The sequence below is a fragment of the Miniopterus natalensis genome, chromosome 6 (genome assembly GCF_054644295.1).
Source record: "Miniopterus natalensis isolate mMinNat1 chromosome 6, mMinNat1.hap1, whole genome shotgun sequence".
NCBI classification, from domain to species: domain Eukaryota; kingdom Metazoa; phylum Chordata; class Mammalia; order Chiroptera; family Miniopteridae; genus Miniopterus; species Miniopterus natalensis.
The window spans coordinates 12,161,041-12,449,398 of record NC_142086.1 but is presented as its reverse complement, the minus strand read 5'-3'; the positions used below and the strand labels follow the sequence as shown (position 1 = coordinate 12,449,398).

At 38.2% G+C, this 288,358-nt stretch overlaps 2 protein-coding genes across 2 annotated transcripts; both read right to left on the bottom strand.

Moving 5' to 3' along the window:
* Positions 1-17,291: 17,291 nt before the first annotated feature.
* HSPA13 (heat shock protein family A (Hsp70) member 13) lies at positions 17,292-29,295 on the bottom strand. The gene is made up of 5 exons (XM_016201749.2): positions 29,236-29,295; positions 27,376-27,716; positions 23,790-24,003; positions 21,888-22,055; positions 17,292-20,655 (listed from the first exon to the last, which is right to left on the bottom strand). Exons 1-5 carry the CDS (start codon positions 29,258-29,260, stop codon positions 19,988-19,990), a joined length of 1,416 nt encoding a protein of 471 aa, XP_016057235.2. The 5' UTR covers positions 29,261-29,295; the 3' UTR covers positions 17,292-19,987.
* Positions 29,296-101,697: 72,402 nt separating this feature from the next.
* Positions 101,698-258,923, bottom strand: SAMSN1 (SAM domain, SH3 domain and nuclear localization signals 1). Its single transcript, XM_016201741.2, has 13 exons — positions 258,810-258,923; positions 250,982-251,113; positions 227,316-227,353; positions 224,468-224,505; positions 220,721-220,807; positions 182,967-183,316; positions 125,535-125,606; positions 122,735-122,881; positions 120,835-120,961; positions 118,661-118,812; positions 115,549-115,755; positions 112,821-112,968; positions 101,698-101,965 (listed from the first exon to the last, which is right to left on the bottom strand). The coding sequence occupies exons 1-13, from the start codon at positions 258,921-258,923 to the stop codon at positions 101,763-101,765; spliced, it is 1,815 nt and encodes a 604-aa protein (XP_016057227.2). The 3' UTR covers positions 101,698-101,762.
* Between the last annotated feature and the right edge of the window lie 29,435 nt (positions 258,924-288,358).

The following is a 288,358-nucleotide window of genomic DNA, read 5'->3' as shown; positions in this document are numbered from 1 at the left end:
AAACCTGCAGCCAGGGACTGAGGAGCTGCAACAGAAGAGGGAGATGTTCAGCTGCGCTGCGGAGAAGCACTAAACTCGTGGTCACGAATAGAATGGTTTTGAGATGCATGGAAACAAAGTAGTTCACCGGAGCGTGTTTCCCTGGCCCATCAGCCTGTCTCCGACGCCCGCCACCACCGCCGATGACACAGCAACTGGCAGAGTTGCAGCGCCATGGACTAGAAGGCTGGTGCCTGAGGAGGAAAGGGGGTTTCCAGTGTGTGTGACATACAGGAAACGAGGCCTCCTGAAGTGGCTTTGGAGAAGCTTCAGTCTACACGTCTGGATCCCAATGTGAAGACCTCCAGTGTCACATCTACCCATTTAAATGGAACTTGAAGCAAGCCCTTCCATTCGAAGAGAGAAGTGTTGGGGGCAATGACTGTATGCAGTGGCAGGAGAAAGCCACACCAGGTGTCTCCCTCAATGAACTGTCTTCATTGCGTACATTTAAACTGGTAACAAGGGATGGTCGTGCGTTTTAATCAAACCAGCAGTACAAATAAGAGCCAACAAGCAGAGCAGCTGAGCCCAGAAGGAAACCAATCATATTTGGAATAGAAGCTTAACACGTCTCATTACTACCATCAGAGATTCAAAATGTTGTATCCACAAAGCAAATGCCCAATGTGCTGAAGTGAGTTCTATCTTAGGACAAGAACGATCTTGAAAATTTTTAAGTGTAAAAAAATTGCACATGTGAGAAGATAAGTTAGAAGAAATTATCCCAGATGTACAGCATCCAAAACATAGATAGAAAGTGATAAAAATTAGATTGATTAATCCAGGAGGTTCAACATTCATATACTAAGACTTTCAGTAAACGCAGGTGAAAATGGTCAAATACATATGCCTGTTCCTGTAACCATTCCAGTTTAGAGCAGAAAGACAGGGGGTTCCAAGAGAGTAGTTTGTGTTGTGGGGCGGAGGTGGTGAAACAGATGAAATAAATAATAGAGTACCTGGTGAGTTTGAGGAATTTCAGAAGACAGATTTGCTGCCTATTGGAATATTTGGGAATAAATTAGTGCTTGTTGCATAGACAACTAAGCATATGGGAAAAGAGTGGTACAAGCATTATCAATTTAGTGAACTACATGAATAATGTGTGTTCAGTAGTAATATAAACACTGAACATTTACTTGAGGAAAAAGGGTATCAACCTATTTTTGAAAGGGAAAGAGGGAAGTATGGCAGAGTGATGTGGGAAAATAATAAAATGTTTAAAACTTAGAAATCACTTAACAGAAGCATGAGATATATTAAAACATAGAGTAACTAACTAAAAGAACTTAAGGTGGTTAAGGTCAACTATTTTTGTTTTGTTTTAAACGTTATACCTACAAAGGGATAAGAATCATATTGACAACACACTTTTAATAGTAATTTTGTAGAGTCGAGTCCAGTGGAGCAAACTGTGTACGTCCTAAGACTTAAGTAACCTGTTACTTAAGCAAATGCGCTTCAGTAACATGGACATTTATTGACTCCTCAAACTATAATGTCCAGGCACAGGTTTTTTAACACATTTAACCCTCAATCTCAAATGAAATGTCCAACACTCTCTCTCTCTTTTTTTTTTTATGTCTTTATTGATTTGAGAGAGAGGAAGGGAGAGGAAGAGACAGAGAGAGACAGAAACATCAATGATGAGAGAGTCATTGATCGGCTGCCTCCTGCACGCCCCCTGCTGGGCATCGAGCCCGCAACCCGGGCATGTGCCCTGACTGGGAATGGAATGGCTATCTCCTGGATTGTAGGTTGATGCTCAACCGCTGAGCCACGCCAGCCGGGCAACACCACTTATTTTATCATTTCTACTTGTTTTCCTTGCTGACTTAATTCTCAGGCCTCACACAGTGATGGAAATGTTCTCTTTCAAAGAACTTCCTTCCATAGAAATCCATGAAATTACTCTCCTTAAAATGATTTGAGTCACATATTCAACCTTTAACCCATTTTGTAATGAAGCATTTTTTCTTCCATCCCTTCAAGTTCCCTAATTTGAGACTTTTGTCCTTTTATTTCTTCTTACACACCAGAATAGCTCAGAAAATACCTATCCAGGTCTTTCTTCTCATTTTTTTCAAATGCAGCTAACAATAGTCAATAGACGCTATAACCATTTTCTAGCCTCTTCCACTAAAACTATATGTTCATTATTTATATTTTTTGCCTTTTTAGTTGTGGGCATGAACAACCCTCCCACCAACCAAATCTCAGTAGCTTAACAAACCAAAAAAAGTTTATTCTTTACTCATACCATGTCCCCATAGTAAGTCAGGAAAGGGACTGCTTATTCTAGGAACCCAAGTTGAAGCAGCAATGTAACCACTATTTTAAATTTTGGCAGGCACTGTGCAAAGGGCATAGGAGCTTTAGCGGGTCTCGTATCAGCAATCAAATGCTCTAACCTGGAAGTATCTTGTCTTGTTTCTCCCTCAACTTGCTTATTGCTCAGAACTGCTCATCAGGTCCCATCAGTCAAGAGGAAGCCAGGAAGTGCAACTGTACTGCGAACCTAGAAGCCAGGAGAACTGAAATTATTTGGCTATCAGCACCAGTGACTACCATATTGTCCACAGGACATCATAAAGTAAATAGGTTGCTAAAATTCTGTGAACCTGGTTGAATTCTTTTCTTTTGTGCATTTCTCTAGACTCTAAGCCCATGAATAAGGAGAGTTCTGCTCTAATAGCATAGCAACCCATCACAGTGTCTGTATTAATTTTCAATTCACCATATACACTTATACTTAGTTTGGTCCATAATTATATATTTTAAAGTTTGATATATATTTTTAAATATTTTATTGATTGATTTCAGCAAGAGGAAAGAAGAGGGAGAGAGAGACAGAAGCATCAATGATGAAAGAGAGTCATTGATAGGCTGCCTCCTGCACTCGCCCAACTGGGGATCCAGCCCACAACCTGGGCATGTGCCCTGATGGGTAATTGAAAGGGATTCCACCTATATGTGGAATCTAAAGAACTTTATAAACTGATGAACAGAATAGATTCAATGACATGGAAGCATAGATCAAACTGACGAATGTCAGAGGGAGGAGGAGGGCGGGTGGGTGGAGAGGGAGAGAGTAACCAAAGAATTTATATGCATATATGCACAACCCAAGGACACGGACAATGGTGGGGAGAGGGACTGGGGAGGGGGATGGGATGGGGTGGAACGGGTCATTGGGGGAAAAAAAGGACATCTGTAATATTTTAAACAAAAATAAAATTTAAAAAAGAAAAGAAACAAAAAGCGATTTTTTGGATCATAGGTGGATGCTCAACTACTGAGCCACGCTGGGTACATGCCGAGTTTTCCATTGCAAAATAAATGCTACTATAGGCAACCTTTTGAGAGTTAAAATACAGAACTCCTTTCACAAGCTAACCTGCCCTGCTAACAAGATGTGTTCAGGCGTCTTGGTCTGCTCTGGAGCCCTGGCTGCTGTGGAACTTCGCCTGCTCGGCTGCTGCACCTCTTGCTCCAGTTTTTGAAATTAATCCCATAGGCTAGATCATCAATCAGCTCACCAAGGCAAGTAAATCCATAGCTTATTAAACAGCATATCTAATAACAATAATCTGTATTTAGTGCCTTATAAGGTCATCTGTAAAAAAAATATCATAAAAGGATGGGATTATGTTAAGGGCATAGCTTCTGCTAAGGACAGAGCTAGCCCAGGTTTCTGATGCCAGGCTCTTTAGAAACTTAAGTTGGCCTCAAAGGGAGACCACTCCCGAGCCGCCAAGGCCTGGGGCCTGTTAGGGGCGCACACGCCACCGCCCACGCCCTCCAGGGGGCCACGGCCACGGCCACGGCCACGGCCACGGGCCCGGGCGCAGCGCAGCCGCAGGCCCAGGAGCAAAGCCGGCAGCGCTGTTCAGTGAGCTGCTTGGGCCAAGGCCCCTCCTGGCGCAGGGCTGCGGGGACCCTCCCCCTCGCGCCCCTCTCCAGGGCCCGCCCAGCCCTCGCTCCGTCCCTGGCGCGGTGGCCTCCCTGCTGCTTCGCGGGGGGTCGGGCCAGCCCCCGCCGACTCCGGGCCCCCGCTGTCCGCTCGGTCAGGGTCAGGAACAAGCTTCCAACCGAACCCGCGGTTTCTTTCCTCCCCCGTCAGGCCTCCAGGAGAAAGGCGCTTCTCCGCGGGGTCCCGGGGCGCACCCATCAAACTGCGCGGGGCCGCGCTCCCTGTGGGCGCAGGCCGGTGCTCCGTCAGCCCGCAAGGGAAAGGGAAAGACGCACCTTATTGCCAGCACACCCGATAGCAATGCTCTGCGTTTGTTACTGCCGCCGGCTTGGCTCATTTATGCTGTTTATTTTATTTTATTTTTAAAAAACATATCTTTATTGATTTCAGAGAAAGGAAAGGAGAGACATAGAACCATCAATGATGAGTCATTGATCGAGCCCGCAACCCGGGCATGTGCCCTGACCGGGAATCGAACCCTGATCACCTGGATCCTCGGTGGATGCTCAGCCGCTGAGCCACCCCTGGCTGGGCTATGCTGTTTCCTTTTTATGCCTCCTTCTGAGAATGCAAGCTCCGCACAGAGATTTTTCTCCCTTTCGTTCATCGCTCTCCACTCCCAGAACTTTTACGAGGGTCTGGAGCATAGTAATTGCTGGATATTGAATTAAATTTGTTGAATTTTAAAAAATGAATGAATGTATGAGGTTGAAAGAGAATAAATAACACTATAATCAAAATTGTACAACAGAAAGTATGTGATCATAAAGTCTACTGTTGAAGTTATTTTACATTTATTTAGTTAGTTAGTTATTTTTTAACAGCGTTGGGCAATGACAGCTCGTCTGTCTTGTTCTTGCTTTGCTTCGAAAAACAAAAATTTGCATCTTGGATGAGGCAGCAGCCTCCATGGATTCTGAGACTGATGACTCGGTGCTGAGCACAGTTAGGAAGCGTGTTCTGTTTGCACCATCCTGACGGTTGCTCACAGACTGCACTCTCTCATGGATTCAGAAGGTTATGCTTTATTTGTTTTCAGAAATAAAACAGTTTCTACAGAGAGAGTTATTGAACACATAAAATACACTAATTACTTGCTATTAATAAAGAATTTTATCTGTGCGGAGATATACAGAATTTCCCCTAACAGTATGAAAAGTATTTTTAAAATAGAGGAATATGTTAATGCTAAAAGAATATTAGAAAAATTTATATATGCCCTGAGTTAAATAATACTGACATTTTGTACTGACATAACACAGATAGTAACTTAAACTTTACATTAGTGAGGGGGGAAAAAGGGTAAGCTGGAAACTGATCATAGGTAATCTGAGTGAATTCTTATGCTTTTTCTAGACTCTAGAAGGGTTATAGAATTTGAAACACCACAAAATGTGATACATCAGAAAGGACTTTTCTTTGAAATGCTGACAGAATCTGGGATAACTCAAAATTCAGAGACAAAAAATAAATGATTGTCAGGAGACAAATGGATAAAAAATCTGAGGAACATTTACACCATGGAATACTATGCAGCTGTAAAGAAGAAGGATCTCGTACCCTTTGGGACAGCATGGATGGACCTGGAGAAAATTATGCTAAGGGAAATAAGCCAGGCAGAGAAAGACAAACATCACATCATCTCGCTTATATGTGGAATCTGTTCATCAGTTAATAAACTGATGAACAGAAATGATTCTATAACATGGAAGCATGGATCAGACTGACGAATGTCAGAGGGATGGAGGGGGAGAGAGTAACCAAAGAATTTATATGTATATATGCTCAACCCAAGGACATGGACAGTGGTAGGGAGAGGGATTGGGGAGGGGGATGGGATGGAGTGGAATGGGTTATTGGGGAGAAAAGGGGACATTTGTAATATTTTAAACAAAATAAATAAATAATAAATGTAATTTTATGTTGAAAATTATATTTTAAAAAATAATGATAGGGAGAAAAAATAATGAGGATGGGGGAGTAGGCCCCTGGCTACGTGTGTGTGTGTGTGTGTGTGTGTGTGTGTGTGTGTGTGTGTATAATCATGCATATAAAATTAAAGAGAAATCACAAAAACTATTGAGCTATTTTGCTGCTCTTTGGAAAGAGTAACAACATATCAACTAAATTTTATGTTGGACTTTATTTAAAAATAATATTTTATAACATTTTTATTATTTACTTTTAGTAAAAAAAATGTTTTCTATAGGACTTTTTTGTTTTGTTTTGGCTGGAACAATCTCAGTGAGTTATGTATCAGATGGTGTACATTCAGGAGAAGATTGTTGATTTGTAGAATTAAACATAGTTTGAAGGGCTCTTTCCATTTATTTCTCAATGATTTTTCTGAATTGCCCTTCAAATTTGACTTGTTCAAACTACAATGCTATTTTCTTTTCAATATAATTTTAATAAGCTATTTTAACATGTTCTCTAAGACAAATCAATCATTTTACCTGTGCTGCTTTTCTTCTTCCTGTGCAACCACCTTGTATAACCTCACATTATCCCTTAGCAGTACTCACTGAAGCTGCCTTCAGTTACAAACCCTATGTTATCTAAAGCTTCCTCCCATTGGAATGAGGTATTGTCCCGTCTTTACAGTCCTGAAAGTGTCTGCCACTGTTTTGTGCCCAGTAATATTGACTAAATATCTGTTGAATTCCGTTAAGGAAAGGATCTAGATATTTCATTAATATCAGATATAAGATTGTTCTAGCCTCTTCACACCTATAGTAACTCATTTAAAGACACTGCATAATTTAAAAATCTAATGGGAAATCAAGAGTCACCTGAATAACTTGTGGCACATTCACACAATGGAACTCTACACAGTTATGAGAACGAGTGAACAACAGCTACAGGCAACAACGTGGATGAATCTTACAAACATAACACTAAGTGAAAAAGTCAACCACCAAAGGACATGATTATATGATTTCATAATTGTATTAATAGAAAAGTTTTTAAAAAAAGAATATCTAATCTATATTACTAGAAGTTGGGATACTAGTTACCCTTAGTGAGGAGGGGTAATGATTGAAGTGACCAATAAGGTGGGCTTCTGAGATAATGTTTATGTTCTGTTTCTTGATCTGGGTCTGAGTATTGGTTCAGTTTGTGAAAATCATCAAGCTGAATACTTAGGATTTGTATAGTTACATATTTCATATATATGTTATCATATATATATCATATATATTAAAGATATGAAAAATAAAAAATAAATAAAATAAGCCAAAATTACTTAAAGATAATTTTATCGTGTTTTAGAAATTAATACTTTATTCTTATTTAATTATGTACATCAAGCTTGTTCAATCACTGAAGTACACTAGAAGTAAAGTACAAGGCACTCAAAACAAGTGGATTACAGAGAGGTAGTATATTTGAATTAAAAAAAAACACATTTATTTAATGACTGATTTGTTTAAAGATTATAACTTCAAAATAGATTAAGAAGATAATGATTATAATTTCAATATGAAAAAATCCAGTATTTACCTTTGCTGACACAAGGAAAATCCTAAGTAGCATGAAGATTAATTCTTTTAGGATGAGAATATTTATTATTGAAAGCCTACTATTTGTCAAGTAATGTCTGAGGCATTTGGATCATGTATTAATTTTAATACTCACTAAAGAACATAAGAAAGGTTTTATTACCTATTCTAGTTTATCAAATGCAAAAAGATACTGAGGCGATCTTGGACAATAAAATGTAAAATCCAGGTCCACGTTACTGCAAAGCTGATGATGCTCTTGCCAGTTCTCTACCAAGATGTTTCATTTTCAAAAAGCCACTTAAAAAGAGTCTGTAGTTCAAGAATGGGGGGAAAGGATTTTAAACCAATTACTTTGTAGGCATAGCACATGGAATTAAAACTTGGGGGAGGAGTGCTTCTTCAAATATATCATTAGTTTGAATGATATGAACAAGCCATGTTTGTAGGTGAAGAAATGGTTGATTGATGGCAATTTCATATATTTTTAAACATAGCTTTGATATAAAATTCAGTGTTAAGAAGATGTAATGTTATATTTTAATGCACACACAAACAGGTTGCTGAGAGCCAAAAGAGGACAGCTTCTGACAGTGGTTGGCACCCAGATACTTCCTGGGAGGCCCAGAACTGGCAGACGAAACAGATTCAGTCGTCCGAAGACCAGGGTCCAAGCGGGGCTCCCAGAAGGCACTAATGTCTCCTGAAATAAACATCATTTCACTTTTCCCCCCTTATCTTATTTGTCTTTCTTCTTTATTGATTTATTATTTTAGCCTCTTTTTTCTTTCATAGATCTTCCCTTTTATTACTCTTTTACTTCTTTCTCCTGCTTTCTCTTTCTTTTTCTTTCTCTTATGTTTTGTTTTCTACTTTCTCCTCTATTTTTGTTTTCATATTTTCTTCTTCCTTTCTTTTATACCATTTCCCTTCCCCTATTCTTTATTCTTATTTTCTTTCCTTCACCTCTTCCCTTTCATACTCCTTTTTCTTCCCCTTTTTCCCTCCTCATATATTTTTTTCTTTTCTTCTATTATTCTTGTTCTCTTTTATCTTTCCTAATTCTCTCCTACTTGGTAGTTGCTTTTGTCGTTGTTGTAGGGGTCTCGTGTATGCTTTTGTTTTGTTTCTTGTTTTGTTCTGTCAGCACCTGCAAAACAACTCGCGTGACGTGGTCAGAGAAGAGCCTCAGAGCCAGCCCGAGAGGAGATCCCACCCACAAAGGGGACAACAACACTCAAGACCCAGTTACAACAGGAGAGCCCAAACAACTCACACAAGGGCATTCCTAGAGCCCCCGGCTCAGTACATCTAAGCAATTGCACTTCTGTGTCCAACAAAATGCTTACTATATAAAGCCACCCCACGAAGACTGGGAGGGATAGCAGTTTGATCTAATACACAGAAACAAATACAAAGGGACAGCAAAAATGGGGAGACAAAGAAACAACCTCCAAATGAAAGAAATGGAGGAAACTCCAGAAAGAGAGCTAAGCAAAATGGAGGCAAGCAATTTATCAGATAGAGAGTTCAAGAAATGGTTATAAAAATGCTCAAGGAACTTAGTGAGAATTTCAAGAAACTCATTGGAACTACAATAGCATGAAACAGAAAAGAGAAACCATAAATAAAAATCAGTTGGAAATGAAAAGTAACATATCTGACATCAAAAATACACTGAAAGCAAATCAAAAATAGATTAAATGAGGCAGAAGATTGAATCAGTGATTTGGGAGACAAGTTAGAAATAAAAACCCAATTAGAGCAGCAAAAAGAAAAAAATTAAGAAGCAGGAGGAGAGGTTAAGGGAACGTTGGGACAGCATGAACTGTAACAACAGCTGCATATAGAAACACCATAAGTAGTAGAAAGTGAGCAAGGAATAGAGAACCTGTTTAAATAAATAATGACAGAAAATTTCCCTAATCTGGTGAAGGAAAAAGTCACACAAGTTCAGGAAGCACAGAGAGTTCCTATCACGCTGAACCCAAAGAGACCTACTTCAAGACACATCAAAATAAAAATGACAAATGCTAAAGACGAAGAAAGAATCTGAAAAGCAGCAAGAGAAAGACAGAAAGTTACCTACAAGGAAATACCCATTAGAATGTCAGCTGATTTCTCAACAGAAAAACTTTGGGCTAGAAGGGATTGGCATGAAGTATTCAAATAATGAAAAACAAGGACCTGAATCCAAGACTACTCTATCCAGCAAGGCTATCATTAAAATTGAAGGCAAAATAAAGAGTTTCCAAGACCAAAAAAAAAAAAAAAAAAGCTAAAAGAGCACATTACCATTAGACCAGCATTGTAGGAAATGTTAGAGTACTTTAAGAAGAAAAGGAAATCAAAAGATAGAGGAACATAGTAATAAAAAAATGGCAGTAAATAAGTACTTAGCAATAATAACTTTAAATGTAAATGAATTAAATGCTCTAATCAAAAGACATAGGATAGCTGAATGGCTAAGAAACCTTGACCCACATATATATGCTGTCTACAGGAGACCCACCTTAGAACAAAAGATTCACACAGACTGATAGTGAAGAAATGGAAAAAATATTCCATGCATATGGAAAAAGCTGCAGTAGCAATATTAATGTCTGACAAAATAGATGCCATAACAAGAGACAAGGATGGACACTGAATAATACTAAAGGAATCATTCCAACAAGAGGATATAACACTGGTAAATATATATGAGCTCAACATAGGAGCACCTAAATATATAAAAAAACCAAACTCTTGGAAGACTTTATGGGAGAGATCGGCAGCAATACAGTCATAGTAGGGGACTTTAACACCCCACTGTCATCACTGTATAGGTCTTCCAGCCCATATGTCAAGAAGGAAACAGTGACCATAAATGACACACTGGATCAGATGGATTTAATTGATAGAATACAGAATATTTTATCCCAAAGTGGCAGAATATAGATCTTCTCAAGTGTACATGGATCATTCTCAAAGATAGACCACTCATTAGGACACAAAATAATTCTTAACAAATTCAAGAAGACTGAAATCCTATCAAGCATATTCTTGGATCACAATGGCATGAAACTACAAATCAAATACAATAAAAAACTCAAAACATTCAAACACACGGAGACTAAATAGCTTGTTATTAAACAATGAATGAATTACCAATGAGATCAAGGCAAAAATCAAAAACTTCCTCAAAACAAAGAGAAATGAACACACAGCAACCCCAAATCTATGGGACACAGTGAAAGCACCTCAAAAATCTCTAATAAACTATCTAACCCTACAACTAAAAGAATTAGAAAGAGAAGAACAAAAAAAGCAGAGTAAGTAAAATGAAGAAAATAATAAAGATCAGAGCAGAAATAAATGACAGAGACTAAAAAAACAATACAAAAGATCAATGAAACCAAGAGCTCGTTCTTTGTTTTTTTAATTTCTTGTTTTGTGTTTTGTGTTTTCTTAAATCCTCACCTGAGGATATTTTTTCCATTCCTTTACAGAGAGAGTGGAAGGGAGAGAGAGAAAGAAAAAGAGAGGGAGAGAGAGAGAAACATCAATGTGAGAGACACATCAATTGGTTACCTTCTGCATTTACCCCAACCAGGGCTGGGGATTGAGCCTGCAACCAAGGTATGTGCCCTTGGCCAAAATCAAACCTGGGACCTTTCAATTCGCAGTCGAACATTCTAATCACTGAGCCAAACCGCCTAGGTCAAGAGCTGGTTCTTTGAAAAGATTAATGAGCTTGTAGTCAGACCTATCAGGAACAAAGGAAGAGGACCCATATAAATAAAATCAGAAATTAAACAGGCACAATAACAACAGACATTAGGGAAATTCAATGGGTTGTTAGAAAATACTTTGAACATCTATTTGCCAACAAACTGGACAACATGAGTGAAATGGGTAAATTCCTAGAAACATACAATCAACCAAGACTCAGTCAGGAAGAAGCAAAAAACTTGAATAGGCCAATAACAACTGATGAAATTGAAGCAGTAATCCAAAAACTCCCAGCAAACGTAAGTCCTGGACTGGATGGCTTCACAGGTGAGTTTTACCAAACCTTCAAAGAAGAATTAACACCAGTCCTCCTCAAACTATTCCAAAAAATTCAAAGGAGGGAGGACTTCCAAGGTCTTTTTACCAGGCCAGCATTATCCTAATTCCAAAACCAGATAAAGACACTAAAAAGAAAGAAAATTATAGACCAATATCCCTAATAAACATAAATGTTAAAGTCCTCAACAAAATATTAGCAAATTGGATTTAGCAAGACATGAAAAAGATCATACACCACGACCAAGTGGGATTTATCCTGGGGATGCAAGGATGGTTCAATATTCAAAAATCAATAAACATAATATACCACGTAATCAAAATGAAAAGTAAAAATCATATGATCTTATCAATAGACACAGAAAAAGCATTCAACAAAAGCCAGCACCCATCTATGATAAAAACTCTCAGCAAGTTCCGAATAGAGGGATCATACCTCAAGGTAATAAAGGCCACATATGACAAACCTACAGCCAACATCATACTCAATGGGCAAAAACTAAAAGCATTTTCCTTAAGATCAGAAACAAGACAGGGATATCTGCTTTCACCACTCTTATTCAACACAGCCACAGTGATTAGACAAGAAGAAGAAATAAAAGGCATTCAAGTAGGAAAGGAGGGTGTAAAACTGTCATTATTTGCAAATGGCATGATATTTGCAAAAACCCTAAAGACTGCACCAAAAAACTGCTAGATTTAATTAATAAATTTGGCAAAGTAGCAGGTACAAAATTAACACCTGAAAATTGATGGCATTTTAATACACCAATAATGAATCCTTAGAAAAAGAAACTAAAAAAAAAAAATCCCATTTACCACTGCAACAAAGAAAAATAAGATACGTGGCAATAAACTTAACCAAGGAGGTAAAAGACCTGTACTCAAAAAACTATAGGTCACTGAAAAAGGAAATAGAGGATGACACAAAAAGTGGAAACACATACTGTTTTCATGGATTGGAAAAATTAACATCATTAAAATGTCCATACTATTCAAAGCAATCTATAGATTCAATGCAATCCCCATTAAAATATCAATGGCATATTTCTCAGATCTACAACAAATATCCCCAAAATTTATATGGAACCAAAAAAGACCCCGAATAGCAACTGCAATCTTGAGAAAGAAATACAATGTTGAAGGGATAATACCAGATATCAAACTATACTACAAAGCCATTATAATAAAAACAGCCTGCTACTAGCCCTAGAACAGGCATGTAGACCAACGGAACAGAATGGAGACCCCAGAACTTGATCCAAGCCAATATGGCCCATAAATATTTGACAAAGGAGTTAAGAATGTACAATGGAGTATAGATAGTCTCTTCAATAAATGGAGTTGGGAAAATTGGACAGGTACATGCAAAAAATTAAACTAGACCACCAACTTAAAACTTACACAAGAATAAACTCAAAATGGATAAGAGATTAAATGTAAGTCATGAAACTATAAAAATACTAGAAGAAAACATAGGCAGTAAAATCTCAGACATCTCACATAGCAGTATTTTCACCAATACATCGCCTAGGGCAAGGGAAACAAAGGAAAAAATTAACAAATGGGACTATATCAAACTAAAAAGCTTCTGCACAGCAAAAGAAACCATCAACAAAATGAAAAGGAAACCTATTGTATGGGAAAACATTCATCAATGATACATCTAATAAAGATTTAATTTCAAAATATACAAAAAACTCATACAATGCAACACCAGGAAGACAAACAATCCAATTAAAAAATGGGCAAAGGACCCAAATAGATACTTCTCCAAAGAGGACATACAGATGGCCAAGAGACACATGAAAAAATGCTTAGTCACTAATCATCAGAGAGAGGCAAATTAAAATGACAATGAGGTATCACCTCACACCCGTCAGAGTGGCTGTCATCAACAAATCAACAAACAAGTGTGGAGAAAATGACACCCTAGTGCACTGCTGGTGGGAATGCAGACTGGTGCAGCCACTATGGAAAACATTACAGAATTTCCTCAAAAAAATAAAAAATGGAACTGCCATTTGACTCAGCAATTCCACTTCTGGGAATATATCCTAAGAATCCTGAAACATTAATCAGAAAGAACTTATGCACCCCTATATTCATAGCTACGTTATTTACAATAGCTAAGATCTGGAAACAGCCCAAATGCCCACCAGTAGATGAGTGGATAAAAAAAAGATACATTTACACAATGAAATACTATGCAGCTGTAAAAAAGAAGGATCTCTTACCCTTTGAGACAGCAAGGAGGGGCCTGGAGAGTATTATGCTAAGTGAAATAAGCCAGTGAGAGAAAGACAAATATCACATAATCTCACTTTTAAGTGGAATCTAAAGAACAAAATAAACTGATGAATGAAATATGTCCAGAGGTATGGATTAATGGAACAGAATAACAGACCGCAGTGAGGATGGGAGGACTGGAGAGTAGGGGGCAGGAAGAGATTAACCATAAAGAATTTATATGCATATATGCATAACCCATAGACACAGACAATAGCATGGGGTAGGCCTGGGGTGGGGTGGGGGCTGAGCAGAGGCAGGCGGAAAGGGAGAAAGTGGGAGACATCTGTAATACTGTGAACAATAAAATAAAATTTAAAAAAATAAAAATAAAATAGTCATATGGGCAAAATGTAAAAATAGATCATAAATTGAAAAATGTTTGTGAAAAATTTGAAAAACATTTGCTCCAAAACACTTAGAAGGGACACATATGCATTTTTTATGTGCCGAGGGAAGTGATTTAGGATCAACTTTTAAATTCATGTTTATAAAATTTGGGTCATTATTACTATACTTTTGAATAATTATTTGTTTATTGCTATTTTCAACTCATATACATAGTTGAAAATGTAATGTGATCAGAGCGTAGGACTAAAAGGAATGATTTGGAAGGCTGACAGCAGAGTGCAAGGGGAACTAGTCACACATACTAATGCAGCATCAGCCAGCACTGATTCCGTGTGAACATCTGCTTCTGGCTCTCTCTTCTGAGCAATAATGCAACATTTCCCAGGTATTACGGAACAGCCTTCTGCTTTCCCTGTATTGCCATATCTATGATTTGGACATGAATTAATGTTGCCCACGAATGTTTATGGTCTTGAAAACTTGTTTCATATATTGCCTGATATTTTTAGTTGGATCATTTCCTTTTTATTCCATCTTAGCTAGAAGCAAAAGCTCAACAAATGACAATTTAACCAAATATTTAATCATAAAATTAGGGTCAAAAGTTTAAACACTCAAGAAAGAAAGAAGAGAAAAGAAAAGGAAAGGAAATGTAAACCGATAAGCAGCTTATTTTTCTCGGGTAGGAAGGAGTCCCCAGGTAGAGAGGACAAAGCTGGCTAGAGTGACTCCGTGACACCCCCGGGCCGCTTCCGTCCTTTGCTCAGCCATCCAAAGCACGCCTGCCTGTTGGTAGTTGCACACTCATTGCTTTATCTACAGCATCCTGACCCCATTCTCAGGAGAGAGGAACGGCAAAGATCAAGTTGTTTGTATGACCCAAATGTGTAAACTTAAAAAAAAAGCCTGTGGTTTCTATCCAGTGACTTTTGCTTTTATCTCAGCAGTCAGGGTTATGTCACGTAGCCATTCTTCGCTGCAAAAGGAGCTGGGGAAAGAGTTTTAAAGGAGTGGCTGTTGCTGCTCCCCAAAACCTGGGTTCCAGAATGAGTAGAACATATATTACAATAGCACTTAGCAGGCTCTGCACTACTGCTTTTTGCCACCAAGTCTTTCTTACTGTGACAATATTATATTAGCAATTTAGGAGACAAAGAAGGGTAGTCATTACAACTAAGAGACCCAATTTCCAGTTTCCAATACTATACGAGCCATGTTAGAAAATTTAATGTGACCAGATGAACTCAACAGGAGAAATGTGTGTGTGTTTTATATATAAGTATACAGTTATATATAGTTATAAAGGTACAACTGCTATATAATTTGAAATATTTTAGGAGGTATTTTAGGTAAACCAAATAATAGTTAATTCAATGAATGTAAAACAAACTTCATTTGTTCCTGCTTTGACATCCAAATAACAATGTGAGGCAAACTATGAAGTCTTTACAAAAGTAAATAAATGCTTTACCAAGCCAAATTTATTTTCTTTCATATTTTATCAGGATTCTCAATAACTTACAGAAGTTTTAGAATCAGAACTTGAGAATATTAGGGAAAATATTAACCAATTTAGTTCTGACATTTTCTTACAATCCCATGAAAAATTGGTAAAATTTTTTATTTCCCTTTCTACCATATCCATCCATTCATAATATTCAGCATTTTCTGTGTGCCAGGCACTCACAAAAAAACAATGAAGTAGGTACTATTATCTCTATTTGTAAAATCTTTGCTTGTCAAAAATGGGAAGGATTGAGTAGCACTAAACCTTCAATTTTAACATTATCTCTAAATGAAAGGTCTTTTATGGATGCTACCCAACAGTTTAGTATTGAACAGAAAAAGTACTATAGGATTGTATTATGGGTTGGATAAGGTAGCACAGTATTGGGGTTAAGCACTGACTGGAAATGAATCACAGCTCTACTTATTGGCTATATAGTCCTGGGGAAATACCTAATAGATCTGTGCTTTAATTTCCCTATCTGAAAATGAGGATAATAGTGCCTACACATGAACTTGCTAGAATAAAACTGAATTGGTTAGTGTTACTAATATATTTAGAACAGCCTTGGTACATAGCAAGCACTCTATTATCTATTTTCTGAAAAACAAATTAATCAAAAATTTAGTAGCTTAAAACAGAAATCTGGAAGCCACTTAGCTGGGTGATTCTGCTTTAAGATCTCTCATGAGATCGTTCAAATGTCAACTGTGGCTGAGTCACCTGAAGCCTTGACTAGGGAGGGTCCGGGCTCTCTCACATAGCTGGAAGTTGGTGCTGTTAGCTGGGGAGCCTGTTCACCTACACATGCCTCTCATCTTCTAGGGCCTCTTACCCACCTGCACTTGCCAGCAGAATAGTCTGCTCTTTACAGCAAGACTGCATGCATCCAAGACAGAAACCAGCCTTACTACAATCCAGCTGCAGGTCCCAAGCACTTCTGCCCTATTCTGTTCATTAGCTGCGAGGCATCAAATCTTGCTGGGAGGTTGGGATCATTGGAAGCCACATTAGAGGCTGCCTGTCCTAATGGGGAACTGTACTTGTTAAGTGGAATATGAAAGTGTCCCTATATTTCCTCATATATTTGAGTCCCTCAGTAATGGTAGTTAAAATAACAGTGAAGGAATCACAGGAATTAGCATTAGTCAAGTCTACTATCTTTAAGGGCTCATTTGAAGACTACAGTAACCCAATAAATTTCTCCAAAAAATATTGTTTTTCCTCCAAAAAATAAAACTTCATTAGAAATTATAAAGTATTAACCATCAACCAAAGGATTACAGTAGCCGACTATGCAGGATTATTAACTACCTAGAATAGTTTAGGCATAGGCTCCATTAGTCAGCAGCCATGAATTGGTATTCAAAATTCTGCAGTGTTTATATAACACAAGAACTGTCTCTTCTAAATCAGGGAAAGCAGCAGAAAAAGGAAGCAATTCGACCGCAGCATGCAGGGAGCTAGACAACAGCTGCTTAGGTCACATGCCATGGGCAACAGGTCAGCTCTATCCCCACTTCATTTCTTATTTATATATCTCAAAAAAGACACTGCAGCCTAGTCTCGAATGAAAAAATAAAGTGCACAGTTTAAAACAAACTGCAAAGTCATATTTATTTACATTTAAATATGAATGACCTGAATTACACACAAATTTAAGAGGCACAATCCATTATGTACAATACATGTTATACACAGTAGTATCTGTAGATACATCAGTGGTTTGAGTGAAAACACAGTACCAAAACATTCCTGATACAAAATAAATAACTTATTCACATAATCTAATCATACAAGACAGTTAATATTTTAAGTTATGTACTTCAAAAAACACTACCCAGATGTACAACCAAAATGTAGTAAGTTTGTTTTATGAAAAATGCCTTCAGATTGTTATGTATAAATGATCACTTTCAGGATTCATTTTTATTTTTTAAATAAACTACATTAATGTCATTTATTTATATATAGCCTGCTAAAATATGATTGAACACAGACATTACTTCATCTTTTAAAGGTGTAACTATACTAGAGAATATGCTGAACTATTGCCCCTAATTCCAACACTGCCATCACAATTTTCAGACACAATCGAGTTATTTAAATTCAAATTTTAGAGTATGAGATCCACTGCCCTATTTTGCAAATTGTTTCCTCTAAAAAATGTTAAGATTGTCCTAAACTATCTCATATATTATAGAAATTCAAGTTTTTTTAAAAAAAATCTTGAAATGCTTTAGGTTAAAGCTGATACTTTATGTGGAGATTTTGATAAATTGAACACTTTTAAAGAGCTTCATAATAAGATTGTTTTCAATTCTAAAATCTATTAAAAGTTTATGTCAAGTCCAAGAGAACACTTGAATACTTTCATAATGCAGTGAAGGATTCATCTTTGGCATTTCCCCATTAGTTCTAAAATAAAATATGTCAGCGACCATTTTATATCTTTCTATCTACCTACTTCAGACATTTTCTGTACACAAAAGTATTTGAAATTGTATTTTAATAGCAATTTCATTGCTAAGAGTTTTTTAGATCTGCAAAAATATTAACATTCAGCTTTTTACCAAGAAGCTGAAACGTTCTGATGTTGCTGAAACAAGTTTGCTTAGCTCTTTTTCAATAACTGAAAGTTCAACAGCCTTTCAAATTCAACAATGGATAAAGCAGACAAAATTTAACAAGAACATTGACCATAGTATAATTTTTGAATAATGATATAGAGCATGCCTCTATTAAGGAAAAAAAAAATCTTGAGATAGTATGGACAACACAGAAACAAAACTGCTATATTTTCTTTCTTGGTCCCTAAAGCTTTTCTAAAAGTAAACAGAGCAAAACAGAACTGCTACAAATGCTGACTGGTGGAATTTTTTTCACATTGTCTTCCATATTAGATTTCCATGTTACTTCCAATATCCACGGTTTGCTCTCTTCACACACTAGCCTTAAGGCTAAAAACAGTCCAAGTGTGACTATTTTAAAAAGATAGTGGAAATAACAGCAAGGTTTCTATAAATGAGCATATTTCTCCTCATTTAAAACTAAATATGTATACATGGAATCTAAAGAACTTAATAAACTGATGAACAGAATAGATTCAACGACATGGAAGCATAGATGAGACTGATGAATGTCAGAGGGATGGAGGAGGTCGGGTGGGTGGAGGGGGAGAGAGTAACCAAAGAATTTATGTGCATATACACACAACCCAAGGACATGGACAATGGTGGGGACAGGGACTGGGGAGGGGGAAGGAATGGGTCATTGGGGAGAAAAAGGGATATCTGTAATATTTTGAACAATAATAAAATTAAAACAAAACACAAAAAAACTAAATATGGGTGAAAATCTCAGTAAAACGGAATCAAATGCAAGCTACATTTTCCAGGGTTAACTGAAAATAAACAAAAACAAAAACATAAAAGAAATACTGTAGCTAATTACTGCTATTTATCAATGTCTGCAAAAGTCTTGAATAACAAAAAAACGATAGTAAGAATGGCTTTATTGTGAATTAACGTATTTTAATAAGGCAATAAAAAATTCCCCATTGTATGCTAACCAGGCAGAGTCCAGAATCATGGAGATCCAAGCAGAGAATGATCCACAGCAGATCAAGGAATTAGAATATATAAATTGGGTATTTCTACTATCTGGTACATTTGAATAAATCTACAGCTACTTTAGAAAAAGAAATTGATCCAATGAATGTATCTTAAAAATCTGGAGAATGCAGATTACATGAATAGACACACAATGGATACTGAGTTTGTGAAAGTAATTGTTATATAATATGGCAATTGTTGAAAATTACATATGCAGCTTATATTAATACTGCTGTCTCCCAGCCAATGCTACTAACTGACATCAACACTGTCCTTCAAGTATAGTTCAAATTATCAGTTACATGTGATAACCAAGTAAATAAATTACCAGCTCCTGCTAACACAATTTAGTAAGAACTGGGAATCCTATAATTGGCACTAGGCAATGGCTACAGAATGCAATTTTAAGTACGTGTGGTTACCTATTTCCAGAATCCAGAAAATATAGCCATCCATGTTCCTATTCTATCATTTTAGAAGTATTTGTAGGAATGAGATCTCTCCAAAATCAAATAGGATCAATCCAGTCACAATCTTAAAACAAATGTTATGTAAATTTTGTTTATCTGAATGTTGTCTTTTAGGTAAATTTTTGAGATAGTTATTTTTATTTTTGGAGGAGGTGGTCTGATAAGATCACAAATAATCATTCCTCCATAATTCAGTTGAAGTTGGTCTTTTGTAAATGCTTATTGGGAATTTCTAAAGCACTGACTTGAAGAGGCCAAGAGCCTCCATCAATCCCTGCTTGGATGGCCACTCCTGTCACCACTGCCAAGTCAGGGTCTACAGACGTGTTGGGATCCTTTCCAAAGAACTCCTGAATGACTTGGCGGATTCGAGGAATACGAGTAGAGCCCCCAACCAAAACCACCTCATCGACTTCCGTCTTTTCCAGGTGGCCTTCCTTCAATACTTGCTGAATGGGCACCAGTATTTTCTGGAAGAGATCTTCATTTAGGGTGTCAAAGAGCTTCCGTGATATTTCTGTTTCAAATAAAACCTGACTTTCTCCACTTTTCTTTTCAGAAAGGCCAGCTCCGAACATGCTGTTCACATGGTGGTCATCTGCTGGGGACAGTTTATCCTTTGGCAGTTCAGTGTCACTACCCTGAGCTTCCTTCCTGTCCTCTTCCTCCACCGTTAGTAACACTGACATCTGGGCAGACTGATGAAGAGTCAGATTTAATTTGACCATTTCCACGGCTTGTCTTAATCTGTGAATTTCCTCTTTCTTAGAGGGTAGGAAGCCATATGTTTGATAGATCTGTTTATATAAGTACTGAAGCAATCTCTGATTGAAGTCCTGTCCTCCAAGTTTGTTGTTTCCTAAGTTAAAAATAAAAGTTTATATTATAGTTATTTATTTATGTGTGTATACATGTTTCTGTGTAGCAGGTATGTATAAAAATAATATTATTGGAATAACAAAGTCCATATTTAAGGTATTAAGATTTTATTCATACAAAGAATCATTAAAAATAACTGGGTTGAAATGATTTTAACTCAGATGTGTACAATTAAAAACAGTGCAGTCCTGGCTGGTGTGGAGTATTGTCCTGTACACCAGAAGGTGTGGGTTTGATTCCCTGTCCTGGTCAGGGCATGTACCCAGGTTGTAGGTTCGATCCCTGGTTGGGCTGTGTGTGGGAGGCAGCCAATCAATGTTTCTCTCTCACATAGATGTTTCTCTCTCTCTCCCTCTTTCCCTTCCTCTCTAAGATCAATTAAAAAACAACAAACAAAACGAAACAACCCCCCCCCCCAAAAAAAAACAGTGCATATCTGGGTTAAATTTTTTAAATGATGTAAAAGGAAGTATCTCTTAACGATATCCAATATTTTTTCAGAAAATAGAGACTGGGAACACAGATTGGCTTTTAAGTAGCAATTTAGAAACACTAAATGTCATTATTCAACAGAAGAAAGTTCTTCTTATAGTTAACATGTACCAGCAGGCATTTTACCTTTAAAAAAAAAACAACCCTTTGCTTGCATGATTAAGAGCTAAAAAGAAGAAAAAAATGATTTAAAAGAAGAGTAATGGAATATAAATCCCCAGCACTGAACTTGGTTCTAAAAAGAATACAATTAGGAGGAAGACAAATGCAGATGTTAGACCACCTGTAACTTACATCTCCACTTTTCAAACAGGCTTATTAATTCCTTAAACTAAATTATAACAAAAATCTTTTTAAAAGATTTGGAATGCAAAATCCTATCACTTCCTAAAGAATATTAAAGATATCTATTTTGAGAAACATATTACCAAATAAAATAAACTGATCACCCTTCATTTTAAAAGAATTTCTTTCCTTCTGTTCCCTTCACCATGGCCATGAAAAGTATTGGCTCAGTGAGCTTACCACTGTCAGTGTATTTACTTGACTTATAGGATGCCTAGTCATTTTTTGAGACTTAACTTTTTTCTGTAAATACATATAAATACAGATTACCAAAATGAAGTCAAAGAATACTGAAAAAAATTTTAAATAAACAATTCACATATTAGATATGTTAATGTGCCTGAACCTCTTTAACTCTCCTTATATTTTTCTTACCAGACATTGCCCGGGTTAGAAACATTCCTCCTTGTTTATTCAGCAACGATACATCTAGAGTTCCTCCGCCCAAATCTATCACCAAGACGTGAAAGACATCAGCCTTGTGGAGACCATAGGCCATGGCTGCTGCTGTGGGTTCATTTATTACCCTTAAGATCTTCAGTCCTATATGATGGGTTGGAGGAAAGAACAACTCATGAGAAGACACAAATTCTTTCCCACTCAACCTCCCGTCAATGTCTTCTATGACATGAACTCCACTGAGTAATTATGAGAAAGAACAGTCACAAACCTAATAAAAATAATGCAATGTCATCGGTTCCTCTAAATGGGTGTCATTAAAACTATTCTAAAAGATTATAATGGAATGCAGTAAAGGCCCAGATTCAGTGGAAGACATCATTCTACTCTTAATACTTCATTTAAAAAAAAAATCTGAGCCTCTTCTCACTTTCATATTTTACTTGGGAATTTATGAGCAATAAAACTAATCATTATATACTATAATACTGCTATGGAAATAAGATAAGCTTACTGTGCTCTTCTTTGAAAAATGACTTTTTGATAAAAAAAGATGAATAAACAGAAAATAATAAAAAGGAAACTCTAGGTGATATACTCAAATAGCTACAGTGATAATCTTGAGGGTTTCAAATATAAGACCCTCAACAGTGAATTTGAAATATACAGCAAGTCTGATCTGTTGTATATATGAAGGCAAAGGATCAGATTTCATTGAGCAAAATTCCTCCTTTAAACTAACTGCCACACGAGTGATATGGAAAGTAATATGGCTTTCTGTATCAGGAGTCATAAAACTAATCAAACTCTTAAGAATTTATTCAGAGATCATACTACCCGTTACCTTAGTTCTCTGACTTCATCACTCACCCTGCCCTGGCTACAGTGGCCAATGTCATATCTTCTTATGTAACAGCAAATACCCATTTTGTGGCTGTCCCACTGGCCATTCTCTCTCCTGCAACATACTTCCCCTGGGGTATCTACCTTGCTTCTTCTAAATCTGCTTAAATGCCACTTTCTCAATGAGGCCTACTCACTCTCTTTAAAACCTGCAAGACCCCTTATTCTCTGACTACCCAGCAATCCTTTCCCCTTATTCTGCAATTTTTATCCATAGGATGTTACTTTCTGATGTATGTTGTATCAAAGTTCTCAACCAGAAGCCAGTTTACCCCTCCAGGGACATTTGGTAATGTCTGGAGAAAAGAAAATTATCACCCCTTAGGTGGGGAGGGTTCTGCTATGCTAGCATCTGATAAATCAAGGGTAGGGATGCTGCAAAATATCCTACAGTACACTGGAGAGTCGCCCACAACAAAGAATTATTAAGCCCCAAACCTGAATAATGCTAGGAAAAAACCCATTATACTTTCTGCTGATTTTGTTTCCCTCTAGTAGAATATAAGTTCCATGAGGACAGAGATTTGTCTATTTATATTAGTTCAGATTTACATTTTTATAAGGGATTTTATCTGTTCAATATAAATTCCACGAGAACAGGTATATACTGAGACACTCAATATTTGCTGAATGGTGTTAAATGAATTCTCTCCCATTTCAGACTTCTTAAAAACATTATATTCACCTTAACATAAAAGAAAGTTTAGAAGAAAACACTTGTTTCTAACATGTGTCCATGTTCTCTCTCAGCCTTTGTCATGTGCCTGGTTGTTGTAGTGATATACACATTTCACACTGTGCTATAAAGCTTTCTTAATTATCATTTGCAAACTTGTATCAAAATCCATCTAATTTACCTGCCATACAGTTTATGTACCTAGTTAGGTGGCTTGCAAAGTGATATATCTTACTATAGAAGATTTTCAGCCTCAGAAAATTGTGATAAAAATCTAACTCAGGCAAAGGTAATATTACCTGCAAGGTTAGCAGCTTCAATTGTTGAATTTCTCTGTTTTAGATCAAATTCTGCTGGTACAGAAATAACAGCATTGGCAACTGGCATTCCAAGATATTCCTCTGCCATTTCCTTTAATTTCAATAACAGTCTAGAGCCAACATATTCTGGGGAAACGGTGATGGTCTCATTACTTGTCACAGAAAACTCAACCATTCCATTTTTGTTTAAAACCTGTGAATTGCAAAAGAAAGAAGAGAGTAAAAGCATATGTACACATATGTACATATATACTTACACACACATATATACTGTATATATATACTGCACTTTAATCAAAACTTACCTTTACAAGGTCATAAAATTCATTTGTAATCTATTAAGTACATTTATTATGATTAGAGATTATTAAAAATTGTATTTTAAAATCTATAAAATGGATCCACACCATAGTGTTTGATAACAACAGAATAACAACATTCATTACCAAGCACATAGCTGGAACATAAAAGATTCTCAATATATATTTGTTAAATAAAAGAAAAAAATGAATGTTTTTGAATTAACGTGTTCTAAAATTAACAGAAAGCTGAAAGAATATTCTGATACATATTAGCAAGAATAATTTTAGTACTTCATTATGTTCTTAGCCAAGAATCAAGCCAAGCCATATCACTTACATTCTTGTTTCTATGAAAACATGTATTATGGATTAGCTCAGTATCCCCGCTAGAGTAGTTTTCCATTTAAAACACTTGATTAATTAAAAAACATTCTAGATTCACCATGAGAGAAGACTGCAATAACATCTAAAGAAAATTAGTCTGCTCTAAGAAGTTAAAAGAATATTACTCCAGTCATTCTAGACTACATAATCAAGTTTCAATCAAGAAACCTGTATGACGAAAACAAAAACAAGCTACAGACACTATTAAAATTAGGTCTCACGGCAGCGGACTGAGTGGAAGCTACACTGACACTCTCCTGGGACCAAACGGGAATTACAACTAAAATATAGCAAAAACATCCTGAATAATCAACTGAAACTGAAGATGAGCTGGAGAGCACCCTCATAACCAAGGAGGAAAAGTGGAGACCCCATAGAGACTGGTGGGAAGTGCTGAGGAGTGAGAAGGATGGCTGGGCTCCCACAGGCAGCAGCTGAAGGTCCAGAGGGACATCTCAGCTGTGGGGGGGTCCCCACTGAGGATTCTGGGGCCTAAACCCCAGGCTGGGCTTCCCAGCCAAGAGCACTAAACCTAAGAAAGGTGCCCACATAACATCTGGCTGTGACAAGCAGCTGGGTTTCTGTCTGCCAGGGAGAGATGGCTGGAAACGCAGGCACCCTCTTAAAGGGCCAACACACAAAGTTTCATGTGTAGCCACTCACCTTGGGCTCCAGGAGAGAGAGGGCAGAGTGGACTGTAGCTGTGTGAGGAGAATCTAGGGTTGTGGGCTTTGGAGATAGAGCTCAGAGGGCACCCCTCTGGATTTCTGTGCCAAGTCACTCTGCCATACTGAAGAAGCAGACATTTACCTTCTAAGCAGCTTTTGCCTGAGGGGGAAGCAATTGCCCCACCCTGCTGGGAAGCCTCTAGCCCTACCCAGAGGAGTTTCTATAGCCTGAGGCTCATTAAGAGAATCAGATTAATCAGCCTGCAGGCAGAGGCAGACCTCAGAGTGCTTTGAGTCTTTGCATGATCTGTTTCTGGACCTGGGCCTAGGAAAAGCAGACTTTGGTGTGCATCTTGGTCCTGTCCAAATGCACCCAGCTCCAACAGGGGAGACCTCAAGTCCTGGGTTGTTGATAGCTCCAAACAGGGTACTAATGGGCCAGTTAAAATAAGGTCCAGCCCCGCCAGCGGCTCAGTGGTTGGGCACTGACCTATGAACCTGAAGGTCCCAGTTTGGTTACCGGTGGGGGCTCCTGTTGGGCTGCAGGGTCGAACCCCAGTAGGGGGGCGTGTGGGAGGCAGCTGACTGATGACTCTCTCATCATTGATGGTTCTCTCTCTCCTCCTTCCTCTCTCTGAAATCAATAAAAATATATTAAAAAAAAAAAAAAAAGGTTCAAAGACACCAGTACCGTCAAAGCCCACATGAAACAGAAACAAGAAAAAAATCAGATTACTTACAAAAAATTTAACTACTTGAATCAATAAGTGACGTATACCAAACTGTAATTTAGAAGAAAATGTATAGTTTTATATTATTTTATCATTACATAAGATTATAAATTAATAAAAGGTCCTAAGAAAAAAGCTAAAAAAGAAAAAAGAAACCTAAAAAGTACATGGACAATTTTTTTTCCTACTTTGACAATGGATTGGAAAATTGAGAATTTTTATAGATGGATTCAAATAAGCAGCACTGATACAACTATCTAGAATTTTAAAAACCTACCATTTAAAATCCCATTTAAAATACTTTGTATTTTACAAGAAAAACCCTACATGAAATAAACATTTAAATGTTTAAAAGAAAAAACCCCCGGCAAAACCCAGACGTACAAAATACTCATACAAAAGCATTAGAAAAAAATACAAGTGGATAGGGTTGGAAAGGCCATTGTAAGCACGATAAGAGTCCGAAACCACTTTAAAACATTAAGAGATGATTTTACTACATAAAACATTGATGCCCTTAACAACTAAAACAAAATTATATATCATCAGGAAAAAAAGGAAAAACTACTGAAAACATATCACAAATGTATTTTATGTCATCAAGAAAAAGGTAAAACACCCCAAAAGAAAATAGGACAAAGAATAAGAAATGGATCACTAAAGAAAATAAAAATGTCAATAAATTTTTAACTCTGACCTAACTAGAAATAATAGAGATTAATACAAGGTATCACCTTTTACTTTTCTAGGGCAAAGATTAAAATAATTAGTGAAGATATAGGCACAGTAAAAAAACAGTAGTTAAGAGCACATAACCTTTTCGGTGCACAATTTGTAAATAAAAATCAAAAGCCTTAACATATGTGTACATCTGACCTATCAATTCTACTTCTAGAATTCAAGAAAACTGTCAAAGAAATGTAAAAAGACATATGTACAAGGATATTTACTGAAGCTTCAACATTAGTGGGAAACTAGGGAAAAAAATAAAATGTATACTGATAGGGACTGGGTAATTAAGTAGTTGACCAGTCATTCCGAAAAACCAGGAAGGATAGGGAAGTGAATGTACTGACTAATTGGCCATGACATGTTGATAAGTTTCAAACAACTCATAAAACAGCATGCCTAGTTTGATATTTTTTGTGTATACAAATATGTATACACTCAATATGTATATACTTATACAGAGAATATATATCCATCTATCCATAATACATGGGGTTTCATTAGCCTTCCTGATACAATGAAGGACTTAGGTGACATTCTAAGGATGGCAGAGGAAGAATATAAAGTGCCAAGTCATGGATAGCACTGTGGAGCCCTGGACCTGCTGTGAAATTGCTTGTTATACAAAATAATATAACTTCCATGCAAATTGAGTCAGTTGAAATAAAAAGTTTTATAACTTGTAGTCGAAGCATTATTTGAAATAGTATGCTGGCCTAAAATTAAAATATATTTTAGCTTAAATACTTACCTTAAATGGGTATCTGCCAATTTCAGCCTCCAGTTCTTCTGGGGTAAAAATCTTGCCTATGAATCTTTTGGCATCATATATTGTGTTCTGAGGATTTGAATCTGCCAGCTCTAAGCTTTCATACCCCACATAAACATCATGGTCAGTAAAAGATACCATGCTGGGTATGCTGATATGCCCATTTTCATCTGGAATGACCTTTACTTTTCCTGTGCCAGGAAAAAACACCCCAACAGAGCAGTAGGTGGTGCCAAGGTCAATGCCAATCACTTTAGGAGTAGGCAATGGTAAGTACTGTTGTGATAAGTAGCCAGCCAACAGGAGAGTCAAAACAGCTGATCCTGAAATACAGGCAAATTAAAAGATAAGTCTTATCAAACTAGTACAATATGATAAATTACTATAGTAAAGTCCCTTTAATACCACTCTTTGAAACAAGACTAAAAATATACTCTCAAAATAATGCTTCTCTCAAACATCAAATTTTTCACAATGTAAACTGACAGATGCACTTTAAATGAGGTTACAAGAAAAACAAAAAAACCTGTTTGTGTACTTCACTATGGGTGAATAAAGGAATAAAAAGTAAAGATATTTTGATAACGATTGTCTGATGTTGACAGGAAAACCCATTCATCTGGAGCAAAAGTTAGATATAATCCAATTTCTTGATCAACTGATACTTAGATTTACAGCTTTATATTTAGCTTTAGTCATCATTATTAAAAAGAAACTCCAGTATTAAAATTCCCATAGCAAAAACTCTATTATAAGGCCAAAATTATTTCCCCTTATCTCCATTTTTCTTTTAACAGGGTGAATTGGATAAATTGGATAAAATGATTTTGAGAGCTGCTTAGGTATTAAACTGTCACTTCATAACAGAACACAGTTAACCTTTTCTGTATTTAAATGTCAACTAAGGACATGCTTCTTGCAGAAGCAATACTTAGAGAAGCGTGAACGTGTGTCCTGTAGCTCTGAGGACGCCACACAGGGAAGCTCCTTGCAGGCAGGCTGTGCACACTGCTGTGTCCCTACACCAAGGATGCTTCCTACCACCCAGCAGACGTCCAGCAATTACTAACTGATGAGGAAAACAAGTAGGAGCAAATGCCACTCAGGCTGTGAAGAGAAGTGATGACGAAAGGTGTCACTTCGGATATTACAATTAATTTCTTGTTTGGTTTCAGGAGGTTGCGTTAACCGCCTGCGTCACCCACGTTCCAGAAGACCTAAAACGTCAACATGTGGGAGTCTGATTTACTAATTGTTAGCTCATCCTCATGAACACATAAGTCAATGAAGTACAATCAAGTGCAAGCGCCAAGCCCACTTGGCTCTCGCTGCCACGCGCAACATGTCAGAAGCACTTCATCGCCTTTTGTCCGGGGAGCGGCTTCCTAGCCGGTAGGAAGGAGCACGGGGCTGAGGCCCGGACCCTCGGAACCCAGCAGCCTCGAGCCCGCAGCTCGGGGCGCCGCGGGGCTCCTCCCCCTTCCTCCACAAAGGGGTGTTTCAGATGCACGTTCTTGCGGCCTCTCAAAGGCCCCGATCCAACCTACGATTCGAAATCGACGTTGCTTCGGGAAGAACTGCTCCCGAGGCCAACACCCTGCGATGTCCGCGGCAGGCTGCCGCCCGCCCTACGCGGTGGGCCTGCTCCGGCCGGGGCCACCCCGGAGGCGGCTCCACAGCGTCTCCCCGGACAGAGCAGAACCGCCTCTAAATCACTTTTCTCGCGCCCTTCCTGCTGCACCGGCTGGACCTAGAAGGTGTGACAACCACCCCCGCCCATGCCGGCCTCCCCCAGGCGCTCCCGCGCCCACACCGGAGCCAGGGACCCCCGCGGTCACTAACCTAAGATCGTCATCTCTCCGGCCATCACAATCCCGCCGAAGAGGTTTGGGATGACTGTACCAGACGAGAGGCCCCGCCCCCACGCCGCCCGGCGGCCCCGCGGCCCCCTGGGAAATGTAGTCCGCTGGCTCTGCCGCCGCCGGAGAAGCTACATGTCCTACCCGAGAAAGGACTTTCTTTACCGTGAGGTCTCGAGGCGGAGCGCCTCCATTCATCCGCTGCCAGGGGCGACGGGGCCGCCCTCCCACGCACGGCCGGCCGAGCCAATTAGGCTGAGGTGGAGGGGTGTCAAGAATTAGGGCTAGATTTCCCCATCAAACCGGAAGCGCCTCGAGCCAACAGGAGGTAAACACCGTCTCCCCAGCGCCGCGCCGCCGCACTGCTTCCTGGGAAGTGTAGTTTCGGCCTGCCCCGTTCCCCCGGGGAGCGGGCGCCGCCGGCGTGCCGTGCGGGACTCCGGCCTTCGCGCGTTCGTTCAGCCCGCCATTTAAGGCGCGCTTCCGTGCCTGCGAGCTGGATTCTAGACGGGGGTTTCACTACCGCAGCCCCAGCCTCCGCAGAGGCTCCCCGCCGCGGTCGGGCGCCCCCGAAGCTCCCATGAAGATCCCCAGCCCCCCCTTTGTTTTTGTCTCGGGATAAAGCAATTCAAGCAGCTTTCAGCTAAGACGATTTATCCACAGAGCAGGGGCACCTTTCCCCTGTTGCTAACGCTGAAGTGGGCCCTTAAAAATGAAAACAGAAACGAAACACCTTCGCTTTCCCTTGAACCGAGCCCTCGGCGGCCGCAGCCGCGGCGAAGCGCGTGGCGGGTCCAGCCCGCAGCCCGCGTGTCCCCGCCGCCCGGTCCCTCGGGCTCCCGCGGCCGGGGTCCTGCTGGCCGAGGTCACGGGCCCCGTGACCCCGGAGAACCGAAGTGTAGTTCCAACCCCGGCTGCAAACCCGGCAGCCCCTGTGGCCGCGGGTCAGCTCGCTGGGAGAAGTGTCCATTTAAAAATGTGAAAGAAAATGCTGATGGCCGTTGAAGCTGCATTATGGCTCGTGGGGATTCATCATCACGTTCTCTCCACTTTTTTGTATTTTTTACGTCTTTTGTAAAATATAAAAGGTGTACGTTGTGTGTCTATAGTGAGTTACGCTTCAGTATAACTCGAGTATACGTATAAAAAGACATAATCCAAACATTTAGTGTCTTAAGCCATCACAAATTTATTACTTGACAATTCCATAGATTGCAAATTTGGTACAAGTCTTACTGAACTCAAGGGGAGAATTGTTTCCTGCTAATTTGATCCGCGGGCAGAATTCATGCCTGCAGCTGGAGGCGGCCCGGGCCCTCGCTGACCGGGAGCTGAAGGCCCTTCCAGCCGCTTCCACGGGCCGCCGGCGTCCTCTCCCAAAGCCCCAGCGGGCCCGGCTGCTCAAGACGCGGGGTTAGACTGGATCCGCCTGGACAACCCAGGACAATCTCCTGATCTCAAGCTCTGGAACTTTACATTTTCTGCACAGTCCATGTTGCGGTGTAAGGTAACATTCACAGGCTCCAGAAGTTAGTGCGAACCTCTGCCTACCACCATTTAGTCTCTGGTCCCCAAAGATTTACATCCATCAACATGCAAAATGCTTCATCTCCCATTGTCTTATCCTATAACGGCATTAATTAAAGTCCAAAAACCTCATCTAAGTCTCATCAGCGCAAAAGTACTAAATACCACGGTCCATGTCTTCTAAAGTGGGTAGGAGCTGGTGTCCCTAATCCCTTCCTGTTTGTCTGCAATCAGAGGAACAATGAAATACTTAGATAACAGTGCTGATGAGATTAGACGAGACGGGGCTATTCCGGTTGTTTCTCAGGGCTATAGCAATGGTATAAAGAACAGAAAAGCTCCAGATGGGAAATAAGGATATGGAAAGAAATGTGGGTATACTGATTTCTTAAGTAGGGATTTAACGGGTATTATAAGGAATGGAAAATTTAAGAAATAGGAGCTTAGCCCTGGATGGGTGGCTCAGTTGGTTGTCCTGTACACCCAAAGGCTGTGGGTTCGATTCCAGGTCAGGGCGCATACCTAGGTTTTGGGTTCCATCCCTGGAGGGGGTGTGTATGGGAGGCAATGGATTGATGTTTCCCTTCCTCTCTCTCTCTTCCCCTTCCTCTCTCTCTAAAATCAATCAATCAAACAAACAAACAAACAAAACATATCCTCAGGTAAGACTTAAAAAAAAAAAGGAACTTAAATAGAATTATCTGGAGTCTCCTTTATAAGGGTACTAATCCCATTCACGAGGGTTCCACCCTCATCATCTAGTCACCTCTCAAAGGTCCAACCTCCTAAAACTATCACTTTGGGGATTAGGTTTCAACATATTCATAGAAAAATCAGTACTATAAAAATATCTGAGAAACAACAAGAATTGAATAGGGGGGTTATTTAATAATATTGTATAAAAATAACTTTCCTATATGCAAACAACCAGTTAGAAAAAAATATGGCTGGAAAGATCCAATTTACAGTAGTAAACAAATCTATAGAAGTACATTTAAGTATAAAAGAGGAAATCTTTCAAACTCTTCTAAGACTAGAACAATATATATATAGCTTATTCACTCATATATATATATATATATATATATGAATGAAGGAAAAGACAACACTTTGGATAGGAAAACAATTTATTATAGAAAAGTTTAAGCTTATACAAAGTAGGGAGAATTAATTACTATGTACCAGATTCAATAATTACCAACTAGTGACTAATAATGTTTTATATTTGATTATATAAAACCCACTCCCTATCTCATATTACTTTGAAACAAATAGGAGAGTTATTGTTTTATCCTTAAATGTTTCACTGAGTATCTCTGAAACATAATTTTTGAACACACACAATACTATTGTCAGTGCTTAAATTTCCAGTTGATTTATAAACGTTATATACTTTTCCAGTTTGCTCCTTTGCATTAGAACTCAAAGTCTACAACTTGCAGTTTTTTAAAAAGTAAATAACTTGATCTTTAAGGTTTGCTACAGTCTGATTTTGCTGATTGTATCTCCATGGTATAAATATGCTTGCCTCTTTTTGTGTCTATAGTTAGTATAAATTGCTAGTTAGATATAGAGGTTTAATCTAATTTAGGTGCTTTTTTTTACTTTTCTTGCAAGATTATTTTGTCTTCGGTCATGTTTTTCCATTAGAAGGGCAAATAATATGTGGTTGCCTCTCTTTTAGTTGATGATTACTGCTCAAGCTCATGAATTTATTAAGCATTAAAGAACAATGCTATTCTATTTTTCCTTCTTTTTTTTGTCAGCTGGAATATGTTTATAAAGAGAAACTTGTCTCATTTACTATTTGATTACCCAGTGGTATAGCTTATGTAGAAAGACAAGATTAATTTGGATTCATTCTCTTTACTTTCTACTTTTAAAAATAATCAGTTAATTTAACTTGCTAGTACCCTCCAATGCTGACCAATTAATTTGTTGTTACAATTATTGTTGTTGTGTGGTGTTATATGTTCCAATCTAATGTAATTATTGCTCTTTTATGTAGATTGCCCTAACTTTGGCCAGTTGCAGCATCTCCAGATTCATTCTTGAGTGCTTTTGACACAACCCTGGTAGGCATTACTTATTTCTTTGCTACTCGTTCTGAAAAGATGCTTTAGGATTAAATTCATTTATTTGTTTACTTATGCCTCATAATTAGCCATACCTCCAAGAAGCCCTACTTCCTTTCACTAACGTGGGGAGTTATTATTTTAAATATACTAGTTCTCCTTATAATTTTAAATTCAATGAAATATCAAATAAAATGCCAGCAGGATAATTTATAATTTGAAGAAGTGACAAAACTCATTTGGAATATTTAGGAATAAAAATTTAACAAGAGAATAGCCCTTTCACATGTTGAAAACAAATGACAAGCCCTGGCCAAATAGCTAGTTTGTTGGAGCAGCATCCTGTAGGCCAAAAGGCTACAGCTCAGCTCCTGGTCAGGGCACACGTCTAGGCTGGAGGTTCGATTCCCAGTCGGAGGTTTGTACGGGAGACAACTGATTGCTGTTTCTCTCTCACTTCGATGTTTCTCTCTCTCTCTCCTCTCTCTCTAAAAATAAATAAATCAATAAATCAATAAGTAAACATATCCTTGAATGACGATTAAAACAAACACAAAAAGACAAATGACAAAGCTACAAAAATCAAAACTAATTTATATTACAGAGGAAATAGAAAATCAACCAAAGAAGAAGGTGGCATTCTCTTAAATGAGGGGAAAGGAAGACAGGGATTATTCAATAAGTGTTACTGGGACCATTGGCTATTTAGATCATTAACTGTAAAAGGGGGGATATTACACTTTAATACCAAAATCAATCCCAGGTGTATGAAAGATTTAATGCAAAAAATAGAGGTGGTTTTATTTATTAACTTGAGGGTGAAAGATGCATTTCAAATTATAACTTAAAACTGAGAAGCCATAAAGAAAAACTAAACAAAGAGAAATTTGCTTACATAAATTTTAAATTATTCACATATAATATATATGTGAGGTCAAAAGAAAAGTGACAAACTGAGGAAACACTAAACACACACAATGTACAAGAGACATTAACTTCCTTAACCTACAGAGAGCTCCTCAAAGTATAAATACTTACAACCCAATTAAAAAGTTAGAAAAGATATGAATAGACAATTAACAGAAAGAAAAAAGTGCAATAAACATGAAAAGAAACTACTTTAATCACATTTAAATAAATACAAATCAAAATAATAATGTCATTTTTAGCTATCAGTTAGAAGTTGAATCGTCTCCACCCCCACCCCGAAAATACACTGAAGTCCTAACCTCCAGTACCTCACAATGTGACCTGATTTGAGTAGGATTGCTGCGCATGTAATTAGGTAATATGAGGTCACCCTGGAGTACAGTGGTCTCTTAATCCAGTATTACTGGTGTCCTTAGAAGAAAATGACTGAAGACACAGAGACAGAATGACATATGATGACAAAGGCATGTTCTATATCTGAGAGTGGCATGTTCAAATGTTCATCTGTGACTGTGGGTTTTACTGTTTTGTGTGTGTGTGTGTTTTAAGCTATGTCAATTATTGCTTTATATATTTCAAAGCTCTTATTTTAGGCATATACAAATTTGATGTTATCTTTTATTATTATCAAATATCCTTTTTTATATCTGCTAATACTTCTTGCTTTGGAGCCTGCTTTGTTGTAGGGCCGGAACTGGAGTGCAGAGTTTAAGGAGACATTCTCTGGTGCCGACTTGGCACTTGCTTGATCCTAAGAGTCAGTGCCTCCTTAAATGCTGCACCCTCGATGCCTCACTATTATGCATGTGCCTGACGGGCTTGTGCTTGCCTGCCTCCCGGGCTCTAGCGCTGCTTTGTTTAATATTAATATAGCTACTCCAGCATTCTTTTGGTTAGTATTTGCTAAGTACATTTTTCCATCCTTTATCTCCATCTTTTTCTGCCCTTATACTTGATGTGTCTCTTTTAAATAGTATTTAGCTGGACTTCTGTTTTAGTAAAGTTTGACAATGTGCTTTTAATTGACTGTTTAGTCAATTTACACTAGATATAGTTATGGATATAGATCTATACATGAGTTTGTCTACTATCTTATTTTAAAAAGTTGTTTTATTACTTTCTAAAATATCATGACCCACCTCCTTCCTCCCTCCCATTCTCCTCTCTCCCTTTCTTCTTTCCTCCCTTTCACAAATATTTTACACCTATCACTGCCTAGTCACTGTGCTTACCATAAGGAACCAGAATGAAAGAACTCCTGAGCACAGGTGGCCTACTTGGAGGAGCCCGGACATTTAGTAACTAGCTGCTGCAGTAGTTTTATAATTTTGTGTGTTATAACTGCTTTAAAGAAAGATTTATCTTGGTGGAGAGTGGGCTTTCTTGATATTATTTTATCTTTATTTATATACACTTCCATGGATTAAAGGAAAGTATTCACAGCTTGTAATTTTTACTCAAATGAAACTAAGAGATTTAGTTGATAATGGGCCAAAATTTCTATAGAGAAAATAATACTTGTAATGCAATCTACTTAGGACTCTTTTAGGTTAACTTTAGGACTGTTTTAAATATATTTTTAGCAACACTAGCTGTCCATTTTCCTAAAAACTGTCTGTTGCATTATTCTAGGAGAAAGCTTTAACCTTATTTCACTGCCATCTACTTTCAGAATTTCAAATGTTAGAAATGAGTTGTTTTATTCATGAAGATGATGACCCCAGAGAACTAGGTATAACATACTGTGCCCTAGATTCTACCTTTTTTATGTGAAAATTTTTGGGCAGCTGAAAACATTTTCTTTATAGAGCTCTAACATAAACAATGCAATTGTATGTAAAATTAGAAAGAAATCTTTTCCTTTTCAAATAACACAACTTCTCATGTGATGCGTTTTCTTGAAGTTTTTTTCTGCCAAGACATATATAACGTTGTTGTAAGTTTTTACTAACAGAAATGTGCTCATATGATAAATGTTGTTCTGTAATTTGCATATCTCCCTTAACAGCCTATAGTGGCTATCTTTCCATGTTGTTATACATAATTCTGTTTTAGTCTAATAGTTATGTAATTTTCCAGTACACTAATATACTGTAATTTATTTAAACAGTTGAGTACTTGTCTACTGTTGGACACTTGTGTTATTTCTAGCATTTTGCTATTATTATTCTGGAATGAAATTCTCCTATATCTGTCCGTTTTTCTACAATTATTTCTGTATATCACTTATTAGATGTTAAAAACTATACACATTCAGAATTTTGATTGCTAACTTGCCCTCCAAAAAGCTGTACCAACTTGTACTCTTACGTAAATGTACATGCCACTGCATATTATCAATATTTGCTAATTTCATAAGGGGCTTACACTACAGTTGCTTTATTTTTGCATTTATATGTTTATTAGTGATGCTAAAAATCTTTGTTAATGCTTATAATTTATTTATACTTATTTTGCTTATATCCTTCACTCATTAGTTGGTCATTTTATTATTTTATAGATCCTTATTGATATTCATATCAAAACTCTCAATTACATATTGTAGTGGCTTTTTTTAAACTTTTAATTTATTGGGGTGACAATGGTCAATATGAACATATAGATTTCAGGTGTGGGTTTCTGCTACAAGATCTGTATATTAATAGCTCTGTGTGCCCATCACCCAAAGTCATATCTTCTCCCATCAGCATATATTAAGACCCCCTTCATCCCCAACTCCCTTCCTTCTGGCAACCACAATCATTACCTAAAAGATAAATCATAAGGATATGAAATAATAATGATACAAATAATACAAATAAATAATACAATTAATAAATTAATAATATAAGAATAAACTCTGTTTTGTGTACTCACAACTATAAGCCTATGTTTGCCCATCCCTGTTGTGAGATTTATTTCCTAGTCTATTTCTAAATATACAGGCAGTTGTTAAAATAGTATTTACCAAGTACGCTGTCTTTCTCACTAGTTGGAAATGCTTCATATAAAAAATTGCCATATGCACTTGGGTCTTTTGCTTGACTGACTACTGAGTTTTGTTAATCTGATTATCAGGGTCAGTAACATACTGTTTTAATCATTGAATTTTTGTCAGAAATATTTTTATCTGGTTAGAAAATGTATACTTATTATTCTTTGACAGTTTCTTGTGTGTCTACATTGTCTTACTTTTCCACTTGGACTTAAGAATCAACATAGTTTCCTTTTCTCTGAAAAATCCTATTAGGATTTTGATTAAATCTTTAATTTTATATATTGATTTGAGGAGAACTGACATCTTTACAACAAGATTTCCTATATAGGAACAAGATATTTTTTTCCACATTTAATGAAGGCTTCTACATCCAGTGGTACAGTTTTAGTTTTCCTCAGGTAGGTCTTACGCCTTCCCTGTTAAGTTTATTTCAAGGTATTCTGTAACTTTTGTTGGTATTGCTATGTAACCTTTGTTAGAATTGCATTATCAATTAACAATTCTTAAAATACTGATTTTTCAATTTATTTAATCTGTTTAATTGATTCTCACTTGATTTATTTCTGATTTTTTTAAGTAGCTATCATGGCCAAATAATGATAATTGATGTCAGTTGTGGAGTGAGAAAACAGTGCAGGATTCCCTGCAAATGTGTGGAAGCATTTTTCTTTTCATTGGTATTGTATGGAACAGTGTTATGTGGGGATATTACACCATTGCTTCTCTGGCTGTGAGAACCCTGATAGGAACCTGTTGCAAATTTGTTCAAAATGGAATCTTCACTAGCCGCAGCCTTAGTTCATTGGACAGCCAGGCTCTTCTGGTGTACACCCAGAGCATTCTAAAGGCACGCTCTCCTCCTCAATTATCCCAGTTACCCTGTGGCTTACTCCTGGGCCTGCTCATGTTTCCGGCCTCTGCTACCTCTGAAGATAGGGCTGCTTCAGAAAATCGGTGAACCTTCTGCTCTGGACACTGCGTTCTTTTCCTGGTGAGTTTTTGATTGCTTCATTCTTATTTTGTTTCCATGCCCTTTTTATCTCAGCGCTTTATTTTCTATTTTATATATTATTTGATACACACAGGTGTGTGTATATATTATCAGTGTGCAAATTATGACGCAAATAATAAAATGGACACCAGTGAATCCCCTATTCCACCTTAAGAACTTGACCCACACCATTCCCAACGCCATGGCAGCCTCGATGTGTTCTTTCCTATGCTTTTTTTTTCTCCTACCTTGCTTCAAGAGAGGAATTTTGTGTTTGCTATTTCCTTTCTTAAAAGTTTTATCAATACGATGCATAGCAAAGCAATACATTATCTAGTTTTAGTTTTGAGTATATTTGGCCACCTACTGGCATCATGCTGTTTGTATCAGGGTTTGTTTGCTCAGGGAAGCACAACCCATATGAGTGATATAAAATAGGATTTATCATAGGGATTAGAATTTAGACAATTATCTAACCAATTAAGCAGTCTATGTAGGTCTTTTTTTTTTTTTTTTTTTTTTTGCCTCCCTCAGTTTGAAGTCAGCCAACCCTGAGCCTGTAAGTGACATTACACATAAAGTAGAAGAGACCTCGGACAAACTGGAAACAGGTTTGTGTCTCATGACCTCCAATCTGATGATGCAGGTGACCTGAAGGGTAAGATGATTCTTCACCCTGGAGGTGAACCACAGCTGGTCAGTCTCAGAGCAACTGAAGGAGATCTGGAGGGCTTGGGGGGGGGCTACATGTCTGGCTGCTGTCCTTTACCAAAGTCAGTGACAATGTGTGTGAGCTGCAACTGCACATGAATGATACCGACCTCCTGGCAGTTCAACTTATTTCACCTTCCAAATCTCAGATACATTTCTCTTGTAGCAACCTTAACTAAAAATCACGGTGAGAAGGGAATCCTGGGACGTAGTTTCAAATTAAAGTGACCACGAAAAAGGATCCATTTTTATAGATTTCTGTGACATTTTTCTCTCAATACTTACTTTGTGAGCTATTTTGTGTACCTAGATAGCCTTAATTTTCATTAATATAGAATAGTTCGTTAAGGGAAAAACCCGAAGTTTGCTTATCCATTCTCCTGTTTCTGGAAATTTCACTTGTTTCTAGTTATAATTGTCATGAAGAATGCTGCTGTGGACATTTTTGTCTGTTTTTCCTTATGTAACTATGAAAGCATTTCTCCATGGTTTAGAAATAGGAGAATGCAGGATGTATAAATGTTCAGCTTTATAAAATAATTCCAAATTGTTTGTCAGAGTGCTTTTACCAAATTTATTCTACCCATGCCATATAGAGTTTTAATTGAACCACATGCTTGCCCACACTTGGCATTATCATACTGGTTAATATTTTCTGGTCTGATGAACGTAGAATATCTCCTTGTGATATTTATTTGCATTCCTCTGATTGTTAATGATATTGAATATCTTTTTATATGTTTATTCTCTACTTCTTTTTTATCCTCTGGAAATTCCTGTTCATTAAGCTTTACCTATATTTTTCTAATATGTTTCTTTTTCTTTCCAATTAGAAGTTCTTTATATATTTTAAATAATAATATTTTGCAAGTTATACATGCTATAAATATCTCTGTGGCTTATCTTTTGAGGATCTTTAACAGTGCCTTTTAATGACAAATTTTCATTATATAATGTGATCAATTTTATCAATCTTTTATGATTAGTACCTTTTATACCTTGTTTAAAAACACCTAACCTACTCTAAAATCATCCTTCCATATGATCTTATTAGCTCTGAGGCTGGGTTTTACTCAACCTGGAATTGATTTGTGTGTGGTTTGTGATAAGGATCCTACACCATTTTTTCATATGTATAACACTTCGCCCAATATTATTTATTGACGCATTCACATAATGTTTTGCATGGCCATCTCTGTCATATATCAGGTTTCAATAGGCATAGGTCTGTTTCCAAGCTATCTAATCTATTTCACTAGTCAGTTGACCTAATACTCTTTTTATTATTATAGTTTTATAACAAATTGTACTATTTATTGGGGTATTCATTTTCAACATTTTTTATTTCAGAGCATACATAAACTAATTACTAAAATTCTGCAGCACACCAAATAATATATTTTTTTCCGACTTGACCAAAAAAGTAGGTATAATTTTGATTCATTCATACTGAATGGCTATTGTTTTGTTGGCTGTTGTCATTTTTTTATTTGACAGTCTAAGGGGAAAGAGGTCAGTGCTCCTGACTAAATAGACAGTTATGCATGTTTTAAAAGTTCTTTCAGCACACTGGTTGAAAATCGCTGTATTAGGGCAAATACCTTCACTTTATTCCTCTTATTCAGAAGTGTGTTGGCTATTTTTATTCCCTTTATTATTTACACAAACATTAAAGTTATTTTGTGAATATCAACAAACTGATTCTAAAGTTGGTATGGAGAGGAAAAAGGCTAAGAACAGCCAACACAGTACTGAAGGAGAAGAGCAAAGTTGGAGGACTGAAGCTACCCTACTTTAAGACTTGCTGTAAAACTTCAGAAATGAAGACAGTGTGATATTAGTGAAAGAGTAGTCACATAGCCCTGGGCCGTGTGGATCAGAGGTGGAGCGGAGCGTCAGCCTGAACACCAAAGGGTTGTGGGTTCAATTCTCCGTCAAGAGTTGTAGGCTCGTTTCCCACCCCAGTGGGAGGGAGGTGCAGGAGGCAACCAATAGATGTGTGTGTCTCACACTGATGTTTCTCTCTCCCCCCCCCCTTCTCTCTAAAACTCAATGAGGGGAACAAAATAGAGAAGTCAGGAAGAGACCCAAGTAAATATAGTAAACGGATATTTGTCAAAAGATCAAAGTCAATACAGTGGAGCAAAGAGAGTCTTTTCAGTAAACATGCTGGAACAACTGGACATCCACATACAGAAATTAATATAGATACAGATCTAACAAGTTTCACAAGAATTAACTCCAAATGGACTACAGACCTAAATTTAAAATGGAAATATATAAAAGTTCTGGAAGATAGCATAGGAGAAAACCTAGATGAGCTTGGGTGTGGTGATAACTTTTTAACACACCACCAAAGGCATGGTCCGTGGAATAATTGATAAATTGAACATTAAAATTTAAAACTTCTGCAAAAGATAATATCAAAAGAATGAGAAGACAAGCTACAGACAAAGAAAATATTTGCAAAATACACAGCTGATAAAGGACTGTTATCCAAAATATACGAAGAACACTAAAACTCAGTAAGGACACCTGTAATGGGAAAATAAAGTGGGCTAAAGATCTTGACAGACACCTCAACAATGAAGATATACAGATGCCAAAGTCATTTGTAAAGACGCTCTACATCCTATGTCATCAGGTAAAAGCACATTAAACAACCATAAGATACCACTACACACTTATTATAATGGCCAAAATCCAGAACACTGACACCACCAAATGCTGGTAAGGATGTGGAGCAATAAGAACTGTCATTCAGTGTTTGTGGGAATGTAAAACGGTACAGTCACTTTGGAAGACAGTTTGGCAGCTTCTCGTAAAACTAAATATACTCTTACCACACAATTCAGCAGTTATGTTTCTTGATGTTTACCTAAAGGAGTTGAAAACATGTCCACACAGAAACCTGCACATAGATGTTTATAGCAGCTTCATTCATAATAAAACTTAGAAACAACCAGGATGGTCTTCAGTAGGTGAATGTATAAACAAACTGTGGCACACCCAAACAGGGAAATACATTCGGTAACCCTTAAACACAAGTGAAAGTGGTTAATATAAAAAAGTCTACATATTGTATAATTCCAACTATATGGCATTCTGAAAAAGACATAACTATGGGGATAGAAAAAGATCAGTGGTTTCCAAGGGTTGGAGTGGAGGGGATGGGTGAACCGGCATTGCACAGAGGATTTTCAGGGCAGTGGAAGTAGTCTGTATGGTAGATACATGTCACTATGCATTTATCCAAACCTATGGAATAGACATCAGGAGTGAGCTCTAAAGTAAACTATGAGCTTTGGGTGATCATTAGTGTCAGTGTCGTTTCATCAATTGTAAAAAATGTACCCCTGTAGCGGGAGATGTTGATAATGGAGGAGTCTCTGCATGTGTGGGGGCAGGGGCTCTACAGGAAATCTCTGTACCTTCCCCACAATTTTGCTGTGAACCTAAATCTGCTCTAAAAAATAGTCTTTATAAAAAAAATACTTATGAGATGATACGCCTTGATCAGAACAGATGATCTGAGACCATTTTAATCTTGTCTAAGGCCCCTGGTTAAATCCATGAATTAGTTTTAGTTTCATTTTCTCTGTCTTGCTACTGATCCAGGATTTAGAGTGATAATTTTGGCATTTTCCTTCATGGCATCTCTGCCTCCCGAGGATTCTTTTTTTTTTTTTGGTTTTCCCTTTGAGTTTCAGAAAATTAAAAAAAAATTTAGTCCCTTAGAGATTTTTCTCAATTTTTCAGTAGCCCAGCATGCAATAAGATCAATGTTTTATAGAAGCTCTTATTTTCAGTTGTTAGTACATGAAGCAGAGTTTATTTTTGTATTATTTATTAATGTATTATTTTCCATACAAACAACTGTAAACATACTCTTGCCTCACCCTGTACAATTCTTCCAGAAGTGCAAGTCCTCCAGACTTTTTACGTTGCAACCTTAAAACTCTGTGCCCAAAATGCCATGTTTTGAATTGACTGACCTTTGAAATGGCAATTTTTACTCGTTTGTCAGGGTCAGTAAAAATGACCACACTGACCTGTCCACCGATGGCCACTGGAACCAGTTCCACACCAAGGAGAATCCCCAGTTTGGGGTACAGCGAAGAAGGAGCCCTTGAGCGCGACCAGCTCAGCAGGGACACACACGGCGGTGGGAGCAGCGCTGCGTGAAGGGCTCCACCGGACGCGGCGCCCACGCGCAGCGGGCAGCGCCCGTCAGCTCCACGGGTCTGCGCCACCCGCGCTCACGATACAGTCTCCTCTCTCCCGTGGAAGGTTTGCCCCGCCAGCCAGCTAGCTTGTATGGACAGAAGCCCCGCCCCCAGTTTCTGATTGGCCCTCATGCAAATGAGGATGCGAAATCATTGCTGTTTGATTGGTCCAAAACGCAATGTCCTGATAGGTCAGAATAAAGCTGCTCTGATTGGTCAGAGCTGCATAGCTCCGATTGGATGGGAACAGCCTCAGTCCTATTGGTTGGAATAGGGTTCCGGGGAAACCTTTATAAGGGCTGGTTCTGCGGCAGAAGCGCAGCGCAGGCAGGCGGTTCCCTGCAGAGGCGGGGGATCAGCCCGGAGGCAGCTGCGTAGCTGCGGTTGGCATGAGGCGCTCTTGGGCAGAGGTGGCTCCTAGGCTCTGTTTTTTGGAAGAGCCAGTTAGTAACCAGGAGCCCTTCTTAGTAGTTGTCTTTTTTCCCCCTCAGGGTTCATATACCTTAGTTTCTGCTTTTAAAACCAATTGACCCCAACAATTTTTTTTCTTTACTATATGTTATTACCAAAGTCGGAAAGGACTGTGTACCGAGGTAGTTAACAGCTCTTAACCTCCTTTCTCTTTTTTAAAACAGATTATGTGGTCTTCAAATAGGGATATATTAATCAATAATGAAAAGCCATGCCCAAATGAGAGGGGCAGTTACAAAAATTTTAATGTCAATAATTTATTTTAAAAACTTTAAAAAACAAGCCAGAATGTAGATATGCCTGAATGGTATATCCTAAAACCAAGTACAGTGGTACCTCGGTTCTGGAAGACCGCTTGAGCTCTGAAACGTTGGCCAACCGAGGGATCCACAGCCACCACCAGGCCTCAGGATCGGGCCTCAGCAGAGCCCTGTGGCATGTTCCGCTTCCCACGCGTGTTGGAAACTGAAGCGTTTACCGCCGGGTTTATGGTGTTAGTAACCCAAAATGTTAGTCCAACGGAGACGTTCGAAAACCGAGGCACCACTGTATCTGAAACAAGCAAAACGAAGAGTATTATGTTACCGCTCATTCAATGCCAGGCTTCATTATGATTCTAGGGCACTTCAAATTACTTTTGAAATTATGACTTGGAAGCCTGCCACCTGGGTCCTTAGCCAGACCTTGCTACCTGCGCTCGTGCTTTCTATGATAACCGCAGTGATCTCTACCATTTTGGCACGCTATAATTTGGGTGTAGTTTGAAGCGGCCTCTAACTTTGATATTTAGCTTAATGAGAATGAAGTAGGGACGGGAATGATTTCATTGTTTCAAGTAGTGTCCTTACCAGACAGACTGGATAGGAGCATGCTGAGGGTACAAGCTTTGGAGCCAGACACACCTGACTTCACATTTAGTACACAATCCAAGGGAAGGTCTTCCACACGCTGTGAATATAAGACAACCCAGCTGCAAAAGTGGAGATCACAGTCCCTTCTTTGTCCGGGTTGTTGTGAGAATGAAGTGAGATAATATGTATTTTATGAGTGATAAATAATAGGCATTAATAGTAGCATATATTCCCTATTATAATTATTGGTATATACTTACTAGAGTCTTGTATAATTCAGGACAAATCTACTTTTTCCTAAAAGTCTTAGATGATAAAAGGAGAATAATAATTATTCCTTTCTTTTAAGCAATATTTATCTTTTACTTGGGGAGTGGAGCAAGGTAGGTAGAAGAGGGTGGGCATGGGGTTCTCATTTACTAGTTTGGTCATCAATATGAATCAGATGTATTGCTTAACTTTCTTCCTCATTTATTATTGTCATGGACACCAAGTAAATAATTTAATCATCATATAGAATGTATGAAGTTATATATGAACTGCTTTCCCTGTAGCTGAAGTTGAAATCCAAATATTATTAGCAAAGTAACTCAAGTGGAGCCAATCTATTTTAGACCACTTATGGTGAAGGTCGCTGCCAAACTAATCTTCCCTAAACAGTGAATTTATCAAGTTGATCTCTTTGAATTTATCAAAGCTCATCTTTCTTATGTGCTGATGCATCAAATCTAAACTTTCTGCCAAGCTTTTAAGACTCTCCCTACCCTGGCCCCACACTTGCAAGCCAAATATTTCTTGCTGTTCTCTCAGTCCACTCTCCTTTAGGGAGACCTACTCCCTGTCCATGAACAAATTCTTACCAGGCTTTGGTCGCTTTTCATTACTCATGTTCTTTTTGCCCCAAACAAATTTTACTAAAACTTCTGCCTTCTCAAATACAGCCCAGTAGTCACATGCCCATCCAGTGCTCAATTCTACCATGAACATTTCCCTAAATACTCTCTAACTATCCCAATACTCTTGCTGGAACTTATACATGACTTAATTTAGCTCATAGTTAAATGCTGACTTTTGTTGTACAGTATTATTTTATGTGAAATAAAGTCAATCCAATTAGAATATTGTATCTTTAAAAATAGACTGTCTTACAGTTCTATATCTCTTAAAATCATTAGTATTTAACACAGAGGGTTAATAAATGTCAACTGATGAACTAATGAATTATAATTAGCACGTTTATATTTGCCCACACTTTGGATTTAGCCACGAATAATATCTGACTTACTAACTACATGCAATTTTATTTTATTTTAATTATTTTATTTTATTATTATTTGTCTTTATTGATTTCAGAGAGAGGAAGAGAAAGAGATAGAAACATCAATGATAAGAGAGTCATTGATGGGCTGCCTCCTGCACATTCCCTAACGGGGATCCAGCCCTCAACCCGGGCATGTGCCCTGACCAGGAATCGAACTGGGATCTTCTGGATCATAGGTCAATGCTCAACCACTAAGCCACACCAGCTGGATGCTACATGCAATTTTAGATACTGATTGTAATTCTTGATATTTGAAATATTTTTAAAATCTTTGTTTTTAAAACATGAAATCTGAGGGTTCTAAAGGCAAATTATATTTTGTTTGCGAAGCATATTTATTCATACCTTAATTAATCTGAATTATTTAAGAAAAAGATATTCTCACTGAGTCAAAGTTCTCTTAGGAATAGAAATTCTAACTTATCAACCACAATAAGCTGATTAAGGTTTATCTCTGAGGTTTTTTAAGTGTTGCTGTAGTTGATACAGACTATCTGTCTTGAGAATTTTATCACAGTGAAGAAAAACAAACCAGTTCTTTTAACGATTATAATCATAATGCAGAGTAAGGCAAAAGTAGGTTTACAGTTGATCATATGGAAAATAATACAATAATAAATAAATAATAATACAAGAATAAACACTGTTTTGCATACTCACAATTGTAAACCTATTTTTGCCCCACCCTGTATAAACTTAGTGTTTCTACATAATCATGGCTTACATTTCTTTTCTAAGACAAAATCCTAACCTGATGCCTTTGATATATTTGTTTTAGAGTTTTTTATCTTTGTCATTAAACATACTATTATTATGTATTTCCCCAAAGCAAAACTAGTTATTTTTTCTGGTAAAGCTGAGTTGGGTGGAATACTTTAACTTTTAGCATCATATGACATTACACTAAGTAAGCTTAATGTAATTATATTAAAATGGCATTAGCAAAGTTGTCTTGCTAACACAGATTATCCCCCAGATTCAAAGTGAAAAATACACCCCATTGATTTAATTATATTTTTGATATGAATCTCTCATCACATTCATGCTGTGAATTTTCTATGGTTTAGAGACTTTTGGTGGGGGGAGTGCAGGCTATGGAGTGAACAAATGCATTTTGACAGTTTGAACAGTGAAATATAATAATGACCAGCAGGTGTCTCTGTTACACAATGTAGCTGAGATTCTGGAGGTTTTTCTAGCATTGACCCTATTTTATATCTAATTAAATTCCCTTCAATTTTTATATTTAAATTTCCTTTCTTTTTGCAAATCCTTACTCCTCTTATATTGTCAGTGATGGCTCTGTCTTTTATTTCCCTTGAAATGCTGTATCCAAAATTATTTCCTAGAGCCTGACTTCTACCTTTTTTCTCTGAGTTTATCTTGCACCGTATTTTAGAAAGAGGGCTGGATTAAGATATTTTGAAGCCCTCAGCAGCTGAAAAGATTGTGATATCACTTCTCCACCTATGTAATTAAATTAAAATATGGTAAATTGTAAAGTAATGGTAAAGAAATTTGACAAAGTTGTTTTCTTTAAATTTAACTAAAAGTTAAATAATAACTATGACAGTGTGGCAATGTTTCCTAAACCTATCAAACATGTTTTTTCCTTAAAATTTTAGGAAAAAAATCTGATGCTGTATATTGAGGGATTTCTAAATTTAGTTTCCCTTTTGTATTATCTGTCACTGTGTAAAAGACAGGGCCAAGATAACATGCAGAATTATGCAGAATGCCCCTGCCAAGAATATGAATCATGGACCAGACATACAGGAGTGGATGAAGGGGGCCTAGGGACAGTTGTAGGAAAGGAGAGGAGGGAACAAGTAGCCCTGGATATTGCCAATGGAGTGTGATTTGTACATTCTTTCCAATACAAATCTGATGTTTATTGATAGTTTATTATGTGCTAAACTTTGCATGTATTCTCTCATTTTTTTCCTCACCATAGTCCTAATTGGTGCTGTGATTAATCTCATACTAAAATAAATAAACGGAGGCTCAGAGATGAGTTACAAAAGGTTAATAGTAAGAAGTCGGCTAACATGCTTAACTTCTGCAATATTTGTAGAAGGCAGTTTGATGTTATATATATTTTTTTAAATTAAAATTTTGCATACTCTCTGGCCTAGCACTTCTAAGATTTAAAGAACTAATAACTGATAAGTGCAAAATATATCTACAAGGTTTTTATTAGAGACTTTTATAATATTGGAATTCTTAGTTAATGCTACAGAGTCAGACTTCCACAAGAGCTGATTTCCTGCAAAGCTCCTTGGAAAGAGTGGGAAGCTGACTTAATGAGGATCCAGTTATAGGAGGGAAAGGAAGGAAGCAAAGTTGCCCAGCAGCTAGCAGATCTGCTCTGGATGCCCTCGCAACTCTAGCAGACACTCCCCGTTGGGATGAGCCACCTCTAACATTTTTCTTCTGTAACTAATTCAAAACTCCAGTTTCTAAGTCCCAGGAGAGGGCCTCCAGCTGGCCAAATTTAGGTTCAATGACAACACCTTGCTGTTGAACCAAGAGAGAGAGAATTTCTTTCCTTTGGCTTCTCCCAGAAATTTTCTCCCCCAAGGCTTAAAACAATGTAAAAGAGTGAGTTTCCTAGTTGGAAACTAGGGTGCTAATGTGGAGAGGGAATGAAGCTGGGAAGACCAAAAATAAAAAAGGGCCAAATGACCGCTAGACTACTTTAAAATAGATCTATCCAGCAATGGAGAATTATGGATTAGTTATGCAATATCAATCTAATAGAATACCAATGAACAATTAAAAATGACATTGTAGAAGATTATTTCTTGACATTATAAATGATCATGATATATTCATAAATCAAATTGAAATATAACAATATGCAGTGTATGAATCCTTTCTGGTAAACACACATAGTCACAAATATGTGTTCTTTTATGTGAAGTTAAGTAATGGTAATTCGATTAAGTCTTAGTGGAACTAAGTACCTTCCTAAAATTGCCTGACAGTTTTTTCTTCTTAACAGTGTCTTCCTTTCCTCATGATTTATTTATTAGGTCTCTTGTTGCCTATCTGTTCCAGTTCATCTTCTGGGGAGAGAGGAGTGTTCCGTGTGTGTGTGTGTGTGTGTGTGTGTGTGTGATCTTCTAGAATCTGAATTTTCCCTTTTGTCATTTGTTTTATGTGTATATGTGCTTGTGTAAATAGGTGCAGAGGCTGATTTAAGTCCCATGGATTATGCTATGAAATCATTTGAGAATCATTGAATAAGAATAATCGTCATTTGATTTGAAATAATTGGAAAATTTGGGTGGTTTTAATCTTTCTTACTTCATGAATTTACATTACTTTTTTATGAGGGATATGCAATCATAGTGTTTATTTAATTTATAGTAGCACTGAGAAAATGAATAAGAACATTTGTAAAATGTATTAAGTGTTTTAGGCAAATTTTATTATAAAAGCATTAGATAGTAATGATAAGTTTCCATTTATAAAAATTTCTAACGTTTATAGCCAATTTTTTTGAAATATCATCTGGTCTTGAAAACACAACTGAGAAGAGCTTGTGACACAATCTAACAATGCGTGTTGATGTTTGTCAAGTGTTCTTCTAAAGAGTCCAAACTATTAACCACTGAAATGCCTCATTCATTTAAATATTTTCCTGCACCTGACATGACTTGTAGTTGTCTAGGTTTCCGATTAGTGTAAAGAATTATTTGTTTAGACTAAATGTAATTTTGAACCTTCCTGCTCTCCCTGATCAGCTGGGAATGATCTAATTCACACAAACTTCCTCTGTGCACCACAAATTGTTCTAGAAATCACAGCTGAGCATATTTTCAAGCTACAGCACAATGTTAATGAGGCCATGGAGATGGGCTTTGTTGAGCAGTCACTTTTGCTGTGTTCCTAACCCCAGTGCCTTAACTCAGTGCAATTGTCTGTCAGATACATCCTGCTGGAGAACTGGGTCAAAGTTTGCCTATGGATTAGTGGAAATCTAGTACCTACACTAGAAAAAGGAGCTGAGATTCACATCATCTTCCTCATGTGAAACTCAAATCATTTTATGAAACAAACTAATAACTTTGAAAAATATTCCTTTTTTTGAAAAATGCAATATAGGATAAGACGTGGTAATTTAAACAGTCTAATAAGTTGTTAGAGCCTATTAGAAAAGATTTAAGAATAAAAAAATCTAGGAGCAACTGGAATCTCATCTGGTGCCTACCAGGTCTTCTCTTTGAGTCTTTTATTTGTGGAGGTGGTTGGATGGTGCTCTGATGTGGTCTGAAGCTGGCCACCAGCTGGGTTGGTTTTGGGGCCTCCTGGGAGTACAGGCTAAGGTCACCTGCTCTCTTTGTCCTGCCTGGGGATACCTGGTGTGAGCTACAACAAAGTGATCTGCAGATGGTTGCTCCTTAGGCTGGGCTTGGAGGTGCCTGGGAGAGGCTAAGTTGCAAACTGAGGCTTGCTGATGCCAGTGCTGGGCTTGGGGCTGCTTAGCAAGAGGGATGGGGCATGCTTGGGCCAGATGCTGTTTGTTTGGTGAACCTTTGAGAGATTTTAGGAAACTTTTTGCCATGAGTCAAGACAGGCCATTTGCAGGGAAAAACCACTGGAAGAGCCTCGAGTGGGCCTACAGGTTGTGGGTCTCAATGAATCACTAGGGCAGGGCAAACATGTTAACCAGGTTGATGGAGACTCAAATATGGTGCCCACATACACCTTCAAGGGGACAGCTCAGCAAGGGAACAATGGCTTCTGCCAGCACTTCTGTCTGGGAGAAAACTACCCCTCCAGCCTTCACCCTGAAGCCAGACAATTTGGTTCTGCTCCTTATGTCCCAGGTGCCTTTTGAACTGATGCCCCTGCCGCTAACAAATGAGTTCAGCAGTGAGTAAGCTCATATGCAGGCTTTTTACGAGGAACATCTGGGACTCCAGCAGCCCTCTATCTCATTCAGCTACAGTTCTCACTCGTTTTCACAGTGGGAGGTTATGGGAACTTCCCTTCACTGGAACCCTGGGCTGGGGAGTCTGGTGTGGGGCTGTGACTCCTCACTCCTCAGGTTCTACCTGTGAAGCTGAGATATTACTCCTGATTTTTAACCCACACACGTGGCTGTGGGACCAGCTGGTTCCTTGTCTCAGTCTCTCCTACCAGTCTCCACATGGCTTCTTCTCTTCCTCTGTGTAGTTATAGGACTTCTGTCCAGCTAGATTTCAGGTGATCTCATTGTTGGTTGTTCTGTACTTTAGTTGTAATTTTATTTTTACTATAATTTTGATGTGGTCATGGGAGAAGGTGAGTACAGGATATACTATAACACCATCTTGACTGCAAACCTGTCAACACCTTGACCTTGGACTTTCAGCCTCAAGAACAATGAAAGATTAAATTTCTGTTCCTTAAGCAACCTAGCCTGTGGTATTTTGTTATGGCAGCCCTAGCAAACTAATACAGACTAAATCACTGCTAATGTCCTTTCCAGACGTAAAATTTTACTGTTTTTAAAAGGTGGCTGTTCTTTCTCTTGAGAGGGGAAATTAAATGCAAATAATGCTGATGATTTCAAGGTAGTCTTAAGGAACTTCTTATGTCCTGCTTGTTTATCTTTCTTCCTTTGCCTCTAGATATTTGCCACATATTGGTGGAATACCAGTAGTTGACAATATAAAACTCTAATATCATACATCCTAAAACTTTACTCACTGAGTTTTGTGTATATTTATTTATTAGTATATTTGGTGTTTCAACTCAGAACCAGTGCCTGGGGATTAAAGTATGGATTTTTCTGACCTTTATCTTTTCTACGACTATTACTGTTAAAATATTGATAGAATCTGTATGATTAAAATCTTTAAATGTCACATTTTGTTTCTAAAATTATTCTCTCTTCAGGTTTCCAGTGCCTTCATTATCAGATCCTGCCCACTTCACCCTTTTAACATAATTTTGATGAATTATTAAAATCTTAATGCATTTGGTTTTATTATAGGTAAAATGATATTTTCCAGGTGTGTAAGGAAACATATTGCATATTTTCACAATACATAAAAAACTTATGATAACCATAACTCCTTTGAGAACTGATTGCTTCTGGAACTTGATTAGGAAATATACAAGATATGCCTGGATCATCTCCTACTGCCAAAAAATAAGGAAATGCTCACAAACAAAACCCATGTTGATGTGAGTGTGTCAAAGGGACATAAGAGCCAACTGAAAGAGCTCTCAATGGCCATAATTTAAGCAAGAAAATAAAGTAGTATTGGAATATAACTCAAAGTATGAAATAAATATGCATGAGTTCAAACTGATATAATATCAATATGATAAATAATTGAATAAATAATTGTAAGAGAAGGAATGGATCTCCCATGTAGAAGAAGTCCAAATAATTTATGCAGATACTCTGTCCTCAAGGAGAGGGAGCATAACTCCCAGTATGGAAAGGGGGAAAAGAATAACTTCCAAATGGAGAAGCCTAATAAACACTAACTCAGCCAGGTGATCAAGAACAGCACCAGCATCACAAATCATGTTGATAGTATGTGTCCTTGATATGCTATGATGGAAGTGGTGCTTTACCTCTGTGATGGTCTTCCCCCCAAACTATAACCCCAATATAATCATGAGAGAAACATCAAATTTCAGTAAGGGAGATCCTATATAATCCGACCAGTACTCCTTACAGCTGTCTAGGTTGTTAAACAAAAACAAAGAAAGTCTAAGAGACTGCCACAAGCAATAGGAGCCTAAGGAGACGTAACAGCTCAATGTAATGCGGCATCCTGGATGGGATCCTGGAACTGAAAGAGGGTATATCAGGTATCGATCCATTAATCGGAACAAATGTACCGCACTAAAGTAAGATATTAATAAAGGAAAGGAGAAACTGCATCCAGGAACTCTGTGTACTATCTTCTTTATTTTTCTGTAAATCTAAATCAATTTTTAAAAATAAAGTCTTTAAAAAAACCTGAAATCAGACTTTAAATCTAAGGATTATGACAACATTTTGAAATGAGTGCTGATGATAATATTAGAGAAAAGGTTAAAGTATTTCTAAAACTTTATGAGGGAAGATATGGGCCTACATGAATGTATTTTAATTAGCTTTCCAGAATAAAATTAATTTGAGTTTTCCTTAAACAACAACAGCAACAAAAATACTTATGATGAAGCCTACCCCTGTTCCTGATACATCACACAGCTTTTTCCTAAAACAGAAAATTTGGGAAAACATAATTTAGTAAGGCTCTTTATTTTTCTATTTCTCTTCATTTTGAAATTTGCCTTTACAGATGTGGCCTAGTTATCATTAATTCTCACTTGCAGAGGTGGAAACTAGTACAGAGATGTGCTCAATGTCACAAAGCTAGCACTTTGACAAAGTTATGTAAGTTTTACTAATATCTCGCAGGACAGAATGGAGACCTGAACCTGATCTTGAGGCCTGGCCGAGGGTCCAGTCCACCACGCCAGTGGTCTCCAAATATTTTTATGGCACCTCATTATCAGTAAAATACTTTGAGAGGCACCCCTAAGTACATGTCTATTTGTATGTTTATAATTCATATGTATATACTGCTAAAATAATTTTGGCTAAAGTATAAAGCATAATTCAAACTTAGTAATAAGATAATTCAACAACAAATACATCTACATTGAATATAATTTTTCTACATGCCAGGTGACTATTTCCACAGCCTTGTTTGTAAAGTACTGATGTATACCAGTGTTCCAATTATTTATTGCTGTGTAACTAACCATCTCAAAATGACAATATTTTATGGCTTAAACACACTGATTTTTAAAATTATTTTTAGTAGTCCTGGGGTTGACTGGGCTCAGCTGGCAGCTGGCACTCAGAGCCTTTCCCGGGCTGCAGCCAGGTAGCGACTGGGACCAGAATCACCTGAAGGCTTCCTCATTCACCAGCTGCACCTGGGCCTGAGAAGATGTCACTGCCGAGACTCTCAGGCAACGCTCTTTCTGTCTTCTCTCCTATTCTTTCGAGCACAGTGGCTTCAGAGCAGTTGGGATTCTTACATGGTGGTTCAGAGCTCCAAGGCTAAGCTCTAAGAGTGAGCGAGGTGGGAGTTTTGTCTCTTCATGGCCTAGACTCAAAGTCCATGCAGTGTCAGTGTCAGTTGTTATTTAAGAGTCACTACGGCCAGTGTGTGTCCAAGGGAGAAGACTTACACTCTATCGCTTGATGAGAGCAATGTTCAGGACCATCCTGGCATGTTTCAGAATCACCAAAACCTGAGCCTGAATTCTGGTGATTTTATTTTATGAGGTAAACTCTTTACCTAAGAATCCATTGGTTTGGAGAAAGAAACCAAGTAGCACAGCACCCTGTATTTCGACAGCCCCCTGGTTTTGGCCGTTCTCACCAATAATTCTGACACTCTCCTCTTCTGTCACTAACAAGGAGAGGGGCTCATGCTCAGACTCCTCACGGCTCTTTCTCTCTCCAGGGACTTTTCCTCATCAGTCCAGGGCTCTCTTCACTCTGGACTGGGGACAAGGTTTTTATAATAAAGGCTATTGCTTTTTACATTTTGCTCTTTCATCATATTTTAACATAAATTACTGGTATCACTAATTATTGTCCTGACTCCTTGATCTTCAGCATTCCTGTGCATGAGGATGGCATTTGCTCTCTCTAAAACCAGTGGCAAACTGAAGAGCTTATCAGCCCCATTGTCATCTTCATAGATGCTTCTGCCTCAACTATTACTCATTCTAAATGAAAACACACTGAATACAGCTTATGTCAAAGTATGGGGGGGTGCCTGTCCTTAGGGTGCACGCTGAAGACGCTGTTTCTGTTTCTCTCGCTGTCCCTTTAACCTGCTTAACGAAGGGCTTCCATTTGTTACCCTATCTGATATCTTGGATTGAGCTTGTAACATTTTTGTTCTTTCAGATCATAAAATAACTGAGCACTTTCAAATTCTAAAACAGCCTCATTTTAGAAATAGATTGAAGCCAGTGTATTAATAGGAAGTCTAGCTTTGTTTGTAGTTAAATAGCCACCCTCAGCTTTGGCTGGCTACCCCCTGGAGGAGGTGAGGTCTTTGTCCTTAGGTTTTTCTCTCTTTCCTTTTTTTTTAGCTTTTCCCTCTCCTACTCCAGGTTCTCTCTGGCTCTTCAAGATTTTGAGTTAGGAAGGAAGGAAAGGAGGAGGAATATATGGGTACATTTCACTTTTTGGGTTTGAGAACATTAGTATTTTTATCTCCCTCCTATTTACTTCATTGTTCTCATTAGCAAATCTTCCCGACCCTTTCCACCCTCAGAAACTCCAGCTGAAGTAACTTACTAAATACAGGGTTTAACCAAGTAGAACTTTAGGCCCTGTGGACATGGTGCCCATTAAGGGCCTGGGGGTTTAGATGAACCTGAGGGAAGGGAGGAAGCACAGGGTAAGTGGGTTTGATCACTGAGACAGTAGGCTCTTGAGAAAGAGAGCAATGGGTAAGACCAGAGGAGAGGAAGCGGTGGGCAAGAGTGGAGCTGGCGCCTGGGCCCAGGGGCCTGGAGCTGCCCCTGTGCCGGAGCCTGCGGGATTCTCTCCCAGCCAGCCCTGGACGCCTGCAGTCACTGCCACGGGCCACTCAGGCCTCTGCTCATTTCATGCAAGAGAAAAGATCATGGAGTCCAATGAGGACTCACAGCTCAAAAGTATTATATGATGCCTAAACTTAATTTAATGAGAGACGGAGGATTGTTGTATGCAGTTAGAAACGGGTTAAATGCAAATTTGCCTGGAACACTTACAATGATTAAAGTGATTTATCTTGAAGAATAAAAGAAATGATTAGAAGAGAAAGGCCACTGGATGCCTGATGGGTGGTAAAGGACAGCACCCAACCGATGCTGAAAAGGCACAGAGGTGTTTCAGGTGTTGATGGGAAAGGCACAGAGGTGTTTCAGGAGTCCAAGACTGGCTCCTACCACAGCCGCCTTTAGCCAAGCAAACACTGTTCTTTAGACATCTGATGTTTTACATGGGCCATGTCCCAGATGTTCTGTCTCCAGGTACACAGAAGATGACTTAAACGGGACAGGGTGAGCCAGCTTCCCTGAGGACAGAAACTCTGATTCTGAAGAACACAAGCAGTTGCTCAATAACACTCCTGGATTGAGAAATGAAGTTTTAAGAATTAGCAAAGGGGTGCTTTCAAGATAACAGAGTTTTCCAGTGTCCCCTCACCCACAGGGGAACCGAAGACAGAAGGTTTTCCCTCCCAAGGGCTCACCTCTAGCTTAACGATGATGGAACTGAGGCTTTATACCTGTTTTAAGGAAACACGAAAAACTGTCAAAGTTCACATCACTCAAGGCTGACATTACTTGCTTTTATTTGTGTTTTATTTGCTTTTGGTAATGTTGGTAAATAAATGTCACTTGGGGGATCAAGCCTTTGTAAGAGGAGGAAAGAAGAGGGAGGAAGCAACTGTGTGGCAAGTTGGGCGAGATCCGCCGCTCGTGCCCACGTTAGTGTAGGCATTGCCGCCAAGAAGCTGCCAAGTAACTGCCCAGTACCAAGAAACGGCTTTTGAAGTAACTCTTGAAATAATTCACTCTTCACCTTGGAATCTTTCATCTCCAGAATTTCCATGGTGGTTGGCTTCCTTATTATTTGTCATTTCATAAAAGAATGTTAAAAATTACCGATGTTGCAGCTAATTTAACCTTTTAACTTTTTTCAGCTTTGAGCCAGGCCTCTTCTGATATTTACTATCTATGGAAAAGCCAGACTTTAGTCTATCATTCATCTCTCTTGTCAGCAGTGCTCTTGGTGACTCTTGCCTCCATCTGCTCTGGCCCCTATCCTGGCACCAATTCCATCTTAAGTGCCATTCTCAAGCAGCTTTTTTTCTTGCTCATTGAATAAATATGGAAAATGGTGGTATTCCTATATTTTGGCATGAGGTGAGAATGTTTATATTTGATTTATGGCCCCTAAGTACAATTTGGAAGCAAAGATTGATAGTCTTGAAAGTGGCAGGTGGTATTACAGGGAACCCCACCTGATGCCCCTTTCAGCAAATACATCATAAAAACCCTTGTCCTTTTATTAGTCAGATCAGAGGGGAACCCTCTTCACTATTTCTTTGTCTGGTTGTGACTTGTTATCTAAAAATACGACGAGATTCTCATCCTTCATTTGAGATAAGACTGCAGCTATAAGAATTGAAAAGAACTCGGAAATGGTTATAGCACATGAACAAATCAATCATTTGGAATAAACGCCCGCGGTGATAAGTAGGGCTTCGCATCCAGACGATCTTTGCAAGATTCCGCTTCTTATTAGGGTGACTTGGGCTCTCCCGTCACATCTGCCTGAGACCATCACTAAACTAAATGACACAGGCACAGACAGAGACACATTATTTGTGTTGTGTCTGTCCCGTTTCCCTAAGAGGTCTCGCTAAGGTAGAGCTTTGTAGGGCGTTCTGCTTACTCGTTTTTGTTTGTTTTTTGTTTCCTTTGGACAACAGAATAGTGATTCTAATAGCAAGCAAAGGTCTACGTGATCTGTGTAGCTACCTAGACACCTAAGTGTAGAGACTATTTAATTTCAGATTTTATTATAATAAAAATATTTTTCTGTGAATTACTAAGCCCACTCTTTCTATACATACAGCTTTTTTTTTTTTTTTTTTTTTTAAATCCTCACCTGAGGATATTTTTTTCATTGTTTTTCAGAGAGAGTGGAAGGAGGAGAGAGAGAGAGAAAAACAACCATGGATGTGAGAGAGACACACCAATTGGTTGCCTCCCGAACGCACCCGACCTGGGCCAAGCCTGCAACTGAGGTAGGTGCCCTTGGCTGGAATCCAACCCCAGACCCTTCAGTCCAAGGGCCAAAGCTCTAACCACTGAGCAAAACTGGCCAAGGCCATACAGGTTTTGTTACACACAAAATTTTAAAATTACTCAGCATTTTAATCATTAATTGTTTCCCCTTTACCCACTCTTATGTCCTTTCAACGCCACTTCACTGTGATCATTGTCAATTATTTTGTGATTATATCCTTCCAGATGTTTTATTCTATGGGTTTCTCTCTAGTCTCTTCAGTTTTTTCTTCTGGAAACCATACTAGATGGATGTTGGCTTCTTGGGAATTTTCCTCCCAGTCTTTACATTATTACTTTTTTTCTATTAAATTTTATGAATTTGAGTTGTGTTCTGGGAAAAATTTTCCATCTTTTCTTCCAACTCACTGAGTTTTTTTTCAGATGTGGCTATTCAAGCTGTATATCAAGGCTTGCTTTTGTTGAATTTCAACAAATACAGTACATTGCTTTTTTTACTTTTATTTTAAATAATCTATTGCCTGTACTTCTTGGATGAAATACCTGCCAGCATCACTTTTAGGATAACTAAATTTATTCTAAATATCTTTTCTGATAGTGTAAGTAGTTATTTTTACTCACGTATCAATTGCTTTTGTGTCCCCCACCATGGCATTGTTTTTATCCAAACATATTAGTATGGTTGAGAATTCTAACTAAGCCATTGGTAGCCAGCCTGGGAGGAAGGGTGAGTCATCTGCCCAGGGCGTATCCTTCACCTGTTTCAGCTAGACTGAAGAGATGGGAATAATGTTTCAGCAACTAGTCTTGGCCTTACCATCTCCATGGCACCATCCCCTATGTGGGTTACCAGCATGTCTCTTTGACCCCAACGCTATTCATTCCTGGAGACAACCCTACTGTAACCACAGGGGCTTGATTCATAGGGGTGGGGGGTTGCAGCTTTCCTTGCAGTAACCAGGTAATTTTGTCAATAGAACTACGCTCTACAAGATAGTTGAATGATTGCTTTGTAAAAATATATTCAGGACATGGTTCCAGGCTATGCATCTCACTCTTTTTAATGACTGGACAGTATTTCATTCTATAGACATATGATGATTTGTTTAATTACTCCCCAGTGGATTTTAAAGTTGTTCCCAGTGATTTGCTGTTGTAAATAAATTTTTGACTGGATAATCTTGCCATTATTTTCAAAGAATAGATTCTTGTAAGTATGATTGCTGGGTCATAATTTATGCAACTTTTTAATAACTTGTATTCCCATAAAAAATATAGCAGAGTGTCTGTTTCTACACTTTAAATCAAATCTTACCTTTTTAAATTTTTCCAGTCTGATAGATGATGAATGGCATCTGACTTATTTTGACTTGGATTGCTTCCATTATAAAAATTTCCCCCTATAGTCCTTTCTAGTATGATTTCAGTTTTGTTGTTTTCACATTTCCATCTGGAATGATTTGTCACTTACTATGGTATCAGTGTGATCTAAGAATTCAGCTATTCTTTTTCATGCAACAACTAATTGTCTCAGTATTACTTATTGAATGAAACATCCTTTTGCCGCTGCTATGAAATGCCAAATTTATTATATGTAGATTCTAATAGATACAGGAGTGGGCAAGAGTAGGTTTGCAGTTGTTCATATGGAAGAAGGCTTTCAGGTTATGATTATTACAATAGCTCTATTCACTCAAAAGAATAAACTGTTTTGCATACTCACAACTCTGTAAACCTACTTTTGCCAACCCCTGTGTTTGCATTATTTCTGAACTCTGTTCTAGTGCACTGATATATTTCTTTATTCTTGTATCTGTACTGGGCTTTGTCTTTACAATAACAAGAAAATACATTTTCATATCTGGTGGGCCGTGTTATTTCTCATTATTCTTTTTCAAAAATTTCTTAGCTTTAGTATCTACTTGTCAGATTTCAGCAACAAAAAAGGCAAGCTTCTGTTTGGAATATTATTAAATTTATCTAATAATATAATTATTTTATATCTGAATGGGGTTAAGTCTTTTCATGCAGGAAAATGGTATATTTCTTACAGTATATTCTTTAGTAAGGCTATGTAGGTTTCTTCTTATAGTTTTTATTACTTTCTTGTTAAATTCATATTTAGGAGTTACCAAATTTTGTTGCTAATATAAATCTGATATCTTATTTTCCAAGTTAGAAATTTTTTTATTCATAAAGGAAAACTATTGATTTTTGTGTATTTTCTTATATAGAACCACTTTCTAGAACTCACTTATTAGTTCTAAAATTGTTTTAGCACAGCAAAGGAAACTGTCAACAAAATGAAAAGGCAACCTACTACACAGGAGAAAATAACTACAAGTCATATATCCAATAAGGGATTAATATCCAAAATATATAAAGAACCTATGCAGCTCAATACCAAAAACTAAACAAACAATCCAATTAAAAATTGGCAGAAGATCTGAATAGACACTTTTACAAAGAAGACATCCAGATGGTTGACAGGTACACCTAACAAGTAAGTGCTCAGCATTACTAATCTGGGAAATGCAAATCAAAGCCACAATATTACCTCACACCAGTTAGGATTACTGTTATCAAAAAAATAAAAAATAACAAGTGTTGGTGAGGATATGGAGGAAAGGGAATGCTTGCGTACTATTGGTGGGAATGTAAATTGGTGCAGCCACTATGGCAAACAGTATAAAGGTTCCCCCAAAATAAAAATAGAACTACCATGAGACCTAGAAATTCCACTTCTGGGTATTTATCCAAAGGAAACGAAAAAGAAATGTGCACCCCATGTCAACTGCAGCATTATTACAATAGACAAGACATGGGGGCAACCTAAGTGCCCATCAATGGATAGGCGAATAAAGAAAATGTGGCATATATACATACACACACACAATGGAATAAAGAATGAAATCTTGCTATTTGCGATAACATAGATGGACCTTGAGGGTATTATGTTAAGTAATATAAGTCTGGCAGAGATCATTTTCATTTGTAGAATGATCATTTTCATATGTAGAATTTAAAACCTCCCACAAAACTGAACTCATGGATACAGAGAACAGATTGGTGGTTGCCACAGGTGGGGGGTGGAGGGTGGGTGAAATGGATAGGAGGTAAAAAGGTACAAACTTCCAGTTATAAAATTAGTAAGTCCTGGGGATATAATATACAGTCTGGTGACTATAGTTAATACTGTATTGCATATTTAAAAGTTGTTAAGAGATTAGATCTTAAAAGTTCTCGTCACAATAAAAACATTTTAACTATGCATGCCGATGGATGTTAACTAGACTTACTGTGGCGATCATTTTGCGATAGATACAAATATCGAATAATTATGTTGTACACCTGAAACTAATATAATGTTATATGTCAATTATATCTCAATTAAAAAATCAATCCAGCAGCTGAGAGGGAAATTGACTGGAGGAGAAAGAATGGGGCTGTTGGAGTAGCCCAGGCCAGAGATGATCGTGGCCCGCAGTAAAGTGGTTGTGTTGGAGACAGAAGTAGACTCCAAAGCCAATAAAACTTTTGGATTTTGAAATCTCACTTACTTTTGCTACCAACATGCAATCCATTGTGAAATCTTACCGTCTCCAAACTTTACACTTTCTCATACATGTCACCCTATGTCTAAAAAAATAACAATAAATGATTTTAATTATTTCTTTTAAAATTATATCATCTGTAAATAATAACCATTTTGTCTCTTTTTTTCTAAAATTTAATCAATTAGCAAACTCTTTTCTGAATTTTGTTGCATGAGCTACATTCTCCAAACTATTGGTGACTTTCAGTCATTCCTATCTTGCTCCTGGATTTATTGGGGATGCTTTTAGCATGTCACCTTTTAATGTTTTCTGTTGGTTTCTAATAAAAGATACTTATGATGTTTAGGAAATTATCTTTCTTTATTTTTACATTAGAAGCATATATATTTTTAATCCTCACCCGAGGATATGTTTTTATTGATTTTTTTTTTAGAGAGAGAGAGAGAGAAACCTCAATTCAAGATAGAAACATGAATCTGTTGCCTCCCTACATGCCTGGACCGGGGATTGAACCTGTAACCAGGTATGTGCCCCAACCAGAATTGAACCTGCAACCTTTTGGTGCACAGGACAACACTCCAACCAGCTGAGCCACACTGGCCAGGGTAGAAGCATATTTTTTTAAAATGAGAAATGTCTGCCACATTTTATCAGGTTTTCTCTCTGAGGGACTAATAATAACCTTATATCAACTGAGGAAATACGTCTGCCCTGGTCAGAATTCTTGTTCTGTGTGCCTTGTATTTCTCTTGTCCCACTATGATCATCAGTAAAATGTCTGCTTACTTTTTTTATCATTACCTTTTATTTTATGCATATGTATTTAATCAGGGTGCTTAATGTACTGAATCTTTCTCAACTGATTTCTTTTAGGAGACCCGATTTTGTCCCAAATCTCACCAAATGCTCTCTCTGGCCATGTGATGCTGACTCTCTTCTCTCGTGTCTCTGTCTTCCATTTGGATCTATGTTCTCTTTGGCAACTCTATGTGCTCTGTGGTAGCAGCAACCTCAGTGGCAATGGGGGAGGGGGACATTTTGCATCTTCTTTGGCAGGAATAAACATTTCTTGCCTGGTGTCCACAATAAAAATAAATTGTCCATTGTGCAGAAACATGGAAGTCACGATAATCCTGGTGAGACATTTTTAAATGATCTCCCAGCAGTCATGATTTTGGGTGTTATTGTTTTATAATATGATAGGAGTTAGATTTCCATGAGAATCTGAATAACTTAGCAGTAATATACAAATTGCTTATTCTGTAATGTCTGTTTTTATTTTGCACTGTTTACACTTATAAGCATTGAGGGATGGTGTCTAGGTTATTTGCATCTTTATGTCTGCCACTCATGGAAAAAAAAGAATATAAATGACTTGGGCACGTCAAACAAGTTGGCATTATAGATGATTATAGTTATGATCCTCAAGTTAATTCTTAAAAATGGGACCTTTGCACTCAGATAAAACTGGATAGTTCACGAGTTGCTGTGTATTTTCTTTTGTAACAATAGGTCCTACCAGTAAGACCTTTCGTGCGTGATATTTTGCCCTTTACTTGCTGTGCAAAATGGTTCTAAATGCACTATTTTCCCTTGACCTTTTATCATGCTTTTGTTTTTCTCATAACTAAGATTGCCCCATTCTTTCAGTCCTTATTTTTTACTATTCTTTTTAATTTGGTTGCTGTTCTCTGAATCTCTTCCAGTTTTTTGGTGTACTTTAACAAAGAAAAGTCAGAACCCGAATGCTGAGGGCTTTTAAATGTCAAGTAGGGCAGAAAAATGTCTTGATTTTTTTTACATGTGATACTCTTATTAACAAAATAATACAATTCAGTGTTTATTTTTCTGGCAAGAATGTTTATTGTTTACTCATCTTTTCTATTATTTTTCTTATAATCTTGAGGGCAATACATAGTGAACTGAAATGAAACTTAAAGCATGGGGCAGGTTTTTGGGAGATGTCACAGGAAGTTGGTATTATGGTGTCTCAAAATTAGCTAAGCCCTTGTGATGTTTGCTAGGTACACTTGGGATATTACATCAACAGTCTATTTGCAGTTATTATACAAAATTCAAATGCCCCCAGGCCTCTACCAGACTTCAGCAGTGATGTAAATGGAATCACATTAAACATTCTTATTGCTGGTATTATCATAATTTTGATTTAGTTTCTGCAGAAAGTTTTTAGCTTTTATTTTTATACTTCCAACCAATCACCTCATGTTATCATTTCGCTTTTATTCTAGATAAAAGTGCATACTTTTTGACCATACATATGAGTTCAAGTGCATTTTTATAGCCCTTTACAGTTTGTAAAAAACCTTTCAAGTATATAATCTCATTTGATCCTACAGCCTTATTGGGTGGCCAGAAGATAAGTTCTCAGTTCTATTTTACATGTGAAAAATCAAAGCTCAAATCTCTTAAGAAGCTGTCTAATAAGTTAGCGAATGTGACTAATCACATGGGTGCTCGTTAGTAGAACCTGGGCTGGCGCATAGGTTCTTTGACTCCTGGTCAATTGCTTGTTCAGGTACCTGAATCTACAAGAGAAGTTTAGCTATTATTTAGACTTCATTTCATCACTGAGCTTAGGCTGTTCCACAACATATCACAGGCAGCACTCAAAGGCAGACGGAACGAATGTGGGCCACAGAAGCTAAGAGGGAGGGAACAAAGTGTCAGGGAGGGGTGGAGAGAGTGGTGTCATACAGATCGTATCACTGAGTGGTGTCACTCAGTGGTACCGTCGTCATAGGACGCCAATCCAAACTTAATTTTTAAATCTATCTCCTCCATTTAGTACTAATTATGCAAGTTATGCCAATGAGGGCACCTATGGATATCTGTTATTTGTGTAATTAATATTCCCAGTTTGTGCTTGCGTTTGTAATAATAACGAAATTAACCACTGCTCTACCAAGTCTTTCTCTCTAAACCCTAGACCTCAGGAACTACATTTCTTCTTTTCTTAGGCCCTCACAGTCCCCTTGCTGCCGCCATGAGAGCCATTTCTCCCTTTGGGACTGGCATGGATGCTATTCTTTCCATGTAGAGTCATTGCTATGTGATCGGCAGCCCAGCTTCCCCACCACCCCTGCCCCCACCCATAGTCTTTCAACTGACTTTTGTCAGTACAGATTTGTTGCAAACTGGGGATCAAAAGGAAAATCATGACTCATATCAGGTGTCATTCTTATTTTTAAATGTGCCTACAGATCTTAATCAAAAAGTCAAATGCAGAGATTTTCCTGGTGGTAAGTTGTAAAATGCAATCACAGGAACTTCCAGGCGTTTTAACTTTTTTTTGCAGTTCTGTTTGACTTCTGATCCTATGATGATTCTGTCAGAATATTCCAGAGTTGTCAATGAATCTACTCCATTTTTTAGTGCTAACATTTTAGCTTTGAGTAAGTTATAGTTATGGCCTCTGTAGCATAAGACAGAGACTCACCCTCCCGGTGGTGTTCTGGCTTCTGTTTCTGGCTCACTGCCACTCTCTCCTGTGGCCACGACCGAGACGCCTGGAAACAGGAGATATATCCTATCAGTTCTCATCACGCCTACCTGGCTTTGTGCCACTCTCATTTGAGAGCACCTGAAAAGTAACAACCAGGTTAGCTGCCACTTTATTGGCCTGGGGAAAGGAGAAAGCCAAACGGGCACAGTATTCCTGATTTAAACTGCATTCGGTTTAATCCATCACATATTTTTGAAAGCACACTCTGTGACTGGCACAAAGCACACAAAAATGAGTAGCGGTTTGCTTCAGATGAGGCAGGTGCTTACAATATATTGTGACATGGGACTCTCAGTTGTGTGTACAAATAAGCAGTAGTGCCAGGGAGGCATTTATCACCCCAGGGAGAGGATCACTTATCCATCCACACAGACCTCTCAGCCCTTTTCTATGTCAGAAGGTGGCACTAGACTCCAAGTGCTCTCTGTGGCCTCACAGGAGGTGGGGGGCACTGGGACACCCCTGGGAATCGGTGGAATGTTCTAATCATCTTGGAGTGGCCAACAGCCAATGGCATTAAAGGTATTAAAAGTCTAACCCTCTTAAGTTGTGGATTGGCAGGGGACCATTTTACTAGTTAGTACAAAAACCCACTAACATAAAGAATATCAGTAGCAAACCTGCATTAAAAGCTGTCACGGCAATAAGACGTCCTTGAAGACCGGGGAACACAGCAAGCAGACTGAGAAGTTATTGAGATAATATTGTAGTATTGAACTACACCAGGGATAAGAGCATTGACTCACCCCAGAAGGATTTATAAATAATGACAATTAATTGTTGCAGAAACTTTGTCAATAAATCAATAAAAATCAGAGACACAGATCGGAATGATTCGATAAGTCTGTTCAGGTTTTTGAGGCACTATCATTTTTGAAGTCCTCTGAAGTCAGAGTTAGAGTTAATAGCATATTTGCAGTCCTTCCTGCCAGAAGCCCTGAGCAGTTTTATCTCACTATTGTGACCCGACTGGATGCTTCTGAAATACCTATGCCTCCTTCTTTGCTCATTACTGAAGCCTTAGAAACAACAAGGCTGACAAGTGAAAAGACACCTAGAGCAACCCTCAGGGGAAAAGAATTACCCTTTAATGTTTATTTTGTTTGAAGAAACAAGCAGAGGTCTCCGTGATCAGGATGGAGGAAGCCTATGGGTCTGGAAGAGTGACCAGGAGAGACCTGTTTTTCTGTCTCCTGCACGGCACGCTTGCAATTTGCATTTTGCTTTTTTCAAGATGCAGATAGCACTCCCTGGCTTCTCTGACCTGTTATCTCCTGTCATTCCTGTCATCGTGCTGAGAAAATGGCATCTGTACAGAAGGTCAATTATTTGTCATGTAAGAAAACGACATTACTCTTTCTTGGGACTATAATCTCCAACTGTAGAGGCAAAAGTTAGGTTACCAAATCCTTCCACTGAGTTTATTTATCTGAACCACGAGGAACGAATCCCCTTTCTGATGCTGTGAGTTACTTATGTGAAGACAGATCTTGCATGACAGTTTTTGGTCTTCTTTACTCTTGCCATCCCTTCATTGCTTGGCGGGCACTCCGAAGCCTAGGCGACTCTTCCTGCTGGAAGTGTTGTCAGGACCCAGTGACGTTCTGAGGCGGCCGTTCCAGACAGGAGAAAATGAGGGTGCCTCCAAGGCCTGTGCCTCAACGGAAAGCTGAGGGCTCGAAATTAGCCAGTCACCACCCTTCAGTTTTCAACTCCCAACTGGCATAAAGATACTTTCTGGGCAATTTAAAAAGACTACAAATTGTTTTCAAATGCTTATTATTTTATCTTTGTCATAATAATGGTTTACATACATACAAGCCTCCCTATGTGCACCCGAGACAGGCATGGTCATCTTTAATGCTCACTGTGAGCTTGTGTGGTGGATCTTTTTCTATCACTTATTTTGCTGGTAAGTTGACCGTCCCTTTACTTCCTACTCACATCATCACCAGCCCTATTGATTCTATTCCCAGGGTACAGCTCAAAGAGTCCACTTAGCTTCCTATTCAGGGTCAACTTGCTAGTTCACAGTCGTGCCTCACTTAGCCTCCCGCAGAAAGGGTTCTCTCTCCACTCTGGCTCCCATCCAACCTCCATAATAGCCAGTAGCCGGAATACCCTTTAAAAGTGCCTATTGATTCACACTGCTCCTCCCTGTAAAATCCTGGTCTGTGAAGCTCTGTGGAAGCTGGCCCACCACACCCTGCCCGCTCTGACCCTACCCCCTGCTCCAGTCTCATCTGTTGCCACCCTCTCCTCGCTCATGCCACTTCAGCTCATGCTGACCTTCCCCTTCTAGAACATGCGCAGTTGCCTCCCCTTCACATGCACCATTTGCACCAGGTTGCCTGAAGCACTCCCTCACAATTTGCCCAAATACGCCTGCTTCTTATTTAGGTCTCTGCTTCTCAGATTTCCTCAACTCATCCATCTAAACGAGTTCTTTTGCTCTCTCTGCTGTCAGAGCAGTGTTATCTATATCTATAGCTGTATCTCTATGTCATATCCACTGTCCTTTCACCTGCATGGATAGATTTGGTTTCAGCTCTTGCTGATTCTTATGTAGGCCTAGTCCTGTCAGAAATTTTCACTATAAGTCCATTTTCACTATAAATCCTTAACATGTATTAAGTACAAAACAAAATATTTTCAAGGCACTTCCTGAGATTTGGATGCTAAAAGAAGGAACAACATACCATTGTGCCATAACATTTTATTATAAAATGCTGCTCTGCAACATTCTTTGAGAACATTCCTTGAAACCTCTGATTGTCCCTCCACACCTTAGCTCACCACCAAGCAGGACCTGGTCAATACAGGTTCACTGGAATCCCCACCTCTGACTCCCCGAGGCAATAACACTTCCATGCCTGCTTCAAAATGCGTAACAGTTCTCTCTGGTCCAGCTTCTACCCACAAATCACCAATTATACCTGGGTCTACACAGGCAATTCAGCCACTAGAACTGTTAAAGAAGCTCCAGGGGGATATATGTAACTTATTGGGTCTTTGTGTTGATACATTTATTTCTGTGATTTTTTTTTTTTTTAAATTCCTGTCTCTTTACTAGACTAAGCTCCATAGTAACAGAGACCCTGTCTATTACGTCATGATTAAACCCTCTGCACCTAGTCCAGTGCTTGGCTCATGAAAATGAATCAATAAATAGCTCTTAAATGAATGGAATAACTTGCATGAGATTACACATAGCAGCTGATAGTGGAACCAAAATTTGAATCCAGATATGCAACTGATTTCAAACTGATTTTTTTTTTTTTAAACAATGCTACAAAAGCCATGGCTGATGCAGTTTTTCTGCAATGGGTATGCAAATGGGTGTATTATGACTATGGGTACTTGATTTGTCTTTGTCAATCAAGGGTTTGTATGACATATTTTTGTGGATGCTAATCTTGTGATATGGCTTTAAATTCATTGATGTCTGAGAGATGTGAGCACTAGAGGCCATTATGAGGCCTTTTAGATGTGGTTCTAACTTGTGTTTCTACTAAAAGGGAACTAATTGATCATTTACCATCCTACCATCTGCCTCCTGTTATCACATTTTCAAAATCTGAAGTGTGGAAAGGAATCCCTGGCATCACAGATATAATAATGCCCAGTAAAGTTTCTTTTTCAAAGAGTTGAATGGCAATTCCCTGCCATATCAGAAGAAGATTTAAAGACATGTACTTACGCTAACTCTTTGGGAAGCTGTTACATGACCTCCAAAGTCTGTGTTCAATTATTATATTAGAAGGATTTGTGAAGGAGCCGTAAGAGGATAACATGTGGCAGTGCTCTGACCTAGCCACTGAAAAGCAGCATGACCTGGAAGGCTCTCCCTGTGGTTTTTTGTTTTTTTAAATTTATCTTTATTGTTGAAATAATTATAGATGTCCCTCTTTTTTCCCCACTGACCCTTTCTACCCCACACGCACCCCCTGACCCAGGCCTTCACTACACTATTGCCTGTGTCCATGGGTTATGCATTTATGCATATGAATTCTTTGGTTAATGTCTCCTCCCCCCACTCCCCACCCCCTCATTCCCTCTGAGATTCGTCACTCTTCCATGCTTCTATATCAATGGATCCATTTTGTTCATCAGTTTATTTTGTTCTTTAGATTCCACGTGTAAGTGAAATCATGTGATGTTTTTCTTTCTCTGTCTGACTTATTTCGCTTAGGATAATATTCCCCAGGTCCATCCATACTGTCCCAAAGGGTACGAGATCCTTCTATTTTACAGCTGCATAGTTTTCCACGATGTGAATGTGCCACAGTTTTGTTTTTTTTGTTTTTTTTTTAAATATATCTTTATTGATTTCAGAGAGAGGAAAGGAGAGAGACAGACAGACAGACAGAAACATCAATGATGAGAGAGTCATTGGGGATTGAGCCCGCAACCTGGGCATGTGCCCCAACCGGGAATTGAACCCCGATCGCCTGGATCCTAGGTCAACGCTCAACCGCTGAGCCACGCCCAGCCGGGCAGCCACAGCTTTTTTATCCACTCATCTACTGATGGGCACCTGGGCTGTTTCCAGAACTTAGCTATTGTAAATCGCACTGCTCTGAACATTGGGGTGCGTATATTCTTTCTGATTAGTGTCTCAGAATTCTTAGGATATATTCCGAGAAGTGGGATCATTGGGTCGAAAGGCAGCTCCATTTTTAATATTTTGAGGAACCTCCATGCTGTTCTCCGTAGTGGCTGCACCAGTCTGCATTCCCACCAGCAGTGCACTAGGGCTCCCCTTTCCCCACACCCTCGCCAGCACGTGTCATTTGTTGATTTGTTGATGGAGCCATTCTGACAGGTGTGAAGTGATACCTCATTGTGGTTTTGATTTGTATCTCTCTGATGATTAGCGACGTTGAGCATTTTTTCATGTCTCTTGGCCATCCGTATGTCCTCTTTGGAGAAGTGTCTATTCAGGTCCTTTGCCCATTTTTTAATTGGATTGTTTGTTTTCCTCTTGTTGAATTGCATGAGTTCTTTGTATGTTTGAAAATTATCCCCCTATAAGATGTATCCTTGGCAAATATGTTCTCCCATACCATGGGGTTCCTTTGTATTTTGAAGCTGTTTTCTTTTGCTGTGCAGAAGCTTTTAAGTTTGATGTAGTCCTATTTGTTTATTTTTTCCTTTGTTTCTCTTGCCCTAGAAGTATCAGTGAAAATTCCACTATGTAAGATGTCTGTGACTTTACTGCCTATGTTTTCTTCCAGGATTTTTATGGTTTCACCACTTACATTTAAGTCTTTTATCCATTTTGAATTTATTCTTGTGTATGGAGTAAGTTGGTGATCTAGTTTTATTTTTTTGCATGTACCTGTCCAATTTTACCAACAGCACTTGTTGAAGAGACTGTCTTACTCCATTGTATGCTCTTGCCTCCTTTGTCAAATATTAACTGACCATAATGGTGCAGGTCAATTTCTGGGGTCTCTGTTCTGTTCCATTAATCTGTATGTCTGTTGTTCTACCATTACCAGGCTGATTTGATTACAATGGCTTTGCAGTACAGTTTGATATCCAGTAAAGTGATCCCTCCAACACTGTTTTTTTCTCAGGATTGCTGTGGCTATTTGATGTCATTTTTGGTTCCATATAAATTTTTAGAATATTTGTTCTAGATCTGTGAAATATGCTGTTGGTATTTTAATAGGAATTGCATTGAATCTATAGATTGCTTTGGTAGTATGGACATTTTAATGATATTAATTCTTCCAATCCATGAACATGGTATATTTTTCCATTTGTTTATATCTTCCTCTGTTTCTTTTTTCAGTGTCCTGTAGTTTTCTGAGTACAGGTCTTTTATATCTTTGGTTAAGTTTATTCCTAGGTATCTTATTTTTTTAGTTGCAATGGTAAATGGGATTGTTTTTTCAGTTTCTCCTCCTGAGAGTTCATTATCAGTGTATAAAAATGCCATTGATTTTCAGATGTTAATTTTGTATCCTGCTACCTTGCCAAATTCATTTATTACATCTAGTAGTACTTTGGTGGAGTCTTTAGGGTTTTATACGTACAACATCCTGTCATCTGCAAATAATGACAGTTTTACCTCCTCCTTTCCAATTTGGATGCCTTTAAGTTTTTTTTCTTGTCTGATCACTGTGACACGGACTTCCGGTACTATTTTGAATAAGAGTGGTGAAAGAGGACAACCTTGTCTTGTTCCTGGCTTTAAGGGAAATGGCTTTAATTTTTACCCATTGAGTATGATGTTCGCTGTAGATTTGTCATATATGGACTTTGTTATGTTGAGGTATGATCCCTCTATACTCACTTTGCTGAGAGTTTTTATCAGAAATGGGTGCTGGATTTTGTCGAATGCTTTTTCTGCATCTATTGATATGATCATATGATTTTTGACCTTCATTTTGTTTATGTGTTGTATCTCCCTGTGGTTTATGAATAGCCCAATCCAATCATTGTACAAAAGAGAAAGCAGAGTCATTTTTGAAAAATTAGCTTTTATTGTCAATTTATCAATGGCAACTCATTTATGTATGGATTTATTCATGATGATCCTCAACATCATTTACTAAATCACAAGTAATACATTCTAAGATATACTTGCCAGCCAATATAATGGTTTTGGTTATAAATTTAATATATGATATGATACTTTAGAATATTTGGAAAGTACTGGAAAAAGGTAAAGATTATTTTTAAAATATACAAACATATGGATATCCACAATTGCTCTTTTGGGTGTGTCTGTGTATAGGACACAAGCATTTCAATGCTTGCACATAGTCTAGTTATGAAAAAAGTGGGGGTGCCCTCTTCTATGGAACATAAAAAGAAATTCTAGTATAGCAAGACGAAGAGTCTCACATGGCCTTTATCCTATGTCAAGTGCAATGCTCAATCTCAGCTCAAAAATAAACTGACTCTAGGTCAAGATTCTGAGCCCTCTTATGAAATCCTGCAATAATTCACTTTTGCCATTATTTTGCAGTCACAAGATTTCACCTAATTATTTACTTAACTAAGTATATACTTAACAAACAGAGCAAAAAAGAAGGATTTCCAAACCAAGGGGATTTAAGCAAGTGATATGAAGACACTACGCATTTTCTTAGTGCAGGGATACAGCTTATATTTTCAAAAATCTATAATTGCTTTGCTTGATTTTTTTTAATGACAAAGTCCCTTTCCTTCTATTTCGAGAAAGTAAAAACAACATAAATGTCCATAATAATTTATAAAAAATATTTTATGTATCAAATTTAATTGTTATGGTATACCTAAGATCATATAGTATGTTAGTTTGCTTGGACTGTCATAACAAAGTACCAGACAGTGTGGCTTAAACAACAGAAATTAACTTTCTCACAGTTCTGGAGGCTAGAAGTCCAAGATCAAGATATTGATAGGGTTGGTTTCTTCTGAGGCCTTTCTTCTTGGCTGTAGCTAGCAGTGTTCTCCCTGTGTCTTTACATCACCTCTCCTCTGTACATGCCTGTGTCCTAATCTCCTCGTGTCATAGGACACCAGTCATACTGGAATAGGATCCACCCTAATTACCTCATTTTAACTTAATTACCTCTTTAAAGATCCTTTCTCCAAAAAGAGTCACATGTGACTTCAACATATAAATTTGGGAGAAGGGAACCACAGTTCAGCCCATAATAAATCAAGGAATTGAGGTATAAACAATGAATTTTCTGACTCCGAAGTCCAGATTTTTCTACCACTCCAAAGCTGTCTCTGTGTCATTAATTCTCTCCTCCACTGCCTTTATCCCATCTCTTTAGGCAACTCTACTTCCTACCATTTTAGGGTGCTGCTACATTCTAGTAAGATTTTCAGGAAATTAAAATTCTTCTTCTCTTGAGAAGATAGAAGGTGTGAACTATAAGGGAAGGGCAGCAGTCAGGGAGTGAAATGCTTGAAATATAGATTAAAGAGGTTGTACAGTTATGTCTGAAAAAAAAGACATTTATTGAATGCATAAGGATTATTTGCAAATAAATATTGGACTAATTGGGATTCTTCTCAACTAGCGGGAACTAGTTTAAGGAGAAAAGAATAGAGAATACTTAGGTCTATCTAGTCTTGTTTCATGTGTTCTTCACCATAACCCTTTTAGGCGGACAGAGTTCCTTTATTTTTTACCATTTTAGAGAGTAAGGAGTTGAAGCTCAAAGGGTTTTGTAACTTGTGCAAGTGGTGGAACTAAGACTCCAACCTGCTTCTTTTTACTCGGAGAGTGGTGATCTTTTGCTTGTCCTGGCCGCCTCCCTGTTCACAGGAAGCCATGTGAAGTTCTGCGGTAATTTGTAGATTCACCACAGGATATGCTCTGAAAGGACTTCCTTTGTAAAAGATCAAACCCTCATACCCCTCATCCTCTTCAGTCTGCACCCCCTGAAGCCCGCGGGCACACCAGTGCACATGCACACCCACACTCACTGAGTCCTATCTTACGTTGCGCTTATGGGAATCTATTTCCTGGAAATGCAGCTTACCCAGACTAACTGCTACCCAGTATGACTGAGAGGTTCCTCAGCTCCCATCTGCCCTCAGATTTTCTCTTTACCTGTCTGCCAACATGCCATACTGCCCCCTCTTAACTGATTCTAACACCTCATCTGTGAGGAGAGCTATGGTTGGGTCAAAAAGTAGTTTAACTGTCACGATAGCCGTGTTTTTTACTAGTGAATTGTGAAATCAATTTTGTGGGTGAACACCATTATTTCAAATATGAATTAGAATGAAATAAAATAGAAAATATCAGAGTGCACTGCATGAAATTAGAGAAAATATTGTTTCATGAAACCTCTATTTCCATTTCTTTCTCTGTGTGGGAGCTCACAGGGATCCTTATGAAAAATGTACTTCTTGATCAGAGGCAGGAAAAAAAAGATTGAGAAACAATCTTTTTTAAAAAAAAACAACTCTTTAGCCCAGCCGGTCTGGCTCAGCAGTTGAGCATCGACCTATGATCCAGGAGATTGCGGTTCTGTTCCCGGTCAGGGCACATGCCTGGGTTGCAGGCTCGACCCCCAGCAGAGGGTGTGCAGGAGGCAGCCGATCAATGACTCTCTCATCATTGATGTCTCTCTCCCTCTCTCTTCCTCTCTCTGAAATCAATAAAAATATATTTAAAAACGAATAAAAAACAGCTCTTTATACTTTCAAGTATTCTTTTGATAATATAAAAGTCATAGTTCCTTTTCCAAGATGAATGCATATACCTATGTTTTTGGTATGATTTTGAAGGGTTTATAGACATATGAATGTCTCCTGCTGGTCTCAAGTTAAGAGCATGTGATCTAGCTAAAATGGCATGTTTTCCTTTAGGGCCCTTTTCCTCAATATTTCCATATTTTAGTCTGAATACCTTAGCATTTTAGAGCTAAGAGCCTAGCCTAAAGAGTATGAGAGAATTTATTCAACATCTAGTTAATAACTTTTTATTGAATAAAATAAATCTGAGGAGATAAGCATGTTCAAGCCGTACCATACCAGCTCCACTGAGCTTAAGGTCCAAAGGAGGAGAAAGGCAATAGACAACTAAATGAGATGATTTCAGGTGGGTTTCAGTGTTGTAAAGGAGATCATTGGGGTGATGCAATAGAAACAACTGGAGAGAAGATGGGATAGGGTAAGGAAGGCAGTTTATTTTGGGTTGGGGATCAGACAGTGTGTTCTTTTTTTTAATCCTCACTGAGAACATGTTCATTGATTTTTAGAGACAAGGGGAGGGGGAGAGAGAGAGAAACATCAATGTGAGAGAGAAACATTTATCTGTTGTCTCCTGCACATGCCCAACCTGAGATCAAATCTGAAACCTGGATATGTGCCCTGACTGGGACTCGAACCCTGAACTTTTCGATGTATGGGATGACGCGCCAACCAGCTGAACCACACCAGCCAGGGCAGACAGTGTGTTCTTTTATTAGCTTGGATAGCTGCACTAATATCTGTGGTCATGCCTCCTCTATTACATTGTATCTAACAGAGTGCTTTACCATATTTCAAAGCCCTTCATGAATATTTATTGATTGGTAATTTTCTTTAATTTTTTTAGAAAAGATGGAGAAAATATTATGTCTAAGAGTATAGATTTTGGCATCAGTTTGCCTGAGCTTGAGTCTTTGCTCTGCCTTTTATTAGTAATGTGGTTGTGGGCAAGTTACTTAAGCTCATTAGGCTTCAGTTTTTTCAGGCTTATCTCTAAAATAGAGCAAATTAGACTGTTATGAAGATTAAATAGGTTAATCATGTAAAGCGATTGCTTGCATATTTCATTTTCTCATGTCCATCCCAGTAACTAGTGGCTTTGAAAAAGCCACTATTTTATGATCTCTCACAATTTTGTGGGTCAAGAACATGGGCAGGTCTCAATGGGGAAATTCCTCTGCTCCAGCTGAAATCACTTGGTAGTTTTTAGCTGGCAGATGAGTTGTGTAGCTGTGCAAGTGGCTTCATTCACATGCCTGGCATGTGGTGGAGATAACTGCAAAGCTGGAACTGTAGACCTGAGCTCCTACATGTAATGTCTTCAACAGGTTCTGCCAGGATAATCAGATTTCTTAGGTGATTCCAGAGAGAGTGGAGGCTCAGGGCTTCCAGAGAGAGTGTTCTAAGAAAGAGGAAATAGAGCCTGATGGCTTCCTAGGGGTGGGGTCCAGAAACTAACACAGACACAATTCTGCTATATTCAGCTGGTTAAGAGCTATCACAGAAGCAACCCAGATTCAAGGAGTTATAGACCCCACCTTCCCATGGGAGAAATGTCGGAGGATCTGTAGCCGTCTTTAACGTGCCGCACTATACATAGCACCTAGAAAATACAAATAAATCTATGCAATTATTATGTCATGTTATACCTTTCAGAAATTCTGGTTGTATGTTTATTTCAGATTGTTATAACAAAAACAAACTTTAGCCTTGTTTTTTATTTTACCACTTTATACTTCTTACAATAGGCCTCATCAGTAGGTGGCAGTTGGAGATTTAAAAACTGGTGTACCTCACACAGGCCATTGAGTATTAACTGTGGGAATTTCCCTCCCATGATAGTGGCAGTTTTTACTTATGCCACAAGTCACACAGAACTCAGTTTCAGTTTACTCATTGGTAGCTCATAATCTCACTAATATTACCTACACACACCGTTGCTGTGTCTCCTCTCCAGAAGGCTAAGGATTCAGAAAAAAAGGTGATGTCTGAGACCATTAAAATTCCTTAGTAAACAAATTTTCCTTGACGCATGTACTGCTTGACTGAACCCCAGGCTCTTCTTTCTCTCCCCCCCCAAATCTTCCAAATTAAATGAGCAGAAATAAAAAGCCACAAAAAGAGTTGAACAAGTTTACATTTTAAAATTTCTTGTAAAAAACTGATGATTGTCCGTCATTAATCTAAAAAGACATTTTCTGTAACCGCTTCTGCCCTGAAACGAATCAGCGGCTCAATAGGGCTATGCATTCTTATCTATTGGTTTGGCTGTCTAACTGAGTATTTATTTGCTTTGGCCAACTCTGCCTCTCCCGCTTTCCTTTTTATTTAATTTTTCTAGATTTAATACTGCCCTGAGGTACACAAATGCTCTTTTTGGTTTGGGAAGCTCAAGGTCAGTTTAAAGGCAGATCCTTGGAGAAGTGAGCATTTGTGGCTGGATCATCTATTTCCCTGAATCTGTTACAGCTTTGAGATATATGCAGGGAGGAGAGAACAGATAAGCCAAATTGGTTTTGAGACAAGGGGCACCTACAAATGGAGCACTATTGACCATGAAAATGTAGCATAACGTTTTTAGAGAAAAGATGCATTTGATCATTTTTAGCCTTTGTTTTAAAACCAAAATGTTTCTATCTGCTTTTATTTAAAAAAATTACCATAATGTAAGTCATTCCCACCCCTTTCAGCCACCCCCCACCCACCCAGCCCCAGTTCTGCCTGTTAAGTGAATTCTGTTTTGAGGTCATCATTTTCCCCAAGTTTCCCAGAATGACCACTTTCCCCTCCCCAAACTGTTTTAATTTGTGTAGCAGGGCTGCTTCAGGAGGGATATTTGCTAGGGGAGTATTGATTCAGTAATGGAGCTGCAGTTCAATTGTGGTGACAAGAAGACCAATTTTTTTTTCTTTAAGGATCATCAAACTATTTAAACTCGAGAGGATACAATTTGTACGTGAAATCACTTGATTTTACTGGGCCATTTTTTTCCCCCCTACTGAGGCAATACACTTGCCTTAGCAGTTTGCTAGAAGTTCACACATTCGCACCTTTGAATTGCTTTAAAAAGAAGGCCCTCATTCCCTCTTCGGAAAAGTTGATATTCCCCGGGGACCACGGGCCACCTCACGTGTGGCCCTGTTCCCACTGTCGGGCTGCGCTGGTGTGGGCTTCACCTGAAGCCCAGCGGGTGAAAAGAGCACTAATTAGGAGCCGGGAGGACAAGCTTTGCTACGCTCTCCTGCTCTTCTGAGCTGCTCAGTGGGACCTGTACTTAACCTTTCTGATCATCTCCTCCCTCTGCCATTTAAAGCCAGAATGAGAAACTGTGATTTCATGGGGCCCTTCCAGTTCAAATGGCAAACAGAGTTATAACAAGCTTAAACTACTTAGCTTTGGCATGACTTTCGAATGGGCAGTTTCAAACGAAACACTTTAAATCTTTTTGTTTTCATGGACTCCTGGGTGTTGGTTTACATAACGAATGTCTTTCCTCTGAGATCTTCCAGGGAAGCCGGCCGGTCCTGTCCTCCTTACCTCTCCCTGTAGGCCGCTCGGGAACCTTGCACAGATGTGACTGTGGACGACGCTGAGCTGATTTCCGAGCCTGTCACCTTCACTCCACACGGCAGCCCTTCCAATCAGACTCGTGTTCACAGTTCTATTTCTGACAGCAAACCGCTTGGCCAAGGCTTTGTATAATTTCTCTTCTTTTCTCAGCACAGCCCTTCCCCAGTCCATGTAAACTCTGTTAATTATTTTGCCTGTTAGCCGAGGGAGAAGAAAAGCCCGCATTTGCTAAATCGAGAATGACGAGTGGATCGGGAAGTGTTCTCTGCACCAAATGGTTTACTCTCTGCAGCTAATGCAGACTCTTCTCTCTGCCTGAATGTGTTGCTCACAAATATTGATTCATCCTTTTTCTTTATTAGCTTGCGTCCTCTTGGTAGTGTAATGCATTTGACTTTTCCCCTGTCTTCCAGGAGAGGGGATGCTATAAACCAGGCTGACACTGTCAGCAGAAGGGTTCCGGCAGTTCTTAGAGGCGGGGAAACAGGTCATTAATGCGAATCTCCTCTAATAAAACATATCGACGTTGGAGAGCGATGGTGTTTCTTCTTTCCATATCCTATAAAACTTCTGTAGTGAGGCAGAAGACACTGCGGTGAAGTCCGGAGATTCTAACTCTTCTGTTAGCTCAGTACCGCTCCCCAGACAAAGCTTTCTGGGCCCTTTGAAGGACCAGAGGCCAAGTCTAAGATGAGCGCAGCTGTCAGAGTAACAGAAGAGTCTCGGTAAAGGAGGGAATCCACATGAGGTCTTGTCTTACTACTTAAGTGATGTGTGCTTTTTGGTGCAAAGGAGAGAACCTATCTGCCTTTGTAGGTCCCAGTTGATAAGCATACTTTCAGCAATCAGGACTCTGGCTCCAAGGGAAAGGACTGAGTTAGTTTACACAGAGAAGAGGCGCTTCACAGGACAGGAGCTGACATGTAAGGGCCCAGGCATTATCTCTCTGGGCATCTGTCTTCTCCTTTTGCACATTGGTTTTTGTTATCTAGTCATTGCCGTAGGGAAGATAGACTCCTTTCAGCCCCTAAGATCACACAGTTTTATTTCAAAAAACGGACCATACTAAGCTGAGGGCCTTTAGTCCCAACTCCAAATTAAGGAGAGAGGTTTGTCTCATCTGGTGTCAGAGGAGCACTCTTCCTTGAATTAACTGTGGCAAGGGGGTTTGGTAAGAAAGCATACCTGGTGCTGGGAAGTTCTTCCCACCACCTCTTCGGCCCCTCCACCACTCTGAACCAGGGAAGCCAGTCAGGTACAATTACCTAAAGACTTTGGCCATTGTCAAGGATCTGAAATTTCAGTCACACCTATGAAAGTAAAACCCAATGTATGTTCTCAATTGATCTGCCTTTTATGTGCTTGCCAAGAAGGCCTTTCCTTTGTACCAAAATAGGAAGTAAGGCCCAAAGCTAAGGATAACACACTTTTATTACCATTTCTTTGAATTTTTGGCACTCTTTATTGACTTTACTTAGGAAGAGGAGGGTTTTGCTCTCTTTGACACACAACATCAGCACACCAACATACATGCTTAGCTCCCCCACCCCACACAGCACTCTCACAAAACATATTTCCTATGCCCACCTTATAGTTATAGCATAATTTGGGCTAGAACAATAATTACTGTTTTTATTATTACAAACATGTAAATGTTATTGACAACAGAACCATACAAAATATTGTGTCAGCCGAAGGGGCTAACCCATATCACAGTAATGAGCAACGCCGGAATCCCAGTGGCTTTTGCTTATACAAAGTTCATTCCAGGGTCAAGTCACTCTCCTGGGCAGTTGTCCTTCATGAATTCACCCAACAGTCCAGAGTGTTCTCATCTTGTGGCTGTACCAGCTCACTAACAATCTCTAAGACAAAGACAGAGAATGTGGTGGAAAACCCAGGGGCTTCTCACTGCTCCAAACCAGAAATGGTTGGTTATCCCCCATTCTTGCTCACACTTCACTGGCCCAGACTAGTCACACGGCTTTGTCTAACGGCAGGGGTATTGGGATGCAGACTTCTCAAGAAAGGAAATAAAATGAGAGAGTGGGATATTGAGGATGTCTATTACATATGCGATTACTTTTTAAAAGTTTTTTTAAAAATTTCCTGAAATTTATATTTATTTTGTTATTTTGTGTGCTTATATAGGATATGCCCGTTTCATACTGACGATATCTCTTCTTTAACATTTTGACCAGCTCCCATCTGTACTGGTTTTCTGGATATCAGTTTTACAGTTTTTATTTATTTTCTTGGAATTCTTTCTAACTCTCACTTAAGGCGATCCCAGATATTTATTATTATTGTTATTATTATTATTATTATTTTGGGTTTTGTTTATGTCATTCTAGTCTAGTGGAACATGTTATCCAGTGATTATCTTAGGAAGGTGCGTTGGAGTAAATTGTTTAATAACTTAACATGCCTAAAAATGTCTATTTTACTTCATTTTATTGAGAGTTTGGTTAGATATGCAAACCTAGCTTGAAAATAATTTTTTTCACAGAATGCTAAATGGTCTTTTACCTTCTTGTATCTAGTGCTTCTGAGGGGAAGGAAAAAGCATTTTTATTCTATTTTTTTAAATGTCATCTTCTTTTCTTTTGGAATTCTTGCAGAGTCTTCTCTTTGCTCCCAGTATTCTGAGGGCTCACGGTGATGTGTAATGTGTGTTTATCCATTGTGTTGGCCACTCAGTGGGTCCCTTCAAGAAGAATCTTAGATCTTTCAATTCAGGAAATTTTATTGAAAAAAAAATTTAATTTAATTTTTCTTTGATCTCTGTTCAGCTTTTGGTATCTCTTATTTGGTGTACCTCCTATTCTGGTCCTATAATTTTCTTATCTTTTCTATGTTATGTTTAGTTTTAAAATATTATCCTTTAAATGTTTATTTTATTTTTAATTTATGCTGTAATATTTTAAATTTCAAAGGACGCTCTTGTTCTCTGATTATTTCTTTTGCAGAGCTGGCAGTTCTTATTTCAAGAATGAAATGGCTCCTCTTTCCTTCTCTGAAAATATTAATATAATAATCTTTTCCCCTTTCTGTTTCCTTTAAGTTGCTTTTTTTTTTAAATCCTCACCGAAGGATATTTTTTCCATTGATTTTCAGAGAGAGTCGAAGGGAGGGAGGTGGGGGAAAGAGAGAGAAAGAGAGAGAAATATCGATGTGAGAGAGACACATCGACTGGTTGCCTCCTGCACAGGCTCCAGCTGGGCCGGGGATGGGACCTGGAACTGAGGTTACGTGCCCTTGACAAGGGATCAAACCCGCCACCCTTTGTTCCACAGGCTGACGCTCTAACCACTGAGCAACTGCCCAGGGTGTAAGCTGCTGTTTAATGTTGGGCTCTCTTTAATGTTAGAGCCTTTCCTCAGACACCTGGTGATTTTGGGGTGTATGTTCATCTACAAAGGTTGGATATGTAATACAGCTGAATGGAACATTTGTATATGTATATGCATGTGTTTGTGACTTATTGATTGTAGGTTCAATTGTAAAGTGTTTTTATTAGGCTCTCCCCTTGGGGATCTCAAATCAGTACATTTAGGTCTTCTTTATTGTGATTAGTTCAGAATTCTCCAGATAAAAACCTCCTCCTGTCTGGATGGTAGAAACCTGGCTGCCAGCATCCTCAGAGATAAGAGGGGGAAAGAAGTGAGGATTTCGATATAAATGTCTATTACTTAGTGTCTTGGTTGTTAGTGCAGACTGCCATATTCAGGTGCCTGGGGATGGAGCCCTCAGTGAAATCTCGGGGATTCTGGATGGGTGAAGGTGGCAGATCTCTGGCTGAGCATCATGGAAGAGGGAGCCTTGAGGTCTAATTGCATCTCAGACAGACTTTCAGTCAACCCGCCTATTCTTCACATGACGTAGATGTGATGGTCTCCCAGCTTACATGTTTCTGAGAGAGGGTGGAGCAAATCACATTGTTTTTCACGTTTGCTCAATGCTGCCTCAGGATTTAGTTTCCTCGGGTCTGTAAGTAATTTCTTTCTCATCCTACTACTTTCCCAAATTTTGTGGCTGTACATTTTTTCATGTACAATTTTTCTTGTGAGTTTAAGCTTACAAATCCTTGTTTGACACTTAAAAATTTTATTATGTAATTTTCAAACATGTGCAAAAGTAGATATAATAGTACAAAAAATAAACACCCATTTACTAATCATCAGCTTCAACAAATACTAATATATTGCCAATTTCATTTCAGCTATTCTTTGCTCCCTTCTCTCACTAATGTATTAAAACAAATCCTGGATTTATATAATTTTATTTACAAATACTTCTCATGTTAATCTAACAGATGAGAACTTAAAAATAATTTTAAAACAATTATTACAACGAATCAAATTAACAGTAATTACTCAATATAATGTAATGCCCAAATCTATGTTAAACTCTCTCTGATTATAGCAAAAAGTTGTCCTTCTACTTTACTCTTATTTTTCTTTTGATCAGAATCTTTAGACTGTCTGGTTGAGCAGCAAGCAGCATAGTTGGCCCAATTGCCAAGCATTAGGAAATACAACTGCACTATTTCTGCCCATTTCTGTGGAGGAGTGGCACAGGTAGTCATACCACATAGTCACGATCACTGTAGACAGCCTTGGTTTAGCCTTTTACACAAGCAGACTTATCGACAGTGCCCTCAGTTATGCTCATGAGTGTCCTGGTTTGGACAATAAATTATGTCGTCACCTAGGTATGGAGACAGGTCCTACCACCAAGGGAGGAATCTGTAAGGAATTGCAATACTTTAGGGTTATTTTCCCTACAAATCTAAGATCCTCAAAAGGCTTTACTTGTTAAAAAACGGGCTCAGAAGGGTCACTCTGCTGGTTTTCCTCCAGATTTGATTGAAGGATTGCACAGCAAGGAGATTTCCCTCTACAATGCCTGCAGCTTGTTCTCCAAGGCATCGATCAACTTTTCCAGCCCCTAAGTTTCACCTGGGCATGGAATTCTCATTCTCCATCCCTGCACCTGGGGGCAAATGTGAAACTCAATTATTTGGGGGTGGAGAGGACTCCTAGCATAACTGTTTTAGCATTCTTGGATCTATTATGTGGCCAGTTCCTCGTGGCCAGCACCATCTCCAGGCCCTGATTTGGTGCTTGAAAAGCTCATCTATTTTGAGCTCCTTTTTGGCTGTATGGGATTTATAGTTCCTCAGCTTTGTTAGGTTTCATTGTCAATCTCTTCCCACTTGCTTTATGTCTTCCAGGAATTCTTTGCTTTTCTGGTTTGTGGTAGCATACCACCCAGCTTTCAAGTGCTGTTACGGATTTATTTTTATCGTTTTATTTCTTTATCTTTAGAAAAGGGATTTCAGGAAGCAGGGAAGCTAAATTCAAGAGTGTTTGGTAAGCCATCTTGAATGAGAACCTGTAGGCCTATTTTACTTCTTATTACAGACTTCTTGAAATACTTTCCTGTTTTTTCCTACTTTTTCAAACATACTTTTAAAAAAATTTGCAGAGGTAATTTTCCAGTGGAAAATCTACTGACTATGGCAACAGATGTACATAATCAGACCTAATCCATAGCTGCTTAAATCCCTCCCCCAAGGGGAAAGACAAGTGTCTTCCACAGAGATGAGTTTAATTTTCTGTGATTGTGAGGAGCAATTCTACTAGAAACTAGTGTTCTACTCCTGGCATGACAGAAAACTGATGTGATTCAGGGAAATGCAAATAAAAATAGTAGTGAATTGCCACTACAAGTTTACCAGATGGCTAAAACGAAAAGACTGATATTATCAAGGGTTGGCAAAGATGCAGAATAGCTGGAACTGCTCTACGAGGTGGGGGGAGTAACAACTGGCAAAACCATTGGGGAAACTGGCATTACGTACTGAATTTGAGAACACAGGCCCTATGACCTGGAACATTCACTCTTAGGTGCATATCCAATAGAGATGCATGCACAGTACACCAAGAGATATTTGAAAGAATGTTCATACTAATAGTATTTTCAGCAGCTCCAAACTGTAAACAACATAATGTCCATCAGAAAAATGTATAAATATTTTGTAAATACTCGCATGTTAGTATATACAGCATATGACTACTATAGAGCGATGAAAATGGCAAAATGTTGCTATATACAACAGAGATCAATCTCACAAAGGTTACTGTGAACAAAGGAAGTCAATTAGGAAAGAGCATATATTGTATGATTCCTTTTGGAGATGGTTAAAAAGAGTCACAACTAACCCATGGGGAGGAGGCAGGAAAGTGGGTAATTGGAACAGGTCCAGAGAGGGACTTCAGGTGCTGACAGTGTTCTATTACTTACCTGGGTGGGGACTTCACGGATGGGTTCACTTTTTGACAGTTTATCTAGTTGTAGACTGATTTGTGCACTTTTCTGAATACATATAATAGTTCAGTTAAAAAGTTTCAGAAGAAACAGACCTGCTTGAAACAAGTAAATTCCACATGTCCCTTATTCATAATCAACCTAATCTCTAAATTATATTTCTGTAAGGATATTGCTATTCTTTATTTTCATGGTACTCAGTAATTTTCAAAGACCTGTCAAGTAAATGATCTTATTTAGCTTTATGTTATCATAGTGAAATATTCTTCAAATAATTTTAAACTTGTTGAAAAAGTAAAATAAGTCAGAGAGTTGTCCTTTGCAATTTGTGGCAAGTAGCAGAGCTGGGACTGGGACCCAAGGCTAGTGACTCTTCGCAGCTTTCTATCGCTGAGCTTACTGGACTCCAACCTGTAACCTCGGAACCTTGGACAGGTTTTTCTCCTCATGCTTTATTCCCTAATGAGTGTTTCTCTCACATAGCCATCCTAAGGAACTAATCTAGCCACTTTGTTAGTGAATGTTTGAGTTAACTATGTTTTAAAAGGAGCCTTCTTAGAGAAGTTTTCTCGCCCACAGTGAGATCAGGTGCATAGCAGTTTGATCACAATTGTGAGGAATATTTCCTTTTTTTTCTTCTGTGTTACATTCTGTGTTTTAATAGCTAATAAATACACTTACGTGTAGACTCATGTTTGTGTAAAGGGAACCAATCATCTACAAATGAATGCATTTATTATTCTGAAATCTAGAATTTCCTGACCTCTCCCACATCAAAAGCACAAAATATAGGGTGAAAGAAGTGGAAAGAGGTCAAATATAGAGGCCTGAAGCTCTAGTCATGCTGCCACAGGTATCCTTGGATTTTAAAACATCTTCTGGCCCTGGCCTTGTAGATCAGTCAGTTAGAGCACCATCCCCATACCCAAGGCCGCGGGGTTCGCACACAAGGAATGCATAAACAAGTGGAACAAATTGATGTTTCTCTTTCTCTCTCCCACCCTCCCTTGCTTTCTCTCTTTGCCTAAAATCAGTCAATAAATAAAAATTTAAAAGGCCATTTCTAATTTACATTTAAGTTCAAGTACCTGACAGAAGATGGTACCAGGGAAAGCATAGAGAATATATGCCTTACTTTGGGATGAGGTTGGGAATGCTTAAAAAGTGGGATGAGAGAGGGCAGGGAGACCACATGACACTTTCAAAGATCTGAGGTTTATACTCATATAAATAACTCAGAAAAATATCAGAAGGCAAGGCCTAAGGAGATGTAAAGTACTGCATAGGGAACAGAGTCAATAATATTGTAATAACTATGTATGGTGACAGGGGGTTGTGGGAATATCGGGGGAACACTTGGAAAAGTATATGATTGTCTAACCACTCTGCTATATACACCTGAAACTAACACAAAATAATATTGAATATAAATTGTAATTGAATAATAAAATTTAAAGTTCCTTTCAAAAACAAAAACAGCAACCCAGAAGGCAAGGCCCATTGCCTTTTTCTTTCTGTCCCAAGTCCCTCTTTTCTCAAGCTCCAGGCTGCTTGTTGTGTCTTATTTTCCCCTTTAAGGTTTTCCTTGACTCCTCTAGTCCACTGTCCTCATGTGGTTATACCCCTGCTCTGGCTGGATTTGCTCCAGACTCTTTGAGAGACACCTGAATTTAATTGTATTTCTGATCTAAGAAATCTCTAGAGAGGGGCTTGAAGACAACTAGGCAATGGCTTAAGACGACAAAAACAGAGATGAGCAAGCAGTCACTGGTTCGCTTTGCTTAGTTGTTCTATCCCTTATCTAAAATTGTTTGGGAATCATAGTTTTATAAAAGAAAAGTGAACTGACAGCTTTCTAATGCTTTCTAAATTTTGTAAACATGAAAGACTTCTCGATGGAAATATGATAGTTTGTAACATTCAGCCTCAATGCCCATATTGAGTTATGGAGTCAGATTAATGACATAATCAGGCAAATAGTCTACAGACTAAGGATGTATCTCACTCTACAATAGCACCTGAATCTTATGTTATCCACAGCATAATTTTAACTGCTTTTTTCCAGTCTTTGCTGCTCTAAAGAAGCCATTATATTTTTTTGAGTAAACAATGTTTAAATCAAAGTACAATATTTATTCTCAAATACACATTTGAGTGTTAACATTGCCATTTTAGTCTGATTAAGTGTGAATTTCTCATATTTAGTGCTAGATTAAGAAGTAACCGTGGAACTTTTCCCCTCCTGGACTCTTTTTCTCCCTCATAAAGGTACAGGAAAGCAGTTAAAATTTGTAAATGGTGATTATAATGATTTAAAATGTAAGAAATTCACACTACTCAATTCATTTTCCATTTCATCACAAATAAATTTTATTTTAGTATCATCTTTAGGGACTACAAAAGTGGGGAGGAGAAATGATGAAATCCCGTAAGCCATATGACCTGCCTCCAAAACCTCTGCCCAGCCTGCAGCTCCTTGGTAGCGCCGGCCAGTCTGTGGGTTTTGTGCCTAATTCAGGACAAGAAAACAGATAAAATATAAGAGAGTGAAATCTGCTCTGTTTGACTCAGAAACTGTTGCAGATAGACTCAATGAGAAAAACTTAGATGAGCTTATCTTTTATAAATTATTTTTATTGTAAACATAATACATATTCATATAGAAAAACACAGAAATGACTAAAAAAGAAATATATTTAATCCCATGTCCTAAAGAACCACTATTAATATATATTTTTAAAATTTATGTGCAAGTTCTTTCTGTATATACATGCATACAGTGTGTATTTATTGTACATGTGTATTTTATATATACACATATACACATAAATATACATTCATGCAACTATACATTTTGTTTTATAATTTTAATAAATTAATAAGAAATGGCAGATATATCCCAATGCTGTTATATACAATCTGGAAAAATAATAAGCTAACCATTTCTTGTTGCATAGTTTAGGCTATTAGGCATTTACTATATGTGGGTTCTCTACTCAGTGCTGAGGATACAGCTTTTGCCTCAGAGGGCAATCAGCTTAATAGAGGGAGCAAACAGACAATTTTGTGAGTGTGATAAATTCTGTCATAGAGGAAATGCCCAGGATTAAAACTCCTACAGCAGGGAGTTTGATTCATGCTGAAGGTTTGTCTAGGATGTCCTTTTGGAAAAGGTTAACATCTGAGTTAAGCCTCGAAGGCTGAGTAGTCTTAGTAAAAGGAGAGGGTGTAGATATGGGGAGGGAGTGTGGACCAGTTCAAAAGGTACGAGAGCAAAACCCACTGGAAAAGTCAAAAGCAGCCTCCTATCGCCAAAGGATAAGGTAATGAGGTAGGAGTGGTGAAGTGATGAACGCTAAAGCAGAGAACTAGGCAGGAGCAGATAATTAAAAATTAGTCTAAATGTTTGAGTTTCATTCGGAAAGTACTTGAAAGCCAGGGAAGGTTTTCAGCTGGGGAGTGGTGTAATCAGGTTTGCGCTCTAGAATGCAGCCTGGGGAATGGAGTGGAGAGATACAGGATGGCGTTATGGAGATTCGGTAGAATCCTGATGATAGGCCTGCTGCCTACAGAATTCAGAAAGTGGACTGAAAATGGCCACTGAAACGACACACTAAGGGGTCACTGCGGTCCTTGTTAGAGCAATTGCGGTGGAGTGGTGGGACCGAATCCTGACTGCAGTGAGTTGTGACATAAAGGGGAGGTAAGAAAGAGGAACCGGTTTGACTCTGCAGACACCAGACTATGAAGAGAAAGAGATGATACAGGCCGGTAGCTGTTACAGGGAGTGGAGCCAGGCACTTGCTTTCTCCCAGATGCCCGTTTAACTGCTTTACTCATTCTCATCAATTTCCCTTTTGGCCTCTACCCGGGACCATAGGGCCATCACTAGTGGCTTAGCTTTGGGGATGAGAAGGGTGACTTTTCTTCCCTCATATGTGAAAGAAGATTCTTGGGTTGATTAATTGAGAGAATGCATAGGCTTTCTGGTAAAGAGGAGGGTGCCATATGAGGGTGGAAAAGTTAGTCTTTTAATCTCAGTGTTTTCATCTATAATATAATGGAATTGAATTATATAATCTCCACACTCCCTTCTAGTTCTAACCAAATGGGCCTCCAATATCTTTTTGTTCAGGACTATTTTTCATGGACTAGATGGATATTTGGAATTGGTCTAGGATATAAACCACTCTGTGCAGTATAGTTTCCATTAGAAAAGGCATTCAGAATTCTTAAAGATTGACTTACAAATAAAATGGAAAGATCTGCTGAGCTTGGGTGTCCTTTTAAACAGACGAGCTCATCCAGGGCATAGAGAGAGCACTCACCAAGGCATATTCTAGGTCCTTTGGAAATGAGCTTTGAAGAGAGACACATCTGACATGATATTAGGTCTGTGTTTTGGGGCCCCTGGATTGACTGTTCTACCTATAATATTTGTGTTTATGAATGTTTATAACTGCTGGTTTTGGGTGGCTGAGGAGCCTTTGAAGCAATAAGCCACATGAAGAAGAGCAGAATTGGAACCCAGCAGATAGTGTTTAGAGAAGAAGGGGCGAAACAAGAGTGAGTCAATGGGTGTAGGAGGACGGGTGAGACCAACAGAGCAAACAAGACCAGGGTCAGATAAGGGACACAGAGACACAGAAAAAGGGGGAACTGGAGGCCAAGTAAGGCTGAGCTAGGCTAGAACAAGAGGAACAAAAGAAAATAACTTGCCCCCTCACAGACTTGTCCTCATCAGTGCTCTCACTTGTTTTAATTCACTGTGTTCCCTGAGAGAATTTTCTTTGGGTAGACATATGAAATTTAACCTCTCATTTCAGCCAAGGGTGGAAAACTTGCTCACTTTCTATTAGCAGAGTAGTGCTTTAAAGGTTAAGGAAAATATGTTCTATGATTTAAAAGGGGATGAAATGACTAGGAAATAAGAGAACTAAAAGGCAATATTGTATTTATTATGACTTTATTAAAACCCACTTTCCACAGAACTTTTAACATGGTGTCTCAGCTACAGTGTCTGCCTGAATTGTGAAAGAATTTCTACTTTCTTGTTTCCCCTCATCTGATTATTCTTCCCATGTGGCTTATAACATAACTTTATTTTTAAAATGAAAGATGTTTGGCAAATTTTCCTTTGGGGGTAATCCAACTCCACACTACTTCTTGAGATAACGGGAACTGTCCAGGGTGTCCTGGGGACTCCCCATCTACTTCACTGGAGACTTCATATTCGTTCAAGACATTTTAACTTTTGGCAAGACTTTTGACACATATAACTTTTGGCAAGAAAAGGTGACTGGTAGGTCATTGGATGTCTGCTTGTCTAAGTGGGCCCTTTGGATGGGACCGTTGATCAGCGGGGGATTTGTAGGCAGTCAGGCAGCTCTGCAGCCCTAGGGATCTTCCTCGGCAACCTGCAAACGATACTAACATTATGAAAGATTTCTCCAAAGACAGACATTTTCAATTAACCAAATTACCCTAACAGGGCACAGCTCAGGAAGATTTAAGGCAGAGCTAGCTGCTGGGCCAGCCAAGAGGCCTGCTCTGCCAGCCGAAAGGCAAGCACGCCCTGCTCTGCCAGCTTGCAGGGAGCTGGTTCTTGCAGTGACAGCAGATCTACCATGCACATTTGATTTAAGACCCAGGATTACCATATCTTTGTAATTATCATCAAGCAATAATGAATCCTGGGAAAAGTATGGGCCTCATGTGTGAGAATCCAGGGGCCTAATCAAAACACAGCACGTAGAACGAATCTTTCTTCTTGATGTTTCACCTCTTTTCAACCAATTGTTCTTGGTTTGAATAAAACTGTAGCACATCTCCTTGCCAGTAATTATGATTCATTTCCACTTTGCTAATCAAAATGTTGTTTCACAAGGCTCTGATGGCGTTCAAGACACCTTATAGAGGGATGATCTTTCTCTGAGTTGGCTGGTGTAGATCTCATATTTCACATGAAGCAGTGGGAAAGGTTGGCAAAGCCTCTCTTATAAGTTCTCTTACTCTGGGAAAGCACTCTCACAAGGATTCTAAAGGGAACCATTATATTGTTGATATTTTTTATTTTGCTTTTACTTAAAACCAATGATATCTAGACTAGTGATTCTACTTTTTTCCTACTTAGGGACCATATGTTATTGAGGAAACAAATTTCAGAGGATTTGTAAGGGTAAGAGAAATTGCTTTTTCTTGATGAGCCATAACTTTCAGTCAATATTATTATGTGGAATATCCAACTTTGCCTAATGCTGTGTTTCACTTATGCTGAATTTAGCAGCATAGTATGAAAGAAAGAGGCCCGAGCTTAATTCCATAAGATCTCAGTGCAAATCTGAACTCTTCTTATTTGTGAACAGGTGTGAACATGGATAAATCTCTTCATCCCCTAGGCTTCAAATCTCTTCTAAAATATGGTGGCGTTGGAATATACCCTTTCTAGGTCTCCTCCATATTTGACATCTAGGATTCCATGAAGACAGGAGTCCCTCTAATGACTTAACTATCAGAATCCAAGCATTTAGTATATAATTTTATAGAAATAGTTATTTATGACACTTAAGTGATCAGTATTTAGGAACTCTTTTCTCTCAGGATTTTACCCCTTGTATTATTGCAGATGATGGAAACTTTGGGAATTGAAATGAAAGGACACATCAGCATCCTTCCCACAGTCATGGACTCATGGTTAGAATGAGAATGGCTTCTTGTGGTTTGGGGACTATTATAACCCCTGGAACACCTAAGTCCAATAGATTTATCCAGCCTTTAGCATAGGCCCACTTTCTCTTATTGTATTATTTATGTCTTGAATTTCCAGCTAGATAATAAGTCCCTGGAGGTCTGGGGGTATATTTGGAGGCTCTATGTATCCCTAGCACCTACCATTTATCAGTTAGCATCACAACTAATGACTTAATCTGTTATTTGACATGACTCTTTTTTTTGGTAAGTAAAGCTTAGGGAAAAATCTTACAGGCTAAAGATTTCCTTCTTAATCTCTGAAATGTAAACAATTTTCCACAAAACTCAATGAAAAAGGAATATAGAAATGAATAATTTGGTTTACTATGGTAAACTGTAATGTACTCTGGTGTAATTAAGTTTTATTTGATTTTTCAATTGGCAATACCTCTCATAAGTCATACTTTATACAGCTAAGTAGTTGCTACTCCACAAATAGCTTACTTAGTAGATGATTATATACTAGGTATCTGTCTGATTCCTCCTACCCCACCTCTTAAAAGTAAATCGAGAAACAGAATATCTAAGCTCCTTATAATATTCAGGGATGTCTTCCTTCTTTGAATTCTATAGCTATACCTTTGTTCTCTGGTTTGGCACTATGACACATCTTTTTTTTTTACAGGATTGTGTTGCTCTTACAGTCTTTGGTATTTGTCTTGCCTCCCCAACTATATTGAAACTTGTTGAGAGAAAAAACCATGTGTTTTATGATTCTGTATCCCAAGTTTCTAACGGACTTTTACCTACCTAGAAAGTGCTCAATTAGTACTTGTCGGAATCCTGTAAGTAGGTCAATAGACACATTGCCCTTTGCAAGCTCACGATAAAATCAGCAAATGTAAGTCTAATTCATGAAACAACCTTAATTCAAAAATAGCTGTTTTTTAATGGTAAATTAACTACTCAAAACTTTTGTTGTTCTGTTTTCCTTATATCAAAAGATATATTTAGTTCTTCTAGACCCTGCCATAGAGTTTAGTCTAGGTTCTTATGTAGGTGCATAATATTTCAAGATTTAAAATGCCTTTAATGAACCTGAAACAACACACTTGCTGGGTAACTGAATTTTCTCTTTATTAACATTGCAGTGCACATTAAAATGTGAGGCAACTTTCTAATTATTGAAAAAAGTAGATTTTTATTCATAGAAATGAATGTGATGTCTGATTCATATCTCATAAATGCACATATAAATAATCCTTACATTTATATCCTTTGCCTAGGTTTGGAAGAATTTGGGGGCTTTTGTCATGGGAAAACTATCCTAGACCTCTTAAAGCATAGTAAATAAAACATTTATAAAGGTATTATAAAAGGGATATTCTAGGAAAGGTGATATAAATTAGGGTCCCTGAAGTCCTTGTTGAGATTCAGGAGAAGGAAATAATTTCTCTCATTAAACTCCCTTGGTGTGAATATGCTAGTTCAATAACTCATAAATATTTAATAAATTATTATTTCCTACAACTTATGAGTGTTTGGACAATTGATGCTTTGTTTGGAATATTATGAGTATATGTTTGGCTGTGTGGGGAAATGGATGATTATAAATTCTTGACACTGTGTGTCTTGAGAAAGTCTGGGAAAAATAACTTCTAAGTTTTCGAGAGGGCAGGAAGGATGTTTAGTGGGATTCTATATGTATATTTCAAAGTGCCTGATGGGAGTGCTTCTTTATTCTTAAATCTTAAAGCATCGTTATTATTATTATTGTCACTAATACAAGTAATGAACCCAACAGAGGCTGCAGAAATCAGGCTGGGTCCTTACTTGTTTAAGCTACAACTCTGCAATGTAGGCATTAACATCTTTACATTGGAGTAAACTAAAGCTTAGGTGCTTAAGAAGTTGAAGCAAATAAGTGTTGAAACTAAATCTGATCCCAAATCTCTCACACCCCAAAAAACCCATACTCTGAAGTTGCATCGTGTTGATTTCCTATGCAGGGAAGTTGTTTTTCCTTTGCTATCTGAAGTCTAGGTAGTTCTTTGCATACTGGTTCTGGCACTGTTCAGGCGGGAGCTTCCAATAACTGACAGTCACATGGTGACAATTATGCTTGATTAAGCAGATCCAGTAAGTACTTGATCGACTTTTTCCCATAAATGCTGACATTCTGCAGCCAAAGGGAAAAGAACACTTGCCATTATTCTAAGCACTCTGGCCATCTCCCCTTGTCCCTCCCAATAATACCAGGCCCTCAGTTTCCTGAGAACAATGTTCCCAGATTCTTAGACTCAGCCTGAATTCCAAGGCTTATATCCAGTTCTTAACTTGGATGACTTGAATGTTTCAGGTATGTCAGTCTTACAAGTAGACAGTTGAAGATTTCTGAGATTTGAGAGGATGCTTAGAAAAGTGTCACTTTTCCCATTGGTCATTCTTTCTTTGTTAATTTGTTGCTATGGCTTTTGAAGTCTTTCTAATGTTCCAGAATTCTCTAAAAACACACAGGAAAGAGTGCTTCCAAAATTGTAAATGCATGCTGATAGGAGAACGTAAGCAGCCCCATGAGATAATACCGTAGGCTGATAGCCCATTGAAAAGACGATTTTCGCAATGTTTCTCAAAAGGTAGCTCAGAATCACTCCATAAGCTTGATGCCGAGCTGGGCTTAATGCTCCCTGCCTCAGAGTATCGTACTCTCAGACATAGAGTATTGGGGTCATATAAATGGCTTAAGACAACGCAGTTTAATTCCTGAATGACTCTCCTCCAAAAATGACTCAGGAATTCAGGCTTTTCCTATAGTGGGCTCCACAATTCAGAGATCTTTGCTTCCATCTTGATGGGCAAAAGGTGGGAAAGCACAGGAAAGAGTAAGGAAAACCTATGAGGGGAGGACATGAACCTCAAAGGAGGTCTTATTGGCCAGGCCTCAACTTTGGACAGAACTGGTCACATGGACCCAACATAATGCAAGAGGGATGATAAGGGGTCCAGCAGACACAGTTTGGTGAACACAGAGCATTTTCTCGGTTATGTAAGTAAGGCTGGATAGAGCAGAGAAAGGCAAAATCCAGTCAGTGAAAGACGCTGATCCTTTGAGAATTTTAATAGATGTCTAACAATACCTTTGTTAATATAGGCCTGTGCAAAGAACATGTGACCATAATGTAACTTTTGGGCAGGTTATTTTCATTTTCATAATTTATAGCATGGTCCTTGGGCAAATCCAAATGTGAACTATTGATGAGGAATATCTGAAACCAGGGCTGGCTTTATGAGCATGTCCCTATGTTGTTGCACAGAACTCTGTTCTTAACAAAGCTCTACACTTCATTGCTGTTTTAAAATTCTTAGTTTTGAACAATGGGCTCTGCATTTTTATTTTGCACTGGGCCAGTATTCTGAGACTCTGGCCATTTCCCATTATGTTGCTAGGCCTACCTGAAACTCATGCCTTATCAGAGACTAAAACTGGGCTCCGTGACAAAAGAAGATACAGTCTTTAAGATGCAGTAACTTCTAATTGACCTTCTGAAGAAGTTAGATTACAATAGGAAAGTTGGGTATGTGTGTGTTCGTGTGCACGCACATGCATGCACACATTAAAATGTGCCCATGTAGGTATATATTTTTAAGGACAAAGATCATTGGGAGCAATTTTTTTAACTGACATGTATTGAGCATCATTCCATTGTTTATTGTTAGCTCCTCCTGTGAAGAATTGGTTGATTTTGATAGCACCAACATTTGTTTCCCATAAAGGGGTGCTTTAGTTGGGTAAGTTTAAACTAAGCAACCTATATTATACAAGTAGTTGCTTTTGAAACTATAAGAAAACTACTATAATTTGCTAATTTTATTATCCAGAATTTGAAGATGTTTAATCTTGTCTAACCTTGAATATAATTTTGGCTATGAATGTCCCAAATATTTGGTAACCAAAATAGGGAATAAGAAACATTTCCAATGTAATGTGTTAAATTCTATTTCTACTGCAAATACCTAGGCACAATTCACCTCTTCTTAAGCTCATAGAATCATTTGATTCTGAAATGAATGATTTATTTTTAAATCTTGCTTCCACACCACTTGCCCGTATCACTACTCTAACATATCACATTTCATAGGGATTTATTTATTTGCGTATTTGCCAAAGGAGCACACAAACTCTTAACTCCTTCAGAACAGGTGTTATTGCCATTCATCTTGATATTGCCACAGACCAGTAGAGTTTACAGGTACCAAGAACATGTTCAATAAATTTTTGATGAAGGAATGAAGGAGTAAGTGTCATAATAAAAATACCATTTTTCTTTCCACTAAATAGGTATTCCTGAGCCTTAAAGGAAACTTTGGCTCTTACTAATGCCATGATCAGGATGTTTTTGTTTTGCAAGAACATTTTAAACTTGCATGATGTTCGTTAGCTCATAACAACTATGTTCAAAGTGAGGATGAAAGAAAGCATACTCTTATTAAGTGAAATTTAAAACAACTGAAGGATTAAAACTAGTATATACCTAACTGTCATATTCAGAAATACATTAATTTATTGAAGGAGCTTTTGTCTTGTTAAAAAAAAATTGAGTTCCTTGAATACAGTCACACAACATATACAAGTAATGAAGAGCAATATATGTAGGTTTCAAAGGATAGATACATTGATATGCTTTTGTATTAAATTTGCTGTTAATAATATATATTTTTTTCTCTGGTCTGCTAGTAATTGCCATGAGTAGAGGTCATTATACTTTGTTTAAGATAGGAAATGGTTTATTTACCATATTAGTTTCCCATGGCTGTTTTAACAAATTATCACAAGCTTGGTGGCTTGAAACAACAGAAATGTATTCTTCCTAGTTCTGGAGGCCAGAAGTTCAGAACCAATATCACTGGGCCCAAACCCAAAGCCTATCTGCAGGGCCACACTTTCTCTAGAGGCTCTAGAGGAGAATCCATTTCTCTCCTCTTCCAGCTTCTGGTAGCTGCCAGCATTCCTTGGTTTATGGACATGTCGCCCCAATCATCAAAGCCAGCCAGCATCTTCAAATCTCTCCTTGCTCTGCCTTCCCATTGCCTTCTCTTCTTTGCAATGATTCTCTCTCTAACTCTCTTACAGGGACACTTGTGATTGCATCTAGGACCCACCCAGATAATCTCCCTATCACAAGATTCTTAATTTAACCACATCTGAAAAGACCCTTTTCTCAAATGGAAACATTCATGAGGTTAGACAGATTAGGATCTCCTGTTTTGGGGGGCAATTATTCAACCTGCTACATTCACGTGGACCTCTTTGCCATTAAAGACTAAGCAATGTGATCAGATGATGTATAATAGTATACTCTCCTAGATGCTCACTGACACAGGAATAAGGGTGCTGTATAATAAGTGTGTGTTGGAGAACTATAAACTAAATAACACTCAAAGGGAATTCTGCCTTAAGAAGCAGGCTTTGGCAAGTAGGGCTCAGAGAGGGAGCTCATAACTTCATGATAATACCTGACATAAATTAGAGTAATGTTAATTGTCTTCCCCAAAGCATGGCCATTAAGCAGCTTATTGCTCCTACCTTAATTTATTTTGGCATTTCTTGTGGTTCTCCCTTTTCAATGGTATTTTACTTTTTACCCAGTGGGGATATAAACACCTCCCTGACAGTCCTTTCTGGTATATTTCATCTGTAAGTATAACAACAGGAGAAAATAAATGACCAAATAGGCCCTGATAAGCTCTGCAGAATAAAAGACAGAAAGCTTTAGAAAGTACTCAGTAGGTGGAGCTTCATTTTGAAACACAGTTCCTAAAATTGGAAAGCCTAGAGCCTCTATCCCCCAGTTATGAACAGCTAAATTGTCAGTGACCTTGTAACTAACTAGGAAGGAATTTTGTATTTTACTTTTTTCACTGTGTTGAGCTAAGACCATCTGAATCATGGTTTTATTCCTTCAACACATTTTTATTCATCTCCTACTATGTGCCAGTTATTGTGTGTGAAGCCCTGGCTAATACAATTGCTTCCTTTCTTTCTGTCTATAGTTTTGCATGTAATTTTTAAGTTCCTCAAAACTTTGCAAAGTCCTGTTCTTGGCCATTTACAACTGAACCAAGGTCACAAAAGGACAGTTTATGTGGAAGTGAAAAAAATAGAAGGAAAAAAACCAAGAAAACTGAGAAGTTACATAAATGTTCTCTAGCACATTCCCTGTTCAGAGGGCTAATGTACTGTAGCAATTCATCAGTCATCCTAATAGTCTTTTAACTTCTGTCAGAAAGCCTACTAAATGCTAACATCTTAAATGTTTAATATTCTAAAACATATTTTCATTAATCATGCAAATATCTCGGCACCCATATTTTACAATAACCTCTTTTGAGATTAAGAGGCCTAAGGTTTTGTGTTTGAGAAACCCTGTTAGTGACTGATATTGTAGATGAAATGTAACTTAGAGTTAAAGAATTTTAGAAATTAAAAAGTGCTAGTAAAATCCTAGTATCTATGTGCTATCACATTTATAAAAATACCAGAATGATATTAATGTCAGATACTCCTGATTAGGTAGAAAGTAGCTATTTTATTACACAGTTGGTGGATGTATATTAATGCCAATAGATGGTGTATTGTCTCCATAGAAATGGCCCTATGTTTTATAGCAGAGCGGACTGTGGGCTTGGTTGTTAGTAAGAGATAGAACATGTGTTTCTTGCAGTTAGGTTGGTCTGAACTGCACCATGAAAACCTCCATTTATATGCTGCCAGTCACCCCAGTTCCAGGAAATCTTTACTGCTTGGAAAAATGAGAAATCTGTGGGTGGGCCCCATGAAATGGATTAGGAACTGAAAGGGGTAAAGGGTAGGAGCTTTGGTAGTTCTAATGGCAGTGCTTTACCCTGAAGCCATTTGATGATGAGTAGGGATGGAGGCTGGCAGTGAAATGGATAGAAGTGACCTGAGACCATGCAAATGTAGTTATATTGGAGTCACAGAGCAGTGCTCATTGGACTCAAGAACATGACCCAAGTAACTGGAAGTCATGTGTGATGGTGGGTCAGTGCACCAGTCCAGTTCCCAACAGGAAGCAGATGGCACAGTCAAATGAGGATAATTCAAGGAATGCTGATTTATAAAGGGATTAATTACAAAGGCGTGGGTAGGTCGGAAGGTAGGGGAACCATTAAGGGCTGAGCAGGTAGTGAGCACTAACAGCCACAGAGCTGTTATTAAATCTAGGCCTGAAGAGGTGAGAGAAAGGAGCAATTATCAGAATCTGTAGGAAAGAGAATTGTGTACAAAAAGTCACCTTTAGGGGGACTAGTGACTTGATCATGGGAGACAGCCTGCACAAGGTGATCCCATGGGACGAACAAATGCCCTGACCTCACGCCCCTCTTTCCCTTCAGGTTCCTGATGGGGCTTCCCATTCATTGAGTCCAAGAGGAACCCAGGGGCACAGATCAAGGACATAGCGCATACAGGTCAGCCTCCCGAGGGGATCCCAGGCTTCACATGTGGAGAGTGAATCTGGAGGGAAACATGGGGTGTCAGAACCCCAAATTCATAGCCACCCTTTGAATGATTTTTTCCCTTTTTTAAAAAAAGTTTCTTATACTTTTTCTTATGTTCAGTTTCTTTCACAATATCTCCTGATCCTGTATTCATTATCTTAACAAGATTTTTAGTAGCAACATTCCTTCCCCAGCAGGGGAAGCCTCTGAGTGATCAGATATTTAAAAAAAAAAAAATACATAGCTAACTGCCATCCAGATAGTTCATTATTTTCCCTGTATAGGTTTTTCCAGTATAACAGTGTGCTTTTAAATGTTTGTAGTCTGCATTGCTAAAGGAACACTGAAGTCTTCTAATTATATTTCTCTAGTAAAATATTTAACTATTACTTCCTGAATCAAGGGCTTTAAGGTGCAGTGCAAACCCAGTGGGAAATACATTTGTTGTTATACAGAAGGACAGGCTATTTCCAGAGCATTTTTCACGATTGCTGCAGGAATCAATGAGTCAAGTTTTCGAGAGTGAATGGCCGCAGAAAACCAACTTGCTGTTGTACCAGTTCATGCAACCCCTGGGTACAAGTACTTATGCATCTCCTTTTGTTGAGTTCCCTATTTTTTTTATGAATATGCATATTGGGGGCAAAACTTCCATCTGCTCTATTTAGCTGATTCTATCACATTTGTGAGCTGTGCATCATTATGGAGCTTCAGAAAAAGATGATCATTTGCATTACATATGGATATAAAGGAGAGGAGGAGTTGATGAATTGCAAACAAGTATAATTTATATGGACAAAGTGTGCCAGAAGTGCTTTTCACCCCACTTTATTCTGCAAATAAAATGATTCCTGCCCATTCACTTGGCCTCATGCCCAAGAACTCAGATTGGGAAGCCGTCCCGTTCGCGTGCACGTCAGGATTCACTCCGTCCCTGTGGGGAAACGGTGCTCTGCACTCAGGCCACCGGGGACCCCAGAGGTCAGACGAAATCTCTGAATCTCCTAATGTCACATTTTAGATTCTTCAAGCATGGCTTCTTCATTTATAATATACACCACGCAGACACTGTTGCTAATTCAGATGTGAGAGTTTGCATGATGAAGAAAAGCGGAAGTAATGAAAAATTCACATTTCCCTGGTGGCCTCTCTCTGAACTTTGATTTCCCAAGGCAGATCATTTGCCTAAATGCCCTTAAGCTTTACAAATTTGTAAGTCTCTACATTTAGGGCGTCTTCCTCAGGGTTTCTCTGTTGGCAATAGCACTATCAGCTGTGACTCTATATTGTAAAGGCCAGGACCCAAGGTGTAGTAGGAGCAATAATAAACCCAAATCTTTTATTTATTCATTCATTCATTCATTCATATAGGCATTTATTTATTCATCTAGTCATTCGGTCTTCAAAAATGATTATTCCTATCCCACGCCAAGGGTGAGGAATCAAAGCTAAATACAATATAGCCTCTCCCTAAACTATCAGGAGTAAACAAAGAAATACTCTTTCCTTACAAAATGGTCATTTATCTGCAAAGTTCTGTTAATTCAGTTGATTCTCATTACAGTTATGCAAGCCCTCAGACAATTTGTGTGTGAAAAATTTAGAATTACTGCAACCCCATGGCCTTGTTGTGGTAGCATATGTGCTGCTTGCATTTATGTTCAGATATCAGTTTTTATGCACATATTGCATGGGTGTACTCAGTGCTTTGCACGTATTATCTCATTTAATCAACACAATCATACAAAATAATAGTACTATAATTATTTGCATTTTGTAGAGGGGAAAAAATAAGCTCAGAGCATAAGTGACCTGCCCAAAGTCACACAGTCCTCAAACCAGGACCTCCAATCTATGTATGTAGGTCAAAATTGGGTGTCTGTAATCAGATGAATTTCGTGGTAAGACAGGAGGCAGCATAAACGGAGGCTTACTTCAATCTTATTTCCATAGCCCAAAAAACTGGTCAAAGTTACCAACTGTTCTTCTTTTGCCTATATTTAGTACCTGTTCATTTTGTTCTCAACTTTTACATAACTTGAGCATGACTTCCCACTTTCTGAAGGAGTGCTTGAGGTCTGCATGCTGATTAGTTGAGCACTTTTCTTTGCCTGTGTGGGATGATGGAGTATCTAAAATTTCTTCATATTATTTTTCTCAGAACTTATGCTTGTAACGGAAGTGTCTCAATATGAAATGTCATCAATTTGGCCTCGCTCAGGAAGTTGCAAGGCTCTTGACTGTAACCTGAATGAACTGGGTGTTCTCTAAAACATGATAATCTTTAGCTGCCTATCATTTTCCCCACCACCATTTATCCCCCTATACCCTTTTCCTGCCTATCATTTTTGAAGTTTTAAAATGTGTTTTATTTCTTAACTAATTCTCTTGGCAATTTGATTAAGAAAACTGCTGATAAAATATTTCAGGGTGAAGATATGTTTACATTTATATTAATAATAGAATGGGGGAGGAACTAGAATTTATATGATCTGATTTTTGCTTTTATCCAAAAAGTATTATGGGGATTTTATCTGTTTACCTGGAATAGAATTTCTCTAACCATGCATACCATCACAACAAACCTGAATTTGTAAATATAGGATATCCCCAGGATCAGAATAATCATTGCATCCCAGAATGGTTTTGGAACCTTCCTAGACTGGAAGACTCAACTGGTTTCAATGGAGAGGATATGGGGAAATTCTAATGCAGATTATCAGATCCAGAGGGCCTTTGTTGGCATAGTCTTGGGCAGCACATATGTTCCCTGTATAAATGTTGTTGAGTGAATAAATAAAGGAATGAGACTAGGACTCTCACCATGTTACAACCTTGAAACACCCAGTGAGTGTAAGCATCTTTAAACCTTGAAGTGTCAGCCCTCTCACATCCTGCCTACCTTCACATTCACTCTTAAAAGGCCCGGACTCATGTCTCTCTCTCTCAGCTAAAAGCAGTAGAAAATCTAAGTCTCTCAACTACTTTACAGCGTTGGCTGAACTAGTTTCTACCTTCCCACTCCTCTTTATCCAGCTCTCCATGGTCAAAAGAAAAGCCTAAGAAAGGTGAGGCTAGAGCTGTAGGGAACCTGACATACAGTGAAGGCCGGGCCCTCATGGTGGGATTAGTGTTGTTAGAGGAAGAAACACCAGAAAGCTTGCTCTCTTTCTGCCATGTGAGGACATAGTAAGAAGGTGGCTCTCTGCAAGCCAGGAAGAGAGCCCTCACCAGAACCCAACCATGCTGTCTGCCTGATCTTGGACTTCTAGCGTCTAGAACTGAGAAAATAAATTTCTGCTGTTTAAGCCATCCAGTTTATGGTATTTTATTATGGCAACAGGTTAACTAATACACAGAAGTAATCAGGAAGTTAGATAACACAGCTGGGGTTCAGGAGACAGACTGAGTTGAGGTCATTGATTTGGGAATCATATATATAAAGTGAGGACTGACTATAAAACCTTGTCTGGTAGGAGATGTTTTGTCTAAATATATAATATGAAAGTACTTTAAGTAACAGTAGTCTGGAAAACACCACATGCGTATAGTTCTTTTTATTTTTAAAATTAGGGCAATTCAAAATGAAAAGTATTTACACTTAAAGGTGAAATATCTGTACAAGTATTACAATTAGCTTTACTATATGAGAATTGACTATATATTGTCTCTACTTTTATACCAAATAACAATGAATGAATCAATAAAAAATTACTAAAACGTCACTGCAAGTCAGGGTAAAATGTCTCCAGTGTTAACTTGCGCTTTTCCAGTAAGTATCAAAATGAGTGTAAATGCTGCTTGGACAGTTGGTTCAACAGACACAGGCTTACTGCTATTTCCTTGCTAGCAGACACACATTCAAAACTGGCAGGGATGAAGAAATGAGGATGTGTGTTTTTGCAGAATTTATCATTTTTCACTTACAAAAAAAAGCTATGTCACACATACCAAAGATTTATATTAGACCCTTTCTAATACACACACATGAAATATTAATATTTAAAATAATAAATATACATATTATTTACAATAATTGGAAATGTTAGAGATATAAATGTTTATGTACAATCACTTAGATTAAAACATCTTAACTTTAGGTTGTATCTGCAAATACTTCTCTCCCTTTCCTATTTGATCTTTTAGCTCAGGAAGCGTTAAATGGAATGCAGCTGTAGATAGAGAGTTGAGAATGTGTGTTCAGTCACTTGTTTCTGCGATAGTAATCTTCTGTACCATGTCAGACAGATTTTCAGACTCCAAATCTTCTCTGCCATTATCGGAATTTTCTGATGAGATATAACAACCAGAGTCCCTTGGGCAGTCATCTAGCTGTGACTTATTTAAGGAGATGTCTGGGCTTAAGGAGAGGGGCACAGATTCATTTTCTTGCTCTTGAGTAGCTGTAAATGGAAAAGAGGGCAGCAGTTAGGCAAAGCCAAGAAAAGTTTCATTCATGTACTCATTCGAGACATTTTAACTGTTCCAACCTTGACTTCCTTACAGTAGAAGCTTCTGTAAGTAAACAATATATTTGTTTATTATAAAAAAGGTATTTATGCTCAAATACTCAAGTCACTGTTGTCTCAGAAGACAAAGTTTGCCCTTCATGGCTCACATGCAGTTTCATGGAATTCAGGTGAACTGCTTGCATAAGCAAAGATCAATACGGACTCACATTTTACATTAATGATAAGTTGCCAAAGAAAGCAGGTTGTATCCACAGTGTGACTGGTGCCTTGTCCAAATACTCCTTAAAGTAACATTAGAAAAATTCATTTGTAGCTTAAATGTACAATCCACATTAATAGCGATCTTTGTGAGCAATTCTAGAATCATGATAATGTGGATTAATTGATGAAAGATCACTATGGGCGACAATGTACAACAGGATTTCATTTACTTGGAATTTAACTCATAAAACTTAGAGTATTCAAAAATAGTCATGGGGATGTAAACTACAGCATAGGAAATATAGTCCTTATATTGTAATAACTATGTATGGTGTCAAATGGGTACTGGAAATATCAGGGGGAACATTTTGTAAACTATATGATTAATCTAACCACTATGCTGTACATCTGAAACTTATACAAAATAATATTGAATGTAAACTAATTTTAAAAAAGAAAGAACATACTAGTAAAAATCAGAGTATTCAGGATTTTCCTATGTGGGCAGAAAAATAGATGTAGAAACCAGGTTGCTTTTAGGTAGTAAACGACCACCGTTTCCATTGAGTCATCAAAGAAAATTCTAGATTCAACCACTATTATCTTTTTAGAAAAAATTAATATTAGAGATGTAACAAAAGATAGATATTTCTAAAGAACCTAAGTAGCCCTATAAAGTTTTACTTTTCTCAAGAATTCTTTAGCATCAGCATGCTTTCTGCACGTGAGGTTTCTGTTTCCCTTCCCTGACCCCAGTAAATGGGTGCTCCTCTGCATGTTATAGGGGTTCTTCAGAGAGGCGATGAACCTTAGCCCACCACTTCTTAGGCACATCAGCATGTTCTGTGCTTTCCCCTTCTAACCTTGGGGCTCCCCTTCCCCACTTTGGCACTTGAATAGCCAAAACTGAAGAACCAAACATACATTTCAGGTGGGACAAGACCTCTGCCTTCAGATGCTATGTACTTCATCCCATTCTTGCCAGAAGAACATTAAGCCCCACCTTCAAAATCCTTGGGAGAAGGAAACTGTAATTTTCCTCAATAGACTCCTTTAGTGCTAAGTAATTCACCTTTAGGAAAGCCACCCTTTATCTTATCTAACATCTCCTTTTTAAATGCATTTTCTAGGCTCCAGATATCTTGCCAACATTAGTTTATGGTCCACTGCGTATCCACTTGTCTCAACCTCTTCTACAAGAGAGAATTAAGCCCTGGTGCCCTAAAGCATCCTTAGATGTAAGGAGTTAACCTCTTGTCAATGCATCTAGAATGGTACTAGTACTAGTTATGTGCCATCTGTGGAGGAATTGAAAAAAGAGCCACTTAAATTACTTTCGGTATTCTATGGTTTAGATGAGGAACACAGGTTGAGAAAAGCTGTAAACAAATGATAAACATCATTTCTTTGCTCATCTTCAAAGTGAATCATAACAGTCCTTTTAACTTTTTCCTCAAAGCTTTTATCTGCAACAATGAAACCCCATTGACACCATTTTCTGAATTTTCTCCAGGTTTGCCACAACTTTAACTATGGATTCAATGATCAGATATTTAAATCTAGTGATGCTATAGCTAGTTCTCCGTGTAATTTTAATATGCACCTATTGTAGGTGTTAAAATTTTAGCTACCGTGAGCATTTTCCCTTTATTAGTCATAACAACCTTTAGGTTTGGGGAAATCTACTTAGTACTCATTAGTCTTCATGAGTATCTGTTTCGTTTTTGTTTCCAAGCCCCTTTTTTGTGTGTGGAAAGCATCTCTGAAGCAGGGCCTCATTCTCCGAGGAAGGGCTGTCCCCCCTGCCTCTGCTTGCCTGTATCATTGCCACTGAAATGAAAAGAGCCAGGTCTGGGCTCCATGATCCAAGTGTCTCTGGAAAAGACCAGAGGAATTAGCCCTGCTGTGTGCTTTCTGCCACATCAGCCCTGATCACCGTACTTGGAGTGTGATCCTCTTGGAATGGCTGTGGGGACAAGGCCGTGTTTCCCTAGATTATATTTGAGCCTATCGCCTCCACACAAAATTAAAATTACTGCCATTTCCCTTCAGACTGATGTCTACAAAGGACTTGGCCCAATAAAAACTGCCCCAAATACTGTGTTCTATTAGGTTGATTATTGGTTTTGGGTTCTCTTCAAGATAGAAACTTAGGTTTAAAGTACCCCGATTTCCAAAATTAGCTATTATCCTTTCAAAATGCAAGTACTTAGCTTGTTATTTTATCCTCAGAAGCCTTTGTGCATCATTTTGAAGGGTAACAAAGTAAACAAAATAAGTGAAAATATGACTTTAATAGAGAATATGTCATTTTTTAATATTAGTAATAAAAATACATTTGTTTATATTCCCATCTGAGAAACAGTATATCATGTTCTCTAAATTTTAGGAATTGGTTATTTTAAATACAGGTTATTTATTGTAGAAATCTTTTATCTGCCACTTTTATGGAAAAAGGAAATAGTTTCCCAGTATGAGAGTTACGCAGCACAGTAATTTACAGAACAGCAGTAATTTGCTAAATGACTTCCTAATGAAATGAAAACATGACTAGGCCTCCTCAAATGCTTCCCACCAGGCTCTCAATAATTTCAGACAGGTGATCAGCTGGAGCCCCTCAGTTATATCTATAAAAAGAAAAGGCAGGTCATTACGCTATATTGTGGAAATGAAAGCTACATAGCATTAAATTTTTGTATTGTGAGGGTCAGGATTTTTCTCTTTAGGTTTTTTGTTTTGTTTTGTTTTTTCACCCTGACACTAATGACTTCTGGATTGGCACAAACCTAATATTTGTGCTGCGGGTGGTTTTCCCAGCAGAGGGGATGGATTCACAGTAATGCACCCACATTCTCTTTCTAAGTCATTTAGTCTCTCCATGTGACCATGAAACAGAGTCAAGCTAACTGACCTACCTAGAAATTGAAACTATAACCTTCATCAGTTTTGTCCCTTGGTCCAATCATCTGAGCTAACCAGGCAAGTAGCACTGGAATAAGAAACAGTTTGCTTCCAAAATTACACACTTGCCATAGGATGTCTGAGTGCATCTTTTTTATACGAAAATCTTTGTGATATGTTAAGTTTAAAAATCAGTATGCATAACCCATGGTCACAGACAATAGTGCGGTCAATCTGCCTGGGTGGTGGAGGGGGTAGGGTGGAGGGGGGAAAAGGGGGATATATGTAGTACTTTGAACAATAAAGATGAATTTAAAAAATCAATATATTTAATTTATATATTCTATTATAAGAATTATGTAAAAACATAGACACATATGCATATAATTCACAGATGAAAATATTAAAATTTTAGATAGGTTTTCTCTACCTTCCTCAGATCATCTACAATGTTTTATATTCCATTTTAATACAAGTTAAAAATTAAAATGGTACATTTTTTTTCAATAAAGCCCCTGAATGGTTTGCAAACATTCTAAAGGCTATACATTTTCAAATTTGAGTATATTAGAGATTATTAAATAATTTGAAAAAGATGTCCTTTTTGCTTCCAGCTAACAGAAGATATAATAGAAAGTCAAGGAAACATCCCCAAACTGTCCTGTACTCCATGTAATGAAAATAAGAAATAATTATAAGAAAAAAATATTTAGATAGTATTTTGTCATGAAGAACTAATTTGAATATTTAAATATTTTATTCTTATCAATTTTTAAATGAAACTGAATAAAGCCTATGGTTCAATATTTTAAGATAGTCATCAATGGAGATAAAAAGTGTCATGGTGGAAAAAAAAAGTGGCATGGTGATTAAAACAAAGGCAGCTAATATTCTTATTCATAAAATAATTAAGTATAGGCAATCTAAATTATATTAAAAGTGAAGAAAGCTTTAAGGAAATCAAACTAGATCCTAATTCTGGTACAAAATTCGCATCCTTTAAGGAGAGAAATCTTCCTAATGTTCACATATGAAAAAGTTAAGGATTCACTAAAAATGTAAACGACTAGTTTTTGTTTGACTTTCCCAGGTTCCTTATCCAACTATTCTAGATGTTGACTTTACTGTGTTGTTTTCCTTACGTATGAAGCCTCTCTTTCTTTGGGGCAAGTACTATAAAATAATGTAATCTAGAGAGCATAGGAGGATGCTTGGCCTACAAAGGTGCCCAATAAACAATTTTTTAAATAAAAAGAACATGATGTTTAGATTAATTAAAGGAAATATGACCTAAAGAAGATCAAATAAGAAATTTTGTTGAACTCAAAATTTCTTTTTCTCTCTAGCCTGGTGCCATCTCCATAGAGGAAAAACCAGGGATACGCATCTTAGGATGACTCAAAACCTCAGCCTCATGGAGCAGCCACATTTAAGTCATTCAAACCCAGACTCAGTCATTCTTCAGGTAACCATGGCTGTATTTATCTATCCAGAGGCATTGTTGTCCAGGGAGGAATATTCGGTAGACGATATGGCGCAACTCTTAGTTATTTCAATTTCTTAAGTACATCCTTAAATTATTTGAACACTTAAATTTTCTAATTATAATGGATACTTGGTATTAATTTCATTTGAATATTAACACATCCTTTGAAAAATCAACAATGAATGAAAATCAGGAGTGCCTTTAAGGAAAACCAACCAGTTTCTGTTGCTTTCCTGAAGCAGTGAGAGGATATGGAGTTGAAATGACTCCCTCTTTCTTTGCACATCTCTTTTTGTCCCAGCGTCATAGTCTACTCTCTAACGACATGTGTGCAGAGAAGGAAATCTCGCTCACGCCCGCAGTGGCCTCCACCTGCGCTGTAGGGTGGGGCCTAGAGGAACATTCACTCCAGGTCACAATCACAAGGCACGGGCTCAGCAGCACCACTCGGCTGCCACGTGGCCCAGCCACGCACCCATTGACGGCTTTGGTCCTGGGAAGTATTTACCCTCAGTTGCGTTGTCATATTGGACTGGCTATTTTGGTAATGACCAAGTCATTTTAAAAGCTGTCATTTTATATTGTTTTCATTAGGGACCTTGGGAAATGAAGTTCATATTTCTTATAGGTTCAATTAATCTTATTTACTTGATGTGGTAAAAAATTAAACAAATTTTTTTGTTTTAAAAATTATTGTTTGACAAAAACATGATTGTCCTACATATTACTGACCCAGAATTCACTTTTACCATTTAATGTTTTGAAAATCTTTTCATGTCAGTACGCATTTCATTCTCTTAACATCTTTCTTCATACCTCTTTACTGTTTGTATATATCTTAATTTACTTAAAGGAATTAATTATGGAAATTTAAATTTGTTCTAGTTTTTAACTAAAACTACTAGTAGTTTAGTTAGTATTTTTATGCATTTGTAGGTGGAAGTTAAATTTATCAACAAATTCCTAGAACTGGAATTCCTGGATGTAAAATAAAAGTATGTACTTCTTAAACTTTGATAGTTTTTACATTATTTCCCTCTAGAAAGTATCTATTTACATTCTAGCACAGACATATATACACATGGTTAACACATACATAAAACAAATTTTGACAATGCACAACCACCCTCACCTGCCTGTTACAAAAACTTCTATGAGCGCAGTGGGGTTACAGGGGACTCTAAGTATTATAACCAAAAAAGTCTTGCTGACTATTTGAAAATCTCTTTACTTCCTCACTCAACATTTATTAATTCTACAAGCATTGTTAACAATCCTCTTAATGCGAAGCACAGAACTGGGGGCATTGGGAAAGCACACGGTAACTGAGGATTCAGTCTAGTTTGGCCAGGGCAAGCATCACAGAGGCCTGCCTAGGACACCATCACGGTGCAATATAACAAGTAGGGGAGTGCCTTGCAGTAAGGCAGTGCAGGTTTCCTAGGTGACTCACGTGAAATGCTATGAACTCCTTTCTCTGGGAACTGTTGTCTGTTAGAAGAGTAAAAACGTTTATATTCCATTTTACTGGTTTTTCTGTATTACATAAAATATGGCATCTATTATAAATTAAATTGCACAAGGCCAAATAGCTATGACTAGAAACAAATATTAAAGCATATTTATAAATACAGAATAGTAAAATGCCTACGTGCCTTCTCTACTATGTGTATGTGGATGGTTAGCATATCTTCTTTTTAAAGCTGTGTGTACGCTTCTTGAATCTAGATTGAAATCATATGGCAAGAGGGTTGGAAACACCAGGTACACATGTCAGGGGCTAGGCCACCAAGCTACCCTGGCACGCTATCCGGCCAACTGCTGGACTGCTGCTTGGCACAACTACAGATCTCCCCTGCTGGCAGCTCATGTTCCAGGCTCCTGGCTGGGCCTTGCCATTTGCCCTGCATCGTTTTGGGCAGGTAGGCAGACAAGAAGGCACAACTGGGGATAGTGGAGCAATGAGGGGCTGCTGTGACCACAGCTGGCGCCGACAGCCTGGCACGCAGCCCCCCCGCCCCGTCCCCCTTCCTCCTCATTGAGCACTGCAAACAGAGGTCGCGGGCACCTACAATATATACGGCTTCTAGTACAGCTTGTTTATTCACTTACTAAGTTGTTGTTTTTTTATTTAAACTTTAATTATCCCTGTGCTAAAGGGAAGACAAGGTATTTCCATCACCCAATTTCCCCCAGGACAGCAGTGCACATTCTCATAGACACACTTTTCAGACACATCAAAGTGTTTTAAATGTGAGAAAAGAAGAGCAAGTTCGGAATAAAGAGAAAATATTTACTATTAACAGCAGTGAACTTATTCTACAGCACATTTCTCAGTGAGGCAAAGGGGCCTTGAAGGTCCTGTTTATGGAAGAACGCGCGTGTGTGCGTGCACACACACACACACACACTCTACCCTCCTTTTTACTTGCTGGGAATGTTTATCCTAAGTAAACAGGCCACTTTAAAATTCAGATGATAAATAGAAAAACCCTAATGTGCACAAAACAAACAGATTCTGCTCTTTTGCTCCTTCAAGAGCTGAGTCTCACCCCCATTTTTCTTCTCCCTCTAGCCTCACCTGGGTCCCCAGCTGAGAGCCAGTGACCTAATTCTGCTCGGCTCTAATGCAGCACAGGCTCGAGATCAGAATATCCCTGTGCCGGTCCTGCCGGGACTGCAGGCCCCCAAGTCAATCTCCTCCAGAGGCAACCCTGTGATCAGCGCCAGCACCGCCTGCCCGCCCTCTGTCAGCCTGGTGGCGAAGCGTCTTTCCCTCCTGTCAAGCAGTAACCTAGAAAGATTAATCTGGTGTGCATTTTCAAGGTCAAAGGGGGCACAGTGCTATCTCTTTTGGCCTAAGAGAAGAGGAAAATTGCTTGCTCTACATCTTAGATTTCTGCTTTTGTCCCCGGCCCATCCCCCCATCCTCTTGGCTTCTCCAGATGTATTAAAAGCTCGCATGGGGCTGTAGTCTTTCTCCATTATCTCAAAGTTTTAATTCTTGTCCTTAAAACAGGTGCCCACTCTGCTCAGTTTTTATATTGAACGATTAGCAAAGCAAAAACATTCCAGTTCCCAACCTCAGAAGCAATGAAGCTCAAAACTAGGAATTTATTGACATTCCCAAACTGATATTATTCAATGACCATAATAAAATGTATATACTTCAAATCCTGGCCAATTTGCATAGCCCATTCTTACACACACACACACAAAAGCTAACTATTTTTAACCTATGACTGTGACATGCATTTGTCTTAGTTTTATATAACCATATATTCAAGGTCTTTATCATTCAAGGTACATGAAGGTTGTGCATTTAATCTTTAGCATGGTTGTAGGAGATATGATTCACAGGGTAAAGATAAAAATAAGCATGTAGCAGCATGGTGCCGAATCATCAGAACTCAACATCTTATCAACAAATAGAAGTCATTCTTTATTTCTTGAGCGAAGCAGTTACATATAAGATAAATAGCTTTCAGTCAAAATAGCCTAACATGCAATATGCATCTTTTTGACATGTATATTCTAATAGTACTTTAGACCGCAAGATTAAAATAAGAAAAATTCCCGTGCTGTGTGTTGACAACAAACACTAGTTGAATCTGCATTTTTTCCATTTTTCATCTCCCAGAATTGGGCTCAGTGTATCTATGTTTGTATATTACTGGGTATTATTAAATGATCAACTTCTAGTGACCTTCAAGTACCGTTTTCTAAAGTTTTACAAGGGAAATAATTTTGGGGGATTTGTACTTTTTTTTTTTTTAGCAAACATTGCATTTCACATCATGCTTTGGAGATATTGTGCTTTGCGGTATGTGTTTCTAATATCTAGATTTAGGAGGCTGCGTTCTAGGTACATGACCTTGGGAAAGACACTTACCTACTGTAATTTTAGTGTCCCCATCTTGCAGAGGAAGAATTTGGGCCAAATGATGTTTAAAAATTGTACTTAGCTCTAATATGATATCAGCTATAAATTACTATTTTTGTTGTTGTTAGCAGAGAGTGTAGATGGGTGATGAGGGGTTGGAAAGAAAACATTAAGCGGACACCTTTAGGGGCCCAAGCCTTTGGCACTGGAGGCGCTGCTCATCCAGCTCTAAGGCCCCTTCTGTTCACAAATCCTGCTGCAATGCAACCACAGCAGCCTCCCACCTTTCAGGGAGTCAGGTTTCCTTTCCCACTTAAATACTAACTTCCACTTTTGGAGATGAAAAACAACTTAAGCTGCTGAGAAAACTAGAAAAGTAGTAGACATTTTAAATTTTCAAATATTCATTGTTTTTTTCGTATTTTCCAATTTGCACGTGTGGAAGGAAACAGGTAGGTTTTTCTAGCAGACTGCCTTTGATTAAAACCCCTTATCTAGCTGTTCCACTTCTTTGAAATTCATCTCTGAAATATTTTCATATCTCAAAAATGGGCAAAATACCTACATGGATGGTATTGTAGAAGAAAAGCAAGTATGTACAAGTGTTCAAAAAATACTCGGTCTTCTCCCTCCCTCTGCTTCAATGCCAATTTATTTGGAGAGTATTGACAATGACACTGAACATTATCAATTACAAAAAAAAAAAAAATCTACGGAATCTGTTTCTTAGCTTAACATTGCTTGCTTGGGGAGGAGACATATTTTGAAATGACAAGATGTGGAGGGAAAAAACCACCTGCCTCATTTACCTGAATGATATTGCTGCATCAATTTAAGCTGATCCTCTTTGTTTGGGCTTGCTCTGTTGAGAGCACTGGCTGCTTAAGTTTGATCCCTGTCTGCCCCTGTGACCCCATGCCCTCTCTTTTGCATCTACTAGCTCCCACAGCTTCAAAGAATGCACATAAACGACTAGGCCTAAAGATGAAATCAATTCTGCAGGTGTCAAATTAGTCATACATATGAAAGCTCTTCTGAAAAGGGTAGAGATCAATGCAAACTCAAGACAGCAAGTAAAAATAAAAGAGTAAGGTACAGGTTCTAAAAAAATAAAATTAGTTCCTGCTAGATAAAAGGCCAATGTATATAAATATGTGTTGTGCAACTGTGCCCATTTTGGGGGGCATAAGAGAAAGGATGCAGGGAAGCCCGGGAAGGGCCCGTCAGGAGGCCTGGGTCCTCCTTCCTCTCCGCCTGGGCTGCTATCTGCAGTCTCGGGGAGCACAGCACAGCACCGCCAACACAGGCCCTCGCTCTCCAGCTCCCTAGATGCGCGAGCTTGGACAAGTTACTTACCTTCTCGACTTCTCTTTACAAAAATGGGGATGGTGCTTGTGACTCCCAGAGTTATGAGGAGCATTAAAGAAGGTCATGTGAAGAGCCCGGCTTAAACGTGTACTCAGATCATGTTCAAAATAGTAGTTAATGATTATTATTATTTTTGAAAGAGACGATTGTTTATTAGATGATCTAAGGTTTTTCTCATCTTTAAAATTAGACACTTCTCTCATTTTTTTTAACATAACACTCCTTGCAGAGCTCGGCATGTTCTGAACTCGGGGTCCTGGGAGCCTGACCAGATTGAGTAAGAGGAGGGTTCACACTGGGCAACTGGAAAAGCGAAAGCTGTCCCCTCTTTACGGACCCAGCGGTGTAGCCGGTGTCGGGCCACAGGTACATCCACACGGATGCCTCCAGCTTCGGTTTATACTTACAAGCACCCAGAGCCGTCTCAGATAATAAAATTGAGTGCTGAATATTTTTGCAAGCTACTATAACATTTTGAAAGAATGTTATAAACACGTACAAGATGTGACTATATGGTAATGAAATGAATTTCCTTGTGTGGCACGAAGACTCATTAGCTGAGCGCCAGGCTCTGTGCTGTTCTACAGAAGCTGCATATGACATTTCTCACTAATGGCTCCTGCTGCCACCAAATATTTGTCTCTGTCTCCCTCAGTCTTTGGGAATGCAGACATGCACTTTCGTGTAAATTAGTAGCTCGGCAGAATCTAAATGAGGGACCCAGAAAAGACCTTCCATTTTCTGAGTCCAATAAGGAAAAAAATCCTCTTTCTAATTATATATTTGACCAGAGTTGTTATTTCCAAATATATAAGAATATACTTATTTGATGGGAACGAATGCTTTATGTGATTCTCAGCAAATTAAATGGGGACTTTGTTTTAACGATTTCAAGATTTACATTAGACTGTGACTATCAGCCAGGGAGAGAAGATGGACAGACTTACTTTCTTCATCAAGATTTTCAGCAGCTGATAGTAACCTCCTCCTGTCTTCTGGGTTTTTAATGTTTAATTCAATGAGATGACTCTCTTTTATATCCTTTAAATCTTCTAGGGTCTCATAACCATTGAGCAAGAGTGTTGATGTGTATTCCTGTGTGGGAGAAAAAATACGTATAAATGAGCTAGTCAGATTCAAATACTTTATTTTTAGTTCTCTGTAGATTTATAGAAAGTGTAGAGATGCTCATGGAAACCAAAGGTGCCAATAAAACTTTTGCTTAACTCTATTTTACTTTACTAGTTTTCCACATATAAACTCTAGGGCATTTCAAAGACTGGTGGTATCATTCTGAACTTCTGGAAGGACAAACATGAAGAAGAAATTACTACCTTAAGCTATACATTGCTAAATAATGGACCAATTAAGTAGCTGGATCATTCATCCTGTTTGGCACTTTTTCACTTCTCAAATCACTCAATTAACAAAGCTAGAGTGTCCTTAAGTCTATCAACAAAATGCCTCTTAAAGCATATTATAGCAATATTTTTTAATCTGCGACTGTTTGCTTGATTGTAAAAGCAGCTACCCTCATCAATTTCTTGGGGCAGGTTAAAAAACGAACTTGAAGCAGAAACAATTTACATAAAAAGTGGACTTAGGATTTTGGTTACAAAACAAAGGAATCCAAGATTTTCTATTTAATTAAAAGTTTTTATTAAGTTTTATGAAAACACTGTGGTTGGGGAAAAAGTATTATTTCCTTTTCTCAACACACATTGCTTGTCCATTGTTTGCATCAAGATATATGAGTTTAAAATTCATATGCTTCCCATTTCAAAGTCTGCATTTTATTTATGTAACCTCTGTTCTCTTTAACAGCATAAAAATTCAAAGCAAAGTTGAATGCTTTTCAACTTCCTCAAAGATTCTTCCTATTCTACTTGATTATTTCAATATCCTTACTTTAGTTATTAAAACTGAGTAAGAGGAAGTATGAAAGTTTTAAGTAATCAGGAAGAGCTTATTACCAGCCCTTTATGTACAAAAAAAAAAAAAGAGTAGCAATTCTTTTAAAAACATCCTAGAAGGAACACTGAATTAGAACAAAGAAGACCAAAATTCCCATTCTGAATAACCATCTAACTGAGGGTTCATGACTAAGTTATTTCACTTCCTTAGATCTTGGTTTTCTCATAGGTCATGGAAAAAACCAAGTAACAGAGGTGGGATTCAAACTTGTACTTCTTCCAAGGAGAGCCCCATTTGGGGGCACCAGTAGTAACGTAGGAAGAAGACCTAGATAGCGTGTCTGCAGACAAGCCTGTAACTAGATAATTCAGGACAAACAATTACGGAAAGCTTAATTGGCTATTGCTTAATGAATTTTGAAAACTATCAAAGTACTACTGTGCTAATTTTTAAAATGGATTACAAAAGAGTAAATTGAGTGAGGTTAGATACATTATATGTACACACCATTTAACAAGGTAGATATTTTGTTAATATAATGAGAAAGTAATTACATTATAAATGTAGACAACACAGTTTTCTTAACACAATTGTTATGCAAGCTTAATGGTCACTGTTTCCTAACAAATTACTTTTATAACAGTTATATTTACTTATTTTCATTTGACTTATTTTTTATCTCTGCTCTATAGAAAATACAATATCCTTTTCATTTTTTTCTTTCAAGTCTCTGTGATACCATTATAATTAGCTAGTTATTAATAATAGGAAAGGAACAAAAGGGAGCCAGACATTATAGGCCTGTCCTTTGGGCTGCATCTTCACAGCTTCCAGGAACCACAGGCCCATTGCCTTGCAGATTGCTGGGAGAAGGGACCGGACAAAGGGGAAGATGGGTGCATGTGCAGTGAGTTGGGGTGACACAGGGAAACCGCCTGCCAGTCAAGCCTGGGGAACCATGGATTGGCTAGCGTAGTAGGCAGGGCCATTGCAAGCCCTCAGAAATTTAGGAATACAGAATCCCCTAAACAAAGGGAGCTCGCTCTCTTTCTCGGCTCTCTTGTTTCCGCTTCCTTGCATTTGCTGTGTCCCCTCCACAGCCATGTGGCCGTGCGGACCCCACATGCAACCGACCGATGGACTGCAGGTGGGGACACGAACTAAGCTGGCCTGGTGCTGGGTTAGACCGTGTCCCTACATGGAGCTAAAAGCAAAATGGGGCTTCTTCTATGGTGGGAAAAAGGGAAATGAGACCTTGGAAACTTAGGGGTAGAATTCCTCAGAAATAAAGCTTTCTACATTACCTCACCGTCCTGTGCAAATCTCAATTCTGTATTCTTTTTCTCTAGATATTGCAAGAAGCCCACTCCCACTAGCCACTGGTGGAGACTTGGGGATCTTTCCACCGAATAACATCTGGATTTTTATTTTCACTCTTCTACATTCTTTATCCTCATTTACATGTTTTCCCTGGGCCTTTTATATCCTTAGGTATTTTTTATTTTTCACTGCATTTTCTCCACATTAATCTCCACTGCCATTGCAGAGTACCATTAGCGTTTAGTCCAAAGGATGCTATAGCAAGATCTGTTCTTGCATAATAAAAGTAAAAAAGGAGAAATAAGAACCGTTCTTGGAAAACAGATTTTCCTTTGCTGTAAGTCATGTATTTTTTTAAGAAATCTGTACAAACACTGATCAGTTCTCCTTAATGATTTGTCCATATGCCACGAAAATCAAACAGGCCACACGTTTGCTAACCTGCAGCTGAACCCTCTCCAAGAACTCCTGTAGCGTCTTGGATTTTTCTCTTCCGTTCCCTCGGTGTGCTTTTATCTTCTTGGGGGCCTCTTCCTCTTCCGAGATGACATCCACATAAATAAATTTAAAGTTTCCCATTTTATTGTTTAACATTCCTGTCCACATTCCCATTGGTGTTTTGCAGATAATGTCGATGATGTCTCCTTTCTAAGGAAAAAGAAATATGCAAATCATATTTCAGAGAACTTTGGTGCTGTGACAACTGGCAGAAAGAATGGAACCATAGAAAAGAGAATTATGCTAAGATGATTTCAAGATAACAGAAATATATCTAAGAGAAAATTTAAAAGTCTGAGGAAATTATGTACTAGTGATAATGAAGAAGGCAACATGCTTGAAGGAAAGATCCTGCATGTATTTGATGGCATGTTTTTGTGTTTGGTATCATATCAATTTATCAACTTTTATTTGTTGAGCACAGTGTAATTTACACAACACTTTTGCACACATAAAGTTGTTTTATGCCCACAACACACCTCTTAGGTACATAGATGAGGTGTCATCATTACTCTAAATATTGCAGAAAAAGAAACACAAATATTAAATAACTTCCCAGGAGCTCATAGGAAGTTAATGGCAGAACCAGAACTCAAAACTAAGTTGTCTGAACTCAAAAGTGATGCTCTTTTCATTCACCCTGTCAAAGCAAAACTCAACCCATCATTCCTGGAGGGGCTCCCGTATTAGGGAGAAGGGAGAAAGAAAAGTCTGTGACTCTTGGTGCTTCAAGTTCAACTGAAAAATCCATCTACAGTATAAAATAAACACATCTAAATTACTGCATTCATCTAACATAATGAAAGTGTTCAGAACTTTGTATATGCCAAATACGTAATAAAAGCATGTGTGCACTAAGGATAAATTATGTTAATTATTCTAGAGAAGACAATCCTTAGATTGGGCTGCCCAATAAAGTTTGGGTTGTAGTATGAATGAAGCACATTGGGATAGACAAACCAATTGGTCTTTTTCTTTATTCACATATGAGATTACTTGGCCACAGGCTGCCAGTTATTGGCACAAGTAGAAAACTGCTCAGAGGTAATTATTTGTAAAGAAAATTGATATCTATGCAAATAGAGTACCTACATTTAGGAGACATAGTCACTCCCTTAAGACTTACAACTTTCTACCCCAGAGAAGACATCATAGTTTCTGATTGTTTTGCCATATTAGGGGTCTACCCTCAAACAAACAAACCATTAAGTTGGCTACTAAAAATATTATTTCCTGCTGCTCTGTGAGTGTATATTCTAACATCTGAAACACAAATTGTGCTTGTAAAGTAGAATTCAATACGATTAAAAGATTTAGTCTTTCTGATTTGTAACTATCTGCCCACGCGCTTTCGCCTTGCTCTTTCCAGCCTTTCACTAGGGCATCAAATTCTAGGCTCGATGGGATCAGCTAAGTAGACCCAGAAAATCCCCAGAAGCTCTAAAGGAAGTTCCTAAGCTTGGCAGCCCTCTGCAGCATCCTTCCTATTATCTTTTAAACTTGTAAAAATTGTGCATTCCAGAAAGGTCACCAAGCAAAGACTCAGTGTCGTTTTGGATAACTTTAGTATTCAATTTTCAGTTGTAACTCTGGGATTCTCACTGTGTCTTACAAGAGCTCTGCAAACATCCCCTTAGGCAGCACCAGAGGTGGTGAACTGGCACAGTACCGTAGGGAAGGTGGAAAGCTATCCCAAATCCAAATGTGCCCAGCGTATTCCCTCCTGAACCCTCCTTTCCCCAAGACAGAGACTGAGGAACGACTCGGAGCTAATTGTGAGTAATAATGCTCCCCCTTACTCAGGTCTGGTACCACAGAATGGGCAAAGGGCAGAGCCGAGAGCCTTGAATGTTAAATAATCACGTCAATGCCTCTAACTTATTATAAATGTTGGTTAACATTGGCTTGGTGCTGACAGTATAGAAAATTCATAAATTCTGTCCTTTTAGCTACATAGCAGTTTGTATTGCTAAAAGGAATAATTTAACATCTCTCAAATATTTTAGCACTCAGCCTTCTTCCGTTTGTGCTCCTCCCCTTAAGTACAACGAAAATGATGGATTTCTCGCCCTTGATTGTGTTGTGTTATATGACAGAAGGGACTATGCAGATGAAATTAATGTCCCAGGTTAGTTAATTTTGTAATGATCTGGGTGTTTCTGAATTAATCAGGTAGGAGCTCTTAAAAATAAAGAGGTTTGAAGCATGTGTGAGCCTTTCCCTGCGGGCCCTTGAAGGAGTGAACTGCCGTGTTGTAGAGAGGGCCACGCTGGCTGCCTCCAGGGGCTGAGGGCGGCCCCCGGCTGACACCCAGCAAGAGAGCATGAGCCTCGCTCCTACAGCCACAAGGAACTGAATTCTGCCAACAGCCACTGAGCTTGGAAGACCAGCGGAGCCTTAGGGGAGACCACAGTTCCAGCCGACACCTTGATTTCTGCCCAGTGAGACCTTCAGCCGATGAGCCCAAATTATGACCTACAGAACTGTGAGATAATTAATAACACATTCATGTGGTATGAGGCCCCAGGCTTGTGGGAATCTGTTGCACGGTAATAGAAAGTGAACACAGAGGACAGGAGAGTAAGAAGAGGGAATTCGGGAGGGAATATCATCGGCAGAAAGATGACTGGTAGCTCAGGGCAACCAGTCTGAGTGCTGCAGTTCCTCGGACCAAGTCTGGTTCCCAAGGCCTCTGCTCTGCTGGACTCTTGCCTGATCTCTCCACCTTCCTCTCTCTCCTTTGCTTTATTATTTTCACTTCAGGAAAGATCAGGCAGGGCTGGGCACCTGCTTCCAGGGAAATGGAGACAGTTCCTCCTTCCCTGATAGGCGTTGATTCAGCACCATCTACACAACAGCAATCTATGCTGACCCCTCAGCAGGCCCAGCCCCTGCCCCGCCTGGCATGTGATGCTCACATTCTTGCCACCGCAAACCGGTCCCCAGTTCCACTGTGGGGACAAAACCCCTGCCCCGGTTCTCCCTGCTTGACCTTCTGAAACAGGTCACCCAGCCAGCACCGGCACCATCACAATGCAGACATGCGTGCACACACCTTGATTTTGAGGGAGTCCGTGTCGTAGGGGCTTGGCGTGAAGTCGGTGTGCACCCTGGCCCGGCCACAGAACGGTCCTGAGTAGGGGACCTCATCGTCAAGCCGAAAGCTGTCCCGGTTACTTGTACCATCTGAGCAGCTTGTTATTCCACCTGAAGAAGGCAAAGCAGAGGGTAACCGTTCGTGACAGTCTGAACCGTCACCGGGGCACGACCAAGCGGGGCCAAGGCTGCCACACTGGGGGCCGTGCCCTGCGGAGGTTCCCAGGGCCCATCCTGTTTCTGCCCCCAGTCGCTCTCCGCCAGCTGCCTCTGTCCACTGAGCTACTTTCGACCCTCCTCCAGCCACCCTGACCCCCCTTTCCTCAACCCCGAACCCAAATGCCCTCTCACTTTGGTCTCTGTGGCCTGTGATCCGACCCTGTAGTGCGGTGTTTCGAGTACTGGATACTAGTTAAAGAAGCAGACAGTATAAACTTAGCTCCCTGCACATGTACCATTAATTTTGTACACGTGTCCTTCGAAAATGTTCTAAACTGTACTTCTGAAAGCTGCTTTAAATTCTCGTTCTTTGGACTTCTTTTCTGACTTTGAACCTCAGGGGATTATGAGGTGTGTGATTCCATTTGGCTGTTTGTCTGTCCGGGGGCAAGGATTGTCCCCAGTGGAAGTCACTCTCAGTTTCCACCACTTCACTTTCTCCTTCAGGGTGCCTTTTGGTGCTCAGTTCGATGACGGACAGCCTCGGTTTCTCTCCCATACATAACAATAATTGTGCAAACGAAGTAAAGAAAGGTTCCTAGGAATGCTCCACATTGTGTCTGAGCTGGTGTGTAAAAGAAAGGCGAGGAGTTCCTTCCAACTGCAGAAGGGACGTTGTATGTAACGGCTAAGAGGGCCACCACCTCCTCACACCCTCCCTTCCATGCCACCCCAGCCCTGCCTTTCTCGGTACATTCTAGTTAATAAAATTCTTCCCACATTCAGTATCACAGTTTAGAATTTTAAAGCTTCCAGCACAAATGAATACTAATGATATCTGAATTTCACACATGCAAAAATAAAGCCTTCAAATGTTTCTGCAGTTGCTTTTTTAACAAAATAACTGTTCTACAACCAATAGGAAAATAGGAATAAAACTCAGGATATTTGAAACATCTGGTCTTTGCTATCCAAATTCAAATAACAGAAGCAGCTGATTTAAAATGAAATGAAAAATAAACTGCAAAAACATATTTAAAAGCCCTTAAGAGATTAGAGGGATGTGAAACAGTGCGCGTATAGAAAGTTATACGGCACCCGGCAATAGCCGTAGTTTCATCCAAATATTGTAGCAGGATATGTGACTGAACCCTGAGTGATCTTCTTAGAAAGATATCAGTATTTTTAGAGAATCCTGTTGAGCATGTGCTCATTCTTTTTGTCACGTAATTGGTTATATTCTTACTTTTTAATATTTACATATTATTTCACTCTTTACTCACTAATGCTGATGGAAACCTAAAAAGTAAATGTCAGAGTTGATGTAAATATCCTCCTTTTTTCCAGAATTTTATTAAGGAAAAGAAAGGAAAGGAAGGAAAATATGAGAGAAGGCAAGAGAAGAGAGGAAGGGGGAAAGAACTGAAGAAAGGAAGGAAGGAAGGAAGGAAGGAAGGAAGGAAGGAAGGAAGGAAGGAAGGAAGGAAGGAAGGAAGGAAGGAAGGAAGGAAGGAAGGAAGGAAGGAAGGAAGGAAGGAAGGAAGGAAAGGAGAGAGGAAGGGAAGGAGGGAGGGAAGGGGACAGAACAGGATTTTATTTATCTGAATACTGTAAATCATTTAAAAAATATTGACTAAAGATAATGGCCATCCTCCCCAGCACACAGTTTTATTTTAGGGATATGCAGATTTAATCACCCAACATGATCTTTCGAGGGATACCTCCAAGAGCCCTGCCGACCACAGGGTTCAAAGTTTCAAAATGATGCATAGTTCTATCTAATACATTAAGTACCATTTTAAACAATAGTAACGCCTCAGACTCGACACATCCTGCATTTTCACTCTGTCTTATCAAGTAGCTGGGACCTTGCTGCTGACTTGAGGGACCAGCCCTAGCAGCACATCTGCTGTCCCCCCCACCCACCCAGGCCACAGGCCTCCCTTGGGCCCGCGCCCCCCCTCCGGCCCTTACTTGACGAGCTCCGCCCGCTGTAGAGACTGTCCAGGGAGTCACTGGCTTTCAGGGAGACCTCCGTGCGGGCCCCTATCGTGGGGTCGCTGTTCCGATATGGGAGGGCATCCTCCCCCTCTTCCTCACCCTTCAGGAAAACATACCAGAGGCTAAGATTAGATCCCTGATTCCCATGGAGATGTTCACTGTGCGCACCGATTTAACAAGCAAGATATAGTTTAGCAATAGAGTACTTAGCATACATCAATATGAAATACGAGAGTCATTAATCTTGAATTCAATTTCTAGCAAAACATTTGATAGTATACTTGGGAAAAGTCTTTACCTAGAACATTCCACGTTATGAAATTCAACCAAAGTTATAATGATGCATTTTGTAAATTAGGATAAATATCGTATCAAGACTATTTAATGAGAAATGTTAGACTTATTGACATGTATGCTCTTTCTGTTAAAGCACTTTTATTTCTTTATGTTCTTTTTTTATCACCATTTACCACCATTAACTCCTTCGAGATCTGATATTACGAGTTCTAACTCTGCATCGTTGTTTCATGTCAGTTATTTGCACCCCACCAGGTCACTAGATATGAATAAAACATGCGCATTTTGCAATTCTAAAGCAAAGCTTATCTAAAGAGCTTTACGAATCTCATACCATGCTTGCCACCCAGTCAAGTGAAAAGCAAATTCTGCATAAAATTAGAAAGACAGACAATTTCATAACAAATTACATCGGCTTGAAAACATCTCAAAAGCTTTCCATATTTAGAAATTCAGACAAAACCTATGAATTTCTTAATATTCATCAAAATGTAATTTAATATTCCTCATTTTTGAGCACTTCTAAACATTAATAAAACTTCAGAGTATACATTTGGTTTACACTGCGTTTGATTCTCTGTTTTTATCCATCCCTTTATTCACATGTTCACCATGCAGCCCAAGTTTGTAGAACGCTTTCCAAGTACCCGGCACTATTTTGGGAACTCGGGATACCCTGGTGAGTAAGGTAACAGGGTTCTTGCTAATGAGGCGCATTTTAGTGTGTTAGGCTGTGTGAGAGTGTGTGTGTGTATGTGTAAAGTTGCAAAACATATATCTGATAAAGGATCTGTACCCAGAATATATTTTAAAAATGCTTAAAAGTCAACAATAAAAAGATAAGCCCACTAAAAAGTGGGGAAAATATTTGGATAAACCTGTGTCCAAAGAAGATACACACATGGCTGATAAGCACATGAAGATTTTCAGCAGCATCAGTCTTCAAGGAAGAGCACATCAGAATCACATGGAGGTTCTGCTGCACACCTCCTGGGGTGGCTAGCATCAAAAAGATAGATAATGACCGGTGTTGACAAGTGTGCAAAGAAATTGGAAACCTTGTACACTGCCAGTGGGACTGTAAAATGGTGCAACTGCTTTGGGAAACAGGTTGCCAGTTTCTCAGAATACCAGAGTTACCATATATCTAAGGGAATGAAAAAATGTTTCCACGCAAAAATTTGCACAAAAGTATCAATATCAGCATTATTTATAATAGCCAAAATGTAATTGCAACCCAGATGTCTATCAACTGATGAAAAGATAAATAAAATGTGACTTATCTCTAAAATGGAATATTATCTGTCAATAAAAAGGAATGCAACGCTGTTTTCTACAACATAAATTGCACGTGTTCTTCACATACTACATGTGTGATCTTTTTGAACCCCAGCTTCCTCTGTGAAAACGGGAGTCACAATACTTCCTTCCACCCAGGTTCTGGGCCCATGACTGAGCGAGAAGTAGATGCCGAAGTCCTTTCAAAGCACAAGCATGTCTACGTCTAGAAGAACATATTAACTATTTTAAGAAAAGTTTAATAGAAAGATACAGATGGTTAACAAAGTACACTTACCTTCTCCTCAGAAAGGGCTTTGATGTACTTTTTACCCACTTTTTTCTTCATTGTCCAGGAAATGGACAATTTTTTTTTACTTAAACCTCCGTGATTCGAGTTTTTATTTTTGTCTCCATTTTCATTTATAGGTTCCCCCTCGTACACCTAGTTGGAGTTGTTTACAAAAGATTAGACAATAAAGCAACAAAAAGCCTTCATCTGGACAGTGCTCTGTGCCACAAGCTGATGTGGCAGCGTACCTAATACACTGTGTAACGTGGCAGGCACTGCACTGCACAGTGTGCATGAGACAGAACAGATGCCCGGCCCACCTCCAGCGCCTCTCACACTCCCCCTGCTCCTACAGCTCTGCGCCTCAAAACCTGGTCCCACCACCAGCAGCAGCAGCAGCCCTTGGGGACAATTTGCATTTTTAACAAACTCTTCAAGTGATTCTGATGCATGCTAAAGTTTGGAAATAATCAAGTGTTGCCATCCGCACTGGCCCCCCGCCGCTTCTCTTCGTGGTCTCCACGAGGTTTGCACTTGCTCTTGCCACTGGCTTCCCTGGAGCCTGTCCATCCTTCCTTCCTCCGGGTTTCTAATCGAATGCCTTATAACACAGGGGACATTTTCTGATTGACCACCTGTTTAAAACAGCTCGCACTTGTCCTTACTCACTGCCTGTTTACCCGATTCACTCTTCTTCTAAAAACCTGGTCACATTGGTTTGTCTGTTTGCTCCCTGCCTGCGCCCCCCGCTATGACGTGTGCCCCATGAGACTAGAGGCTTCACCTGCTTTATTCATTCTGGGTGCTTAGGACACTTCCAGGAACATAACTGAACCGCAATACATTTTGAATAAGCAAAACTTCCCATGTAGAACTTTGGAGTGATTTTTTACGTTGGAAGATGTTTTTGGGTCACATCCTGAATATCTCAGTTTTGTGAGAGAGGGCCCTTGCAGGTGAGCTAGTCTAGCCATGCCCACCATTCCAAATAGGTGGGCAGCTAGTGCTTCCCTGAATAGAAAAGATCATGGGAAACTTCTCCTGAGTGAACTTGAATATTTTAATATGAAGGTTTAACTACATAGTTAACATCATTATTAATCAATACTATGTTTTGCTTCATATCTTACCCTAAATTGCCTATGATAAATATGAATGGACAGCCAATTTAAGCCCTCATTGCACTTTATTAATTTCTACATTCAAAGTTATAAAGACAAAGGTTCTCTGCTTAATTCAAAAAACTCTGAATAAAATATAACTTGGAAACAGTTTAAAATTTTAGAGTTAGCCTTTTTCTTCTCTTTTCCCTATTTAAACTTAATCTTCATGTAAAATTACAAATTAAAATAAATAAGAAAGTGTGTTATTTCATCAGTATCTGTGTTAATTTACCATTGCCTAAACTTCTAAAACTGCCCCAAATATTTTTAATTTCAGATTTTTCTATGTTATTTTTCCCTCATAGCCTGATCAAGATTTCATTTAAAATTTTATTTTTTTTGTTTCTGTTTTAACCTATCTCCCTCTAGAATTCAGGCTTCAAGAAGTAAGGATTTTCATCTGTTACCATAACAGTACTTTCTGAATGCCTAATGGAAATCCTGTTATAAAATAAATATTTGTTAAATGAATGAATGCTAGATTGCTGAAAGATGTACAAGCTACTTTATCAGGCTCATTAAAGTTTCACAAATACTATGTCACTATTACTAATCAATGAACTTGAATGAGCCCGAGAAACTTTTTAGGTTAACTCTACAATTATAAACTTAATAACAATAGAATGTACCTATGTATGATTACGGAAAGTTAAACGTTTATACAATGCGTTAAATAAAAATAAAATTGTGCAGGGTTTCTCACTATACATATATATACATTACATTGTATTATTTACACTAGTGTAAATGTTGATAGGCCGTATAGCTATATACAAGTTTATCAATAAGCATATGTATATAAATATATAGATGGATAAAAGGGAATACATATAATATATTATATGTATAAAAGGTGATATGTTATACACACATGCATATTAGTACTAATAGAGGTATTTATAAGGTAATAATAGATGTCATTTTATTTTTACTTTTTTGTCTAGAATATCCATTACTAAAATTAACATATTTTAAAATACCATAGATAGATGCATATAAGAATCTGAAAAGTATTTTGAGAAAGTAGATCCAATAAAGGGAAAAATTCTTTTTTAAAAAGAAAGAATAAAGGCACACTAATTAAAATGATTAAGAAGTGAATAAAATCTGAAACCTATTGCTCTAAAACAAATGTATCACGTGCAGTACACCTAGGAAGCTTTCTTAAGCTACATTTCAAGGGCTCATTGTTTGCAAATGTGTATGGAATGCTCACCACTGAGACATTTCAGTGCAGATGGCAGAAGTGTGAGAGTGTAACTGAGTGGCCATAGGCTTTCCTTAAGAAATTTACTATTAATCTAATCATTTCCTAAATTAAAGGAATTACTACTCAAATAAAATTTAGCATGCAGATTGTTTTTTGGAGGAAATGCTCAGAAAGCTTGGGACTGTCTGCGTTACACGAAGCTGTAACTGTCTTCTTAAATTCATGTTCTGCCTCCCCAAATGTCTGTTAGGCTTCTCTTTCCTCCCAGCATGGCACTAGGTACTAAGGAATTTTGTTCATTTATCACAAAAATATAAGCAAGCTATAATTTTTAAACACATATATTTTTTTACTATGCTTTACAAAAGTGATATTGGCTGTATAAATTTTCATGTGTTTGCATAATATTCATAAAAACACAGTAAGTACTCACCTCAGTTGAATCTTCTGGTTTTGATACGGAATTATTTCGAAAACGATCGAAATTCCCAAAGCTGCTGCTGCGCTGTAACACAGGAAAGGAAGGGAAAGGGAAGGAAGTTTAGGATTTGTGACTGTCACAGATAAAGTGCAAAATAGATTACGGTTCAATAAGCATCAGTGATCCAAATACAGTGCTAAAAAGTTATCTGTGGTGCACCCGAAACCTGCATGATTTTGTTAACCAGTCACCCCAACAAATTCAATAAAAAGGAAAAGAGTTCTCTCTAGAATAGCTAAAGACACTGAAGATGTAACTATTATTAACATTGTAATTTTACAGTTGATAAAGCATCTTCATATGTTTTATGTTATAGTGTTAGACACCTTGGAGATAATCTATTAATTTTTTATGTTATAATGTTGCTTTTGCTCATATGAATGGCATGTGTTACTAACCCACCAACCAACCAATAAACAACAAAACAAACAGAAAAAGCATCTGTGTAGGTAAACATTTTGCTTCATAAAGATCATATCTGTCAAAAACCCAAAAATAAGCCCAAATACATTTTCTATTGCTAACTCTTGCTAATTTGAAATTCTCTACTTGATGTCAGAAAGAGAAGGCATACACAGAGACCTATTATTGATGAATCCAAAACAGCATTTAGTCGTGCACAGCCTAAGGTTTAAGTAAAACTGAATTTTTCCACACTTAACATGGAATTACAATGAGACCTCAGGTGAATTTCATTCGCTGGTTTTGAGAAAAAAACTCAATATGTTAATAGAAGACTTGTTCCCTTGGTTACTCTTTGTCCGGCAAAGGTAAACGTTTATGCTTACGCAACTCATTCTAGGCCGGTAATTATAAACAGTTTCTGATATTCCATAAAGTAAATGATTCTCCTAAACACATTTCAAAAATCTTTAGTCATTGAGTCAAAAAGTTGATTATTTCCTCACTCTGCTTAATTTTATACATTGTTTAAAAAGGTGGATATTTATTCTTATGTCCTTTAACCCACAAATCCCAAGAGTATGTTCTATCTTAATAACCCCATCTCATTTCAAGCTTATATTTTCAAAATAAGTTGGTGGTACTGAAAAAATAATCTGCTGATTAGAAAGTTAATAATGGGAGCCAGTCACCTATAAACTCGGTCCTTTCAGGTGTCACAGACGATTTTAGTTCAAGTGAGCGTCAAAGACTCTCATAGTCATCTCTCCCCAACAGCTGTCTTTAAAGCTCTGTTTCCCTTTTAAATGAGCTGAAATTAAAAGCCCCTGACATGCGACAAGGGCTTAGCCTGACAGACAGCGAGGTGCAGGATACACCTAAGGACGCTGGCCGTGTAAGACGATCAGCTGCTTTTGCTGACTTTCCACCCTGCTGAACAGGCCCGTCAGCTTATGGCAAGAGGAGAGACAGAAAACGGCTGAAACTGGGAGCTGCACTGGAAAATACAAAGCTGCTCGTGCGGAGCTCGGCGACCTAGAGCGACTTCCCAGAGCACCGGTCCCCCCGGCTCGCCTAGCAGGTGTTTCCAGGGATCGCAAAAGGGGATTGAATGCCATGAGGTTCTGCACACGAACCATCTGAAGCCAGGGAAAGCGGGGCTCGTGTACACAGGTGCCTGGAGCCTTCCCTGGACTAGGGGGGCCTGTGCCCAGGGCGCCTTTGCCGCTTGCACCCAGCTCACCCGGCCTAGTAAATGCCCATGAGGCCCCGCACGTCTCCGCCCTGGGCAGTGGGGGGGTGCTGTCCGCAAGGGTGCAGAATAGGCCCCCTGCGGCGTTTCTCCACATGTCTTCTGCCATTAAGGAATCAATAGTCAGCGCCTTTTAAAATGAATTCCCCCTCATTATGTCCATAAGGAGCAGCAGGTTTAGGAGCAGTGGGTTAAGAAGGCTTCGGGACTATTGGGCTCTGTCAGTCGTCTCATTATGGATGGTTTAACAGTTTACAGCAGCGGAGTGTAACGGCAACCCATGCTAAGACACCCTGAAGAAGAAAACCTACGTATTTAAAATGATATTTTAAAAATTTCATTATTCTCCACGTCTAAAAATTAGTGAGTTTCGGAGATGGTTTCCTCATGTAAAGGTTACTGTTTATGATGAAAGGGCTAATACCTACTATGAGGTATGGACAACGAACGAATTTGTAATTTCTATTCCTGTTAAGTGTCTGATGAAAAGGTGAACCATGTGGAAGCAGTTGGCTGAGAATGTATTGGAATATTGATAATTTTGATGGCATAGTTGCCATGAGTTAGATTTAGCAAATATTATCCTGTGACAGAAGCTCCCATCAAGACAGAACTCATATATAAATAGCTACCGACAGAAAAGCAACAAATAACATGCAATGCAGATTTCGGATGATTCTATGCTTCTGTTGACATCAGATCATGTTTAGTCTTTAAGTTGGCTCTATATAAATCTATAGTCTTTCGTTGTCCAATTAAATGTGTTTGTAAAATGTCACAACACCGACGGAGGGTGATTTGGCAAAATTAGCAAAATTACCTTTGCACTTGCCCTTTGACCCAGCAATTCCACTTCCAGACATCTATATCAGAGGCACCCTTGGATATAAATTAACTGACACATCCACGCTCATTGTAAAACTTTTGTAAAAAGCTGTAACCTCACTGTTCATCAAAAAGGGGCTGATTGAATAATTTATGGTCAAACAAAGGAATTGTGTGCTGCTGTAAGACATTGAAATATATCTCCCTATATTGCTGTGGAATGATCTCCAGGGCCTGGCGTAAGTGGAAAGAAAGCCCACTGAAGAAAGACGTGTATAATAGGCTGCAGTTTTTCTCAGAGTGCAAATGTATGAGTGTGTTTAACACAGGCACATATGTATTTTCCTTCTCAGAGAAATGGGACAAAATAAACAAAGTAAAAGGGACATGAAAGAAAATAGACTTCTCTAAATATAACTTGTTTTATAGATTTGACTTTAAAACCATGTAACTGTTTCACATATTATATTTTACATATTTGTAAACAAAATTAAATAAAAATTATCCTTCAAAATTCCAGATAAAAACGAAATGAATGAACCTAACTCCATAGTTAAGTGGTGGCTTAGAGAGAGGAATTATTTTAAGTGATTGTAAAAAACAGTAATTGTTCATCATTTTTTGTGAAAGGACACAAAAAGTGACAATTTAACCTGTTTTTAGTAATCACATTGTTTTTAATAATATTGGTATATACAAAAAAAAAGGTTGAGGGGCAGTGCAAACAAGTAATGATATCCACGACATTTGGAGTCGAGGTTCTCAGTCAGAACTCTCACAATTCTCACCTTGTCGTACCATAAAATCAAGTAAGCTTTCAGAGCCTGCTGGGGCCAAAACAACACAGTGACCATATTGAAAATATTTTCACTGGAGCAGACTGTATCCAAAGATGGGATAATTTTATTATCAATATAAATAATACCTGGACTATACATACATCAAAATCATGAGTTCATAATGATACTAAAAAGAGAAAACCCAGTAGCTACCTTTGGAAATGTTACAGTTATATTATTAGAACTGGCAAGTAAAGGGAAAGAGTTAAACATTTCATCTGTCCTTCTTGCATGAAATATATTTCAGAGTAAATACATAAGTAATGAAGAAAAAGATTTTTCTATATATATATGTGTATATTCTAGGTAATCAATTAAGAATGATGAAATTACCCAATTACCATTTTATAAACCCCTAATGCAATAATGGATTCAGAAAACGATTATCAATGGCTACTAAAATCACCAAAAGAGAGCATCAGAATATATACTTGATAATAGAAACACCTAATTCCATCAATGAAACATTCTTAAAAAAAATCAGTCACACCAAGCTTCTTCTGCATCTCATTACCAGATTAAACACAGAGCCAGGGAGCATGCTATATGACACAGAGAGAAACTAGTCTATCATAAAAATCTAGACAAAGAGAAAATTTACGGTGTAAATAGCCTGACTTTTAAACTAATCAATAGAAAGAAATAAAAGAAAAAAAGGAAAGTACAGATTAAGAACCTTTAAGAGTGGTTTAGATATAGGTCAAACAAACTGCAACTAAAACATTCATGAAACAACTGAGGAAATTTTTTAAATAACTAGCTGTTTGATAATATTAAGGAAGTGCTGTTAGTTTATATTTGTAATTCAAAAAATCTACTGAGGGGCAGCAAATGTGTGAAGTGTGTGGGCCTAGAGAAGAAACATGACTGGCTGTTATTGAATGACTGGGTGATGGATATATGGGGTAGATTGTAGTACTCTCTAATTTTACATAAGTTTGAAATTTTCCATAATAAAATGTTGGGCTTGACAACAAGAAATGTACCTGTATAATAGCTAAAATTAATTTACAAAGAGTTAATAATGTATGGGCATAGGGTATACGGGAAAACTCTGTGCTTTGCTCTCAATTTTGCTGTGAACCTAAACCTGTTCTGCTGTTTTAAAAAACAGTCTTAAGATAAAAGAGTTAATCCAGGAGCCTCTTCCAAAAAGTCAATGGTAACATATGTTTCTAAGGAACCAGTTAATAAAAATATCATTAGTATTGCTTAGGTCACAGTTGTTTAGAAGTCCAGACATATTTAAAAAGAAAATAAAGTGTTGCTTTCTAAATTTGTTTTCGTATAACTAACTTTCTGAAATGTGTGCATGTTACTGGATTACCTTTAGAAGACAAATCTGAGTTTACCTGGTGAAGATTACCTTTTTCCATAGAGTCTACTTGGTTTCCACAGAACTAGGGCTGAGCAAGTCATTCAGGGTGTTTGAACACGTGTGTGTGCGTGTGTGTGTGTGCACTCGCGTGTCCCAACACAGTGCAACGTATAATGAAAAGAGCTTAAGAGGATTCGTTTTTTAATTAATCACATTTCTTCTTTAGTTTTGCAACAATTCTAATTATTACAGATGATATGAAGCTGGCAGAGTTCTTAGAAATCATCTAGCCCTTCTCAAAGAGAAAACTTACAGGAACCAGAGCTTGCAAAAAAAAAAAAAAAATCCTTTCTTTCTTTTCCACTTCCCCTCCCTGAAGTGCTCCCGGTGTCATTCCATTACAGAGGTTTCATCTTCTCTTCTGTTTTCAAAGAAACCTGCTGTCTGGGCAGGATGCAAAGTGTGGAACTGTAGCTTGATGGGAAGCCTGGAACTGAATAGGTTTCGTAGAACAATGGCCAGCCTAAATTTATCAACATGAAGGAGAATGGGGAAGTCTCGTTTTGGAAATGAAAATCATCTTTTTGACCAAAACCAAAAAAAACACACTTGACCTTCATTTTTATTTCTTAACCACCCCTCAACTTTGGGGCCTTCACGTAATATCTTGCCTACCGCATGACCTAGTATTTGGGTAAGGCGCTGGTGGAAAAGTTTCAGTCTGTTTAAACACAAAATTTGTTTATGTGAGTCAGACATCCACAGTATTTTGAAAATACTGGCAAACTAAAAATGACACACGCTCTGCCAGTGAGTCCTCACGTCATCTCAGTGCTGCACCCAGGGCGTTGGTTAGCAACATGCCCTGAAAGACAGAAATCCCGTTTTGGGGTGTGCTCGGCGTGTTGCCGGTGGGTGAAACTCCCCTGATGTTTGGGGGAGCGGGGTTTTGGGGCACCGCTGAAAGAAGAATTCTCAGCAGCCCCCACAGGAGGATGGGGTGTGGTAAAAGGCTTTAGTTGCATAAAGTTACCTTTCTCGGGTCCCAAAGTCCCCTGCCCCTTAGGCCAGTCTTGGAAAAGGTGCACTGAGAGTTCAGTGACCAGAAGTCAGGCCAGTGTCCAGAGCCTCTGGTCCTTGCTGCAGCCCAGGGGGGGCTCAGCACCCAGGCAGATTAAAGCCCCTCAGTCCACGCGTGGAGCCCAACAGGGCCCTGCGCCCTGTGCCCACAGGGAGCACAGCCCCCTGCAGCAGGAGTCCCAAGAGGGCCAGCAGCCCAGAGCCAAGAGCGAGCCTCGAGCGAGCCTAGAGCGAGCCAAGAGCGAGCCAAGAAAGAGCGAGCCCAGAGCTCGAGCCTCCTTTGTTTGGAAGTTTATATCCCTAGATTTCGGCCCTTGCAGTGGCCACGCCTGTCCTGGCCACTCACCTGTTCCCAGGTGTGACTGGCCAGCAAGCATTTTTCCAAGTCACTCACACCTCGCTGGGCATGTGACTAAACTGCCTTTTCCAGTCCCTTCCCCCGTCAGTTAGCAGGGACCGGACTTGGGGAATGCTAAATGCAGCTCTTGGGGAAGCTGTGTAAATGTGACATCCATAGTCTTCCCTTTCCTCCTTTCCTGTAAATAATAACCAGCTTACTACAGCGGCCTCAGTATGAATATCCTACCATGATAGTGCGCTAAGCCTCGACAGGCTTGTCAGCCTTTAGCCAGAGACGGTAGAGGATTTCATTGTTCTAACAAACTCAGCCGCAGAGAGATGTTTTGAAGAGTGTGAAACAAATTTAACTCACTTAAAATAATCTGTTAGGATTGCCTCGGCACTAAATAATTGCTGTCAGGCGGTGCCAATGGAAGGTGGTTGTGTGGGGCGTCGGGGGCTGAAGGCCAAAAGACGACCAGAGCTGTGAACCGTGGGCCTTCACACTTAATTCAAAAAAACTCTGGTGGGGGGCAGCAAGAGTGCGAAGTGGGTCACCTTGGGGAAAGGCAACCCAATGCTCAAATATATACCAGCGCTCTAAGCATTTTTAACGTACTTCTGGACACAGAACAAGTTAGCCTACTTGATCTGTCTGGTTCAGTATCTTTTCCATCAGCTGCAAAATATCTAAAGGAAGTGCAGATTCTCACTCCACCATAGTATTTTTAAACTGCCTCAAAATTTCCATGTTAAAGCTTTACTTTCAGATGATGATGTGTCAGATGTTTTCTGAAAATTGAAACTATCTCAGAGAAAATTACCCAAAGGAAACTAGAACTAAAAAAAAAAAAAAAAGAAGCAGAATGGTCCCTAACCTGTAAAAGTGTTTATTCAGATCAGCTTATTTAATGTAACAAAACAAATTTCTTGAGTTAAACAGACTCAGATATTTAAAATTCAACTGCGTGCCTGCGTGATTTACCACTGTACTCGCTCCATCCACAGACTGTAAGTCATGCTGCACTTTTAGGAAGGAAATAGAAATTAAGATAGTCTCTTTTAGCTGAAAAGAGTTTTTAAAATAAGTAGTACTGATACATCTTAAATATCTTTTTTTCAGGTAAAAACATAATATGGCAAAAGTTCAGTTACTTAATAGCACGGATTCTTACAAAATCCTATAAAGGAAATGAAGTTTTTTTAAAATGGGAATATGATCAGGAGGGAATCTATCCTGAAGTAATTTACATTTTATTGGTGCCATCAACCAAATAACTTCAATAGATAAGAGCTAAAAAGAGCCCTATCAAATGAATAGTATATAAATATAGAAGCAATTGCTAAAAGCAGATTATATTTATGCACAAAAAATGAAGTTAGTTATATACAATAGATGTCAACTGGGAAATTTATATTCTCCCATTTACAAGTACTAATTTGTATTGACTACTTAATACATGAAAGGCATTTTGTGTTTACATGTCTATACCTACGTAATTTATAGTCGATCAAAGAAAGGCCCATTAAAATGATCACAGATTCTGGAAGTGAAATTACGCGAAATCGATACAATTTCAGTTTGCTTAATCATCTTCAGAAATTATTTACTCTAAGAGGTTGTAAACTTATTGACTGAGGGACTCTTTAGAAGTTACTAAATCCAGTGATGCTGATTGCTAAAATAATAGTAAAGTAACAAAAAGGCGATGAGCCACACACTGCGTATCAAAGGGAGACCTGGGTTACAAAACTGTGTCTAATAGAATTTCTCCTGAACTCTTCAAGGGAGAGCCAGAAAGGTTGTCTCCAGTGAACATAGTCATTTTATGTTTGAATCTGGTACAAGAATATTTCACAAGGATGACCCAGTGTCTGGGTGGCCTAGCTCTCGAAACCAAAACTGGAAAGAAGTTTTCAATTCCTGCACCACATGGATAGTTTGTTAAGACCTTTGAGGAGAGCTGGGCTGAAAGTGTTCTGAATAATGGGGCCATTATTAACTGTGTCCATCATGGTTACAGAGGATAGTGTGTGTTTCAGGGAAGACAGTGGGGAGAGGAAAGAGCAGTTGCAGGCAACGTATTTCAAGCACTTAGCATCCTTACTCTAAGACAAGTTATTTCCCTGAGCAAATTTCCATTACTAATTTTATTTTCTAGGTACCTTGAGAGAGAATAATTTGAATTTCTAGGTACAAGAAATATGTATTATCTTCCCCTAAATTTATAAATTAACCCTTTATTGTGTGCATGTTGAATTTTTTCTATTTATAACCAAATATTAAATAATAATTTTCAACTGTGGTCACATTATCAACTATTTTAATCCTATAATGAAACTTTAAAAACAATAAATAACTTCATAAATAATTAATAAAAGAAGATAATATTGAATATTATGGTTAAAAAAACAGCAGGTTATTTAGAAGAATAACTTTGAAGTACCAATTGCAACAGGCCTTACTACACTAACCATATAGTCTTAAGTATCAAATATTCTGTTGTTTTTTTAATAAAAGCCTGATTCTACTCTTTGTTCTAACTAATAATGAAATTACATGTGCATTAGATATAGTATCATTAATCTAAAAGATAAACTACTAAAAATATAAAAGAAATTAGGTCTATTCAGTTTTATCAAAGGGATTTTTAAAGAGCAGGAAGATTTATTCTCAGATAAATTATCTGAGCATTCTCTTCAAGGATCTTAGGCTTAGACCTTTTTTTCTTCTCAGTAATTAAAGAGAGAAAAAGTCCTGAAAATTTTCATTAGCTAATGCATGGTGGAAGAACGTACAGTACTTTTAAGTTCCTTAATATACTTCTTAACATATTTAATAGTAGAATGTGTTGACTAAAACTCATGTTCCTGAAAATATCCTAACCGGTTCACTGGCCAAATGTTTATACCACTAAATCCATTTGATCTGGTTTTAAAATGAAATTATGACAAGGAGGTAAACATTTATAGTACCCACTGCTTTGAAATCATGGTTAAATAAGGGAGTAAAAATGAAGTAGGAAACATTGCATCCATTTAATAAACTTTCCAATCAAATTCCCTGGAACAAAAACACCTCAGTTACCTCCATGAGTCTCAAACGTCCTCTGGGTTTCCTTGGCCTCTGGGTACTAATAACCTTTCTAAAGGCCTCCCCCAAGGGATATTTCAGTCCTGCGGTAATCTCCTTGAACACAAGTGATAACAAACAATAAGCTAATTCTCAGAAAGTTTTCTAAGTCATTTGTACTCCTTTTAAACGGGTGCGTTTGTGCTTGGTTGGGGTGCCCTGATTAATGGCCAGGGCCGCCGGGCCCTGCAGCTGTAAGGCCTCCCTGAGCTCCCCCCGGCGCTCGACCATTAATCCAGCCGCACATGTCAGCTCCGCAGAGCAAGGTCACTCTGCTGCTTCAAGGGGAACCTTTTTAGAAATAATAAAACTGACAGAAAGTTCTTTTTTGCATGCTTTATGCCACCTGAGGTTGAGTGCCGCAGTTAATATCATAAAGCTTATAAACACTCCCGCTCAGGCAGCCCCCCGCCTCTGCGCTTAGGAGTTTAAACGTTTTTCTCTTGGTGGGAACCGACACGTTTATGGGGGGCAGCTACACACATGGGGCGGGGGAAAACCGGTAAATTCAAGCTGGGCTGTTTGGAAGAGACTTTGGGCTCTCTAACTTCCCCGTCGCCTGTTGCACTCATTCCATTCAGCAGAGTTGGATTTGGCTATTTGAATATTTCAGTCCACTGAAGGGGTAACGGCCGTATTGAAATGTCATAGTGGTGGTGGAAATGAACTCAGTTTATAATAATTCCTAAGCCAGCGACATAATGTCCGGTAATTGTAGAACATTTATCTCTGATGGAATTTTATTTTTAAAATGATAAACATTTGTTTCATTGATAATGACCACTTTAAAACTGATAAATAATTATAGTGAGATATTCATAATCTTAATTTGAAATTTGTCAATGGCCTAAGATGATGGTGACTGGATGATAACTAACAATATAAAGAATACATACCCGTGAGAATTACAAAATTTGCAGGTTTAATTATTTATTTATTCCTTTTGCTTATTTTAAAAAACCCAAGTTGCATGGCTATTACCATGTGAAATATTCAGAAAAAAATTTAACCAAGTATCCAGACTATCATATCACTATGGATTATAAAGTAGAATTTGATACAAGGTATATCGGCTTTGAACCTTAGTCTAAGAACTTAACTTATTAAAATCATGAATAAAATGTAGAAAAGAAAGTTCATTATTTTTTGCCTTTATTTTATGTATATAAAGCAAAGGTGGGCCAATTGGCAACTCAGGCCATTCCTTCTGGGAAACTAGTTCTTTGGCCAGGTCTCCACGTCCAATATCAGGCTCTCATTTTGAGAAGTATAGAAACTTTCTTTTTTAAGTTTGTAAAAAGAAACAACTTTGAGGGTGGGAAACTGACTCATAAACTAGCCTGATAAGATAGAAAAACTGGCAATAGCAAATATTGATGAGGTATGAGAAATTCAGCGGCCAAGGAGGTGTGTATTCTTGTTGGCTGACAAAAGAATTGTCTCCCTGGAAGAAATACTCCATGGGACACAATATCGTGGTTGGAAGTTTGTTGTGTTTGTTATAGTAAAGTCAAAGTGTTGTGAATTAGATGATTTTGAAGGCTACAGAGACAAATTTATAATAGCCCAATACCTATCTCACCTAAGTGAGCGAGTCTGCTGAGCCAAGTGGAATATTTGCTTGGGCTGATCATGCGGATGGTTCTTCATACACAGTGGTTAATTTATACTCTCCTGCTCCTTTCAGGCTTCCTGCAAAGTAACACCCTTTGCAAATGCTTTTTTCTCCCCCTTCAGACAAGTTACATTACATTTTTTGGTTATTATTTTGTTTCACTTCATTCTGATTCTAAGAATGGTTACTTTGTTTTATGTGGGTGTTTCTCAGATCTTTATCAATGACCTATTTAAAAACTGTGTTTTGAAATAAGTAGATTACTTTTTTAGATGACTAATATTATCCATTAATCATGCCACACTTACCGTACATACATTGAGGAGTGATGACTCTACGTTCCATATTACAAATGCTTTGATGGTAATCAAAGTGCAATAGAAAGCACATGGAGTCTGAATGTCAGATAGACCTCAGTTCCCCTTGTTTCCCAACAAAAACTGCAGGGATACAAATATGATTAAGATACAGCCCCTGTTCTTGATGATTACTCTAGCTGGAAGGACCTATTGAAATAAACTATGGCAAGAGAAACAACGCAGGTGTGGAACAAGTGCTATTAAAATAGAGAGGAGAGAGAGATTATTAATCAAACATGTACTATGTGCTAGGAAATTTACATGTGGTAACTAACAATTCTCACAGACTATGTGACATGTTTTAACACGTTCCCTTCTTCGGACAAGCACAACAAACCTCAAAAGAGGTTTCGTAAGATGTCCAGCACCCCCTCGTTAGGACTTCTTGGGACAGGGCCTCAAACCCATATCTATAGGACTTTAGCTCATGTTCCCTGCTGCTCTGCCCTCTAAGCGCCACCTTGGCTAACTAGTGGAGGCTTTCTTGAGGGAGAGAGAGTCAAGAGAGGTATTAAAAGGTAGATATGAGTTCACAAGTTGGAAAAAATGGGCAAAGTCATTCTAGGCTAAGGGAAACGCAGACAGGAAAGCGTGAGAGTGGTCAGAGCCACTCGAAGATGAGATCTGGACACACAAAGACAGGCATCAGGAGTCCGCATGCACAGCGGGTCAGCCAAGCAGAAAGGCAGCAGGTGGTGGCCGTCTGCAGGCCAGGGGAGAAGCCTGGAACAGATCCGTCCCTCCCGGCCCTCAGAGGAGGCCAGCCCTGCCAGCACTTCCACCCTCCAGACCTGTGAGACGATCAAGTTCTGTTCTTCAAGCCACCTAGTCTGTGGTGTTTTGTTATGGATGCCCTAAAACCTAACACTGACTAGGTGAAAAATTCCAAAGCTCTTCATCTGAGGGAAGGAAGGGAATATAGCCAGCTGTGTTGACAAATGGCCCTGTCTACGAAATAATCACTTCATCTACCACCAGAAACAGCTTAAAACCCTCTTCTGTCCTTATTAATCAATTCTTAATGGAAGATACTTTCGTTCTCTACTAAGAAGCTAATTATGAAATGTCTTGTTTCTAGAAGTTCACCTCAATCCTCAACACTGGAAAGGAAGAGAAATGGATCAGTTTGGTAATGCTAAATTTGGAAACTTAGATATGTAGAGTATGGACTTAATCCCATTATTAAAAAAAACAAAACAAAAACAATCTGCAGGGATAATGAGGCCACTTATCTCGAAAGCAAGGCAAGAGAAGATTAAAGAGATAAGTGTCTCATTAAATTGATTTTTAACAAATCCAGGGCACTGGTAGTCAAAGTAGTGACTTTGTACTTTTTGTCCAGGATATAATATTCAAATTCCCAAAGGGGAGACTACAGTTCCGTCATTTCTCTCAACCATTTGTCTCCTGAACTTTCTGTATATTGCCTGGGCACTGTATATTTTTCAAGTATAACCAATCTACTTAGCCTCAAAGCCTTTGCTACTTGCTTGCAAAAATACTTGGTTATTGATTTATATTCTGTACAATGGGAAGGCTAAAATGAATTTGTGATTTTTTTGGAGAGTTTTCAAGGCTAAAATTATTTTACTTCCAAATAAATATGGTGAAATGAAGAAACTATTAGTTCCCCTCTTCTGATTTGAGGTGTCCTAGAAATAAAATTAAATCCAATAAAAACTGTGTTTTGGAGAAAGAAGCAGGAATCTTTAGGAAGTGGCACATCATGTTGGCCGTGAACTTCTGCTGGCTCTGAGCAGAGGAATGAGGTTATTTCTCCTTGGAATGTGGGCACCAGCTGGAAGCAAGGCCAGTGCAGGGCAGTGGCAGCCTTTCTGTGTATCATCCTCCAAGCACATGTGGTAAGTTTCTTATACATTTTCAAATGTAGACAGTATGTACAAATGCACCCCCAAGCCAACATCTCAGCATCCACCCTGCCACTTCCCTCATCTGAGCCAACACCAGCTCTTTCTTAGTTTCCGTAATAGCCTCCCTGCTTCCTCCCTCACTCCCTTCAGTGTATTTGAAACACAAAAGACAGAATGAACCCTCCAAAAGGTAAGCCAGATCCTTCTTTTCTCAAAATCTTTCACTACTAAGCATAGAAGGCCCTCTATGATCTGGCTCTTTGTGACTGACTGCTCTTTCCCTTGTGTGCTCTGTTTCTCAACACTCCAGGGACACTCCCACCTCAGGGCTTTTCGACCTGCTCTTCTCTCTACCTGGAATAGGGTTTCCTCAGCCAGCTCCTCCATTTCCTTCAGGTCCTTTTTCAAATGTACTATTCTCACCAAGTCTTCCCTTGTCCTTTGTACTTCATATCCCTTCTTCCCTCTTAGCATTTATCATTACCTAGCATGCTACAGCTCTAGCATCTTTACCTTGTCTGTTATCTGTCATCCCCAAGGAATATAAATCCTATCGGGGCAGGGATCTTAGTGTTATTATTCAAGATTGTATGCCCAGCCTATGGTCTGTGATGTTCATAGAAAGCCCTCAGTAGGTATTTGTTACTTTGAAGAATGAATGAATGGATGGAGGAGTGCATTAATGAATTAACTTCTAAATCTCTTGAAAAGATTAGTAAGAAAAAAAAATGGTTCCAGATTGGGAAGTTTTAAAATTTCTAGATGCTCAGGTATTCTGTATGAGGTGGGTCAGAATATTTGAAGATGGAACCCAGTCATCAGTGTTTCTTACAGCTCTTCAGTGATTCACATGTGCAACCTAGGCTGAGAACCATCAATATGAACATCGTTTCCAAACTTTAAAGTGCTCACAGAACTCCTAGGTGTCTTGTTACAACCTATGTTCTGATTTAATAGGCCCGGGGTAGACCAGAGAATCTGCATCTCTAACAAACTCTTGGGATGTCGGTGCTGCTAGTCTATAGGACCACACTGAGGAGCAAGGACCTTCACCCACAGTTAATGTTGATGGCCCTGTGACATTATTTAGTATGGTCTGCACTTTGTTTTCTCCTCACTTGTCTTATTTCATTTTAGGTTTGCATTATAAGTTACTTTAAATATTTCTTAGAAAACAAATATGACATAAATACTGACTAAATTCATAAATGAAGAGAACCTCTTGAGAGATACTTGGCTGCAGAGGGGGGTTCATAAATAAAAGTAAAAATATACATTTATTTATTTACATCTGCCATTTTAAAATGGGAAAAGTGAATTTAAAATATTACTTATATTGTATATCACATATCTTATTTGAGATCACTTTGTTTACAAAAAACAAAACATTCAACTGAGTTCATATCAATTGAAGTCTGAAAATGATACCCCAGGTGAAGAAGCCTAAAGAAGTAGTAGGGTGGAAGTCCACAGGTTTAGAGGAAGAAAAACAGCCCCATATAATCCCAGATCAATTTCTTTTTTACTAGCTGTGATGCCTTGGGCAAAATATCTCACATCTACAGGCCTGCTTCCTCTCTGTAAATTAGAGGAGAGGAGAAAGATAATGCCACCCAGCCCTGTGCAAATGCCTTCCCTAAAGTAAGCGCCAGTGCATGGATGTGTCTCTTTTCTATACTTGGTTAGATAAGAGTTAAAATATATCTTCACAGTCTTGATAGGAAAGTCAATGAAGAAAGGTCTTTAATGCCACAACTATGTGTCATCCTTGTCTAGGAGCATAAATTTGCACAGCGGGCAGTGCAGTGGGAACAGCTCATAATCAACTCATCACCTCTCATCATCGCTGGGATCAAATGCAAATAGGAGGAATGCCACCTCAGTCAGAGCTGGGGAAAATTAGCATCTGTGACACTAATGGTGTCTCATTTACTATGCACTTCAGATTTTTTAAAATGGTAAAAAAAAAATCTATTTCCAGAACTGCCATCATTTCAGTGTTTTCCTTTAAAATAACAGTGGTATTGGAATCTCTTTTACTCGAAGAAAAACCTCAGTTAAAATTTATTAGCACAGATCATTAATCCCAGCCAAATACAGGCCAACTGATTCAGTTGCAGTTTTATTTGTGGGATCTACTTCTTTTCTATTTTTGAAGTGTCTACCATTTTCTCTGACCTGGAACAAAGGTCTACTGTATATAATGACAGGCCTCTTTGGTGGGGGTTTTGCACAGCATTGAGGTATTGGTGCTCCTTTTTAAAATAAAATTTTAAAATGAGTGTTATATTTACATATATAAATACAAACGTTTTTATGTACATTCTACCAGACTTGCTACCAAGAATAATGAAAGTATATAACACTAGTGAGCATTCATACTTGAACCAGGCTACGTACAGCAGACTCAATAAATTTGATTCAGTTTACAAATATTTATCAAAAGCCTGCTACATTGAAGGTGTTATGCTAGGTGCAGGAGAGAGATATATAGTTATAAGTTCCTCAATATTAGATCATGATTTTTTCTTTGACAATTTGTATATTTGAGTATTGAGGAAGTTGTTATTGTTGTTTTACAGTGTGTTGAATTTTGTGGGTGGAATTATTGCATTTAATCAGAGACAAAATTGGAGGATCTCTAAGTTCCTTTCCAACTTACAGAGGTTCTTAAAAATATGTGCTGCCTCATTTCCTTAAAATTTAGTTGGCAGCATAATATTTAAGAACAGTTCTGGAAATTGACATATGTATTTCACTTTATAGAGCTTCATTTGTTCCCTATGTGTCTTTGCTCAAGTTAATTCACCTTCTCTATGCCTTCCCTTCTATGAAGCTAAATAGAAGTGATTCCCTCAGGGAGTTGTTACAAATATTAAATCAACTAGTATGCAAAAAGCTCTGAACTCAGAAACTGGTATGTAAAAAACTCACAATAATATAGAAAACTAAAAATAAAACATTTTTGTTAAAAAAGAGGTCAAGGAAAATTATGTTCTATCATGTAAGCATTTATAGAGTATAATGATATCATATCTTATCAAATATGAATCTTGGATATGCTTAAATTTTTAAAATATCATACCAGTAGCGGACACTCATGCTAAGAAGGTAAAAAGAAAACTAAGAAGGAAAGAACAGTACAGTACAGTACCTTGCCTGTAGGTTAACCAAGGCTATTTTTGATGAACTAAATGTAGAATACAGTACTTAACAACTTCTCTATTTATCAAGTTTTTGTTCTTAATTTGGAATGTACCTATACACCATAGAGAGTTATGAGACACAGATTGAACTTGTTGGAAGTTATTAGCATTCCAGTAGATGCAGTGGGTTTCTTTTGTAATAATTTCCCAAGGCTTTTTTAGTTTCCCTTATCTCTGGTCTTTCCCTCTTAACCTGCACTATGAATATCTTCTAATAAACATGAATACTATTGATCTTATATATGAGCTATTTGTAAGAAAGAACCCATACCAAAAGTGGAAAACAGAAGACTAAAGAGTGGAAAAGAGACCTGGCTAGTGTGGTTCAGTGGTTGAGCATCAGCCCATGAACCAGGAGATTACAGTTCGATTCCCAAAAGGGGCACATGCCTGGGTTGTGGGCTCAACCTTCTCTCTCATCATTGATGTTTCTATCTCTCTCTCCCTCTCCATCTCTCTGAAGTCAATAAAAACATATTTTTTAAAGAAGAGAGGAAAAGACACATTAATGATAAAATTATATATGATAAAACTGTACTTTAATGTGTGTTTTGACCTATTATCTTTGATTCATGAGCATATTTATCAATAAGTCTTGTGAACATAAGAAAATAATAAATTGTTTTAGATATAGGACACTTACACAATTGATTGCTATATTTTTTTTATCCATGAATGGTTTGAATTCTCAGAACTATAAGACACTTAAAAATACTAATAACAAGGTCTTTCTCCACTTATTTCCTATTCAAATGATCAGTTTTATAATTTTTATTTGAGGTTACATTAGGTATAATATGCACTCACCATATGAATTGGGTACTAGGTCACCTGAAATAAAACCCACTGGAGTTAACATGAACTAGATGATTAAATATTTCCCTAATTTTTAATGTTGCTTATTACCTACTTTAGCATTCACAATAAAACACAAGGAGTTCTCTCACAAAAATTCTGGAACAATATAACACAAGGCGTGTATGTTTTCCAGTCAGGAGATGTGGACACTTGTCTGGTCTGTGGTTAGTCAGTATAGACAGTGATTTCCTATGTTTCAGACAGTTCCTTTGATGATTCTGTTTTAGCTTTCTAGACACAGGCCCTGTGTTCCCTTTGAGTAGATGAAGGAATTTGCTCTCCTTATTTTACTACCCATATATTTGTTGGGATTATCATGACATCCATCTGTGTCATCTTTAGGGATTCTAGTCTTTTCCAGAAAATACTCAAACAGTACCCAGTAAAATAAATGTTTCTAAGGCATAATTATAATATTTAGGAAAATATTACTTCCATATTAAAAGGAAAGAATTTAGTTAACCTGCAATGTATGAAAAACGTACTTGTACGTATGCACTCACAAAACTCTTTAAGTTCATATAGAATGGAAAAAGATGTCATGTGTATATACAGTGGAATATTACTCAGCCATTAAAAGAGTGAAATCTTGTCATTTTTGACAAGGTGAGTGGACCTAGGGGGTATAATGCTAGATGAAATAAGTCAGACAAATACCATATGATTTCACTTATATGTAGAATCTAAAAACAAAATAAATGAACAAACAGAAACAAACTCATAGATACAGAGAACAAATGGATGGGAGGGGGCTGGGGAGATGAATGAAAAAGATGAAAGGGATTAAGAAGTACAAATTGCCAGTAATGAAACTAGTCGCGGTGATGTGGAGAACAGCACAGGGAATGTGGTAAATGATTTGTAATAACTACGTCTGGAGTCAGATGGGTACTCGACTTATTGGGGTGATCATTTTGTAAGATCTGTAAGTGTCTAATCACTGTTGTACATCTGCAACTAACATAATATTCTACAATAATTGTAGTTGGAAAATAATTTTTTTAAATTTACATAGAATAACATCATTTATTTCAAGAAAATGGGAACTAATGTACAACAAAAATTAATGTTTCCAATGTGACTATATTCTGTGATATATTTTGTTCCTAGATATGTATTTTATCAATATATCTTTGCTTTTATGAATAAAAAAGTCAGTAAGATGAATAATACTCCATTCATATTACAATAATTCCTGCAATTAAGGCAAATGATAATAGACCTAAGTACCACTTTGAAATAGTTTAGTGACATAGTAACTCATTACATAACACAGTCTTCATGAGATATTCTGACTTTAGATTTTAAATACTTAGAGGAAAACCACCGCTTCATATTAACTTTTGTAATCTTCCTAAATCTACTATTATAAACTCAATATTGCATTTAATCAAGTAAATTTTATATAACTTTAATCTTAACTAGAAAGGTAAATGATGCTTTTAAACACTGTTTTGTACTCTGGAAAATCTTACCTTGAATTTTTATTACATTAGGGGAAAGACAGAAATCATGATATGTTATCCAGCTGTACTTATCAGTAAAGAGGCTTGTCTATCCTTTATCAGATCTTTGTGTGAGAAAGAATTAATATTAAAAATCATTTATTCTTAGTTCCCAAAGATTGGAGTTCATTTATTTTTAGTTTTTTTTCAGAGAGGTTGTGTGTAACTTGAAAGGCGTTTTAAAGTATCGACTATTGTTCAATGCCACATCAATTCAAAATTCGCAATTCTCAAATCCTTTCTCTCAGAAAGGTGCCAAGCACATATAGACCATTAATAAGTAATAAATCAGTCCTCCAAGAAGACATCTGAACTCAGCTATTGTTTATTCACAAACATTTAAAATGTCATTTACATAAGAAACTCAAGATATGTACAAATATTAGAAAAAGTCTTTCCGTGCGTATTTCATAGATTAATAACTAATTTAGGTTTTTACAATAGAATCTACACTTTGCTACCTCATGCTCTGCTTTCTTTAAAGTGATCATTTTTGTCAAGACAAAGACCAGCACAACATGCCAAATAGAGTCAGTTTGTCAAACCTGTTAATTTATGGTGTTTTGATCCTTCCCAAAATACAACCCAATTCTCTCCTTAGTTCAAGAGACAGAATAGAAAAATAATATGTACAACAAGCTGTCATAGTTTTATATTAAAAAATGAAAAACATGAAATATTTAACCAAAATATCAAACCTTCTCATAATTAAATATATTGTGAAGACCTGAGCACTTAAGAGCTAAAATGCACTCAGTAAATTCTTAAGTAGACATTGACGACTTTATTGTCATTAAAGACCTGCAAGAAGGTGTTATAATATCAACCTTTCGAACAGAGATCACCAAATTGATTTCCAGGAATTTGATCATCTGAGCTCAAAGTTCAGTTACAGATGTAAATGGTCAAATATACACTATCAGATAAAATTACAAACACAATAATTGTCAGGGATTATTTAACATCTAACTTTGCAATTTGATTTTTTCCATTTGCCATGAGGCATTCAGCCCTAGGGTTGAGTTTATTTATGACTGATGGTAAGAATGTGTGTGTGTGTGTGTGTGTGTGTGTGTGTGTGTGTGTGTGTGTAACCTATTAAATGGATTAGTTTTGTGTGACTATGTATAAAATTGCCTTACCTTTGGCTTTTGATGTTTCTCTTTCTCTGAAGCATTGGATGGCTTTCTCTTCAGCATTTTGAAATCAGTCTACTCCAAGAGTGCACTTTCTGTCGTTACAGAGACAACTGAAGACAGTCAGCACTGTGCTGTCTCTGACAGCAGTAAGTTTGAGCCCTGCAACCTGCCACTTCCTCCTTTGGTCAGGATGTGACGTGACATTTACATCTGGTAATTTTTTTGGCTTTTTTTACTGTTATTCTTTGGTAACTCTTTAATGTTCTGCTTCTTCTATGTTCTATGAGGTAAATCCCTAAATTCCACTCTTTGACATGCCTGCAGTTACATCATAACCATAAGGATTTCAAAATAAAACTCATTATTTTAGTTCATATGAAAATAAAAATCAATAGCACATTCTATAGGTAGGGGGAAGAAAATATCTGAGCCAATAAATAAAACTTGAGGTGTGGGCTTTTTAGTATAAAAAAGTTAAGAGAATACTCAGAGTAGTCAATTTTACATTTCTAAATAAACTTTGTTAGAAGGTGAAATAAACTAGACTTTATATGATACTAATCCTATTTTAGGCATGTATGCATGCATTTAAAAAATAGAGTATGGCTGAAATTCATATAAATATAAATGGGAATCTGACTCCAGGAGTAAATGATTATGCATAGTTACTGTTTTAACATATTACCATGTGTGTAAAGCCCTGATTAATATGGAAATTGTTAGATGGGCAGGTACAGAAACTCTGGTATAGAAACTCACCAGGGAAAGAAGCTCCAGATGCCTAGCAAGGAGCAAAACTGAGAAAACAAGAACCTGGTCCCCAGGGGAACCTGTCCTCCCCAGCATATCACTGATCAAGGCCCCCTTCTCTCTAACTTCCCAGTGAGCCAGAGCACTCAGCCTGGGCTCTCCTGTTGCTGCTTCTATGCTCTTCCTTCTTTCACTATCGCAAGTATATTTTTGCTGCCATTATGGACCCAGCACCCTTTGACTCAGTGCTGTGTAGCCCTTCCCTTTTTCTATCCCCACCCCCCACCCCCTCTCCTTAAATAAATTTAATGTTTCTTTATTCACCATCTGAGGTGGCTATTTAGCCTGTCTGTGCACCACCAACACTGACCTTTCAGAAATCAGTTAAGAGGAGCCCTCAATTAACCAGATGCCTTTCTGCTGCAAACTACAGTGCCACACACTGATCACTGCTGTTCCAGGGATGATCCAATGGGTCAATGGTGCCTTCAAATGAAGCATCCAGAGTCCTTATTTAATAGGTTTGGAATAGAGCTAGCATGGCTTAGAAAGACTTTCCTCATCAAACTAAAGAGGTTAACATTTTTATTATAATATCAGTACCAGGATACCTGGGAAATAAAAGCAAAAAGTTCAACTTTCTTGGTAGAGATTTACCAAAGGGAGGCTTGTGGGATGTCTGAAACTCCAGTGCTGTTAAAACAGGCTTGTCATGGAAATCAACCTAGATGTCTGTTTATGAAACCCCTGGGTTGAAAAGCATATTCCTTTTTTTTTTTTTTTTTTTAAATATATCTTATTGATTTCAGAGAGAGGAAGGGAGAGGGAGAGAGAGAGATAGAAACATCAATGATAAGAGTCATTGATCTGCTGCCTCTTGCACGCCCCCTACCGGGGATGGAGCTTGCAACCTGGGCATGTGCCCTGACCAGATCTGAACTGTGATCTCCTGGGTCCTAGGTCATGCTCCACCGCTGAGCCACGCCCGGCTGGGCGAAAAACATTCTCTTAAAGAGCAACTTCTTTAGATAACAAACCAACTGACTATTTCTTAGTCTTCCCTCACATGTCTATGCCCCTTCTCCCTGCAGCCCAGTTCTAGGGTTCAAATTTTACTAACTGTTTAACAAATATTGAACTGAGTATCAATTGTGTGCTGTCTGACAATATATCAAGCATCTTGACTAGCTAAATATTGTTTTTGTTATATAATAGAACTGAAGGAATACACTTTTCAAGATTATGGTTAATATGCTTCTCCTAGATACCAAGAGCAGGATTATATTTTCAAGAATTATCAGGCTTGTATCTGCAAATTAATGACACAAAGGATAACATTGAAAAATCTTAGGACTTTGAGGTTGGGTAATTACCTAGAAATATGCCTTCTTTCAAACTTTCTGTTTGGATTTAGGTTAGTCAGTGGCCTAAGTAAATTTTTTGTTTCATCTTCAGAAATTGAAAGTCATGAAGAAATATATGCCTTAACTGAAGTATCTGCACCCTCTGTGTCTCCATTTCTTCATCTGTGAATAGCAATTTAATCCAAATGTGAGTTTTACACTTATTACATGAGAGGGTTTTGGTGAGAACAAAAGAAAATACCAATAAAAAACATACTTATTATATGAAATCATTTAAGCAATGTTTCATGTCATGAAATTTTTTGTAGATCTTAAAGAGGGATGCAATTTCAAATAGCTATGTTTGGGGTGCTGTTTGCTATAGATTATATTTCTAAAATGATGACTAAAGACCAGAGACTATAACTAGATTATATGCAATTTTAAAAAGTATTACACTTAAGCAGTTTTTATAAAATCTCAATTTATGATCTCTAGGCACTTTATCATTAACACTATAAAGAATATTGAAAATATAAATAAAACTGGAATCTTTTCCTTCAAAATTACAGGTGAGAGAAGCAATTTTCCAATCTTCTATTCAAGAGTAATGTTTCCTGGAGATTAAAAACATATGACATTTGAGATCCCATTACAATCTGTATTTAACTTCTTGGTCCTCAAAAAAATCTCAAGTGACAAGGTAGAAACTCTTTTTATCAATTATCTATTTTATGGAATTCTGGGTCCACCAAGTTATTTAATGTGTGACCCATAGCGATCCAGCAAATTCCAAAGTCTAAGGTAGACAGAATGGGAATTGGGTAGAGCGTCAGTACTGAGCACACCTAACTCCCTATCATGATTCAACCACTAAGCCACATGTTGCTTAAGACGTTCTGAAACAGGGAAATTGCAAAAGAGCAGTCTCCGTGGCCTGCTTTACACGTTACCGTCGTGGTCTTCTTACCTAGGCAGACCGAAACAAGCCTGGGACTTTGTGGCACACACACTGGTTACTATTTCTGCGTCATACAGGGTGAGTCAAACTTTAAAGAAATTGCAATTAATGATAGCGATTGAGGTATGTCTCGTGAGAAAGTTAGGTGAGACAGGAAAGAGCTGTTTCAGCAGTGCAACAACTATCTATTGATAGATTGCTAAAACAAATAATGAAATTCAAATCATAGGCATCGGAAAAGTATAGATTAGAGAACATGCCTTCTGATGTCTTTGATTCTGACATCTTGACTACCTGATGACATCTATCTTTATCTCTCTGCTTCCTGCCATCAAGCTGAATAACAAAAATAGATAGCAAAGTTTGGGTTAATCCTAATTTATATGTTATTTCAAGACTCATTTGTTCAATGGACAGAGGGTTTTCAAACCAAATCTTTAATGATGGTACCAGGATCTCCACACTGCCTTAATTTTTACACCTTCTCCAACGAGTGGACTTGGTCATAATAAATCTAGTACTTCCATGTATTCCTGGGGCAGCCATGATGAAAAAGCTATTTTAGTAATTATAAACCTAAAATACTTCTGACCTCACTTCAAATACATTGTTGAAGGAGGAAAACAGAAAGACATCTTCCAAGAACTTGAAAAATAAGAGAAACAATATTGTTATCATAGATGACAATTTTAAAATTAACATTTAATGTAAGATAGAGTAATTATTTTATAGGAAAAGAATAGATTGTATTCCATTCAGTTCTACAGAATTTAGTCACTTATGATAAAGAAAAAGCAAAGTAAATCATAAAAGCAACTTAACCTGATATTTCCTCTCTTCTTTCTGGCCCCTCTGAGCAGGCTTCTCTCTACAGAATGTAGAATATGTCCCCAAATAAGGATCCACTCTGGGTGTGCTCAAAACATGATGTTTCAGCCTGGCCAGGTATGGCTCAGCGGTTGAGCATTGGCCTAGGATCCAGGCGATCGGGGTTCGATTCCTGGTCAGGGCACATGCCCAGGTTGTGGGCTCGAATCAATGACTCTCTCATCATTGATGTTTCTATCTCTCTCTCTCCCTCTCCTCTCCTCTCTCTGAAATCAATAAAGGTATATTAAAAACAAAAACAAAAAACATGATATTTCAGTCTCCTCTTTCTGGCCAGGCCCTATATACCCTGGGATGACTCTTGGCCGGGAGCCTGGCCCTGCAACACATTTCTTATTTTAAATTCCTACAGAGATGATGCAGTACATTATCCCACTATCTTAGTTATAGAGGAAATAGAGAATCGAGATAAATAAGAAGGACCAAGGTCTAAGATGAATGGTGAACCTAAAGAATCATACAGGAAAAACTATCTAGGAAGAGACAAAGAACTTCTTAGGTCACATCCATGCATGGCGAGATGACTGAAAACAACGTTTGAGAAAACTTTATAAACAAAAAATGAGGAACACCTCTTCAACAGTGATAAAACAACTAAGAGAGCTGAATATATTCAAAGTATACCAATTCTCAGATTACTTCAAGAAATTATAAATATATACTGTCTAAGTGGTTGCCACAATAAGTAATGATACAATTTCACCCATTTATGATGAAAAGTTACAATATTTATGAAATAATCTTATTCTCAAACGTAATAATAATAGTGGCTATCATCATTAAATGCTTATTATATGCCTGTCATAGAGCTGTGTGCTTTATACATATTACATATCTTCACAAAATCGTCGTGTGGCTAACACTATCATTCTCAACTTCCAGGTGAGGTGAGGTAATGTGTCCAATTTGCACAGCTGGTAAGTGGCAGAGTCAGGACACACTCCAAAGCCTCAGCTCATAAACATCACCATCACTCTATCTCATAGTTATGCTTTGGCATACCTAAAGTCCTGGCATAAAGTGGGAGTGATTTATTTGGGCATTAGAGTCAGGAATGGTAAGGGCTGGATAGAAGGTAATGCTGAGCTACTGGTTGGAGAGGATGTTTCAATTATTACGTGTGTATTAAAATTTGAAGCCAGTAAGTATGTAACCAACTTAGAAGCCTCTTCTTTAATTAAGACTCAGTACCACAGGGACAAATCTGCTACCATTTCATCTCCCTCCTGCAACCCAAACTGCCTTTTGTGATTCCAAGAAAAGTCAAGAGTTCCTCAATACTAATTTAAATAATCATGTTCTCTAATTTCATGCTTATATAAATCATGGTAGGATCACAGATTAGACTTGTCCACAATGAAATTCCCTAGCTTCTGAAGTTCCCTGCCAATGGCTTTTTGATAAGGTATCCGTATGAACTGATATTTGTGAAGTTACTACTACAAACATAGTTTATTTCTTCCTTGATCCGGAGCTATAAAGCTCCCCAATTTATGTTTCTTAAATGTATTTATTATCCTCTTATCCTTTGATTATTAATTTTATCATTTTTTCTTGCTTTGATGTCACATTCAAATTATAGTCATAGTCTTTACATTTCTAGAATACTTTTCTCTTCTACACTTCTAAATATCACTTTTCTACATGATAGGCTTATACTTTCTCGATTTATGTATTAGTTATTAACTAATGATTCCTGTTTAATCCTTGAGTATCTTTTACTTTCTTTTCATTCTCCAACTCCCTTATAATTATTCAGTTAAAACAGTCATTATTATTTTGTAAATAATGTTCACAGATAAGTCAAACTGTGCTTAGTGCTTTATGTTTCCTTTGTTGTTCATTTTTGGAGTTTATAATTGCCTTCCTTTTTATAGTTGGTTCCCTATGTGTTGTAATGTATCCCAGAAAATGCCCCAACAAATCTGTCAACTTATTTGTTTTGAATACTTAAGTTCACACGTTTACTTATAACGTCAAATGCTCAAACATTTCAGTTTTTTTCTCCCAGTGTGGTTTGGTTGTTATCTAAGTATGCAGTCCTGAGGCTGAAATGGAATTTCTTAGTCTTCTCTTGGTTTGGATTCTCTCTTTTGTTCCACTTGCAGAAACAAAACCTCCCTAGTGGAAATGTTCTAGCTGCTTGTAGATTCTTTACTTTTGAATGTTATTTTGGCATGAAATAAAATTCTAGCCTCATTTTTCCTCAGAATTTAGAAGGCCTCTCCATGGCCTTCTAGCTTCCAGAGTTATTGCTGAGAAACCTAATGTCATTATGATTCCTGGTTTATTATATATGGACTTCTCTTTTTCTCTTTTTCTCCCTCCCTCATTCTGTAGTTTCCTTCTATCATTGATATGAGTTATTTTTTCATTCTCTGTACTGCTCACTCAATGCCTCTTTCAGACTGGAAACACATAACCTTCAGGAGTGTGTCTCTTTGATAAATTCATCTCTTTTTCTCTGTCTGTCTTTCTGGAAATATGATTAGTTTAATCAATGTTAGACAACCTTGACTAATACTCTCATTCTGTCATTTTTCTTTAGTTTCCACCTTTTTTCGGTTTGTTTTTTATAAGTGATTTTGTTCATTAGCCGATCATTTTGAAATATCTATATATTCTCTTACATTGCTTTTTGTTTTAGAGTATCTCCTCCAATAATTATTCTTGTCACCTGCAAAGCTTTATAATTGTATTTACAACAATCATTAAACCAATTCTATATTTTAACTGTTTCAGGGGCTTACTGCCAATCCTTTGAGACAATGATTTCCCACTGGGAAGTTCTTTATTTTATTTTATTTTATTTTATTTTAAAATTAAAAAAAATTTTAATTACGGTTGACATACAATATTATATTAGTTTCAGGTATACAACCCAATGATTAGACATTATATAACTTACTAAATGATCAGCCCAATAAATCTAGTACCCATCTGACACCATACATAGTTCTTATAATATTGTTGACTCTACTTTCTATTCTGTAACTATCAATTTTTACTTCTTAATCCCTCCATCTTCTTCACTCATCCTTCCAAACCCCTTCCCATCTGGCAACCATCAAAATATTCTCTGTATCTATGAGACTGTTTCTGTTCTCCTTATTTGTTTATTTTGTGTTTATTTGTTTTTAGATTCAATTGTTGATAGACATGTATTTATTGTTATTTTATTATTCACATTTTTTTATATTTTTCTTCTTCTTAAAAAAGACCCATTAAAATTTCTTGTAATACTGGCTTGGTAGTGATGAACTCATTTAGCTTTTTCTTATCTGTGAAGGTCTTTATCTGACCTTCAGTTCTAAATGACAGCATTGCTGGGTAGAGTAATCTTGGTTGTAGGTGCTTGCTTTTCATCACTTTGAATATTTCTTGCCGGTATATTTTGGCTTGTAAAGTTTCTATTGACAAATCAGCTGACAATCTCATGGGAGCTCCCTTGTAGGTAACTAACTGCTTTTCTCTTGCTGCCTTTTTTTTTTTTCAAATATATCTTTATTGATTTCAGAGAGAGGAAGGGAGAGGGAGAGAGAGAGAGATAGAAACATCTATGATAAGAGAGTCATTGATTGGCTGCCTCCTAGACTGGGGACTGAGCCCGCAACCCGGACATGTGCCCTGACTGGGAATCAAATCCCTCCCGATCGCCTGGATCCTAGGTCGATGCTCAACTGCTGAGCCACACCGGGCTGGGCTCTCTTGCTGCTTTTAAGATTCTTTCTTTGTCATTAATCTTTGGCATTTTAATTACAATGTGTCTTGGTGTGGGCCTCTTTGGGTTCATCTTGTTTGGGACTCTCTGCACTTCCTGAAATTGTATGTCTATCTTCTTCACCAAGTTAGGGAAGTTCTCCATCAGTATTTTTAAAATACGTTTTCAATTTCTTGCCCTCTCTCTTCTCCTTCTGGCTCTCCCATAATGCGAATGTTGGTATCCTTGATGTTGTCCCAGAGATTGATTATCCTATCATCATTTTTTTGGATTCTTTTTTTCCCTTTTGCTATTATGAGTGGGTGTTTTCTGCTTCCCTATCTTCCAAATTTCTGATTTGATTCTCTGCCTCATCTACTCCACTATTGATTCCCTCTAATGTATTCCTCATTTCACTTAATATATTCTTCGTATTTGGCTGGTTCTTTTCTTTACGTTTCCTATCTCTTAGTTGAAGCTCTCACTAAGTTCATTGAGTACCCTTATAACCAGTGTTTTGAACTCTGCATCTTGTCAATTGCCTGTCTCCACTTTGTTTATTTCTTTTTCAGGAGTTTTGTTCTGTTCTTTCATTTGGGACATGTTTCTTTGTCTCCACATTTTGGAGGCCTCCCTGTGTTTGTCTCTATGTATTAGGTAGAGCTGCTATGTCTCCCAGGCTTAGTAAAGTGGCCTAATGTAATAGGTGTCCTGTAGGGTCCAGTGGCACAACCTCCCCCATCACTCATGTTGGTCACTGCAGGGGTGGCCCCCCTATGTGGGCTGTTTATATCCTCTTGTTTTAGTTGAGACTTGATTGCTGTTGGCATGTCAATGGGAGGGATTTACCCCCAGCCAATTGGCTGCAAAGACTGGCTGCAACCACTGTGGAGGATCAGCTATTCAGGGGGCCACCCCACAGAGCAGGACTTATTTCAACAGGGCTTTGTTGCCTATTGAGTCCACCCCTTGAGTGTGTTGCTTGTGGAGGTGGTGCTTCCATGTGGTCTGAAGTTATCCACCAGGAGTGCTGGCTCTGGGGGCCCTTGGGAGGTGTAGGCCAAGGTCAAGCACTGCCTGAGTTCTACCAGGGGCCATCTGCCATGAACTACAAAGCAGTCTTCAGATAGCAACTATTTGTCTTGGGCTTTAGGTATCCAGGAGAGGCCAGCTGCAAACCAAGGACAATTGTCACTAGTGCTGGGCCTGGGTCTACTTGGTGAGAGGTACAGGGAATGCCGAGGCAAGGCCAGGTGCTGCTCGTTTGAGAAATTTTTAGGAATGTCTGAAGCATGAAACAAGATAAGCTGTTTGTGGGGAAAAGCCACAGGAAACAGCTTGGGTGGACCTGAAAGTTGGATGTGGCTGGGTCTCAGGAAATCACCAGGGTGGGGAAAACAGTGTTTGCCAGGTTGATGGAGACTCAGATATGGTGTCCACTTGCTGGATCTGTGTGGGGAGGGCTCAGAAAAGGAACAATGGCTTCTGCCAGCACCTCTGTCTGGGAGAAAGCTGCCCCTCCAGTCTTATCCTGATGCCAGACCCTTCGGTTCCTCTCCGTAGGTCCTTGGTGCCTTTGGGGCTGCTGCCTTAGCACTGGAGCTCAGAGCAAGTGAGTCCAAGTAAGTCCATGCACAGGCCCTTTAAGAGGCACACCTGGGACTCCAGCAGCTTTCTGTCTCACTCAGCCTCAATCTCTGCTGATTTTTACAGCCAGCAGTTATGAGGACTTCTCTTCCTGGCACTGGAACCCTGGGCTGGGGGTCCTGGTGTGGGGCTGGGATACCTCGCTTCCCAGGGGGCACCTCGGCAGTCAAGATATTGCTCCTGAGTTTTATCCACCACACATGGGTGTGGGCCTAGCCTGTTCAGCATCGCCACCTCTCTTACCAGTTTCAATGTGGCTTTTTCTTTAAACCCTTAGTTACAGAACTTCTCTTCAGCTAGATTTCCGATGTTCTGAATGCAGGATGTCCTGTAGTTTAGCTATAATTTTGATGTGGTTGTGGTAGGATGTGAGTACCACATTTACTTATGCCACCATCTTGACTGGAAGCCTTACTTTTGTTTTGCTTTTTACTTTCTACAAAATTCCATTGCTTTATCTAATAATTCTAAAAATATTTTATTAATATTTTATTTTGTAAAAGTTATTTCTGATTGTTCTCTTTTCATAAAGATTTTTTTTTTTTTTTTTACAAAGTAAAGCAGTAAATATTTAATGAAATCAGTTTACATGCAGCAATATGGATCACTCTTGGAAACAAAATTTTAAGTGAAAAGAAATTTCTATAAGAATTATATATAGCATGATGCTCTTTTAAAAACACAACCACATTTACAGCTTTTAAAAAAATAAAGCAAGGGAGTGAGGAACACAGCATTTAATATAATGATTTATTTGGGTGGAAGGAGTCAGGGGGATTGGATGGCTATAGGTTATTTTTGAGGTTTTTAGCTTTTATGTCAGGGATGTATTTTAAGATATTATTAAATAGCTTAAAGGGATTTCTATGAGGATTAAATAAAATGCTCATAAAAAAGTGCATGCCATATACTAAACATTAAGAACTAAATAAATACATAAAATATGTTTCCTTTCTGAGGTTGTTAGTTATCACTTTTGTAATTTTACTTCTGTCTTTACATTGCCTTTGCTTCTTTCTGATCTCTTTGTTTTGTGTGCTTTGATCTCTGTCTTTCATCTTTGAGGCTTTCTTCAAATGCCTAGTAATCCTTGGCTGTTGCTACATCACTTAGAGCATGGTATGGAAATCCTGATGGGAAGCTCTGAGTAAATGGTTGGACTTGTTGGGTGGGTGGCGGAAAGGAAACCTTTTCATTAGAAGACCCTCAGATGGCAATTTCTAGAGCTCTATTCTCTAATACTATTCAAGTTCTTCAGGTAATAATCCTCCCACATCCTGGGGAGGGTGTGGAGGGAGGAATTAGCTTCCTTGCAGCCTTCAGATGTTGACGCTTTCAGGGAGTCTGTGGTACACACTGACTTGCTGAAGTGCAGACTCCTTTTCTGCAGGCTCTGAGATTGCCACTAGCTCCAGTCCCCCATTCACCTCCCATCATCCCAAACACTAGTTGGCATCCTTTCTCCTGTCCTTTCATCATATGTCTTTGTCTCTGTAGGTTTGTGTCTGGTAAATATATGTGGATAATATAGTATATTTAAGTGAAGTCTAGTTTGGCTAACTATATTTCTTCACATTTTTATCACCTCTGACCCTCTTCTTTCACTCTGCCCTTTAAAGTATTTGCATCTCTTCATCTTATTTGCTAAACTTCTAATTATATGGAAGGTATAGTTAATTACATAAACCTGATCTCTGTCACCACCATGCCTACTGAACAATTTTTTAAGATTGACATAGGACACGGCCACTGGCATGACACAATAAGGAGAAGGCAGGACACACATGTGAAGCATTTCCAGGGAAGCTCATTCTCACACTTAAGTAGCTGTGCTCTCTCCACATTTCCAGATTTTTCTCACAAGCTCAGAAATACAGTATCCTGTGAAGTTATTTGTCTTTTCATTTTTTTATAGATATTATAAAGTAATAAAAAACTTAAATTTGTATTAAAAATATTTAAAGTAATTTTTAAAATTAAGAATGCAATTCAGTACCCCCTGAACCATGCATGAATCCTGCTTCATTAGGCTGAAAGAAAATTCTGTCCACAGCACAATACTGATAGAACAAATTGAACTAACTTTGCAGAAAACTGTTTTTTTCAATTAACTTTTATCTGAACACAGTACCCCTCACATGTACTATTGAAATGCCCTGTTCAATTCATACTTCTTTCCCCAGAGGTAAAAGAGGAAGGTAGACTGAGCTGATCAATAGACCATGATTCCTGCCTTTGCCTTCTGAAGAAAAATGTAATTAATAAAATATTGCTGAAGAGATATATATGAACTTCCTTTCCTCAGAAAAGCTATAATTAAACAGGAAGAACAAAATTATTTCTTTCTTTTCCACCTTCATGCATCAGAAAAATTTATAGCAGATTCAAGAGTGACCAGATTATTTTTGAACTTACCATTTGAAACTACATTAATGCTGAAAACCTATAAGAGATGGTAATTGAATAGCCTAATTATTTAAACAACCAAAACCCCTATGCAATCTTAATCGCCTCAACATTGACTACAATATAATTATAAAATGAAATATTTTAGTTGCATATCAGTTTAATGACTAGAATAATAACCAAATAAATGAATCGAATAAGACTGAGGTTGATTGATTTTTAATGTAAAAATGTTTACCACAGCAAAATCAAATTCATAATGTCATGTATACACACACACATCACATATATATACATACATATTGGTATGTATGTATGTATGTGTATATGTAGATATACATGTGTGTATGTGTATATATGTTTGTGTTTATTTAGACAGAATTCCATTTTTCCTTTTGATGCAAAGAGTAATGAAGAGCTTCTTCGAGAACGAGTATGTTGTAAACAGGTGCACATTGTCCTCCCCAACCCAATACACACAAAGTGAGGTTTCCACATAAAGCATGAAGTCACAGTGAGGCACAGCTTCTCGAAAACACTCGGGCATTCTAAATTTAAAGCATTCACATTTGTTGTTTCTGGGAAGGGAAAACTCAGGCAATCATTTACAGGATTTTATAAGTATGCTACCTGCAACTCAATTCTCTTTTCTTCTCTTATAAGAAAACATTCCAAAACTTTTGCAGCTATACAGAGAGAATGAAAGAAAAGTCAGGTTTCCTTTATAAATCAAATAGTATGGTGACCAAATAGCCAAGTTTACATCTGTTCCCAGAAGCTCAAGAAAACTAAAGGATTAACAGAAAACTAATATCTACCTGGAGAGAAATCAGATTCCCTCTTTTATTTTTAAGGGCATGGAATTCTAACCACCCAAAGTGGTACCTAGAGCAGTTAACACATCCTGGTGAACAATCCTCTGATGAGCAACCTGGCTGGGGTCTCCTTTTTGTCATATCACCCATCCTTGGAGGCCCCATGGTAGGATTAGAGAACTTGGACTTTGGGAACTCACATACATTTGCGTGCAGTCAAGCTGTGTAAACTTGGGCCCAACATTTGGCATCTCGGAGTTTCAATTTCCTGATTGGTGAAAGGGGAAAATAGTATTTCCTTGTAAGATTGTTGTTGAGATTAAATAAGGCAATATGTATAAAATTTCTAACACAGAGAAGGTCTTAACAAATGCTAGTTTCATCCACTCTCCTTCAAATACAAAGGTAGAAAAGTATGAAGTTCCTACGGATTCAGGCAAGACGCAGTCTCATTTAGTTGTGGTCGTGGGGTGCCCCAACTTTCTGGTAGCGTGTCCTCCGCCTGACTTCCAAAGCCTGCACATATACCATTTCTGGTTTAATCTATGTTCTCTCGCTGTCATGTGCTACGATGATATTTGAATACACTGTTTATTCCCAGCCACAAGCTAGGGGAAATTTCTACAGGGAAATTCAGTTCTGCTTTCACCTAGATTTGGTGATAAGCATTTAACTGTGGATTTGCAATTGCTCTTAAAACCAACTCCACACTCTCTGCCATGACAAGAAGGCCTGAATCTCTGGCCTTTGCCAGTCTTGCCACTCTCCTCCTTTAATTCTCTGCCCCATCATGCTGGTCTTTCCTCTGTGCTTGGACATCGTTCAGTTCTTGTCTGCCTTGGGCTTTTGGCCAAGCTGTCTCTTGTGCTCGAGGTGCTCTTCCCTTCACTTTTCACATGGATGCTTCCTTGTTATCCCCAAGGAATCAGCCTCCATGCCACCTGCACAGAGGGCCTCCTCCGACTAAATACGTATAGGTGCTCGATAACTTCTACTGCTCTTGTTCGGTTGGCTGGTTTGGTTACCTTGAAGGCAGAGGCCAGGTCTATTGCTAGCACTAGCATAGAACAAGGCACAGAGAAAGACTCGGAAAGTGTTTGTTTAACAGAGAAATAAGCTCAACTCTATAGGTTTCCACACCGTCTTCTTGAATTAACAAGTATTAGAATCAGAATTTCAGAGTTTATTCCCCATAAAACCAAACGGGAAAAGGCAGGCAGAATGAATGTTTAACTAGACATTATCAGAAAAAAATCTTTAAAAAATTTTGAGATACCATAAACCACTTTAAAAAATGCTTTCTCCTTTATAGAGAAATCCATAAGATATGTCAACATCCTTTCCTAATGATGATAATGATCTATTATTGATTTATAGAACACTCTTTCTCAAGGCTTGAACACCTTTTAACATAAATTATTTAACTCTAACAGCTTTCCTATGAAGTACTTATCGTGATTTTATGCATATGGGAAACTATTTGAATTTCCACTTCAACCAACCCAGGTCCTGATTCCAGGACTTCTAAGTCTGAGCCTGTGAGCTTTTCTGCAAAGCATTTATTGAAATGAAATATATCTTTACCTATGGAGGAAAAAATTACATTGTTCCTATGTCCACTAAACCCCTGGCCCTACTAGTCTCTGAATATTAGAGCTTCAGTTAAACTTGCCAGTTCATTCTGGTGCTTTAGGAAACTAACACTTCTCCTTTGAGAGAGAAAAGAAAGTTTTTTACAAAATGTAAATACTTAGGGGAAAAACATGGATTTTTTTCTAGCTCTTGGTACAGTCAGTAAGTATGCCATGTGGTTCATGCAAAGCCAACTTCTCTATTTCAGTTGACAAAGGTCACCTCCTCCGCTGGCAGTTAGTAGGTAAACAGAACCCACTCAGTATTATCTTGAGAAGCTACCAATTTGGAAACTGTAGAAGTCTGTTTCTGGTCTTTTAAGTCACCACAGCTCTGGCCACCAGATTGGGAAACCTTAAAGTGCTTTCAGACTTTTCCTGTGACTGACTGCTTTGCCCTGGTGAGGAGGACTTGGCAGGAGGCCCCTGTTAGTCACACAGAGAAGACTGAGTGGGACCTGGATGCCCCACAGGCACAAGATATTGCTTCTAGGCTCCTCCCATCATTCTTGCCATATTCCAATGCAGAAGGGGCCCTGTCTTATTTGTTTAACAAATATTTATTAAATGTCAATTACAGGCCTGTCACTCTACCAGGTAGCCAAAGATAGAGAAGGCATCGATAGTACCTTCCAGAGTTAATAGTTTAGTGGGAAGACAAGCAAGTCAACAGACAGTAGGAATCCAATGTAATATGTTCTATATCAATCCAAGGTACGTGAGTAGGGAAGGCATAAAGGGTAAATTGCTGATCTGTCTGGAAAAATAGAGAAATATTTTATAAAAAGGAGACAATGCTTGAGATAATAGTGAGCCACATAGGAATTTGTCAGGCAGACAAGGGAAAAGACAGGGACATTCCTGGATGAGAAGAATATATAATAGGGCCAGTGACAGAAGAGCTTTTGCTATGGTCTGGAAGTGAAGAGCAGTTTCCTGCAGCAAGTGTGATTGGTAAACAACTAGAAAGACAGATGACAGGGATGGCAAGTCTGTTAAGGTCGGACTACAAAAGATTTGGAGGCCATGTGTAATGGTTAAAAGTTTTAACCCCCAGTACCTCAGAATGTGACCTCATTTGGAAATAGGGTTGTTGCAGATGTAATTAGTTAAAATAAGGTTATGCTGGAGCAGGGTGAACCCTTCATCCAATATGACAGGTGTCCTTAAAAGAAGAAGAAAATTTGGACACACACATGCACAGAGGGAGAGGATAGCCATGTGAAGATGGCAGAAGAAACTGGAGTCATGCTTCCACAAGCCAAGAGAAACCTGGAGCTACCAGAAACTGGAAAAAGCAAGGAAGAACCCTTCCCGAAAGGCCTTAGATATAGCATGGCCTTGCTAGCACCTTGGTTTTGGACTTCTAACCTCCAGAGCTATGAGATAATAAGTACCTGTTGTTTTAAGCCCCCAGTTTGCTTACTTTATTGTGGTTGCCCTAGTAAACTATTCCACCTGCTAAATAGTGGGGATTTAAATGTAATGGGAGCATACGTTTGTATGGGCTGGGCACTGCGGAGGAACCATAGCCAAAGCAAGGGAGCAACACGACCAGCTTTGCGTGTTAGATGAAAGGTCTGGCTGGAACGTGGAGCATGGATTAGAGGTGGGGGTGGGGGAACTCTGCAAAACTTCCAGAGCTTCTTGACCACTCTACTTCCTCAGTGTCTCCTCGCCTATGAGGCAAACAGAAAGGATGGAGAAAAGATCGCCTTGTCCTCCTCTCAGTTTGGTTCAAAACCTTGTATCAGAGCTCTGCAGTCTACGTAATGTTACCTGGATAAAGAAAAGGTAAATCCACTCCGGCCAGGCTACCTTGTTTAGTGATGGGAATGCCACAGTGAAAAATGACAGTATTAATACTACAAGACAATTAAAATTACTTTGATATTGATATTCTGATATTAATTTTAAAAATAAATTGGAACTCTCATAACCATGAAACAAATAAAATTAATTTTCCAGTAGCAAGCCCTCTGAGTCCCTCCTTAATCTTTATCTTCATTGGAAAAACTGGTTTATATCTGTGTCTTGAAATGTCTATTCCTATGCAAGTAAAAAACCTGTTAAGAAACATACTATCGCTTAGATCAATACTAAGGATGCCGGAGGACAGCTGCTACTTCTGTTAGGTGTATTTCCTAGAAAGGTCACGAACTGTGAGGATAATCGGCAGCTTTCATGCCAGCAAATGGCTTCTTTCCAGGCGGCATTCAAACCTCTGACACTCTAAGGCTACATATTCTCTGGATGTTTCTAACCTTGAATAGTTTAAACAGATTCCATCATAAATACAGGAGATGAGTATGCTTTCAGTATTTCAAGCAACATGAATGCAGGCACACACTTTACAAGTGATGTATCTTCACTAAAGTGACAGGATTCACGAGAGAGCGAGAAGACGCGGTTAAGGCATTCTGCTTCACGTCCCGCAACTTCATCATAACCTCCTGAGACCCAGCATGCTGTACTGGCACAAACGAGTACATAATTTAATGCATGTAAAACATGTCTCAATGTCTTTCATCTAATTTACTGGAACTGGAGCTGACAATGTTACAAAAATATTAATCTTATGAAATAATCAAAAGTATAAAGTATATGTTTCTAATTGTATTATATTGAAAGAGAAATTAAAATGACTTCCCTTTGTTTTTGTTTTTTATTATTTTTTAACACTTTATTAAAGTTATCAGGGGGACAATGGTCAATATGAACATACACGTTTCAGGTGTGTGTTTCTATGTTACAAGATCTGTGTGCCCAAAACCCAAAGTCATATCTTCTCCCTTCACCATATATTAAGACCCCCTTCACCCCCCATCTCCCCACCCCCTAAGTATACAGTATGATAAGCTCAAAAGTCAATGACTTTATTAAATTAAGATTAGTCCTAAATAAGCATGAAAAACTTGTACACAGATGTATTCAGATGTCTTGGACCCTGATATGAAAAATCATAAAATTAATTTGGGAACATTAAGGCTCAAAGACGTGAAGAGGCTTGATTTCAGAAGCCGAGATAGCTGGGGCAGCAGGGATCTGGAGCCCGAGTCTCCCGGGGTAGCATGCAGCCCTGTACCGTCGTCTGGCGAGCTTCCTCCGCAGCGGTTAAGCTGTGGCTACACGAACCACAGGGCCTCTGCACTTAGCAAGGCCTACAAAATGACACTTAGGACACGTCGGAGGCCCTAATCAGTATTGGATGATAGGTTTTTACCCTGCGAAATGCATTTTCTCCAGGGAAGAGCAGATATGAAATATTTGGGAGGGGTCTGGATATGGTTATAACACAGAGTGCCTGTCTCTCTGCAACTGATATTGTGTAAGGATCAGCAGCGGTAGAATTTCCAAACTAGGGAAAGGCTGAGCAAGGAATATGGGCACGATTAAGAAGAGTAGCAGAAGTGAACGAAAATGCCCGAGGCCTACACGCGGGGCTGAGGTAGGTCTGCTTAGCCATTGCCATTCATGGTGCCACTCTTTCCTCCAAACACCATGTTTTTAGCTCCATTATGTGCCTAGCACTGAAAAATATCTCCACTTAAAACATGTCTAATTTGCGTAAACTATCTGGACTTTAGAAGGGAGAAGATGGCTCGTTTTGAACCCATGCAAGTGACTTCGAATCAGATAACCTAAGAGCAGAACTTAGATATTTCCAAAATACTGACTCAAAGGAAGTTCTGTGGATGTACAGACAGAGAATATAGCTTATAAGATAAGAAGCCATCATTGCCCATACTCACATACGGTCTAGTTCATTAGGAAAGCACAGAACGAGGCAAGAAGAGAGATTTCTCAGAAGAGGAGCATGACAAACACTCATCGGTAGCCCACTGTAGATCCCTGCTCGCGTACAATTCTCTCAACAACCGGATAAAATGTGATTGTCTCCTATTCTATAAAGAGGAGGCTGGGGAACAACACAGCTAAGTCGCCTAACGTGAAAAAGCTAACAAGTAGTGAAGATTTGAACCCAGGCCTGTCTGACTCCGCTGTACCACACGGTCAATCCCTTTGTGCAGAATAAAACTTACAAGCGAAGGAGGGAGAAAGCTGCAAGCTAAAAGCACCCCCACTCATCGCCTCAGCAGTCAGGGGACACACAAACTTTGGTTTTATCACTAGAGAATGTGCCACCTCCTCCCCTTCTTCTGGACTCTTTCTTTTCCCACTTTCTATATATTTTGCAATTCTTTTCCAAGACCTCACTACACTGTCACTTCCTCCTGAGACCCCTGAAGAGGATTTTTCAGTAGCAGTCAGAAGGAAATGGGAGGCTTAGCAGAGTAACTGAAAATCAACCTTGGAGAAGCTGGAGCGAGCACACCCTTACCGGATAGTGTGCAAACTTGAAAAGCCAGTGGAGAAGGAATTGAAATTGAGTGGAGGTGAGATAGACACCAACAGAAGGGACACTTCAGAGAGCGTGTGAGGCTGAGAAGACACCATTTAGATTTGCGTATGTGTATCATACAGAGTTTCTCAAAGGCGTATGGAAAAGATCTGTATTCATTACTCTATTGATAACGTTAATATTTACACCAGGTGCTATTCTGAGAAGTTTAGGGACAGTAGTAAAGTTCAAAAGCAAGTCAATGAGCTCAGTAAAATGCTTCATTTACACCTGAATCTATAAGTGCCACACTGGCTTTGAGATGCAGCCTTCTAAAATATGTGTATTTATTTCCTTTTAACATTGGTTCTTGGGGCTCTTGGCCACCATCTGTCTGTGCCAGGCAGAGTTAAGCACCTTTTCCTAAAAGATCTCTCTCTTACCCTCCTAACTATGAGTCTGGGAGAAAGGCTCTATTTTCACTACCACAGAGGAGCAACTGGGGCCCCGACAGTAGTGTGACTACACAGGCTATGGATTCCAAACTTTAACTCAGGACTTCTTTAAAAGTCTAAAGGCTTTCCCCTTATGCCATGCTACATAAGCTTCTAAACATCATGGTGAGTACTATGCTATCCACACTAAAAACGCAAAAATGTTCTGTGAATACCAGTGGTTTATGTATATTGGTAACTGGCTATTATGTATAATTTCAAAAGGCAAGGCAGTGGGGTGGGGAGTGGGGGATATGTCTGCACAACAGAAAGAAGAGACACACTTAGTAAGCCCTGGATTTTTCAGACCTCGATTTAATGGACTTTGGATTTAACAGCCAAAATTTCTGGTCAGCATGTCAGATGTGAAAATTAATACCCTGTTAATTTAAAAATGCTTTTAACCAAGACTTGCTTATAAGTAAATTAACAGGTTATAGTTTGTTATTAATTCACTACTATTTTTAACAAATTTTAGCCAATAGGTCATATGTTGGAAAAAACACTGTAGCATTTTTGCTGATATAAATAAATAACTACAACATATTTAAATCCAAGAGTCACCACTTGTAAACAATGCTCAGTGAATGATTAGCACATGATCACATCCCACTGTGCTGGTGAGACTACCTGAAGCAGCTTGAAGACATGTGGCTGATGTTCCCACGTGTGATAAGCTACGTGCCAGACATGCCCATTTGTTTACTCACAGTGACTGGTGAATGCACCCATTTTCTAGACCTATTCAGTATAAATTTAAAATTACAGTAATACATATAGAAAACTTTTCTGTGAAGTTAAACTTTTCATACATACTTAATTTTAATTACACAAACGTGTGTACATAAGTAAAAACAGGTGAACTAACAATTTGTCAATTTTTTAGCATACATATTAGGAAAACCGACTTTATTACATAAAGTAATTGGGCTGCATAATTATCAAAACTATTTTCATTGGCCCTCTGACAGCAGGGATGACTTTTGGCTTTAATGGACACCCCCTCACCCGAATTAGTCTGTTATATTGAGGTTTTACTGAATCAAAATTTATTCACTTCCAACTTCATATACGAAGACTGGCTTTCTAATTAGTTCTGTTTTGTTACTGGTAAAGGCTTAACCTTCCCTTTCTAACAATTTGCCCAGATACAAAGGCTGAGCTGTTGCTTTGGTTGACAAGGGCAGTTTCTACAATTGAAGTTAAATTCAGTTGTACTTTAGTTGAGGGAGACACTTCCTCCACTTTCATCTGAACTAAATTAATGCACATTAAATATAGCCATCAAATTTGCTAATTGTCATGACTAAGGACATCCAGGGCTACAGATTGTTAGGAAAAGCACATCACAGAAGGTAAGCATTCAATTTCAAACAGCCTTTTAGCAGAAATATTTCAAAATCATCAATTTTTTACCATTTAGCACCAATGATCTTCATTTCCCACAATCTATTCTGACATTTAAAAGATTATTTTTAAAAATGTACTACTTCCACATAAAGCCACTTAAAAATTACTGGTTCAGAATAAAGATAAAGGCAGAGGTTTGGCCATGGCAAATCAAATGAAAGCTTTTCCACATTTTTTTAAGTTATGTTATCTGATGCAAAGAAACACACACACACACACACACACACACACACACACACACATCCCCTACCTTGAGATCCCTTTCAAAACACATTAGCTTGGTTCAAATATGTTAGGATCTAATGTTCATGACCAAATGATATTGGGAACTCTTACTAAAGTAATTGGGCTGCATAATTATCAAAACTATTTTCATTGACCCTCTGATAGCAGGAATGACTTTAACTTCTCAGTGATGGGGTGGAATGCTTTGTTAGGGGCCTGAGCTCACACAGAAGTGTGGTCAGAGTTCCAAGGTTACTGGAGCTACAGGAAGACAATCCACTAAAATGTCCTTACTAATAAGGAAGAGATAGCAGAAATGAGGGTTGAAAAATGGCATCATAGAAAATAAATGAGGCTCTCATAAATTGGAGAAAGTTGCACAAATGAGTCAGATGAATGGATTTTAATCCAGCTTGGATGTTAAGCTTGAAAGAACCCAATAATGACTCACTAAAGAAAATCAGATTCTATTTTTACAGTTACTAAAGAAAATAATGATTATGTTCTTATAATCCTAAGAGCTATTTATATTCAAAAGCATTTTATAAAGTCTGGAAGATATATGGTAAGTGGCATGGTGGCTTGGGGATTTTTCTACTCCCTCATTTATCAAAAGCCCCAAATGCTCTGTGATGGGAGTTTTAACCAAGTCAGTTTGGAAAGCACAAAACAACCTCTGGGGATTTATCAACTGCACCCATTAGAGGCTCTGTACACTTTCGTACAGGCTGATCATAAAGGCCTTGAGTACTGAGAATTCCCGAGGGCTGCCCAGTGCGTCCCTGTGCATTGCGGTCAGTGTGAAGTCCCTAGGGTGATGACAATCCTATAAGAATGGAATTCAGAAGACTTTGACTAAAATCCCAGCTTGGCCCTAAAACAGGGCTTGGGCAGCTTCCTCAATCCTCAGAGCCCTTTTGGCCTCATTTGGGAAATTGAATTATCTACTTTATGGGGTTGCTGTATTTATTAGATTAAATAACTTGTGGAGTGTTACACATATGAGAGGTTCTCAAGAAGACTTCTGGATAGGTGAAGATGAAATTGAAAAATCAGGGAATAATGAATTGTTTTCTTCAATTCAGAGGTGATTCTCAAACTTTGATGAGCATAAAAACATCACCCAAGGAGCTTACAAAACACTCTCTGTTCTGGAAATTCCAACTCGGTCAGTCTGGAGTAGGCAGACCTCAGAAACAAGCGCCTTAGGTGATTCTGTTGGAGTTGGTTCATAGAACCACACATTGACAAGTACAGTTTCAGAACATAATATTCTAGCAAAACTGTGAAACAGAGATTGTTTTATTTGGGTTCATCAGATGTGTTGTCATTATTTCCTCCAATGTCATTTCTTTCCTTCAAATTTCCAGGCTTTCAAAGGTCTTGGTCCTCACCTAGAATGAGCTCCCCGGTTCTCCCTCAGAAGTAGAACTATGCCCGCCTTTCACATCCAAGCAGGGCTGTGTCTCGTAAGTGTGCAATGGCAAGACATCCAAGTCAGAACACTACATATTGCCTCTTGTCTGCTTATTATAAAAGTGGGTAATGAAAGGAGTTTCTCCAATTTACCTCTTTTTAAAATATATATATATCTTTATTGATTTCAGAGAGATGAAAGGAGAGGGAGAGAGAGACACACATCAATGATGAGAGAGTCACTGATCAGCTGCCCCCTGCACGCCCCCGACTGGGGACCGAGCCCGAAACCGGGGCATGTGCCCTGATCGGGAATCAAACCCCAATTGCCTGGATCCTAAGTCAACGCTCAGCCACTGAGCCATGCCTGGCTGGGCACCAATTTACCTCTTAAAATATAAGGCTCTGAGTCTGGAACTATTTTCATGGGAATCAGGACCTCTTACCCCCTCCCCTCCCAGGTGATGGCTTAATATAATCCACAACTGCTATTTATTCCTTCACAAAGCCGATTCATAAATATTCATCCCCAAAAAGGTCTTATGGTCATCTAGGCTTATCTATTCTACAGCTAAGGAAACTAGACTGTACCATCAGACCTGTCCTCCAACCCAGCATCCTCACAAATGAAGAAGTTTGCCATCCAAGGGAAGTCCAATCGAGACCCAAGTCTACACTCAGAAAAATTTCCCCAATGAATCAAACTCTGCTGCCCAGTGTCAAAGAGGAATTCTTAAATTATAGTAAAAATTTCTTCATATAAAAAAGGGTTCAGGACATTTGGGTTAACTTCCTCCAGAGTACCTAACTCATGAAATAAGTAGCAGGATCATGGATTCATTCCACAAAGGAATACACTCCTCCAACAGAATAAAATTTCCTACAACTCTTTTTACTTCAAATGTTAAAAGTCTAGCATTAAAAATTACCCTGTCTGAAGAGATTTTCTGCCACATTCCATAGTAAAATCTGAGTGCAGTTTGGGTAATTGTTGCTTTGGATTATTTCTTCATTTTCCTCCCAAGTATCCAGAACATTTAGAGGTGATGATATTTTTCACTTTAACCCCCATCTGCTGTGTTCATAGATTATTTCTGCACTTTTCAGAATTTTAACCAGGCCTACACAGCTAGCAAAGCCCCCCTGGAACTCTTGCCTCTAATTTTCCTCTTCAATCCTATAAAGCTTTGAGAGATATTGATTGAGCAAGTGGGAAAAATTAACTTATCAAAAATAGCGCACATAAAATGGGAACTGGCCAAAGAAACTCTAAGAATATTGTTTTAACTGGAAGTTGTACCATTAACTGCTACAACATGCTGTATTCCTGTTATGGCTCTTTGCGATATATTTATCACTGTGTGGGAACAGTTTAATCTACTCCATACAGAGAGCCATAGGAGCTCTCAGTGGCCTCAAACTATGATGGCCCTTGCCACAAACAACTGATCTAAATTTCTTGCAGGTGGTAGGTCTATTTTTTTCTAAAAGTAAATAACCCTACTCTGAAAGTCAAATTTGTTTTTAAAGCTGCGGTGTCTTTAACCACTTCTTTTGCCAGTTTTTCAGTTGACACCTTGTCATGACTTACAGTGGGTTGCATCAATCATTCCGGGTTCTTACAGAAAATATTTTGTGGTGGTGACAATCACATGCGAGAAACTAAGTGCCCTTTGCGGGTGACTGCGCAGGTACCTCTGATTTCTTGCCAAATCATTCAGAATGCCGCAAATCCATTAAATCTCTCCACAGGGAGGAAAAATTCCCGCATCCTAGAGAGAGAATTTATGAGTTCACTTCAATCATCACAAATGAAAGCCACCCTTAATATTCATTAGAGATTTTATGGTGGCATTATGCATTATCTACTCGCATGCCCCTCTGAAAGGCCAATTTCCTTTGAAACCTTGCGTGGCTCCAAGCCACTCTGTAGAAACAGTGGCCTATGTCCAAGTGGAGTCGGGGGAGGCAAATGGATGACATTTCCTTACCCATTGGTAATGATTCCATTAAGCCATTGTGGTGGCTATGAACTTCTAAGCTTTAAAAATTAAAGGACAGATTGGGAATGTGCAGCGAGGTCACTGTGTCACTTCTCTGCTGTCATCTCTGACCACGTATCCTAAAGTGAGTGTGACATTTTGGTTTGCATCACAAAAGATGACTTTCAGAGCTGACCTTTCTCTCATTTGGAGAAGTGTGTATGTTGGGGACAGAAGTCTATGAGCCTGAGAACTTTCAGTTACTTTCTTCTTCTTTCTGCCACCTTAGTTCAAGTCACCTTGCGTCTCTTTATCCCTCCAACCTATTCTCATCACTGTGTGGAGTGATCTTTTCAAAATATAAATGTAAACATGTATCTCATACCCTCAACAAACGAAAATAAACCAGCCAACAAAAAAACCAAGCCATTGGCTGAAAACACTTCTTACCTAGCTTCCCATTGCTTTGAAGAGACACACAACACAACTTGGCATAACCTATAAAGCCATAAAGGGCCTGACCCCTTCCTCAGGCTTACTTGGGGCCACATCTCCTTGCTTCCTCTCCCAGCCATTCTGACCATCTTCTCACTCTCCCGAGTTCTGGTTGTTCCTCCAGCTCTTTCATCAGACTTGACTTCACTCACTACTCCTGATGGTGTTTCCAAACTCCTTACTAAATCAAACCTGCCTGTGATAGGCTCCTACAGAACCATGTAGCTCCCATAGCTCTTGTTAAAGCATCATTTCATGTTTACTTGTGTGATTATTTCTATTTTTGTCCCTCACTGGATTATGCGTTTTGCAGTGTCTGTTTCCTCCCAACATTTTATTCTCCTTGTCTGGAACACTGCAACTACTCCAAAACAAATCATCCCGTGGATGGACAAATGAGTGTGCGAGTTTAATACAATTTGTGCCTTGACTAAAACTAAGAATATCTTCTGTAGGTGAGGCCTGGACTTCAGTTTGGGTTGGGCTTGAGGTGAGCTGCAATAAGTCTGTATTTCCAGCCCTGTTATTCATCCGTATGGTTTTGTTTATAGCTGGGAACTGCAAGATGCGTCAAGATCTTATCCTGAATATTCATAAGTGCTTTTAGAGTGAATTCAACCAGTTGCTTTACATCTTCCCAGGAAAAAGAGGGAACATGAATTTGTTTCTTTTTTGTTCTCTTCTGAAAAAGGTGTCTCATGCCTGAGAGTTATATTCTAACTCTGAAATAAAATATCATGAAATGAGTATTTGATATGTCTAGATAAAATATATGAAAGGATTTTTAAAGAGATAAAATTATTTTATATATGTAAGACACTGCCAGTTTGGGAAGTGATAATTAAAATAATTTGGAAAGTTATAAAAGGGGCAATGGTGAGCTCAGCTGGTGAACCCCCAGCCCCACCTTCTATTTGTCTGCAAGCCTCAGAGATGCACAGGTGTGGGGCCACCAGTACACATCCAGGAAACTAAAGCAGAATCTTACCCTACCCTCACTGTGACCATTTGAACTATGTAGTTCTGTTATTTTTTATCTCCAGAGAGAAAATTGGGCAAACTATATTTTAAAAGCCTTAAAAATTTGTGAAAGTTAGTGATGTACATTTAATACGACAATATCTCATATGATACAGAAATGCTGAGGATCGTTGACAGTAAGACCTTAAGGCCAGCCAAGCCTGTGTCGTTGACCACCTTTTGGCCGCACAGCCCAGGACACCTGATGTATTATAGACACTACGCTGTTGTTCATCCAATGAGGGATAAGTAATTAGAAACACATATAATTATAAATTGTAATTAAACAGTAATAATTGCTACTAAAAACAGTACTTCTTCTGCATTAAGTTCCAACTGGGTGCCACTTAAACACTTTATATCCAATTCTTACAAGAACTTCACAACAAAATCTGCATTGTGTCCATTTAATAGAGAAGAAACTGAAACTCAGAGAAATCAAGTAACTGAACAGTCACACAGGCAGTAAGCAGTGAGGCTACAATTGAAGGCCAGGCTCATTTGGCTCCAGCACTCATGGAGTTTCTACCATGTCCTGCTTCTCTTTACCACCATGCTTGTTTAACTTTCTGGTGAAAAATTTAAAGATAACTTAGTGATAAAAAAAAGTTTGGACTAAGAGTTAGAAGGTTTATGTTCAGTACCATTTCTGCCATCATCTGCGGTGATACCTCAGGTAGTAAGTAGCATTGTATACCACTAATTTTCATACGCCTCCATTTCTCGGTCTTTAAAATCACAATAATATTTTGCCTAATTCATAGAGCTAGCATAAGTTAAAAAGTGAGACAAGTTACCTTGCACCTGGAAGTCAAAGACTCCATTTATTGAGCTCTTAAACCTATACCTTGAACTGGCATTTTCACATGCATCATTTCATTTGCATTTCAAGTTAGAAACTAAGTGTCTTCATTTTTACAAGTAAGAAAACTACAGGTAAGTTACCAGCCCAGTCTCAAAAGTTACAAAACCTTGATTTTTACAAGAAAACTTTGGACTCATATATTTGAACTTAAAATCTAGCTCACCACTCACATTGCATACATTATTTGACCTGTTTGAGCTTCAGGTTTTTAACATTAAAATGGAGAAAATAATACTACCTTTCTGAATCATGGCACAAAGATAGCATACGTAAAAGCAACTGAAATATAGTCAAGTGCTAAGTCAAAGAAGGCCATGATTATGATTATATCATTTTGTCTGCATGATCAGAGCAAGATCTCAGAGGCCTAAACCATTCAAGGCGGCAGCTAGTGCATGTGTGTAGTGGATGATAGTGGTAAAAAAGGATGGCTCTCTAGCCTCCCTAGCCCCTGTTCTTTGCCCTCCCCACCACCACCTTAAACTTTATCCACTCATTTTTAAAAGCAGAATTTAGTCCTCTGAAATGGTATTCAAAATAATATTCAAAGTAGCTCTTCGTGAGTGGCAGGAACCTTCTTAGCTCCTGAGAATGGAAATGTAAACATTTTGATTTATGGAGAAATTTTTTATGGCCCGGAGAACTTGGCTGCATCCCAAGAGTAAACTACATTCATATATATTGTTGCTGTTTCAGAGCAGGAGGGAGAAAGAAAGTAGCCAGGATAGAGGAAGTACAGTTGGTCAGGAAAAAAGCATACCCAAAACCTAAAATAGCGTACGTAAAGAAAATAATGAGAAACAAGGTCAGTAATGGTCATCTGAAGAGTGATCAAAGAGCTGCTTTGAAAAAGCTGAAAGAAAATCTTTATGTATTAATCTCTATTTGCTTATGAAATTTATCTTCCTCAGTGTGTCCTTACAGCTCAAAGTATTAATAATAAAAATAACCTTAAATATCACTGATAGCTCTCCCTCATTCTAAAGATGAGGTGCCAGCAGACCATGGAGATTAACCAACCTGACCCAAAGAGATCCTAGGAAGTGACAGTTGAGCTCGCACCTGACTTCCCTAGTTCTGCCCTATGCTCCTTTGTTGTATAACACAGCCTCTGACACACAGTCAGAATATATCTTTGTCTTTAGGGTGCATAGCATTATTTGAATTATGAGCCATTTCTCCGCCACACACACACACATACACACACACGCAAGAATCTACCAACACTTGGCGTATTCTCCAAGCCTCTTTACATAAAATGGTCTAACATTCAAGCCTCTCTCCTTCCCAAGGTCCATGTGAAGCTTAGTGGTTTGCTTTACTTTGTTGAACTATGCAAAGATTTAGGCTTTAAGTAAGTAGGAGCTTCAGTACTCCCATGATCAATGAGCATAATTGGGCCCCTTTCAGATTGACAATAAATGTCAATCTGAAAGGGGCCCAATTTGAGGATCCAATGAAACAAATTTCAACTTTCTCATGGAAGCCAAAATGTAATTATAATTGATTCTCCTGAGTCTCATTTCATTATCACAAGAACTATTCTAAATGACAAATATTTATGAGGACTTTAGAAGGATTTTATTGTGGAGAGTACCAATTCAACCTTCTCCTTAATTTGATGCACTTGAGTGAACAAGTACAGATTAAAAACAAACAAGAACACAAAGAGAGAAGAGAGGCAAAATGCATAGGGCAATTCATGGAGAGGGATTCTTGGTTTCTGGGACAGTTCTAGAACCAGCTCACAGTCTGTTATTCTCACTGATATGCATGAGGTTTGTATAATTAGGCAAAGTCAAACATCCACCCAAATAATTAGACTGGTTTGTATTCTACATTGCTGTGCATCAAAAGTCTAATTTAGTGATGTCCTTCAATCCTGAACTTTCAGAATACTACCACACACAGAGCAATTACATCTTCTCATTTTATCTTTATTTTTATTATACAAGATTTCATTAGAAAATACATTTAGCCTGGCCAGGTGGGGCTCACCAGCTGAGCATCGACCTAGGATCCAGGAGATCGAAGTTCGATTCCCGGTCAGGGCACATGCTCGGGTTGCGGGCTCGATCCCCAGTGGGGGGCGTGCAGGAGGCAGCCGATCAATGATGACTCTCCCATCATTCATGTTTCTATCTTTCTCTCTCCCTATCCCTTCCTCTCTCTGAAATCAATAAAAATATATTTAAAAAAGAAAAAAAAAGAAAATACATTTATACATTTTATATCCATTTACAATTTACTTTCCTCATGTTCAACCTAAATAATTTCCATAAACCCGGTACTTTACACCATTAACTCTCAAAACTAAGTGTTTCTGTTACAAATTCTTTTAAAAAATATATAAAATACTTTTGTGCATCTGGCCAGATCTTTTCCAGGATTATTTTATATACAAGTACTGCAATGTGTTTGACATCCTAATAAAATTTTATACTAAGAATTATGATTATTAGTTCTCCCTTTTTACCTTTTCCTTTTAATAAGGCCACGTACAGTCTCATTATAAATGTGAAAAGTACATGGCCCATCCCCTCCCACACACATACCTCTAAGCTCCCACATTCATAGACTGAGTGGCACATGCAGAATTTGATATGAATTTGCTAATAAGTGGATGAATGGATGGATGGTTGAATGGATGAATGAATGAATGAATGGATGAATAAGCTATTTATTGCAGCATCTCCCATTTTTCAATTTCCTCTCTTGAGTCAATGTTAATTCTTCTTCCATCAAACATACTGGCTATAATTAAAAACTTGTCATGTAAAATATTCATAACTAATTATTCTTGTTCATTTAAGCTCTTAAAATTATTTTTAGAATCTTGATTCTCAAGTTCACAAATTTCAGTACAGAGTGTAGGAAGGAGAGGTATCTTATGCTATTTTTGTATCACATTTTCATTTTCCTTATGAATTTCTCAGTCCAGATTATCATTCACTCTGCCTTCCTTTTCACAAGTTGTCCAAATCTATTCATTGAAATTTGTTCTTTTTCCATCCCACCACAATTCCAATGTAAGCAGATAAAAGTTTAAGCTGTTCTAACAAATGGATTTTGCTGTCTGAGTTTAACACGAGGGCATTAAACTACGGGGAATTATTCATTGATGGTTCATAGCATTTCTTCCTTTGGGTGGATATGTAGCAATCTTCTTGTTATTTCTTGTCTTAATTCACTGGGCCAGAAAGAAATACCTTCATCAAAGGGGCCACTTCTTGGAAGGAGTAAAACATCACTGATGTGCAAAGAAAATGATACTAGAATCTATGAAATTAATTTTGCCTTTATTTCTAAACCATGCGTCTTCTTACTCTATACTGGTTCCCTCAATCCTTATTTCTATTCACATATTTCTTCAAAGTATACAGCGTGAACTCTTACTCATCCGTCTACACGTTTAAAGTCCCATTTGTTATATAGGTAGAGAAGAAAGAAAAGCTAAAATTATGAAACAGTGAAACAAAACTGTGAAGATGGGGGGAAAAATCATCGAGTTTGGCAAAATGATGGTATCACTTTGCCTATAGCAGAGTGTGTGCAAAAGAGACTTGGGGCATCTCTGTAGTAAGAGGGCAGGTTAGGTGAATGAGTTGCATTTAATGCTGCAGGTGTGGGAGAGAAATTTAAAGGTTTGTGAGGGGAGCAGCAACATTATTAGGCTGGAGCTTCAGAATCATTAATGAGGTAGCATTAATCAGGTAGATTAGTCAAGTAAATTAATCTGGTAGATTAATCTGGTAACGACGTGTCATGTTGATTGAAGGAAGTAGACTAGGGCCAGAGTCTGGGAGAGATGGCCAAGGTTGAGGCACAAAGTGGACACAGACAGCTTACCTGGTTTTGTTACCTCTCTCCCATAGATAGTAGTCGTCTTGGGCTCTGTGTCCCAAGAGTATTTTCCTATGTCAATAGTTAGAGTACCCACTACTCCCCATTTGAATTAGAAGATTAATTGTAAAATCTTTGTTCTTTTATTTCTTGGTTGATGTTCGTCCATATCTTCATCCTCTCACTGAAACAGTTCCATAAAGAAATTTTCCATTATCTACACTTTCTCTTTTGGTACAACTTTGACGGGTCCATGTAATACTCCAACAAGACCTTCAATCTCCAATTTTATCAACCTCTTCTTATGCACTTTAAATTGCTTTCAGTGAAGCTTTGTTTATTTTCTCACCTTGAGAGTCACTTGTTTTTCTTTGATTTTTATGTGATTTGGTTTCTCATCATCATTTTTCTATCTCTACTGCAATTGAACTCTTCTATGCTTGGGTCTCTGTTTTGTTCTTTTAGGACTTTGACTTTCCAACATATCACATGATTTTAATAAAATAGATTTCAAAGTATTTTAGATACTTGAAGGGAGAAATGGATAGTTGCTCCCCTTTTGCATGCTAACATTACTTCTATTTCTTAACATTATGAAAATAATTTATTTATCCTTCTTATAAATCTGAAAAATTGTTCCAGATTTTGAAAAATATGTCTATCATAATATTATATCATGATATTATATGAAAGAAAGGCCTCATGTTCTTTGCAACACACAAACTTTTTAAAAAATATTTATTGTAGAAAGTATTACAGGTGTCCCAATTTTCCCCCCATTGAATCCCTCCACCTCACTCCCACCCCCTCCCCAGGCCTTCACCCCATTAGTGTCTGTGTCCACGGGTTATGCATATATGCATATAACTACTTTGGTTAATCTCTTTCCACCTCCAACCTCCCTTCCTTCTTCCCTTTGAGATATGACAGTCTGTTGCATGCTTCAATGTCTCTGGGTCTATTTTGTTTGTCAATTTCTTTTGCTCATTAGTTTCTTCTTAAGGAAGACCATTCAGCATTTCATGTAGTGCTGGTCTGGTGGTGATGAACTCCTTTAGCTTTTCCTTGTCTGAGAAGCTCTTTATCTGACCTTCAATTCTAAATGATAGCTTTGCTGGGTACAGTAATCTGGGTTGCAGGTGCTTGCTTTTCATCACTTTGAGTATTTCTTGCCACTCTCTTCTGGCCTGCAAAGTTTCTGTTGAGAAATCAGCTGACAGTTGTATGGATGCTCCCTTGTAAGTAACTAACTGCTTTTCTCTTGCTGCTTTTAAGATTCTCTCTTTGGGTTCCTCTTGTTTGGGACCCTCTGTGCTTCTCGGACTTGGAAGTCTATTTCTTTCCCCAGGTCGGGGAAGTTTTCTGTCATTATTTTTTTCAAATAGGTTTTCAATTTCTTGCTCTCTTTCTTCTCCTTCTGGCACCCCAATAATATGAATGTTGGGACTCTCAAGTTGTCCCAGATGCTCCTTATACTATCTTTATATTTCTGGATTCTTTTTTCTTTTTGTTCTGATTGGGTGTTTTTTGCTTCCTCACATTCCAAATTGCTGATTTGATTCTCAGCATCCTCTACTCTACTGTTGATTCCCTGTAAATTTTTCTGCCTTTCAGTTAGTGTAGCCTTCATTTCTGGTTGGTGCTTTATTATGTCATTGATGATCTCACTAGTTTCCTTAATAGTATAGTCTTACTAAGATCCTTGAGCATCCTTGTAATCATTGTTTTGAACTCTGTATATAGTATCTTGCTTGGCTTCATTGCATTTAGGTCTTTTTCTGGAGATTTCTTCTATTCTTTCATTTGTGACATGTTTGTTTGCCTCCACATTTTGGCTGCTTCCTGGTGTTTCTATGTATTAAGAAGAGCTGCTATGTCTCCTGGAATTGGTAGAGTGGCTTTGTATAGTAGGTGTTCTGCAGGGCCCAGTGGCTCAGTCTCCCCAGTCACCTGAGCTGGGCCTTCTAGGTGCTGCCCTGTGTGGGCTGTGTGCACTATCCTGTTGTAGTTTAGCCTTGGTTGTTACTGTAATCACTGGGAGGAACTGACCCCAGGCCAAATGGCTGTGAGCACCAGTTGCAACTACAGCTGAAGAGCTGCTGTGCTGGAGACATCTTTATGGAGCAGAATTTAGTTCAAGTCTGCCCCTTGAGTGTGTCACTCGTGGATGTGGTAGGGTTGTGATTCAGCATGGTCGAAGCTGCCCGCTGGGTGCACTGTCTCTGGGGCCTCCTGGGAGGTGCAAAGTCAGCCTCTGCTTGTGCCCTGCCCAGGGCCACCCAGCATAAACTACACAGCAATCCATAGATGGCTGCTACTTGTGCTCAGCTTGGAGGTTTCTAGGAGAGGCCAAGCTATGAACCAATGCAGGCTGCCACTTGTGCCAGGTCTGGGGCCACTTATCAAGCTATATGGGGCATACTGAGGCCAGCTGCTGCTTGTTTGAGAGATTTTAGGAAAGTCCTAAGCATGAGGCTAGAGAGGCCATTTGCATAGAAAAGTCACTGGAAGTGTCTTAGATGAGCTTGCAAGTAGGGAGGGGTCAGGTCTCAGGGAATCACCAGGGCAGGGCCAAAGGTGTTAGGTTGATGGAAATTCAGAGAAGGTGCCTGTCTGCCAGATCTGAGGGGTAAGGGCTCATCCAAGGAGCAATGGCCTCTTTCAGCCTACTGTCAGCAAGAAAGCTGCCCATCCAGCTCTTATCCTGATTCCAGGCAAGTTAGTTCCTTCCCGAATGTCCCAGGTTCCTTTCAGGCTGCTCCACAGCGCTGGAGCTCAGAGGGAGCATGTCTAAGTGAGTCCATGCTCCTTCCCTTTAAGAGGAGCTGCCTGAGACTCCCGCAGCCTCCACATCCCTCAGCCTCAATCCCTGCTGGTTTTTACAGCCCGAAGTTGTAGGGACGTCTCTTCCCAGCCCTGGAACCCTGGGCTAGGGGGCCTGTTGTGGGGCTGGGACCCCTCACTCCTCCAGGAAACTGCTACAGAGATAACTCTCCTTGTTTTAAACCTCAGCACCTGAGTGTGGGACCACAGCATCATCTTCGTGATTCTACCCGATTCCACCCCGCATCTCCACCTCTCCTACCAGTCTCAATGCTTCTTCTTTAATTCCCTAGTTGTAGGACTTCTGTTCAGCCAGATATCAGGAGCTTCTGAATGATTGTTGTTCTGTATTTTAGTTGTAATTTTGATGTTGTTGTGGGAGGTGGAGGGTATCCCAGTTTTCTACTCCACCATCTTGTCTCTCCAGCAACACAAACTTTATTCATTCTTACCCTTATTCCCAACCAAGCCTAAGGTTCACTTTCCTCTTTGGGTTAAGATGTTTCAAGCTCTTAGCGTGCAGAACTTCATAAGTACCCTTCAGTCACTCATCTTGTAAATGGATTCTAAACACTTGGCTTCAAATATTATTTTTGGTAACCTCCTCTCTTACCTTTCTTAAGATGCATCTGCAATCCCCTCTCAACACCACTCATTCGGATATTAAAAAAGACTCACATCCTTAAGTAGCTTTTCCTTTTACGCTTCTCTTATGGAGTGTCTGCTTTCATAAATCTGACCTTTTACCTTTTCAATTTGTATCATTTCCACAGTCACATATCTTTCCCCACTCTTTAGGTCCCATAGACCTTACAAACAGCTAAACTACATTCAACATCTGTGTGTGTCTTGTTCTCCTCCTGTTGACTTCTGTGAAGGGCTCTTCACAAATAATACATTTCCCTGTCTGGATTCAGTTTATTCATGGCATCTTAACTGAATCAAATGTTGCTTCTTCCCAAGCCTACAACAAGCTTTTGGATTCTTTGATTTGGTATAAATATTACCTGCCACTGAGTGAGTCCTCACATCATTTTATTTAATTTCCCCAACAGCCCTGCATGGTAGATATTGATAACTTTTTTTTACATATGAGATGTTTTCAGTATGCAAAGAGTCATTCAGAGGAAAAAAGATGGGTAGAGTCTGAAACCAAAGTGCAGAATTGGAAGTAGTGGGTTAAAGAGGGTGAAGAGATTGCTAAAGCTGATTCTGCTGGTAATGTCAGAGTTGGCATCTGATGCAGCTCCATCAGAACCAGCCTTGAATGGGGACTTTCTGGAAGATGAGTCAGTTTCAGAACTCTGATTTGATAATGGGTACAAAGAATCTGGAATCTACTATTGCTGAAATTCCTGAAGTCAAAGAGAAATGAAAATATTTGTGGATTGGTTTGATTTCCCCTGAAATGTGGGGGTTAGACCAGCTCCAACATATCTGCATATGTTGGTACATTTTAAAAAAATCTGGTTACAGTTTTACCTTTTCAAATTGCAAAAATGTCACCTCTGACTACCTGTCATTGATAGTAAGTAGCATTCATTTAGAAGCACATCTTTTCCTTCAACACTATTTGCTTTCTGCACCTTCTATGGAAAGAAAGTAAAAGTAACACAAATAATAACCTTGCAATTACTACAGAAAAAAAATGCTAGCTATGCTTAAATGAAACTGGATATTTTCCACTTGTTATTATTATAGGATATATGTGTAGAATATAAAAATAATAATTTGCACTCAGCCAACTTTTTTCACTCAGTGTCTCAAATCCCTGAGTGTAAGTAGTTTCATTACGTTTACCAAACCAATTTAACTCAAACATGCTCTTGAAGCCTCTCTTCAAATCCACTGAGGTTTTCCTGTCACAAATGCTGAACATTATCATCTGAAACTCTGAGCATTCTGCAGATGTGTTTGACCTTCTGCACATAAAACACAATTATTGAGTTATGTGTTAAAATAGACAAAACTCCTAAATAAAAAAGAAGAGCATTACCATTATATATACTTCTAAATCTACACACACATCCACAAACACTCACATATACATAATAACTGAGTTTATGTATAATTGGATTAATATAAGAACAGTTAGAAGGGTAAGAAGAAATGTTTTATCTAGACATATAGAAACAAAATCCATTGATCTCTAAAATTCCATTCATCGCCAGGCCGGGAGTGGCTCAGTGGTTGAGGGTCGACCTAGGATCCAGGCGATTGGGGTTCGATTCCCTGTCAGGGCACATGCCTGGGTTGTGGGCTTGATCAATGACTCTCTCATCATTGATGTTTCTATCTCTCTCTCCCTCTCCTTTCCTCTCTCTGAAATCAATAAAGATATATTTTTAAAAAATTTTTTTCAATAAATAAAATTCCATTCATTTTTTCAGCAAATGTTACTCAAATATTTATTAAAAGTCCATAACATTCTATGGACTATAGAGGATACAAAGATAAAATACTTATAGCAAACAAACAAATGCCCAACTAATTCCACTGCAGGGCGAAGTATGCTAAGCTCCATGAAGATAGGGACAGTGCATGTATTGTTTAACTCTGTCTCCAGTGTCTAACATTGTGACTGGCACAATAGATGCCAAAGTGTGTTTGATGAATGGATAATGAAAGAACAATGCCCTTAAGTAACCTAGAAGTTCAAAGGAAGAAGATATTACCTCTATCTGGCATGACCCAGAAAGACTTTCTAGAAGATAAAGTATTTGATCTGAGTCTCCAGGAACAGGGTGTTGGCTTTAAAGGAGAGAAGAACATACCAGGCAGAAGCCAATACATGAACACAAAGCCAGAGAGGCAGGAAAGTGCAACACTGTCATTAGGAATAGCAAATAACTCAGTTTGGCAGTCTAGCATAGGAAATCTATAAACAAGAAGTAAAACCCTGGCTGGTGTGGCTCAGTTGGTTGGGCATTGTCTCATGCACCAAAAGGTTCCCCTTTTGATTCCCAGTCAGGGCTCATGCGAGGGTTGTGGGCTCAATCCCCAGGAGGGGTTGTACAAGAGGCAGCCCATTGATGTTCCCTCTCACATGGTTGTTTCTCTCTCTCCCTCTCTAAAAATTAAAAAGAACAACTTTAAAAAAAGAAATAAAGCTAAAAAGTTAGATTGAGGCCAGATTGCTGAAATCTAGAAATGCTCAGTTAAGAAGTCCAGGTTTTAGTCTCAAAGTAAGCTCAGAGTATTTGTGTTTAGACTCTTATACACCAGCTTTGTCACCTGCCAAGCAGTCATTATTCGTGACCCTGATTCTGAGGCTGTCAGGAAGAGTCTTCAGAAGTAGTTCCTAATTATATCACCAGCTGCTCTCTATGAAACTGCTGCAAGAAGCTGCAAAGTCCAGCAGCCCCAGAACAGACTCAGGAAGTGGGAGAGCTATTTCTGAAAATAATTAATGTTGGAAGGTTTCATCAGTTCCAAGGCTGCTACTAGATACCTGGAATATTTCATGTGGCAATTTGAACACAGATCACTTTAGCGCTAGTCTGCAAAGACCTAACTTAATACACAAATCTTAGAAGATGAGAAGGACTCCAAGAGAAAATAACCTCTTCAGAAATCTTTAATGCACCATGAAATACAGCCTTTGTCTAATGAGATACTGATTCTTAAAGCAAAATGGTAGAGTCGGGTTCTTAGATACACAAAATTGTTCCATTTATTAACTACAAACACAAACAACTATGAACTGTAGAGGAATAAAGGTACAATACATGCCTTAAGTAACTGACAGTGGCTAAAAAAATTAGCCACTCAAGGTCCAAAATAGTTTTTATTTTAGTTTCTCAATTACCTCATGAGCTTAATATTACCATTTTAAAATTTAGAATATTAAGATTAATGGTTTCCAAAATTTTCTCAAGCTACACAAATAACACAGCTTGAATATGAACCCAAATTTGTCTAATTGCAGAGTTCATACTCTGTCTTGCATCATTATGACCTTAGGGCCTAGCTTAGTAAATGGGAAACATCACAATGCGTTCACCAAAAGCAGGGTCTCTAGTATAGAGCGTGTAGGTTCTAGATCTTGGCTTCACTTCATGTAAGCTCTGTGAACTTGTACCCGTTATTAACTTTTTTGTGCCTCATGTCTTCTTAATTGTAGAACAGGGGGGATTAACATTAGACTAACACTCCGTACCTCACAGGGTTGGTGTGAGATTTTAAATGAAATCATAGATGTAAAGTACTTAGGAGAGTGGCAGCCCAAAGGGAATGCTCATTTAAATTAGCTATTACTTACTAGTGAAACATCATGACAACAGCAAAAATTTAGACAGTTCAGTGCACGTTTTTTAATCTGAATCAACATCCCAAGCCTTCCATCAATTAAAAACATCTTTGGAAAATATCATGCAGTAGTTTCTTTGAACACAAAGGCATGTACGCAACAGTAACGTGATAACAAACGTCACAAGAGCTGCACTGCCATTTGGAAAGGCAACTCGCGTTCTGGTAACTTTCCTGACACTGATACATCTGACTGATTAACAGTTTTGTTATCTCTTTCTTTCCTGCCAGTACAAACATCCAGATAAGACGACACACTTCCGTCGTTTACAGACTTACCCACGAATGTGGGAGATCCATATCTGCACAAGAGGACTTGAGACGTGGGTGGCGATTACAGCGAAAAGAGTTGTTCCAGGGTCCAACTTGGGCCATTTCCAAATCAACGCATGTCCAGAGCCTATTTTCTGGAAAAGGCGTCCAACTGTTGTACATCTGAGCTTCACCTCCATTGTGAGATGACATTTGCACCAAGTTGCATCCAGTTGAAGTGTTGGATCTAACCAGTGATGAAGAAAGAGAATCCAATCTAATCTCCATGTCCTCCTTCCTTGTGCCAATACTATTAACTTTCTTTTCTTGAGACTTGACTAATTTCATACAGGAAATCAATGTTGTATCTTCATCTTCTGAGTGATAAAGAAGAAAGTTTAAAAAGTAAATCTGTAATAATTTTGTACATGTAGGAATTGTGAATATTATCCTTCCTCTTATAGAATAAAAATGAATGACCAGCGGATAAACTGGAAACTCATTTAATTTAACAAAATAATTTACAATAGCATTTCTTTAAAGAGTAAATTTTTTGTATATTACATTATTTTTTTGCAGTAAAATCAGGTTTATTTACCTAAAAAAATTTTAAACCTTATTTAATGATTAAAGTTATTTTCATTGGAATGACTGAAAGCTGCATGAAAATGGTATACTGATGATATTTGAGAAACATTGCAATTTCTAAAATTCCCCACATCTTCTCAGCATAATATGGTGTGCGTCTATCCTTGAATATATTTAATTTTTGGAGGTCATATGTGTAAGAGAGCAACATAAAAAGCAAATGAAATCTTTGGCTTATTTAAAAGAATGAAATCTCAGTGGATATGGGCTGCAATCCTATTGGTATTCTGTAATTTTCTATTTTAATATCAATCTGCAAAGAGATTTATGCATGCAGATTGAAATATTTTGGAAAAGTAAGAACAAGACTGAGAAAACAAAAAAGAAAAAGGTATGTCTTTAATACTATAAAGTTGATTAGTGAGACCTACATATGGTGAGAGGTCTGATGAAAATTCTAATAATATGTAAAACAGTTACAGAAAATAGAAATAGATATCACCCACAGTAAATCGCACTATGCTGTGGACACTTTTTATGTTCAAATGTTCAACTGGTGTAAAAAAAGATCATGATTGATAGGGCATTATTAACAAATGAAAATCAAAATTGCATGTTATGACATTTCAATTTGTGGCACTCACATCAAAACTGAAAAATACTGTTTTCTATGGCCAAAGAATGAGTACAGTGGTCACTGCTGACCCTTACTGCCTTGCTGACTGGTCATCGCCCACGGCTTCCTCTCACTCTATCCCTGCGCCTGGTCCTGAAGGGAAGGAGAAATGGGGCGGGGCAGAGGTATAAGGTAAAATTCAGGAATAGGGTGAGGCTATCTTTCACGTATAACTTGGTAATTAAAAATAAACTCAGCGTTTAATGGTTAAGGCTGTATATAAATGGCATTCATTAATATATGCTACTCCAGTTCTTCCACAAAGATTGTTAGCAGCTCACTGAATTCTTACTTACGGAGATTTATTAATGGAGGTTTCATCTCATCTAGACTCGGGACCCTGGCTTTTTTGGTCCAAACCAGTTTTTGGAGTCTCTTTAAGGTCCCCATTGATTCCACTGGATCACTGCTTGATTTCACGGCCTAGTACAAACACAGCTAAAGGTAAAGGCAAATTCTTCTTTACAAAAGATTAAATATATAATGTGTAGAGATCATAAATATGAAAATTTAATAATATGTCTCCTTAAAACCTGTACCCTCACACAATTTAAACAATAACTTGAAAGCACACCACATTTTTTGGATTAAAACTTGTAAAATATATTATAACTGGCTAGGCATACTAAAGCAGGGTATTTTTTACCTTTTTTTTTTTTAATACTTCAAAATGCAGCAAAATGGGTTGAATCCAGAGCCATCTATAAATGATTTGCTCCTGCTCAATGTGAAATCATAAAAAACAACGAGGTCTTTTGTTTTCAAATATATGTTTTTAAGTAGCACCTTGCTCTCTAGAAAATAAACAGTGAGCAAAGCAGCTTACTACGTTTTAGTATATAAATGTCACTGGTTTATTATGGCAAAATATTAATAAAAGAATTAGCATTGCATTAATGACTAAAAGTTTTATTGGAAGATTTAGAAACAGTTCTCACTAGTTTAATGTTGGCAAATTTGTATTTATACTGCTTTTAGTTATTTTTTAAAGATATCTTACTCTTAAAGATTTCAAAATATTTTGGAAATTGATACTTTATGTGCCAAGTTTTATACTAATTGGTAAAAATAGTTGTATTCTGTTGTATTAACTTTATGAGAAGTAATACATAAAGGAATACTTCTTTTTCATCCAGAAAACTCTGGACTCACAAGTATTTCTTCCCCTGCTTCTATCTCATTCTTTCTGCTAAACCTCTGATAAATGCCATATGAATGAATATGACAATTTTCAAAAGGCAAATGATATGTTTCCACATTAATGTTTGAATGAAATGTATTTATAAGAGTGTGTTCCAATCCTTTGAGACAGACTATATGCCCAAAAAAATGTTTGGAAGAAAAGGATCTCTGGTATGCAAACATTTCCAATCATCATTTTCAGCTCTTATTCTTGATCTTTAAGAAAGACTTTGAGGGAGATCCAGGATGGTGGTGGGATAGGTGGGTGTCACACTCACCTCTTCCTAGGACCAAACTACATTTACCACTAAGATATAGAGTAATCAGCCTGAATAACTAACTGAAGAGCTGAATAGAAATATTATAACCAAGGATTTACAGAAGAAGCCACACCAAGACTAGTAGAAAGGGTAGAGATTTGAAAATGTCTGGCCCTGCTCCCACAAGCGTGGGATGAGATTCTGGAGGGATATCTGTACTGCAAAGGTTCCCCCTTAAGAGGGAGGCGTCTCAACCCTACGCCAGGCTCCCCAACCCAAAGCACCTCAGCTGGAAAGACATGTCCACATAACATCTGGCTATGAAAATAGGCAGGAATTCTATATTCCAGGCAGAGAAAAGAGTCTGCTAGAGACACAGGTACCCTCCTAAAGGACCAAGGCAAAAAGATTTCATTCACAGCCACTCACCTGGGCTCTGGAGGAAGAAAGGAAGAGCAGACTGGAATGTGTGAGGAGAGACTGGGGTTTGTGTCTCTGGGGAGAGAGCTGAGGAGGCAGCCACTGAGACTTCTGTGCTAAGTCCCTCTCCCACACAGCAGACACCATCTTTCTTGGATGGAACACTTTCCTCTTTATGGCATCAGCCTGGGTAAATGCAATAACCCCATTCCCTGGGCTCCGGCTCCAATTAAAAGACAAGGGGTAGCTGAATGGTTAAGCAAACAAGACCTACATATATGCTGTCTACAAGAGACCCACCTTAGGACAAAAATACCTGGACTAAAAGTGAAGGGATGAAAAAAGATATTTCGTGCAAAGGGAAATGAAAAAAAAAAAGCTGGGCTAGCAAAACTTATGTCTGATAAAATAGACTTTAAAAGAAAGACTATAGTGAGAGACAAGAAGAACACTACATAATGATAAAGGGAGCAATCCAACAAGAGACTATAACCCTTGCAAACATTTCCACACCCAACATAGGAGCACCTAAATATATAAAGTAAATCTTGGTGGACATAAAGGAAGAGATTGAAAGTAATACAGTAATAGGAGGGGATTTTAAATTCCCATTAACATCAATAGGTAGATCTTCCAGACAAAAAATCAACAAGGAAACAGCAGCCTACAATGACACAGAAAATCAGATGAATTTGATTGATATCTTCGGGGAATTTCATTCCAAAACAAAAGAATGTACATGCTTTTCAAGTGCCTATAAAACATTTTCTATGATAAACCACGTTAGAACACAAAACAAGTCTCAGTAAATTTAAGAAGATTGAAATTATATCAAGCATCTTCTCTGACTATAATGGTATGAAACTAGAAATCAATCACAAGAAAAGAACTGAAAAACACACAAAGACTTGAAAGCTAAGTAACATGTTGCTATACAATGAGTGGATTAACAATGAGATCAAGGAAGATACCTTGAAGAAAAAAAAAATGAGAACACAAGAAGCCAAATCTATGTGGCACAGCAATAACAGTCTTCAGAGGGAAACTGATAGTATTACAGGGATACCTCAAGGAACAAGAGAAATCTCGAATGAACAGTCTAAATTCACATTTAAATGAACTAGTCAAAGAACAACAAGCAAAGCCCAAAGTGAGTAGAAAAAAGGAAATAATAAAGATCAGAGCTGAAATAAACAAAATAGAGTCTAAAAAACAATACAAAGATCAATATAACCAAGAGCTGGTTCTTTGAAAAGTTAAACAAAATTGACAAACCTTTAAATAGACTCAGCAAGAAAAAAAGAGAAAGGACCCACATAAGTAAAATCAGAAAAGAAAGAAGAGAAGGAACAACTGCCACCAAAGAAATACAAAAGACTGTAATAAAATATTATGAACAACTATATGCCAACAAATTAGAAAATCTGGAAGACATGGATAAATTCCTGGAAACATACAATCTTCCAAAACTAAATCAGAAAGAATCAGAAAAATCTGAATAGAGTGATTACAACTAATGAAATTGAAGCAGTAATAATAATAATAATAATAATAATAATAATAATAATAACTCCCCTCAAAACAAAACCCTGGGCCAGATGGGTTAACAGGTAAATTTCATCAAACATACAAACAAGAACTAGCACATACCCTTCTCAAACTATTCCAGAAAAATCAAGAGGAGAGAAGATTCCCAAGCTCATTTTATGAGGCCAGCATTATCCTAATTCCAAAACAAATAAAGACACTACAAAGAAAGAAAATTATAGGCCAAATCCCCGATGAACATAGATGTCAAAATCCTCAACAAAATATTCGCAAACTGGATTCAGCAATACATTAAAAAGGTCATATGCCATAATCATGTGGACTTTATTCCAGTGATGCAATGTTGGTACAATATCCGCAAACCAATAAATGTGATAAACCACAACAAAATGAAGGATAAAAATCACATGATTATATTGCCTGGCCAGTGTGGCTCATTGGTTGAGCATTGGCCTGTTCACCAAGAGGTCGCAGGTTCCATTCCTGGTCAGGGCACATGCTTGGGTTGTGGGTTCCATCCCCAAGAGGGGACATGCAGGAGGTAGCCAATAGATGTTGATGTTTCTGGCTTATAAATGTTTCTATCTCTCTCTAAATTTTCCTTCTCTCTAAAATCAATAAAAATACATTTTAAAAAATCACACGATCATATCAATAGATGCATAAAAAGCATTTGATAAAATCCAGTACCTTTTTATGGTAAAATCTCTCAGCAAAGTGGGAATAGAGGGACCATGCCTCAATGTAATAAAGGCCATAGATGACAAACCCACAACCAACATTGTACTCAATGGGCAAAACTACAAGTGTTTCCCTTAAGATCAGGCACATGACGAGGATGTCCACTTTCACCACTCTTACTCAATGTAGTGCTGGAAGTCCTAGCCACAGTGATCAGACAAGAAGAAATAAAAGGCATCCAAATTGGAAAGGAACAAGTAAAACTATTATTATTTGTAGATGGCATGATACTGTATACAGAGAACCCTAAAGATTCCACCAAAACAACTACTAGAACTGATAAACAAATTTGGTAAAGTAGCTGGATACAAAATAAATATCCACAAATCAGTTGAATTTTAATACATGAATAATGAATTCAGAAAGGAAAACTAAGAAAACAATCCCATTTAAAACTGTATTTAAAAAAATACCTAGGAATAAATTTAACCAACATATAAAAAACCTATACTGGGGAAATTATGAGACACTGAAGAAAGAAATTGAAAAAGATACAAATAAGAGAAACATATACTGTATTCATGGAAAGAAAGAATAAACCTTATTAAAATGTCCATACTACCCAAAGCAATGTAAAGTTTAAACACGATTCCTATCAAGATATTAATGGCTATTTCACAGAACTAGAACAAATATTCCAAAAATTTACATGAAACCACAAAAGACCCTGAATAGCAACAGCAATCTTGAGAAAGAAAAACGAAAATGAAGAAATCATGCTACTTGATGTCAAACTATATTGCAAGGCCGTAGTAATCAAAACAACATGGTACTGGCATAAAAACAGACATACAGATAAATGGATCAGAATAGAGAACTCAGAAATAAACTTGCACCTCTGTGGTTAACTAATATTTGACAAAAGAGGAAAGAACATACAATAAGGTAGACATACTTTATTTAATAAGTGGTGTTAGGAAAATTTGACAGATACATTGAAAAAATGAAAATAGACCACCTTCTTACACCACACACGAGAATAAACTGAAAATGGATTAAAGACTTAAATGTTAGACTCAAAACCATAAAATTCATAGAAGGAAACATAGGCAGTAAAATATCAGACATTTCTCCTAGCAATGTGTTTTACTGATATGTCTCCTTGGGCAAGGGAAACAAAATAAAATATAAACAAATGAAACTACATCAAACCAAAGTGTTTTTGCACAGCCAAGGAAACCATTAAAAAAATGAAAAGACAACCCACTGAAAGGGCAAACATATTCATGAATGATACATCTGATAAGGGGTCAATATTAAAATTTTATAAAGAACTCACACAACTCAACACCAGGAAGACAAACAATCCAATTCAAAATGGACAAAGGAACTAAATAGACACTTCCCCAAAGAGGATGTACAGATGGCCAAGGGACATGAAAAGATCCTCAATGTGACTAATCATCAAAGACCACAGTGAGATAGCACCTCACAGCTGTCAGAATCACTATCATCAACAAGTCAACAAACAGGGAGTGTTGGTGAGGGCGTGGAGAAAGGGGAACCTCATACACTGCTGGTGGGAATGCAGACTGGGGCAGCCACTGTGGAAAACAGTGCAGAGTTACCTAAAAAAATTAGAAATGGAACTGCCTTTTGATCCAGTGATTTCACTTCTTGGGAATATACCCAAAGAAACCCAAAACACTGCTTCAAAAGAATATATGCACCCCTATGTTCATTGCAGCGTTATTTTCAGCAGCCAAGACCTTGGAGCAGCCCAAGTGCCCATCAGTAGATGAGTGGATAAAAAAAGTGTTGGTACATTTACACCGTGGAATACTACTCAGCTGTAAAAAGGAAGGAAACCTTACCCCTTGTGACAGCATAGATGGACCTGGAGAGAATTATTTTAAGTGAAATAAGCCAGTCAGAGAAAGACAAGTGGCATATGATTTCACTTATATGTGGAATCTAATGAACCAACCAAACAAAATAGAAACGGACTTATAGATACAGAGAACAGACTGACAACTGTCAGAGGGAATGGGGTTTGGGGGTTCAGTGAAAAATGTGAAGGTATTAAGAAAAAAGAAAGAAAAAACAACCCTCACAGACACAGACAACAGAATGGTGATCACCAGTGGGGAAGGGAGAAGGGAGAAGGGGAGGTAAATGACGATTCAGGGAGACTTCACTTAGGGTGGTGAACACACAATACAATTATAGATAATGTATTATAGAATTGTACACTGGAAACTTACATAAATTAATGACCAATGTCACCCCAATAAATTCAATAAAAATTAAAAAAATAAAATTAGGTTTAAAACAAAAAGGAAAATTAACGACTTTGAGCAACCAATATAAACTTGATGGTCTATCTCTCCATCATAGCCTAGAAATGTGATGTTTTGTCAGAGCAAGCCATGCTTGTTTGCATTAAATAAATGAGAAAATATTGAGATCATTTTAATCTTTTGTAGAGCGCTGTGATAAGATATTCTTAGATATGCATAATTTTCCTTCCCTTTCCAAAGGTCATACTCAGTTCAAAACAATTTCTGTTGCTGTTTATTTTTGTGTTATTTTCTCCAATATTGCTTTCCAAGTTACTTCGTTTCATACATCTCTTGCAACTACAGAAGAGCCATTTTCTCGTCTTTAGCACCTTCCAGAAATAATAAGCTGACATCGCACAATTTTTGAGCATGGTATTTTCCTTTGATTTTCCTCTTTTCTTATGGCAACCTCCTCCTGTTACAGCCAAAGCTTAATTGCTTCATTGAAACGTTGGCACCAAATATAGCCTTCTCTTTCTCCCTTTTTGTAAAAAAGACTCTCACTTAATTTGAGGAAAGGGGTTATATTCCAGGTAACTGAACTTCACATTAATGATTTGCCCCTTGGGGAAATGGAGCATTTGTATACTCTCTAAATTCAGATGAGTGAGATACCATGTCCCAGAGGTGTTAAAACAAACTGACCCCTCATTATTTTTTCAAGCTCTAAAATATTTTTAAAAGCACAGTATAGTTAGCTTTTGTATCTTTAGTTGCTCTCTCATCTTTGAGTTAATAGAGATTAGTCTACTGTACTTTATTAGTTTTTGAATCCTATATGCCTAGGGCAGTGATTTTCAACATTTTTCATCTCACGACACACATAAACTAATTACTAAAATTCTGCAGGTCACCAAAATATATATTGTACTTTTTGCTGATCTGATAAAAAAAAAATAGGTATAATTTTGATTCATTCATGTGGAAGGGCTATTGTTGTGTTGGCTGTTGTCATTTTTTAATGAAAAATCTAATGGAAAAGAGGTCGGTGGCCCTGACTAAATAGTCAGGTATTGCATGTTTTAAAGATGTTTGAGGTACACCAGTGTGCCTCTTGCAGCACAGCAGTGTACCTGCTGTGGCTCACCAGTTGAATATCACCGGCCTAGGGTACTGCATGGCTTAGTAAATGCTTTCTGAATGTAAACACACTCTTGATTTCATACATATATTGTATTTACCAAGTAGGTTGTCCACAGTCAACTTTTTATACTAGTTTGCCTGCTTTCTACTAGCAAGGTGTTTCTGGAAAGCCTTCTCTTGCTATTAGGAGGTATATACCTGAGGGATGAAAGTTAGAGTTTAATATTGTTATAAGAGATATAGAATCATTACCTATTAACAAGAAACCCTCTGGAATATTTCAAAATAATTATTTTATTCACTATTACCTAATTTGTTACCTGTATATTTGTACTGAATTTGGTTAAAATTTATAATAATGTGCTTTTTAATGTCCAGATGTTAGACATTAAATTCCTTTTTAATTTATGGGTCAGTCTACAAACTTTTATTGAACAAGTATTATATGCCAATCCCTATACACATTCTGGGGATATGGCATCGATAAACAGGATGAGATCCTTGTTTTCAGAAAGTCTTCTTTCTAGAGAGGATTAACATAGCATAAACATATAAACAAGTACATAAATAAGGAAATGGGACATAAATGCTATGGTAAGAATTAGCAGGATGACTGGGTGGAAACGTGGGTGATTTCTTTGGGTGATCAGGGGGTTGCACTGAGGATACTGACACTGAAGCCTGAATGATAAGAAGGAACCAGACATATGAAAATTTGGAAATGGTTTTGGATTTAGGATGGTCAGGAAGGACATTCCAACTGAGACATGCATGACAGGAGCCAGCCAGGCTAATAGCAGAGGGTGGACGTGGTTTGTGCAGGAGTCCTGAAGCTGGAATCCATGGAAGAATTCTTGGCGTATGGCCCAGCGAGAGGCAGGCGGGGGGGGGGGGGGGGGTCACGCGATGAGGCCACAGGCTTGATTAGGGCCTTTCCAAGAAGGTTTTTGTAGAGCAGGCTGAGGAAGGAGAATTTTATTTCAATCACGTGAGTGACACAACTTGCTTTATACTATTATTCGTCTTCTTTCTCTATTGAATTTTTATCTTCTTCCCAATATCACTCAGACAACAGCTCACTGTTTTATTCAGCATTCCCTCCAGCCCCTTTCTCAGGAATGCTTCTCTGAAAAGTTGCCTGTGTACACTTCCTTCATCCTCATCATCTCAACCCCCCTCTCGGGCTCATTGATCAGCTTTGGTCTCTACTCTTCCATTCAAATTGCTTTTGTGATCCAAGGCACCATTTTCAAACTCCATCACTGCCTGATATTCAGCAGTATTGGCCTTGATGACCTTCAGGACACATTTTCTTTTCTTGGCTTCTCTGACACCATGTGTCCTGGTTTTTCTTTCACCTTTTTTGACTGTTCTTTTTCTAACTCCAATAAGCTGACACCTCTTTTTCTCTCAAAGTTGAATGCTCAAATTCCTATGGAATTAGCTCTGGGCACTCACCTAATATCACAAGTACCTTCTCATCTACACACACACGCACGCACTCACACACAGGGCTTCAACACCACTTATATGATGATGATTGCTAATTTCTTTAACCAGGACTCTCTTCAGAGCCTCAAACTCACACACTCAACTGTCTATTTAGAATCACAATCAAGACTGAACTACAGGCCCTTAAAGATGATTGTCATCTAGTCTTCTTCAAGTCAGCAAATGTCACCTTCATCCACCCTACCACCCATCCCACAAACCAGATTACCACCTTTGCCACATACTTCTCCTTCGTTTACTTGTGTTTATTCTATTACTGAGTTTGGTCTAGCCCATTACTGAGTTTGGCCTATTCTCCAAAATGTATTTCAAATCTGTTTCTTTTTCACCATTTTCATCATTACCACCTTAATTTTCTCTTGAAAATATTGCCAAGTCTCTAACTGGTTTTCTTTCCACTTTCGCCCATCTTCAGTTGATTCATGATATATTGTCAGAGTTATTGTTAAAAGATGTAAATCTGGTGATGTTGCTATGTTGCTTAAGTTACTGCAAAATTTCTCAATGTTCTTTAAATAAAATCCAAAATACTTAACTGGGTCTATAAGGCTCCCCTCAAGCACACAAGGTGCAGACCTTCAGATCCCCAACACCCAGAACTCGTTTCTTTTTCAGTGTTTCTGCTAGTGCTTCTCCCTCTGCCTGGAACACTTATTGTCATTTTCCTGACCTGGTTAATTCCCACTCGCTCCTGGAGCTTTCGCCTAAATGTCATTTTTTTTAAAGAAAGACTTATTCAGACTCCCAAATTCAAATTTGGTCCCAATTCTTTTACTTTCCTGACCTTCACCATAATTTCAGGTTTTTATTTCTCTGTCATCATTGGTTAATGTCATTCTCTAAGAGACTCTAAAATTAAGGAAGGTAGGAATCATATAGGTACAGTATCTTTAGTACCTTCAACATTGTTGATATTAGTATTCCATATGAATTACTTGAAATGATGATATGAAATGATTATATGAATAAATGGATGAGGAATTGATTTAGTAAAATCCATCTAATCTTTGAAATGTAATGATGTAAAATATGAGATTAGGAATTGAAAAATGAAAGGAGATAAAGTTATAGTGTTTAGTTTCCTTATTATTTTTCTCCATCAAATGATATTTATATGTGAACATAAATTAAATATTTAATATGTATATAGTATATGCATTTATTATATATTATATATATATATATATCTTTTAGTTCATTGCTCACATTCCTTAAATAATGTAAACATTTTGTTAGAAATGTTGTATTTAACACACTTCATGCTCTGACAGTTTGCTTGACTATTAGGATGATAGAATAATTTTTGGAAAATAGCATCAATGAATTATTGAACTGGATTAGCCCTACAATCATATTTTATGAACTAGGATGAAACTTATTGGACATCTACTCTACTAGCCTATTTAAAAAATGAAAAAAATCCAGAAAAGCTAAGTGGCTTATTTAAGGAAAAAAATTAATTAATAATAGAGATAGGATGAGAATCTTCTGACTTTTAATCCAATCTAATATTCTTTCCCATAAGATTTTTAAAAGCCAGAATAATCACTAGTTATCTTGTATCAGCTTCCAAATTAAGACCAATCAAATTCAAGGTTTTGATTTGTAAGTTAAACATGGTTCTTAATATAGAAGATAAGCCTCAGGTAGACATGCTCCAATTCATAGGCATATATACGTATATAGTGTCCCCCCAAAATGTTTACACACTTAACAGCTGATAGCTCAATTGATGTTTCTTTCTTTTCAGATTTAACTCATTGGAATTTATAATTATTCAAAGTATGTATACATTTTTGGGACACTCTATGTGTATATAGCTTTATATATAAATCTTCTGTTAAATATATTTATATATGTCTTCTTTATATGTAATATTTAATATGTTTATAATATACATACATATATCTTCTTTTGTACATATTTCACTACATGGGAATTTAAATGTCTTTAAATTTTATCTTTTCCTTTAATACAGGAAAAACTTAGGCTATGGGAACTAACTAAATTCAGATCACCTAACTGTCTGAATTGTATTCTCTTTATCCTACTAATGAAAAGAAAGTTGGAAAGCAACTTGACAGAGTAAGTAAAATAATTTCCCCTTTTTTTGTTTTGTTCTTAATTTCTGATTTAGAAAAGTTTCCTTTCTAGGAACCTTTTAATGAGTGTTCAAATAGAAAAGGCTTGATCACCTGATGTCTATTTCACATCATTTCTTCAACAGAGGAAATAGGGACTTTTTAAAAATTAATACCTTGGTTTATTTTTAAAGAAAGCTGTAATAAACACCATTAAGGGAAACTTCAGATAGTTTCATGTATTTTGCATTGACAGTTCTCTCTGAGCTTCCTAGTTTTATGATTCTTCACTTAGTTACTGGAGATTTACCAATTCTTGGGGCTTTATAAATATATCTTATGTTCAAAATACACTTTTAAGTGTAAGTCAAAACATAAGTTTGTAAAATGTGTAAACCACTCTGAGTTTCTTAGATTTCTCTACATTTTCTCTGTATTTCCCAAGTTTTTTACAACAAAGATATATAACTCCTATAACTGGGAGAAATCTATAATGAAAAAAGAAATGTTTTCAGAATACAGGTTGTAATCAAATCTATTTCTGCCAGCAGGACAGAAGTACCCAATATTTCTACTGTGAATTTATTCCTAGCCACCTGAATGCAAAGTTTCCTAGGTACTGGATAAAATGGAGAAAGTTATTTTCATGGTTAAAACAAAAATAAAGAATTTGCTTTTGTTGTTGTTGTTAATCTTTACCCAAGGATATTTTTTCCATTGATTTTTAGAGAGGTTGGAAGGGAGGAAGGGAAGGAGGGGAGAGAGAAAGAGAAACATTGATGTGAGAGAGACACATCAATTGGTTGCCTCCCACACATGCCTGGACCCAACCAGCCGGGGATCAAACCTGCAACCTGGGAAAGAGCCCTTGACTGGAATTGAATCCATGACCCTTTGATGCATGGGCTGATGCTCTAACCACTTAGCAACACAGGCAGGGCAAGAATTAGCTTTAAATGGTGAGATTATTAAAATCCCAAAGCTGTATCTCCATTATCTTCTATGTAAAAGTGACTACTCTCTATTTACAACTTAAAATGTACTCTGAGAAGATAATTTAGGAGGTCACAATGATCAATTAACATTTAGTAACTCAAGAGACAGTAATAAAACTAAGAGGATCATGAACCAGAATCAGTCAATGCAAAAACATGAAAATGAAATAGTTTTATTTTAGAATTTTCTTTTACTGCTTCCTAGGATCTACAACTAACTAAAAGGACAATTTGAAAATAATTCATTTATGAAAACAAAAAATTGATTATAGAAGTAATTGGCAGAAAATTGCCAAGTTGATGTTAGATATTTTTTTATATGATTACAAATTTTATTTTATTTTTCCAATGATAGAAATTGAAAGTAAACTAAGACTGGACCTTCACTTAAAATAGGGCTGGGCACAATAAAAACAGTCTTTTAATGAATTAATGAATGAAATAGAATATATTCTCCTATTTATTTATGCCTCCAACACCCATTTATTGAACACCTAGTTTGTGGGAGATGCAAAGGAGAGTAAGAAATTTTATCTGCCATCTGATATTAATTGTTTAATAATATGAATGATTAAAAAATATAGTCATCTATTTCTGTACCTATCACTTCTACCAGAAGGCAAGCGAGCTCTTTGGAGCACCAGAAGTGTTTTGCACACCTTAAACCTGGTCTCTAATATGCTCAATAAATATAAGTGAGCTAGACAGTTGGTCAAAAATACATCTGGAGGAAATGGTTAATGTGTGTCAAATAAGAAGTACAAATAAAATGTTATTCACAGGAGAGAAAGGTTGCATCAGGTAAGGTGAGGAAGGAAAATGCACCTGCCTAGGGGATAAGCAGGCTTTTGAACAGCTGTGCAGTGTAATTTAGCATGCCTAACAAAGCCCTTTGTGGAACAGTCTTATCCCATTTTACAAATACAAATCACCCACTTAAGTCTTAATACAAAGTTTCTAGCTCTTTCTTCATCTTCTTGAGCAGATTTTGGAGTCCATAATTTTGATCTTGAAATAATGTGCCACACAGGATCTATTCTCTATGGCGCAAAGAAGCTGCAACTTCATAAACATCTCTCTCCGTTTCTGTATAGAGAACTAAGAACGTTCTTTGTTCATTGATCCTGATAGATTGGGGTCAGTCTTTTAAGGTAGATACACTGTCAAGCCAGCTGGAAGCTGCCAGGATTACACAAGTCAGAGATGCAAATGGCACTGTGTTGGTTTAAGGGGAAAGGTCACAGAAGCAACATCTTCCTTACTTCTTGTGTAAGATCCTCTGTTCTGAAATTTTGAAGACATTTCTAGAACCATTTGTAACATTTCTCTTTTTGGGTACACTTCCAGCTGGCAAAAAAAAAAAAAAAAATGTAGACAATAAGAACTTTAAGGGTCTGTAAAAGTACCTATTGGATTCCCAGCAATACAAGGAGCTGTGGGTATAGAAAATTACATAGAAAAAAAATGCAACCCTTGTATCTAGGAGTTATAATTTAATATACACAAGAAATAAAAAAAAATGTCAGAAAAACCTGGTTTAATAAACTAGCTCTAGTCTACAGATAAGTGGCTGCTCTGCTGAGATGCTCTGCTTTACTACTCATCATGTGAACTAGAGCAAGCCATTTCACTTCTCTACATGCCCATGAAATGAGGAGTCAGAGCACAGGAGTTCATTATTTCTTAACTAAGTTTAGGACCATTTAACTAAGTATTTTCTTTTGTTACTTTATAGAAACTCCTGGACCTCAGACAAGTATCAAGAAAAAAGTGGGAGTGAGCTACTATTAATCATAGACTAACAGAGTTTGAAGAAGTCTTTATAATCATTTTGTCCAATACCTTACTTTAAAAATGAGGAAGTCAAAGCACAGGAATGTAAATTTAGTAGTGTAAGAGCACAGTCAATGGTAGCTCCAGGTCTCTCAATTTATTTCTCTTGATTCTACCTCTAATTAAGTTATTTGCTAGTAGTCCCAAATGCATAGCTTTATTTTCAACTGGAAGTTCCTTTGACATTCATTGAGATTCAGTTGTTTGCCCCACAACTCTTTTGTATTTAACTAGTTATTAAAACCTGAGAGTGCATGGGAGACAGCAAGGGCAGAGTGCAGCAATTTTTCAGGGAACGGAAGTAACACATAAATAGTACTTTTCCATCTCCAATTCCTACCTAGCATAGATATTATCTCTTAGGCAAAACAAACAAAAAAACTACTGTCAAGAAGACTATTATATAAACTTAGATGTTAATATGTTAATTATCTTTGGGAGGAGAGAACCATGAGTGGAGGATCTCGAAACCATTATATTCATGCCTACAGAAAGAAACACAATATGTTGGAAGTAGTTATTTGTCACAAAATCTACAAATTTATAATATGTTTTGAAAAATAATAATAAAATAAAGTTGTATAATTTAGCTTGCACTGTTCCCAAAAGCCAGTGTGGAAAAAGAACACTAAAGAGGGCTTACAGTTTCTTCAAGTCCCTAACACAAGTGACATCAGAGGAATGGTGGTATGAGAGATCCCCTTGGTCTCCCTTTAAAGTTTCAATAATTTGCACAGCTATAACTCAACAAAGGATTCCCTGCTCAAAGCACAAGCATGCCTGAAAAATCCATGTACTGAAAAATCTAAAGATGGGCAAGTGGGAGTTAAAGGGGTAGTGAGAAGGAAGAAGTACTGAGATGCAACACAAATGCAGCCCTGCAGCTGGCAGCTCATAGTGGGGCTCAGTCCAGAGAGGGGAGGAATCTGCTTGTGGCTGACACTCCCCTCAGCTGGGAGGAGCAAAGATTCACTGGCATTCCTGAAGGAGGGAGCAGTAAGAGATGCAGCTGAGCCCAGAGACCTGGGCAAAGACACAGCATGGGGGTGTGGCTGCGGTTGTTAGGCAGTCAGCATTCCCAGTAGAGAGACATAGCCATGGAGCCTGGCCATGTAGTCTCCCAGCGCTCACATTCCTTCACCCTTAGTGTTGGGTTGTGGAGCAAATTATCTGCAAACCCAAGAACTAGTACCACAAAATTGTTTTTTTCCCTGATCAAAGGGTGTACGCTGTGGCCAGGGTCAGGGAGCAAGGGAGGCCCAGTGGAGATTCAAGTTGGCATTACTGGGAGGGCAAAACAACAAAAAAGGTGGGCCGTCCCTCCAGCTCAGACCACCCCATGCATTACAGCTACATTAACAGCAGTGTCTGGCTGTAGAAGACAGCACTGGGATTTCACAGAGCTAAAAAATTGTGATTAAGCACCACCTACTGGAAAATAAGAGAAAGACCTTTTCATATTCATCCACTAGAGAAATGCCACTTACATGTAGATGCCTAGACAGGGAAGGAATTCATGAAATACTGCTAATAACCAAGGTAGCGAGGCAGCTCAGAAAGAACATGAAAATCTTCAGAAAACAAACTTAAAGATATGTAAATATGTGATATAAATGACATAGAATTTGGTATTGCAGTTTTGAAAATACTCAACAAGTTGCAAGAAAATACAGACAGGCAATTTAATGCACTCAGAAAACAAATCAATGAACAAAATGAGTACTTTACCAAAGAAATTGAAACTTTATAAAAGAACCAAACAGAAATCCTGGAGATGAAGTATCAATAAAAGATATCAAGAATGGGCCCTGGCAGGGTAGCTTAGTTGGTAGGACTATCATCCCGATACACCAAGGTTGCGTGTTCAATCCCCAGTCAGGGTACATACAGGAATCAACCAATGAATGAATAAATAAGTGAAACAACAAATAGATGTTTCTATGTCTCTCTCTGTCTCTTCTTTCCTCCCTGTCTCTAAAATCCATATATATATATATATATATATATATATATATATATATATATATATATTTATATCCATATATATATATTTATTCATATATGTATTTAATCCATATATACATATTTACACACACACACATAGAGAGAGAGGGGGGGGGAAGGAGAGAGAGAGAGGGAGAGATCAAGAATGAACTAGAGAGCATAAGAAATAGAGCAGACAAGATAGAGAAAAATATCAGTAATATTGAAGATAGAAATCTAGAAATGATGCAGTGGGAAGAGAGAGACTTGAGCATAAAAAAGAAAATAAAGGGACCCTATGAGAACTATCTGACTCCATCAGAAACAGCAGTATAAGAATAATAGGCATACCAGAAGTAGAAGAGAGGGAAACAGGCACAGAGAGTCAATTCAAACAAAGAGTTGATGAGAACTTCCGAAACCTATGAAAACAGCTATATCCTGGAATCCAAGAAGCAATAGAACACCTAGTTACCTCAATCCAAAGAGGGCTTCTCCAAGGCACGTTGTATTAAAACTGTTAAAAATTAATGACATCCCCAGTCAAGTACCTCAGCTGGTTAGAGCATCATCCTGATACACCAAAATTGCAGGCTCTATCCCTGGTCAGAGAATATACTAGAATCATCCAAGGAATGCATAAATAAGTAGAACAACAACAGAAAATTGATGTTTCTCTCTCTCTCTAAAAAAGTCAATATATTTTTTAATTAATGACAAAGAAAGAATTCTCAAGGCATCCAGGGGGAAAAAGAAAGTAACCTATAGAATATCAATGAACTTTCTAGCAGAAACTCTACAGGCCAGAAGGCAGTGGAACCAACTATTCAAACTACTGAAAGAGAGAAATTACCAGCCAAGAATAATATATCCAGGAGGATCCAAGATGGCAGTGGACTGAATGGAAGCTACACTGACATTCTCCTGGTACCAATCTGGATTTATAACTAAAAAATAGAAAAAACATCCTGAAAACTGACTGAAAATTAACTGGAGAGCACCTTCATAACCAAGGAGGAAAAGTGGAGACTGCAGAGAGACTGGTAGGAAGTGCAGAAGCAAGGAGGCTGGCTGGGCTCCCACAGGTAGCAACTGAAGGTCCTGAGGGATATCTCAGCTGTGAAGGGTCCCCACTGAGGACTCTGGGGCCTAAACCCCAGGCTGGGCTCCTCAGCCCAGAGCACCAGAACTGAGAAAGGTGCCCACATAACACCTGGCTGTGAAAAGCAGCTGGGTTTCTGTCTGCCAGGAAAAGGCAACTGGAACTGCAGGCACCCTCTCAAAGAGCCAACACACAAAGTTTCATGTGCAGCCACTCACCTTAGGCTCTGGCAGGGGGGAGTGGAGTGAACTGGAACTGTGCAGTGAGAGTCTGGGGTTGTGGGTCCTGGAGAGTGATATCAGGGGACTCCCAACGGGATTCCTGTGCAAAGTCATTCCCCCCAGACTATGGAGGACATCTTTCACAGGTGGTTAATTTTTGGTTTTTGCCTGAGGGGGGGAAGCAATTGCCCCACCCTGCTGCAGATCCTCTTGCCCTGCCCAGAGGAGTTTATACAGCTTGAGGCTTGTTAAGTGACTGATAACAACTGGCTGCTCTACCCTGTGGAGATTCTACAGCCTGAGGCTCATTAAGAGAAACAGATTAATCAGTCCGCAGGCAGAGGCAGACCTCAGGGTGTTTTGAGTCTTTGCCTGATTTGCTTCAGGACCCAGGCATTGGACAAGTAGACTTGGGTGTGCATCTTGGTCCTGCCCAAACACACTCAGCCTCAGTAAAGACGACCTCAAGCATGGGGTTGTTGATAGCTCCAAACAGGGAACTCAGGGCCAGTCACAAACTGTGTCTGACATTGGCCTATACCAGCGACCCTCCAAAAAGACTGAGCATCCTGGCAGATCTCCCTAATACTTAGCACCAAACCCCCAAAAGTAGCCAAAATGGGGAGACCAAAACACAAGCTCCAAATGAAAGAACAAGAGAAGTCTCCTGAAAAAGCTAAATGAAATGGAGATAAGCAATCTCTTAGATAACGAGTTCAGAATATTGATTGTAAGGATGCTCAATAGCATGAAAAAAGATAAGGAAAGTATGAAAAGTGACCAGTCAGAAATGAAGAATGACATAGCAGAAATAAAGAATACATTGGAAGGAATAAATAGCAGAGTAGAGGAAGCTGAGGATTGGATCAGTGAATTAGAAGACAGGGTAGAAAAAAATCACTCAGTCAAAGACCCAAAAACAAAAGAACAATTAAAAAACAGGAGGACAGTCTAAGGGAGCTGTGGGACAGCATGAAATGTAACAATATTCATATTATAGGAGTGCCAGAGAAGGTTGAAAGTAAGCAGGGGTTAGAGAGCCTATTTGATGAAATAATGGCAGAGAACTTCCCTAACCTGTACAAGGAAAAAGTCATATAAGTTCAGGAGGCACAGAGAGTTCCAAGCAAGAGGAATCCAACGAGGCCCATGCCCAGACACATCATAATTAAAATGCCAAAATTCCAAGACAAAGAGAGAATCTTAAAGGAAGCTAGAGAAAAGCAATCTGTTAGCTACAAAGACACCCCCATAAGGCTGTCAGCTGACTTTTCATCAGAAACTCCACAGGCCAGGAGGGAATGGCATGAAGTATTCAAAATAATGCTAAACAAGGATCTGAAACCAAGACTACTCTATCCAGCAAGATTATCAATCAAGATAGATGGTGAAATAAAGAGCTTCCCAGACAAAAAAAAGGCTAAAGGAGTTTATCACCACAAAACCAGCATTGCAGGAAATGTTAAAGGGACTGCTATAATTAGAAATAAAAACAAAGAGAATGAGAAACATAAGCATAAAGAAACAAAATGGCAGTAGATAAGTATCTTTGAATAATATCCATAAATGTAAATGGATTAAATGCCCCAATAAAAAGATATAAGGTGGCTAAATGGATAAGAAAACATGACCCAAATATATGCTGTCTACAAGAGACCCACCTCAGAACAAAAGACTCATTCAGGATGAGAGTAAAGGGATGGAAAAAAATTTTCCAGGCAAATGGCAATGAAAAAAAAAGCTGGGGTAGCAATACTCTTATCTGACTAAATAGACTTCAAAATGAAGACCATAATAAGAACAAGAAAGGTCATTACATAATACTAAAAGGTCAATCCAACAGGAGGATATAACACTAATAAACATATATGCAGCCAATATAGGAGCACCTAAATTTATTAAAAAACTTCAAGAGGACTTTAAGGGAGAGATTGACAACAATACTATCATACTAGGGGATTTAACACTTTACTGACTTCACTAGATAGGTCTTCCAGACAAAAAAATCAACAAGGAAACAGTGACCCTAAATGACACACTAAATCAGATGGATTAAATTGACATTTACAGAACATTTTACCCCAAAGCTGCAGAATATATACATTCTTCTCAAGTGCTCACAGGACATTCTCTAAAATAGACCACATGTTAGGACACAAAACAAGTCTCTACAAGTTCAAGAAGATTGCAATCATATCAAGCATCTTCCAGGACCACAGTGACATGAAATTAGAAATCAACTACAATAAAACACTAAAAAACATTCAAACACATGGAGGCTAAAAAGCATGTTTTTAAACAATGAATGGGTTAACAAAGAGATCAAGAAAAAAATCAAAAACTTCCTGGTCACAAATGAAAATGTGCACACCACAACTCAAAATCAATGGGAGACAATGAAAGCAATACTGAGAGGGAATTTCATAGCACTACAATCCTCTCTCAAAAAATAAGAAAAACTTCTAATAGACCCTTTAAACCTACAACTTAAAAACTTAGAAAGAGAACAACAAGAAAAGCCCAGAGTAAGTAGAAGGAAAGAAATAATAAACATCAGAGCAGAAATAAATGACATAGAGACTAAAAAATACAATACAAAACATCAATGAAACCAAGAGCTGGTTCTTTGAAAAGATAAACAAGATTGATGAACCTTTAGCCAGACTCACCAAGAAACAAAGAGAGAGGACCCAAATAAACAAAATCAGAGACAAAAGAGGTGAAATAACAGCTCACCCAACAGAAATATAAAGGATTGTAAGACATACTATGAACAACTATATGCCACCAAGCTGGACAACCTGGATGAAATGGACAAATTTCTAGAAAAATATAACTTTTCAAAACTCAATCAGGAAGAGTCAGAAAACCTGAATAGGCCAATAACTGCTGATGAAGTTGGAGCAATAATCAAAGGGCTCCAAGCACACAAAAGCCCTGGCCCTGATGGCTTCACAGAGGAGGTTTACCAAACATTCAAAGAAGAACTAGCACCTATCCTCCTTAAACTTTTTCAAAAAATCCAAGAGGAAGAAACACTTTCAAACTCTTTTTACAAGGTCAGCATTAGCCTAATTCCAAAACCAGATAAAGATACTACAAACAAAGAGAATTACAGGCCAGTATCCCTGATGAACATAGATGCTAAAATCCTCAATAAAATATTAGCAAATCGGATCCAGCAATATATTAAAAAGATCATACACCATGACCAAGTGGGATTTATCCCATGGATGCAAGGCTGGTACAATATTCACAAATCAATAAACGTGATACACCACATAAACAAGTTGAAAGACAAAAATCACATGATCATATCAATAGGTAGAGAAAAAGCATTCATTAAAATCCACCACCCATTTTTGATAAAAACTCTCAGCAAAGTGGGAATAGATGGATCATACCTGAACATAATAAAGGCCATAGATGAAAAACCTACGGCCAACATCATACTCAATGGGCAAAAAGTATAACCATTTCTCCTAAGAACAGGAACAAGTCAAGGGTGTCCGCTTTTTCCACCTCTTATTCAACATAGTACTGAAAGTCCTAGCCACAGCGATCAGACAAGAAGAAAACATAAAAGGCATCCAAATGAGAAAGAAAGAAACAAAACTGTCATTATTTGCACATGACATGATATTGCACATAGAGAATCCTAAAGACTCTACCAAAAAACTACTAGATTTAATAAATGAATTCAGCAAAGTAGCAAGATAGAAAATTAACACCCAGAAATCAATGGCATTTTTATACACCAGTAATGAACTCTCAGAAACAGAATCTAGAAAAACAATCCCATTTACCATTGCAACTAAAAAAAATAAGATACCTAGGAATAAACTTAACCAAAAATGTCAAAGACCTTTACTTGGAACACTGAGAAAAGAAATAGAGAAAGATATAAACCAATGGGAAACTATAGCATGTTCATGGATTGGAAGAATTAACATCATTAAAATGTCCATACTACCCAAAGCAAGATATAAATTCAATGCAATCCCTATTAAAATACCAACAGCATATTTCACAGATCTAGAACACACACTTCGAAAATTTATATGGAACCAAAAAACACCCCGAATAGCCACAGCAATCTTGGAAAGAACAAAGTTGGAGGGATCACAATACCAGATATCAAGTTATACTACAAAGCCACTGTAATCAAAACAGCCTGGTACTGGCACAAGAACAGACATATCAATCAGTGGAACAGAACAGAGAACCCAGAAATTGACCCACACCATTATGGTCAATTAATATTAGACATAGGAGGCAAGAACGTACAAGGGAGTAAAGACAGTCTTTTCAATAAATGGTGCTGGGAAAATTGAACAGGTACATGCAAAAAAATGAAACTAGACCACCAACTCACACCATACACAAAAGTAAATTCAAAATGGATAAAAGACTTAAATGTAAGACATGAAACCATAAAAACCCTAGAGGAAAACATAGGCAGCAAGATCTCAGACATCTCTCGTAGCAATATGTTTGCTGATACATCTCCTAGGGCAAGAGAAACTAAGGAGAAAATAAACAAATGGGACTGCGTCAAAATAAAAAGCTTCTGCACGGCAAAAGGAACCATCAACAAAACAAAAAGAGAGCCCACTGTATGGGAGAACATATTTGCCAATGACACATTGGATAAAGGATTAATATCCAAAATATATAAGGAACTTATACAACTTAACAAAAGGGAGACAAACAATCCAATTAAAAAATGGGCCAAGGACCTGAATAGACACTTCTCCAAAGAGGACATTCAGATGGCCAGAGACATATGAAAAAATGCTCAACGTCGCTAATCATCAGAGAGATGCAAATTAAAACCACAACGTGGTATCACTTCACACCTGTCAGAATGGCTCCATCAACAAGTCAATGAACTACAAGTGCTGGCGAGAATGTGGAGAAGAGGAAACCATAGTGTGCTGCTGGTGGGAATGCAGACTGGTGCAACCACTGTGGAAAGCAGTATGGAGTTTCCTCAAAAGATTAAAAATTGACATGCCATTTGACCAGTGATCTCACTTCTAGGAATATATCCTAAGAAACCCAAAACACCAATCACAAGGAACTTATGCACCCCTATGTTCATAGCAGCACAATTTACAATAGCTAGGACCTGGAAACAGCCCAAGTGCCCATCAGTAGATGAGTGGATAAAAAAGTTGTAAGACATTCACACCACGGAATACTATGCAGCTGTCAAAAAGAAGGATCTTTTATCCTTTGGCACAGCATGGAGGAAACTAGAAAGTATTATGCTAAGTGAAATAAGCCAGTCAGAGAAAGACGAATACCACATTATCTCACTTAGATGTGGAATATAATAAACAAAATTAACTTATAAACAAAATGGTTCCAGAGACACAGAAGCATGGAACAGACTGAGGGATTTCAGAGGGAAGGTGGGAGGGGGGGATGGGTGAGGAGAGATTAATCAAAGAACTTATATGTTTATAAGCATAACCCATGGACACAGACCCTGCTGGGGAAGGCCTGGGGGTGGGATGGATGTGGGGTGGAGGGGATCAGTGGGGATAAAAAGGGGACATCTGTAATATTTTCAACAACAAAGATAAAGAAACTTAATAAATAAATAAATAAATAAATAAATAAATAAATAAATATCCAGAAAAGTTATTCTTTAAATATGAAGGAGATCTAAAGACTTTTCCAGAAACACAGAAGCTGAGGGAATTTGTTCTACCTAAAAAAAGAACAAAAGATCACAACAGTATGAGTCAGATCACCAACAAACTTACAGCATAAACAGGATAATTTTTTTACAAGCAAATCATAAGAGGAGTGGGAATAAAAGTTGAATTTGCAAAAGAGGATGGAGATCAGGTGCATTCAAAAGAAAAATCCAATACTGTATATATGAAACTTTCTTTTTCATAAATCTAATGCTAATCACACACACAAGCTGAGACACGTAGTTTAAAAAGGGCACAGAGGAAAGAAGTTTGAAACACCACCAAAGAAAAACAAGACAGAAACACAAGGGAAGATGACCAATGGAAGCACAGAGCTACCAGAAAACAAAAGATAAAATAGCTGTAGGAAATCCTCACACATAAATATTTACCTTAAATGTAAACAGACTGAACTCACCAATAAAGAGACATCAAAAAACAAACAAACAAAAACAAAACCAACTGTGTGCTGCCTTCAGGAGACAAATCTAAGCTGCAAAGACTAAGTTAGACTCAAAGTGAAAGTGCAAAAATAATTCTCCAAGCAAATAACATCCACAGAAAAGCAGGTATAGCCTTATATCTGAAAAAACAGATTTCAAGATAACAAAGGTAATAAGAGACAAAGATTGACAATTTATAACGATAAAAGGGATACTGCATCCAGGAGACATAAGACTCCTTAATATATATGCACCCCCTCAGGGAGCATCGAAACTTATAAAGCAACTACTAACAAAACTAAAGGGAGAAATAGAAATAAGCAAAATCATAGTTGGGGATCTTTATACTCCTTTGACAGCTCTAGATAGATCAGCCAAACATTAAATCAATAAAGAAACCTCAGCCTTAAATGACACAATAGAACAAATGGAATAATTGTCATTTACAGGGCCTTCCATCCCAGAACATCAGATTATACATTCCTCTCCAGGGCACATGGAACATTCTCAAGGACAGACCATATGTTGGGTCACAGAACTAGCCTCAACGCATTCAAGAAGATTGAAATTATACCAATTTGAAATTAGAAATCAACTGCAAAAAGGAAGTAAAGAACCCCATAAATACGTGGAGATTAAACAACATACTACTAAAAAATGACTGGGTCAAAGAAGAAATAAAAGTTGAGATCAAAAGATATATAGAGAAAAATGAGAATGACAGCAGGACATTTCAAAACTTCTGGGGTGCAGCGAAAGCAGTAATAAGAGGGAAGTTTATATCATTATAGGCCTATCTCAAGAAACAAGAGAAATCCCAAGTAAGGAACCTAACATTACTTCTTAAAGAACTGGAGAAAGAAGAACAAAAGCAACCCAAGGTCAGCAGAAGAAAGGAAATGATAAAAATTAAAGCAGAATTAAAGGAAATAGAGAACAAAAAGATTATACAAAAAATTAATACAACAAGCTGTAAAGAGCTAGTTCTTTGAAAAGATTAGTAATATTGACAACCCCCTGGCTAAATTCACTAAGGATAAAAGAAAAGACCCATATAAACAAAATCAGAAATGAAAGAGAAGTCACCGCACACATCACAGATATACAAAAGATCATACCAGAATATTATGAAAGACTATATGGCACAAATTCAATAACCTAGAAGGAATGGATAAGTTCCTAAAATATATATCACCTTCCTAGACTGAATCATGCAGAAATGGAAAATCTAAATGGACCAGTAAACAGTGAAGAAATTGAAACAACCGGTCAAAAGCCTTCCAAAAAATAAAAGTCCAGGATCAGATGGCTTCACTAGTAAACTCTACCAAACATTCAAAAAAGATTTTATACCTGTCCTTCTCAAACTCCTCCAAAAAAAAAAAAAAATGAAGAGGTAATACTTCCTAACACATTTTATGAGGCCAACATAACCCTGATACCAAAAGGGTAACACAAAAAGAGAAAACCATAGACCAGTATCTCTGATTAATACAGGTGCAAAATCCTCAACAAAATACTAGCAAATCTGATACAACAGTACATAAAAAAAATAATACATCACAATCAAGTGGGGCTCATTGCAGGGGCACAAGGATGGTTCAACATACGCAAATCGATCAGTGTAATACACCACATTAACTAAACAAAGGATAGGAATTATATGATCTTATCAATAAATTCAGAAAAAGCATTTGATAAGCTACAACATCCATTTATGATTAAAACATTCAATGAAATGGGTAGAGAAGGAAAGTACCCCAACATAAGAAAGACCATATATGAGAAACCTCAGCCAATATCATCCTCAATGGTGAAAAACTGAAAGGTTTTCCTCTAAAATCAGGAACAAAACAAGGATGCCCACCCTCACCACTCTTATTCAGCATAGTTCTGGAAATCCCACCCAGAGCAATCAGGCAAGAGAAAGAAATAAAAGGCAGAAGTAAAAGTAAAATAAAAGGAAGAAGTAAAAGTGTCACTTCTGGTGCATGAGAGGACACTCAACCTACTGAGCCACACCGGCCAGGGCACATGCCCAGGTTGTGGGCTCGATTCCCGGTAAGGGGCATGCAGGAGGCAGTCAATCAATCTTTCTCTCCCACACCAATGCTTTTCTCTCTCTCCCTCTCCCTTCCTCTCTTTCTAAAAATCAATGAAAACATATTTTTTTGAAAGTGTCACTTTTTGCTGATGGCATGATTCTGCATATAGAAAACGCTGAAGACTTCACCAAGCAACAGAAACAATAAACAAATATTTTGTATGTATGTATGTATGTATGTGTATGTGTTATATGTATGCATGTGTGTGTGTGTGTACTTTTTTTAAAAAAAAAAAAAGTGGCACTTCTGCCACTGAGAGGAAGCAGCTCAGGGAGCTGTTTGGGCGGCTCTGGGTGTGTGTGTTTCACAGTGCTTAACATCCCAGCACTGAAAGTAATAAATGTTATCCCTCTGCTCTATCATGAATATGAATGACGCTCTGAAGGCTGAATGCAACCTAAGAATTTACGTGAGAAATGAGGCATGAACCATTTTTGAAAATATATTAGTCCAAAGTCTGTATTACTGCATATTTTATACCCTTTTCAATATGCTACAAAAGGTTTGAGCTATCAGCTGAGTGCTGCCAGAAAAGAACAGATCAGAACAAGAATACAAAAATAAATGCTGGGAGTCCAGTTGCCCCGAGATGTTCCTTACGGTTGGTATAATGATCACAGGACCAGCAGTCTGCTCTGCTTCAAACTCCCCCCATCAGCACTTCCCCTGCAAGCCTGGTTTCCCAGCAGGTTTATCCCAGGCCAAGTAGTCAGAAATATTCATGGTGCAAATTTGGAATTTGAGAAAGCGTCCATAAACGTTTTCTGCCGCCCCTGCCGCTGGTTCCCTGGACCTTCTTCTACAGCTGAGTCTTTTCTGATTGGGAATTGAGTTAATAATTACATTTTTCAACTTCTGAATGTTTTTATTGTTCAAAATGTATTTTGTAGGTATGGTCATTTTATAATTATTAATTTGTTTTACATCTTATGAACTTTATGTTAATGATATTCAATAAAATGGTCAGCCATATGAAAATATTTACCCTGTTTCGATAGTATTCATTATGTTAATCCTTTCCACCTTCACATTGCTTTTAAAAGTTCAATAATGAATGAACATCATTCTCATAATAGGGAACAAAAATCAACTTCCATTTTTCCAGGAGGCTGTCGTCTTTCCAGACGAGGCCTGAGCCATTTCAGGCTGTAGGGGAAGACGCAGGGGGCAGCAAGTTCATACAAAGTGTCCACCAATGGTCTCATCCTGAGATTCTCATGGTTCATATACTAACATGTTCCGGAATTTTTACAAGAATCGCCATTCCTGGGCTCCAGACAGTGGAGCTGGACAGAAATGTAGCTCAGAAGCCTGCATTGTTAACAAACACGCCAAGCGATTCTCATGCAGAAGGGCCCAGGCCGCCCCTGGGGAAACGGCGCTGGGAGAAGTCATTTGCCGTCCTGATGAGAGGCCCCTTCTGTGCCAAGGTCCACTCTTCTGCCCTCCACGGGCCACCTTCCCGTTCACATCAGAGCTGCTTCTCTGGGACATGACTCCCCTTGTGCCCTGTCTCTGAAAGCGTTCGCCGCCTCTATTTTTCCTCAGTCACAAGGAGGCGATAAATTAATAATTGTGTAACACTTCCTAATACTTAATAATACTGTTACAACCAAGTAATTTTGGCATGCAGAAAAAAAGCTTCTTAAGTAGGTAAATTCAGTTGGATGCCTGCTGTGAGTAGAGAGAGATTAAAGATGGATAAGACCAGCACCGGCTTCCTAATAGACTTCTGGAGTAGAGAGCTCCTCCTCGTCAGTCGGAGTCTGACCTTCGCCAGCTAATCTTTCAGCAACAAACTACATAGCATAATAGAGTGGTTACCATTCTAGAAGGATCACTTCTTGGCCAATTAAAACGTCCAGAAAGATGGATGTTAGCGTGAAGATTGATCTTTAACCCCTTTCTTCTAAGAACTTGCTACATTTGTTTCTTATTTCTAAGAGATGACTCTATGTTTCTAACAAAAGTCTACAGAAGGGTTTCTCCTGGGACAGCCTATGTCTGGGGAGCTGTTACTGTAAACAGTGGTTAGCTTTTCCTGACTATCAGACAGAGTTTCACTTCAATATGCTATCTGAGGCCTCATCTAAATTTAGGGGAATGAGACTGTATATTTCAGAGATAACCTGCCACCTGGGCTTGTGAAAGTGTCACAAAGCCCTTACAGAGAATAAGAGAAGGGGGAAGGGGAGGGAAAGAGAAGAGAGGAGCTTCAATGAGAACAACTGAAGTTTTTAAAGCATCTGCTCAATACCAACCATGAAGCTCAGTGTTTTAATGAAGGACCTCCCTTAATTCTCGTGGCAGCCAAGAGATACTGGTTCTTTCTAGACTAATTTTACAGATGAGGAAAACCGAGGCAGCGAGAAATTAAGGAAACTGCTCAAAGTCATGTAGCTACTAAGGGCCAAACTAAGACTGAAACAGAGCTGTCTGTTTTCAGAGCTCTCAACCATGCACTGTAAGAGAACCCCTGGCTGGTATGTGACTAGGCAATGTGCAGTGTGTGCAGGGTGTGTAGTGTGTGCAGGGTGAGCAGGGTGTGCAGGGTGTGCAGTGTGTGCAGGGTGTGCAGGGTGAGCAGGGTGTGCAGGGTGTGTAGTGTGTGCAGGGTGAGCAGGGTGTGCAGCTGTGTGCAAGGTGTGTAGTGTGTGCAGGGTGAGCAGGGTGTGCAGGGTGTGAAGTGTGTGCAGGGTGTGCAGGTGTGCAGGGTGTGCAGGGTGAGCAGGGTGTGCAGGTGTGCAGGGTGAGCAGGGTGTGCAGGGTGTGCAGGGTGAGCAGGGTGTGCAGTGTGTGCAGTGTGTACAGGGTGTGCAGGGTGTGCAGGGTGATCAGGGTGTGCAGGGTGAGCAGGGTGTGCAGGGTGAGCAGGGTGTGCAGGGTGATCAGGGTGTGCAGGGTGAGCAGGGTGTGCAGGTGTGCAGGGTGAGCAGGGTGTGCAGGGTGTGCAGGGTGAGCAGGGTGTGCAGGGTGAGCAGGGTGTGCAGGTGTGCAGGGTGAGCAGGGTGTGCAGGGTGTGCAGGGTGAGCAGGGTGTGCAGGGTGAGCAGGGTGTGCAGTGTGTGCAGTGTGTACAGGGTGTGCAGGGTGTGCAGGGTGATCAGGGTGTGTAGGGTATGCAGCGTGTGCAGCCATGTGCAGCCGGCCTCAGGAGCACACTTCTATCACTCTGATGCTTCAGAACAGCCAGCAGAAACTGTGGTTGATCAAAAGTTATGGTCCACCATTTAATTCATTGGAGGGCCTTTGACAGCCTCAGAAATCAGGCTGGACTTAGGAATTAAAGCTCCCTTTCCTCACCACATCAGCCCGTCACAATTCATGTGCTATATACCCTCTGCCTATTGATCAATCTACTCTACCAAGGAAGGTCAGTTCTAAATTTTCTAATAAAACTATTGGAATGATTGAAGAGAACCCCATAGGTGTCAGAAAAATATCAAAAATCAGTATAATGCCTGGGTTGGCCCTACTGACACATATACTATATTTTATTACAGGGTGAATAGCAACTATTTCACTGTTTTATTATTATTATTATTATTATTATTATTATTATTATTGGGTCCCAAGGTTCAGACATTCTTAATTGTTTGAACTTCTGGGCTAATTAATGCAATTTTTATTTTATTTTTTATTTTTTTTATTTTTTTAAATATATCTGTATTGATTTCAGAGAGATAGAAACATCAATGATGAGAGAGTCATTGATCGGCCACAGCCCGCAACCCGGGCATGTGCCCTGACTGGGAATCGAACCCTGATCGCCTGGATCCTAGGTCGATGCTCAACCGCTGAGCCACGCCCGGCCGGGCAATGCAATTTTTAAAGGGAATCACACTGTATCTTTTTATGTCAAAAGTAAAAAAAAAAAAAAAAAAAAGGCACGTACCCCGTACCGAAGGCTGCCAGATAGTTCTAAAGCACTTATCATAGGTCTTGTCAGTGAAAATCCCAGTATATTAATTTAAAAGGCTCAGAGCTACTTAGCAAAAGGCTATAGTGCATGATGTTTTGCATAAACAAAATGGTTATTAACTCAAGTCATCATTTGATTTTTTTCATTCAGATTCCTGTTCACAGGGATACAAGCATATCAATTACAAAACAACCTACAATAACTAAATACAAAGGAGCTACAAGGCTGTGTAAGTGTGGTAGGCAGTTAGACAGACAGGAGCAGAGCAAGGACAATGGGCCAGGTACAGAAGGTCACCAGGGCAGAAAGCCTCGGGTGCCTAGCAAAGGACAATTGTAGGGTGGGACCTTGCCCCCAGGGTGACCTTTCCTCCCCTAGGTATCACTGGTCCTGCGCTTTGGACCCCCTGACCTTTCCTCCCTAGAGATAACATTTAGACCTCAGTTGTATTTCAGCTCCAGGCCCCAAAAGTAACAAAAAACAAGAAAACTGGACTAGTGACCCCACGACTGACCTCAGAACCAGCTGCATTGAATAATGATCCCCTGCCCTGGCCCCGACCAATCAATCAGTGGAGACCACAACCCTGAAAGGGCATACCTGAAAAGCTGCTGCATACTCTATTAAGATCTTCCCCTGGGACCTCCCCTAAAATCTCCACCCTTAAAACCCTTAGGAGGGAGGACCCTGCCCCTTCCCTCTGGGAACACTCCCATGGCTTTCCCTTCCCCTCCCCCAGGTGGTTTACCATTACCTCCCTCACTCCGAAGCTCCAAGAGCCTTCCTTTGTCTCTATAAAACTTCTTTCCTAAGCCCATTTCTTCTAGGAATTACTTCTTCTACCTCTATAATTTTATAAATAAATGTTCTCTTATAGGAATTCTTTCCTAGCCAGAACTCAAGTACCAAGGTTGCTGAGCCCAAGTCTGATCCGACCCCACTGGTCTAACAGCCGGTGCAGGCCTCTCTGCCTGCAACATAAGTACCATGCACTCTGCTAGCACATTACACAGCTCAAAAAGATGATTTCACAAAATACCGCGTCAATGTTGATAATTCACGTTACCTGATAGGAAACGGCTTGTGGTTGTTTTCCTTGAAGCGTCTGCACGTTATTACTTGAAAGAAAATCATCTTCATTTAGGTCTGTGAAAATAGGTTAATATTATATATAGGTTATAAGAAATTACAGGATTTTAGAAGTTCGAGTGTAATTTAACACACATTTTTCTTTAGTCTATTAAGGTACTATATTGGCTAGATCATAAGTGTTTATTTTCTTAAAAATGTTATCTTTACTAGAAGCAGATAAATATATAATAGAAATTTAACAAAGTAAAAATGAAGCCACTGACCAGCTGTGTAGCTGCACAAGCCATGGAATCTCTCTGGGCCTCAGTTTCCCTGTCGGTAATGAAAGAGTAGCACACAGATGCTAAAACCCTTTCCAGCTCCAGAATGCTGTGATTCCACCAAGTTATCCCCTCACCTGCTCCTGTTAAATGACGCGTTCAGCCCCTGGCGTTTTGAGCTTCGTTAGCTTATGTCTTCTCAACATGAATTGTTTAAGTTGAGGTTGTTCTGTGCATGATTTAGTAAAAGCTCTGGAATGGGGCATCTTCTTACTTGTAGTTAATGAAAACTTTCAAAAGCTTTCCCTTTCAAGCCCTGTAAAAGGGGCTCCATCTGTTTAAATCAGGAATATGCAGTGTGCTACCAGAGGACGGGACTTGATAGATCACTTCATCCAAGAGGCAGAGTTTACAAACGAAGATACTGGACCCAAAAAACCACTGCCCACCAGGCCACTGACTTTTCCTTTCACCCTGACACCTTTTTACTTGCACTTATTACTTCAATTTTCCACTATTCCTATTCTCACACCCTGTCGGGGAAGAAGGGGTAGGTAAGATCTACCCTTCATGCTCTGTAAAGAAATAAGTGCAGGCTTTTCTCCATAACCCCGTCATAGCTGATGGTTAAAAGATATGTTAAATCCACAGCTCAGTCTCAGAGTTATTTACACAAATCACTAATATTTAAACCACAATAACCACATTACAAGATTCTAGAAAATACTTAGATTTTAAAATGAGCTGGTTGTGTGTGACCTGGCTCTTTGAAGCAATAACTTCCATCACAGGCCCAGGACGGCAGAAGCAGAATTTTGCAGCTTTATTATTATTATTATTATTATTTTCTGTATTTAGAAAAAATATTCTTTTCTCCACCCCTTTATTCTTTTCCATCTCTTCCCTTTTTTGATCCCTTTAACATGAGTTATAAAGAGATTCCTCTCTAATAAGTCTTCTGGGTACAGGGAAAGGACAGTAAAGTGGACCTGTACTCTAGAGCCTGGAAGCAGCTGAGGAACAGGCACAATGCATTTACATCATGGACATAGCAATGCTGGGCAGTGAAATGGGTGATTCAGATCTTATGGGGAGAGGTCACTATGACCCAGAGGGCTCGTGGAAGAGGCAGGGCCCAGTCAATGGAAGCTTGAAAGATGGATATAGTTTGGAACGGTACAAGAAAAAGAAAAGTTACATATATAGTGCAAATGCTTTGAACACTGGCCTATGGTGTGGAATAAGAAGAACATGTTTAATCAACTGTAGTGGTTGAGATGAGCCTGCAAGAGGCCCATCAGAACATAGCATACGAGGTAGGGCTGGAAGAGTAAGGCAGGCCAAATTTTGATGGGCCTTGAATGCCAGGTGGAGAAATTTGGACATAACCCACTAAGCCAACATTACAAATACAGAAGCTAAACTGGTAACTTAAATGAAGAGACTTTTGTCTGGGAGATGATGGGAGGTCTGTGGTGAGCTGAAGGGCCATCGCTGTTGACGGACAACCACAGTTCTCAGCTCTCCCAGTGGAAATCACCTCAGACTTTGAGGCCAGGATTGTCCATGTCCCTCCTGTTTTTCAAAAGAGTGTAATATATTTTTTTAATGTAAAAGTTCCTGAATTTAAAATATGAATGGCCTAAATAAGCTTTTTCTCAGAATAAATTCAGTTGTAGAGCTACCAGCTTGAAGCATTTTCTACAGGAAACGAAGAACCTTTGAGGGTTTTGGACTAAGGAAGGGCAACCATGAAAATGGCATTTTATAAAGATTAGCCATTGTATTGTGGTTTTATATGTTTTTATTTATTTGTGGTCTCCCAAATATGACTTTGCAAGAGAACATTTATAAAGAAAGAAGCAATTTGGTCCTAAGTGGCAACAAAGTTAAAATAGTTGACTTAAACAACATGGAGCTATATTTTTCAAAGATGTTCCATACCACATATTCAGCCACCACACATTTAAATCCTCCTAGCTATTCAAGTCTTCCCAGAGGAAGCCTCGGCCACCAAGAAGCACTGCCCTGCCTGAATTCCTGAGCCCTAATATCCATGAGACTAATAAAATGTTGTTTGATGTCATTAAATTTTGGGTGATTTGCTTGCAGCAACAGATTGTCAGAACATGCATAAACTACATAAGGGGGTCACAAATAAAAGTGTACATAAAAATGCACCATCTTACAGAAACATTCTAATTCCAACTGCCCCTCAAAACAGATGTGGGGATAATGGGATTAAGTAAGCAAAACAAAACAAAAACAATATTTCTATTCGGCTTCTAGGTTATTCTAACAGAGATACTTCTGACCATACTCAGGTAACTATATTCCTGGTAAGGACTGCCCTAATGTATTAATCCCAAAATTCATTTGTATGAAACACTAGAACTCTGAGTGTTCTTTCAACTCAGAAAGCCTTCCTTAGAAAAAAAAAAGAGGCCCGCTCAGCAGACAGCCTTTGCTCAGAGAGTTTATTCCCACATCATAAGCAGACCCTCAGGTGTGAAATAGGACTTCTCGCTGTCATTACTCATGTAGTTCAATCTAACCAGACAAGTCACATGCTCTTGGGAAACAATTTTTAAATTAAACTGTGGTTCTTGAAAATTAAACAAAATAATAAATGAATTTGTGACTTTATACATTTGCCATCTTGAAAAGGAGGTTATCAATCCAATAAAAAAAAGAATTAATAATGTTTACAAAAATTAAGTAAAAATAGCTATATATCTACTCTGAAGAAGTTGGCCAAATAACAATATTGACTAGAATTCAAGAAAGAAGGTTTCGAACCAATGTCAATTCAAATGTTTTATTGGAAGGTCCTAACGTCTCTCCTCTACCAGTATATTATAATGAATTTCATCAAAATCATCTGTACATAAGATTTATTTTTAAAATAAATTTGCAGCAGTATGAGTGGAGTTAATACTCCTTCCATTACTAACATGTTTCCTGACTTTAATCAGACCCTACTTCCTTTACTAACGGCATTTTTTTACATATTTTCTGTTTTATGGAATGGTTTCTTGTAGTCACATTGTTTGAAAAATCTCTAAATCTCCAAACATGTTCTGTTTTTCTTTTAAAAATTTTTAAAATTTTGCTTTGTTTCTATTCCTTGTACTTTCTGGTATAAAACATGAAAACCCTGTTTTTAAACTATCTTTTCTTAAATCATAACTTGATCTTAGGTGAATTTATAAATCCAATTTATAGATTTCAAAGATTTTTTTTTTTTCAGGCTTCCCCCCCCCCCCATAAAACTAAGGCTAAGATAAGTGTAAAGATTTTAAAATTGATTTTAACTTACTAAAATGAATATTGTGAATATTTTTCCTGCTTATGATGCTGAAAATAGGACAATTAATATGAATTACAGATTAGTTTCCCTTGATACCTAAACTATGTCAATTTTTCAGTTATAAAGTCCTGAGCACACGATTTATCTTACATTTATTGTACAGATGTAGTTTCCTTTAATAGCACAGATACAGTTTTAGATAAGATCCTTTCTAGAAAAAGGAAATGGACTAGATAAACTAAAAATGTTATGCTTCTGTGACTCGACTTGTTCTGATAAATTTTGTCTTAACTAATAGAACATAGTCATTATACCAAACTATGTGAATTCATTCATAAATTAAAACACCAGCACAAATTATTGGCTAAATATAGCCTGTGGAGGGTTCTTTCATCAGGCCCCAATATTCTTTAAACAGCAATGATGTTAATATAACACGTGTCATGTAGAAATGCAATTTTGAAATTGAAATTGAAATAGAATGAAATGGCTTTTTTTTGCCTTGGAGTTTGCAACAGATTTGTTAGGAGTTAATGTCACTCCCACCACTTATTTCCCTATATATTTTCTTCTGTTTTATTGAGGTTGTCTTTAAAATTTCATTATCAGTGTTCAATAAAATCATGGGCTCTGGATGACAGTAATACTACACCTTCAGATTTTCATCTCACTGAACTTCACAGACTGCCTATCCTCAGGTATAGTAAACCATTCTTAAGTAATTATGCAATTAACAGTTAAAAGGTAGTGTTTAAAATGAGAAAGAAATATTATGGGTTGATATGTAGGGCACTAATTGCTTAGAAATACTCTGAGCCTTCCCAATGAAGCCACTACACTCATAATATCAAGTCTACTACTTGTGGCCTTCCCTGCCCCCACCCCTTGAATTTCTCCTTTCAATTTACAGTGGCATCAACAGCCTTGGTTTCAGGCCATCAACTCTTCCTAGCACAGCATTAATCCCTAGGAAATGTCCTGTGACTCAGCTGCTATTGCTGAAATGTCAGCTAAACTTCTTATACACACGCACACACACACACACACACACCAAACACACGGTCACCTGAGAATCTGAGAAATAGCAAAGCTGAGAAGGTTTCTGTAAAGGCTGGCTTCCTTCCCTGACAAAACAGAGACCAGTAATCCTAAACCCCTTGCCTAAATTCCAAGATTTTGTGCTACTTTGTCAAAGTAGCTGTAAGAGAATTACCTGCCTATTACTTGTAAATGTAAAAAAAAGTTCAAAGAAAAGCAGTTTAGAAATCAGAGTACTTAAAGAGATTTATAGTCAAACTTATAACTAAAAATAATATATAATAAGGTATGCCTTCTTTATCCATAGATCAATATACAATAATGTAAATATAACATGTTTATTAAAGGAATGGACTGATGGACTAACCTACTGAGAGTGTGCATGAAGATAGCTGGCATCCATGGGGTGAACACAGTAAAATCAAAACATGACATTATTAAAACATTGTCTGTGTTGTAACCAAAAGAACATATTTAAAACAATCCCCAAGGGTTTTGCTCATTTATTTATTTATAACAGAGAATATAGAAACTATTTTAAAATACAGTTAAAATTATTCACCAAAATGCTATATAATCTTGGATAAAATAGAAATATTTCAAGGGAAAATTATTATCTTCATAAATAATTACTCTGTAAAGCTAAGGGGTCTGTTAAAAAAACACAAAAGGCAAAATATGAATAGATAAATATTAACACTATCATTCCCTTAAAAATCTTTTTTAGTAAAAATCGAAAACTCTTACATAATCAATAACTAATAAATCAAATATTTCTTATGCAAGTAATATTGGAGAGAGAATGCCAATTAAATCAACTTTTTATTCTGTTGCTCATCATTGTGAACTCTTAAGACTTTTTGTTTTCTTCATTACCTTCTTAAAATTAAGTAATTTTAATTTTGAAGTCACTTATTACTGATAATTTTTGAAATACCTGGCTGCTAATTTGATTTGGGGAATTTTTAAATCATAAAATGGCATAATTTTGCCTTGGTAATCAATATAATTTCTCTTAAACTTTTAAAGGAAATTTAATATAACAACTGTTAATATATTGATGTTATTTTTAGAGGGTTTTTTTCTATGTGCTGATTTTTAATACATTTTAAATATTTTAGACATTAAAGTCTTTCAAATATTATTTGCATTTGATTTTTTTCTTCAACAGGCACCTTAATTAGATTCCACTTTCTGTATGTCTCTGTGTATGTATACATACACGTACATATTCTATTAAATAATATAAATATATATATTCTGTCTCTTTGTCTTTCATTTTATGTAGACCACAATGTCCTGCTTATTTTAATGGAGAAAGATGTAAATTTTTCTTACCTGTCCTTTAAACTACTTTGGGAAAATGCAAAGTCAGCAGAACTAAATTTAGCAATTACCTTTTAGCTGACAGAGTCTTCTGATGTGGGAATCATTCTCAGGCTGGCTGGATTCCTGCCAGATTGTGTCATTGACTCTTTTCCTTTCTAAGGTAAAGCAGAGCATTGGTTATCAGAATTCACAGTGAGTGTAAGACATTTAAAACCAAAACAAATTCAGCACATTGTTGTAACCTGGTGATACTATAGGAGAGCGCTATGGTCCATTCTAGGGAGCTATCGTCCCTGATGGACAATCCCAGGTGTCGTATGGTCTCCCATTTATTTCCATGAACTACATAAGCACTCAAGCATATATGATAGAATGCTGATACTGAAATAGTTTTTGATAGCTTATGTCTACATTACTCTTTGGAGTATTTCTCTTGAATTAATAAGCATTTATTTTTATGCAAAAGTTAAAGTTTCCTCACCCTCCACATTCCTCATGTTTTTTGACAAAATGATTGTGTTGCGAGAACATTGAGCTATGATAGATTCAAGGCCTTTGAATGAAAGAAACAGGATTTCTTCAGTCTTATGTCCCAGCACCTAGAGCAAGCCCTGGATATGTTGGGAAGAACTGAACTGCACAGAAATGAAGAATTCTTTTCACTTCTAATCTACTGATCAAAAACTAATAATTCTGCATGTATGGTGACATTGATAAAGTAAATTTTAAATAATGCAATCAAAACATCACATGGAAACAAGCTCAGCATGTTGTGCTGTTTTTAAAGTCACTGTTTACTCTCATGTTTGACTACAGAAAAGGTAATTGATCATCAAGAATTATGTTAGGCCCGGCCGGCATGGATCAGCAGTTGAGCATCAACCTTCAACCCAGGAGATGGTGGTTTGATTCTCTGTCAGGGCACATGCTCGGGTTGTGGGCTCGATCCCCAGTGAGGGGCATGCAGGAGGAAGACGACCAACCAATGACTCTCTCTCATCATTGATTTTTTTTTCTATCTCTCTCTCTCCCTCTCCCTTCCTCTCTCTGAAATTTTTTTTAAAAAAAGAAGAACTATGTTAGGATGAAAACATCTGCAGTCTTTTGTGCACAAACTGAATAGTGTGCTATGAGAATGGATCTAGATGGAAATAAAATGTTGCCTTGCCCAGGTGGCATAGCCCAGGGGTTGAGCATCAACATATGATCTAGAAGACCATGGTTCAATTCCCTGTCAGGGCACATGCCAAGGTTGTCAGCTCAATTCCCAGAATGGGACATGCAGGAGGCAGCAGATCAGTGTCTCTCTCATCACTGGCCTTTCTATGTTTCTCTCTCCCTTTCCCTTCCTTTCTCTGAAATCAATAAAGACATATTTAAAAACAATTTTTTTAAAATAGTGCCTTACTTTTTAAAGAGTACACACTATTCAAATCAGGGCTGCTAATCAAAATAGTTAACAACTAGTTGTCCAAGGGGCCTTGACTAATGGATGCTGCCACTAGAAGAATGTCAGACCAGATTAAAATGCAGACAGCCTTGGATGACACATCAATTAATGATCATCACCTTAGTCTAAATAAGCTTTTCAGGGCTATCCAGGAAACTAATTTTGAAAAGGGGAAAAGTAGCTTGAGCATCCAACCCTTGGGCTCTGCAGGAGAAAAAGAAAGGAGAAAGTATATCCTCAAGCTTGACAGACTGCATAAAAGTGAATTATTACATGAATAATCAAGATATTTTGCCACTGTGAGCGTTTCATAATTAGTGACACTCTATATTCTATAAGGGAAAGAGGGACATTATCCATTAACTTTCAAAAAGTAATTAATAGTATTAGAGATTTACTCCCTATTTAAGATACAAATCAAGCCAATTGACTTTATTCTTACTATGGATATTGTAATCACAGAAACTAAAACCATACTATAAAGCCATGGTAATCACAACAGAATAGTACTGGCATAAAAACAGACATATAGATCAATGGAACACAACAGAGTGCCCAGAAATATACCCACATCTATATAGTCAATTAATATTTGACAAAAGAAGCAAGAGAATACAATAGGGTAAAGATAATCTGTTCTATAAATGGTGTTGGGAGAATTGGACAGATACTTGCAAAAAAAAAGAAAAAAGAAAGAAAGAAACTAGGCCACCTCCTTACACCTTATACAAAAATAAACTGAAAATAGGTTAAAGACTTTAATGTAAGACTCAAAACCATAAAAATCCTAGAAGAAAACATGGCAGTAAAATCTCTTACATTTCTCATAGCAATATTTTTTCTTTTATTTCTCCTCTGGCAAGGGAAACAAAAGAAAAAATAAATGGGATTACATCAAACTAAAACAGTTTTGCACAGCAAAGGGAACCATCAAAAAAAATAAAGAGACAACCCAATGAATGGGAGAACATATTCAATAATGATACATCTGATAAGGGGTTAATTTCCAAAATTTTTAAAGAACTCAAAGCCAAAAAAACTCCACCAGAATCCAATTAAAAAATGGGCAGAGGATCTGGATAGACACTTCTCCAAAGAGAACATACAGATGGCCAATAGACATATGAAAAGATGCTCAACATTAATTGTCAGAGAAATGCAAATTAAACCACAATGAGACATCACCTCACACCTATCAGAATGGCTATTAACAAACAAGTGTTGGCGAGGGTGTGGAGAAAAGGGAACCCTAGTGCACTGTTGGTGGGAACGCAGATTGGGGCAGCCACTGTGGAAAATAGTATGGAGTTACCTCAAATAATTAAAAATGGAACTGCCTTATGATCCAGTGATTCCTCTCTGGGACTATATCCTAAGAAACCCAAAACACTAATTTGAAAGAATATATGCACCCCTATGTTCATTGCAGCATTATTTACAATAGCCAAGTTATGGAAGCAACTGGAGTAGACAAGCAGATAAAAAAGCCTTGGTACATATATACAATGTAATATTACTCAGCCATAAAAAGAATGAAATATTACCATTTATAATAGCATGGATGGACTTAGAGGGTATTATGTTCAGTGAAATAATCAGTCAGAGAAAGACAAAATCATATGATTTCACTTATATGTAGAATCTAAAGAACATAATAAACAAAATTTAAACAGACTCATAGACAAAAAGAGTGAGTAAATTGCAGTTGCCAGAAGGGAGAGGGGTTGGTGCAGTGGGTGAAAGAGATGAAGGGACTAAGAAGCAAAAATTGATAGCTATAAAATAGTCATAGGGAAGCAAGTAAATCATAGGAAGTAGAGTCAATAATATTGTAACAACTATGTATGATGCGAGTCAGGATACTGGAAATATGGAGGGGAACATTATGTAAGTTATATGATTTTCTAACCACTAAGTTGTACACTTGAAACCAATACATACTATTTTTAAAAAAAGAAGAAAAGTTCTGGTGTTTGAAATGCTGTAGAAGAGTCTTTTGTAATCCAACTATTTTTTATTCACTACTAGATTCACAAATCTGAAAAGACACCTAAAAGGTCATTTTGACCATGGTCAGCTAACCTAAAGTTGGGAAGCTGGAAGATAAACAACTAATAAACTACCAAAGTGAATTATTTTTTAATATAAAAGGAAATTATTCTGAATAAATCAATGATTTCTTAGTCTTAGCCATTTAAAGTTACAATGGAATCACATTCCCCTTTTAAAAATGTATTCTATAGAATTCAAAGACAACTCAATTTTATTTTCATTTATCAGCTATTTTTGCTTATGGCAATAGCATAAGAAACTTTCATGGAAACAGACCATATCATCTGCAAAAGTAACCTTATGAATTACTAACCAAATCCTTTGTTTTCAGACACAGATCTCCGGTTTAACCTAGAAGAATAAAAGAAACAGATATTTAAGTCTATATTTAACAAATAATAGTATTTTAATCAAACAGAAATTAGGTCATTTAGGCATGTGTGCAATGCCTTTAGCAACAGAAATAAATTCTATCTCTAACTAAAGGTTACATATGGCTCTGCATTTTTCTGACCCTAAATTACAAAGTAGAGTTAATACAAGTATACTATTGGACTGGAAATTTCCATGCAATATGGAGACGCTAACATTCATTAACCCCCTTCCCTCCAACACACACACACAAAGTGGGCCATTTCTACATGAATATATCTCAAGATAATCAGATAGTTAGGAAAAGTTCTTTTTCATATAATTATATTCAATAAATCCAGAAAGAATGATGAAAATTTAATACAACCATCGTACAATCCCTAAAGCAATAGATGTGGGCAATAATCACCAATTGCTGTTAAAACGTTTAATTGAAAAGCTGATGTGTCACTTTGTGCTGGATGTATCAATCTGATACCATCTGAACCCACTAAGCAATTTCGGTCATAAAAACAGAGACAACCAGATATATGGGCTTTCAGTGTAATGCAACAGGAAGTACACAGTCACTGATGACCTACTTAAAATATACCATGTGTGTGTGTGTGTATATATATATATGTGTGTGTGTGTATATATATATATATATATATATATATATATATATATATATATAGACTTGAATCTTACCAAGCCTCAAGATCTATTTAAAATTTTACAGGAAACATTGAGGATAAAATAATGTTTTTTTAAAAATACAAGGATGCAATCAACAAAATTTAAAAATATGGAAAATTCCTCAGAACAAACAATCCAGTTTCAAATAAAAAGAAAAAGAGATATATAAATTAAGAGACATGAACCAAATGCACTCCATGTTTTGTTTGGATTGTAATTCAAATTAACTATAAAAATTACTTGAGGCTCTCAGAGAAATTGTAACACTGACTGTATATTTGGTATAGGTAATTTTTCTTATTTTGTGTTAGTGCAATAGTGGTACTGTGGTTACTTCTCTCTTTCTAAAATTCTTGTTTTTTAAAGATATATATTGAAACATGAAAATATATATCTGGGATCTGCCTTAAATAAAGCTAGTGGGAATGAGGGATGGAGAAGTTGAGTGGGTAGAGATGAACCAAGAGTGGCTCTTGGTTGATATTTGTTCCAGCCTGATGATGTGAGTTCATCATTACCTCTTCCTCTGGGCAAAATTAAAAATTTCCATAATAAAATGTCTGAAATAGAAACAGGAGATAAGACTATGCTGACTCAACCATGTTAATCAATTTGTGTGTTGGGCGAACACACACATTTCCTTACATATAATTGACTTTGTTATAGCTTGAGTGTATTCTACTGTTTATATTCTTAGTAGTCATTAAGTTAAAGCCAAGTTCACCTTTTTTTTTTTTTTTTTTAAGCTCAGGGTTATAAGCAAAACCTTGCATATATAATGTTTCTTCTTTGCTTAACTATTTTATTTGTTTTGCTTTTTAAATTAATATAAAATACTTAGGACCTTTCTTGGCAAATAAGTGTTCCAAAAGAGCTTTTTATAATATTATAAAATGAGGTAGGTGCCTAACAACATGAGATGGTATGTGTTCCCTTCAGGGAAGTAGTGAGCAAAAAAATTGAGGAACTCCGAATCTTCAATTTTGTTTGAACTGGTTGGAATCTGAGGAACACATTCATGGATTTGGTTTATGTTTAAAAAATCCTAACTCAGTCAGCATCAGGTACTTTCCCTTTCATCCATTCTCATCTGCCCCTCCTCATGTTGGTATCCCCGAATCTGTAGAAGCATCAACCATAAGCCAATAGCTGTGATTTTTAAATTTTTGATTTGGTTTGGAATTAGTAAATTCCTTATCTGTGGATAGAGTAAACAGCTACATAGCTGGGGTGATTTTTAAGACTGAGAAGAGCCCTGGGGGCCAAAAACACCTTTTTTACTCCAGCTCATGTTTAAAATACCACTGTTGTAGTTTAAATAGTTAACTGTGGCTAAAATACAACTACCCTTGCGTGGCGGGTGCTCTTTCTAAGCTGTTAATCATGCAATTACCTACTTACTGTGGTGCATTTTATATCCTCACTGGGAGAAAACTTTGAGCAGGAAAGGTGGAAAAGAAAAAGAAAGCACGCAGTGCTTGGGGGAGTGGGGACAGGGAGAGCAAGGGCTGCTTGTGAGGGAGGAACTGAGTCCAGAGAGAGTTTCACATAGTAACAGTTTGGTCTCAGACCATTCTGGAGTGCAGCAAAGCCAACCATCTGTATCATCATCAACCAATCTGGAAATTTCCCCATAAACCAACTTCCTGCCCCTATGTATTTCCTGCTTATTAGTTAAAATCTGATTACCTTATGCAACACCTGTGTGTCACTTCCTCTGGGGGTTGATCTGCTGAATGTAAAGCCAAGCCTGACCTAAATAACCCAAATCTCTCTGCAAACACATTTTTATTTGGATTAGAAGCACTCTTTAGAAGATTAATAGGTCACCGATAAAACATGTTTCAAGTAGGTTCCCAGTTTAATCTGAGCCTAGTTTAAACACATTTCTTTTTCTGAACATTTAATTTTCACACCCTTGTCTACAGGAATGTCGCAGCATAGGTTTCCTGTGCATTAGCATAAACAGATAAATGATAACAGAGTAAAACATACCTAGATTTGAGCATGACAATTTTTTAAATGAACTTTTACAGGAAACTCACTAAAATATTCCATTCAATGTTAGAGAGCTAAAAGAACACAAAATTTTCAAAGTAAATTTGACTTACTTTATTTTTGGTTTTACATTCTCAAAATTAGAAACTTCCTGTAAAATAAAAGAAAAAGTAAAATAAAATAATACTAGTTCAAGAAAAAGAATTCAGATATAGTTCATCTTCGAATATAATCCAAAAGTAGTTCATTTTGCCTCCTCTAATAAAGTGACTGGTGTTTCCCTTTTGTAATTTAGTAATGTATCATAGACTCTTGGTTTAAGTTTTTCTTTTTCTCTCATTTTATCTTTATAACATTGAAAAATGTAGAATGCTTCCTTCATTAACTAGGGTTTATGCTTTATTATTCTAAGCCCTGGCCAGTTAATAAAGCAAGCCTTTTAAATAAAAATGTGCATATGCAATTAAGTCTTCATAATTTTAATGTTCTAACCCCCATCAACCCACTAAGACCAAGGGGAGACACACATTTCGGAATATGTTAGTTACATTATATAGAACCTTCCCTTGAGAAAGATGGAAAGTAGCCTATCACAATACCCGAGTATGTTGACATATACCTGTGATTCATCTGGTCTTTTTCTTCAGAGCACTGATCGTTGTATAAAATCCCTTAGCTTTTGGGTGAAGAACATGTCACCACATGTTTCACCATCCTTAAAAGAGCTTAAACTGCTGCCAGGAACCTTTAAGAACTCTTCAGATTCTTTAGTTGTCATTCTTTCACTCATTCATTTAAAAATCATTTATGTTTTTGATGTTCAAAGTGCTTTTTGAGCATTTACCATATGATAGGCAGCAAAACATGTTCTGGAGAAGTTTGTTTGGCATGGTAGGAATTTTTGTAGTAAAAAATATTGAGACCAATATTCCACATAGGGGGAAAAAAACACTGTAAAAGCTGGAAGGAGTGGTGAATGTAACTCAGAAAAAGAAAAGTTGGTTTTATTATTCTAATGGTTGATAGTATTAGTCTGAGCACTGTCAGATCCAGGATAACCTTTCTCCTATATAGCAACTGAGGGGGTCATTTCTCTAACCTTTATGGTATTTTTGTTTGTTTGTTTGGCTTGTTTTTAAATCAAGATTTAACTTTCAAGGACAATTTGAATTATTTATCTCAAGCTGATGAGTAAAGCATCAATGAAAACCCTATATACTAAAACAATCAGTTTTGGAACTTGAGGAACAAGTTTTACCAAATTAAAATTCCTCTGGACCACCCAGAGAAAAATGTATAGTAGGAGACTAGTGTGGGTAGAGGTAAAGATGTGGGAATCATTAACCAATCCCTGAGAAGAGTTGGGATATCAACAGAGCTTTGAGGAGTTAAAAGTCAGGCTGACTCCTCCTTCAGTTCTCACTGCTTTGTTATCATGTGTCCTAAAAATAATCAAACTCTATCCATGGTCTTATGAAATTATTTTCATCTTGGTCTAGATGTCTCCAAACTTCAGGCCAGAACTAATTGTGCCCTTTCACAAAAATCAGCAGCCACACCAGCTTTGTAAGGGTCATGAGGAAAGAGGATGGCCATTCATCTTTGTAGTAACATTTTGCTATCATATATATTTGGAATTTAGCTAAAAAAGAGCAAGATCCATGTTCATATAATCTATGCAGCCTGGTCCAAATATGTCTCAATAATTAGAATCCATTGTCCTGAGTCTAATTAATTCATTGCATAGGTTTACATAATTCTCTGGATTGAGAATCTTGTACTCTTCAAAACAGATTTTACCTATTTTAAATATAAAGAAAAGAGGTGTCTAGTATAGAGAAAACTAGTACAAAAGATGGATTTGTAATAGGAAAGGTGGGAAACATTAGATACCTTTTATAGTTTTAATCATTTGAATCACAGTATATTTGACCCTTGAACAATGTGGATCTGAGCTAGATAGGTCTACTTATATGCTGGTAGATTTTTTTCAATAAATATAATCAGCCCTCCATACCTGTGAGTTTCCCATATGTGGACTCAATCAACCATTGAAACAGCATTTCAGACCCAGCTGAGGTGAATTTTGCTTCGTATGGTCAGCACCTCCATAGCAGCTCATAAATTGTAATTGGGGTCAATCTTCACACTCAGCCAGCTTGAGGATCAATCCCATGCATGAAGAGGCCAATAGCAATCAAGACTCAACTACAGCAGGAGGGCCCACATAAAACACACACGGGACATTCCTGGAGCATCCAGTTCAGGTGATCAGAAGGCTGCACCACTGGGTCCCACAGGACACCTACTACATAAAACCACTCTATCAAGACTGGGAGTCATGGCAGATCTACTTAATATATAGAAACAAACACAAAGAGGGAACCAAAATGAAGAGAAACAACGAAATATGCCCCAAAAGAAAGAACAGGTAAAATCTCCAGAAAAAGAACTAAATGAAATAGAGGAAAACAATTTACTAAATATAGACTTCAGAAAAATGTTTATAAGGATGCTTAGTAAGAACTTTAGCAAAAAGACAGCAAGCATAAAAAGGGGCATGAAACCATAAAAAAGAACCAGTCAGAAATAAAGAATAAATATCTGAAATGAAGAATACACTAGAAGGAATGAATATTGGGTTAGATGAAGCATAGGATCAAATCAGCAATTTGGAAGACAATGTAGGGGAATACACCCAATCAGAGCAGCAAAATAAAAAAAAAAAAAGAGGATAGTTTAAGAGACCTTTGGGAGAACATAAAGTATAATAACATTCACATCATAGGGGTACCAGAAAGAGAAGAGTTAGAGCAAGGGATTGAGAACCTATCTGAAGGAATAATGACTGAAAAATTCCCTAACTTGGTGAAGGAAAAAGATATACAAGTACAGGAAGCACAAAAAATCTCAAACAAAATGAACCCAAAGTAGCCCACACCAAGACACATCATAATTAAAATGGCAAAAGTTAAAGACAAAAAGAGAATTTAAAGGCAGCAAGAGAAAAACAGTTAGTTACCTATAAGGGAGCCCCCAAAAGACTGTCAACTGATTTTGCAACAGAAACATTTCAGGCCAGAAGGAATTGATATGAAATATTCAAAGTGATGAAAACCAAGGACCTACAACCAAGACTGCATTACCTAGCAAGACTATAATTTAAAATTGAAGGAGAAGGAGGAATAGCTTCCCAGACAAGAAAAAGCTAAAGGAGTTCATTACGACTAAACCAGTATTACAAAAAAATGTAGAAGGGTCTTCTTGAAGGAGGAGGAGGAAGAGGAGAAAGAGGAAGGACACAAGGAGGAAGAGGAGAGGAAAAAGGGAGAAGACCATAATTAAAAGGATAAAATGGCAATAAATACATACCTATCGATGTTCACTTTCAATGTAAGTGGCTTAAATGCTCCAGTTAAAAGACATAGGGTAGCTGAGTAGATAAGAAAACATGCTGTCTACAAGAGATCCCCACAGAACATGACATTCACAGGAACTAAAAGTAGAGATGGAAAAAAAGATATTTTGTGCAAATAAAAATGAAAAAACAACACAACCTGGGATAATAATACTTATATCAGACAAAATAGGCTTTAAAACAAGGGCTATAGAAAGACAAAGAAGGACACTACATAATGATAAAGGGAGCAATCCATACCCTTGTAAGCATTTTTGCATCTACCATAGAATCACCTAAATATGTAAAGCAAAACTTGATGGACATAAAGGGAGAGATTGATAGAGATAGTCATAGTAGGGGATGTTAACACCCCATTGACATCAATGGCTAGATCTTCCAGACAGAATATCAACATAGAAACAGCGGCCTTAAATGACACACTGGATCAAATGAATTTAATTGATATCGTCAGAGCATTTCAGCCTAAGGCAACAGAATGTACATTCTTTTCAAGTGCACATGAAACATTTTCTAGGATAGACCATATGTTAGGACACAAAAAAGTTTCAATAATTTTAAAAAGATTGAAATCATATCAAGCATCATCTCTATCATGGTATGAAACTTGAAATCAATCACAAGAAAAAAACTGAAAAACAGACAAAGACATGGAAGCTAAATAACATGTTGCTACACAATAAATCGGTGAACAAAAAATCAAGGAAGAAATCAAAAGGTACTATGAAACAAATGAAAATGAGAACACAACAACCCAAAATCTATGGACACAGTGAAAGCAGTACTCAGAGGGAAGTCCATAGGATTACAGGCCTAAATCAGAAAACAAGAGAAATCTCAAATAAACAATCTTACTTCAGCCCAACTGATGTGGCTCAGTGGTTGAGTGTTATTGACCTATAGACCAAGAGGTCTCAGTTCCATTCCTGGTCAGGGCACATGCTCAGGTTGTGGGCTTGATCCCCAGTAGGGGTTGGGTAGGAGGCAGCCAATAAATGACTGTCTTATCATTAATGTTTTTCTCTCTCTCTCCCTCTCTTTTCCTATCTCTGAAATCAATAAAAACATATTTAAAAACAAACAACTTAACTTTACACTTAAAGGAACTAGAAAAAGAACAACAAACAAAACCCAAAGTGACTAGAAAAAAAGGAAATAATATAGATCAAAGCTGAAATAAATGAAATAGAGTCTAACATAACAATGAAAAGATCAATGTAACCAAGACCTGGTTCTTTGAAAAGTTAAACAAAATTGACAAACCTTTAAACAGGCTCAACAAGAAAAAATTAGAGAGAACCCACATAAATAAAATCAGAAAAGAAAGAGGAGAAGGAACAACTGACACCAAAGAAATGCAAAAGACTAAGAAAATATTATCAATAACTATGCCAACAATTGGACAATCTGGCTGAAATGAATAAATTCCTGGAAACATACAATCTTCCAAAACTAAATCAGGAAGAATCAGAAAATCTGAAAACATAGATTACAGCTAGTGAAATTGAAGCAGTAATCAAAAAACTCTCAGCAAACAAAAGCCCTGGACAGGATGGCTTTATAGGTAAATTTTACCAAACATTCAGAGAAGACCTAACACCTATCTTTCTCAAACTATTCCAAAAAATTTAAGAGGAGGGAAGACTCCCAATCTCATTTTACAAGGCCAGCATTATCCAATTTCCAAAACCAAATAAAGACACTACAAAGATAGAAAACTATAAGCCAATTTCTCTGATGAACATAGATGCCAAAATCCTCAACAAAATATTAACAAATCAGGCCCAGCATCATATTAAAAAGATTATCCACCATGTCCAAGTAGGATTTATCCAAGGATGCAAGGCAGGTGCAATATCTGAAAATCAGTAAGTGTGATACACCACACAAACAAAATGAAGGATAATATCCACATGATCATATTAATAGATACAGAAAAAATATTTGATAAAATCCAACACCCATTTAGACAAAAATTCTCAGCAAAGTGGGAATAGAGGGAAATACCTTAATGTAATAAAGGCCATAGATGACTAATCCATAATTAACATCATACTCAATGGGTAAAACTATAAGCTTTTCCCTTATATCAGGACTAAGACAGTGATGGCCACTTTCACCACTCTTATTTAACATAGTACTTGAAATCCTAGCCACAGCAATCAGACAAGAAGAAGAAATAAAAGGCATCCAAATTGGAAAGGACAAAGTAAAACTGTTATTATTTCCAGATGACAGGATACTGTATGTAGAGAATCCTAAAGATTCTACCAAAAAATTACTAGAACTGATAAATGTATTCAGTAAAGTAGCAAGACACAGAATAAAAACCCAGAAATCAGTTGCATTTTATAAACTAATAATGAATGATCAGAAAGGGAAACTAAGAAAGTAATCCCATTTACAATTGCATTAAAGAAAATTAAAATAAATTTAACCAAAGATATAAATGACCTGTACTCAGCAAATTATGACATTGAAGAAAGAAATTGAAGAAGGTACAAAATAGAGGAAGCATATGCCATGTTCATGGCTGGGAAGAATTAACATCATTAAAATGTCCATACTACCCAAAGCAATCTATAAATTCAACACAATACCTATCAAGATACCAATGGCCTATTTCACAAAACTAGAACAAATATTCCAAAAATTTACATGGAACCACAAAAGACCCTGAATAACAACAGCAATCTTCAGTAAGAAGAACAAAGTTGGAGGAATCACGCTGCCTGCTGTTAAACTATACTACAAGGCCAAAGTAATCAAAACAGCATAGTAATGGCATACAAACAGATGTATAGATCAATGGAACAAAATAGAGAGCCCAGAAATAAACATGCACCTTTATGATAGATTAATATTTGACAAAGAAGGCAGAAACAGAGTGGGATAAAGACAGCTTATTCATTAAATGATGTTGGGAAAATTTGAAAAATAATTAAATTAGACCACCTTCTTACACCATAAATAAGAATAAACTGAAAATGGATTAAAGACTTAAATGCAGGACTTGAAACCATAAAAATCCTAGAAGAAAACATAGGCAGTAAAATCTTGGACATTTCTCCTAGCAACATTTCTTCTGATATGTTTCTTTGGGCAAGGGAAGCAAAAAACAAACAAACAAACAAATGGGACTACATCAAATTAAAATGACTTTGCACAGCCAAGGACAACCCACTGAATGGGAGAACATATTTGCCACTGATACATCTGAAAAGGAGTTAAGATTCAAAATTTATAAAGAATTTATGCAATCCAACACCAAAACAGCAAACAATTCAATTAAAAAGTGGGCAAAGAACTTGAATAGACACTTCTCCAAAGAGGATGTACAAATGTCCAAGAAACATATGAAAAGATGCTCAATATGACTAATCATCAGGGAAATGAAAATTCAAACCACAATGAGATAGCACTTCACAGCTGTCAGAATGACTATCATCAACAAATCAACAAACAGGGAGTGTTGGAGAGGGAGTGGAGAAAGGGGAACCCTAGTGCACTCCTGGTGCGAATGCAGACTGGTGCAGCCACTGTGGAAAACATTACGGAGTTTCCTCAAAAAATTAAAAATGGAACTTTTTATGACCCAAGGATTTCACTTCTGGGAATATATTCCAAGAAGCCCAAAAGACTGATTCAAAAGAATATATGCACCCTTATTTTCATTGCAGTGCTATTTACAATAACCAATAACAGGAAACAGTCCAAGTGCCCATCAGTAGATGAGTGGACAAAAATTAAAGAAATCCTACCTTTTGTGACAGCATGAATGGACCTGGAGAATATTATGCTAAGTGAAATAAGCTGTCAGAGAAAGACAAATGCAATATGATTTCACTTATGCGTGGATCTAATGAACAAAACAAACAAAATAGAAACAGAATCATAGATACAGAGAACAGACTGAGAGCTTTTAGAGGGGAGAGGGTTGAGGGTTGGGTAAAAAAAGTGAAGGGATTAAGCAAAAACAAAAACCCAAGGACACAGACAAAGATATGGTGATTATCAGAGGGAAAGATGTTTCAGGGAGAGAGAAGAGGTAAAATGGGGGATAAATGGTGACAGAAGACTTGACTTTTGGTGATGAACACACAAGATAATAGATGATGTATTACACAATTGTACACCTGAAATCTGTACAATTTTATTAATCAATGTCACTCCAATAAATTCAATAAAATTTAAAAAAAAGAATCAGTATTTTGATTCTTGGTTGGAAATTCATGGATGTGATGGCTGACTGTATGTGTTGTTCTACTCCATTTTATATAAAGGACTTAAGCTTCTTTGGATTTTGTTTCTGTGGGGGATCCTGGGACCAATCCCCTACCACACCAAGGGCAACTATAGTTAAGTTTTGGAAGAGTCAAAAGTTGTACATGGATTTTTGACCACACAGAGGATCTGTACCCCTAACCCTCGTATTGTTCAAGAGTCTACTGTACTTTTGTATCAACTTGTTATTTCAATGATTCATTGTTTCTGCTATCAACAAGATTAATTCCAGATAATTCACAAAACTTGTGTGAGTTGAACTCCAAGTGTTTGAATTGGGGTAGGAGACATATTATTCAAAAACAGCCTTCTGAGCTGGGTGAAGCCTTGGCTAAATTAATACAGTCAGGTGTTGGGCCTACACTAAACTGGTTAAATATATGTGGTTGCTGATTGTAGTGAAAGGGACACAGTTTCTGGTCTAAGGTTTGGAAACATCTGGACCAAGACTAAAAGAATTTCATAAGCCCATGGATAAAAATTAGTTATTTTTAGGACATATAGGGGTGGGAAAAATAGGTTTATGATTGTTCATATGGAAAATAATGCAATAATTGATAAATAATAATATAAGAATAAACTCTGTGGCATACTCACAACTGTAAACCTACTTTTGTCCACCCCTGTATTGTCAAAACATTCTCTAGGGACAATCAGTTTATTCTGTTTTACTGGAATTCAGGTCATTCAGTTTTTGCTTCTAATGAATTAGCTTAGGTTCGGGGTCCTTTTATTGAAGAGTATTCTTGTAATAAATACTTTGAAAGCTATTTTGAAACTTCTTTTTAATCCCTATTAAGATGAAAGAGTTAATGTAGTTCTCTTTAGGCAATCTGCTTCCTACAAGGGGGTAGGAGTCAATCACCTTAAATGCTTATCTGAAATGTGATTATATGAAGGAAAGGGATTACTCAAATGGGCAACATTTACTTAACTAGAATAATAGGTCTGTTCCCTATTGTTGTCAAGTTATTGATTACTACTGAACTGGTTAAGCAATTTTTGGTACTGCTTATACCAGAATGAAAGCACCTGTTTCTACATTCTGACTTCTGCTTTCATAAGCAGACTGTCAGATCCTTCAGAGTTCAGACCCTGAGTTCTTTATTTCTAGCAGGCCAAGCCAAAGAAAGACTATACGTAGCTTTATTTTTAGAACTACAAGTGTGTGTGCGTGTGTGTGTGTGTGTGTTACTCTGAAATCCAAAAAGAAGGTCCCATTTGAAAAAGTCAATGAAATAATTCTGTCTAGCCCATTAATTTGACACATGCCATAAATACCAGGCAAAACTTGCTCTTGTTAGCCTTCATTTCATTATCTCCTAAATCAAGCACTAAGCATTAGTCTTACCTTTCATTCACTAGGGAGTTCATGGCTTAATTTAATTCTAACCCCTGGCAATTATTAAGAAAATAAAAAATTAATGTAGGCAAATTATTCTGAAGGGGCTGGTAGAAAATTAAGAGCATGTCCAACCTGTTTACTTTTCAGGTAGATAAGAGTGAGCTTTAGGAGCAAAGCATTTTCATATAATCATGAAACAAGGTCAAATTAAAAAACAATTAGAAACAAAGAAAGAAAGAAGATGGCATTTAAAGAAAGAAATTTTGGATACCAAATGTCATATTTCTGTTCTCATGCAGTAGTTGCAGTAGACTGTCCTTTGGGGTGGAGTCTAATATGTGCCTGTTTCCCGCATTATTGCTACTTATTTATTTATTTATTTATTTATTTAAATTTTTATTGAATTTATTGAGGTGGCATTGGTTAATAAAATTATATAGGTTTCAGGTGTACAATTCTATAATACATCATCTGTATATTGTATTGTGTGTTCTCCACCCCAATGTGTTATTGTTTTCTAAATTTTACTTTCAAATCACAAAGTCTAAAGGGAAAATGAAGTATGTCAGGCATTGTTGTTGCCTTGCTAATGGAAATGTGAAAGGTGTTTCTGCACCAGAGAAAACCGATTGGCAGTAAATGATGGTATAAATCCCATGGTGAATTTTTAAGACCGTAGAGCTGATGAGATCTGACCTTTGAGTTGCAAATGAATAAACTGAGGTCCCAAAGAGTTAATTGACTTGTCTAGGGCCATGCATATAGTGTTTTACCCTGATTAAATGCTAGTCCTTTCATTCATTCATTATTTTATTCTTTCAAAATTATATAATTCATTTTTTCATACATTCATAGTTCAGTCAACAAACATTTACTGAGCATCTATCACTAAGACACTGTTGTATATTCAAAGAAGAATTATAAGTGGTCCTTCTTACAGGCATCCACCATCAATGACTGCTGATCTTAGGATCCTGCTGGTCTCCATGGTTTTCTTAACTGTGAAGATTAAATTAACTTTATAAAACCCTTATATGATTCCAAACACATTAAAGATAATTATAGACATTACTTCTCATTAGACTTTATGTTTATTCATTAATAGTACATAGAATTCTGAGATTGAGTTCTATTCACTTGCAAGAATGAAGATTATTCATTTGTATAACTAAAAGGGTTTTACTAATGTTAAAATACAATGATTCCAAGGATGCCACATTCAAACTAAATGAATCTGTTTTTGACATTTCTTAGACTCCCATGCTTCAGAAAATTCCCCCAGATGTCTGAAAAAGACATGGAAGTTCACGTAAATTCCTGTTTCAAAAAAAATTTAAGATACCTGGTAATGACAATGTCGATCATGCTTCAAAGTTAATAAGGTAGACTCAATCTGCAGTGGACCTAAAGCCACTTGAGAGGTGAAAAAATTATGTGCCCAGTGCTCTGCTCTGTGCTCAAAACAGGGAGGAGGCTTGTGTGACTGGTAAGACACCACCACCCTTGCAAAAGGGTCCTGCCACCCATGAGCTCTCCTACCTTGTCTCTATACCTGACTGTGTAGAGAAAAGGCTCAGGAAGAAGTCTCCTGAGTTATCAAACAGATCACACAGCAAAGAGGAATAGTACTAAGTACAGCTAGTCTGATACAGCAGGTTAAGGCAACCTGCTGAAACGATAAGACTTAAAATCTTATTGTTTTTCTAATTTTTTGATTTAACACATTTGCACTGTAAGAATGGCAGAACACTCATGTATTATCACACACAGTTATAAATTCTTTACATATAGCAAATAATTCAATCCTCACAACAATCCTGTAAGGTTAATTACAATAATCTTCAACTTTCATATTCATAAACTAAGGTCACATAACGAGTAGTTGGGATTTTACTCCTGTGATCTTAACTAGAACACAATACTACTTCTCTACTTGACTGCACAGGCACAGAAATCACCTGTCAATCTAATCACACATCTCACAAATCGGCACTTGTAGGAAAAGGCCAGCAAACAACAAGCAAACTCTGAAGGAGTTGGGTAGCAAGCTTCCCCAGAATCACAGAAATCCCCTTGAAAACGAGGGAGACATTTCTGACAGAAACTGAAAACAGATCCTTATCGATCTGGGGATCTTGCCCCCAGGAGGGTTATGGCCTTAAGAACAAATGTGAAGCATTAGCATAAAACAAAGCCATTTGTTTATGCGCATTTTATAGTTTCTACTGATCACTATCTTTTCACACCTGCCTTTCTGTAACTCACAATAAAGATCTCTGGATGGTGAGGAGGGTTGTTGCAGGGCCTCCAGAGCCTCAACCCTCTGCATCTCCACCTAAATTCTACATTCTCCGTGTCTCGAGTTTTCTTCGCGTCCCTCGAGCACAACAGGCACTATTGGCCAGAAGAGAGAGCGGCTATGAAAATGCAGAGAAAATGTAATACCAGATGCCACTACTAAACAAACAACTCAGAAAGCACAACCTTATCAAAGCACCAATTCTAACAATTTAGTGTTATTTGAAGACAAGTATCTGTCAGCACATTGATGCGTTTTAAAGTCGTTAATCAATTTGTGGATGCCATCATCATCATCAAAGCATGGCCAGTAATTTATGAAAGTCCATTTAACTAAAATGGGCACTTCAGGAATCACTGAATTCAGATGACAGTCTACACACTGGAGGCCCCCAGTATGTTACAGTAATAATGCCCTGGTTCTCTGGGAAAACAGATTTCATCCCCCTACTGAGAATGCAGCAAAGAAGAAGCAATGTCAGCTCATCCTGATGGGCAAAGTCGACTTCTGGCCAACATGTCCAGCTCCTGTCAAAGAGTGACAACCTTATACAGCTAATGAATTCCCGTTTCCCCAAGAGCAGCAGGTGGTGTATGGCATCCCCATGGCTCGTCATCTCAGTGCACACCGTATAGCTTATGGTGTGCCTGGAGAATTCACAGGACCCATATCTAATCCATCAGGGACAGAGCTGGTAAATGGCGTGTAACTTTGCCACTTGCCTGCTCGTGTGCCAAGCGAGTTTTCTATCAATCCTAAACTAACAAACTCCTCTCACAGCACTATAAATATCCAGGATGACAAAACAGGTTACCTAGGGGATGGCTATTTGCATTATAAAAGATCCTTCCTTTTCAAAAAAAATTCTCTTCCAGATTTCTTGAAATAGAGAGCTTTCTTAAGTATCCTTAAACGTGTTGTGATTCACGAAATCACATTTACACGAGGTTTTAGAAAGGGAAAGGACAACTAATATTTATTAAGTTTGTTTGCTTATGTCATTATCTTATTGAATCCACATAGCCACAAATGGAACATGAGCCAAACAAACTTGCAAGAAGTATAAGATGAGTAAAAATATCAAATTCCACCCTTACAGTGGAAAAACACTGAACTGGCACTTCAGACCTGGCTTGCTTTCCCAAGTCTGCTACTAAACTGGGCAGGATCCAAGAACCCTCTCAGAACCTCAGTATCTACATTATAGAATGAAGGTTGCTGAACAAATACCTTAAAGTCTCTTCCAGTAGAAACAATCCATGGATCTTTATCCATAATATTTCAATCCAAAATCAGTAGGGATGACAAAAGCTTTTAAGAGAAAATTAAAGTGGGAATGGCTCTTTTGCTTTACAGTTTTTTCTTTAAAACATGATTAGAGAGATATCCATGGCTTTCTTTAGATTCAATTAGTAATAGTATCATAAGTTTAGGAAATAAAAAAGACAATGGGGCATAATTAACCTTAATCTATTGATTTAATTTTACTTTAACATAAGTCTCTATTTATGGGAGGAAATGAATTAAAACCATCAGAAAATGTTCACATGTGAATTGGTGGCAGAAGAATAGCTATAAGGGATCATAGCTATAATGGGTAAAAAAAGAAAGTGCAGCCTTTTTAATGCAGGTAATCTATGTTTTATATGTCAGCTTGTTATGAGTCATTTTACAATCTAGAAATCAAGAAAAGAATTACCTGCACTGTTTTGACACTGACTCCTCTAGTTCATAGTTTGATGAAGACCTAGTTGATGGGATGCCATTGTTAATCTCATTTTCTCCCTTGAGTGTCTATGTTATTAATAGCTATGTCAATGCTGATGATAGTATGGAGACAGAAAAAAATTTTTAAAAAACCATGGTAATAGTTTGGAGGCAAGTAAGAAACGCACTTGAGTGGTTAGAATACCAACCTGGGAGTCACCTACCTTGACTCCTTCATTACTCACCTATTCTAAGATGACATGTCACATTTCAGTGTATCCATTTATCCATTTATAAGACACTTGGCTCTAAGTGCTTTTTAAGGCCTTTTGTGAAAGATGCTAAGACGGTGTACAATGATACTATCTTAACCATATTCCTTTCACCATTTTTACTCTAGTTCTTCTACTTCAAGCTCAGCTTAAATCTTACCTTCTCTGTGGAACTTGCATCCTTAAACCACAAACCACAGTTGCATTCTTAGAGACAACACCTATTATTGATCTTTTACTTTGTGTTAGCCACTGTATTAATAATGTTAATTGCATTGCCATTTTTTATTCTCAAATGATAAATTTTAGTAAAAGAATTTTATAGGAAAAGAATATAGCTTAAAGAGTTTAAGGAACTTGTCCAAAATCACATAACTGGTAAATTTCAAAGCTGGGATTTTTTTTTTTTCTTTTTTTAAATATATCTTTATTGATCCCAGAGAGGGGAAGGGAGAAGGGGAGAGAGAGAGATAGAAACATCAATGATGAGAGAGTCGTTGATCGGCTGCCTCCTGCACCCCCGGGACTGGGGATCCAGCCCGCAACCCGGGCATGTGTCCTGACCGGGAATGGAACTGCGATCTCCTGGATCCTAGGTCGATGCTCAACCTCTGAGCCACGCCCGGCCGGGCAAAGCTGGGATTTTTATAGTGTTTGTTCGACACCCCCCCACCCCTTCCAATGTTGTGTTCCTGACAACTACACTAAATATATATATTTTTAAGTTCCTTCTGAGGATTCTTATGGAACGTGCACTTGATACTTATAATACAGTATTTAATTTCATAGTTATTGCTCTCTAGATATTTTGGGTGTACACATTTATTGCTGTAGTCAACATCTGTCCTTCACTGATCCTAAAGTCAGAAGAAAGGAGAAAAAGAAGGAGAAAGGAAGGAGGAAGAGAGGTTAGAAAGAAAGAGAGAGAAAGAGAGAAGGAGGGGGAGGGAAAAAGGAAGGAAGGAAGAGAGACATGGACTTCCCTTGTTACTAGAACAGGATATGTGGCTTAGGTCCTAGCCACCATATGCACCAACTGCAGACATGATACAAAACCTACTAACACAGGGGAAAGGACAAGGGGTGGGCATCCATTTTTGAAAAGTAGGTTTTTATTGATTTTTTAGAGAGGGAGGAAGAGGGAGAGAGAGAGAAATATCAATTGGCTGCCTCCTGCATGCCCCTTCTACTGGGGATCGAACCCTCAACCCAGGCATGTTCCCTGGCTGGGAATCAAACTGGAGACCTCTTGGTGCATGGAATGACGCTCAACCAACTGAGCCACACTGGTCAGGGCTGGGCATCCATTTTTAATGTGATAAACCTCACCAGAGACAATGTGGTTCTGGAATCTGCTGCTCTGATGATGGTTTCTTGACTTGGCCACCTCCTGATTGTGGCAGAAGCAGCAGCTCTCCCGGGTGGCAAGTTTTGTAGTGTGCTTTCTCAGAGTAATTCCTGCAAGCTCAGCTGCAGTATCTGTCTCAACCTCTCAACAACTCTGAGTTCTCTTTAACCTGTATATCCCTTCCTGCTTCAAGTAGCTAGCATGGATTTGGTTATCTGCAAATAACTTAATTAATAACTTGTCAAATTAATTTTAGTTCCTATATTAGTTATCTATTGCTGTGCAAGAAATTACTCCAAAATGTAATGTCTTAAAACAATACACATTTATTATCTCATAGTTACTGTGGGTCAGGAATATAGCCATGACTTAGATGGGTCTCTCACAGAGTTGCAACCAAGTTAATAGGTCTGAGGTCTTATCCAAAGGCTTAACTGGGGAAAGGATCTTCTTCCAACTTAGTCAGTGATTGTTAGTAGAATTTAGTTTTTTAAGAGCTGTTGAAATGAAGGCCTCGGTTCCTTGCTGTCTGTTGGCTGAAGGCTGCTTTCAGTTCTTTGCCACGTGGGCCTGTCTAGATGGGCTCTTGTTTCACCTTAATGTTCAAGCCAGGAAGGCAATGGAGAGAGTCTGTTAGCAAGACAGAAGTCACAGTCTTTTGTAGCCAAATTTTGGAAGTCAATTTCTAACACGTTTGACAAATTCTACAGGAACCAAGTCACAGGCAAAGGTGGAGATTATGCAAGGACATAAATACCAGAAGGCAGATGTGGTAGTTAATTTTATGTCAACTTCGCTAGGCCACAGCACCCAGATATTTGGTCAAACTCCAACCAAGATGTCACTGTGAGTATATTTCTTAGATGAGATTAACATTTAAATTAGTAGACTTTGAGTATAGATTACCCTCCATAATGTAGGTGGTCTCATCCAATCAGTCTCATCCAATCAAGGTCTTAAAACAAAAAGGCTATGTAGTCCCCCAGGGAGAGGGAGTCCTTTGGACTCTAGTTACAACATCACCTCTTCCCTGGGTCTCCAGCCTGCTTATATGCCCTGCAAATTTCAGACTTCCAGCCTCCATAATCACATAAGCAAATTCCTCTCATTTCTTTCTTATATACTATAGCCACAGCCTATTCTGTTTCTCTAGAGAACCCTAGCTAATACAGCAGGGTTCATTAGAGGTCTTCTGACAAGACTGTTTTCTATAGTTCAAAAGGAATAATAATAGTGTTTTATCTTAGACAACACTCCCCATTCCAAATAATTTAAAATATATTCTTGGAACCATTTAAGACCAGCAAGAGGCTTTAGAGATCATCTAGTCTAACCCTTTACCTTATAGAGGTAGAAACTGAGACCCAGATTATTATAGAAACTTAGCACTATTTAAAGAAAGCCAGGGCAAGAACTCAATTTTCTCTCTTAATGCTCTTACCAGTGCCCCATGAATTATCCTAAGTTGAAAGCTGAGAGTCACACTGGTGGCCTGAAGTCTGCTTGTAGTGAAGGGAAATCTTCATGGAAATGAACTACTGGCTAGCAGGGTTGTTCCTTCCTTGAGTTGCTCATCTTATAGTGGGTCATGATTTTGTGCTGGTGACTCCTCCTCTACCACCCCAGATTCATTAATTATCAATAGAGCACATAGCAGAGACAGTGGGCTGGGGTCACGGATGCTGCCAGTGGCTATGGGACACAACAAAAATAACTGGCCATAAAGGGATTAAGCCCTTGACCTTGGCCTCATTAGTGCTGAGCTCAAAACAACTGTTAGACACATATCAGATTGCTTGTCTGTAAAGCTGTGTTTGAATCTGCTGTATTACTCTCTCATTAACATCTGGTAGCTGGAAACAATTTAATTGATTTCTCCAGTGCTTTTAATCAGTGCAGAATGTTGATGCGTGAGTATATAAAATAACTAAACTAGCATTTAAAAAACATTTTAGTTAAAATGGACCCAAAAAGGACCCTGAAATATGAATTGGGCAAACAAGAAGCACTGTGATGGATTTTCTCGTTTACTGCTGTCTACGCATGGTGGAATATCTAGGGCTGAATTGTCAAAAATTACACTCAATCTGGGTGCTCATGATTTGAGACAATTTGTGGAGATTAAAATCTTGGTTTTTTCTAATGCACATCAACAATAAATCCTGTTGCTGCTTCTTGCCCAGCCCGGTAAAAATCAATGCTTTTAAGTAAGGATTGTTGATAACAAATTATTTTGAGCAGTGATTTTAAAGCGACATCTAAGCTCCAGTGAGAGTTTGACTTAAAGACACTTAGTCAAGGATATTAAATTAAAGATTCACTCTGCTTTGGTGTGATGAGTTGCAGAAGGAAGGAAACAAACAGTAACATGCTTTATGCCAGGTGCTTAACGTGTGTGATAACAATTGATCCTCACTACAAACTAAGAGACAGATATTTTTATCTATATTCTGTTGTTCAGAGAACTTAGGGTCAGAGAAGTTCAATAACATTCTCTAGGACACACAGTTCTCAGCTGCCTGGAGATCAGGAATAAAACTCAAGCTTATTAACTGCATTGCCCATCTCAAGTGCATCCTGCTATGTCCCCTGTATCATCAGATTATATTTAGCAAATCTATTATTAAGACTATTCTCCTACCTTTCCCTCCTCTTTACTTTTCACCTCCCAAAAATATACTCACCCACTTGCCCAGTCCAACTCTCTCTACCACACGCAGGCAAACTACACATATGCATGCCCCCTCCTCCCCCACACAGACACACACAAAGACACACACAAACTTGCATGTGCTTGTGTAGAGAGGCCAAAAAACACAATTAGTATTTGGGAATCCAGACCTCCAGTCTTGACTCCATCTGTCACTCATCTCAGCTTCTTTATTGGTTAACACACTTGTTCTCTATGGTCTCATTTCTTTCTAAAAGTATGTAACTAAATGTTTATAGAGTATTTTTGTACTTTAATATCTGTACTTCCCTAAGTGAAGTGGAGCATGATATTATCTGGTTACTTTGATGCCTCAATGCCCCCAGCAATTCCAAGACTCATTCTATACTGTCCAATACAGAATCCATTACTAGCTCCAGGGCTAGTGGGCAATCTGTATATTGCTGTTGTGACTGAGGAACTAAATTTTAATTTAATTAAAAATTAAACTTGACAAAAAATACACAATTTTTATTATTTCACTAGGACTGGATTTCACTTTAATCATTGAAACTTTAGCATCCAAATTGAGATGTGTGAAATGCACAGCAGATGTCAAAGTCTCAGTTGATAAACAAAAATATAAAATACTTGTTCATTTTTTATATTAATTACATTGATATGATAATATTTTGGATGAATTGGTCTAAATACAACATATTATTAAAAATAATTTCACCTATTTCTCTTTTTAAAAATGTCTTTGTGACTGCTAGAAAATTTTAAATCACATCTGTGAATCTAATTATATTTCTACTGGACAGGGCTGCCTCAGTTCCTCCTTACTGATGCAGTAAGTCCAGAGTGGGGTCTGTAAATCTATCTGCAGGCGGTTCTGAAGTTCGGCCACTGTTGAGAATGACTGCCTTGCCAGAAGTTATAGCAAAGTCTTTTAGAGCAACCCTGTGTTTGTGATTCATTTTCTAACGTAATAGTATTAAATAGTCTTGTGATTTCTTTTTTCCCCTCTCCATCTTAACTGGAAAAAAATCAAAAGTCTTAATTTATCACCACTTTATGAGACCCAAATATCGCAAAAGAGTTGTTATAGCTAACTCACTTTAAATGTTAGCATAAAATTGCCCCGGCAGGTTGCTCAGTTGGTTGTAGTGTCGTCCCATACACAGAATGATTGTGGGTTCGATACTGGGTCAAGAGCAGATCAATGTTTCTCTCTCACATTGATGCTCCCCCTACCCTCTCTCTCTTTCTAAAAAAACAAACAAACAACAACAACAATGAAAACATATCCTCGGGTGAGAATTAAAAAAATAAGTAAATAAATTTAAAATTTTAGCATAAAATTGTAAGCCTGGGGTAGGGTTGATATTATTTTCTACAGAGACAAAAGGGGAGCCACCTTCAGGAAGCCAGCCATCCTTTCCAATCACTGTGGAGAAATTCTAGGTGTGAGAAGCTGCTGCTGGTTTTTTGTTGTTGTTGATTTTGTTTTGTGTTTTTAGAATACTGATACCTCTATGATAAAGATAAAAAGACTCGAGGAGGGAAGGGTGATAGACATAGCGGTAAAAACTTAACGTCTCCCCATTTCTTCCTGGGACTCCTTCCTCTGTCTGAGGCCAGAAGGCTAAAAACCACATTACACCACTTCCCTAGAGCCTGGGTAACAGGTATAAGTCAGGTTTAGCAGAACATAAGCATCCACGCAGCATTTGAAGGCCACAATCTAGAAGCCATGTCAAAGAAAACATGAAATTCCATTCTACCCAATAGGTTTCAAATATTCCCATTTAAACAAGTAATCAATATAAAAATTTTAATAATCTGTTTTATACTCTTTTATTCATATTAAGTCTCTTAAAATATGCATATATTTTACCCTATTGTGTCTGCGTTTTGATTAGTAGCCACTCTTCAAGAACTTGGCTTCTACCTTTGTAGGGCAGAGCTCTAAGGCAGGGGTCAGCAAACATTTTCTGTTAAAAAAGAAATATTTTAGGCTCTATAGGCCACATACATTATCTATGGCATAGTATCTTTATTTTTGTTTTTGTTTTTAAACAAATTTTTTAAGTGTAAAAGTTGTTCTTACCTCCTGGGCCATACAAATACAGGCCACCAAGACAGTACTTCAGGGATCATTTCTATAGTTCGGTACAAATACAGGCCACCTCAGGCTGTAAGGAAAACCTCAGTTCCAGCGTGACCCGTCAGCCCTTCTTGTGGTTCTCTGACTTCTGTGCTAAATCCTTTCTGCTTCTGGTGGCAAGAGGAGACCCTCTCCTCCGCCGTCGAACGCAGCTGAACCTAACACAGGTCTGCTCTCCCCATTCTGCAGAGGAGGGCACTGAGGTCTAGAGAATTAGAGCTTCTTTCTCAGGTCAAGTAGATGGCAGAGCTAAGAGGAGAATTCAAATCTAAAGTTCAACTCCAAAGCTCATGCTTTTAGACACTATATCATACATTCTCCATTTCTTCAGCTTGATAAATGAGCCTTCCCTGATCCATTCACTTAGCTTATAAATATTTATTGAATGAATACTTGTGCAGCATTACAAATAATATATGCAACATATAAATAATAGGAACATTGTCCCTACCCACATTTAAGCCCATATTTGAAAAGGCTGAAATTTCTTATCAGTTTAATTTATAAGATACAAAATGACATGGAAAATTGACAATTATTTGCTTGCACCAGTCAATATAGATGACAAACCAGCTCATTCAGGAATGACCCAGTTAACCCCAAACTGGCAGAGGTACAAATATTTTATGTTCTCACTCTATTTCTAAGTCAAGATCTTTTATTAGCTTCAGACACTATAAAGAGGCACTAAAATAGGTACAGAACCAAGGAGTAACAGCCTACAGTTTACTAATACAATAAGGAAGCAGTCAATCCTTAGGCTAGTATACTAGTATGTTTTCTTTCAGCATGTTTGTTTCCTTGTGTGATTACTCAATCTATAAAACTTTTACTCACTGTTTTTTTGCTGTTGGTGGCTGTGGGGTGTTTTTGGTGGTTGTTGTTGGGCCTGTAGCCCTGCAAAATTCTCTGGCTTTGCTATATAGTACAAGTGGACTACTTATTATTCATTCCCCTTTACAAAATTTAATAAAACCTCTTATTTTAAATCGATTTCTCTTTGGACCAGCTCTCTAATATAAAGTCTTCCTGGAACTGCAATTAAAATGCAAGCTAGGATTTCTGATTTTCCTTATTTAAAATCCTCCAATACACTTTCCTTTAAATACCTCTTCTACCCTTAATTGTGCAGTTGGTCTACACTGGATCATCTTATGCTCACCCGTGTAACTCCTGCCTTGCTTATAACTGTGTTTTTCATACAGTAAAACTACTAATAAATATGCATAAATAAAATATACTTAAGGGAAGTCAAGAAGCCTAGGATTCTTTTTTCACTTTGATTCTTCTTTTCAACTCATGTGGAAAATGATATTATTTTCAGTGTGCACTATAATTTTTAGTGTAACTAGATGTGCTGTCAGACTGGTTGCAAAGAGTTTGAGTTTGGAAGCACCTCTCCTCTAGGGGAAGGTCACAAATATGTTTGGGTGGAGGACTGGGAGCATGAGCATAATTCCATTAACTCTAGCAGTGTCTTTATAGTATTTCTACAATATGAATCTAAATGTTTAAGCTTTTTCTGATACTGAAAAAATTGGCCCCAAACGTTTTTTTCTTTGAATTAGGGGGAAAAAAGAAGTGAGAATACTTGGAGGAAAAAGCATCCATTCTTCAGAAGCTTAGAGGGGAAACCAAGAAAGTTCTAAATCACTAAATTGCATTATTAAAAAGTGGACTTTATTTTATCCAAGCTGTAGAACCATTTTTCATTAGGAATAAAATAAGTATCAATGATAATTTGATAGGATTGATATAATTCAAAAATTAAATAGTGGGATCATGGTTGAAATGGTTATACACACACACATGCATTTATGTTTGTATATATGTATATATTTTTATTTTACTTTTATTTTTTAAAAATTTATCTTTATTGTTGAAAGTATTACAGATGTCCTCTTTTTCCCCAGTTGACACCTTCTTCTTCATACCCACCCCTCGCCCTATCCCAAGGCCTTCACCACACTATTGTTTGTGTCCATGGATTATGCACATATAAATTCTTTGGTTGATCTCTTCCCCGCCTCCACCCACCCCTATCTTCCCTCTGAGATTTGTCAGCCTGTCCGATGCTTCTATGTATCTGTTTCTATTTTGTTTGTTAGTTTATTTTGTTCATTAGATTCCACAAATGAGTGAAGTCATTTAATACTTGTCTTTCTCTGACTGGCTTAGCATAATATTCTCCAGGTCCATCCATGCTGTTGCAAAGGGTATGAGATTCTTCTTCTTTACAGCTGCATAGTACTTCATGGTGTGAATGTGCCACAGCTTTTTTATTCACTCATCTACTGATGGGTACTTGGGCTGTTTCCAGATCTTAGCTATTATAAATAGCACTGCTATGAAAATAAGGCTGCATATATTCTTTCTAATTGGTGTTTTGGGTTTCTTAGGGTATATTTCTATATTCATATATTCTTAAATTAAATACTGAGGCTTTTATATACATGAGATATGCAGAATGAAATATACAGAGAGATCTACCTATTTATCGATCTATATGGAGAGAAACAGAGTTGTAGCAATTTAAATCATGTTTTTATCTTTCTCATCTACCTTCACAATATAAATGAAGTTTGATAAAAATTCTAGCAGACTGGTTGGCCATGAACTTGTTTATGTTTCATGCATATTTATTAAACTCACACATTTAAAGAAATAGCTTCAGGCTCTTTAGCTTATTCAATTTTTCTTTTTAATTATAGTCTAAAAATGCCTATAAACATTTTGTAATGTTAATTGACAGTCTCCATGTAAATAGTCATTCTCTCTCACATTAATATGTAAAGTGACTGTTGCTTCCTCTTAAGCATTTCTGTTAACATCAACATCTTATGGATATTGAAAAGGGTATCGAGTTGAGGACAGAGTTTCCACTGCACTAAAAATCTTTTTGGATTAATTTTACTTATTGAGACATATGATTGAACTTGTTTTCTAACATTACATTGCTTTTCAGTTTATCTAAGTTTCTGGGAAACAGAAATGTTCTGTAAGCTATCTAAATAAGAAATGTTTAATGTCCTCAAAGAATAAAATAGGTAGGTGTGAGGTAGGTGTAAAGCTCAAAGGTATATTACTGTAACCCTTTCTCTAGAGCAAAACAAAATAAACAAACAAACAAGAAAGGATGTGGATTTGAATCCTGGGTTACCTTTTTTTTTTTTTTAACTGGAAAAGTTATTTAACCTTTCTCAATATTTCTAAACCTCTTTAAAGTTCTTGTAAGGATCAATGCAAATTATTTCATATGTAACATCACCTAGTACAGTGTTTTACAAAAAGGAAGCACTGAATAAAATGATAGTTAGCTTTTTTTTTTTGTTATTAAGGAAGTGTGATTATAATGGTAGGAGATGAGATCTAAATTTATAAGTATAAGGAAGTTCAATATTTGCAGCAAACATAGGATGTTTTGTATTATCTTAACCACAATAGAAGCAAAATAAATTATTAGTATGGGGTTAATTTAAATAGAGCACAATTGACAAAAAGAACAGTTAACACTGTTAAACAGGGACAGGGCCAATTTTGCAGAGCACAGAGAACTCTATGCCTTTAGTAATTATAAAGATAATTCACAAAAACTATTTGCATTTGCATTCTAGCAATGCTCATGTTTTGTAAGTTGATGGTGTGTGTCCATAAATTTAATAAGCAGCTTAGTAAGTGGTTAGCACAGACTTTATAGCAGCCAGTGGTGTTCTGGAATCAGCACTAAAGATAATGAATAATTAAACATTCAGGTATTGTAAGCCTGTTATTAAATCATTGGTAGCTTGAAATTGACTATGGTAGGAGCATTTACACTATAGTAATTGGCAAATGCTACAAATCCCAGGTTGTGCCCACTCCAAAGACCTGGTTAACTACTAGACTACTGATAAACTGCTGATGCAGATACATATATATTTAATTACCAACTTTAACACTTAATTAGCTTTTAGCAAGCTTATAGTCTTTAGCAAGCTTATAGCCTTTAACAAGCTTTTCTCTCCTGAAATTTCCTCATTGAAAAAATATTATAATTATTTCTTTGTCATAAAGTTGCTTTGAGGATTATCTTATGTAATCAATTAATACATACTCTATAAATGGTAGTTCATATTAATAAGCCAAAATCATGAAAGAGACAATAAAGAAGAGAAAATAAGAAACTAAAAGTAAATGAAGAAGTTTCTGGGAACAATGGATTTTTATTATATTAACAGCCATCACTAAGCAAGTGATTCTAAATTTATAATAGACAAGCAATCCACTCAACTCAGGGCTTCACTCACCGTGAGAAGATTGTTGTGCGCTTTTCTACTCTCCCCAAAGGATAAGCTGAAAGAATCAGTTCTACCAGAGGTGCTTTCTTGGTTAGCATGTTGCTCTGGGACTGGCTCATATAAGCTGTCCATAGAGCCCTCCTGCAATAAAGAGATTTATGAGTTAAGAAATAGCAGAATGCTATTTTCCTTGAAAAGTCATCTAACCTATCTAAATTATCCGAGGCATAGAGGGTAAGAGTTTATGGTATGCCAGTTTTCAGCAGAGTACAAGACATTCAAGAAAGGCATTCTCACCATTATTTCAGAGCCCAAAATTCAAACACAACTCTAAGAACTAGAGAGCCATGCACAAAATGGGGCAATTTCTCAAGAAGCATGATGAAGTCATCAAGTTCAAGATTCTAAAGAAAGGTTTATTTGGATACCAATAAACTCTGTTGGGTGTCAGGTCTTAGATATATGTATCCCTCTAATCAGGACTATGCCCTTGTGTAAGAAGCATGATCTGATGTACTTCAGCTTCCTCAAGAGGAAAGCAGTGGTTTTTACCTTACAGAGGAAGCACCAGGACCAAACGAGCACAGCATGTGCTTTGAAACAGCAAAGTATTTCACAATCACAATGAAGGCATTAATATTAAGGTTTACAATTTTCATATTAAGATATAATACGGTTCAATTGTTTTTTATCTTTTATGTATCTCTCTCACATCGATGTTTCTCCCTCTCTCCCTTCTCTCTCTCTTCCTTCCACTCTCTCTAAAAATCAATGGAACAATAATATCCTCCAGTGAGGACTAACAACAACAACAACAACAAAATGAATTTTAAAATGTATGAATTTGCATTTAAAACTATTGTGAATGCTATTGTAAATCTTTGTATTTGAAAAGAAAATTTATTAACTGAATTGACTTGTTATATATATATATATATATATATATATATATATATATTTGACACAGAATTGCTCCAGGTATAGCATCATCTCAAAATAGTCTTAAGGGAGAGAGGTATGCACTAAGTATATTGAAAATTTCTAGATATAGTAACTGGTGGTGCTGATAATGGTGTCATCAATATAAACATCACTTGGCTTATGAAAAAGTTGTCTTACTCGAAACAATGAGTAAAAAGCTATAGTGTTGAATTAATATGGTCTCATTTTGAAAAAATGTATTTTAATACATAAGCAAAGTAAAGACTGAATTGCTTTTGATAAGTCTACCTTTAGAATTCTCAACCAATATGCTCCACAATTTGAAATTTTAAGTAACCTCAGCTCGAAACACATGCTAAATTATTAGGAAAATTAAAAAGACTTAAGTAAGACCTAAATCATGTATGTTCTAAAATACATAAATATGTAGAGAAACCGAAAACCTAACAGAAACACAAAATGGTGACTGAAGGCAAAGCTCTGGACCTGGGAAGCACCCATTCTCAAACAGACAGCACTGACCGGATTTGGGGGCTTGTGCAGTAACAAATTAGATGCATGTTCTCCACATAAAGCAAACTCCGTGCTGAAATACACAGGCTACAGCAGCACTCACAATGGAAGGAGGCTGAAAAAAGCTCCTTCCAAGAATTGTTGGGGCTCTGGGTTCTAAGAAGCTGCAGACCAGAAAAGCAAGATTCAAAACATAGCCAGCACTCTGGGACCTGAAACAAACTCAGCTGGTTCAATGATTGGATGAGTAGTACACCAAATATCACCCTGAGAAGAGATCTCTGGACCAGCAATGCAAGCCTTGATTCTAAATTGGAGCCACAGACAGACTTGAGGTTTTGCCTCACAACTGGATGGAGGAAAGGGAAGAGGCCAGGAAGGACAGAAAAAGAGAAAGAGGGAGAGAGTGGGGATTGGGGGAAGAGAGTGAGAGGGGGGAGAGTCAGAGACACAAGGAGAGGGACAGAGAGAAAAATATAATTATCACTCAGCATTAGTCAAGACACATGAAAGGATAAAATGATAAGAAAGAAAGCCAATAGAATTGATGGTCTAAAAATAAAACCATTTAATTTCAGAGTAAATTAAAATCATAAAATGGATTGGAGAAAAAATTTAAGAAGGAACATTTAGCCTGGGCAGGCATGGCTCAGCAGTTGAGCATCAACCCAAGATCCAGGAGATCAAGGTTTGACTCCCAGTCAAAGCACATGCTTGGGTTGCAGGTGCCATCCCCAGTTGGGGATGTGCAGGAGGCAGCCAGTCAATGAGGACTCTCTCATCATCAATGTTTCTCTCTCTCTCTCTCCCTCTCCCTTCCTCTCTCTGAAATCAATAAAGAGATATTAAAAAAAGATGGAGTATTTATTATTTTCACAAAGCTAAATAAAAAACTATTCCAATGAAAAATAAACAATCTATGATGAAAACAAAATAGGCCAAAATAAAACGAGAACCATTAAATAACAACAAAAATAACAAACAATTAAAAAGTCTTTTCCGGCCAGGGTGGCTCAGTGGTTATATGTCAACCCAGGAACCAGGAGACCATGGTTCGATTCCTGGTCAGGGCACATGCCCAGGTTGTACCCTCGATCCCCAGTGGGGGCATGCAGGATGCAGCTGATCAATGACTTTCACATGAGTGATGTTCCTTTCTCTCTCTCCCTCTCCCTCTCCCTTCCTCTGTCTGAACTCAATAAAAACATATATTTTTTAAAGTCTTCAAAATGGTGCTTGCTTTGGCAGTACATATACTAAAATTGGAACAATACACTCAAAATGGATAAAAGACTTAAATGTAAGTCACGAAACCATAAAAATTCTGGTAGAAAACATAGGCAGTAAAGTTACAGACATCTCACATAATGGAATTTTCACTGATCCGTCGCCTAGGGCAAAAGAAACAAAAGAAAAAATAAACAAATGGGACTACATCAAACTAAAAAGCTTCTGCACAGCAAAAGAAATCAGCCTCAAAATACAAAGGAAACCCATGGTATGGGAGAACATATTTGCCAAGGATGTATCTGATAAGGGGCTAATTTCCAAAGTGTACAAAGAACTCATATTACTCAACAAGAGGAAGACAAACAACCAATTAAGAAATGGGCAAAGGACCTGAATAGACACTTCTCCAAAGAGGACACACAGATGGCCAAGAGACACATGAGAAAATGCTCGACCTCACTAATCATCAGAGAGATGCAAATTAAAACCACAATGAGGTATCACTTCACACCTGTCAGAATGGCTCCATCAACAAATCAACGAACTACAAGTGCTGGCGAGGGTGTGGAGAAAGGGGAGCCTAGTGCACTGCTAGTGGGAATGTAGACTGGTGCAGCCACTGTGGAAAGCAGTATTGGGTTTTCTCAAAAGATTAAAAATTGACCTGCCATTTGACCCAGTGATCCCACTTCTAGGAATATTTCCTAAGGAACCCAAAACACCAATCACAGAGAACTTATGCACCCCTATGTTTGTAGCAGCGCAATTTACAATAGCTAAGATCTGGAAACAGCCCAAGTGCCCATCAGTAGATGAGTGGATAAAAAAGCTGTGGGACATTCACACCATGGAATACTATGCAGCTATAAAGAAGAAGAATCTCCTACCCTTTGGGACAGTATGGATGGACCTGGAGAATATTATGCTAAGTGAAATAAGCCAGGCAGAGAAAGACAAACATTACATGATCTCACTTATACATGGAATCTAAAGAACTTAATAAAGTGATGAACAAAATAGATTCAATGACATGGAAACATGGATCAGACTGATGAATCTCAAAGGAAATGTGGGGGTGGGTGGGAAGTGGGGAGGAGAGATTAACCAAAGAATTTATATGCATATATGCATAACCCAAGAACATAGACAATAGTGGAATGAGGGACTTGGGTGGAGGCAGGGGGAAGGGGTCATTGGGGATAAAAGGGGACATCTGTAATACTTTGAACAATAAAAAAGTCTTGAAAATTAATAATCATAAAAATTTATAGTAAATAATCAAAAACTTGAATGAACTCTACACTTCTCAGAAGAATTAGAAAATGCTGAGGAATTCTCATCAAGGGTATAGAATAGAAAGATAATAAATAAAAAATGACATGGAACATTCAGGTAGAAGTGTGAGGATATATTGAGATAGTAAGATATAGAATTAATAAGAATTCTAGAAAATAAAATAACAGAATTTTCTTTTCAGTTCAAGAAAACTATAGACCAACATTATTTATAACATAGTTTTTAAAATCTTAAATATAATGATAACAAAATTAATAATGTATATAAAAATATATCATGGCCAGTCAATATTAAATATAGGAATATAAGGATGTTTCAACCTTTAAATACAGATTAAGATATTAAAAATTAGGTTTATTGTTTCAATCAATATTCTGAGGCATTTGAAAAATTTATTATTCATTCATGATAAAAATCTTAGCAAACTGGCAATAAACCACCATGAGCAATGGAAGAGGCATGGAACAGAAAAGAAAAAAAAAATCTTTGCAAACTGCAAAAAGACAGCACTTCCTTAACCTCATTAGGCCTATTTATCAAAAACCTCTAGAAGAGTCTAGACGTAATTACATGGCCATTAGAAAGGACTAGGATGTCTGCCGTTACAGCATTCTTCCTTGTCAATCTTACAGAACAGAGACAGAAGCTGAGAATTTGCTAAAGAAGAGGAAAGTTACAGATTTACAGATTGTCTGCAAATGAAATCTAAAAAAAAAGAACACTATCAGAATTTTAAAAATTCAGCAAAACTACTTATAATATCAATATATAAAAATTAATACAGTACCTATAAATCAGCAAAACAAATTAAGAAAACAATAAGCATGGCAGCAACTAAAATTTTTAGACCCTTACCAATAAATTTAGCAAAAGCTGTGCAAGAATTTTACAGAGAAAATGATAAACCATCATTAAAGACCACGTTAAAAAAAATGAGACTATATGAGGGGATACACATGTTTGTGGGTAGGGGGACTCAACCCCATGATGGAGCTGATTTTCCATAAAGAAGATATAAAAATCAATTCTATCTGAATCAAAATCCCATCAAAGATTTTCATAACTTGACAAGCTGATCCTAAAGTTACATAGAAGCACAAAGACTTAAAAAGTCTAGATTTTGAAGGACAAGGAGGGGAATTCTTCCAAGTGAGATATCTGCTTGGCATTCGAATGATCTTAACGGGCATGTAAATGAGCAGGGACGAAGAAAGGATGGTAAGTCAGTGGGTAGGACCGAGTTCAAACAAGGACAGCGGCAGAGTTTCAAATGAGTGAGGGAATAAACAGTGCAGAGATCACTGACTGGTAACTTTAAGCTCAATAAAGAAAATTACGATGCGCTCAACAAGGAAGTCATCTTGCTCCTGATGACCAAGCTTTCTCAAGGCCTTACCACCGTGTAAAACTCTAGGAAAAACCCTGGAGTCAAAACGGCATACAGGAAAGGGTATTCGTGCCTCCTTTTGAAAGACAGGCCCCATTTTGAGTTTATAGATCCAAAATAATAGCAATCACCTTTAATGGATTATTTATAGTATTCTTGGTTCAGAATGAGTAGTTCATTAAGTCTGTCTTATATTTCTCTTAAAAACTCCATTACTAAAAGATTGACAATTTCACCCTACACTTAAATAAGAGCATGTTTAACTCTTTCACTGGCTTTCCTTAGTGGTAATCTTCATGGAATGCTTAATACTGAAAATCACCTCCTTCCTAGAGATTTAAAAGTCAATATATTTATATACACCTCCACTTTATAATTCTGCAATCTTTCTTTCCACTAAATCAGTGGTTTTGAATCTTTTTTTTAAAATGCAGTGTCCCATATGTTTACATTCATGCAGGTAAAGATGAAACATGCTTTGAATTATGCACAATTCCCGGCAAAGGCTGTAACCCCAAGCCCTTTTCACAGTTCATAACAGCACAGTGGGGTGTTATAACACCCAGGATGAGAGCCCACACACTAAATAACTTTATTTTTTCCACAAAAAGCAAAAAAGAATACCTAAGATGGTTATGATTTTTACCAAGTACCTTTTCTTACTGAAGCAATTAATTTTAATATATAAACTTTGGAATGCTTGAACAAAAAAATTCAGTGCTCATGATGGTTCAGTCGGATCCAATATGTTTCTGGGCAAGTAACTTTTTAAGGATAACTTTATTTATTTATTTATTTATTCAATCTTCACCGGAGGATATTTTTTCCATTGCTTTTCAAAGAGAGTGGAAGGGGGAGAGAGGGAGAGAAACATCGATGTGAGAGACACATCAATCGGCGAGAGACACATCAATCGGTTGCCTCACACTGGCCCCGACCAGGGTGGGGGATCAAGCCTGCAACCCAGGTACATGCCCTTGCTGGAATCAAACCCAGGACCCTTCAGTCTGCGGGCTGACACTCTAACCACTGAGCCAAGCTGGCTAGGGCATGGATAACTTTAAAACAAAGAAAAGAGTTGCAGTCGAATTGAGTCTATGAGGCATGGCTTTGAAGCAATCCTTTTTGGGTATTGGTTCCTTTCCCTATATTACAGAGAAAGACCATCACACTTATTACATGGTTATACGTCTTTAGTGGCAGGATTACAAATGTTTATCGGGCTGTGCTATAGAAACATTAGCATACTGACCGGAGGCCTGTTCAGAGGGGCTTCAGAGCACAGCCGCCTCTGCCACTCTGCCTATTTCCATGGGAAGTATGGTCACATAAAACCACATCTAGCTCTTTTAGATCCACTAGAAAAGAATGCACAATACCACTTAAATCACCTAAAATGGGATTTCTCCAGCCGGATTTATATGGCACAAAGCAAAGTTAAGCGCTGGCAGTTACTTTGTAAATTGGGACCGTATCCGAAACCAGAACTCGATGATTCAGCTGCCACAATTCACAATCGCATTTTATTTTTCAAGATGCTCTAAGATTAAATCCCTCATCTTGGCTTAAAACGCCTCCTGTTTAGATATTACAACCTAGGTCAGCACCATCTCTAGCACTTATGTTATTTGCAATTTGGAAAGAAAGCAAACATCAACTTAAACCATTTTATTTCCCCAAATGACAGGGATCTTCCATCGACATCTTGAAAAACCAATGAATAGGCATAGTGCCCTGCTGCAAACACAGAGAGAAATGAATAAAATTATTTTTGAAATCCATTTTTAGCTTTGGCAGATGGTCACAATAGCAGGTTAGAGTTAGAAAGTATTTCCACATCTATGACTGCCTGCTAACTTTCCCTGATCTACTTCTGGCTAAAGGAAAAAAAAAAAGTGATAATGTAAACAAGAATTGGAGAGGTGCTTGTGCCCTGAAGGAGCACATCTGCAGGACTGGATTAATCTCCTGTACCTTGCATTCGCGTGCTGTGTAACTCAGAACGCTGCCTCCACGGCAGGTTAACCAAGCCAGTACTGAATGGAATTTATTTCTCAAATAATAAAGAAGAAATTTTGGTTTCTAGGATGTCTCAAAACAAAGCAAGCAGCCCAAATGCAGCATATTTTGAAAAAAAATTTCTCATACTCACAATAAATAAAGGAAAACACTTGCTCAAAAATACTGTTTACGTATCGTAATTACAAATTCAGCATCAAAATGTTAAACAACTAGTAATTGTTGTAGATAAATGTATTTTTTGTAAATTATTTGCATCTGAACACTATCGGCTTGTGTGCTTTAATGAAAACACACTTTCTCATCCTTCTGATGTGTCTTTCTTATCAGACCCTAAATGTATCAGTATCACCACATAGGAAGTTTAGAATATACCCTAATTTCAATTTTTTTTAGTTGACATAATAAAATAGAAATGAGAATAGAAATGGCGTATGTCAAGAAACTCACCAGCGAAAAGCAGAAAAGATTCATTCTGGTCAGCTTCAGTCCCTTGCTGCTTAAAAAATATGACTGTCCCTTGTAGCTCTCTCTTGCCTTCGCAGCTGTTTGGACAGTTCTCATGGGAGATTATCACAAAGTAAAATCCCTGCCATAATCCAGGGATTCAGGGACCATTTTCAAATGAGATAGGTCTCTACTGAGCAAATGGTTTCCTAAATTAATAGGAACCCTGACTAATAAAATAAGAGAATGAGACCACAATCTGTGGAAACAGATTTCAAAGGCGGTGATAATATTCCTAAAATCTGGAAGAAAAATGCAGTGAAAACAACTACAGGCCTAGGTGACTAAATTGAAAATATGAAGCAAACCCTAAAATATATATATATATCTTCTTTCCTTTTAAAGGTGGCAGGTCAAAGCTATGTCTCTTCCCTATTTTCTCTTCCATTAATTAAGAAAAATGTTGAGTCTCTTGTATGGCAAGATACCAAGGTAAGCACATTTTTATAGTGATAAAATATACATAATATAAAATTTACCATTTTAACCGTTTTTAGGCATACAGTTCTGTGGCAGGGAGTATATTCACACTGTTGCACAGCCATTAATACCATCCACCGCCAGAATGTTTTCATTTTGCAAAACTGAAACTCTGTACCCACGGAACACTAAGTCCCCATTCGTCCCTCCCCCAGCCCCTGCCGGCCACCGTTCTCCTTTCTGTCTCTTTGAATCTCACTATTCTAGGTGCTTCATGTAAGTGGAATCACATCATATCTGTCCTTTGCTGACTGGCTTATTTTACTTGGCACAGTGTCTTCACCCGTGGTGTGAAGAATGTGTTAGAATGGCCTTCTGTTTGAGGCTGAATATTACTTATTCATATGTTGTGGGACATCGGGGTCCCTTCCGCCTTTGGGCTACTGTGACTAATGCTGCAGTGAACACGGGCATGTGAGTAACGTATTTGCATCCTGCTTTCCATTCTCTTGAGCACAGACCCAGAAGTGGTTTCTGGGACGTTAAACTTAGATCTTGCAAATATCTTTCTTCTTTAGCTGGTCCTGGGCTTATTTTTTCTTTAAGTAACATTTCTTTCTAAGGCCCTTGGAAAGGGCATCTACAGTTGTTCCTCTTTCTTTAATTTTATATTTCACTTCCAGGAATATATTGAAAGAATACATGCACCCCTATGTTCACAGCAGTGTTATTTACAATAGCCAAGATCTGGAAACAGCTTAAGTGCCCATCAGTAGATGAGTGGATTAAAAAAACCATGGCACATTTATACCATGGAATACTACTCAGCCGTAAAAAAGGAAATCTTACCCTTTCGTCACAGCATGGATGGACCTGGAGAGTACTGTGCTAAGTGAAATAAGTTACTCAGAGACAGACAAGTACCATAGGACTTCACTTGTGAAATCTAATGAAGGGAAAAAAACAAACAAAAAATTAGAAGCAGACTGACAGCTGTCAGCAGGGAGGGGGGTTAGGGGGTGGGTGAAAAAGGTGAAGGGGTTAAGCAAAAAAACAACAGCTCCTAGACACAGACAACAATATGGTGATTACCAGAGGGAAAGGGGGTAGGGGGAGGAAGGAGAGGGCAGTGGAGGGGTATAAATGGTGATGGAAGGAGACCTGATGTGGAGTGGTGAACGCACAATACAATGTACAGATAATGTATTATAGAACTGTACACTTGAAACCTATATAATTTTATTAACCTGTGTTACCCCAATAAATTCAATACGAATTAAAAAAAAATAAAACAAAAAAAATTTTTAAACCTGGGGAGTTACAGGGGCAAGTTTTTCTTTTTGACTATTATCAGTTAAAAATGCTTTGAATCCCATGTAACAGACGGGACAGAGTGCTTACTCAAGGAGAATTAGTCTTCTCACATAAGAATTGGTTTGTGGGTTGACAATTGTTGGCACTGATGCAGAGGGTTAGCGAGGTCAGAGTCAGGGTCACTGTCTGCAAGTGTCCTTCCCTTCCTTCTTGGCCGGGACAGACACAGAAGCCTGAAGCATTAAGTCTTCACCCAGCTGCTTTCAGATGAAAGAAAGACCCAGGCCAGCACCAATGTCAAGCAGCCCTCCGCGTTTGCCTGCCTTTCCGTTATCCCTTCCAACAGCTTCGGCAGCCCGGTAACTTCTGCACTTTCCCAAGTTAGAACCTTGGGGAGTATTATTTAAGGTACATTTTGAGATGTAATATTAAAATTTTATCAAAACCAAAACCTGATAAACTAGAACTTCAAGTCTTTTCCTTATAGTCTCTTTTAGAAGCTATATTAGTTTAAGTCCCAATATTTAAAAAAAAAGATTATAAATTTTCACACATTCTCAAAAATAGAATTGAATAATTCTTCCATATTACCATCACCTTTATTAAAAATTATCAAGATATTACAGCAGTTTACTTCATTTTTCCCATTTTATCTTTATTTTCTTTCCTACTTAAGTATTGTAAACCCCAGATATCATGTAACTTCTCTCTTACACGCTTCACTTTGTATCTCTAAATGTTTTTGACATTATCTTAGATAATCAGAATGCCATTGCTACACTTAAAAATTATTCCTTGATAACTTCGAATACCACCCTCCACTCCCCCGACAGAGAGATGGAGCCTATCTCTCAGTTCCTTGAATGTGGGCTGACGCTGTGGCTACCCTGACAAATGGATGGCAGAAGTGTCGTTGTCTAGATCTAAGCCTCGCCTTTCAGAGGACTGCCAGCTTCTGGTTCCTCCTTCCTGGCACCCAGCTGTCCTGTTGGGAGGGAGGCCTGGCAGCACATGAAAAGACCTAATGACGAAACATCCTAGGGCTCTGGGTACAGACCCAGAGCTCCAGGCTGACGAGGAGCACCAGCGTGTTCACCCCGAGTGAGGCCACCTTGGAAGTAAGTCCTCAGGTCCCAGAGGAGCCACCCTCGTTATGCTGATGGAGCAGAGCACTGTCCCCCGAGAGGCCTGGCCTAACTGCGAAATTGTGAGAAAATCAATTATTGTTGTTTTAAGCCACTAAGTTCTGGAGTGGTTTATTAGTGACAAGATAAAGTACTTTCCATAATTAAATTCCCCAATGATCTTCATAAAAAGTATCTTTTTATTTGCTCCGTTTGAATCAAGAGCCAAACAAAAAAAGAACATGTTACATTTGGTTACTGTTTCTCTCAGTTCTCTTTAATCTAGATCCCTCTCTCCCTCCCTCTCTCCCTCTCCCCCTCTCCCCCTCTCCCCCTCTCTCTCCCTCTCTCCCTTTCTCCTTCCCTCCCTCTCTCCCTCTCTCTCTCTCCCTCTCTCTCTCCCTCTCTCCCTCTCTCCCTTGCATCTAACTTTTTGCAGATATTAGGTCCTGAGAAATGCATCTCATTCAGAATTTTCTGCGGCTCCTTTTCTATCATTTGACTTACTGTCTGGTGTTTCCTGTAGATGGAAATCAGCTCTTTCCTATGAGTGGAAATTGGTTATATTCTGAACCAGCTCTTTACAAGAGCATTTCCTAGGTGATGCTGGGTGATATATTATATCCTATCAGGGGGCACTTGATATTTCTCACTTTTGCTCATATTAAGATACTTCCATCCATCGATTAACCAAATTTAAACATTATTTCATCAGAAGCTACAAAATAATGCTTTCTTAATTGTATGTCATCCCACAATAACTAGTAGGAAAATTTTGTAGCGTAAAGTTTCAGTCATCAGGTAGTGCTGTGGTGAACCTACAAGACAGCGCCTAGAGGAAAAGGCAAGGAGGACCTGACAGCTTCAGAGTAAGGAGTTCGTGCTCTAGGTATGTTTCCAGTGGTGCCCAATGAATCGCTATTTTTCTTCCCCTCCTCTCCCTTCCTCACCCCTGTCCTTCCTCTTTCCCTTTCCGATGACATTAAGAGCTTACAGAGTTTATATTACTACGCGCTTCAGTTAATGCCTTCATATGCTTTGTGATGCACATTGTGTCCTGTCTTGGCCGTGGAGCGCCTCTCAGTAGATGTGTTCTAGCAAAGAACAGCCTCTTCTTTGAGTTGTTTGAATTCCAGCACAACAGGACGTCCCTGGCTCACTTTGTACATTTTCCTCCTCAGATCTAGAGTCAGCCATTCATCTGAGGAAAGCTCCACATATTTCCATAGTTTCTGAAAGGCCAAGTCTGTGGGCCACGGGAATCACTGATCTTTTTTCCCTTCATTCTCATTTGCTTGTTTTAAGAAACCAGTTATTTCTCACATATCCAGCCCTATGTGTAATGATTACAGAGCTTGTTTCTTCAAACTACCTATTGGTAGTACAGTGTAGGGTCAGAAATATTCCGTCACATGGGCTCCTGCCAGTAGGCAGGAGGTGGTTTTGGGGAGAATCTAAAGCTAATACTCAGTATCTAACTTTTAAAATCTCTGCAAAAATTTGTCAGTACTCTTCACCTTGAAATTTTCCTCACTCCCGTGCCTGGTAGAATTAATAAAAATGAGGAAATGTCCTAAGATTCTTTTTGCAAAGGTCTCTGAGGTGTTTGACATTATGCCAGGACACCCACTCCTCAAAAGTCAGTGCTAATTCAAAGAAGGGAATAGGCCCTGGTGGGCACAGCAAATGCCCCTATTGCCTCCCCTCGCACCCTTCTCTTCTCATATGCTGAGAATTAACTATCTCCTCTCTGCTTCCTCCGCAGGCAGAGTTTCTGTGCATGGTAAGCTGACCACTACTTCACTCCAATAAGCAGTTATTGTGCAAAGAACACACGCTTCCGAGCCAGACAGGCCTGCACTTGAATTCAGCTTCGTACTATGAAATCTCCGACGAGTCTCTTCACCTCTGGGAATGCCAACTTCCACGTCTATAAAAAACTGATGATAGAGTCTGTGTAGAAGGCTTTTTATTGAAACGGATACCAAGGTATGTAAAAATAACCCCAGGTAGAATTCAGCAAGCTGTTCTTGTAAATTTGTTTGGTCACTTCTTCCAATTAAAGCGCAGACCAAGAGCTGCCACACTGACCGTTGCTGCCTCTCGGAAAGAAGGAGGGTGCGTGTCGGGGCCATGTGCACCTGGACAGAAGCCACAGGGTCTGGATTCTACACCCAGCCCCAGAAAGGAGGAACTCAGTGACCGCGCCTTCCCCACTCAGAAGCTTCTCAGCTGCTTCGTCTGCAAAGCAAGACAGACGAGTAATCTTTCTCAACCTTTTCTACACAACAGCACAAAAAGCTCATGAGAGTTTCCACAAGGCCCTTTCAAGTTTCCTTCTTCCTTTAAGTTGCTGGGAGGTGATAGCTCAGCAGGTCTAGAACCATTCCTTGCATGTAAGCATGTCACCATGCACCAGGTGGGACGCTCTGGTCTGGAGGGTGTCTGAAGTTGCTCTAGCTCATGATACTCATGAAGGATATTTCAGAGCCCAGAAAATGGTATTAGAGAGGTGGGGAGGAAAAACGCTTTTCAAGCTAGATAGAGGTAAATCTAACTTTTATATTCCCATCTTAAAGACTGCTGCATGAAATTATAGTACAGACCCCACCCTGTCCCCAGGCGGTGCTTCCTTAAATTAAATTGAAATAATTATGTTTTACAGTCCTTTTCATTGCAAAGAAATGTCTTAGCCAAATAAACAGTCAGTTAGTTTCAAGTCCATTTCTAAAAGTTCATAAACAAAGAGCAGATGGAGAGTCATAAATTTTAAAGCAAAATTAATTAGAATAGTGAAACATGAAAATACCTGCCATTTTGGGAATACCTCACTCATAGAGATGATTACTATTGTATCTATTAACTGGTCAACCCAGATAGCACTGTTTTCCCATTTTTAAGCACCCAGTATCAAAAGAAGAGAGACTGGGAAAGAGAGAGGGGGAAGTTAAGAAGTCTTTACCTATTTCAAATATATATATTCTCTATGTTTTACTCTAGAAGCTTGGTTGATTTAGCTTTCATATGCAACGTCTGTGATTCATCTCAAATTAACTTCTGTGTTTGTTTGGTAGGAGGTAGGAGTCAAGGTTCTTTTTTTCCCAGTCATATAGCCACTAGCGCTATCACTGAGAAGACCACTGACTCTGCTGGAGCACAGTGGCACCCTCACAGATCGAGGCACCGTTTTAGGGTGGATGTGTTTCTGGAACCTCCGTCATATTTCATTGACCTATCCCTGTGCCAGCGTTACACTTTCCTAATTACTATGGCTTTAGAGCGAGTCTTGCTATCTGGTAGTGGATGTGCTCCAGCTTTGCTCTTTGTCTTTAATGGCTATTCTAGGTCCTTCAGGATATTTTTTAAAGCATTAGGCTGAAAACCTAGGGAGAAGTTTAAGTTTCATCTTGGCACTGACTAAGACCTTGTGAAAGGCATTTGACCTGCCTCTCTCTCTTCCTCATTTGTAAAATATGCAGGGCTTGGGCTAGACAAACCCCAAGACTTCTGCATTTGTTATTTTCTAGCCCAATTCACACAGAAGAGGCATGCAACTGATGTTCATAAATAAAGCACAGGAAACCGCCCTTGGAGTATGGTTGCTTAAATGCAGCCAAATTTTTCTTCCACAAATATTATTTTAGACTTAAAATAATGTATTTGAAAGTGGGTTTAGACACCACTTGTTTAATATAATATCAAGGATTTAGAAATTCATTAAGTTCCTAAGGACTATTTAAGAGCAATGCAACAAAATGTGTAGGTTTCATTGAAAATAAAATTTAGATAACATGAGAAACATTGGCTCACATATATTTCTCTGTGATTAGGACAAGAATTTAAGTCTGCAGTCACTGGTACCACTTTCTCTCTCTAAACACAATCTTCAACCTAAAACACATCCCCTCTGTTCTATCAGACTAGCACCACAAGGTCACACTTCATTTGTTCTCGGGTATTTTCTTGTGTAATTCTCCACACTGAAACCAGTCTCCTGCTCTCGTTTTACCAATTCTATTTGTTCCTTTAAAAGCCACGACCATCTGGTCTTCCTTGAGTGACCCTCTTTCATGCTTCTCAGCTCTTGCCCTCATTCGCCTGCACTGTTTCATATTTTACCTATAAACACAAGTTGTATTGAACATTTCACCTTCGTCTCCCCACCCAGATCCTAAGCCGCTTTCGCTCTGAATCGTCAGGCGAGGAGCACTGTGTTGAGTGTTGCGCAGTCACATCCAGGCCCCCGGCAAGAGCGCCTGGGCTGTGAGTGCCTCCTCTGGCCGGCCTCTGTGTCGTCGCATTTCACAGCGACCTGGGGAGGTAGTCAGAATCCCTCTCATTCTGTAAATGAGGAGGCCGTGTTTATTACAACGAGGTGACGCTCTCGGGTCACTTAGAGTGTCCGAGTCTCTTCTTCCAGCAGGGAGGTGGAGATGGCACACACTGGTTTAGGGGCACAGCTGCTTAGTGGAAGGTGATGGGTAGGTCCCCAAAGGCAGAGTAGGAGTCAGGTGTTCTTACCAGAGAGAAGGGACCCTGGAGCTGGAGAGAAGATTGAGAGAGAAGCGATACGACCCGGTCAAGGCCGAGGCTGAGGCATCCAAGCTGCAGGCCTAAGCCGGAGAAGCGGAGTTTAAAACAGAGGCCAGACCAAGCAAAGTCTGGGTTGAAACATGGGACTGGGGCGGAAAAGGGAGGGGATGTGGCAATAGAAAAGAGAGCAGGTACTTGATATTCTTTGGCTGAATGCATAAACTACTCAATAAGTGAATGACGTGTTGGGATGAATGAGGGGAAACCTTCAAAAACTTATTTGGAGATTTGAAACCTAGGTAACTGGCAAAACGCTAGTAGCATTTCCTAGAGTTAGGGGAGTCAGGAGGACAGCGAAAGCTTGGGCAGCCCGGCCTGAAGTGGATCTGGGCGTGGGACACCCAGCAAATGTCCCACAGGCGACTGAAAATGCGCAGTGCGCAGAAGAGAACTGGAAATTGGACTTTGCAACTTACAAAATGTTTTACAAGCTTCATCCTATTTTCCAAAAAAAACAACCCCTAAGTAATAAAGAAGTTGGGCTTAAGAGAAGTTAAGTGACTTGCCCAAAATGAGACCGCCAATGGGTGGATGATCTAGAATCTGAACTCAGGTTTCCAATTGTAAAACCCAGTGCTCATTTTATTACATCACACTCCCCCTCAGGTAAGAATGAGTAAATACCCAAAATAAACAGAGAATTTCAGGTAATATTATTCCATTCAGGCCACAAATATGATACTATCTTATGCTAACATGAATGGCTTCAGGTGCCAAAAAATGGAAAGTTATCAAATACAGAAAGCAGACCCCTCCTTGGTTAAAGATATTTTTTTATTCATTCCAAGAGTTACTTGCTTGCTGCAATTTGCTTGCTGGTATGGACACAGCTGATAGCATCACCTGCCTGCCAAAAAAGCAAATGTGCTAGAAGCTGGTAAGTGGATTAAAACTTTGTGCCACAAATAATGCCCAATAGCATAGTAAAAAAATTCCACTTCAGCTGAAGATTTCTTAAAAACTCAAAAACAGGAGAAGAAAGAACACATTTAGGAAACTTCCTGAGGTAGAGGGTATAAAATAAATTACTCAATATACAAGCAAAGAAAATTTGAAAATTTACTAAGTAGCTGGAAGCGGGGGGGGGGGGGGGGGGGGCTGGGAATCTGAGTACTCCTGATTTTCTAGAACACTTTTGAGAGTTTTGTAAAAAGTAAAATACAATAAATTATTTATTAGTTATTTATTGCTGAATAGCTGGCACCGTTGTTTCTTTTGCATTCTGTCAGCCAAAGGAAGTCACAGTGCCAGCCCAGGCTCAGGTGTGAGGACATAGATGCTGACTTTCAACGGAAGGAGCTTCAACGTCACATTGCAGTGGCCACAGATACAAGAGTCAAATACAATTGTAACTATTTTTTAATGGTAACCTCTCTTGGCCTCAGTTTCCTTATCTCTAGGATTTTTTAGTTTTCTTTTTCTAATGCAATGATTCCCAAAACTGCCATTAAGGCAAATTGGAGGGATTTTAGGTAACTAACTAACTAACTAACTAACTAACTAACTAACTAAATATATTTACAAGCAACGTGGCTTGTAGTTGCTTTGCTAAGTATAAAGTCACTTATTAAAATGCAAAAAAGGTATATAGAATATAGAAGTGAAAGATGTCATAAAATTAAACATCATAGTATTGCAAGATGGAAAAGATTGAAAATGACTAGTTTAGCTGTTTGCAACACTAATATAAACCATCTAGGGGGATTAAAAATATAAATGTTAGAAATTGAACTGTCCACTTGATGTGCTAAATGACCCTGCTTGGTACTGGCTCATCACCAATATTCTACTCTATAGATGTGTCTTCATCAATAATTCAGGCTGTGAAAGTGCCCAGTGGTAGAATTACTTGCATCGACTGTTAACATAGTTTAAATTAAGTGGTTAATTGCTTCATCTTCTATTTCACTTGGGCCATAAAGAGTCAATCAATTTTATCAAGCCTAAACTTTAGCCAAGCAGATACTAAGAGAAAGGAGCCAGTCCACCAGTCAGTGGTGCTTCCTGTTCTAAGGTGCAGAGAAGCGGCCTGCTCTCATTAGAACCCCCAACGCAGGAGATGACTGGACGTTTCGCTGTTCCCAGACTGATGAGGAAACAATGGCCAAAACACAAAGTGTTACTGCCCAGAAATAAGAATAAATCTTCTCCGAATGCTAAAAAAAATGTGGAGGCGTTAATATTTTCTATTGGTTTCATTTAAAAATTCTATATGCGTTGTTGTTTTTCTACAGGCTACACAGTTAAAATGTCCAACCACTGAAATCTGGAGATTGCTTTGACTGGATCTTGCCTTGCTTGAAGCAGGTTGAAGAAGGCTGTCCCCCCCCCCCATCCTTAGGAAAACGTGGGAGTTTCACACAGGTTGCAGTTTACCAGCTCCCCAGCCAGGAGGGAAGAGGAAATGCTCGGGCTGCAAGGAAACCACTTCTTCATATCTGCCTGTTCATCGTCTCGGTTCTCAGGCCTCCCGCAGCTGTTTCTTGGACTTTAGGAAATTAGGCACCAAAAAGAAGATCTGAAAAACGAAAACCTGCTAAGTCTGTACACAGCAGACAGAGGTCAGGCAGAGCTATTTTTAGGAATAATGTTGAGAGCTCGGGGTTTTTTTTGTTTTTGTTTTTTTGCAGGGAGAGTCAGATGGACACTGTCAGACTGATCAGTGCACACATCTTAGGTTAGGGTTTAGAGAAGTTAGTAAATTGGTGTCAAGAAGTAATAACCTGCTTCACTGAAATCTAGAGCACTCGTTGACTTGTTTACTGCGGGAATGATGAGTAGTAATCCACACGCATGATACAGTCTTTTCATTTCCAAGAAACCTACACAATTTAGATCACATTAGCAAGGGGAAATTGCAAAATAAAATAAAAATGCGTTTTAGAAATAAGCTCATTTTCCTTGCATCCATTTTTTCCATTGCTTCCGAAAATGTTTGAAAATCATTAGCGGCGTAAACTTTAGAGTTTCATTTCCCAAATTGGCTCCCTTTTCTCCTCACTCCCAGCCCTCGGTTATATTTACCACCTTCTGTTTCTGTAGCACACAGCTGAAGGCCCAGGGTTGCATCTGCAGCAAACACTCTGACTTCCTTTAAGAATATGAGCTTTCAGGAATGCCGAGCAAAAGAAACAATTTCGAATACTAAGTCCCTCTTAGCAGCTTCCTGATTTCTTCCACCCTTCATTTGTCTGGCATATAAACAATTTCTCTTTACCTTGACAATGGAAGGTTAAACTCCTGGCTCTGCTCATGATTTCACCCCCTCCCCAGTGTCCCTTCTAGAACCATGACCTTATACGACTAACTGATGTATTTTCAGGCTCTTCACCTCTACTGGTTCTTTCACAGCAGTCTATACATCAAGTCACACCTTCCCTGCCTTTAAAAACACCCTTTCTGACCTTAATTCTCCTTCCATTAACCATCACTCTCTTTCTTCTTCCTTTCACAGCCAAGTTCTTCCAAAGATTGGTGTATAATCACTTGGTCACCTCATTTATTCTTCAATCTGCTACAATCAGAATTCTGTCTCCATCACTCTAAAGAAAATGTGGAAGGTTATTAATGATTCAGTGTTTCCCAATCCAACAATCATTGAGATGTCATCTCTCTGCAGCTGTTGCCACAGTGGATGGCCGCCTCCTCCAGGAACAGATAACCCCTCCTCCAGGTCTTCTGCTACTCGTGGACCACTCCCTCTTGGTCTTCCCTAGGGCTTCAACTCCACAGTTCCTTGTCCTCCATCACATCTCCACAGTGCCTCTGCATGCACCCCCACTCTCCAACCCCTAGTCCCCAGTTCAGTCTTCACAGTCTTTCCTTAGACTCTATCAACCCTCTCCTCACTGGTCTCACTCTCTTCCACCTCCACTTCAACTCTCCACTTGCTGGCAATGTGATCCCTCAAAATTACTTATATCTGAAACCTTTTAACTTCTTCCTAGCCCTCCTTATCATGTTTCTGTAGCTCACATTTTAGAAGCAGAGCCTGATAGCTTATTGGGAGTATAAGAAATACCAACCAGTAAGAAAGTAGGGAACTGATATGAGATGAAAGGCTGGAGCTTAATCCTGCTGGAATACTCAGGGAAATGCTGAAAAACTTGTATCTCGAGTTATCCCACAGGAGGGGGAAGTTGCTGGTGTATATACATATCAACTCCAGTTAGTCTGCTCCTGGGAGGTAGGGGGTCTCACTTCCCTTGGCACGTCTGGCCTGCCATGTGTGGCCAGAATGACCTACAAATCCGACAAAGCTCCCAGGCACACTTGAAGTTGGCACTGGAGCACAGTGCACTGGTCAAGGTACAAGAGATATGAGAGAGGTTCTGACAGCATCTGCTGCAAATGGCTTACAACTGTCATTTGCTTTCTTTATAGCACATCTTCTTACCCATCTCTTGTGGCATCCTGCCTCGCCTTTTTCTTGAACACAGTGCTCACACCATCATGAAAAACTTTGATCCTGTGTGATAGATTATGCTTCTCTGGTCTATGCTCCTCTAGAAAGCCCTCCTCCTCTTTGCTTGCGATTTACGCCTGGTAGCTTAACACCCAGGTCAATTGTTCCTCTGTCACTAAGCCTGTCCTGACACTCCCATAGGTAATAACCAGTGATTCCCTTGAATCCCCACTGTGAACTGTACACTTAGGAATCCTACAACCTTGAACACTTCCTTGCAGGGTATATGTCTGTCTACGCTATTAAATAAGCTGTTTGAACCAGAGCAGTAAATTCAAGTCACACGACTACGTACAAATCTAAAATACTATCACTTATTTTAGGTAATTACTTCCATAATTATTTGTAATGAAGTTGCCTGCTATACAGATTTACTTGTTGAACTAGGTAAATTCCAGCATATATGATTGACATTCAAATGTATGAACATCAAGTGATAGCTCGGACATTACATGAAGAGTTCCATTGTAAGAGTCAAAACATTTTAGCCTGGCCGGTGTGGCTCAGTGGTTGAGCTTCGACCCATGAACCAGGAGCTCACGGTTAGATTCCCGGTCAGGGCACATGCCTAGGTTGTGGGCTCCATCCCCAGTAGGGGGTGTGCAGGAGGCAGCTGCTGTTTCTCTCTCTCCCTCTCCTTGTCTCTGAAATCAATAAAAAATGTTTTTTTAAATATTTTTATAAAATTTTGAATTCTACCTTGCTTTTTGGAAACACTCACCTTTACAAACTAATAAGAAAACTGCAATGATAGAAAATGTTGAAAAACTAGCTAGTCCCCACCTGCACCCCCACACTCCCACATGACATAGCCCTACATGGTGGTAACAGCCCACATGGAACACGTGGCTCTGGGACAGAGTCACGTAACGGGGCTGGCACTATTCCTTAGTGAGATGGTGGCAGCAGTGTGTATTTGTCATTTAAAAGATGGATTAGGGACGTCCTGTTAAAATGTATGAAAACACAGGTTGTGCAAAAATGGAATGCTGCAGTAGCAAGGAGCATTTACTTCGAGTTAAGGAAGAGTCTCTGGAGGTGATAGGTTTGTCAGCTTATTACTGTCAGAACAAAGAGATCATTGTGACCTCTTGAAACCAAAATCAAAATCATCAATTTGAGAAAAACTGGGCAATAAAATAAAGATTCTTATTTTTTCATTGAATTGCCTCATTTGCATGTTGGGAGAGCATAGTTTGAGCAAATTTTATGGACTCTTAGGCATTTTGAGGTATAATAGAAAGAACATAAACTTGCAATAGAAGACCTTGGCACCTAGTTCCTGGCATCTCCTGTCAATAAACAGCATAATACCTGCTGTTTTAGGACCTGGCCAAGAATCTTAATTTTAAATAGTCTTTTATCAATCTCCTGTCTCCAGCCCAGCCAAACTGAATACTGACTGATAGTGACTAGGGAGAGCGCACAGCAGGGCTGCGCAGTCCTCACTGTGCTTTGGAATCACCTGGGGAACTTTTAAAGCCTGGAGAGGCTTGGACCCATCCAAGACTAATCAAAACAGACCAGACAAGAGTTTAAAATTTCCCCCAGGTGATGCCAATGTGCCTCTGGGTTTGAAAATCACTGACCAGCAGCATTGGCATCATCCAAAAACTTATTTAAAATGCAAACCCTCAGACAACATCCCAGACTTCGCCAAAACCGAAATTCTGTGGGTTGAGTCCAGACATTTGTGTTTCAAATGACTCTAATACTGGCAAAAAGTTAAGGACTAGCCATTCATTTCTACTGGTTCTTTATCTACAGAGTTTTTTGTTAAACTGGGCTCTAGCTTCCCACAGAAACAACATCACATAAATATTACTCCTAAATTTATACTTTTACTGATGTCCAATATAACAGCCTCTCATTAAAAGAGAAGGAAAAGCACATGGATTTAGAATTCAGTCATAGATTCCAAACCAGTGTTGTCTACTTACCAGAGTTTTGACATTGAGCAAGTACTGAAATTCTCCAAGTTTTAGTTTCCTCAACTTTAAATGGAAAAGTAGTACCTATCCTATGAAATGGTTGGGAGGTGTTAACCTAAGGCCAAAGTGAGAGGCAAATAAACAAGCATTTATTTGAGATTTTTAAAAATAGCTCTTCAGGAAGCACTGATTCAGGCAGAAGCCCAAATAGTGTTCCCATTCGAAAACAAAGGCAATGGGTATTGATGAGAAGGAAGGCATCAATAAAAGGAAGGCATCAATAAAAAGCATTTCTACTGGTGCAGATAAACCAACAGTGACACGAATTCTAAACAATGTTTTACATTTTCAGTTTTGGAGTTATCAGCCCAGTAGTAATAATAATTGCTTTCTGATTGTCCTTGCAAACAGTTCTTTGGGACACAGCTTTGCTTTAGGCCCAGTCCAAAGGTTACTTTAACCTGTTTTAACATCCCAAAGATTTGGGGCATAAGACAGACAAGGCAGTTCCTCTGGGATAGCAGCTCTGGCTCCATTTATCATTTTTTACAGAGAGTAAAATTAGGATATCAGTGCCTCACATATTGTAACATTCAGTAAAGGCTGGCTCTTAAAAAGAATTTTTGGGCACCCCTCCTCAGGGGTCCATGGGAGTTGGAAATGAGTCTTGCTCAAGTTGCAGGGGTGTGAGGGTGGAAGAATGTGGGAGAACTAGGCCCTAATGCCCAGTGGCAGGAGAAGCTTGCCTAAGAACTGACCCTCCCTCACTACCCCCATCCCAGAATGCAGACTTGCACTGAAAATGAAGTAACTGTTTCCTATAAAATCAGGGAGGAAAAAAAATGAAGGAAGGGAGGGAGAGAGAAAAGGAGGGAGACAGAAAGACTTTGTCAATAAAATATTGTTCTCTGGGTTTAGGGACAGAAAACATTTTGTGCATGGGTGACCATGGGCAGGTTATGTGCCTTAGATTACTTAGGTCTAATGGGATAATAAAATTCCTTGCTGGCTTGTTATAAGGATTAACAGAATTGCTATTAAAGTGAAGCTCTTGGATCAGTTCCTGGAACATCTTGCTTGTTAAATAGCTAGCCCAACTTGGGGAAGGAAAGGTGAGGCACTGACTAAACCACACCTTGATAGTGATTAAAAAAACACTTCTGGAGTGCCAGCCATGGGCCTTAAACATGTTCACTCCATCCCCCTTGATAATATTAACAATGACACTGAAGAACATTTATCATTATTGTCTCCACTAGAAAAATGATAAAAATAAGTCACAGAGAAGTTGGAGGGCGTGTTCACATCTCACAGCAAGTCAGAGGCCAAGCTGGGCTCACTCAAACCCAGTGCTCTGACTCCTCACTAGGTCTAGGGTGCCCTGCTCAGACGGCTGCTCCGTCATTCAGGAGCAACTCCTCCAAGACTCTTCCTCTTGCAGCCTCTCTTCACGCCACATGAAGACCTCAGTTCCCATCTTGAAGTGTAATTCACAGAGACCAAATTAATCTTAGAAAGAGGACTGGAAAGAATATCCCTACCCTACCCTGTATTTTTTTTCAGATAAGGAAACTCAAAGAGAGTTTAAGGAACTTGGTCAAAGCCATATAACTTATTTAGTATCAGAGCCACAGTGCAAACCCATTTCTCTTGACTTCAAGCTTAGCATCCTCCTTTGTATCCATTTTATTAGAGCAGTTTTGACAGGAGAGCAGAGGAAGGGCTAGGAAGTCAGGGGACCCCTTAGAAACACCGGGGAGACACAGCTAGACACAGCTTTGCCCACCAGTCTGCCAACGCATCCTAGATTGGCCTAAGCAAGTAACTTTTCAACACTTTCCAACTATAACAGCTAAAACATTTCAAATAAATTATTTAGAATAACTTAATTGATAAGAAAATTCATTTACATTTAAATTAGCTAAAAGTAACCTACATAAAAAGTCAGTCCTCAAGTTTTACATTTTGAAGAAACTCTACAGGAGCGCATAATTGTGTTCACTTTCTTTGTTGTTAAAATTTGCCATTGAGAATTTGAAGTGGGTCCCATTTATTTACTCTCAGCATCCGGCATAGCACACAGTGCTCGATGAGTGTTTTTATTTACTACTGAGTGCAGATAGGCCCCTCAAACTTTCCTGAGCATGAGAATCACTTAGGAAAGCCTGTTAAGAGGGCGGATTCCTGACTGCAGCCCCCAGAGGGGGCTGACCCAGGGTCCTGGGGGGCATTTTCTAACAAGCTCCTCCTGAATCTGAGGGAGGCAACCTTACATAATGTTCATATTAAAAATATAAATAATAGCCCAGATCAATTTGTCATCTTTCTTCCTCACTTTATCCAAACTTCCTCCCACCGATGCACCCCTCCCGAAGCTCTCTTACAAGAGCCCTCTAACTCCCACGCCACAGGGACCCCTTCAGCACCATCATTTTTTCCCAGCCAGAATCGTAATAAAACTCAGAGCAGTATTCTCATCATGACATCCTTGCTCCCTCAATTACTGGGTACTTTTGCCACTGAGAGTTGTTTAGAGAAACGGTGAAGGGTTAAATGTGACATTTTAGCACAATGAAAAATTTGTGGCCTCTTGGAATAGGGACTTAGTCAGTATATCCTCAAGTCTGTCTTTTTGCTTGTTTCCGAGTGTTTTAAATTAGTACAGTGATCTCAGAGTCAGGCTCACACCCTGAGAGACAGGGTGAGAATGGAGCAATTACATGACTAGTGCGAGTCCTGGAGGGCAGGCTTCCCCAAAGGCTGTTTGGGGTCAGTCTGAGCCAGTCGGAAGAGACGTGGGTATTACACATGCTCACAGATACATGCTTGGGCCTAAATTCTTCATATCTAAAGGAAGGTTTCCATGGGCTCCATGCACTGCTCAGAGCTTTTGGCCAGCGGATCTGACTCTCACAGCAAATAACAAGATCATGACTGAGACTCGAGGGAGCTTTACGTGGAAAATGCCATCGTTTACAATGTGGTGTTTGCTTGTTTGTTTGCCTGCTTGCCTTGGGAATATTTATTAAAGAAAATGGGTTTGGTGGTTTCTTTATCATCAATAAGTAATTGAGAGGGGCTGAGAACATAGCACCACACTAGGAATTAGACAGTATAAATTAACCATGAGAAAGGTGATACTTCTGGAAGCTTATACTATAAACAAGATTGCAGACGCACTGGCTGCTGCTGAGTCTGTGAATAAGAAAGAATCGAACATGTTCATCAACACGGGGTCAGGCGATGGTTGGCTGGCTGGAAGACGAGAGGGCCTGGGGGTTTGCGGCTTACCTTGCACTGCCCAGGCTTTCCCGAAGCCACCTACTGTGTGCTGAGGGTCACTCCTGTTGTCATTTCAAGGGAAACATGTTCAAACTCGAGATAGAAGCTTGAAGAGATAGAAAATGAGAAAGATTAATCGGAGAGCAAAGTAGAACAGCCTCCGTAGGCCTGAGCGGAGAGCAGAGGGGCGCGGTGTGTGCTGGTATGTACAGGGGACTGGACCTCAGCTGACGCTGACAAGCCCCGCTCTGGGGTAATGACAGAAAAGAAGAGCGAGCTCCTGTCCTTAAGAAACTTATAAACCACCGGTGGAGAAGAGAAAAACATGGGTGCCTATGAATCGGAAATAGTATCAGAAACAGGTACACACAACAGAAGACGGCCGCAATCAAGTTCTAAAAATTAAGCAAAGTTTGGACAGAAATAAGTGACCCAGTTTCAGGGAAAGGACAATAACACACCTTAGAGGAGGCAAATAGGAGGGGAAAGAGGGGGGCAGAGTTTACATCTGGCTGCAGAAGGGATGAGAGCCGTGTGCAGAGCAAAGTAATAATAGTAAGGTACAGGATGGGCACAGGAAGAGAGTCAGAACATTTTATTTTGAAGCAAATTAAAACTAGGAGTTCTTTTGAAGTTATTTAAAGAGAGTGACATAATCAAAAGAATAATTGCAGAAGAGCATTCCTGCTGCTTTCAATTGGAGAAAGAAAAAACACACGAGTCGAGGTCTAATGACCTTTTTAATCATTAATTTTAAAGCATATGCGGGGAACAAACTTACATCAAAAAACTTGAGAGAAGTTCACAACATCTCATCAGGTGCCCAAGAGTTCTTGGCAGGAAAGGTGAGGCGGCCTCTGCACCAGGCCGTGTCGCCTGATTTAAACACACACACACACACACACACACACTCACAAAGAAAGAAAAAATTCTTTTTCCATGGAAACAAATAATGTGCTCTACTCCTGCCAAGGTCATTCTGCATATACAGATGGCTTAGGTGGCTCGGTGTAGTTAACTCCTTTGGCAGAGAAACACAGATTTCCATCAAATCCTTCCCCTGCTCGCTGATAGCTGGCCCCCAGCCTCGCTTGATCCCTGACACTTTAAAACAACTGTGTTGCATTGTTTGTTGTTGTTTTTATTTTGGTTTCTCTAATTCTAATATCTTCTGTAGCAATTATTAGTGGCACTGTGTAGATGAAGCCAATTCAGTGTTGCCTCAGAGGCAAGGCATCTTTATCTCTGTCTCAATTTGCCAAAGTTACGAGGCTGAGGAAAGTCTGTTAACACAGCTCGCCTTGGCTAGGATTCACTCCAGTGTTTGTAATTTCTCTGAAGACCCATTGAGCAACCTGGCCTGAGTTTGAATTTGTGCAAAAAAGCCTCTAACCAGGTGAGTTGCACATTGTTTCCAGCTCATTAGAGATGTTTTGGACAACTTTTTTAATGAGGTTTGACATTTGACTACCACCGCATATGTGACTCTCTCCACCATGTCACCCTCCCCTCACCCTCTGCTTTCTTCCCTCTTACTCATTTCTGAGAGTGAATCATCTGATCTTGTCCCTTATATGACCACGCTCTCGTTTGATTAATCTCTCTCATCAACCCTCCTTCCTGAGTCCTCTGATTAAATCTGGTCTTCTCCCTCCCCCCTCCATAATGCATGGGACCTCTTAGCAGCTATTCATTATTTTAAAGAATGTTACTTTCTGTCATGCTTAAGTTAGTTACTACAGGTTTCTGTCTACCATGTGGCTTCTATTAAAAATTATTGAACCTAATTAAGAAAAGCTTTCAAACATCAAGTTCTAAAAGCTATAAAAATATTCGTTTTCTATCCCAGTGGCAAACTTGGTAGGTTGGAGATGGAAATAGACACAATATGTCTGACCAAAATACATCTCTTCATCCCATCCTAAATGGCATATGGTGCTCACCAACAGATTGAGGAAATGTGATTTAAATCAAATTATCAGCAGGGGGCTGGAACACTGCTAGGGGTCATTCCCAAGGAGGAGTTTTTCCAGTGGGTATTTCTGCTCCTAGCAGTCAAAATTTTATGTTAGGCTTTCATACAGTCTTGATTTTTTTCATTAACAATCCAGCACAATTATTAAAAAGTGACACAAGACATTGGTCAGCTGTTTAATTCAAGAAAAACAACTAACTGGACTGACTTTTCACCAATTTGACTGAATCAAGTGGAAGTCTGGTCATGGTGCAGCTACGGTCTTCAGTGAATCTGCTCTCTGATTCATTTTCTCATGGCTATGAATTAACTGAAACCAGCTAAAATAAGACATGACCTTTTTAGCTGAAATAGCCTGTGGGTCTAAATAGGATGAAGTAATAATACAGTGCCGGGTGCAGCTCACATCAGTTAGGTAAGAAAATACCCAGAGAGAGCAGACTGGTGCATCTCAGCCAGAGAGGCATTTGAGGTCAGAGCTGACCCCTCTTGAAATCTGCACTGTAACCAAGAGAAGCACAATTTGTAGCTGTGTTAATAGAAAAACAGCATGTCAGGGAACATGAAGAAGTCTTCATTAATAGTTACCAAGCAGAGCTGATATGCAGCTTCTAAGCACCAAAGAGCCATACGGGCAAAAGTGATCATGTCAACTGGTTCAGTGTTAAATAGTTAACATTTTGTGATGCTATATTTATGAGGGTATTAGATTGATACCAATTAAAGGGACAGACTATTCACTTTAGTTTCCTGAAAGGAACTATAGAGTTCCGACTTCAAGGAACTCTGTTTCTAGATTTCTCAAACTAAATAATTTCATACATAAATTAAAACATGATATATGTGCCATTTATATAAAACTTGTGTCTAAAAGTACCAGAATTTTAGATATTTAAGAATATTTTATTTTACATTATTTCTATGTGTATATGTATGAATTATATGCCTCTCCAACAGTAAAGATATACGTAGTAAAATAAAAATAAAACATTGTCGATTAATAAACCAAGATATTGTTTGGGAGCACTAATGTGAACATGTAGTTTTCCTTTCTTTTTTTTTTTTTTAATTAATATTTATTTGTTTTATTAGAGAGGTTGTTTTTGGGGGTGGGGGTAGATGGATACACTGGTTTAGGTGAAGAGAGAGAAAGAAGTCTCCTAAAGTGAAATTTACAGAAAAAGAATTACCTCTTTACTTTCTTATTGCTTAAATGATCATTCTCTGTAATCAATTAACCATATTTCATACAATTATAAGGGAAAAGATGCAAGATTGATGCCAAAACTGAACAGATTTTTGTCAGAACTTTCCTGCAAATGCCAAGCCACACATCATTAGTATAGACCTAGTTAAAAGTATGTAGAATAGATTCTTTAAAAGGGAGCTAAAGCCCCTGCAGGAGGCTCCTCTAGCACAGCTCATCTGCAAAGCAGAAGTGAAAACCCTGCTGAAGGCCTTCTCGGGCGTCCTGCGAGCCGGGCCTCCGCGCTGTGCTGCTTGCAGAAGGCTTATGCGGCTAATTGCTTTTTTAAACAAGCATGTCCTTCAGTATAGGAAATGGAGAGTGAAGTCAGTATGAAGGAAAATAGTTTCTATGGTAAATCCCTGGCAAGCAAACTGATTCTCCTGAGTTTATTTGTCCATCAAATAGCACACACACACACACACACACACACACACACACACACACACACACACACTGTGATGAAGAGCACCACGTGGAACGAAACAAAATCAATCTGGTTGGTAAAAAGGCAAATTTGTTTAAGCCGTTTCTTTTTTTGAGATGAGAGGAGGTGAATGTGGGGAGGTATAAGGCATTTTCTCCTTAAGAATGAAGAACTATTAAACATGGGGGATTTATTTAATGCGCAAAGTCACGTTATTGAGATTAGACATCTTCTTTTCAAGGTGCTCCTGGGAGATAGTGGCTCTCGGACCTATAATTCAGTGAAGGCATTGGTTTTGCCTGGTGACTAAATGGACCTGAGGACTGCAGTTAACACCTTCACTTCTGCACGGCACATGATGATTTTAATAACTCTAGAGCATATTGGTTCTTCTACATTACCCTCATTTCTGAAATTTTCTCTCATGGAGTAGACTCTGAATGAGTATATTTGCTTTAAAATATGGTCAATTTTAAGACAAGTGAAAATTAGAAAATAAGAAATATTTCCCCATTCCATGAATTGATAAGTTATCATAACATTTTTACTAATAACTACAGTCAGGGCAGGAGACAATGGAAGCCCAGCTTGAAATGGGCAAGAGAGTTGGAAAGTAAGTCTTCATTTGTATAATAGGTATATCACACCTTGTTTTAAAATAAGAAAGCAAGTGATTTTTAACATTCATTTTGACTACACCACATATGCTCATCCCAGGGAATATGAGTAGAAGGAGAGAGATGCTGAGTCTCAAAAAGTAGATGCTGAGAGCCCTCACCTCATCTTTGAATAAGGCATGACCTTATCGGCAAAGTCCTCAGCCTCTGTCCCCACCATGCCTATTAAGTTTAGCCCATTATAATCTCATTTTTTACCTTCATTGCACTATATAGTTACAACCAAATTTGCACCTTCTCAATCTGATCTCTTCATGGTTAGGGAGGGAAGTCATAGGTTCTTTTTGCCCTTGACCCAGCTCTGGAGCTCTGAAGGCCTAATACAGTGTGGTTAAGTCACTTGTCCCAGGCACCTTAGCACACCGCGCACGGCCACATCTGAAGACCGTGAGCAGGTTGTTCAAAGTCTACTCCTTTCTTAAGACTCATTCTAATTCCGCTTACTCCTAAAAGCTCCCCCAGATTTCTCCAGCTCAGAATGACTGCCTTCTCTGAAGCCATAGTACTATAGAGCCTGTGCGTGTGAAAATTTATACTTCCTTTTGCTATCTAGCAGGTGATATTTTATACTGTTACATGTATTTCACATTCCAACTTTGCAACTGGATTTGTGATCATCACAGTTGCCATTTTTGAGTGCCTAGTATGTGTCAGAAACATTTATGTGTTTAAAATTTTACGTCAGACTTGCACAGTAGTCACTGTCCTCGTTTTGCATATTAATAAATGAGGTACAAGGGTTACATTACTTTCTTGTGGCTGTCTAAATACAATGTACCAGACCTGGATTGTACTCTTACATATTTAGGAGGCAGAGATTATTGTTAAAATTCTTGCATATTCCTTTGGCCACTTTTATAGTGCTTTAGCAATATTAGATACTAAAACATTACTTTCTAATTGATAGGTTTGAAGCACTGACTTAAAACTGCCCAGGTTATCATATGTAATATTCTACAGTATCAACCAAAACTAATATTTATTGCTGTGTAACAAGGCACAAGGCAGACTGGCTCTAGGCCAATACAATCACTGGGTGATAAGAAGTGTAGTTCCTGAGGAGAAAAACAAATACTCGCATGGATCCGTGACCAGGTTCAGATGCTAAGGAAATAAGCCATGACAAATAGGAGAGCATGGGCATGCACCAATCAGAGCAAACCAAGTAAGCATTAGAATGGACAAGAACCATGGACAACTGGTCCAGCCATCCTGGTGCATGTTGCCTGGGCACCAGTTGTGTCTATGAGGTAAGAACTGGCTAAAACGTTCATTGAACAAATGCCTCTTTCGTCCACCCGTCCCTCAGCACAGGATGAAAAAGGCATTTGTTCAATGAGTGTTTAGCCTGCTGTGATTGTCATATCCCCAGAACTATTAGGCCCTGCCACCAGGGTACTTACACCCTTGCGATTCATTCATCTGATATTTATTGATTACCTACTTGTGACATACACTGTACTAAGCACTCAACAGATAAAGACAAGCCAGACACCATTCTTGCCAAGGAGTGCACAATGTAGCCGCCTCATCACCAAAAATTATCCTCGGTACAATTCTGGGACCTGTTTACCATGAAAGAATGGAGATAACATACTTTCCTAAGAAGTCTATGTTTTAGTAGGGTTCTCTCTAACAGTAGACGTTGAGGCAAGGATTATGTGCAAACTTGGCTGTGCTGATCAATAGATATCTCTGCTAGCGATCTGGAGAGTCATCATCGACACTCACCAGTTTCTATTACCTGAAAACAGAAAGTTACAACTAAATCATGGCAATTATCATGCATCTTTTGAGGAATGTCATTTTTATGTATAACCTGCTCCATATGCGTGGAGAGTGGAGAGGTGGCAGAGGAAAGGCAACCAATAAAGGATGCATTATTAAGCCAGTTACTACATTGGATGACTAAAATTTAACCCCCCAAGAAACTTGGAATTACCCTGGCCAATTGTTCTCCCATGCTCATCAGTTATTAGTTAAGGGCTGCCTCTGCAACAAATTCCCAAGGTAAGTCCTGCAACAAAGGTGTTAATGGGGTGATTAAAGGAATCAGGCTGCCTTCTGTTGAAATAAAAAAGGGATCCAAGAGGGCATGTGTGACCCTCCAACAATGTCTACTGCAGCATTTTATCTAAAAGTTACTGAACTTACATAATTAGCACAATAGATACAATTATTATCAAATAACAAATACTGGAGATCTGCTTTTATTAAGGTAATATGCTACTACGTGAGAGACAAGGGATGGAACAAGAGTAAGTATATTTCTTTATATTTTACATTATTTAACATTAGCCCCCAATATGGCTAATTTTTGCCTTCCAGAAATTGGCAGTCTAATTTTATATGACAAGTTGTAAACAAACTGAGCATGTGTTGTAATGTGTGATATAATTAGCAATTTTTACTTGAAGGAAACAGAATTTACTTTTATCTAATTTATCCAAAACATAAAACAGGAATTGTTGGATGTTTACTAGTGTTGACTTTTGGCTCCCCAAATCAGCCACCAGAAAAACACATTGATCAAGCAAAACTAAGTTTATTAGACCTACTACACTAAAGAAGGTCAACATTCATAGGGTTTTAGGGCCTGGATATAGTGATTGTAAAGCAAGTCAGCAAGGCAGGGAACTATTTGGGCAGAATTTATAATATAATAGTTTAGATTAAGTGAGCACAGTGAGACGAGGGCCTTGAAATGAATCTTGGTGAGAAGCTCTTAGTCTTGATTTTAATTGGTTCATAATCTTATCTTCAGCCACAAGTATATCCTGGAACAAGTGGCTAAGCAATATTTGCTGGATCTCAGTATTGCCTAGCACAGGAACAGGGAATTGTGTTTGCTTTGGTTCTCATTAAATAGTTCACAGATTCAAAGGAACAACCAGATCTCCAGAAGGATAACACCCAGATTATTTTAGGAACGCAGCGGCATTAACACTTAACAAGCCTCTTTAAGCATGCAGTGTTGTCTGGAGACTCAGTTCCTACCAGTTTGCACTCCTCAGGATTTCACCCGAATGATCAAGTTCCCAACAGGAACTTGGACTAGTGTGGGATATGTGGCAGCCCTGTGGTCAAGAGGGACAGGGTCTGGAGTTTTGTATTCCACAAAAGTCACATGGAGAAGAGAACAAGTTATTTCCCAATGGAAGAGAAATTAAGCAGACAGGAATAAGAGGTATTCACTACAAAGGTTAAATCTCTCTCAAACCTTTCTTCTCATGACTATTAAATTTTGATTAAATCTGTTTCTTTTTGTTGTTCAAATTTTTTTTTAAAATATATTTTTATTGATTTCATAGGCAGGAAGGGAGAGGAAGAGACAGAGATAGAAACATCAATGATGAGAGAGTCGTTGATCGGCTGCAGCCCTCAACAGGGCATGTACCCTGACTGGGAATCGAACCCCGATCTCCTGGATCCTAGGTCGACTCTCAACCCCTGAGCCATGCCCGGCTGGGCTGTTCTTCAAATTTTAACAATTCTTGTTTAAAAATTTTGTTGCTCTGTCTGGCTGGTGTGGCTCAGTAGTTGAGCACCCACTTATGAACCAAGAAGTCACTGGTTTGATTTCTGGTCAGGGCACATGCCCAGGTTGCAGGCTCCACCCCTAGCAGGGTCGTGCAGGAGGCAGCTGATCACTATTAATATTTCTCTCATCAATGTTTCTATCTCTCCCTTCCTCTTTCTCTCTAAAAATCAATAAAAATATATCTTAAAAAAAATTTTGCTGTTCAAAATACAAAATGTGTATTTTTTTAAAGTCATATCTTTCCTCTCCTGCATCCTACCACTTTGGTCACACTTTGTCAACGCCACGTCTATAATGTGTTTTTCCCACCCAAGCCTTCCTTTCCATATACCTAAACTGGCCTGATCTGTGTTTAGATTATGTTCTTTCAAAAAATTCCTGCAATAACCTCTTACATGTTTTCTGCATTTACAGGGTCTCTTGTCAACTTCCAGACTAACAATCTTCATAAATCATAGTTGTAGCTCTTTTATGCCCAGCTTTTCCTGATTCAGTCATTCCCCATTGCCTCTCACGTGTCATACACTTCTTTCTCACCATGAAGGTTACTTATAGCAGCCAGCAGCTCTCTACCTGGACTCGCTTTATCCTACTCACATTCACGTACACTTTGCACTGACCAACGACCTAGCCATGTTCCTGTTTTCTTAACCCCAGTACAATGTACTCTTTATTCACCTTCATATGCCCCAAATACTTAACCCAGTCCCTCCGGGTGCAATATGAAGGCCTACGCTGTTGAACTGAAGATGATTGTCTTAAATGCTACCTTGAAAAAGATCATGAGGCTGAGTTCAGGATGAGTGAGTAGGAAAGTTGTGATTGAGTATTAATGTCCGTCATGGGTAGTCTGTTGGGGGGGTGGGGACAATAACAGTATCTGTGCCTGGCACTTTCCATATTTGTTTTGCATATTTAATTAATATTTTTTGAATGAAGTTCTTCAAGAATTTAGAATGAAAAGACCCCAGGAAAAGTCTCTTTGACCCTCCTTGGTTTAAGAAGCAAGACCGCCTCTGTCTACAGATCATCACAATTGTCACTGCAAATTGAAGCTATCTGCATTAATATGACTTAACTATCTGTTGCAGGAAATTCTTGCCTAAGCAGATAAGGTCATAAATCAGGAAATAACTTTACTGTTTGCTTTAGAAAAATCCCTGCAAACCAACGTGTCTGGGCAAATATCTTGCTCTCCTATCAGGACAATAGATTACTCACCTGGGCAAACAACTCACTTATCAGATTGCAGTTTATTTGTAAAGATTCACTTCAGGACCCTGCCCTCTTAAGTCCACCAGTACTATTATGTCATAAATGTTGCACAGGCCCAATCAGTACCCCACCTTGAACCACCCACCCTAAGACCCACTTAAACCCAGACTCCAAACCCTATAAATATCCTCTTCTGACATTTGCCTTCCTGAGACACTGCTATGACTGAATAAGCTAGTCTTTGTCAACATATTTTGTGTTTGCTTTTTAAGAGTTGCTACTGGATAGTTGATTTAAGGACTATGACAAAAAAGTGGGGACAAATTCATGAAATCAAGAACACTTTGGTGAAAACTAGTCACACCTTCCTAGTTCTTGAAGAGTTTTCAGGAACATAAGCACAGGTGAACAACTGCCTGGTGTCATGTAAAGCAGCATGACATTTTTGCACGTCACAGTGCAAGGAAAATAGGATTGTTAGCCTTAGAGGCTAGCTGATTCTGGAGTTTGATCATGTAAAGGCTTTCAAACTGTGATGTGCATAAGAATGTCAGAGGGGCTTGTTAGAAACTCTGATAAAGGCCCAACCTCCAGACACTTTAATTCAGAGGTTTGTGGTGGGGCTCAGACATCTACACAGCAAATAAATTGGCAAGTTACTCTAAGGCAAGAAGATCTCTGACCACTCTTAGAAGCCAGCTAAAGTCCTGTCATCTAAAACCAGCTCTGCCACTGCTCAATAACCTCAATGGCCATTTCATCTAATATTCAACTTCTTTTTACTATTTTTGTATTAATTTGGCTGTTCTTTTCCTATTCATCTTTTTGATACTTTAAGGATTTCAAAAAGAATGAAGGGAAGTAGGAAGGGAAAGAGACAGAGAGAGGGAGGAAGGGGCAAAAGATATTTATTTTACCAACTTTTATTTTTCTGTTAATCACATTTTCTGAATTTTACAAATGATGATATATTTTCATCTTGCATATTGACTTCTTATGTTTGTATTGAAAACTTGCTTTACCCACGCTTTTGGAAGATTTCTAGCTATATTAATTTACTGAGTGTTATACAATATGCATAATTATCTCTGAAGAAAATGTACTAGATTTGTCAAGTATAATTTGGTTTTAGGGAATGTTGTCTGTTAAGTAGCTTATTATACAGATGTTAGAAATAGCTTTTCCTTTCCTATAACAAACCTTTGACTTTGCATAAGAAATAAAGAAAAGTATATCCCTTACCCCAGATATACATTGAGGGTTAGAATGAGAGCGAAGAGAAGGGAAAAGCGGAGGAGGGACTGCAGGTGAGTGAACAAAACATTTTCCTTCTTGATAGTTTGCCTAAGGCCAGCTGCAAGCCCTGTTTGAACTCAGCTCTTACAAGCAGTTCTTCTGGACAAATGATAAAGGATGGTGAAATAACTTCAGGAACATATGTATATGACTAAAGTAGTTGTTAACAACTTTTTTCTTGCAAAAGCCAATGCCTTAAGTTGTTCATCCTGACAAATTCAAAAATATATATATTTACACCTGAAAGACAGTACCTTTCTTGCAAAGCAATGTTTCTCCAAATACCTATTTTAGCCTCTTTGGATGAGATTTTTATTATCAAGTTTATTGGACACCAGCTTTCCAGGAGCATGTCCCATTTTATTCATTCAGCAGAAATTGTACCAAACTTGCAATGCAACTTTTTGCCTTCCAAGACTGGTGTAAAAACATATATTTTCTAACTTTTATTACATATAAGCCAGAAAAATTGTTAATGCTTTAGAACTCTCTAGGCTGCATGAATGATGGAGATTTCTGTGTTATCCTTGATAAAGCTGAGGATACAGAAACAGTTTTAATCCCCTTTTTATACTATGCTTGTCTGTCTGTGGAACAAGTCAGAGACTTGCTATATAGCAGGAACAGAGCCACTGGCTTAATGTTCAAAGCCAAGTAATATGTGGTCACATATTTTTAATCTATTTAAAATATAAAATAACTAAATAAGCTAATCAAGATAAAGTAACTGTTATATTTAACAAATAAAAGTTTTTTATAGGTTGAATTCAAGCCAGATGAAATTTTCACTTGTTGGCATTGTTGCTGTGTGAAGTGTCAACATTTAGTAAAATTTTAATCTTTCATTAAAAATAAATCACTATTTTTTATACAAGAAGAGATAATGATATCTACAACCAGAGCTAATCTTGTAATTGTATCTTAAAATGTTCTTAGAGACTACTTAATGATTTCACTTCAGCTTCATGCTTTAGACTCTTTTGAAGGATATCCAAGGCTCCCAACCTTGGGTGTCTAACTCACTCCAGAACATGTTATCGCCCCCTTCCCGATGCACACACACTATTTAAGGCCTAACTGAACATGGAACCTTTTGTTTTGAACCTCAGATTCTAGTTCATGCGAGGCTTCTCGGGTGACACAGCTTGTCTCCCTTTCTTCACGCCATTCTTCCCATAAGCATCCATCCTAGGGTGCTGGTTATGTCTTTATGAATATGAATGTATCCTTGTAAAAACAGTGCTTTATGTGTAAATATCCTTATATATGTGACATTGTGCTATTAAAAAATGTAGAATGAGGTGTTTTTGAGCTGGAAATTCTACTGAATTACCCTCAGTTGTAAATAGTTTCTCTTCGTTTTTATTTTCTTACACTTTGTGGGATTGTGCATCTGGCTGCAGATCCTTTTTAAATTACCCGAGGCACTGTGTTTACAAACGAGTCATGAGTTGCAAGGTGATCTGTGCCATTGGACCCCACTCTCCGGAAAGTGAAGGTTTCTCTGAGGGCACTGCGACAAGCATGCCCTCCATAACCAGCTGGCAATGTCCATGGAAATAAAGCATTGCTCAAAGAAACCAGCTTCTCTTTGCCATGTGGATGAGTGGCATTCAGAGGCATCCTTTAGGTAAAGAAAGTGTAAAGGCAAATAAATCTTCCTACTCACACTGCCCGCACTCCCACCCCAATTTACCTGCCTGTGTCTTATTCCCTTAGAGACCTGAGGGCTAATTCATTTGGTAACTTCTGGTCACCTTACTCCTCACGTCCTGGTGTTTTGTTTTAAACCAGAGTTTGCAGTATAACATCATCTGGAACTTGTTAGAAATATATCTCTTGTCGATATGGGTCCCATTTCAAACCCACTGAATCAGAATCTGCATTTTAATAAGATCATCCCACTTCTATAAGAACATTAACATTTGAGAAGCTCTGAGTTAAACCTCATAAAGCCATAACCTGGCTAGCTATCCTCTAATTAAA

What these genes read in the sequence shown, in the direction of transcription:
- HSPA13 (XM_016201749.2), bottom strand. Translation starts at nt 29,260, where the DNA reads ATGGCCGGAGAGATGACGATCTTAG. An exon ending in CGGAGAGATGACGATCTTAG is followed by an intron (nt 27,717 to 29,235) that starts GTTAGTGACCGC and finishes CCTGTATTTCAG; the next exon opens with GATCAGCTGTTTTGACTCTC. An exon ending in TCTAACCCGGGCAATGTCTG is followed by an intron (nt 20,656 to 21,887) that starts GTAAGAAAAATA and finishes TTTTTAACTTAG; the next exon opens with GAAACAACAAACTTGGAGGA.
- SAMSN1 (XM_016201741.2), bottom strand. Translation starts at nt 258,923, where the DNA reads ATGAGAACTGTCCAAACAGCTGCGAAGGCAAGAGAGAGCTACAAGGGA. An exon ending in ATCTTTTCTGCTTTTCGCTG is followed by an intron (nt 251,114 to 258,809) that starts GTGAGTTTCTTG and finishes TCTTTATTGCAG; the next exon opens with GAGGGCTCTATGGACAGCTT. An exon ending in AACCAGAAGATTCAACTGAG is followed by an intron (nt 122,882 to 125,534) that starts GTGAGTACTTAC and finishes AACTCCAACTAG; the next exon opens with GTGTACGAGGGGGAACCTAT.